We start from the raw sequence: 264,422 nt of genomic DNA on the forward strand, positions 1-264,422 counted from the left end.
TGGGTGGGTAGAGATGAATATTGGGAGTCATTTGGGTGGGTAGAGATGAATATTGGGAGTCATTTGGGTGGGTGGAGATGAATATTGAGAGTCATTTGGGTGGGTAGAGATGAATGATGGGAGTCATTAAAGTGATTGTCTGGATGCTTCTCTCCTGAATGTAGATCCTGATCATGGACATCATTGAGGTGGTGCCGGAACCTGGACAGCCACTTACCAAGAACAAGTTTAAGGTCCTTTATGAGAAGGAGCAGAAAGGCCCAGTTACAGCCCTTTGTCACTGTAATGGCTACCTGGTGACCGCTATTGGCCAGAAGGTGAGAGATCAATGATTCGTGTGGTAGTGGAACCAAAATCAGAGTGCTTGCTGAGAGTGCTGGGCTGCAATGGGGGGGGGGGCGTGGGAGAGAGAGCTTGGCTGCAGTGGGGTAGGAAGTGGTCTGGGCTGCAGTGGGGGAGGAAGTGGTCTGGGCTGCAGTGGGGGAGGGAGATGGCTGGGCTGCAGTGGGGTAGAGAGTGGGCTGGGCTTCAGTGGGGAAGGGAGAGGGCTGGGCTGCAGAGGGGGAGAGAGGACTGGGCTGCAGAGGAGAAAGAGCTTGGCTCCATATAATAACGGGAGCAGGAAAAGCACAAACAAAACTCTAAAAGCTATGTGTGCAAATGCTAGGAGCTTAGGAGATAAAATCCCAGAACTACAGTAACTGCAATAATGACAAGGGATGATTTAGATATTGTGGCAATTACAGAGTCATGGTGCAATGAAAATCCTGACTTAGACATAGCTATACCGGGATATGCTTTATTTGGGAAGGACAGAATGGGAAGAATCGGAGGAGGGGTAGCCATTTATGTAATACTACCTTAATACAAAGTATTGAAGAAAAACTGAGGCCCTTCGGGTGACCATAGAAACAGGGGAAAAGTCGATTATTCGTATTGGTGTGATATACAGGCCACCAGGTCAGGGAGAGGAACTGGACAAGAACCTATTGCAGGACATCACTAAAATGACATTAAAAGGAGAGGTAATAATCATGGGAGACTTTAATATCCTGGATGTAAACTGGAAGCGGTCTGTTGCTAATTCCACTAGAAGTAGAGACATTCTGAATTCCCTGCAGGGAGCATCCCTCCACCAACTGGTGAGGGAGCCCACTCAGAAAGACGCAATATTAGACTTTATACTTAAAATGGAGACAGAATATCTGACGTAAAAGTGGGTGAAAACGAAAGCTGATTTTGTAGGGATGGGAAAATGTGTAAGCGATTCTTTGGCAGAGTGGAGGAACTTGGAAGCAGTGCAGGAGAAGTATGAAACATTACAAAGATTGTAAGCTTGCGAGCAGGGCCTTCCTACCTCTATGTCTGTCTGTTATTACCCAGTTTGTCTTATCACTGTTGTTTCCAATTGTAAAGCGCAACGGAATATGCGGCACTATATAACAAACTGTAAATACTTAAAAAAAAAAAAAATTTGCAATATTAAAGGCAACAGACCTTTGTATCAAAAGTGTTAGGAAAAACACAAGGAAAGGAAGCCGGTGTGGTTTGAGAAAGAAGTAGCAAATATTGTGAAAGTAAAAAAAGATGGCTTTTAGGAAATATAAACAGACACAAAATAATGAAGACAAAGAGATATATCTTATTAGACAGAAGGAGACTGAGAAGGTAATCAGATGTGCAAAGGCACAAGCTGAGGAGAAAATGGCCCAGTCAGTGGGTAAAGGAGGCAAAACTTGTTTTAGGTATATAAGCGAAAGGAGAAAAACAAAAGGCGGAATAATAAAACTAGACACAGACTAAGAGTCTTGTTGAGGGAGATAATGTGATAGCAGATCATCTTAATAATTATTTTTGCTCAGTATTCACTACTGAAAGAGAGGGGAAGGGGCCACAGTTAAATTTCAGGGTTATTCAGAAAAATGAAACAAGTACATTTACAGAGGAGAAGGTCCTAACAGAACTCTCAAAGCTGAAAGTGGACACATCTATGGGGGAATACAGCCAAGGATACTAAAACAGCTTAAAGGGATTCTGGTAGCACCATTTACAGAATTATTCACCCAGTCATTAGCTACAGGTGTAATTCCAGAGGACTTGAAAAGAGCGAACGTAGTCCCACTGCACAAAAGTGGAAGGAAGGAAGAGGCAAACAAATACCGACCAATGAGTCTTGCATCAGTAGTAGGGAAATTGATGGAAACACTCTTATAAGAAAGAGTTGTAGATTATCTGAAATCCAGCAATTTACAGGATCCCGAACAGCATGGATTCACTGTGGGGAGATCATGTCAAACAAACCTCATTCACATTATGGCTGACTAAAGTATAAGATAAAGGTGGAGCCTCGGATATAGCTTATCTAGACTTTAGTAAGGCTTTTGACACTGTCCCACATTGCAGACTGCTAAATAAACTTGGGATTGGAGACTAATATGGTTGAATGGATAAGATCTTGGTTGCAGGATAGAAAACAGAGAGTTGTAGTAAATGGAGTGCAGTCACAGGAGGGAAATGATACCAGTGGAGTACCCCAGGGATCTGTACTTCGATCAGTGCTTTTTAGTATCTTTATTGGTGACATTGCAAATGGCATTAAAAGGAAAGTATGCCTTTTTTGCAGATGACACAAAGGTATGCAACAGGGTAGACGCACCAGGAGGGGTAAAACAAATGACTGGGGAACTAGGTAGACAAGAGTGTGGCAATCACAGTTTAATGCCAAATAATGCAAAATCATGCACTTTGGTCTCAAAAATCCAAAGGCTAAATATAGTATTAATGGCACTATACTGGGAACTACTGAGGAGGAAAGGGATCTAGGAGTCACTATTTTAGGTGTCAAAGGATAAATATAGTATTAATGGCACTATACTGGAAACTACTGAGGAGGAAAGGGATCTAGGAGTCACTATTTCAGGTGACATAAAGGATAAATATAGTAGTAATGGCACTATATTGGAAACTACTGAGGAGGAAAGGGATCTAGGAGTCACTATTTCAGGTGACATAAAGGATAAATATAGTATTAATGGCACTATACTGGAGACTACTGAGGAGGAAAGGGATCTAGGAGTCACTATCTCAGGTGACATAAAGGGTAAATATAGTATTAATGGCATTATACTGGAAACTACTGAGGAGGAAAGGGATCTAGGAGTCACTATCTCAGGTGACATAAAGGGTAAATATAGTATTAATGGCACTATACTGGAAACTACTGAGGAGGAAAGGGATCTAGGAGTCACTATCTCAGGTGACATAAAGGATAAATATAGTATTAATGGCACTATACTGGGAACTACTGAGGAGGAAAGGGATCTAGGAGTCACTATTTCAGGTGACATAAAGGATAAATATAGTATTAATGGCACTATACTGGAGACTACTGAGGAGGAAAGGGATCTAGGAGTCACTATTTCAGGTGACATAAAGGATAAATATAGTATTAATGGCACTATACTGGGAACTACTGAGGAGGAAAGGGATCTAGGAGTCACTATCTCAGGTGACATAAAGGGTAAATATAGTATTAATGGCACTATACTGGAAACTACTGAGGAGGAAAGGGATCTAGGAGTCACTATCTCAGGTGACATAAAGGATAAATATAGTATTAATGGCACTATACTGGTAACTACTGAGGAGGAAAGGGATCTAGGAGTCACTATTTCAGGTGACATAAAGGATAAATATAGTATTAATGGCACTATACTGGGAACTACTGAGGAGGAAAGGGATCTAGGAGTCACTATTTCAGGTGACATAAAGGATAAATATAGTATTAATGGCACTATACTGGGAACTACTGAGGAGGAAAGGGATCTAGGAGTCACTATTTCAGGTGATATAAAGTATAAATATAGTATTAATGGCATTATACTGGAGACTACTGAGGAGGAAAGGGATCTAGGAGTCACTGTTTCAGGTGACATAAAGGATAAATATAGTATTAATGGCACTATACTGGAAACTACTGAGGAGGAAAGGGATCTAGGAGTCACTATCTCAGGTGACATAAAGGATAAATATAGTATTAATGGCACTATACTGGAAACTACTGAGGAGGAAAGGGATCTAGGAGTCACTATCTCAGGTGACATAAAGGATAAATATAGTATTAATGGCACTATACTGGAAACTACTGAGGAGGAAAGGGATCTAGGAGTCACTGTTTCAGGTGACATAAAGGATAAATATAGTATTAATGGCACTATACTGGGAACTACTGAGGAGGAAAGGGATCTAGGAGTCACTATCTCAGGTGACATAAAGGATAAATATAGTATTAATGGCACTATACTGGAAACTACTGAGGAGGAAAGGGATCTAGGAGTCACTATTTCAGGTGACATAAAGGATAAATATAGTATTAATGGCACTATACTGGGAACTACTGAGGAGGAAAGGGATCTAGGAGTCACTATTTCAGGTGATATAAAGGATAAATATAGTATTAATGGCACTATACTGGAAACTACTGAGGAGGAAAGGGATCTAGGAGTCACTGTTTCAGGTGACATAAAGGATAAATATAGTATTAATGGCACTATACTGGGAACTACTGAGGAGGAAAGGGATCTAGGAGTCACTGTTTCAGGTGACATAAAGGATAAATATAGTATTAATGGCACTATACTGGAGACTACTGAGGAGGAAAGGGATCTAGGAGTCACTATTTCAGGTGACATAAAGGGTAAATATAGTATTAATGGCACTATACTGGAAACTACTGAGGAGGAAAGGGATCTAGGAGTCACTATTTCAGGTGACATAAAGGATAAATATAGTATTAATGGCACTATACTGGGAACTACTGAGGAGGAAAGGGATCTAGGAGTCACTATTTCAGGTGACATAAAGGATAAATATAGTATTAATGGCACTATACTGGGAACTACTGAGGAGGAAAGGGATCTAGGAGTCACTATTTCAGGTGACATAAAGGATAAATATAGTATTAATGGCACTATACTGGAAACTACTGAGGAGGAAAGGGATCTAGGAGTCACTATCTCAGGTGACATAAAGGATAAATATAGTATTAATGGCACTATACTGGACACTACTGAGGAGGAAAGGGATCTGGGAGTTACTATTTCAGGTGACATAAAGGATAAATATAGTATTAATGGCGCTATACTGGGAACTACTGAGGAGGAAAGGGATCTAGGAGTCACTATTTCAGGTGACATAAAGGATAAATATAGTATTAATGGCACTATACTGGGAACTACTGAGGAGGAAAGGGATCTAGGAGTCACTATTTCAGGTGACATAAAGGATAAATATAGTATTAATGGCACTATACTGGAGACTACTGAGGAGGAAAGGGACCTAGGAGTCACTATCTCAGGTGACATAAAGGATAAATATAGTATTAATGGCACTATACTGGGGACTACTGAGGAGGAAAGGGATCTAGGAGTCACTATCTCAGGTGACATAAAGACAGGTAAGCAATGTTACACAGTAATGAGGAAGGCTAGTCAGATGCTTGGTGTATTGGGAGAGGAATCGGCAGCAGAAAGAAAGAAGTAATAATGCCACTGTATAGGTCATTTGTGCGGCCTCATCTAGAATACTGTGTCCAGTTCTGGAGGCCATATCTTCAGAAGGATATTAATACATTAGAGAGTGTACAAAGAAGGGCAACTAAAATCGTGCATGGCCGACATCACACAACTTACCCGGAAAGACTAAAAAGTCTCAATATGTATAGTGTGGAGCAGAGAAGAGAAAGGGGGGACATGATAGAGACTGTCACATATATCAACGGTTTTAACAAAGTCCAGGAGGGAAACATTTTCCAAATGAAGAGAAGCAATAGGACACGTGGACATGCACTGAGACTGGAGGGGGGAGGTTCAGGGGAACCTGAGAAAAAATACTTCACAGAAAGTGTAGTGGACAATTGGAATAGCCTCCAAGCGGAGGTGGTAGAGGCTAATACAGTAGAGTAATGTAAACATTTCTGTGTCAGGATATCCTTATGCCTATCCCATGCATAAGGATCAAATAAGGTTTGAGGTAAAAAAGGGGCAGACTAGATGGGCCAAGTGGTTCTTATCTGCCGTCACATTCTATGTTAATACCTTTTCCATCCTCATGCTCCTTTGCTGATCTGCAGGAGTCTCTGATTCTTTGAGGAGCTACAGTTTCTCCCTGCACAGTGGTCAGTGAAGTATGATGGTATAATGTGTAGTGAGGTCTATGTGGATATAATGAGTGCCATTATGGCCTCCTGTAACACCAGTATGAGTTAGGCTGGAGCTTTTTCTGCTAGTGCTATAGCTGCCTCTGGACGCTCATTGCATCATCTCGCTAGGATATGTATTATATAGAGTCAGTGTTTTGTTAAACTCTTCAATCCTCTTCCCCCAGATCTTTCTTTGGAGTCTCAAGGACAATGACCTGACTGGTATGGCCTTCATAGATACCCAGCTATACATCCACCAGATGATCAGTGTCAAGAACTTCATATTGGCTGCCGACCTCATGAAGAGTATTTCTCTGCTGCGCTACCAGGAGGAGAGCAAAACCTTGTCGTTGGTCAGCAGGGTGAGTACTCTCCCCCTCCTCTGTACATCTGTAACTAGAGTAAAGATTACTGTGGTCTCTGGTCAGCGGGGTGAGTACTCTCTCCCTCCTCTGTACATTTATAACTAGAGGAAAGATTACTATGGTCTCTGGTCAGCAGGGTGAGTACTCTCCCCCTCCTCTGTACAGCTATAACTAGAGAAGAGATTACTGTGGTCTCTGGTCAGTGGTGTGAGTACTCTCCCTCCTCTGTACATCTGTAACTAGAGAAGAGATTACTGTGTTCTCTGGTCAGCGGGGTGAGTAGTCTCCCCCTCTTCTGTACATCTTTAACTAGAGAAGAGTTTACTGTGGTCTCTGGTCAGCGGGGTGAGTACTCTCCCCCTTCCCTGTACATCTGTAACTAGAGGAGAGATTACTGTGGTCTCGGGTCAGCGGGGTGAGTACTCTCCCCCTTCCCTGTACATCTGTGACTAGAGGAGAGATTACTGTAGTAAGCGGGGTGAGTACTCTCCCCCTTCCTTGTACATCTGTGACTAGAGGAGAGATTACTGTAGTCAGCGGTGTGGGTACTCTCCCCCTTCCCTGTACATTTGTAACCAGAGAAGAGATTACTGTTGTCTCTCGTCAGCGGGGTGAGTACTCTCCCCCTTCCCTGTACATCTGTAACTAGAGGAGAGATTACGGTGTTCTCTGGTCAGCGGGGTGAGTAGTCTCCCCCTCTTCTGTACATCTTTAACTAGAGAAGAGTTTACTGTGGTCTCTGGTCAGCGGGGTGGGTACTCTCTCCCTTCCCTGTACATCTGTAACTAGAGTAGAGATTACTGTGGTCTCTAGTCAGTGGGGTGAGTACTCTCCCTCTTCCCTGTACATTTGTAACTAGAGAAGAGATTACTGTGGTCTCTGGTCAGCGGGGTGAGTACTCTCCGCCTCCTCTGTACATTTATAACTAGAGGAAAGATTACTATGGTCTCTGGTCAGCAGGGTGAGTACTCTCCCCCTCCTCTGTACAGCTATAACTAGAGAAGAGATTACTGTGGTCTCTGGTCAGCGGTGTGAGTACTCTCCCTCCTCTGTACATCTGTAACTAGAGAAGAGATTACTGTGGTCTCTGGTCAGCGGGGTGAGTACTCTACTCCTCCTCTGTACATCTGTAACTAGAGAAGAGTTTACTGTGGTCTCTGGTCAGCGGCGTGAGTACTCTCCCCCTTCCCTGTACATCTGTAACTAGAGGAGAGATTACTGTGATCTCTGGTCAGTGGGGTGAGTACTATCCCCCTTCCCTTTACATCTGTAACTAGAGGAGAGATTACTGTGGTCTCTTGTCAGCGGGGTGAGTACTCTCCCCCTCCTCTGTACAACTGTAACTAGAGGAGAGATTACTGTTGTCTCGGGTCAGCGGGGTGAGTACTCTCCCCCTTCCCTGTACATCTGTGACTAGAGGAGAGATTACTGTAGTCAGCGGGGTGAGTACTCTTCCCCCTTCCCTGTACATCTGTAACCAGAGAAGAGATTACTGTGGTCTCTGGTCAGCGGGGTGAGTACTCTCCCCCTTCCCTGTACATCTGTAACTAGAGGAGAGATTACTGTGGTCTCGGGTCAGGGGGGTGAGTACTCTCCCCCTTCCCTGTACATCTGTGACTAGAGGAGAGATTACTGTAGTAAGCGGGGTGAGTACTCTCCCCCTTCCTTGTACATCTGTGACTAGAGGAGAGATTACTGTAGTCAGCGGTGTGGGTACTCTCCCCCTTCCCTGTACATTTGTAACCAGAGAAGAGATTACTGTTGTCTCTCGTCAGCGGGGTGAGTACTCTCCCCCTTCCCTGTACATCTGTAACTAGAGGAGAGATTACGGTGTTCTCTGGTCAGCGGGGTGAGTAGTCTCCCCCTCTTCTGTACATCTTTAACTAGAGAAGAGTTCACTGTGGTCTCTGGTCAGCGGGGTAGGTACTCTCTCCCTTCCCTGTACATCTGTAACTAGAGTAGAGATTACTGTGGTCTCTAGTCAGTGGGGTGAGTACTCTCCCTCTTCCCTGTACATTTGTAACTAGAGAAGAGATTACTGTGGTCTCTGGTCAGCGGGGTGAGTACTCTCCCCATTCCCTGTACATCTGTAATTGGAGAAGAGATTACTGTGGTCTCTGGTCAGCGGGGTGAGTACTCTCCCCATTCCCTGTACATCTGTAACTAGAGGAGAGATTACTGTGGTTGCTGGTCAGCAGGGTGAGTGCTCTCCCCCTCCTCTGTACATCTGTAACTAGAGAAGAGTTTACTGTGGTCTCTGGTCAGCGGGGTTTGTACTCTCCCCCTTCCCTGTACATCTGTAACTAGAGGAGAGTTTACTGTGGTAGCTGGTCAGCGGGGTGAGTACTCTCCCCCTTCCCTGTACATCAGTAACTAGAGAAGAGATTACTGTGGTCTCTGGTCAGAATGGTGAGTACTCTCCCCATTCCCTGTACATCTGTAACTAGAGGAGAGATTACTGTGGTTGCTGGTCAGCAGGGTGAGTACTCTCCCCCTCCTCTGTACATCTGTAACTAGAGAAGAGTTTACTGTGGTCTCTGGTCAGCGGGGTTTGTACTCTCCCCCTTCCCTGTACATCTGTAACTAGAGGAGAGATTACTGTGGTCTCGGGTCAGGGGGGTGAGTACTCTCCCCCTTCCCTGTACATCTGTGACTAGAGGAGAGATTACTGTAGTAAGCGGGGTGAGTACTCCCCCCCTTCCTTGTACATCTGTGACTAGAGGAGAGATTACTGTAGTCAGCGGTGTGGGTACTCTCCCCCTTCCCTGTACATTTGTAACCAGAGAAGAGATTACTGTTGTCTCTCGTCAGCGGGGTGAGTACTCTCCCCCTTCCCTGTACATCTGTAACTAGAGGAGAGATTACGGTGTTCTCTGGTCAGCGGGGTGAGTAGTCTCCCCCTCTTCTGTACATCTTTAACTAGAGAAGAGTTTACTGTGGTCTCTGGTCAGCGGGGTAGGTACTCTCTCCCTTCCCTGTACATCTGTAACTAGAGTAGAGATTACTGTGGTCTCTAGTCAGTGGGGTGAGTACTCTCCCTCTTCCCTGTACATTTGTAACTAGAGAAGAGATTACTGTGGTCTCTGGTCAGCGGGGTGAGTACTCTCCCCATTCCCTGTACATCTGTAATTGGAGAAGAGATTACTGTGGTCTCTGGTCAGCGGGGTGAGTACTCTCCCCATTCCCTGTACATCTGTAACTAGAGGAGAGATTACTGTGGTTGCTGGTCAGCAGGGTGAGTGCTCTCCCCCTCCTCTGTACATCTGTAACTAGAGAAGAGTTTACTGTGGTCTCTGGTCAGCGGGGTTTGTACTCTCCCCCTTCCCTGTACATCTGTAACTAGAGGAGAGTTTACTGTGGTAGCTGGTCAGCGGGGTGAGTACTCTCCCCCTTCCCTGTACATCAGTAACTAGAGAAGAGATTACTGTGGTCTCTGGTCAGAATGGTGAGTACTCTCCACCTCCTCTGTACAATTGTATCTAGACAAGAGATTGCTGTGGTCTCTGGTCAGCGGAGTGAGTACTCTCCCCCTTCCCTGTACATCTGTAACTAGAGGAGAGATTACAGTATTCTCTGGTCAGCGGGGTGAGTACTCTTCCCCTCTTCTGTACATCTTTAACTAGAGAAGAGTTTACTGTGGTCTCTGGTCAGCGAGGTTTGTACTCTCCCCCTTCCCTGTATATCTGTAACTAGAGGAGAGATTACTGTGGTAGCTGGTCAGCGGGGTGAGTACTCTCCCCCTTCCCTGTACATCTGTAACTAGAGAAGAGATTACTGTGGTCTCTGGTCAGAATGGTGAGTACTCTCCCCCTCCTCTGTACATCTGTAACTAGAGAAGAGATTACTGTGGTCCCTGGTCAGCGGGATGAGTACTCTCCGCCTCCTCTGTACAATTGTATCTAGACAAGAGATTGCTGTGGTCTCTGGTCAGCGGGGTGAGTACTCTCCCCCTTCCCTGTACATCTGTAACTAGAGGAGAGATTACTGTGGTCTCTGGTCAGCGGGGTTTGTACTCTCCCCCTTCCCTGTACATCTGTAACTAGAGGAGAGATTACTGTTGTCAGCGGGGTGAGTACTCTCCCCCTTCCTGTACATCTGTAACTAGAGGAGAGATTACTGTGGTCTCTGGTCAGCGGGGTGAGTTCTCTCCCCCTTCCTGTACATCTGTAACTAGAGGAGAGATTACTGTGGTCTCTGGTCAGCGGGGTGAGTACTCTCTCCCTTCCCTGTACATCTGTAACTAGAGGAGAGATTACTGTGGTCTCTGGTCAGCGGGGTGAGTTCTCTCCCCCTTCCTGTACATCTGTAACTAGAGGAGAGATTACTGTGGTCTCTGGTCAGCGGGGTGAGTACTCTCCCCCTCCTCTGTACATCTGTAACTAGAGGAGAGATTACTGTGATCACTGGTCAGTGGGGTGAGTACTTTCCCCCTTCTCTTTACATCTGTAACTAGAGGAGAGATTACTGTGGTCTCTTATCAGCGGGGTGAGTACTCTCCCCCTCCTCTGTACAACTGTAACTAGAGGAGAGATTACTGTGGTCTCTGGTCAGCGGGGTTTGTACTTTCCCCCTTCCCTGTACATCTGTAACTAGAGAAGAGATTACTGTGGTCTCTGGTCAGAAGGGTGAGTACTCTCCCTCTTCCCTGTACATTTGTAACTAGAGAAGAGATTACTGTGGTCTCTGGTCAGCGGGCTGAGTACTCTCCGCCTCCTCTGTACAACTGTATCTAGACAAAAGATTACCGTGGTCTCTGGTCAGCGGGGTGAGTACTCTCCCCCTTCCCTGTACATCTGTAACTAGAGGAGAGATTACTGTGGTCTCTGGTCAGCGGGGTGAGTACTCTCCCCCTTCTCTGTACATCTGTAACTAGAGGAGAGATTACTGTGGTCTCTGGTCAGCGGGGTGAGTACTCTCCCCCTTCCCTGTACATCTGTAACTAGAGGAGAGATTACTGTGGTTGCTGGTCAGCAGGGTGAGTACTCTCCCTCTTCCCTGTACATCTGTAACTAGAGGAGAGATTATTGTCTATTGTGAGCGGGGTGAGTACTCTCCCCATCCTCTGTACAACTGTAACTAGAGGAGAGATTACTGTGGTCTCGGGTCAGCGGGGTGAGTACTCTCCCCCTTCCCTGTACATCTGTAACTAGAGGAGAGATTACTGTGGTATCTGGTCAGTGGGGTGAGTACTCTCCCCCTTCCCTGTACATCTGTTACTAGAGAAGAGATTACTGTGGTCTCTGGTCAGAATGGCGAGTACTCTCCCCCTCCTCTGTACATCTGTAACTAGAGAAGAGATTACTGTGGTCCCTGGTCAGCGGGGTGAGTACTCTCCGCCTCCTCTGTACAATTGTATCTAGACAAGAGATTGCTGTGGTCTCTGGTCAGCGGGGTGAGTACTCTCCCCCTTCCCTGTACATCTGTAACTAGAGGAGAGATTACTGTGGTCTCTGGTCAGCTGGGTTTGTACTCTCCCCCTTCCCTTTACATCTGTAACTAGAAGAGAGATTACTGTTGTCAGCGGGGTGAGTACTCTCCCCCTTCCTGTACATCTGTAACTAGAGGAGAGATTACAGTGTTCTCGTCAGCGGGGTGAGTACTCTCCCCCTCTTCTGTACATCTTTAACTAGAGAAGAGTTTACTGTGGTCTCTGGTCAGCGGGGTGAGTACTCTCCCCCTCCTCTGTACATCTGTAACTGAAGAGAGATTACTGTGGTCAGCAGGATGAGTACTCTCCCCCTCCATTGTATATCTGTAACTAGAGAAGAGATTACTTTGTTCTCTGGTCAGCGGGGTGAGTACTCTTTCCCTTCCCTGTACATCTGTAACTAGAAGAGAGATTACTGTGGTCTCTGGTCAGCGGGGTGAGTACTCTCTCCCTTCCCTGTACATCTGTAACTAGAGGAGAGATTACTGTGGTCGCTGGTCAGTGGGGTGAGTACTCTCCCCCTTCCCTGTACATCTGTAACTAGAGAAGAGATTACTGTGGTCTCTGGTCAGAAGGGTGAGTACTCTCCCCCTCCTCTGTACATCTGTAACTAGAGGAGAGATTCTGTAGTCAGCGGGGTGAGTACTCTCCCCCTTCCCTGTACATCTGTAACTAGAGGAGATTACTGTGTTCTCTGGTCAGTGGGGTGAGTACTATCCCCTACCCTTTACATCTGTAACTAGAGGAGAGATTACTGTGGTCTCTTGTCAGCGGGGTGAGTACTCTCCCCCTCCTCTGTACAACTGTAACTAGAGGAGAGATTACTGTGGTCTCTGGTCAGCGGGGTTTGTACTCTCCCCCTTCCCTGTACATCTGTAACTAGAGGAGAGATTACTGTGGTCTCTGGTGAGAAGGGTGAGTACTCTCCCTTTTCCCTGTACATTTGTAACTAGAGAAGAGATTACTGTGGTCTCTGGTCAGCGGGGTGAGTACTCTCCGCCTCCTCTGTTCAACTGTATCTAGACAAGAGATTACTGTGGTCTCTGGTCAGCGGGGTGAGTACTTTCCCCCTTCCCTGTACATCTGTAACTAGAGGAGAGATTACTGTGGTCTCTGGTCAGCGGGGTGAGTACTCTCCCCCTTCCCTGTACATCTGTTACTAGAGGAGAGATTACTGTGGTCTCTGGTCAGCGGGGTTTGTACTCTCCCCCTTCCCTGTACATCTGTAACTAGATGAGAGATTACTGTTGTCAGCGGGGTGAGTACTCTCCCCCTTCCTGTACATCTGTAACTAGAGGAGAGATTACTGTGGTCTCTGGTCAGCGGGGTGAGTACTCTCCCCCTCTTCTGTACATCTTTAACTAGAGAAGAGTTTACTGTGGTCTCTGGTCAGCGAGGTTTGTACTCTCCCCCTTCCCTGTACATCTGTAACTAGAGGAGAGATTACTGTGGTCTCTGGTCAGCGGGGTTTGTACTCTCCCCCTTCCCTGTACATCTGTAACTGAAGAGAGATTACTGTGGTCAGCAGGATGAGTACTCTCCCCCTCCACTGTATATCTGTAACTAGAGAAGAGATTACTGTGGTCTCTGGTGAGAAGGGTGAGTACTCTCCCTCTTCCCTGTACATTTGTAACTAGAGAAGAGATTACTGTGGTCTCTGGTCAGCGGGATGAGTACTCTCCGCCTCCTCTGTACAACTGTATCTAGACAAGAGATTACTGTGGTCTCTGGTCAGCGGGGTGAGTACTTTCCCCCTTACCTGTACATCTGTAACTAGAGGAGAGATTACTGTGGTCTCTGGTCAGTGGAGTGAGTACTCTCCCACTTCCCTGTACATCTGTAACTAGAGGAGAGATTACTGTGGTTGCTGGTCAGCAGGGTGAGTACTCTTCCCCTCCTCTGTACATCTGTAACTAGAGAAGAGTTTACTGTGGTCTCTGGTCAGCGAGGTTTGTACTCTCCCCCTTTCCTGTACATCTGTAACTAGAGGAGAGATTACTGTGGTATCTGGTCAGTGGGGTGAGTACTCTCCCCCTTCCCTGTACATCTGTAACTAGAGAAGAGATTACTGTGGTCTCTGGTCAGAATGGTGAGTACTCTCCCCCTCCTCTGTACATCTGTAACTAGAGAAGAGATTACTGTGGTCCCTGGTCAGTGGGGTGAGTACTCTCCGCCTCCTCTGTTCAATTGTATCTAGACAAGAGATTGCTGTGGTCTCTGGTCAGCGGGGTGAGTACTCTCCCCCTTCCCTGTACATCTGTAACTAGAGGAGAGATTACTGTGTTCTCTGGTCAGTGGGGTTTGTACTCTCCCCCTTCCTGTACATCTGTAACTAGAGGAGAGATTACAGTGTTCTCTGGTCAGCGGGGTGAGTACTCTCCCCCTCTTCTGTACATCTTTAACTAGAGAAGAGTTTACTGTGGTCTCTGGTCAGCGGGGTGAGTACTCTCCCCCTCTTCTGTACATCTGTAACTGAAGAGAGATTACTGTGGTCAGCAGGATGAGTACTCTCCCCCTCCACTGTATATCTGTAACTAGAGAAGAGATTACTTTGTACTCTGGTCAGCGGGGTGAGTACTCTTTCCCTTCCCTGTACATCTGTAACTAGAGGAGAGATTACTGTGGTCTCTAGTCAGCGGGGTGAGTACTCTCTCCCTTCCCTGTACATCTGTAACTAGAGAAGAGATTACTGTGGTCGCTGGTCAGTGGGGTGAGTACTCTCCCCCTTCCCTGTACATCTGTAACTAGAGAAGAGATTACTGTGGTCTCTGGTCAGAAGGGTGAGTACTCTCCCCCTCCTCTGTACATCTGTAACTAGAGGAGAGATTCTGTAGTCAGCGGGGTGAGTACTCTCCCCCTTCCGTGTACATCTGTAACTAGAGGAGAGATTACTGTGATCTCTGGTCAGTGGGGTGAGTACTATCCCCCTTCCCTTTACATCTGTAACTAGAGGAGAGATTACTGTGGTCTCTTGTCAGCGGGGTGAGTACTCTCCCCCTCCTCTGTACAACTGTAACTAGAGGAGAGATTACTGTTGTCTCGGGTCAGCGTGGTGAGTACTCTCCCCCTTCCCTGTACATCTGTAACCAGAGAAGAGATTACTGTGGTCTCTGGTCAGTGGGGTGAGTACTCTCCCCCTTCCCTGTACATCTGTAACCAGAGTAGAGATTACTGTGGTCTCTGGTCAATGGGGTGAGTACTCTCCCTCTTCCCTGTACATTTGTAACTAGAGAAGAGATTACTGTGGTCTCTGGTCAGCGGGGTGAGTACTCTCCCCCTTCCCTGTACATCTGTAACTAGAGGAGAGATTACTGTGGTAGCTGGTCAGCAGGGTGAGTACTCTCCCTCTTCCCTGTACATCTGTAACTAGAGGAGAGATTATTGTCTCTTGTGAGCGGGGTGAGTACTCTCCCCATCCTCTGTACAACTGTTTCTAGACAAGAGATTACTGTGGTCTCTGGTCAGTGGGGTGAGTACTCTCCTCCTTCCCTGTACATCTGTAACTAGAGGAGAGATTACTGTGGTTGCTGGTCAGCAGGGTGAGTACTCTCCCTCTTCCCTGTACAACTGTAACTAGAGGAGAGATTACTGTGGTCTCGTGTCAGTGGGGTGAGTACTCTCCCCCTTCCCTGTACATCTGTGACTAGAGGAGAGATTACTGTAGTAAGCGGGGTGAGTACTCTCCCCATTCCCTGTACATCTGTAACTAGAGAAGAGATTACTGTGGTCTCTGGTCAGCGGGGTGAGTACTCTCCCCCTTCCCTGTACATCTGTAACTAGAGGAGAGATTACTGTGGTTGCTGGTCAGCAGGGTGAGTACTCTCCCCCTCCTCTGTACATCTGTAACTAGAGAAGAGTTTACTGTGGTCTCTGGTCAGCGGGGTTTGTACTCTCCCCCTTCCCTCTACATCTGTAACTAGAGAAGAGATTACTGTGGTCTCTGGTCAGCGGGGTGAGTACTCTCCCTCTTCCCTGTACATTTGTAACTAGTGAAGAGATTACTGTGGTCTCTGGTCAGCGGGGTGAGTACTCTCCGCCTCCTCTGTACAACTGTATCTAGACAAGAGATTACTGTGGTCTCTGGTCAGCGGGGTGAGTACTCTCCCCCTTCCCTGTACATCTGTAACTAGAGGAGAGATTACTGTGGTTGCTGGTCAGCAGGGTGAGTACTCTCCCTCTTCCCTGTACATCTGTAACTAGAGGAGAGATTATTGTCTCTTGTGAGCTGGGTGAGTACTCTCCCCATCCTCTGTACAACTGTAACTAGAGGAGAGATTACTGTGGTCTCGGGTCAGCGGGGTGAGTACTCTCCCCCTTCCCTGTACATCTGTGACTAGAGGAGAGATTACTGTAGTAAGCGGGGTGAGTATTCTCCCCATTCCCTGTACATCTGTAACTAGAGGAGAGATTACTGTGGTTGCTGGTCAGCAGGGTGAGTACTCTCCCCCTCCTCTGTACATCTGTAACTAGAGAAGAGTTTACTGTGGTCTCTGGTCAGCGGGGTTTGTACTCTCCCCCTTCCCTGTACATCTGTAACTAGAGAAGAGATTACTGTGGTCTCTGGTCAGTGGGGTGAGTACTATCCCTCTTCGCTTTACATCTGTAACTAGAGGAGAGATTACTCTGGTCTCTGGTCAGCGGGGTGAGTACTCTCCCCCTTCCCTGTACATCTGTAACTAGAGGAGAGATTATTGTGGTCTCTGGTCAGCTGGGTTTGTACTCTCCCCCTTCCCTGTACATCTGTAACTAGAGAAGAGATTACTGTTGTCTCTGGTCAGCGGGGTGAGTACTCTCCCCCTTCCCTGTACATCTGTAACTAGAGGAGAGATTACTGTGATCTCTGGTCAGTGGGGTGAGTACTCTCCCTCTTCCCTGTACATCTGTAACTAGAGGAGAGATTACTGTGATCTCTGGTCAGTGGGGTGAGTACTATCCCCCTTCCCTTTACATCTGTAACTAGAAGAGAGATTACTCTGGTCTCTGGTCAGTGGGGTGAGTACTATCCCCCTTCCCTTTACATCTGTAACTAGAGGAGAGATTACTGTGGTCGCTGGTCAGTGGGTTGAGTACTCTCCCCTTTCCCTTTACATCTGTAACCAGAGAAGAGATTACTGTGGTCTCTGGTCAGCGGGGTGAGTGCTCTCCCCCTTCACTGTACATCTGTAACTAGAGGAGAGATAACTGTGGTCGCTGGTCAGTGGGGTGAGTACTCTCCCCCTTCCCTGTACATTTGTAACTAGAGAAGAGATTACTGTGGTCTCTGGTCAGCCGAGTGAGTACTCTCTCCCTTCCCTGTACATCTGTAACCAGAGAAGAGATTACTGTGGTCTCTGGTCAGCGGGGTGAGTACTCTCAGCGGGGTGAGTACTCTCCCCCTCCTCTGTACATCTGTAACTAGAGAAGAGATTACTGTGGTCTCTGGTCAGCGGGGTGAGTACTTTCCCCCTTCCCTGTACATCTGTAACTAGAGGAGATTACTTTGGTCGCTGGTCAGTGGGGTGAGTACTCTCCCCCTTCCCTGTACATCTGTAACCAGAGAAGAGATTACTGTGGTCTCTGGTCAGTGGGGTGAGTACTCTCCCCCTTCCCTGTACATCTGTAACCAGAGAAGAGATTACTGTGGTCTCTGGTCAGTGGGGTGAGTACTCTCCCCCTTCCCTGTACATCTGTAACTAGAGGAGAGATTACTGTGGTCTCTGGTCAGCCGGGTGAGTACCCTCCCCCTTCCCTGTACATCTGTAACCACAGAAGAGATTACTGTGGTCTCTGGTCAGCAGGGTAAGTACTCTCCTCCTTCCCTGTACATCTGTAACTAGGAGAGATTACTGTGGTCTCTGGTCAGCGGTGTGAGTACTCTCCCTTCTTTGCATAGATCTAATTTTAGAGGAGTCATTATTGCCTCTTTCCTGACCCCCCCCCCCCCCATCTTCTCTGTGATGACCCACCTTGCTCCCATTACTGCCTGTTTCCTGACTCTGCTCCTCTGTGATGACCCACCTTTCTCCCATTATTGCCTCTTTCCTGACTCCCCTCCTCTGTGATGACCCACCTTGCTCCCATTACTGCCTGTTTCCTGACTTTGCTCCTCTGTGATGACCCACCTTGCTCCCATTACTGTTTCCTGACCCTCCTCCTCTGTGATGACCCACCTTGCTCCCTTTACTGCCTGTTTCCTGGCTCTCCTCTGTGATGACCCACCTTGCTCCCATTTTTGCCTCCTCTGTGATGAGCTACCTTGCTCCCATTACTGCCTCCTCTGTGATGAGCTACCTTGCTCCCATTACTGCCTCCTCTGTGAATCCGCACCTTGCTTCCATTACTGCCTGTTTCCTGACCACCCTTCTCTGCACACAGGATGTGAAGCCACTTGAGGTGTATAGTATCGAATTCCTTGTGGATAACTCTCAGCTTGGATTCCTGGGTGAGTGATTAGTGCAACAGAAATATTAGTACATTAGACATTTATGGTTATATCACTGACCCTGGTTTTTCTTCTAGTATCTGATCGAGACAGGAACCTACTACTGTACATGTATCTTCCAGCAGGTGAGAATCCACTTCCAGATCTTCCTGCATCTCATATACTTCCACTGTTTCTGCCATGTGCCGCGCCTCTGCTGCTTCTGCCACGTGCCGCGCCTCTGCTGCTTCTGCCTCGTGCCGCGCCTCTGCTGCTTCTGCCTCGTGCCGCTCCTCTACTGCTTCTGCCTCGTGCCGCGCCTCTACTGCTTCTGCCTCGTGCCGCGCCTCTACTGCTTCTGCCTCGTGCCGCGCCTCTGCTGCTTCTGCCTCGTGCCGCGCCTCTGCTGCTTCTGCCTCGTGCCGCGCCTCTGCTGCTTCTGCCTCGTGCCGCGCCTCTGCTGCTTCTGCCTCTGCTGCTTCTGCCTCGTGCCGCGCCTCTGCTGCTTCTGCCTTGTGTTACGCGCCTCTGCTGCTTCTGCCTCGTGCCGCGCCTCTGCTGCTTCTGCCTCGTGCCGCGCCTCTGCTGCTTCTGCCTCGTGCCGCGCCTCTGCTGCTTCTGCCTCGTGCCGCGCCTCTGCTGCTTCTGCCTCGTGCCGCGCCTCTGCTGCTTCCGCGCCTCTGCTGCTTCTGCCACGTGCCGCGCCTCTTCTGTTTTTGCAATTTTCTGCTTCGCTGCTGTTTCTGCCACTTGCCACGTCTTTGCTGTTTCTGCCACGTGGCGCATTTCTGCAACGTGCCGCGTCTCTGCCAGTTTTCACGTTTCTGCTGCTTCTGCCACTCCTCTGCTGTTTCTGCCATGCCTCTGCTGTTTCGGCCACGTGCCGCGCCTCTGCTGTTTCGGCCACATGCCGCGCCTCTGCTGTTTCGACCACATGCCGCGCCTCTGCTTTTTCGACCACGTGCCGCGCCTCTGCTTTTTCGACCACGTGCCGCGCCTCTGCTTTTTCGACCACGTGCCGCGCCTCTGCTTTTTCGACCATGTGCCGCGCCTCTGCTGTTTCTGCCACGGGCCGCCTCTCTGCTGTTTCTGGCACGGGCCGCCTCTCTGCAGTTTCTGGCACGGGCCGCCTTTCTGCTGTTTCTGCCATGCGCCGCCTCTCTGCAGTTTCTGCCACGCGCCGCCTCTCTGCAGTTTCTGCCACGCGCCGCCTCTCTGCAGTTTCTGGCACGGGCTGCTTCTCTGCAGTTTCTGGCACGGGCCGCCTCTCTGCAGTTTCTGGCACGGGCTGCTTCTCTGCAGTTTCTGGCACGGGCCGCCTCTCTGCAGTTTCTGGCACGCGCCGCCTCTCTGCAGTTTCTGGCACGCGCCGCCTCTCTGCTGTATCTGCCACGCGCTGCCTCTTTGCAGTTTCTGCCACGCGCCGCCTCTCTGCAGTTTCTGGCACGGGCCGCCTCTCTGCAGTTTCTGGCACGGGCCGCCTCTCTGCAGTTTCTGGCACGGGCCGCCTCTCTGCAGTTTCTGCCACGGGCCGCCTCTCTGCTGTTTCTGCCACGCGCCGCCTCTCTGCTGTATCTGCCACGCGCCGCCTCTCTGCTGTATCTGCCACGCGCCGCCTCTCTGCTGTATCTGCCACGCGCCGCCTCTCTGCAGTTTCGGCCACGCGCCGCCTCTCTGCTGTTTCTGCCACGCGCCTCCTCTCTGCTGTTTCTGCCACGCGCCGCCTCTCTGCTGTTTCTGCCACGCGCCGCCTCTCTGCTGTTTCTGCCACGCGCCGCCTCTCTGCTGTATCTGCCACGCGCCGCCTCTCTGCTGTATCTGCCACGCGCCGCCTCTCTGCAGTTTCTGCCACGCGCCACCTCTCTGCAGTTTCTGGCACCGGCCGCCTCTCTGCTGTATCTGCCACGTGCCGTGTATCCAGTATTAGAGTGTCCGGTTCTGTGGTGAGGAGGTCAGAGTAAGATGTCGCCACAAGCTCTCACACTGTTGTTCATTTTACAGTTTTTCCCTTTTTTGCTTTTTTTCAGCAAAGGAAAGTTTTGGGGGACTGCGTCTTCTGAGACGTGCAGACTTCCATGTGGGGTCCCACGTCAATGCTTTCTGGAGGACACCGTGCCGTGGGACCAGTGAAGGGTCAAGTCGCAAAACAGCTCTGTGGGACAACAAGCAAATCACTTGGTTTGCGACCTTAGATGGAGGAGTAGGACTACTGCTTCCCATGCAGGAGAAGACTTACCGGAGGCTACTCATGTTACAGAATGCTCTGACCACCATGTTACCGCACCATGCTGGCCTGAACCCCCGGGCATTCAGGTAACGCTGTATAGCCCTGTGCATCTCTGTCATACGGGGAGCTCTTTACTAGCGCAGTAATACACAGCTGTGTCCAATCTCATTTGCCATGATTGCAAATATTCACCGCAATGTGGGCCTGATAAGTGGGATCGTGAATGGGCGCATGTGCTGCAGACGCACCAGTGTATCGTAGGAATGCGTGGTGCGTACGCACTCACAACTAAATGCGCACAGCTGTGAATAGTCGCATGCCGCAGTGCAAGCACTCGTATCCGGCAAACGCAACAAAGATAAGACTGGGCACAGCAGGTGGGAAATAGGAGGTAGGGATCGTTGTCAGAAGGTGGGGATAGTCAGTCCCACAATACTGGACAATAACAATTACACACTAACACATTGCCTAAACAAATGTATAAATAGTATAAAGGTAAAAAACTGCTTCATGCACAATAATATACCACATTAAATAGAACATTCAGAGAATCCCCTCTCCTCCAGTCACGGCCCCGTAGTGCAGTCAGTAGTGTACTGTAGTACTTACTGTCCAGCAGTGTAATAGTTACACCATCTGTATCTGATTACTTGGGTCCATGGAGATCAGACACAAGGTTAGTTTAGAGTCAAGCTGAATGGTCCAAAGTGCCACAAAAAGATCTTTGAGTCCAGTGCATTATCAAGCTGGGGTCCAGAGGTTGGTTCAGGCTCTTAGCCCAGCGTAGCAAATCCCATGAGTGGAGAGTAACAGGGGACACAGGTGTCTGACGCGTTTCGCTGAGAGTCCCATGGAATGGCCTAGTACTCACACGTGATAATTAGAAGCCATATTACTTAGGGTATTTAAATCTTTCCAGGAACCTACACCAATCTCCTGAAAAAGCCGTGGGACTCGCAGCAAAACATCAATTCAGAAATAACCAGAAGAATCTGTGACTTGCTACCCTTGGTGGAGCATCTAAGTCACGCCATATTGTACAATAAGAGGTTTGAGGACACCTGTATATTCTCTGCTCAGGGACAGGTCCCGCTGCTCTCTAAGGATCTTTAGGATTCATGTCATGACGACTCAACATTTGCATAAAAGTCATATAATAACAGGATAAAACACAGCTCCTCACCTCTGTGGGGGGAATCCAAGTGTTTTGCATTAGATGTCACCCTGACGGAGCAATTGAAGTGTAGCTCAGTTTGGGTGCGTACAGGCGTCGGCGCAGACATACTTTTATGATGTTTCGTCATTTTGACGGGCTGGTAAGTAGTATTGCAATAAAATAATAAGTTCACCCTAATGTGGAATAACACAAGAAAAAATTAGTTCAGTTAAACTTCTCTCACGTGGATAGAAGAGCAGAATATCCATATACTGATCAGTTTTTCTACCGTTATGGAACGCATTTCGTTACAGGTGTACCTTGCTCAGCACGGAATAAAATAAGATTTTACTCACCGGTAAATCTATTTCTCGTAGTCCGTAGTGGATGCTGGGAACTCCGAAAGGACCATGGGGAATAGCGGCTCCGCAGGAGTCTGGGCACAACTAAAAGAAAGCTTTTAGACTAGCTGGTGTGCACTGGCTCCTCCCACTATGACCCTCATCCAAGCCTCAGTTAGGATACTGTGCCCGGAAGAGCTGACACAATAAGGAAGGATTTTGAATCCCGGGTAAGACTCATACCAATCACACCGTACAACACGTGATACTATACCCAGTTAACAGTATGAAACATAACTGAGCCTCTCAACAGATGGCTCATAACAATAACCCGTTAGTGAACAATAACTATATACAATTATTACAGACAATCCGCACTTGGGACGGGCGCCCAGCATCCACTACGGACTACGAGAAATAGATTTACCGGTGAGTAAAATCTTATTTTCTCTAACGTCCCTAGTGGATGCTGGGAACTCCGAAAGGACCATGGGGATTATACCAAAGCTCCCAAACGGGCGGGAGAGTGCGGATGACTCTGCAGCACCGAATGAGAGAACTCAAGGTCCTCCTCAGCCAGGGTATCAAACTTGTAGAATTTTGCAAACGTGTTTGCCCCTGACCAAGTAGCAGCTCGGCAAAGTTGTAAAGCCGAGACCCCTCAGGCAGCCGCCCAAGATGAGCCCACCTTCCTTGTAGAATGGACTTTTACTGATTTAGGACGCGGCAGTCCAACCGCAGAATGCGCCAGCTGAATTGTGCTACAAATCCAGCGAGCAATAGTCTGCTTAGAAGCAGGAGCACCCAGTTTGTTGGGTGCATACAGGATAAATAGCGAGTCAGTTTTCCTGACTCCAGCCGTCCTGGAAACATAAATTTTCAAGGCCCTGACTACGTCCAGCAACTTGGAATCCTCCAAGTCACTAGTAGCCGCAGGCACTACAATAGGTTGGTTCAAGTGAAAAGCTGATACCACCTTAGGGAGAAACTGGGGACGAGTCCTCAATTCTGCCCTATCCATATGAAAAATCAGATAAGGGCTTTTAAATGACAAAGCCGCCAATTCTGATACACGCCTGGCCGAAGCCAAGGCCAATAACATGACCACTTTCCACGTGAGATATTTAAGATCCACGGTCTTCAGTGGCTCAAACCAATGTGATTTTAGGAAATTCAACACCACGTTGAGATCCCAGGGTGCCACTGGAGGCACAAAAGGGGGCTGAATATGCAGTACTCCTTAAACAAATGTCTGAACTTCAGGTAGTGAAGCTAGTTCTTTTTGGAAGAAAATCGACAGAGCCGATATCTGCACCTTAATGGAGCCTAATTTTAGGCCCATAGACACTCCTGCCTGTAGGAAGTGCAGAAATCGACCCAGCTGAAATTCCTCTGTTGGGGCCTTATTGGCCTCACACCAAGCAACATATTTCCGCCATATGCGGTGATAATGTTTTACAGTTACATCTTTCCTGGCCTTAATCAGCGTAGGAATGACATCCTCCGGAATGCCCTTTTCCTTTAGGATCCGGTGTTCAACCGCCATGCCGTCAAACGCAGCCGCGGTAAGTCTTGGAACAGACAGGGCCCCTGCTGCAGCAGGTCCTGTCTGAGCGGCAGAGGCCATGGGTCCTCTGAGATCATCTCTTGAAGTTCCGGGTACCACGCTCTTCTTGGCCAATCCGGAACCACGAGTATTGTCCTTACTCCTCGTTTTCTTATTATTCTCAGTACCTTTGGTATGAGAGGCAGAGGAGGGAACACATAAACCGACTGGTACACCCACGGTGTCACTAGAGCGTCCACCGCTATCGCCTGAGGGTCCCTTGACCTGGCGCAATATCTCTCTAGTTTTTTGTTTAGGCGGGACGCCATCATGTCCACCTGTGGCCGTTCCCAACGATTTACAATCAGTGTGAAGACTTCTGGATGAAGTCCCCACTCTCCCGGGTGGAGGTCGTGTCTGCTGAGGAAGTCTGCTTCCCAGTTGTCCACTCCCGGAATAAACACTGCTGACAGTGCTAACACGTGATTTTCCGCCCATCGGAGAATCCTTGTGGCTTCTGCCATCGCCGTCCTGCTTCTTGTGCCGCCCTGTCGGTTTACATGGGCGACTGCCGTGATGTTGTCTGACTGGATCGGTACCGGCTGGTTTTGAAGCAGGGGTTTTGCCTGACTTAGGGCATTGTAAATGGCCCTCAGTTCTAGAATATTTATGTGTAGGGAAGTCTCCTGACTCGACCATAGCCCTTGGAAGTTTCTTCCCTGTGTGACTGCCCCCCAGCCTCGAAGGCTGGCGTCCGTGGTCACCAGGACCCAGTCCTGTATGCCGAATCTGCGGCCCTCTAGAAGATGAGCACTCTGCAGCCACCACAGCAGAGACACCCTGGTTCTTGGAGACAGGGTTATTAGCCGATGCATCTGAAGATGCGATCCGGACCATTGGTCCAACAGGTCCCACTGAAAGATTCTGGCATGGAACCTGCCGAAAGAAATTGCTTCGTAAGAAGCCACCATCTTTCCCAGGACTCGCGTGCAGTGATGCACCGACACCTGTTTTGGTTTCAGGAGGTTTCTGACTAGAGACGACAGCTCCATGGCTTTTTCCTCTGGGAGAAACACTTTTTTCTGGACTGTGTCCAGAATCATTCCCAGGAACAGTAGACGTGTCGTCGGAACCAGCTGTGACTTTGGAATATTCAGAATCCAACCGTGCTGGTGTAGCACCTCCTGAGAAAGTGCTACTCCTACCAACAACTGCTCCTTGGATCTCGCCTTTATTAGGAGATCGTCCAAGTATGGGATAATTAAAACTCCCTTTTTTCGAAGGAGTATCATCATTTCCGCCATTACCTTGGTAAACACCCTCGGTGCCGTGGACAGACCAAACGGCAGCGTCTGGAATTGGTAATGGCAATTCTGTACCGCAAATCTGAGGTACTCCTGGTGAGGATGGTAAATGGGGACATGCAGGTAAGCATCCTTGATGTCCAGGGATACCATGTAATCCCCCTCGTCTAGACTTGCAATAACCGCCCTGAGCGATTCCATCTTGAACTTGAATTTTTTTATGTATGTGTTCAAGGATTTCAAATTTAAAATGGGTCTCACCGAACCGTCCGGTTTCGGTACCACAAACAGTGTGGAATAGTAACCCCGTCCTTGTTGAAGTAGGGGCACCTTGACTATCACCCGCTGGGAATACAGCTTGTGAATTGCCTCTAGCACAGCCTCCCTGTCCGAGGGAGTTGTTGGCAAGGCAGATTTGAGGAAACGGCGGGGGGGGGGAGACGCCTCGAATTCCAGCTTGTACCCCTGAGATACTACTTGAAAGATCCAGGGATCCACCTGTGAGCGAGCCCACTGATCGCTCAAATTTTTGAGGCGGCCTCCCACCGTACCCGGCTCCGCCTGTGGAGCCCCACCGTCATGCGGCGGACTTGGAAGAAGCGGGGGAGGACTTTTGCTCCTGGGAACTAGCTGTTTGTTGCAGCCTTTTTCCCCTACCTCTGCCTCTGGACAGAAAGGACCCGCCTTTTCCTCGCCTGTTTTTCTGGGTCCGAAAGGACTGTACCTGATAAAACGGCGCTTTTTTAGGCTGTGAGGGAACATGGGGTAAAAATGCTGACTTCCCAGCTGTTGCTGTGGAAACGAGGTCCGAGAGACCATCCCCGAATAACTCCTCACCCTTATAAGGCAAAACTTCCATGTGCCTTTTAGAATCTGCATCCCCTGTCCACTGCCGAGTCCATAAGCCTCTCCTAGCAGAAATGGACAATGCACTTATTTTAGATGCCAGCCGGCAGATCTCCCTCTGTGCATCTCTCATGTATAAGACTGAGTCTTTTATATGCTCTATGGTTAGCAGAATAGTGTCCCTGTCTAGGGTGTCAATATTTTCTGACAGGGAATCTGACCACGCAGCGGCAGCACTGCACATCCATGCTGACGCAATAGCTGGTCTAAGTATAATGCCTGTGTGTGTATATATAGACTTCAGGATCGCCTCCTGCTTTCTATCCGCAGGCTCCTTCAGGGCGGCCGTATCCGGAGACGGAAGTGCCACCTTTTTAGACAAACGTGTGAGCGCTTTATCCACCCTAGGAGGTGTTTCCCAACGTGCCCTATCCTCTGGCGGGAAAGGGAACGCCATTAGTAATTTTTTTGAGATTATCAATCTTTTATCAGGGAAAGCCCACGCTTCCTCAGACACTTCATTTAATTCTTCAGATGGGGGAAAAACTACGGGTAGTTTTTTCTCCCCAAACATAATACCCTTTTTAGTGGTACCTGGGTTTATATCTGAAATGTGTAACACCTCTTTCATTGCCTCAATCATGCAGCGAATGGCCTTAGTGGACATTAGATTAGACTCATCGTCTTCGACACTGGTATTAGTATCCGTGTCGACATCTGGGTCTGCCATCTGAGGTAGCGGGCGTTTTAGAGCCCCTGATAGCCTTTGAGACACCTGGGCAGGCAGGAGCTGAGAAGCTGGCTGTCCCGCATTTGGCATGTCGTCAAATTTTTTGTGTAAGGAGTCGACACTTGCACGTAATTCCTTCCATAAAACCATCCACTCAGGTGTCTGCCCCGCAGGGGGTGACATCACTTCTACAGGCATCTGCTCCGCCTTCACATAATTTTCCTCCTCAAACATGTCGACACAGCCGTACCGACACACCGCACACACACCGGGAATGCTCTAACAGAGGACAGGACCCCACAGAAGCCCTTTGGGTAGACAGAGTGAGAGTATGCCAGCACACACCAGAGCGCTATATACTGCAGGGACTAACTGAATTATGTCCCCTATAGCTGCTATAATATTTACTGCGCCTAAATTTAGTGCCCCCCCCCCTCTCTTTTTTACCCTTTTCTGTAGTGTAGACTGCAGGGGAGAGCCAGGGAGCTTCCTTCCAGCGGAACTGTGAGGGAAAAATGGCGCCAGTGTGCTGAGGGGGATAGCTCAGCCCCTTTTTCGCGGACTATTCTCCCGCTTTTTTAAGGATTCTGGCAGGGGTAATTATCACATATATAGCCTCTGGGGCTATATATTGTGAGTGTTTTGCCAGCCAAGGTGTTTTTATTGCTGCTCAGGGCGCCCCCCCCCCCCAGCGCCCTGCACCCTCAGTGACCGGAGTGTGAAGTGTGTATGAGAAGCAATGGCGCACAGCTGCAGTGCTGTGCGCTACCTTGGTGAAGACAGAAGTCTTCATGCCGCCGATTTTCCGGACTTCTTCTTGCTTCTGGCTCTGTAAGGGGGACGGCGGCGCGGCTCCGGGACCGAACACCAAGGCCAGTTCCATGCGGTCGGTCCCTCTGGAGCTAATGGTGTCCAGTAGCCTAAGAAGCCCAAGCTAGCTGCAAGCAGGTAGGTTCGCTTCTTCTCCCCTTAGTCCCTCGTTGCAGTGAGCCTGTTGCCAGCAGGTCTCACTGTAAAATAAAAAACCTAAAATATACTTTCTTTCTAAGAGCTCAGTAGAGCCCCTAGTGTGCATCCAGCTCGGCCGGGCACAAAAATCTAACTGAGGCTTGGAGGAGGGTCATAGTGGGAGGAGCCAGTGCACACCAGGTAGTCTAAAAGCTTTCTTTTAGTTGTGCCCAGACTCCTGCGGAGCCGCTATTCCCCATGGTCCTTTCGGAGTTCCCAGCATCCACTAGGACGTTAGAGAAATCAAGGTACACAGGTACAAAATGTGTTCAGAATGGAGATGTTTTCCTAACAAAGAACCAGTGGCCCATGCCAGGCACTGTTAGAATCTGTAATAAGCACAGCTTAGTAGATCGTGGTCAGGGTAGTTCTGTGAGCTCCAATCAGTCTTCTGGTAACCAGTCAGCTGTGCAGACTATGTGTCATTGTGCTGGACCTCTCTCTGACTTCTAATTGCTGAAGCTCAGGATCACAGTAGGCATAATAGGGACCTATAATAGTAATCTATTGAGCCATACACTGCATTTCATCTAAGTAGCGGATAATGAGGATAATGAACACCCACTCTGTTACAGGGTGTGCTGTCTTTTACTGTTACAATGTAAGTGAATTCAATATAAAAAGTAATGTTGTATTTGCTGGTGTGTTCTCCCATTCCTGGGTAGTAGAGTGATTGGAAGATACTTTCAGCAGACAGTGACAGTGATCCTCTGCTATCTGCAGGAGACGTCTGATTGGCCGCGTGTTCCTGTGCGGTGTGTCACATTACACTTACTGGGGACAAGTCCATTGTTTAATCGCGCCCGATCTCCCATCTAAAGTGATATTCAGTTGTCCCCACTTATCATTAAAGTCTGGTTGAGGCACGCAAAACACCTAAACCTGACTAAACTAATCGGCGCGAGCGTGAAAAGTTCAGTTTGGGCGCCCCCGGGGTTAGCGAGCGGAGATGAACTTCTCACGCACGTCAGCAACATTTGAATAGCTGCTAGCGCTCGCGGGTGCCGGGACCAGCGATAAGATTTGTATGTGACACTATGTGTGTCCTTTGTGCGTCCATGTCGTGTATACATTAATCTGTCATTATAGAGAACACAGGGGACGTACTCGTAAACAGCTTCATATTTACTTACAAGGTGTGCAACTACACGTCCCAGCATGCCCTAATAGCAGAACTGTGACGGCATGCTGGGATGTGTAGTTCTACAGCTGCTGGAGTGCTGAATGCGGATGTCTCCTGGTGTAGGGTCATTTACGATTTCTATTCCTCTCCCATTTCTCTGTCCGCAGGATGTTGCACAACAGCCGCCGCACTCTCCAGAACGCTGTGCGGAACGTTCTAGACGGGGAACTCCTAAACCGATACCTGTATCTCAGCACCATGGAACGTAGCGAGCTGGCCAAGAAGATAGGAACCACAACCGACATAGTACGTACAGAGCTGTATATCACACCCTGCACATCGCTCATGTCTCACCCTGTGCCGCACAGCCGGCCTATCCGGTACCTATCCGAGGGGCAACTATCACCCTGTGCCGCACAGCCGGCCTATCCGGTACCTATCCGAGGGGCAACTATCACCCTGTGCCGCACAGCCGGCCTACCCAAGAGGGAACTATCACCCTGTGCCGCACAGCCGGCCTATCCAGTACCTATCCGAGGGGCAACTATCACCCTGTGCCGCACAGCCGGCCTACCCAAGAGGGAACTATCACCCTGTGCCGCACAGCCGGCCTACCCAAGAGGGAACTATCACCCTGTGCCGCACAGCCGGCCTACCCAAGAGGGAACTATCACCCTGTGCCGCACAGCCGGCCTACCCAAGAGGGAACTATCACCCTGTGCCGCACAGCCGGCCTACCCAATAGGGAACTATCACCCTGTGCCGCACAGCCGGCCTACCCAAGAGGGAAATACAGGTTGAGTATCCCTTATCCAAAATGCTTGGGACCAGAGGTATTTTGGATATCGGATTTTTCCGTATTTTGGAATAATTTCTTACCATAATGAGATATCATGGTGATGGGACCTAAGTCTAAGCACAGAATGCATTTATGTTTCATATACACCTTATACACACAGCCTGAAGGTCATTTAATACTATATTTTTAATAACCTTGTGTATTAAACAAAGTTTGTGTACATTGAGCCGTCAGAAAACAAATGTTTTACTATCTCACTCTCACTCAAAAAATTCAGTATTTTGGAATATTCCGTATTTCTGAATATTTGGATATGGGATACTCAACCTGTATCACCCTGTGCTGCACAGCCGGCCTACCCAAGAGGGAACTATCACCCTGTGCCGCACAGCCGGCCTATCCAAGAGGGAACTATCACCCTGTGCCGCACAGCCGGCCTACCCAAGAGGGAACTATCACCCTGTGCCGCACAGCCGGCCTATCCAAGAGGGAACTATCACCCTGTGCCGCTCAGCCGGCCTACCCAAGAGGGAACTATCACCCTGTGCCGCACAGCCGGCCTACCCAAGAGGGAACTATCACCCTGTGCCGCACAGCCGGCCTACCCAAGAGGGAACTATCACCCTGTGCCGCTCAGCCGGCCTACCCAAGAGGGAACTATCACCCTGTGCCGCACAGCCGGCCTACCCAAGAGGGAACTATCACCCTGTGCCGCACAGCCGGCCTATCCGGTACCTCTCCGACGGGCACCTATCACCCTGTGCCGCACAGCCGGCCTATCCGGTACCTATCCGAGGGGCAACTATCGCCCTGTGCCGCACAGCCGGCCTATCCGGTACCTATCCGAGGGGCATGTTTCATATACACCTTATACACACAGCCTGAAGGTCATTTAATACTATATTTTTAATAACCTTGTGTATTAAACAAAGTTTGTGTACATTGAGCCGTCAGAAAACAAATGTTTTACTATCTCACTCTCACTCAAAAAATTCAGTATTTTGGAATATTCCGTATTTCTGAATATTTGGATATGGGATACTCAACCTGTATCACCCTGTGCTGCACAGCCGGCCTACCCAAGAGGGAACTATCACCCTGTGCCGCATAGCCGGCCTACCCAAGAGGGAACTATCACCCTGTGCCGCACAGCCGGCCTATCCAAGAGGGAACTATCACCCTGTGCCGCACAGCCGGCCTATCCAAGAGGGAACTATCACCCTGTGCCGCACAGCCGGCCTATCCAAGAGGGAACTATCACCCTGTGCCGCTCAGCCGGCCTACCCAAGAGGGAACTATCACCCTGTGCCGCACAGCCGGCCTACCCAAGAGGGAACTATCACCCTGTGCCGCACAGCCGGCCTACCCAAGAGGGAACTATCACCCTGTGCCGCTCAGCCGGCCTACCCAAGAGGGAACTATCACCCTGTGCCGCACAGCCGGCCTACCCAAGAGGGAACTATCACCCTGTGCCGCACAGCCGGCCTATCCGGTACCTCTCCGACGGGCACCTATCACCCTGTGCCGCACAGCCGGCCTATCCGGTACCTATCCGAGGGGCAACTATCGCCCTGTGCCGCACAGCCGGCCTATCCGGTACCTATCCGAGGGGCAACTATCACCCTGTGCCGCACAGCCGGCCTATCCAGTACCTATCCGAGGGGCACCTATCGCCCCGTGCCGCACAGCCAGCCTATCCGGTGTCTATCCAAGGGGCAAATATCTTAAATAAATTGAATAGGTGTATTAGCACCAAACAGCAATTATAATGTGTAAATAATAAGCTTCAGTCTGGCACAGACACCACCCAGAGTATCACCAGTATCTCATTCTCTCTCATGGGCTGCTGTCCATCTTAGCTTCTCCCCTGTGAGGCTTCCAGACAGCGGCCCTATGTCACTTGTGTGGGCATACAGCTTCCTGAGACCTGGAGCATTAGAGCCAGACAACGGCAGTACTCCCGGGACTGACTGTCCCCTTCCTGTCACCTGCCAGAGAGCGTAATCTCAGCGCCTGCCTGACGTCCGCTGTCACTGGGTAGTGAGGTCCCCTCGCTGTTATAAAGAGCTCTAGTAGAAGTGACCTGAGGAGTCCAGGCCCTGCCTTTTTTTCTTCCCAGGTAGCAGCTCAGTCTCTCCTGATATAATCAGGTATTGTTCTGTGGCTGTACATTATAATGTACTCATCTGTCTGTTCCTTATCTTTATACACACAGGCACACAGCTAAACAAGGGACATGAGAACCCCTGCGGCCAGGTTTGGGAGCTGTGTGATCCCATGGAAGTGGCGGCCAGGTTTGGGAGCTGTGTGATCCCATGGAAGTAGCGGCCAGGTTTGGGAGCTGTGTGATCCCATGGAAGTAGCGGCCAGGTTTGGGAGCTGTGTGATCCCATGGAAGTAGCGGCCAGGTTTGTGGGCTGTGTGCTCCCATGGAAGTAGCTGCCAGGTTTGTGGGCTGTGTGCTCCCATGGAAGTGACGGCCAGGTTTGTGGGCTGTGTGATCCCATGGAAGTGGCGGCCAGGTTTGGGAGCTGTGTGATCCCATGGAAGTAGCGGCCAGGTTTGGGAGCTGTGTGATCCCATGGAAGTAGCGGCCAGGTTTGGGAGCTGTGTGATCCCATGTAAGTAGCGGCCAGGTTTGGGAGCTGTGTGATCCCATGGAAGTAGCGGCCAGGTTTGGGAGCTGTGTGATCCCATGGAAGTAGCGGCCAGGTTTGGGAGCTGTGTGATCCCATGGAAGTAGCGGCCTGGTTTGGGAGCTGTGTGATCCCATGGAAGTAGCGGCCAGGTTTGGGAGCTGTGTGATCCCATGGAAGTAGCGGCCAGGTTTGGGAGCTGTGTGATCCCATGGAAGTAGCGGCCAGGTTTGGGAGCTGTGTGATCCCATGGAAGTAGCGGCCAGGTTTGTGGGCTGTGTGCTCCCATGGAAGTAGCGGCCAGGTTTGTGGGCTGTGTGCTCCCATGGAAGTGGCGGCCAGGTTTGTGGGCTGTGTGATCCCATGGAAGTGGCGGCCAGGTTTGGGAGCTGTGTGATCCCATGGAAGTAGCGGCCAGGTTTGGGAGCTGTGTGATCCCATGGAAGTAGCGGCCAGGTTTGGGAGCTGTGTGATCCCACGGAAGTAGCGGCCAGGTTTGGGAGCTGTGTGATCCCACGGAAGTAGCGGCCAGGTTTGGGAGCTGTGTGATCCCATGGAAGTAGCGGCCAGGTTTGGGAGCTGTGTGATCCCATGGAAGTAGCGGCCAGGTTTGTGGGTTGTGTGCTCCCATGGAAGTAGCGGCCAGGTTTGGGAGCTGTGTGATCCCATGGAAGTAGCGGCCAGGTTTGTGGGCTGTGTGCTCCCATGGAAGTAGCGGCCAGGTTTGGGAGCTGTGTGATCCCATGGAAGTCAGGTTTGGGAGCTGTGTGCTCCCATGGAAGTAGTGGCCAGGTTTGGGAGCTGTGTGATCCCATGGAAGTAGCGGCCAGGTTTGGGAGCTGTGTGATCCCGTGGAAGTCAGGTTTGGGAGCTGTGTGATCCCATGGAAGTCAGGTTTGGGAGCTGTGTGCTCCCATGGAAGTAGCGGCCAGGTTTGGGAGCTGTGTGATCCCATGGAAGTCAGGTTTGGGAGCTGTGTGCTCCCATGGAAGTAGCGGCCAGGTTTGGGAGCTGTGTGATCCCATGGAAGTCAGGTTTGGGGGCTGTGTGATCACATGGTAGTAGCTGCCAGGTTTGGGAGCTGTGTGATCTGACAATGCTAAATTCCCTTGTCGTATAAACAACCCTTTATGAAGCTAAGAACACTGTACGCTGTTTACTTAAGAAGTACCGTAATGGTACGCTAGTTGCGTAACGATCGCTCAGCCGTAGGCGAGACGCTCAAGCGTCACGTTCGCTCACGGCCCAGCGATCACAGGACACGTTATTGGCTATGACTAGAGTAATGATTCGCTATGGCGTAGCGGACGCTCGAGACCACGAGGAGATCACCAGCGGCGCAGACGCTCACAACGCTATACCTTTATGTCTAAACCTTATACCAATGAAATACACGGAATACCTTAATGTGAATACAGGGTGTAAGTGCAACCTTGTGTAACCTGACTAACTACAAAGCTGCTTGAGCGTCACCGACGCTCAAGTGAACACTTAACACTATAGGAAATACACAGATACTGGTTTAGGGTCCAAAGCCTATTAACTGTATTATATCTAGTATACTTGTAAAAAGGGGATAACAGTACAAATGATACACTACAATATAACAAAGACTTCCTAACCAAAATACAATACTATCTAATACAATACAATACTAGTCTAGGGGAGATGCGAGAGAAAGAGAAGGGAAAGAGAGAGAGAGAGAGATGAGAGAAATTGGCTCACAGAAAGACAATGATTACGGAGAGAAACTTACGCACAAGGGTAAACGATCGCATGCGCCTGGACATCCAGCACCCGATTTTCAGCAATGAGAACCGTTGAAGAGTGAGAGCTGGATGTGGTCGGCCTGCCTATTTATGCCCCACACACAATGCAATCTCATAGTCCCTACAATCCCATTGTCCATTGGATGAAGGAATTCGACCCTGTATCACAATAAAAGGTCATAGGTTGATTCATACAGGTGGGCTGTGACGATTTCAAACAGCTCAGGTGGGTGGGGAACTAAGTTTCCCGCCGCATACCTGAGTATGAGTAAATAGTAGAAATGGACATAAACTTCTTATGTCCATAACTATTCGCACGAGCGATTAATACGCTCCAAACCAACACCGGAATATTGCTAATTAAATACTCTTCCGATGGGTACCAAACACTGCTGTATGATTCCTGTTAGACCCTTCGTACGACACAAAGAGGGATTCCTTAGCTCAGGGACCTTCTATATTAACCAAACTTTCAGAAACTATCAAAGGGATCATGATCTATAAACTACATTAATTGTGAAAATATGTAACGAATGAGTCGCACGCTACGACTACATAAACTCTACCGTAAATATGCATACCGCGCCTGCGAGTGCACGCTATTGCGGGTATGCGCCTTCACGGGAGAGCGTACGCATGCGCAGCACGGACCAGTGTGCGGTGCAAATATGGCAACGTGCATAGAGACATTTTTTTCTGACTTTGACAGTCCACCCTTTGGCAGTCAATAATAACTGCCACAAAACATTTAAGGAGAAAAATGCAAGTCAGGGGTTAATACATTTCCATGGTTGGGTAAGGGAGGAGAGAGGAGAAGGTGTGAAGAGGGTATGACCTAGTGAGATAGCAGAAGCATGTGTGTATGAATCCATGTTTGGGGGGTCATGTATCATCGTGCCGTACGTGTTGTACATCAAGCTTCGAGGTATTGCGAAGTATACATTTGAATTCCTTCTTATCCTGTGGTACAGGTCTGTGGATGGGCTGTCAAACTTTACCGAGCTCTTTTCGGATTTTGAACAAAATGGGGAGCACATTTTAGTTGATGATACATGAATGGGGGAGGTATGTGGTTGCTGATATCTGTGCCTGTATTCCCTATCGTCTATGTGTGTCATTACCTGAGGGTTGTAGAGATGAAGATAAAGAACACTTATGGAAAATGCAATGATATTCTATGTCAGGGAAATGTACATCTGTCGTCGAAGTTGTGTTCGGTATCTGTTGAGAGTCGTCTTCTTTGCGCTGTATTGCTCCTTGGGCATGAGCAAATAGCTTTGTCAGAGCCATCGGATTTACAAAAAAAATGTTGGGCTAGCGTGAGTTTAAATGTACTAGGGAAACTGGGGATCCATGGCAAAGTTCATCAAGTGTCCATTTCTCAAGTGGTCAAAACTTCATCTTTGATGCTTGTCTGTTGTCTGTATAGCGTCTCGTCAACTTCCTCGTCCAAGGGGGTCTTTGTATCTTGGAGAAAAGCAGAAAAACAGGTGAAAGAAACGGACCGTATAATCGCATTTTCATCACATTCTGGTTTCTATCATTGGGTCATAAATCAAATCCAGGTTAATTACAGTTTCCTCGCTCCTCAAGCTCATCACTCTTGTACTTTGTTTGCACCTCATTAAAGCCTGCCCGCATCTAAATATCAATCCAATCGATATAACGACACCCAAGATACATAGTAGAAACTTTCCAACATCCATTATGACTCCTTGAGCCCAGTCCCCCAAACCGGAGAACCAATTTCGCGGGTTCAACCATGACACCCAACCAGTCAGCTCATTACCTACAGCAGCAAGGGTGAGATTGTGTTTTCGACGAAATTCCCACTTCAATTGGAGAATATCGTCCATCTTTTGGTCTATGACCTCTACCGGATCCTCGGTGCTATTCGTGATATAAGTGCAACACTTTATGCCGTACTGTGTTGCCAATGTAACACAATATCCGCCTGTTACTGCTGTAAGATAATTAAGAACCATCCTATGCTGAACTAGTTCTGTTTTATAAGCTTGAAGTTCTCTTCCAGTGTATCTAAACGTGTCATCATACATTTCAGTGATATTATCTAACAAATTGGCGAGTGCGGAAATGTATCTATAATTCATCACTCCTCGAGCGGTGCGAGTGAAATCTAACGCTACCAGAACCTGAATCCCGGTGGATTCATGGATAAGATCAGAGGCCGGATGCTCTAACCTTTCTGACAGTTGTCTTTTAACTCGGTGCTCGTAATGAGTGTGAGTATAAGGAGCCTGGGCACCACGGTGTATGTCTTTCATTTTGTCATGTGTTACAGTCATCACTTCAGGCAATACTTTTCCAATATAACACAATCCTTCAGAGTTTGGGGCAAGCCACTTGTACGCCTTTCTCCCGCATATGAAATATGCGTCATCGGGGAGAACATATGGGACGGAGAAGGACATGACCATGTTACAAACCTTCCAGGTGAAATCTCCTGACCCTAATTCTTCCATCTGCTTAATGCACGTATCAGTTTGTACGATATGTGCACAGTATTCTGGTGATACCTCTCCAACTCTAGTAATCCTATTTCCTAAGGTATATCGATACCGAAAAGATTTTCCTCTACTGGCTATGTGGCGTACCAGCTCTGTATCTGTAGGCATTCTATCTGCTCTGTGTGAAAAGGTCATGGTAAGGTTGCTCCATGACACTTCCCAATTTCCCGGTTTTCTGGGATTGGAGATATTGAAACATAAGAGGGACCTATCCACATGGTATTGGTGGAGCTTCAAACTAGGAGGGCTGGAGATATTAAACCTCCGGTCCACCGGTCTCCCACCACTTAGCTCAAGTACCTCCCCTAACGTTAAAGGAAATGGTACTAGCCCTGATTTGCTATGACCCTGAGGTACTTGAGAGCATACCCAACAATCTGTTTGGTTTAACACATTACCCACTAAAGAGTGATAGTCACTCAATGGATGCCGGTCTATATGGATATTAAAACTGGATTGGCATTTCTTTATGCATCCATCTTCAACCAGATTATCACAGAGCCTACAGATACAATTTTCTTCAGCTAACAATCCATCACAATTTCTTCTATCGGATCGTTTTCTGATACTCGCCTTTGCTTGTTGGTTTGGTTGATCTTGGAAAACTACGCCTCCATCATCATAATCGGAACCCATTCCAGAACCTCTCTCGACCTCTATGGTACTCTCGCCGGAACAGACTGCTCTGGTCAACATCATGGTTAACATCAAAATCTGGATCACAGTCTCTTGGGGCAAGTCCATCTTTGAGGAGGAAATAGAGAAGAATGAGAAGGGGGAAAAAAGAAATTTCAAGGAAGAGGGGATGGGAAGTGGAGAAAAACAATAAAAGGGAGAAGGGAGTCGACAACTGCTTTCGGTCTTCAAGGCTCAGGTGCCGCCTCAGTCCTCCTGGAACAGACACTCCAGTGATACAACCTCCACCGTCTGTTCCTTATCACGGGACTTCTCTGGATCAGCAACCTTTTTGCAGTGGGATGAATGGACCCAAGTCTCTCTCTCAGCCACCTTCAATGCTGTGGTGCTAGTCAATAAGACCTGGTATGGTCCTTCCCATCTATCAATAAGACAACCTGAACGTAGAAAATTTCGTATCATTACATAATCCCCAGGTTCAATGCCATGACAATTACTATCTGGTAAATCAGGAATCACCAACTTCAGATTATCATTTTGATTCCTCAACTGCTTACTCATGTTAATCAAGTACTTTACAGTTACTTCATTGTTACATTTCAAATCATCCTGAGGGTTAATCATGACATGCGGTTGTCGACCAAACAAGATTTCATAAGGAGACAGATTAAGAGGGGACCTGGGAGTGGTTCTGATGCTATACAAAACAATGGGTAAAGCTTCTGGCCACGTCAATCCTGTCTCTGCCATTACTTTACTCAATTTATTTTTAATAGTGCTGTTCACTCTTTCGACCTTCGCGCTCGCCTGTGGACGGTACGGAGTGTGCAGCTTGCTATCAATTCCCATCAACTTACACATTCCTTGAAAGACATCACCTGTAAAATGGGTACCCCTATCACTTTCAATGATTCTAGGGATACCATATCTACATACAAATTCCTGCACAATTTTCTTAGCTGTAAACATAGCGGTATTTGTAGCTGCTGGGAAAGCTTCGACCCAATTCGAGAAAACATCTATACAAACAAGTACATATTTCAAATTTCGACATGGGGGTAATTGAATGAAGTCAATTTGTATTACCTGGAAAGGGCCGCCGGCAGGTGGGATATGGGATGGTTCTGTAGGTATTGCTTTTCCAACATTCTTTCTCAGACAGGTAAGGCATGACATTGCTCTTTTACTCGCATGAGAGGAGAATCCTGGGGCGCACCAGTATGCTCTTACCAATTTGCACATCCCCTCCTTGCCTAGATGAGTCAGCCCGTGAGCTGCTTCACCCAGACATGGAAGGTATGCCCTGGGGGCCACTGGTTTACCATGTCCATCCGTCCAGAGCCCTGAGGACTCCTGGCCATATCCCTTTGCCTTCCAGACTGCTCTCTCCTGTGTGGAACACAAATTCTGCATCTCACACAACTTTTGTGTGTTGATGGTATTAAATACCATCAGTTGTGTGGTGTCTGTCTGTATGGGGGTAGCAGCTGCAAGCTTTGCGGCTTCGTCTGCTCGGCCGTTACCAAGGGATACTGGGTCTTGGCTATATGTATGTGCTTTACATTTGATAACAGCCACTCTGTCGGGTTCCTGTATCGCTGTTAGAAGCCTTTTTATGTGAGCTGCATGCGCTATCGGTGTACCAGCCGCCATCATGAAATTTCTGAGCCGCCATAGGGCTCCGAAATCATGGACTACCCCGAAGGCGTATCTAGAATCGGTGTAGATATTGGCTGACTTACCCTTAGCCAATTCACATGCTCTGGTTAGGGCGACCAGTTCAGCAACCTGGGCTGAGTGAGGTGGGCCTAGCGGTTCCGCTTCTATGGTGTCTTGGTCATCTACGACTGCGTATCCAGTACACAAGTCTCCCGAGTCTGACTGTCTATGACAACTACCGTCCGTGTAGAACGTGAGTTCTGCATCTTCCAGTGGGTTGTCACTGATGTCAGGCCTTGCGGTAAAATTTTGGGTCAAATATTCCATACAATCATGTGTATCTCCCTTTGCATTAAATCCTCCTTCCCCATCACTCTCACCTTCCACCCTTTGTGTCTGACCAGGCACACCTGGGAGAAATGTTGCAGGATTTAATGCACTGCATCTCCTTATGGTGATGTTTACTGGGGCCATTAATGCCAATTCCCATCTCGTAAACCTTGCTGATGAGACGTGTCTGGTTTGGGCAGAATTCAATAAGGCAGATACCGCATGTGGTGTATGGATTGTGAGGTTGTGGCCTAGCACGACATCTTCGCTTTTTGTCACTAGCAATGCTATCGCCGCAACGCTACGCAAGCATGTGGGGAGGGATCGCGCTACCGTGTCTAGCTGGGCGCTGTAGTATGCGACTGGCCTGCTGGCGTCACCGTGTTTTTGGGTTAGTACACCTGCTGCGCACCCAGCACTTTCTGTTCCGTATAGTTCAAAGGGTTTCCCATAGTCTGGCATACCTAGTGCTGGTGCCTGCGTTAGGCACTGTTTGAGTCTCTCAAATGCTGTTTCGGATTCGTCTGTATGCGAAATCCGGTCAGGTTTGTTTGAAGAGACCATTTCCTGCAAAGGTAACGCCAATATGGAAAACCCTGGGATCCAATTACGGCAATACCCACACATTCCTAAAAACGTCCTGATCTGTTGCTGGGTTTGTGGCAGTGTCATGTCTCTAATGGCTTGGATTCTATCAGCGGTCAGGTGTCTCAGTCCTTGTGTTAGACAGTGTCCCAAATATTTTACCTTAGTTTGGCATAATTGTAACTTGTCTTTGGAAACCTTGTGACCTGTGTCTGAAAGATGAAACAGGAGCTGTTTCGTATCCTTCAGAGATGCTTCCAGTGAATCTGAACACAGTAATAAATCGTCCACATACTGTATCAATACTGATCCACTGTCTGGTTGGAAAGACTGTAAACAATCATGCAAAGCCTGAGAAAATATACTTGGACTATCTATGAAACCTTGGGGTAACCGAGTCCACGTGTATTGGACTCCTCTGTATGTGAATGCAAACAAATATTGGCTGTCAGGGTGCAGAGGTACCGAAAAGAAAGCGGAGCAGAGGTCAATAACAGTGAAAAATTTGGCAGTGGGAGGAATTTGCATTAGGATGACAGCTGGATTAGGCACTACGGGGAACTGACTCTCAACTATTTTGTTAATCCCCCTTAGATCCTGCACTAGCCTGTAACCCCTCCCCCCACTCTTTTTAACAGGGAAGATGGGACTATTGGCTGTGCTGGACGTTCTTACCAGAATGCCCTGTTGCAGCAAGCGTTCTATTACTGGGAAAACTCCTAACTCCACCTCTGGCTTCAGAGGATACTGTGGGATTTTTGGAGCTATCCTACCATCTTTTACTTGTACAACTACTGGAGCTACGTTTGCCATTAATCCAGTGTCCTGTCCATCTTTTGTCCAAAGTGACTCTGGTATCTGAGATGTCATCTCTTCTACTTGGGATGGGTTCCTATTTGTCATAATGGAATGTGACATTAATTTTGATGGGGAGTCTAACATGTCTCGTACCTCCTGAGCGTGATTCTCAGGAATGTCCAAGAATACACCTTCAGGAGTACAATAAATGACGCAACCCATTTTACATAGTAAGTCTCTCCCCAGGAGATTAGTTGGTGCCGATGCAGCCAGCAAAAAGGAATGCTTGGTATGCAAAGGCCCTATTGTAATCTCGGCTGGTTTGCTAACAGGGTAGTGCTGGACTACTCCTGTTACTCCCATGGCTGGAATTGTCCTACCAGTGGTTCTCATGCCCACTGTCGAATTTATCACTGACTTGGCCGCCCCTGTGTCTACAAGAAAGTTTAAAGTTTTACCAGCTACATTGATTGCAATCTCTGGTTCGCTTCCAAGACTGGCAATCAATTTAACTGGCTGCAGATTACAGGTGTGGCCACACCCCTATTGGGTATGCTGACCTCCCTGAATCCCATTGGCAGCAACTACTTGTGGGGGAGTTAGCTGGGAACTACCAGAGGCCTGCCAGTCTCTGTTCGGGGGATATCTTTTTGTTTCCCCTGTATGTGGCTCAAAACTCCGCCTCTGTGGACCCTGCTCCCAATGTCGTGTGTTGTGTTGTTGTCTAGGGGGTTGAAAAGATCTTTGTACATTCTTTGTTCTACATTCTCGTGCAAAGTGTCCCGGTCTGTTACAAGAAAAACATGTTATTACACTTGCCTTACCCACAGGATTCGGTGGTACATACGCAGGCTGCCTTGTGGTCAGCGCCTGTATACTTACGGACATCAACTTATCATTTTGCGACTCCCTGTGTCTAGTGATGTTTTTGTCGTGATCAACAGCAGCCTCTCTCAAGGTGGACACTGACAGACCTCGCCAACATGGTTGTGTGGTCTGTACCCTAGCTTTTAATGTTTCTTTCAAACCATCCATCAGTACAGATACTGCTACTTCTCGATGGTTTGGGTTGGTCTTAATGTCTTCTATACCAGTGTATTTTGCCATTTCTGATAGTGCCCGGTGGAAATATTCTGCTGCCGTTTCGGACTCCTTTTGCTTAATGGAAAATATTTTATTCCATTTAACAACGGCTGGGAAATACTCCTTTAGCTGTAAATTTATCCTTTTTACATTATCCTGGTCGTACACATCTGTAAGCGGTACATCTTTATCTAGTCCACAATCAGCCAAGAATTTAACTGAGTCGACATTGGAAGGTAAGCAAGCTCTTAGCACTATCTGCCAATCCTTATTATTGGGCTCTAAAGTGTTTCCTAGATCCCTGATGTATTTTTGGCTTGCCACTAAATCTTTTCTGGGGTCTGGGAATTCAGACACTATGGTCCTCAATTCCATTCTAGTGAACGGGCAATACATGGCAATGTTCCTGACGGGTGTGGCTCCTGATGCATCTGTTTTCCCATTGGGAACTACTATCACCTTTACAGGAGCAATTCTAACAGCCTCATTCTGCGTAGATTCTACAACTTGTGGTACAATTGTTTCAGTGTAGTGCATGGTGCCGTACTTACCCGTTGACACGACCTCACCTATCCCTCCGCTAGGGGCCTTCACTAATCTCGTGGGTGGTGCAGTTCCTACTGTGGTTTCTGATATGGTGGCCGCTAGAGAGAGCGCTGAAATTGTTGCCGAATCTTCTTCTTGATCACACTCCTGAGGAAGGTTCAAAACAGGGTACATCTTGCACGGGTTAATACTTGCATGAGTTATTTGGTTAACATCATTAACATTTACAGGGTTACTAAGAGTTTGTGTTTTACAACCCAGTGCGTTTCTCTCCGTAATCAGCTTCTCTCCTGCAATGTATGGTGGAGGTGGAGCTGTGGCTATCAGCTTCCTGACTGCCCCAGATCCCGCCGCCAGAGCCAAACCTCTCTGTATCTCACCTTCCTGGTGCCATAACTGTAAGTAATCATGATGCTGAATTCGTCTCTTTGATGATTTTACGAGACATATCCTCCTCCTTAAATTTTGTAACACGTCTGGACTGAAGCTACCTATTCTTGGGAATTTGTCCCTGTCTTGTACAGTCATTCTCTCCCATTCATCACATAAAGATTCTGTGTGACTTCCGTATTTTTCACACATGATGTACCTTGCCGACCCAACGGGTCGGTTCTCTGAATCAACCCGAACCGAGGTTGATCGCCCCCTACCTGAACAACTGGCCCCCATAATTCTGCAGGTGTTGCTTATTCCTCCTTGGATCTTTATCTCAAGGTTTTCAGCGAACCCTTACAGCAACCCAAATTGTCCAAAAATAGGCCGGCGGTGGCGGTTTACCGAGTACCCCACTCACTCGCCCACCTCGACCAATACGACCTGATCACACCGATATGGTGCTGGCGTACTCGATACAGGGCCCCTATGGAACCTTCAGTTTACTGGAACATATGAGGGTTACCCGCAGGACACTTACTCTTTCCAGTAAAGGTGGGGTTGTTAGATAGTTCCTGAGTGACCAGCGAACTTCCCTTCCAAAAATAAAAAATTACACAAATCACGTCAGAATGTACAGATAGCGTTTGTGACCACTTTACTCTAATGGTATTAGGTCAGATTACTAACTACTGTACACAATTACGTGCGGTCCAATCGTTCAGTACATAAGCACTACTTGTCATGTACTGAAAGATCAATGGAATCGATGTTTCCGGCCGCGATTCCTTCAGCAAGAGCTTATGGCCTATATGGGTTCTGCACCAACACCCCAGGCGTTGTGCCACTGGACTTTTATAGCGGACCTCTTTGTCTATTTTACCTGTTACCTTATGACCTCCTGGTCTTGTTACCTTCTGTTAATGACCTCCTGGTCTGTTACCTTATGGTCCGCTATACTCTAATGCTCAAATATTATTTAACCAGGGATGCCTCCCTAGCCACCGTATATGTCACTTACACGTGTGTCCCTTGACGAGTACCCGACTTTCCTTTTGGTTCAACCTCTTAAGTTATATAAACTTATGTATACAAAACCACACTCACTCAACACATGTACACTTTTGTTTCTATATCTATTTCTGCGCAGAAATTGTCTTCAGTCCAACAGTGTTACTAATTAGGAGCAGGATCTGTTAAACTAAATTTCAGATTTTCCAAAAATAGATTTGCGTTATTTACCGCTGTGCGTTACTTATCGCCTTTGCGCTAATTCAACTTTTCGTGACTTGAGCTACGTTGCGTAACCAGACGCTACGTTGCGTAATGTACGCTGCGTGCGTCTGCCGTTTGGATTGCGTACGCAAGTCTTTTGTTAGGGACACGTGTACGCAAAGCAAAGATCCACCGTAACACAATTTCTACCTTTATCAATGTAGGTGATCCCTGATCATCTACCGCGCACCACACTGACTGTCTTATCTCCCAGACAAGCCGTGTGTTGGTCTATACTTTAACTATTACCTCTACTATGAAATAACAGCAAATCTCTTTTTGCACTTTCTAATCAACTATAAAACTTGGCAAACAGGAATAGTGATATACGAAATTTGAAAAAGAAATGCAGATAAATGTATGCGTGCGTGTATACGCAAGACAGAAGAGAAATAAAACAGTTTTAAAAGACACAAGCGTTTTGTTCTTACTTCCGGTTCCCGGATTCCTTCAGCACTCTTTATCTAAGCGAAGCAGACGCTTATCCCGTCAGCACTGCGAGACAACCTCCCACCCTTTGCTGGGGGGATAATGTCTGCTGATCTACCTAGTGCAGATATGAGAAGGATAGGACGAGTCCCCAATTGACAATGCTAAATTCCCTTGTCGTATAAACAACCCTTTATGAAGCTAAGAACACTGTACGCTGTTTACTTAAGAAGTACCGTAATGGTACGCTAGTTGCGTAACGATCGCTCAGCCGTAGGCGAGACGCTCAAGCGTCACGTTCGCTCACGGCCCAGCGATCACAGGACACGTTATTGGCTATGACTAGAGTAATGATTCGCTATGGCGTAGCGGACGCTCGAGACCACGAGGAGATCACCAGCGGCGCAGACGCTCACAACGCTATACCTTTATGTCTAAACCTTATACCAATGAAATACACGGAATACCTTAATGTGAATACAGGGTGTAAGTGCAACCTTGTGTAACCTGACTAACTACAAAGCTGCTTGAGCGTCACCGACGCTCAAGTGAACACTTAACACTATAGGAAATACACAGATACTGGTTTAGGGTCCAAAGCCTATTAACTGTATTATATCTAGTATACTTGTAAAAAGGGGATAACAGTACAAATGATACACTACAATATAACAAAGACTTCCTAACCAAAATACAATACTATCTAATACAATACAATACTAGTCTAGGGGAGATGCGAGAGAAAGAGAAGGGAAAGAGAGAGAGAGAGAGAGAGATGAGAGAAATTGGCTCACAGAAAGACAATGATTACGGAGAGAAACTTACGCACAAGGCAAACGATCGCATGCGCCTGGACATCCAGCACCCGATTTTCAGCAATGAGAACCGTTGAAGAGTGAGAGCTGGATGTGGTCGGCCTGCCTATTTATGCCCCACACACAATGCAATCTCATAGTCCCTACAATCCCATTGTCCATTGGATGAAGGAATTCGACCCTGTATCACAATAAAAGGTCATAGGTTGATTCATACAGGTGGGCTGTGACGATTTCAAACAGCTCAGGTGGGTGGGGAACTAAGTTTCCCGCCGCATACCTGAGTATGAGTAAATAGTAGAAATGGACATAAACTTCTTATGTCCATAACTATTCGCACGAGCGATTAATACGCTCCAAACCAACACCGGAATATTGCTAATTAAATACTCTTCCGATGGGTACCAAACACTGCTGTATGATTCCTGTTAGACCCTTCGTACGACACAAAGAGGGATTCCTTAGCTCAGGGACCTTCTATATTAACCAAACTTTCAGAAACTATCAAAGGGATCATGATCTATAAACTACATTAATTGTGAAAATATGTAACGAATGAGTCGCACGCTACGACTACATAAACTCTACCGTAAATATGCATACCGCGCCTGCGAGTGCACGCTATTGCGGGTATGCGCCTTCACGGGAGAGCGTACGCATGCGCAGCACGGACCAGTGTGCGGTGCAAATATGGCAACGTGCATAGAGACATTTTTTTCTGACTTTGACAGATCCCATGGAAGTAGCGGCCAGGTTTGGGAGCTGTGTGATCCCATGGAAGTAGCGGCCAGGTTTGGGAGCTGTGTGATCCCATGGAAGTAGCGGCCAGGTTTGGGAGCTGTGTGATCCCATGGAAGTAGCGGCCAGGTTTTGGGGCTGTGTGATCCCATGAAAGTAGCGACCAGGTTTGTGGGCTGTGTGCTCCCATGGAAGTAGCGGCCAGGTTTGGGAGCTGTGTGATCCCATGGAAGTAGCGGCCAGGTTTGGGAGCTGTGTGATCCCATGGAAGTAGCGGCCAGGTTTGGGAGCTGTGTGACCCCATGGAAGTAGCGGCCAGGTTTGGGAGCTGTGTGATCCCATGGAAGTAGCGGCCAGGTTTGGGAGCTGTGTGATCCCATGGAAGTAGCGGCCAGGTTTGGGAGCTGTGTGATCCCATGGAAGTAGCGGCCAGGTTTGGGAGCTGTGTGATCCCATGGAAGTAGCGGCCAGGTTTGGGAGCTGTGTGATCCCATGGAAGTAGCGGCCAGGTTTGGGAGCTGTGTGATCCCATGGAAGTAGCGGCCAGGTTTGGGAGCTGTGTGATCCCATGGAAGTAGCGGCCAGGTTTGGGAGCTGTGTGACCCCATGGAAGTAGCGGCCAGGTTTGGGAGCTGTGTGATCACATGGTAGTAGCGGCCAGGTTTGGGAGCTGTGTGATCCCATGGAAGTAGCGGCCAGGTTTGGGAGCTGTGTGATCCCATGGAAGTAGCGGCCAGGTTTGGGAGCTTTGTGATCCCATGGAAGTAGCGGCCAGTTTTGGGAGCTGTGTGATCCCATGGAAGTAGCGGTCAGGTTTGCCGGGCAGTTTACTCTTCCATTGTAGAGTTAGTGCTAGGATTTTGTTTCATGACTTTTATGTCATTTCTCTTTTTCAGATTCTGGAAGACTTGCTGGAAATCGAGAGAGTGACGTCACATTTCTGAGAGCCATCAGAGGGGGCAGAAATTTGTATAGGTTTTTTTTTATTATTAATATGAACATTTTCAAAACGTTTCTGTTTTATGAACTCTGTGGAACGTTGGTGCACATTACGCCCGCCGACGTGCGGGTCCCTAACTGGTAACTGTAGGTTTGAAGGAAGAATCACAGACATTTTAGATGTTATTTTTGTAAATACAACAAGGTCATTTCATAAGATGTCTGCCTCATTCTTACTGACAGCCTGGGTGCGGTGTATGGCAAGCATTTAGTATTGCAGGGTCTTCATACGGAACTGGTTTTCCTGCTGGTTTACACAGAAAAGTCATGGAATATTGGGATGGCTGTTTTCAAGGGCATCATTGCTGAAACAGCCCAATGCGCGTATATAAACCATTTTCCCTGATGGTGAGAGACGGTGGAAACAGATACAATCGTCAAAAGCCTTACCAGAATAATCAGAAGTGTCCCTAATTACCCAGGCAGATATTAGGGAACACCGGAAAAGGCCATGGGGCATAAATGTGGTAAGAGGGAGCCTGGACTCTATAAGGACTTTACCTAAGCCTCTACAGTGTATCCGAAAGTATTCACAGCGCTTCACTTTTTCTACATTTTGTTTTGTTACAACCTTATTCCAAAAAGCAATAAATACATTTTTCCCTCAAAATTCTACACGCAATACACCATAATGACGTGAAAAAAAGTTTTTTTTTTTTGAGATTTTTGTAAATTTATTAAAAATAAAAAAACTAAGAAATCACATGTACTTAAGTATTCACAGCCTTTGCTCAATATTTTGTTGATGCACCTTTGGCAGCAATTACAGCCTCAAGTCTTTTTGAATATGATGCCACAAGCTTGGCACACCTATCTTTGGGCAGTTTCGACCATTCCTCTTTGCAGCACCTCTCAAGCTCCATCAGGTTGGATGGGAAGCGTCGGTGCACAGCCATTTTCAGATCTCTCCAGAGATGTTCAATCAGATTCAAGTCTGGGCTCTGGCTGGGCCACTCCAAGACATTCACAGAGTTGTCCTGAAGGCACTCCTTTGATATCTTGGCTGTGTGCTTAGGGTCGTTGTCCTGCTGAAAGAAGAACCATTGCTACATTCATCTTTCCCTCTATCCTGACTAGTCTCCCAGTTCCTGCCGCTGAAAAAACATCCCCACAGCATGATGCTGCCACCACCTTGCTTCACTGTAGTTATGGTATTGGCCTGGTGATGAGCGGTGCCTGATTCCCTCCACACATGACGCCTGGCATTAACGCCAGAGAGTTCAATCTTTGTCTCATCAGACCAGAGAATTTTGTTTCTCATGGTCTGAGAGTCCTTCAGGAGCATTTTGGCAAACTCCAGGTGGGCTGCCATGTGCTTTTTACTAAGGAGTGGCTTCCGTCTGACTACTCTACCATACAGGCCTGATTGGTGGATTGCTGCAGAGATGGTTGTCCTTGTGGAAGGTTCTCCTCTCTCCACAGAGGAATACCGTAGCCCTGACTAGGGCCCTTCTCCCCCGATCGCTCAGTTTAGATGGCCGGCCAGCTCTAGGAAGAGTCCTGGTAGTTCCGAACTTCTTCCATTAACGGATGATTAAGGCCACTGTGCTCATTAGGTACTTCAAAGCAGCAGATATTTTTCTGTACCCTTCCCCAGATTTGTGCCTCGAGACAATCCTGTCTTGGAGGTCTACAGACAATTCCTTTGACTTCATGCTTGGTTTGTGCTCAGACATGCACTGTCAAGTGTGGGACCTTATATAGACATTTGTGCGCCTTTCCAAATCATGTCCAATCAACTGAATTTACCATAGGTGGACTCCAATTAAGCTGTAGGAACATCTCATGGATGATCAATGGAAACAGGATGCACCTGAGCTCAATTTTGATCTTCATGGCAAAGGCTGTGAATACTAATGTACATGTGATTAAATTTGCAAAAATCATAAAAAAAATTCACGTTGTCATTATCGGGTATTGTGTGTAGAATTCCATTTTAGAATAAGGCTGTAATATAACAAAATGTGGAAAAAGTGAAGCGCTGTGAACACTTTCCAGATGCACTGTATATGCCAGTGGCTGTCTGGGTGCCTCAGTCTAGACTAAGTGCCAGCCAACACTGGGTTTCTTGAGCTGCGCCTGTAGCGGTTTCTTTTTATTCCTGTTCTGCGGTTGCCCCTGCCACATGTGAAACTGCCAGCCTCGTCCGCTCCTAATAGCCCCTGCCACCATGGGAAGCTTCTAGTCTCTCTCCAAGATCAGCGAACAGCATGTGAGGTGGAGGACCAGCAATTGCACTCGCCTGTGAGAGGGAGGCCAGCCTTGTCCAAGACCCTGGCTATCACAGAGCTTGGACAAAAGCTCTGACCTTTCCCCTCTAGCCTATGTGTCTGTGGCACCTGGCGTACTTAGGGTCTCAGGGCATGGAGTGGTCCTTAGATGTTTTTCTGTAGGTCTCCACCTTTACTGAATGAGTAGTCAGATCCTGGATGAATTGTCAGACGCATGTGTTCTAGACTTGTCCTGGTATCAAGGCGAGGTGCCCACTGGGAGTGAAGGATCTAGAGCATGCATGGATATCAGGGACAGTGAGGATTCGGGGATACCAGGCATTTCGCTTGTTAAAATCAAAAATAAACAAATAGTTTCTTTACCATCGTCTGCTCCGTTGGCTGACCTATGTTACATAAACTCCACAATAGAAATTGTACAACAGACTGATAATTAGAGATTGGATAGTACAAATCACACCTGTTACATCAGTTTATCGCTCAACGTACAATAAATATAGATAACACATTGGTCTTACTCTTAATGGGTGGCAGCGCCTGTTCCGACCATTGCGCGGCTGGAGAAGCGTAGCTTGGTGAATCTCGGTTATATTGGACTTTTGGGGCCAGGGCCTTTGCATTACAGTCTTGCTGACCACTGTGCCGTCATGCTTGGGAGATGGATGCTAAAGTCTTATCCGACTTATTGCTGCAGCTGCCATCCTAAAGTGACACAGCTCAAATACCTGAAATATCAGAATACAACAAGCAGGTGAGTTCCAATGCGAGAACAGGAACATCTGATACAGTGTTTGGTCTGGTGCAGTGGATGTAATGCGGAGGCATTGTAGAGCCTGTCCAATATGTAAGCGAGCAGATAGCTAAACTGCATGCTGAGATTTGTAGGATCTCCTTGAGGCCACCACTACAGGGGGGGTACACACGGGGGCGATGTGTGCTGAGCGAGGGGGCGACAGGGGGGGGCGCTCATTTCATCCAGCCGTGAAGTGAGTGACCTGACTAGATTGTGCCTGCATGCAGTCTAGAGTCAGCGATTGTGACGCGTGGGGCCGCACATCGCTATGGGACATATACACGGATGATCCATGCTTCATTTCTAAGCAATCTAGTCAACACGGATCTCTCTGTGTGTGCCCCTTTACCTCAGAGAGCCACCAGAAGACATTCTGCCTGGACTACTGTGGGCTCTCAAGGGCAGAGACTTCCAGAGGGACACACACACCTCCCGCAAGCTGTGACACTGCAAAACTCATATGTTCCTCTTGCTGTGCTGGACGTCCTGACTAGGATGCCCTGCTGTAGCAGCCGCTCTATGACGGGGTATACTCCTAATTCCAGCTCTGGTTTCATTGGATACTGGGGAATTTTTGGAGCTATCCTGCCACCTTTTATTTGCACTACTACTGGGGCTACATTCGCCATCAATCCAGTGTCCTGTCCATCTTTGGTCCAAAGGGAACCCGGTATTTGCGAGATAATTTCCTCTACCTGCGATGGACATGTGTCTATAACGGTAGAGTGTAACATTAGCCTTTGAGGGGTGTATCTTGTACCTCCTGTGCATGGTTCTCAGGGATATCTAAGAACACACCCTCAGGGGTACAGTATATGACACACCGCATTTTACACAATAGGTCTCTGACGAGTAGATTAGTGGGAGCCGATGCAGCCAGCAGGAAAGAATGTTTGGTTTGCAAGGGCCCTATCGTAATCTCTGCAGGTCTACTCAAAGGGTATTGCTGCACCTTTCCCGTTACTCCCATTGCCAAAATCATTTTACCCGTGGTTGTTACACCTGTGGTGGAGTTTAGCACTGGTCTGGCCGCCCCTGTATCTACAAGAAAAGGTAGTGGTATGCCAGCTACATTGACCATGACCTCAGGTTCCCTTCCAAGGCCAGCAATCCGTTTTACCGGCTGTAGACTATAGGTATGACCTGACCTCTGTTGTGGTTTTGACCCTCCCGCAGAGCATTGGCAGCTGTGATATGTGCGGGGGATAGCTGTGGACTTTCGGGGGTCTGCCAGTCCCTCCTTGTTTCCCCTCTATGCAGCTCATAATTTCTCCTATGTGTTCCCTGATCCCGTCTATGTGTTTGGTAACATGGTTCGTATTCTGGTCTAGGGGGTCTATATTTATTATGTGTCCCATTACTCCTACAATCCCTGGCAAAGTGCCCTTCCTCCCTGCAAATAATACATATTGTTAACCGTTTCCAATCGTTAGGGGTCTGGGGTTTAGGTTGGTTGGACATCCCTTCAACCGCCTGTATACTTACTAGCATCAACCTATCCCCTTGCGACTCTCTGTGCTTAATGATGTTTCGGTCATGTTCGATTGCAGACTCTCTCAGTGCAGCTACCGTGATACCTCTCCAATTTTTCAGAGAGGTTTGCACTCTGCTCCTCAATGCCTCCTTTAGTCCGTCCTTTAGTACAGAGACAGCTACCTCCCTGTGGTTGGCAATTTCCTTTATATCCTCTATCTCAGTGTATCTAGCCATTTCTTTTTCATCCACTAGGGGTCACTGGAGTACTCTTGGGATATAAACGGTTTTAGCAGAACAAGGCACTGAATATTTAAATTTCAGTAACTCTCCTCCCTCCCATACTCCCAGAATACCTCAGTGTTTTTTCGGTGCTCACATGGATAGGAAGCACAAGTGTGGACCTCGAGAGGGACACATATATATTTAACTTTAGATATTTTTGTTTTGATTTTTTTATACTTTTTTCTGTTTAGAATCCCTTCCCGGCTTACAGAAAAGCTATGGGTCCGGGATTACAGAAGCTGCTGCGTGCAGCTCTTGGCGTGTCGGGCCTCACAATAGGAGCCCCCACACAGCCACAAGCAGCTCAGCTAACTTCAGCTGAGGCTGCAGAAAGGACTAGACGGAGCTTGCTGCAGAAGTCCCGTCAAAGCCCAAGAGAACAGGTCAGCTACCTTCAGCTGAGGCTACAGAACGGAGCTTGCTAAAGAAGCCCCGTCTGAGCACAGGATCACAGGTATTTATGACCGGGGCGGTCAGCTCACGCTGCCGCCCCGCCGGGTGGGGGGATTGCTATGTGCGTTGCCTCACTCTCAGGTCCCGCTGCTCCGCTCCCCGCCACCGCTGATGAAGCTCCCCGCGCCGCTCCCCTACTGCCGGCCGCCGCTCAGAGGGACGCGCTGAACGGCCGCTACAAGCGCCGTTGTCAGCGCTCCCTGCCTGTTGTACACAATCAGACCGCGGACAGCGTTCAGTGCTGCCGCGGTCTGTCCCTGTAACGGCCGGAGGCTCCGTCACTTAGGGGAAAGAAGCTGACGGCGTCTCTGCTCACTCAGACCACGGACAGCGTTCACTGCTGCCGCGGTCTGTCTCTGTAACGGCCGGCAGCTCAGTGTAACAGTCGCTGCCAGCGCTCCCTGCACACGATAAGGGGGGAAGCAGGGGAGCAAGATGCCGCCACCTCTGATCACTCAGACCACGGACAGTGCACACTGCTGCCGCGGTCTGTCCCTATAAAACAGCCCTCTAGTAGCTAGTGGGCTCATGCTGGGCATTCAGGAGGTCTCCCTGTCCCTATTACATGCAGCGCAGCTGCAGGGGGGGGAGGGGAGAGATTATGCCACAGCAGCAGCAAGAGACAGCCTCTGCTAAACAAAAGGCTGCATTGTGTTATATATGCACAAGCACTTATTATACCATAGAAAATGTATATAAAATGGTCACGTAAGGAAATATGCTCTATGTTCTTTGACTATAAGCACATGGCTGGAGGCCATTTTAATCATACTTTCTGTTTCTTTTCCAGAACGTTCCTGTCCTACAACACTGCTCCACCGGATGGCGCAGGGGTGTTAGTAGGAATTTTTAGATCAGGTTTCTTATAGTCTGCCCACGTGCACTGCACTTTGTCCATTTACATTTTAGTAATTTTACTGAGGTGGAATTTGTCTGGTTACGTGATGAGTAAGTCACCAGCAAAAAACGAAAAAGTAGTTTCACTGCAATGTCTGTAAGGGTGGGTTCCCGGAGGGTTCTACCACATGCACAGTATCTTTTATACTCTCATTTCATCTCCGATTTTGCAAAGATAGTTATCATTTGCCTTATAAATTCACAGTTTCTGCTATGTTGCAATCCTGACGATTCTATGCCAGGCCTACCTGTGCAAGATGAATATGAGAAGGGTGCATAGACCAGCAGTCACATAGTGTGGGTGCGTCAGTCTCTGACATTTACAGAGTCTGAGGAAACTCTGACAAATTATAAGGTGGTCTTTCCTAGAAACGTGTTTCTTATTTTTATCTTGGAATCTCTAAATAAGATGTTAATATAGAATCCTGATACACAGGTTTCTAAACCTCGCCCATTTAAGTCTAGTTACCCGTTTCCAGAGTCAGTGACATCTCCATGGGAACTATGCTAAAGTCGATGTATTCAGCAGCAGGGGTGTTGCTTCGACCGCGTTTGGTTGGCATTTGGGTAACTACGGCGCTGCTTGTATGGATAACAGGACTCCGGTCCGCCCTACAAGACGACCACCTTATACTTCTCGCTGATCGAATCTGCGAAGCTGCTGATTATCTACGTACAGCTTCTACGGACGTCTGATTAGTCAGTTCTCACCTTTCAGCGTCACTAGTTGCGGCACGACAAGCGCTCTGACTGCGTCCTTGGCAGGCGGAGGCAAAGGTCGAGAGAAGAATTGAAGCATTACCTTACGCGGAAGTTGTTTGGTCCTGAATTGGACAAATGGATTTTCAGATATACTCTGGACCAGCGTTCAAATCCTTTAGACCTCAGCCTTTTTGAGGCCGTGGTAGACGACCAACCTCACCTGGTGGACGAGGCAGAGGACGTGGTTTTAAACAAACCACCACCCGTCGTCAAAACGCTAAGGTCACCGACAAGCCAGTGGCATGATGGCCTTCCAGTCCATCTCGGATCTCCAGTTGTGGGGGCACGCCTTCATACGTTCCATTTGGCGTGGTTCCAGACGTTAACGGATGGGTGGATCCGCAATTTAGTGTTAAAAGGTTACACAATAGAGTTCGACTGTCTCCCATAACTGTGGTTTTTCAAGACAGGACTGCCTGTGTCGGAAGATAAGAAGGCGGTTCTCCACATTGCCATTCAGTCTCTGCTGGATTCAGCAGTTTTGATTCAGGTCCCTGTTCACCAACAAAGTCAGGGTTATTGTTCCAGTCTTTTTGTAGGACCAAAGCCGAATGGCTCGGTCAGACCAATATTGAACTTCAAGGGTCTCAATCAGTACGTCACTTACTACAGATTCAAGATGGAATCCCTGCGGTCAATAATTGCAGGTTTAGAGCCACAGGAATTCATGATAGCGCTGGATCTCAAGAATGCGTACTTACACATTCCGATTTGGCCACCGCATCAGAGGTTCTTAAGGTTTGCGGTACGGCAAACCCATTACCAATTTCAGGCTCTACCGTTTGGCCTCTCGTCAGCGCCTCGGTTATTTACAAAAGTGATGTCTGTGATGATAGCTCATCTCAGATCCCTGGGAGTGATAATAGTTCCGTACTTGGACGATCTGCTCATCAAAGCTCCGTCTCAACAGAGGCTCCTCCAACATGCGTTGCTAATGTACTAGTTCAGCAGGGTTAGATTGTCAACTTCAAGAGATCACATCTACTTCCGTCTCAATACGGTAAATCAAGGAGTACAGATTATTCGTCATCTGGTACACTTAGTGCTCAAGCCACGCACATAAAAAGGTACATTTGTGCATTCGCCTCTTAGGCACAGTGGTGGCGGCTTTCGAAGCGCTTCAGTTCGGAAGATTTCACTCACGCCCTTTTCAACTGGATGTGCTCGCACAGTGGTCGGGCTCGCATCTGCAGATTCACCACAGGGTGAGCTTGACGCCACGGCCCAGAGTATCTCTACTTTGGGGTTCAAAGTACACAATCTAACCGCAGGAAAACGGTTCGGCGCCTGGAATTGGATAATTCTAACGACGGACGCGAGTCTCAGAGGTTGGGGAGCTGTAGTTCAAAATTGTCAGCTCCAGGGTCTCTGGGCGGATCACGAAAGATTGCTGTCTATAAATGTCGTGGATCTCCGGGCAATTTACAATGCGCTACAACAAGCAGTGCACATGCTTCGGTCTCAGACTGTCCAGGTGCAGTCAGACAATGCGACAGCTGTCGCGTACACAAGGAGGAATGAGAAGCCGCATGGCCATGCGGGAAGTAGCTTGAATCCTCAATTGGGCCGAGCATCACCAAGTGATATTGTCGCCAGTGTTCATTCCGGGAGTGGACAACTGGGAGGCGGATTATCTCAGCCGTCGGGATTTTCATCCAGGAGAATGGGTATTAAATCCAGAAGTGTTTCACATGTTGGTCCGAAGGTGGGGTTACCCTCAAGGGGACCTGCGGGCATCTCGCCACAATCATCAAACGCTCCAGTATGTGTCCAGAACGGGAGATCCAAAGGCAGTGGCGGTGGATGCTCTCACAATCGCGTGGCCGTATAGCCTCGTGTACCTGTTTCCACCGTTTCCGCTGCTCCCTCTGTTGCTAAAACGGATCAAAAGAGAGTCCGCCACAGTCATACTAGTGGCGCCTCATTGGCCTCGGAGAGCTTGGTTCTCGGATCTCCGCGGTCTACTCGCAGACGATCCTTGGCCGCTCCCACTACGTCTGGACCTGTTACAATAGGGTCCGTTCCTTTACCCCGATTTAGCGCGGCTGCGTTTGACGGGGTGGCTGTTGAGACCGCCCTCTTAGGAAGAGAGGGCATTCCAGAATCGGTTATACCAACCATGTTACGTGCTAGGAAGCCAGTTACGGCAGCTCATTATTACAGAATTTGGCGTGCCTATATAGGTTGGTGTGAAGCTCGGAAGTTTCCGACATCATCTTTCAAGTTATCCCGTCTTTTGTTATTTCTACAGACGGGGCTGGATGGAGGACTGCGTTTATCTACACTAAAGGTGCAGGTATCTGCTTTGTCAATTTACTTTCAAAGACGATTGGCTCTGTTGCTGTCTGTACACACTTTTCTGCAAGGTGTCCTCAGAGTACAGCCTCCATTCATTCCACCTACAGCACCATGGGATTTGAATCTGGTTTTAGATTTCTTACAGTCTTCATATTTTGAACCCTTACAACTAGTGGATATTAAGTTTCTCACTTAGAAAACAATGTTTCTACTAGCCTTAGCTTCGGCAAGGCGTGTTTCAGATTTGGGTGCCTTGTCATGCAAGCCACTGTATTTGGTGTTTCATAATGACAGAGCGGAACTTCGGACGAATCCCGCTTTCTTACCAAAGGTAGTGTCATCTTTTCACATCAATCAACCAATAGTAGTTCCTGTGTTAACAGGAAATTCTAGAACTTTGGATGTGGTACACGCATTACGCGTTTATGTATCCCGAATGTCTACAGTTCGTAAGACGGATACGTTGTTTGTACTCTATGATGCTGCCAAGATGGGTTGGCCAGCTTCTAAGCAGACCTTATCCAGATGGATTAAACTGACCATACGTCAGGCTTACCTTCATGCTAGGTTACAGCCGCCTACATCAGTAACAGCTCATTCCACATGTTCTGTGGGAACTTCATGGGCAGCTAGTCGTCGTGCTTCTACGACGCAGCTTTTCCGTGCGGCTACGTGGTCATCAGTGCACACGTTTGTGAGCTTTTACAAGTTTGATACTGTTGCGGCATCAGCATCTAGCTTTGGCCGACTAGAGTTACAGGTGCCAAACAGCTCTCCCGCCCACGGGGGAAGCTTTGGTACGTCCCAAGAGTACTCCAGTGACCCCTAGTGGATGAAAAAGAAAATAGGATTTTGGTACTTACCAGGTAAATCCTTTCCACCCAGAGCAGTTTTACCTGGTTTGTGGTAAGTTCTTATGGGAACACACTCTCACCGACTGGTTGAAATTATCAGGTTCTATCGGTTATGGTGTCAACTGTTTAGTTGTCAGTTACGTTATGTGTCAACTTTATTATTGTCCGTTATGTTATAATGTTATATGTAATTCTCCATTGTTCATCCTCTCTGTCGCTCCTGTTCGCCTCAGGAAAAAACACTGAGGTATTCTGGGAATATGGGAGGGAGGAGAGTTACTGAAATTTAAATATTCAGTGCCTGTCCTTGCTAACACCGTCCATATCCCAAGAGTACTCCAGTGCCCCCTATGGATTCAAAGAAAAGGATTTACCTGGTAAGTACCAAAATCCTATTTTCCTGTAGAGCTCTATGGAAATATTTGGATGCCGTTTCACTTTCTTTCTGTCTTATGGAGAAAATTTTATTCCACTTGACAATGGTGGGGAACTACAATCCTAATTGTATATTAATTTTCCTTACACTCTCCTGGTTGTACTCATCAGTGAGAGGCACCTCTGCATCTAATTTACAGTATGTTATGAATTTCGTGATGTCAATATTAGAGGGTAGACTCGCTCTTAACACTATCCCCCAATCTTTGTGGGCTCATAGGCATTACCCAATTCCTTAATGAATTTCTGGCATCCGACTAGATCTTTTCTGGGATTGGGGAATTCTGACATAATTGATTTCAGTTCTGATCGGGACCATGGACAATGCATTGCAATGTTCCTGATGGGAGTTACTCTCTGATTATCAGTTTTCCCATTGGGGACTGCAATCACCCTGACTGGGTTTAACTCAACCACTTAATTTCTGTTTGTCTCTATAATATGGGGGGCTACTGTCTCTGTATAATGTATGGTGCCGTACTTACCGGTGGATATGACCTCACCTGCCCCTCCACTGGGGGGCATCGTCACCACTCTTACTGGTTGGGCCGTGCCCACCTGAGTGTCATGTATGGTAGCTGCTAGGGAGAGGGCTGAGATCATGCTGGGCTCGTCGTCTTCCTCACAACCTTGGGGAGGATTCAAAACCGGATACAACTTGCTGGGATTAGGGGTAGTACAATTGTTATGCATGCTCCTATTATTTACCGATGTACCATTGGTTGTAGCTGTTTTCTCTCCATCGACATATGGCGGCGGTGGTGCACCCGCAATCACATTCCTGTCAGGTTTGGAAGTTGCTGTTCGAGCAAGCTCCCTTTGCATGTTTCCCTCTTGTTGTCATATGTTCAAACAGTTGTTATGTCACATCACTACTTAGACACAGCTAGCATAGTTGCACGGGACCTGACTGCTTACTCGAGCCATGCATCTCCTGATGAGTGCAATATTGAGGCCAGATATATGAGAACACATCTGTATTATTAACAGAGACAGATGCCAGACTATGGTATTTGGGAGTGGTGAATATGCAGATGACCTTTATGTCTTCCCATAAATGTTCTAGAACTCCGTGTGGTATACCTGGCTCTGGTTTAGGCCCAGCGTCTGCTGCAGGTCTGCTTATCAAGGTTCAATCAGACAATGTAACAGTTGTCATTAACATAAATCATAAAGGGTGCACCAGAAGTTACCAGGTCATGTAGGAAACGCCAAGAATTATAACCTGGACCGAAAAGGTTTCCTCCATCTTTATCGGTTGTGGACAACTGAGAGGCAGATTATCTCTAGGAGGTTTTCCAACTTCTGGTAGGCCGGTGAGGTCAGCCGGAGATTGGCTTAATGGCCTCTTTGTTGAAAGTTAAAATGTACAGGTTAGATTCTGAGACTCAGGGTTAATCTCATTGTCGCTCTGTCCATCCCCTGGTTATTCAACCAGGACTTCTTCCCTCTAATTGCTCTCCTTCAGCACATCCTAAAATAGCTGAGGAGAGAAAGGATCCTCTTCAGTTAGGGATGCTTCTTTTGCAATGACCTTCCACATCTAGCTTTGATGGGGAGAATATTAAGACAGCTCTCCTTAAGACTAGAGGTTTCTAATTCACAGTGGTTAGGATAATGCTTCATGCTCAGAAACCTGCTATTTTTCTTGGTGCAAACAACAAAGGTTTTCTCCTTCCAGTGTTCCGTCTCTCCAAAGTCCTGTCAGTCCTCCAGAGGGGACAAAACTTGGGTTTGCATATCAATTCCCTAAAGGTGCAACTATCCACATTTTCTGTATTCTTTGAGAAGGAAATTCTGACTATTCCTGCCATGCACTTTTTTCAGGATATATTGCACAGCCTCCTTTTGTGCCTCCTTTGGGTCCTTCAAGAACCTAATTTTGAGCCCTTGGTATCTGTGGACCCATGGTTTTTGACTTGGAAAACTCTTCTTATTGGTCATGGACACCGCCAGGATGGTTTCTGAACTCTCTGCTTTGTCATACAGATCTCCTTATCTTTCACCAGGATCGGGTGGTTCCATGAAACAGAATGAAAGTGGTCACCAGTTACCATATAAACCAGGAATGGTGATGCAGTCTGGTACAACGCTACTTCTGCTGAGGTATATGTTGTGAAATGATCAATGTCTGGTTCAAACAATTCATGCAGTACCATGACAAGATAAACGATAAGAAAGAGAACGCAAACTTCTGTGTAGTAATCACTGAACCCACAGAGTATAATTGGTCATACATCTGATTATTTCCCATATACGACAGCCTCAAACCCAACAGATAGTCCTCATAGTGTAACATCTCAATTTATCAAACACTAAAAATATCCACCATAAGCTGAATAATGGTGACACTGTGGGGTAAATCACTAAGATGGGAGTTCTTTTGAAGATGGGATGTTGCATATAGCAACCAAACAGATTCTACTACTTATCTAAATACCTGGAATCTGATTAGTTGCTATTGACAACATCCCATCTTAAATAGAACTCCCATCTTAGTAAATTTACCCCTTAGAGCCTTAGTCCCAGATGTAAAAGTAAAACCTCCATGCCGGGTAACATCAAGAAGGTAAAGGATTCTGGCTCTGGTCTACTGTATCACAGTCCGGGTCACCAGCCACCAACACCGGGTCGCCAGCCACCTCCACCAACACCTTTTCATTGTACCAGTCCCTTTCAATGAAATAGTGGTATCTGCTCTGTCGAGGGGTAGTCTGGTGAGTCAGGGGCAGTATCTGCTGTCGGTGGGTAGTCTGGTGAGTCAGGGGCAGTATCTGCTGTCAGGGGGTAGTCTAGTGAGTCAGGGGCAGTATCTGCTCTGTCAGGGGGTAGTCTGGTGAGTCAGGGGCAGTATCTGCTGTCGGGGGTAGTCTAGTGAGTCAGGGGCAGTATCTGCTGTCGGGGGGTAGTCTGGTGAGTCAGGGGCAGTATCTGCTGTCGGGGGGTAGTCTGGTGAGTCAGGGGCAGTATCTGCTGTCGAGGGGTAGTCTGGTGAGTCAGGGGCAGTATCTGCTGTCGGGGGGTAGTCTGGTGAGTCAGGGGCAACTCTACATTCTTTGGAAATGTGATGTCAACCCGGAGCACGCAGACACAGGACTAAAGACCTGTGTCACCCTGATCATCTGTTCTTTCTCTATGATGTCCCTAAGATGAGTTGGCCTGTATCCAAGTAGACCATTGCCCGCTGGATCCATCACACACATTTAATTAAGGTTATAGTTTTGACACCTTTGCCTCTAGTGATACTAGGTTTGGGTGTAGGGTGTTGTCTACAGCACAAGGGCACCACCTCCCTAAGGGACAGCTCTGGGACATCTCCAATGTCCCCCATGGATGAAAGAAAACAGGATTTATTTACTGGTTTAATCCTTTTCTCTGATAACATGAGAGACACTGGATGCCCTCACTGGTGCTGGCAGTAGTTGATGGGTCCTTCCTAGCCTTGCAGTCAGATTATTTTCTGCCTGTGCTGTTAGGACTTTTAACTTTTTAGTGTCCAGACTCCAGCACTATCTATACCCCCAATGTCTCCTCTGTCCTCCCTATTATCCAAGAAAAGGATTTAACCGAAGTACAAAAATCCTGTTTTCTGAGGCCACTCCGATGTAAGAGGGTTTTTTCCTTCCAGTGTCACAACACCAACATGGGACCTCATTTTTGCTCCTTATATTCTATAGGAACAGTGTTCCTTTCACCATGGAAGATTGCAGCATGGTAGACAGGTATGGGTGACTCGACACCCTGTTACTGTGTTTCTACCTCCAGCTCCCACCCGCTATCCTTTGGGACCCTACAAGGCTACATTCTCAACCCTTCTTGATGTAAAAATATCTACACAACTCCTTTGGTCTCACTTACTGGCTGATGACACCAACTCAGCCCCTCCTCTTTCTGTCTAATGCCGCCCATACACATAAGCCCCGATTCCTGGATTCCAATTAACCAATCAGCAAAAGACAAAAATTTGAGGTCAAGAAAAACAAATCATTTCAGAATGTTTTTATTAGCTCCAGTTTTTGAGCTACACAACTTGTGCTACATAAACTTTAATAATATAGTCATAGTGAAAAGCAATTATTTGATATTTTCTTTACACAATATGTTTCAATTCAATTATTTGCATATAAGAACACAAAACAAAACAGACAGCAACCAAAAGAATGGTCTCAAATAGTGGCCTATTCATGACAGCGCTTCCTCTTTTCTTGTCACTTCTTCTGCGGCATCTCGTCACTGTCCAACAGTAGTCAGCAAGCACAGAAGTGTTCCCCTACACTGATATCTCCCTTCTATTGCTGAAATGTCTTTGTGGAATCACTCACTGGGCCTAATTCAAACCTAATCGCTAGGCTGCGTTTTCGAACAGCGGGCGATCAGGTCAGAACTGCGCATGCACCGCAATGCATAGGCGCGTCACACGGGTACAAAGCGGATCACCACTCAGCGATGGGTTTGTGCGATTGATCCGTTCACATGGGTGTTCGCAAGGAGACTGACAGGAAGAAGGCGTTTGTGGGTGGCAACTGACTTTTCTGGGAGTGCTTGGAAAAACGCAAGTGTGTCCAAGCGTTTGCAGGGCGGGTGTCTGACATCAATTCCGTCCCTGAACAGGCTGAAGCGATCGCAGCGGCTGAGTAAGTCCTGGGCTGCGCGGAGACTGCACAAAATCTGTTTGTACAGCTCTGCTACACATGCGATCGCACACTTGCAAAGCGAAAATACAATCCCCTATGGGCGGCGACTATACATACGCAGGATTGCGGGGGAAAAACCTAGTGGTCAGTAACACAGTCCAGATGAGAATGGATTTTGAGTGAGCCTAATAGATGATACTTTTCCAGGAGGTTGGTCAAAATCTCAACATAGTTTCCAACTCTTGTTACCGAATAAGCCATGCATAACACCTTTCCAGGCTTCCGATCAGCTTTCTCATTAATCTGGAGGACTCGGCTGAAGTTTTCATCCTTAAGAAGTTGACAAATTTGCGGACCAATGCATCTTTTTTGATAGGTTTAGCCAGTTATCGATAACGCCGATCCGACTTTTTTTAAAAGTCGAATCGGCATTGTCGAAAATGGGCCAAAAACCTGTCAAAAATGCCGACTTATTTGACAAAATATGTGGGTCCACGGCTAATCCGCCGATCCACGTATTTTCCGAAATGTCGGAAAAACGGCAATAGACTTGAATAGGTCAAATCCAGATTCGACCTATAAAAGTCAGAAAATGCAGTTTTTCAGACTTGTCGGATCAATTGAATAGACCCCTAAATAAGAATACTAAAACTTTACAGGTTTTCTGCATAGCACAGAATTCCACTGTAGAGAAATGCTGACGATCACAGGTTTTCTGCATAACACAGATTATGGCACAGGTAGTCTGCACAGTGGAGTAATGCTGACAGGTAGCAGGTTTTTAGCTTAGCACAGATAACTTCACTATATTAAGTAGAAGTGAAGACAGTGAAGGAGTTTCTGCCCACTGCATTACTCTGAGAACCCGCTTGGCTCCTAGTGGTTGAGGTAGACATATGTTGATATATACTAGGTAGCCTGAATGAAGATCTGTTGTACTAGTTCCAGCATTATGACTGCAGAATGTATGTAGAAGATCTGTTTCTGTTGGAACCAGCAGCAGAATACCAGGTACTACTCCCCAGGCCAGAAGAAGACTTGCAGCCATCTGTACAAGACGTGGGAAGGAGCGTCTTATCAGCAGGTGAGTTGAATGAGGCCCCAGAGCAGTAATGAATGGCTGTTACCTGACAGGAGAATCATCTGAGAGTGGTCCCAGTGATGTAGACTGGAGGTGACAGGAGAATCATCTGAGAGTGGTCCCAGTGATGTAGACTGTGGAGGTGACAGGAGACTCATCTGAGAGTGGTCCCAGTGATGTAGACTGTGGAGGTGACAGGAGAATCATCTGAGAGTGGTCCCAGTGATGTAGACTGTGGAGGTGACAGGAGAATCATCTGAGAGTGGTCCCAGTGATGTAGACTGTGGAGGTGACAGGAGAATCATCTGACAGTGGTCCCAGTGATGTAGACTGTGGAGGTGACAGGAGAATCATCTGACAGTGGTCCCAGTGATGTAGACTGTGGAGGTGACAGGAGAATCATCTGACAGTGGTCCCAGTGATGTAGACTGTGGAGGTGACAGGAGAATCATCTGACAGTGGTCCCAGTGATGTAGACTGTGGAGGTGACAGGAGAATCATCTGACAGTGGTCCCAGTGATGTAGACTGTGGAGGTGACAGGAGAATCATCTGAGAGTGGTCCTAGTGATGTAGACTGGAGGTGACAGGAGAATCATCTGACAGTGGTCCCAGTGATGTAGACTGTGGAGGTGACAGGAGAATCATCTGACAGTGGTCCCAGTGATGTAGACTGTGGAGGTGACAGGAGAATCATCTGAGAGTGGTCCTAGTGATGTAGACTGGAGGTGACAGGAGAATCATCTGACAGTGGTCCCAGTGATGTAGACTGTGGAGGTGACAGGAGAATCATCTGAGAGTGGTCCTAGTGATGTAGACTGTGGAGGTGACAGGAGAATCATCTGACAGTGGTCCCAGTGATGTAGACTGTGGAGGTGACAGGAGAATCATCTGAGAGTGGTCCCAGTGATGTAGACTGTGGAGGTGACAGGAGAATCATCTGAGAGTGGTCCCAGTGATGTAGACTGTGGAGGTGACAGGAGAATCATCTGACAGTGGTCCCAGTGATGTAGACTGTGGAGGTGACAGGAGACTCATCTGAGAGTGATCCCAGTGATGTAGACTGTGGAGGTGACAGGAGAATCATCTGACAGTGGTCCCAGTGATGTAGACTGTGGAGGTGACAGGAGAATCATCTGAGAGTGGTCCCAGTGATGTAGACTGTGGAGGTGACAGGAGAATCATCTGACAGTGGTCCCAGTGATGTAGACTGTGGAGGTGACAGGAGAATCATCTGAGAGTGGTCCCAGTGATGTAGACTGTGGAGGTGACAGGAGAATCATCTGAGAGTGGTCCCAGTGATGTAGACTGTGGAGGTGACAGGAGAATCATCTGACAGTGGTCCCAGTGATGTAGACTGTGGAGGTGACAGGAGAATCATCTGAGAGTGGTCCCAGTGATGTAGACTGTGGAGGTGACAGGAGAATCATCTGAGAGTGGTCCCAGTGATGTAGACTGTGGAGGTGACAGGAGAATCATCTGACAGTGGTCCCAGTGATGTAGACTGTGGAGGTGACAGGAGAATCATCTGAGAGTGGTCCCAGTGATGTAGACTGTGGAGGTGACAGGAGAATCATCTGAGAGTGGTCCCAGTGATGTAGACTGTGGAGGTGACAGGAGAATCATCTGACAGTGGTCCCAGTGATGTAGACTGTGGAGGTGACAGGAGAATCATCTGACAGTGGTCCCAGTGATGTAGACTGTGGAGGTGACAGGAGAATCATCTGAGAGTGGTCCCAGTGATGTAGACTGTGGAGGTGACAGGAGAATCATCTGAGAGTGGTCCCAGTGATGTAGACTGTGGAGGTGACAGGAGAATACAGTGGTCCCAGTGATGTAGACTGTGGAGGTGACAGGAGACTCATCTGAGAGTGGTCCTAGTGATGTAGACTGTGGAGGTGACAGGAGAATCATCTGACAGTGGTCCCAGTGATGTAGACTGTGGAGGTGACAGGAGAATCATCTGAGAGTGGTCCCAGTGATGTAGACTGGAGGTGACAGGAGAAAGGAATGGTCACTAAGATGTAAAGGTAACATCAGATGTGAGCTGGGTCCTCAGCGTCAGTACAGGACATGGAGTGAGGAAGATTGTTCTACTCTGGCAATCCCAAATGCCTACAGCACAGTGGTTAGTACTGCTACCTCACAGCATGGGGACATGTCTCTGGTCCTGACCTGGGTCCCCTCTAGGCAGAGCGTATGTTCTCCACATTTTCCTCCCAGGTTATCGGGTTCCTCAGTAACACAGACCCTGAAGTGGGCAGAGGGGAATCTAGTGCTGGATCTGCCGGACATCAGGGAATCATGGGAATTCTATAGCGCTGTGCTATACAGTGGTGCTGTACAAACAATAATATAATAAAGTACACGGCCTGTAATCTGTCCGGGCTCTTCGGGGGAAAAAAGTACAGACACATTAATAAAATAGTGTTTATTGGAATCATTGGTCACTTTGGCACCAGCACTGTCATGTCTGCAGGAACTGACGGATCTGCTCGTTGTCTGTGAGAAAATCAAAGCGAATCAGAAGGCGGACAATGAAGAATGTGATATGCTGCATAAAGCTGTCCCACCTGTAGTAGAGACAAGTATATAAGCATTAATATGACCCTGTAATAATCCCAAATGCTGCATGACGCTTACACATCAATCCCCAGTAACCCCTGGAGCTAGGCGCTTACACATCAATCCCTGGAGCTAGGCGCTTACACATCTATCCCTGGAGCTAGGCGCTTACACATCAATCCCTGGAGCTAGGCGCTTACACATCAATCCCTGGAGATAGGCGCTTACACATCAATCCCTGGAGCTAGGCGCTTACACATCAATCCCTGGAGATAGGCGCTTACACATCAATCCCTGGAGCTGGGCGCTTACACATCTATCCCTGGAGATGGGCGCTTACACATCAATCCCTGGAGATGGGCGCTTACACATCAATCCCTGGAGATGGGCGCTTACACATCAATCCCTGGAGATGGGCGCTTACACATCAATCCCTGGAGCTAGGCGCTTACACATCAATCCCTGGAGATAGGCGCTTACACATCTATCCCTGGAGCTAGGCGCTTACACATCTATCCCTGGAGGTAGGCGCTTACACATCTATCCCTGGAGATAGGCGCTTACACATCAATCCCTGGAGATGGGCGCTTACACATCAATCCCTGGAGCTAGGCGCTTACACATCAATCCCTGGAGCTAGGCGCTTACACATCAATCCCTGGAGATAGGCGCTTACACATCTATCCCTGGAGATAGGCGCTTACACATCAATCCCTGGAGCTGGGCGCTTACACATCAATCCCTGGAGATGGGCGCTTACACATCAATCCCTGGAGCTAGGCGCTTACACATCTATCCCTGGAGCTAGGCGCTTACACATCTATCCCTGGAGCTAGGCGCTTACACATCAATCCCTGGAGATAGGCGCTTACACATCTATCCCTGGAGCTAGGCGCTTACACATCTATCCCTGGAGCTAGGCGCTTACACATCAATCCCTGGAGATGGGCGCTTACACATCAATCCCTGGAGATGGGCGCTTACACATCAATCCCTGGAGCTAGGCGCTTACACATCAATCCCTGGAGATAGGCGCTTACACATCTATCCCTGGAGCTAGGCGCTTACACATCAATCCCTGGAGATGGGCGCTTACACATCAATCCCTGGAGCTGGGCGCTTACACATCTATCCCTGGAGATGGGCGCTTACACATCAATCCCTGGAGATGGGCGCTTACACATCAATCCCTGGAGATGGGCGCTTACACATCAATCCCTGGAGCTAGGCGCTTACACATCAATCCCTGGAGCTAGGCGCTTACACATCTATCCCTGGAGCTAGGCGCTTACACATCAATCCCTGGAGATGGGCGCTTACACATCAATCCCTGGAGCTGGGCGCTTACACATCTATCCCTGGAGCTAGGCGCTTACACATCAATCCCTGGAGATGGGCGCTTACACATCAATCCCTGGAGCTGGGCGCTTACACATCTATCCCTGGAGATGGGCGCTTACACATCAATCCCTGGAGATGGGCGCTTACACATCAATCCCTGGAGCTAGGCGCTTACACATCAATCCCTGGAGATAGGCGCTTACACATCTATCCCTGGAGCTGGGCGCTTACACATCTATCCCTGGAGATGGGCGCTTACACATCAATCCCTGGAGATGGGCGCTTACACATCAATCCCTGGAGATGGGCGCTTACACATCAATCCCTGGAGCTGGGCGCTTACACATCAATCCCTGGAGCTAGGCGCTTACACATCAATCCCTGGAGCTAGGCGCTTACACATCTATCCCTGGAGCTAGGCGCTTACACATCTATCCCTGGAGCTAGGCGCTTACACATCTATCCCTGGAGGTAGGCGCTTACACATCTATCCCTGGAGGTAGGCGCTTACACATCTATCCCTGGAGATAGGCGCTTACACATCAATCCCTGGAGATAGGCGCTTACACATCAATCCCTGGAGATGGGCGCTTACACATCAATCCCTGGAGCTAGGCGCTTACACATCAATCCCTGGAGCTAGGCGCTTACACATCTATCCCTGGAGCTAGGCGCTTACACATCTATCCCTGGAGCTAGGCGCTTACACATCTATCCCTGGAGGTAGGCGCTTACACATCTATCCCTGGAGATAGGCGCTTACACATCAATCCCTGGAGATGGGCGCTTACATATCAATCCCTGGAGCTAGGCGCTTACACATCAATCCCTGGAGATAGGCGCTTACACATCTATCCCTGGAGCTAGGCGCTTACACATCTATCCCTGGAGGTAGGCGCTTACACATCTATCCCTGGAGATAGGCGCTTACACATCAATCCCTGGAGATGGGCGCTTACATATCAATCCCTGGAGCTAGGCGCTTACACATCAATCCCTGGAGATAGGCGCTTACACATCTATCCCTGGAGCTAGGCGCTTACACATCTATCCCTGGAGCTAGGCGCTTACACATCAATCCCTGGAGATGGGCGCTTACACATCAATCCCTGGAGCTAGGCGCTTACACATCTATCCCTGGAGCTAGGCGCTTACACATCAATCCCTGGAGCTAGGCGCTTACACATCAATCCCTGGAGATGGGCGCTTACACATCTATCCCTGGAGCTAGGCGCTTACACATCTATCCCTGGAGCTAGGCGCTTACACATCTATCCCTGGAGCTAGGCGCTTACACATCTATCCCTGGAGCTAGGCGCTTACACATCTATCCCTGGAGCTAGGCGCTTACACATCTATCCCTGGAGCTAGGCGCTTACACATCTATCCCTGGAGATGGGCGCTTACACATCAATCCCTGGACATAGGCGCTTACACATCAATCCCTGGAGCTAGGCGCTTACACATCTATCCCTGGACATAGGTTATTATTAGAGGTAAGGTAGGCCTTTCAGTAATGTAACCGATACACTGTCGCTGTGTAACAACTGGTTGCAGGGGGGGGGGGGGGGGGGGGCATCTGATGTGCTCCGTCTACATCACAGGGTATTTCAGTAGTCCCACACCAGCACACCCGCCCAGGGCCATTCTAAACATCATCTTCCTAACTCATGGCCCTCAGCACGCATGAAAAGCCAGACACTTCCCTCTGTCAGGATCACAAACACAGGTGAGACCGGTTGCAGCAGATACACTGACAATATCTGTGGACATTACTTGCTCTTCCTCTCTGTGTCCTCTGTATTCCATCTGTAATGTTTCATAAATTGCTTTTCTTTCCTTTCATTCCTTCCATGTTAGTTTCTCCAGAGCTGTAACACCCTTCTATCTCCCTGTATCGCACCCCTCTGTCCGTACTGCCCCCAAACTGCACTCCCTTTTATCATGCATCTTATTTTCTGATCTGTGCACCTGAAAATAGAATCCCACACATCCTATAACCGCCTGTTTCATCCCTATCACTGCTCCATCAGCTGGTGATATATCATCACATCCAGAGCCCTCTTACACAGCGTACGTGCATCTAATTAAAAACAGTATAGGAATCCAGCAAACCTCAAATTTATCACCCATCTCCTATCACCTAAATGTGTTCTATAGAATGACCGCTCTGTCTGTAACATGATATCCTTTATCCATGACCTCTCTCTAACAACCGCAACTTCCTGGCACGAACAGAAACATGTCTCACACAACCAGACACTGTCTCCCCTGTAGCCCTCTCCCACAATGTTCTCCACACATCCAGGCCAGGAAGCAGTAAAGATGGTGGGGTTGAAATATTACTGTCCCAGTATTGCACCATTACAGGTCTACCACATGTAGAAGTACAATCAGAACTATCACCCCATTATCTCTGCATGTTGCTGCTATCTATAAGTCACCTGGACCACATCAACATTTTCTTGAACATTTACTTACCCGGCTCCCTCGTCTTTTATCCGCTGACATCCCCACTATCATCATACTGTAGGTGACTTCAAGATCACTCGCTATTCATAGTCAAATGGGAAAGCCCAAGGGGAGGTTAGAGGGTATCTGAAGGCAGGATGGCCACTGCCCTGGTCATAGACACCAGACTATCCTCAGTTGACGATCTATGTAATTCCTTTCCCTCTTCAATCACCAGCGTATCGCTGGTAGTCTCCTCTCTCACTCCAAGCTCAGTGTCACTGACCTCTATCCAGTCCCCACATCCCCACAGTATTCTCATTTCAATCCATTCCCTACAAACCTTCCACATCTCAGAAGCAACTTCTCTCCGGGCATGGCAGCACCACATCCAACCCAAACCCCAGCAACAGCCCTTGTTACCCCAAATACCCTTCACATCCTGCATCAAATATAGATACTACATCCCTAGGTCCTCAGGACACTGTCCTATTCTGGTCTCATCCTACTAATCTAATCGCTCTCTGTGTTACCCTCTCTGGTGTCTCTGCTGCATGTGACACTGTGACCTCTCCTCATACAGACACTACATCCTTAGGTCCTCAGGACACTGTCCTATCCTGGTCTCATCCTACTTATCTAATCGCTCTCTGTGTTCCCCTCTCTGGTGTCTCTGCTGCATGTGACACTGTGACCTCTCCTCATACAGACACTACATCCCTAGGTCCTCAGGACACTGTCCTATCCTGGTCTCATCCTACTTATCTAATCGCTCTCTGTATTCCCCTCTCTGGTGTCTCAGCTGTATGTGATACTGTGACCTCTCCTCATACAGACACTACATCCCTAGGTCCTCAGGACACTGTCCTATCCTGGTCTCATCCTACTTATCTAATCGCTCTCTGTATTCCCCTCTCTGGTGTCTTAGCTGTATGTGATACTGTGACCTCTCCTCATACAGACACTACACCCCTAGGTCCTCAGGACACTGTCCTATCCTGGTCTCATCCTACTTATCTAATCGCTCTCTGTGTTCCTCTCTCTATGTCTCTGCTGCATGTAACACTGTGACCTCTTTTCATACAGACACTACATCCCTAGGTCCTCAGGACACTGTCCTATCCTGGTCTCATCCTACTTATCTAATCACTCTCTGCCCCTCTCTGGTGTCTCTGCTGCATGTGACACTGTGACCTCTCCTCATACAGACACTACATCCCTAGGTCCTCAGGACACTGTCCTATCCTGGGTCTCATCCTACTAATCTAATCGCTCTCTCAGTGTTCCCCTCTCTGGTGTCTCTGCTGCATGTGATACTGTGACCTATCCTCATACAGACACTACATCCCTAGGTCCTCAGGACACTGTCCTATCCTGGGTCTCATCCTACTTATCTAATCGCTCTCTCAGTGTTCTCCTTTCTGGTGTCTCTGCTGCATGTGACACTGTGACCTCTCCTCATACAGACACTACATCCCTAGGTCCTCAGGACACTGTCCTATCCTGGGTCTCATCCTACTTATCTAATCGCTCTCAGTGTTCCCCTCTCTGGGTCTCTGCTACAGGTGACACTGTGACCTCTCCTCATACAGACACTACATCCCTAGGTCTTCAGGGCACTGTCCTATCCTGGTCTCATCCTACTTATCTAATCGCTCTCTCAGTGTTCCCCTCTCTGGTGTCTCTGCTGCATGTGACACTGTGACCTCTCCTCATACAGACACTACATCCCTAGGTCCTCAGGACACTGTCCTATCCTGGTCTCATCCTACTTATCTAATCGCTCTCTGTGTTCCCCTCTCTGGTGTCTCTGCTGCATGTGACACTGTGACCTCTCATACAGACACTACATCCCTAGGTCCTCAGGACACTGTCCTATCCTGGTCTCATCCTACTTATCTGTTCGCTCTCTCAGTGTTCCTCTCTCTGGTGTCTCTGCTGCATGTGACACTGTGACCTCTCCTCATACAGACACTACATCCCTAGGTCCTCAGGACACTGTCCTATCCTGGTCTCATCCTACTTATCTAATCGCTCTCTGTGTTCCCCTCTCTGGTGTCTCTGCTGCATGTGACACTGTGACCTCTCATACAGACACTACATCCCTAGGTCCTCAGGACACTGTCCTATCCTGGTCTCATCCTACTTATCTGTTCGCTCTCTCAGTGTTCCTCTCTCTGGTGTCTCTGCTGCATGTGACACTGTGACCTCTCCTCATACAGACACTACATCCCTAGGTCCTCAGGACACTGTCCTATCCTGGTCTCATCCTACTTATCTAATCGCTCTCTGTGTTCCCCTCTCTGGTGTCTCTGCTGCATGTGACACTGTGACCTCTCCTCATACAGACACTACATCCCTAGGTCCTCAGGGCACTGTCCTATCCTGGGTCTCATCCTACTTTCTCTGACGTCCTAGTGGATGCTGGGAACTCCGTAAGGACCATGGGGAATAGACGGGCTCCGCAGGAGACTGGGCACTCTAAAAGAAAGATTAGGTACTATCTGGTGTGCACTGGCTCCTCCCTCTATGCCCCTCCTCCAGACCTCAGTTAGATTTCTGTGCCCGGCCGAGCTCGATGCACACTAGGGGCTCTCCTGAGCTCCTAGAAAGAAAGTATATTTTAGGTTTTTTATTTTACAGTGAGACCTGCTGGCAACAGGCTCACTGCAACGAGGGACTAAGGGGAGAAGAAGCGAACCTACGTGCTTGCAGCTAGCTTGGGCTTCTTAGGCTACTGGACACCATTAGCTCCAGAGGGATCGACCGCAGGACCCGTCCTTGGTGTTCGTTCCCGGAGCAGCGCCACCGTCCTTCTTACAGAGCCAGAAGCTAGAAGAGGTCCGGAAAAATCGGCGGCAGAAGACTTCAGTCTTCACCAAGGTAGCGCACAGCACTGCAGCTGTGCGCCATTGCTCCTCTTGTACACCTCACACTCCGGTCACTGATGGGTGCAGGGCGCTGGGGGGGGGCGCCCTGAGCAGCAATAATTAGACCTTGGCTGGCAAAATAATCACAATATATAGCCCCAGAGGCTATATATGTGATAAATACCCCTGCCAGATTCCATAAAAAAGCGGGAGAAAAGTCAGTTGAAAAAGGGGCGGAGCTATCTCCCTCAGCACACTGGCGCCATTTCTCCCTCACAGCTCCGCTGGAAGGAAGCTCCCTGGCTCTCCCCTGCAGTCTGCACTACAGAAGGGTAAAAAAGAGAGGGGGGGCACTAAATTTAGGCGCAGTATATAATTTATAGCAGCTATAAGGGGATATAATTCAGTTAGTCCCTGTATTATATAGCGCTCTGGTGTGTGCTGGCATACTCTCACTCTGTCTCCCCAAAGGGCTTTTTGTGGGGTCCTGTCCTCTGTCAGAGCATTCCCTGTGTGTGTGTGCGGTGTGTCGGTACGGCTGTGTCGACATGTTTGATGAGGAGGCTTATGTGGAGGCAGAGCAGATGCCTATAAATGTGATGTCACCCCCTGCGGGGCAGACACCTGAGTGGATGGAGTTATGGAAGGAATTACGTGCAAGTGTCGACTCCTTACATAAAAAATTTGACGACATGCCAAATGCGGGACAGCCGGCTTCTCAGCTCGTGCCTGCCCAGACGACTCAAAGGCCATCAGGGGCTCTAAAGCGCCCGCTACCTCAGATGGCAGAAACAGATGTCGACACGGATACTGATACCAGTGTCGACGACGAAGAGTCTAATTTAATGTCCACTAGGGCCATTCGTTGCATGATTGAGGCAATGAAAGAGGTATTACACCTTTCTGATATAAACCCAGGTACCTCAAAAAAGGGTATTATGTTTGGGGAGAAAAAACTACCAATAGTTTTTCCCCCATCTGAAGAATTAAATGAAGTGTGTGAAGAAGCGTGGACTTCCCCCGATAAAAAATTGGTAATTTCTAAAAAGTTACTAATGGCGTTCCCTTTCTCGCCAGAGGATAGGTCACGTTGGGAAACACCCCCTAGAGTGGATAAAGCGCTCACACGCTTGTCAAAAAAGGTGGCACTACCGTCTCCGGATACGGCCGCTCTAAAGGAACCTGCTGATAGAAAGCAGGAGGCGATCCTGAAGTCTGTATATACACACTCAGGTACTATACTGAGACCAGCGATTGCTTCAGCATGGATGTGCAGTGCTGCTGCTGCTTGGTCAGATTCCCTGTCAGAAAATATTGACACCCTAGACAGGGACACTATTCTGCTAACCGTAGAGCATATAAAAGACTCAGTCTTATACATGAGAGATGCACAGAGGGAGATCTGCCGACTGGCATCTAAAATAAGTGCTCTGTCCATTTCTGCTAGGAGAGGCTTATGGACTCGGCAGTGGACAGGAGATGCAGATTCCAAAAGGCACATGGAAGTTTTGCCTTATAAGGGTGAGGAATTATTCGGGGATGGTCTCTCAGACCTTGTTTCCACAGCAACAGCTGGGAAGTCATCATTTTTGCCCCATGTCCCCTCACAGCCTAAGAAAGCACCGTATTATCAGGTACAGTCCTTTCGACCCCAGAAAAACAGGCGGGGAAAAGGCGGGTCCCTTCTGTCCAGAGGCAGAGGTAGGGGAAAAAAGCTGCAACAAACAGCAGGTTCCCAGGAACAAAAGTCCTCCCCCGCTTCTTCCAAGTCCGCCGCATGACGGTGGGGCTCCACAGGCGGAGCCAGGTACGGTGGGGGGCCGCCTCAAAAATTTCAGCGATCAGTGGGCTCGCTCACAGGTGGATCCCTGGATCCTTCAAGTAGTATCTCAGGGGTACAAGCTGGAATTCGAGGCGCCTCCCCCCCGCCGTTTCCTCAAATCTGCCTTACCGACAACTCCCTCGGGCAGGGAGGCTGTGCTAGAGGCAATTCACAAGCTGTATTCCCAGCAGGTGATAGTCAAGGTGCCCCTACTTCAACAAGGACGGGGTTACTATTCCACACTGTTTGTGGTACCGAAACCGGACGGTTCGGTGAGACCCATTTTAAATTTGAAATCCTTGAACACATACATAAAAACATTCAAGTTCAAGATGGAATCGCTCAGGGCGGTTATTGCAAGCCTGGACGAGGGGGATTACATGGTATCCCTGGACATCAAGGATGCTTACCTGCATGTCCCCATTTACCATCCTCACCAGGAGTACCTCAGATTTGTGGTACAGGATTGCCATTACCAATTCCAGACACTGCCGTTTGGACTGTCCACGGCACCGAGGGTGTTTACCAAGGTAATGGCAGAGATGATGATACTCCTTCGAAAAAAGGGAGTTTTCTCTAACGTCCTAGTGGATGCTGGGGACTCCGAAAGGACCATGGGGAATAGCGGCTCCGCAGGAGACTGGGCACAAAGTAAAAGCTTTAGGACTAGCTGGTGTGCACTGGCTCCTCCCCCTATGACCCTCCTCCAAGCCTCAGTTAAGATTTTGTGCCCGAACGAGAAGGGTGCAATCTAGGTGGCTCTCCTGAGCTGCTTAGAGTAAAAGTTTAAATAGGTTTTTTATTTTCAGTGAGACCTGCTGGCAACAGGCTCACTGCATCGAGGGACTAAGGGGAGAAGAAGCGAACTCACCTGCGTGCAGAGTGGATTGGGCTTCTTAGGCTACTGGACATTAGCTCCAGAGGGACGATCACAGGCCCAGCCATGGATGGGTCCCGGAGCCGCGCCGCCGGCCCCCTTACAGATGCTGAAGCAAGAAGAGGTCCATAAATCGGCGGCAGAAGACTTTCCTGTCTTCATAAGGTAGCGCACAGCACTGCAGCTGTGCGCCATTGCTCTCAGCACACTTCACACTTCGGTTACTGAGGGTGCAGGGCGCTGGGGGGGGGCGCCCTGGGAAGCAATGAATTTACCTTATTTGGCAAAAAATACATCACATATAGCTCCTGGGCTATATGGATGTATTTAACCCCTGCCAGTTTTCCAGAAAAAAGCGGGAGAAGAGCCCGCCGTGAAGGGGGCGGGGCCTATCTCCTCAGCACACAGCGCCATTTTTCCCACACAGCTCCGCTGGTAGGAAGGCTCCCAGAATCTCCCCTGCATCCTGCAACTACAGAAACAGGGTAAAAAAGAGAGGGGGGCACTTATTTGGCAAAATAACAGATATAAGCAGCTATAAGGGATAGACACTTATTGTAAGGTTGTCCCTATACATATATAGCGCTCTGGTGTGTGCTGGCAAACTTTCCCTCTGTCTCCCCAAGGGGCTAAGTGGGTCCTGTCCTCTATCAGAGCATTCCCTGTGTGTGTGCTGGGTGTCGGTACGTGTGTGTCGACATGTATGAGGAGGAAAATGATGTGGAGGCGGAGCAATTGCCTATAATGGTGATGTCACCCCCTAGGGAGTCGACACCTGAATGGATGACCGTAATTAAGGAATTACGTGACAGTGTCGGCACGTTACAGAAAACTGTTGACGACATGAGACAGCCGGCAGCTCAGTTAGTGCCTGTCCAGGCGTATCAAACACTGTCAGGGGCTATTAAACGCCCGTTACCTCAGTGGGTCGACACGGACACAGACACTGACTCCAGTGTCGACGGTGAAGAAACAAACGTATTTTCCAGTAGGGCCACACGTTACATGATCACGGCAATGAAGGAGGTTTTGCACATCTCTGATACTGCAAGTACCACAAAAAGGGGTATTATGTGGGGTGTGAAAAAACTACCCGTAGTTTTTCCTGAATCAGATGAATTGAATGAAGTGTGTGATGAAGCGTGGGTTACCCCCGACAAAAAACTGCTAATTTCTAAAAAATTATTGGCACTATATCCCTTCCCAGCAGAGGTTAGGGCTCGTTGGGAAACACCCCCTAGGGTGGATAAGGCGCTCACACGCTTATCAAAACAAGTGGCGTTACCGTCTCCAGAAACGGCCGCCCTTAAGGAGCCAGCAGATAGGATGCTGGAAAATATCCTTAAAAGTATATACACACATACTGGTGTTATACTGCGACCAGCGATCGCCTCAGCCTGGATGTGCAGTGCTGGGGTGGCTTGGTCGGATTCCCTGACTGAAAATATTGATACCCTGGACAGGGACAATATATTATTGACTATAGAGCATTTAAAGGATGCATTCCTATATATGCGAGATGCACAGAGAGACATTTGCACTCTGGCATCAAGAGTAAGTGCGATGTCCATTTCTGCCAGAAGAGGATTATGGACGCGACAGTGGTCAGGGGATGCGGATTCCAAACGGCATATGGAAGTATTGCAGTATAAAGGGGAGGAGTTATTTGGGGGCGGTCTATCGGACCTGGTGGCCACGGCAACGGCTGGGAAATCCACCTTTTTACCCCAAGTCACCTCGCAGCAGAAAAAGATACCGTCTTTTCAGGCTCAGTCCTTTCGTCCCCATAAGGGCAAGCGGGCAAAAGGCCACTCATATCTGCCCCGGGGCAGAGGAAGGGGAAAAAGACTGCAACAGACAGCTTCTTCCCACGAACAGAAGCCCTCCCCCGCTTCTGCCAAGTCCTCAGCATGACGCTGGGGCCTTACAAGCGGACTCAGGCACGGTGGGGGCCCGTCTCAAGAATTTCAGCGCGCAGTGGGCTCACTCGCAAGTGGACCCCTGGATCCTGCAGGTAGTATCTCAGGGGTACAAATTGGAATTCGAGACGTCTCCCCCTCGCCGGTTCCTGAAGTCTGCTTTACCAACGTCTACCCCCGACAGGGAGGCGGTATTGGAAGCCATTCACAAGCTGTATTCCCAGCAAGTGATAATCAAGGTACCCCTCCTACAACAGGGAAAGGGGTATTACTCCACGCTGTTTGTGGTACCGAAGCCGGACGGCTCGGTGAGACCCATTTTAAATCTGAAAGCCTTGAACACTTACATAAAAAGGTTCAAGTTCAAGATGGAGTCACTCAGAGCAGTGATAGCGAACCTGGAAGAAGGGGACTACATGGTGTCTCTGGACATCAAGGATGCTTACCTCCATGTCCCAATTTGCCCTTCTCACCAAGGGTACCTCAGGTTTGTGGTACAGAACTGTCACTATCAGTTTCAGACGCTGCCGTTTGGATTGTCCACGGCACCCCGGGTCTTTACCAAGGTAATGGCCGAAATGATGATTCTTCTTCGAAGAAAAGGCGTCTTAATTATCCCTTACTTGGACGATCTCCTGATAAGGGCACGGTCCAGAGAACAGTTAGAGGTCGGAGTAGCACTATCTCAAATAGTACTACGACAGCACGGATGGATTCTAAATATTCCAAAATCGCAGCTGATTCCGACGACACGTCTGCTGTTCCTAGGGATGATTCTGGACACAGTACAGAAAAAAGTGTTTCTCCCGGAAGAGAAAGCCAGGGAGTTATCCGACCTAGTCAGGAAACTCCTAAGACCAGGCCAGGTGTCAGTGCATCAGTGCACAAGGGTCCTGGGAAAGATGGTGGCTTCTTACGAAGCGATTCCATTCGGCAGATTCCACGCAAGAACTTTTCAGTTGGATCTGCTAGACAAATGGTCCGGATCGCATCTTCAAATGCATCAGCGGATAACCCTGTCTCCAAGGACAAGGGTGTCTCTCCTGTGGTGGTTACAGAGTGCTCATCTCCTAGAGGGCCGCAGATTCGGCATTCAGGATTGGGTCCTGGTGACCACGGATGCCAGCCTGAGAGGCTGGGGAGCAGTCACACAGGGAAAAAATTTCCAGGGCTTGTGGTCAAGCATGGAAACGTCACTTCACATAAATATCCTGGAACTAAGGGCCATTTACAATGCCCTAAGTCAGGCAAGGCCTCTGCTTCAGGGTCAGCCAGTATTGATCCAGTCGGACAACATCACGGCAGTCGCCCACGTAAACAGACAGGGCGGCACAAGAAGCAGGAGGGCAATGACGGAAGTGGCAAGGATTCTTCGCTGGGCGGAAAATCATGTGATAGCACTGTCAGCAGTGTTCATTCCGGGAGTGGACAACTGGGAAGCAGACTTCCTCAGCAGACACGATCTTCACCCGGGGGAGTGGGGACTTCACCCAGAAGTCTTCCACATTGATTGTAAACCGTTGGGAAAAACCAAAAGGTGGACATGATGGCGTCTCGCCTCAACAAAAAACTGGACAGATATTGCTCCAGGTCAAGGGACCCTCAGGCAATAGCTGTGGACGCTCTGGTAACACCGTGGGTGTACCGGTCAGTGTATGTGTTCCCTCCTCTTCCTCTCATACCAAAAGTACTGAGAATCATAAGAAGGAGAGGAGTAAAGACTATACTCGTGGCTCCGGATTGGCCAAGAAGGACTTGGTACCCGGAAATTCAAGAGATGCTCACGGAAGACCGGTGGCCTCTACCTCTAAGACAGGACCTGCTCCAGCAGGGACCATGTCTGTTCCAAGACTTACCGCGGCTGCGTTTGACGGCATGGCGGTTGAACGCCGGATCCTGAAGGAAAAAGGCATTCCGGATGAAGTCATCCCTACCCTGATCAAAGCCAGGAAGGATGTAACCGTACAACATTATCACCGTATTTGGCGTAAATATGTTGCGTGGTGTGAGGCCAGGAAGGCCCCTACGGAGGAATTTCAACTGGGTCGATTCCTGCATTTCCTGCAAACAGGACTGTCTATGGGCCTCAAATTAGGGTCCATTAAGGTTCAAATTTCGGCCCTGTCGATATTCTTCCAAAAAGAACTAGCTTCTGTTTCTGAAGTTCAGACGTTTGTCAAGGGAGTACTGCATATACAGCCTCCTTTTGTGCCTCCAGTGGCACCTTGGGATCTCAATGTAGTGTTGGGATTCCTAAAATCACATTGGTTTGAACCACTCACCACTGTGGACTTGAAATATCTCACATGGAAAGTGGTAATGCTGTTAGCCCTGGCTTCAGCCAGGCGTGTATCAGAATTGGCGGCTTTATCCTATAAAAGCCCTTACCTAATTTTTCATACGGACAGGGCAGAATTGAGGACTCGTCCTCAATTTCTCCCTAAGGTGGTTTCAGCATTTCACTTAAACCAACCTATTGTGGTGCCTGCGGCTACTAGGGACTTGGAGGATTCCAAGTTGCTGGACGTAGTCAGGGCCCTGAAAATATATGTTTCCAGGACGGCTGGAGTCAGAAAATCTGACTCGCTGTTTATCCTGTATGCACCCAACAAGCTGGGTGCTCCTGCTTCTAAGCAGACGATTGCTCGTTGGATTTGTAGTACAATTCAGCTTGCACATTCTGTGGCAGGCCTGCCACAGCCAAAATCTGTAAAAGCCCATTCCACACGGAAAGTGGGCTCATCTTGGGCGGCTGCCCGAGGGGTCTCGGCTTTACAACTTTGCCGAGCAGCTACTTGGTCAGGGGCAAACACGTTTGCTAAATTCTACAAATTTGATACCCTGGCTGAGGAGGACCTGGAGTTCTCTCATTCGGTGCTGCAGAGTCATCCGCACTCTCCCGCCCGTTTGGGAGCTTTGGTATAATCCCCATGGTCCTTTCGGAGTCCCCAGCATCCACTAGGACGTTAGAGAAAATAAGAATTTACTTACCGATAATTCTATTTCTCATAGTCCGTAGTGGATGCTGGGCGCCCATCCCAAGTGCGGATTGTCTGCATTACTTGTACATAGTTATTGTTACAAAAATCGGGTTATTGTTGTTGTGAGCCATCTTTTCAGAGGCTCCTTCTGTTATCATGCTGTTAACTGGGTTCAGATCACAAGTTGTACGGTGTGATTGGTGTGGCTGGTATGAGTCTTACCCGGGATTCAAAATCCTTCCTTATTGTGTACGCTCGTCCGGGCACAGTATCCTAACTGAGGCTTGGAGGAGGGTCATAGGGGGAGGAGCCAGTGCACACCAGCTAGTCCTAAAGCTTTTACTTTGTGCCCAGTCTCCTGCGGAGCCGCTATTCCCCATGGTCCTTTCGGAGTCCCCAGCATCCACTACGGACTATGAGAAATAGAATTATCGGTAAGTAAATTCTTATTTTAATTATCCCGTACTTGGACGATCTCCTTATAAAGGCGAGGTCCAAGGAGCAGTTGTTGGTCGGAGTAGCACTATCTCGGGAGGTGCTACAACAGCACGGATGGATTCTAAACATTCCAAAGTCACAGCTGGTTCCTTCCACACGCCTACTGTTCCTGGGGATGGTTCTGGACACAGAACAGAAAAAAGTGTTTCTCCCGCAGGAGAAAGCCAAGGAGCTGTCATCTCTAGTCAGAGACCTCCTGAAACCAAAACAGGTATCGGTGCATCACTGCACACGAGTCCTCGGAAAAATGGTAGCTTCATACGAAGCAATTCCATTCGGTAGGTTCCATGCAAGAACCCTTCAGTGGGACCTCTTGGACAAGTGGTCGGGATCGCATCTTCAGATGCATCGGCTGATAACCCTGTCTCCAAGGACCAGGGTGTCTCTGCTGTGGTGGCTGCAGAGTGCTCATCTTCTAGAGGGCCGCAGATTCGGCATACAGGACTGGGTCCTGGTGACCACGGATGCCAGCCTTCGAGGCTGGGGGGCAGTCACACAGGGAAGAAATTTCCAAGGACTTTGGTCAAGTCAGGAGTCTTCCCTACACATAAATATTCTGGAACTGAGGGCCATTTACAATGCCCTAAGTCAGGCAAGGCCCCTGCTTCAAAACCAGCCGGTACTGATCCAATCAGACAACATCACGGCAGTCGCCCATGTAAACCGACAGGGCGGCACAAGAAGCAGGATGGCGATGGCAGAAGCCACAAGGATTCTCCGATGGGCGGAAAATCACGTCTTAGCACTGTCAGCAGTGTTCATTCCGGGAGTGGACAACTGGGAAGCAGACTTCCTCAGCAGACACGACCTACACCCGGGAGAGTGGGGACTTCATCCAGAAGTCTTCCAACTGTTGGTAAACCGTTGGGAAAGGCCACAGGTGGACATGATGGCGTCCCGCCTCAACAAAAAGCTAAAGAGATATTGCGCCAGGTCAAGGGACCCTCAGGCGATAGCTGTGGACGCTCTAGTGACACCGTGGGTGTACCAGTCGGTTTATGTGTTCCCTCCTCTGCCTCTCATACCAAAGGTACTGAGAATAATAAGAAGGCGAGGAGTAAGAACGATACTCGTGGTTCCGGATTGGCCAAGAAGAGCTTGGTACCCAGAACTTCAAGAAATGATATCAGAGGACCCATGGCCTCTACCGCTCAGACAGGATCTGCTACAGCAGGGGCCCTGTCTGTTCCAAGACTTACCGCGGCTGCGTTTGACGGCATGGCGGTTGAATTCCGGATCCTAAAGGAAAAGGGCATTCCGGAGGAAGTCATTCCTACGCTGATAAAAGCTAGGAAAGAAGTAACCGCAAACCATTATCACCGTATTTGGCGAAAATATGTTGCGTGGTGTGAGGCCAGGAAGGCCCCTACTGAGGAATTTCAGCTGGGTCGTTTTCTGCACTTCCTACAGTCAGGAGTGACTATGGGCCTAAAATTGGGTTCCATTAAGGTCCAGATTTCGCCTCTGTCGATTTTCTTCCAGAAAGAACTGGCTTCACTGCCTGAAGTTCAGACATTTGTAAAGGGTGTGCTACATATTCAGCCCCCTTTTGTGCCTCCTGTGGCACCTTGGGATCTCAACGTGGTGTTGAGTTTCCTGAAATCACATTGGTTTGAGCCACTTAAAACTGTGGATCTGAAATATCTCACGTGGAAAGTGGTCATGTTATTGGCCTTGGCTTCGGCCAGGCGTGTGTCAGAATTGGCGGCTTTGTCATGTAAAAGCCCTTATCTGATTTTCCATATGGATAGGGCAGAATTGGGGACTCGTCCCCAGTTTCTCCCTAAGGTGGTATCAGCTTTTCACTTGAACCAACCTATTGTAGTGCCTGCGGATACTAGGGACTTGGAAGATTCCAAGTTACTGGACGTAGTCAGGGCCTTGAAAATGTATGTTTCCAGGACGGCTGGAGTCAGGAAAACTGACTCGCTTTTTATCCTGTATGCACCCAACAAACTAGGTGCTCCTGCTTCTAAGCAGACTATTGCTCGCTGGATTTGTAGCACAATTCAGCTGGCGCATTCTGCGGCTGGATTGCCGCATCCTAAATCAGTAAAAGCCCATTCCACAAGGAAAGTGGGCTCATCTTGGGCGGCTGCCCGAGGGGTCTCGGCTTTACAACTTTGCCGAGCTGCAACTTGGTCAGGGGCAAACACGTTTGCTAAATTCTACAAATTTGATACCCTGGCTGAGGAGGACCTTGAGTTCTCTCATTCGGTGTTGCAGAGTCATCCGCACTCTCCCGCCCGTTTGGGAGCTTTGGTATAATCCCCATGGTCCTTACGGAGTTCCCAGCATCCACTAGGACGTCAGAGAAAATAAGATTTTACTCACCGGTAAATCTATTTCTCGTAGTCCGTAGTGGATGCTGGGCGCCCATCCCAAGTGCGGATTGTCTGCAATACTTGTATATAGTTATTGCCTAACTAAAGGGTTATTGTTGAGCCATCTGTTGAGAGGCTCTGTTATATTTCATACTGTTAACTGGGTATAGTATCACGAGTTATACGGTGTGATTGGTGTGGCTGGTATGAGTCTTACCCGGGATTCAAAATCCTTCCTTATTGTGTCAGCTCTTCCGGGCACAGTATCCTAACTGAGGTCTGGAGGAGGGGCATAGAGGGAGGAGCCAGTGCACACCAGGTAGTACCTAATCTTTCTTTTAGAGTGCCCAGTCTCCTGCGGAGCCCGTCTATTCCCCATGGTCCTTACGGAGTTTCCAGCATCCACTACGGACTACGAGAAATAGATTTACCGGTGAGTAAAATCTTATTTATCTAATCGGTCTCTCAGTGTTCCCCTCTCTGGTGTCTCTGCTGCACGTGACACTGTGACCTCTCCTCATACAGACACTACATCCCTAGGTCCTCAGGACACTGTCCTATCCTGGGCCTCATCCTACTTATCTAATCGCTCTCTGTGTTCCCCTCTCTGGTGTCTCTGCTGCATGTGACACTGTGACCTCTCCTCATACAGACACTACACCCCTAGGTCCTCAGGACACTGTCCTATCCTGGGTCTCATCCTACTTATCTAATCGCTCTCTGTATTCCCCTCTCTGGTGTCTCTGCTGCATGTGACACTGAGACCTCTCCTCATACAGACACTACATCCCTAGGTCCTCAGGACACTGTCCTATCCTGGGTCTCATCCTACTTATCTAATCGCTCTCTCAGTGTTCCCCTCTCTGGTGTCTCTGCTGTATGTGACACTGTGACCTCTCTCTCCTCATGCAGACACTACATCCCTAGGTCCTCAGGACACTGTCCTATCCTGGTCTCATCCTACTTATCTAATCGCTCTCTCAGTGTTCCCCTCTCTGGTGTCTCTGCTGGATGTGACACTGTGACCTCTCCTCATACAGACACTACGCCCCTAGGTCCTCAGGACACTGTCCTATCCTGGTCTCATCCTACTTATCTAATCACTCTCTCAGTGTTCTCCTCTCTGGTGTCTCTGCTGCATGTGACACTGTGACCTCTCCTCATACAGACACTACATCCCTAGGTCCTCAGGACACTGTCCTATCCTGGGACTCATCCTACTTATCTAATCGCTCTCTCAGTGTTCTCCTCTCTAGTGTCTCTGCTGCATGTGACACTGTGACCTCTCTATCCTCATACAGACACTACATCCCTAGGTCCTCAGGACACTGTCCTATCCTGGTCTCATCCTACTTATCTAATCGCTCTCTGTGTTCCCCTCTCTGGTGTCTCTGCTGCATGTGACACTGTGACCTCTCCTCATACAGACACTACATCCCTAGGTCCTCAGGACACTGTCCTATCCTGGGTCTCATCCTACTTATCTAATCGCTCTCTGTGTTCCCCTATCTGGTGTCTCTGCTGCATGTGACACTGTGACCTCTCCTCATACAGACACTACATCCCTAGGTCCTCAGGACACTGTCCTATCCTGGTCTCATCCTACTTATCTAATCACTCTCTCAGTGTTCCCCTCTCTGTGTCTCTGCTGCATGTGACACTATGATGACCTCTCCTCATACAGACACTACATCCCTAGGTCCTCAGGACACTGTCCTATCCTGGTCTCATCCTACTTATCTAATCACTCTCTCAGTGTTCCCCTCTCTGTGTCTCTGCTGCATGTGACACTATGATGACCTCTCCTCATACAGACACTACATCCCTAGGTACTCAGGACACTGTCCTATCCTAGTCTCATCCTACTTATCTAATTGCTCTCAGTGTTCCCCTCTCTGTGTCTCTGCTGCATGTGACACTATGATGACCTCTCCTCATACAGACACTACATCCCTAGGTCCTCAGGACACTGTCCTATCCTGGTCTCATCCTACTTATCTAATCGCTCTGTGTTCCCCTCTCTGGTGTCTCTGCTGCATGTGACACTGTGACCTCCTCATACAGACACTACATCCCTAGGTCCTCAGGACACTGTCCTATCCTGGTTCCTATCCTACTTATCTAATCGCTCTCAGTGTTCCCCTCTCTGGTGTCTCTGCTGCATGTGACACTGTGACCTCTCCTCATACAGACACTACATCCCTAGGTCCTCAGGACACTGTCCTATCCTGGTCTCATCCTACTTATCTAATCGCTCTCTCTGTGTTCCCCTCTCTGGTGTCTCTGCTGCATGTGACACTCTGACCTCTCCTCATACAGACACTACATCCCTAGGTCCTCAGGACACTGTCCTATCCTGGGTCTCATCCTACTTATCTAATCGCTCTCAGTGTTCCCCTCTGTGGAGTCTTTGCTGCATGTGAAACTGTGACCTCTCCTCATACAGACAATACATCCCTAGGTCCTCAGGACACTGTCCTATCCGGGGTCTCATCCTACTTATCTAATCGCTCTCTGTGTTCCCCTCTCTGGTGTCCCTGCTGCATGTGACACTGTGACCCCTCATACAGACACTACATCCCTAGGTCCTCAGGACACTGTCCTATCCTGGTCTCATCCTACTTATCTAATCCCTCTTTCAGTGTTCTCCTCTCTGGTGTCTCTGCTGCATGTGACACTGTGACCTCTCCTCATACAGACACTACATCCCTAGGTCCTCAGGACACTGTCCTATCCTGGTCTCATCCTACTTATCTAATCGCTCTCTCTGTGTTCCCCTCTCTGGTGTCTCTGCTGCATGTGACACTCTGACCTCTCCTCATACAGACACTACATCCCTAGGTCCTCAGGACACTGTCCTATCCTGGGTCTCATCCTACTTATCTAATCGCTCTCAGTGTTCCCCTCTGTGGAGTCTTTGCTGCATGTGAAACTGTGACCTCTCCTCATACAGACAATACATCCCTAGGTCCTCAGGACACTGTCCTATCCGGGGTCTCATCCTACTTATCTAATCGCTCTCTGTGTTCCCCTCTCTGGTGTCCCTGCTGCATGTGACACTGTGACCCCTCATACAGACACTACATCCCTAGGTCCTCAGGACACTGTCCTATCCTGGTCTCATCCTACTTATCTAATCCCTCTTTCAGTGTTCTCCTCTCTGGTGTCTCTGCTGCATGTGACACTGTGACCTCTCCTCATACAGACACTACATCCCTAGGACCTCGGGGCACTGTCCTATCCTGGTCTCATCCTACTTATCTAATCGCTCTCTGTGTTCTCCTCTCTGGTGTCTCTGCTGCATGTGACACTGTGACGGCTCCTCATACAGGCTTTAGGACAGATCTCTTGTCGGTGCTGGATGGTTGGTGGCATGGCCAGCAGACACATGAATAATATGACTGCCATGTACAGTAAGTGGTCTCAGAGGAAGTGTCACTGGCACAAATGTGTTGCTTCCTGTGGGATTTTCAGTTTGACTTACCTCAAAGCCACCTCAAACTTCCAGTGTTCCCACATAACGGAGGCCCAGCGACTAATTCCTGAGGAGTTCTGCTTCTCCAGTCTCCGCCATGCCCTCACCGCACTGAATACAAGAAACAATTGCAGCACTTAGTGGAGCGGGAGACACAGGAACAACTAACACACAATGACACAACTAGAAATATATTTATGTAGTAACAAAGACATAGAATATTGCTAACACACAAGAGCTTACACTCTACAGGCAGGACAATGTCCACATGAGTGTAACCTTCTTTGTCCTTACGGACACACGGATGGATGAAGGACAGAAGATGTTTAGGGTCCAATAGATACAACACAATAATTCAATATTAGTGCACAGAACCTCCCTCACCGAGTAACAGCTTTACCGTAACCACTACAGTCCTGCGAGCGGGAGAGTAGTGCGTCATCGTACGCGTGTCCAGGTGGAAGGGAATACAGACTAAGGTGCATTGAATATTAGAATGATTCACGTCCTCTGCTGGAGAAACGCATAAGCCACTCTAATCTTTACTGTGGACTGGTCACTGCATGTTTAACCACACTGCCCAGATGCAGTAATAAGTGCAGTGCTAATCAGGGCCGGTGCTAGGGTGTTTGGCGCCCTCCTGCAAACAATACATTTGCGCCCTCCCATGCGTAATAAAGGGACGGTGCGTGCCAATGGGGTGTGGTCTCACATGGAAGGGGCGTGGACACACAATAGGGAAGAGAGGTGTGAATCCAGGATACAGGTGGCAAAAATAGCTGGAAATACAAAGTGAAAATAAAGTCCTGGCACTTACCATGTGATGTCATGTGACTCCTCTTGTGAGTGTAGGGGAGTCTTTAGATATTGTTGTTAAATGGTCATCTGGCCATAAGCTTATCAATTATAAATTAGAAACCATATGAACCGCACTACTGCTCTTTACCAGTGCCAGGACCTGCAGGTGAACTGTGTGACACGTGGCTAGGGTTTAGGAGGGCTTCCTGAACTCCGCTGACTATACTGCAGCAGCGGCGGCTGCTCAAATGCTCACTGCAGTCACCAGCAGGAGCGATCTCCGCTCCACACACAGGTGCTGGCTGGCCAGTTTCCCCGTATGTGGCCAGTTACACCGCAGTAGGAGCGGGGCGTCACGGAGATCTTCTACTTCTACTGGTACAGTCAGCGGCTATTTCAAATGTGGCTCCACCCGCCTGATTGGCTGCCGGTCCGCAATTGGCTTATCTCCATGGCTGAGCCTCAGCCGCGTACCCCGCGTATATGTTGGGTCGGCTGTGGGGATGAGAAGAGGAGGGAGCCGGAGGGACCGAGCCTGAGCTGCGCTTCACGCTGCCGGCGTCTGCCACAGTGTGACAGATGCAGCGGCAGCAGCAAAGCAGCGAGAGCGCCTCTTCATCCCTGCGCCTCCCTGCTTTGCAGGAGCTGCTGAGCGGCTAGCACCGGCTCTGGTGCGAATGTACTCACAGCCCCCCTGTATGCTGGACATTGCATGCCAGGATTTCTCTTGTACTTGTTTAGAAGACTCTTGTTGGCCGCCGGTGGTGAGTCTGTGTAACTGCAGCCTGTTTTCTGTGTGTTAAGCCTCACCTGTCAGATATTTGGTCATCATGTGGCGAGTCTGTGTACTGCAGTCTGGCTCTTGTCTGTGTAACCTCACCTGCCAGTATTTTGGCCATTACCTTGTGCCTGGCTTCCAGCCATCCTGATTGGGGCGTGCTTCCCTTATTACCCAGCTAGCCCTGCAGTCCGGCGCCGGTGATAGAAGTTTGTTATGGTACCTGTATGTTCCAGTTCTTGGTTAGCTTTCTGCAAGCTTGTCCCTGGGCCCTGTCAGCAGCTTCCAGTGGAGCCTGTCTTCCTGCCTCTGGTGTGTTCCTGCATCCAGCTTGTGTACTCCTGTGTCCAGTTTCCAGAATCCTGTGGGATTGTTTAATGCTGTCCTCCAAGTTGCCTTCCCGTAATGTGGTCTGGTATCCGAAGCTTCTGGGTTCCGGTCGTTTCCTGCACATACCTGTTGTGGTGTCGTCTGCACTTTATGGCTGAAGCCGTATTTTCTTTATCTATTTTTGGTTGTGTCATTTTTGCGGCGGTTTCCGCATTACTGTCCTCGCCTTATTACGACGGGTTCGTATTTGGCAGTTACGCTGCATTACTTGATTTGCTGTTGTTCCAGCCGGCCGCGACGCACACAAACTACTTTGTTATTTTCTCTGACGTCCTAAGTGGATGCTGGGGACTCCGTCAGGACCATGGGGAATAGCGGCTCCGCAGGAGACAGGGCACAAAATTAAAAGTTTGACCACTAGGTGGTGTGCACTGGCTCCTCCCCCTATGACCCTCCTCCAAGCCTCAGTTAGGTTTTTGTGCCCGGACGAGAAGGGTGCAATCTAGGTGGCTCTCCTAAAGAGCTGCTTAGAATAAAAGTTTGTTAGGTTTTTTATTTTCAGTGAGTCCTGCTGGCAACAGGCTCACTGCACCGAGGGACTAAGGGGAGAAGAAGCGAAGTCACCTGCGTGCAGGATGGATTGGCTTCTTAGGCTACTGGACACTAGCTCCAGAGGGACGATCACAGGTACAGCCTGGATGGGTCACCGGAGCCGCGCCGCCGGCCCCCTTACAGATGCTGAAGAGAGAAGAGGTCCAGAAATCGGCGGCTGAAGACTTCCCAGTCTTCTTAAGGTAGCGCACAGCACTGCAGCTGTGCGCCATTGCTCTCAGCACACTTCACACCGCGGTCACTGAGGGTGCAGGGCGCTGGGGGGGGGCGCCCTGGGCAGCAATGTAATTACCTTTACTGGCTAAAAATACATCACATATAGCCCCTGGGCTATATGGATGTATTTAACCCCTGCCAGGATTACAGAAAAAACCGGGAGAAGAATCTCCTCAGCACACAGCGCCATTTTTCCCACACAGATCCGCTGGTGGGAAGGCTCCCAGGCTCTCCCCTGCACTGCACTACAGAAACAGGGTTAAAACAGAGAGGGGGGGCATTTTTTGGCGATATTATATATTAAGCTGCTATAAGGAAAAACACTTACTATAAGGTGGTCCCTGTATAATTATAGCGCTTTGGTGTGTGCTGGCAAACTCTCCCTCTGTCTCCCCAAAGGGCTAGTGGGGTCCTGTCCTCTATCAGAGCATTCCCGGTGTGTGTGCTGTGTGTCGGTACGTGTGTGCCGACAGGTATGAGGACGATGTTGGTGTGGAGGCGGAGCAATTGCCTGTAATGGGATGTCACCCCCTAGGGAGTCGACACCGGAATGGATGGCTTTATTTATGGAATTACGTGATAGTGTCAACACGCTACAAGGTTGGTTGACGATATGAGACGGCCGGCAAACCAATTAGTACCTGTCCAGGCGTCTCAAACACCGTCAGGGGCTTTAAAACGCCCATTACCTCAGTCAGTCGACAGACACGGACACTGACTCCAGTGTCGACGGTGAAGAAACAAACGTATTTTCCAGTAGGGCCACACGTTACATAATCACGGCAATGAAGGAGGCGTTACATATTTCTGATACTACAAGTACCACAAAAATGGGTATTATGTGGGGTGTGAAAAAACTACCTGTAGTTTTTCCTGAAATCAGATGAATAAATTGAAGTGTGTGATGAAGCGTGGGTTACCCCCGATAGGAAGTTGCTAATTTCAGAGAAGTTATTGGCATTATACCCTTTCCCGCCAGAGGTTAGGGCGCGCTGGGAAACACCCTCTAGGGTAGATAAGGCGCTCACACGCTTATCAAAACAAGTGGCGTTACCGTCTCCTGATACGGCCGCCCTCAAAATCCAGCTGATAGGAGGCTGGAAAATACTCTAAAAAGTATATACACACATACTGATGTTATACTGCGACCAGCAATCGCCCCAGCATGGAGGTGCAGTGCTGGGGGGGTTTGGTCGGAATCTCTGACTGGAAATATTGATACCCTGAATAGCGACAATATTTTATTGACTATAGAGCATTTAAAGGATGCATTTTCTTTATATGCGAGATGCACAGAGGGATATTTGCACTCTGGCATCAAGGGTAAGTGCGCTGTCCATTTCTGCCAGAAGAAGTTTATGGACGCGACAGTAGTCAGGTGATGCGGATTCCAAGCGGCATATGGAAGTTTGCCGTATAAAGGGGAGGAATTATTTGGGGTCGGTCTATCGGACTTGGTGGCCACGGCAACAGCCGGAAAATCCACCTTTTTTTTACCTCAGGTCACCTCCCAACAGAAAAAGACACCGTCTTTTCAGCCTCAGTCCTTTCGTTCTCATAAGAACAAGCGGGCAAAAGGCCATTCATATCTGCCCGAGGCAAAGGAAAGGGTAAGAGACTGCAGCAAGCAGCTCCTTCCCAGGAGCAGAAGCACTCCCCCGCTTCTGAAAAGTCCTCAGCATGTCGCTGGGGCCTTACAAGCGGACTCAGGTCCGGTGGGGGGGTCGTCTCAAGAATTTCAGCGCGCAGTGGGCTCACTCGCAAGTCGACCCCTGGATCCTGCAGGTAGTATCACAGGGGTACAGATTGGAATTCGAGACGTCTCTTCCTCGCAGATTCCTGAAGTCTGCTTTACCAACATCTCCCTCCGACAGGGAGACGGTGTTGGAAGCTATTCACAAGCTGTATTCCCAGCAAGTAATAGTCAAGGTACCCCTACTACAACAAGGAAAGGGGTATTATTCCACGCTGTTTGTGGTACCGAAGCCGGACGGCTCGGTGAGACCTATTCTAAGTCTGAAATATTTTGAACACTTACATACAAAGGTTCAAGTTCAAGATGAAATCACTCAGAGCAGTGATAGCGAATCTGGAAGAAGGGGACTTTATGGTGTCCTTGGACATCAAGGATGCTTACCTCCATGTCCCAATTTGCCCTTCAAACCAAGGGTACCTCAGGTTCGTGGTACAAAACTGTCACTATCAGTTTCAGACGTTGCCGTTTGGATTGTCCACGGCACCCCGGGTCTTTACCAAGGTAATGGCCGAAATGATGATTCTTCTTCGAAGAAAAGGCGTATTAATTATCCCTTACTTGGACGATCTCCTGATAAGGGCAAGATCCAGAGAACAGTTAGAGGCCGGTGTAGCACTAACCCAAGTAGTGCTGCAACAGCACGGGTGGATTCTAAATTTTCCAAAATCCCAGCTGAGCCCGACGACACGTCTGCTGTTCCTAGGGATGATTCTGGACAGTTCAGAAAAAGGTTTTTCTCCCGGAGGAGAAAGCCAGGGAGTTATCCGAGCTAGTCAGGAACCTCCTAAAACCAGGAAAAGTGTCAGTGCATCAATGCACAAGAGTCCTGGGTAAATGATGGCTTCTTACAAAGCGATTCCATTCGGCAGATTCCACGCAAGAACTTTTCAGTGGAATCTGCTGGACGAATGGTCCGGATCGCATCTTCAGATGCATCAGCGGATAGCCCCGTCTCCAAGGACAAGGGGGTCTCTTCTGTGGTGTTTGCAGAGTGCTCACCTTTTTGGAGGGCCGCAGATTCGGCATTCAGGACTGGGTCCTGGTGACCACGAATGCCAGCCTGAGAGGCTGGGGAGCAGTCACACAGGGAAGAAATTTCCAGGGAGTGTGGTCAAGCCTGGAGACTTCACTTCACATAAATATACTGGAGCTAAGGGAAATTTACAATGCTCTAAGCCTGGCAAGGCCTCTGCTTCAGGGTCAGCCGGTGTTGAACCAGTAGGGCAACACCACGGCAGTCGCCCACGTAAACAGACAGGGCGACACAAGAAGCAGGAGGGCAATGGCAGAAGCTGCAAGGATTTTTCACTGGGCAGAAAATCATGTGTTAGCACTGTCAGCAGTGTTCATTCCGGGAGTGGACAACTGGGAAGCAGACTTCCTCAGCAGACACGATAACCACCCGGGAGAGTGGGGACTTCATCCAGAAGTCTTCCACATGATTGTGAACCGTTGGGAAAAACCATAGGTGGACATGATGGCGTCCCGCCTCAACAAAAAACTGGACAGGTATTGCGCCAGGTCAAGAGACCCTCAGGCAATAGCTGTGGATGCGTTGGTAACACCATGGGTGTACCAGCCAATGTATGTGTTCCCCCCTCTGCCTCTCATACCCAAGGTACTGAGAATTATAAGGCGAAGGGGAGTAAGAACGATACTCGTGGTTCCGGATTTGCCAAGAAAGACTTGGTACCCGGAACTTCAAGAGATGCGCACGGAGGATCCGTGCACTCTACCTCTAGACTTACCGCGGCTGCGTTTGACGGCATGGCGGTTGAACGCCGGATCCTGAAGGAGAGGGCTCCGACGGAGGAATTTCAACTGGGTCGATTCCTACATTTCCTGCAAACAGGATTGTCTATGGGCCTCAAATTGGGGTCCATTAAGGTTCAAATTTCGGCCCTGTCGATTTTCTTCCAGAAAGAATTGGCTTCAGTTCCTGAAGTCCAAGCTTTTGTCAAAGGAGTACTACATATACAGCCCCGGTTGTGCCTCCAGTGGCACCGTGGGATCTCAATGTAGTTTTGGGATTCCTCAAATCCCATTGGTTTGAGCCACTCAAATCGGTGGATTTGAAATATCTTACATGGAAAGTGACCATGCTACTGGCCCTGGCTTCGGCCAGGAGAGTGTCAGAATTGGCGGCTTTTTCGTACAAAAGCCATATCTGATTTTCCATTGGGACAGGGCAGAACTGCGGACGCGTCCTCAGTTTCTCCCTAAGGTGGTATCAGCGTTTCACCTGAACCAACCTATTGTAGTGCCTGCGGCTTCTAGCGACTTGGAGGACTCCAAGTTGTTCGACGTTGTCAGAGCCTTAAAAAAAAAAATATATATATATATATATATATATATATATATATATATATATATATATATATTTCAAGGACGGCTGGAGTCAGAAAGTCTGACTCGCTGTTTATACTGTATGCACCCAACAAGCTGGGTGTTCCTGCGTCTAAGCAGACGATTGCTCGTTGGATTTGTAGCACAATTCAACTTGCGCATTCTGTGGCAGGGCCTGCCACAGCCAAAATCTGTAAATGCCCACTCCACAAGGAAGGTGGGCTCACCTTGGGCGGCTGCCCGAGGGGTCTCGGCATTACAACGCTGCCGAGCAGTTACGTGGTCAGGGGAGAACACGTTTGTAAAATTCTACAAATTTGATACCCTGGCTAAGGAGGACCTGGAGTTCTCTCATTCGGTGCTGCAGAGTCATCCGCACTCTCCCGCCCGTTTGGGAGCTTTGGTATAATCCCCATGGTCCTGACGGAGTCCCCAGCATCCACTTAGGACGTCAGAGAAAATAAGAATTTACTTACCGATAATTCTATTTCTCGTAGTCCGTAGTGGATGCTGGGCGCCCATCCCAAGTGCGGATTGTCTGCAATACTTGTACATAGTTATTGTTACAAAAATCGGGTTATTATTGTTGGAAGCCATCTTTTCAGAGGCTCCTCTGTTATCATGCTGTTAACTGGGTTCAGATCTCAAGTTGTACAGTGTGATTGGTGTGGCTGGTATGAGTCTTACCCGGGATTCAAAATCCTTCCTTATTGTGTACGCTCGTCCGGGCACAGTATCCTAACTGAGGCTTGGAGGAGGGTCATAGGGGGAGGAGCCAGTGCAAACCACCTAGTGGTCAAACTTTTAATTTTGTGCCCTGTCTCCTGCGGAGCCGCTATTCCCCATGGTCCTGACGGAGTCCCCAGCATCCACTACGGACTACGAGAAATAGAATTATCGGTAAGTAAATTCTTATTTTTTGTATTCTTCTCTGTTTTAGTCGTGTCAGTCTTAGTTAGTTTTCCCCTTGTTCTCCTTGGTCTCGGTTAACGTCTTGTTCCCTATTTAGACTGGGGGGCACTGGAGTCTGGCCAGACCTAATTCGCCCATTCAAACACGGCTGCCGTGGGCACAAGAAACCATAGTCTTGCAGGCGTTAATCGACCACTGGGAGGGACAACGGAGTCAGGGATTTGTGTTAGGGTTAGCTGCGTATCTCAGTACAATTGCAGCTTCACGTGTCTGTACTTGGAACTCTCCTGGTGCCACCCAATCTTCTGGGTTCAAAGTACGCAGAACATAAACACCTCACCCAAATAACTCTCTGCACGTTACATCTGCCACACCTCACCCAAATCTAACTCTCTGCACATGTTACATCTGCCCCACCTCACCCAAATCTAAGTCTCTCTGCACGTTACATTTGCCCCACCTGCAGTGCTCATGGTCTTGTCCATTAAAGAAAAATGTTGCTGTTGCGATTAGGTATGAATTAGGCCCATTGTCCATTCAATATGCGCATTCCATATGGACAGTAGCCGCACAGCGTGTCATGTCAGCAGCTGTGTATGATGGTCTATGACTAGCTATAATAGCTACATGACTGACGCCCCTCTGAACTGCAACCACTTGGTGCCACTATAACCCTGCACATACTAGCAGACTGTGAATCCTATAACCACGGAGCTCTGGCGCTGTATAGAATTCAATCATCCTGGAGCTACTAGGTGCAGCTTCCTACTAACCATTATATACTGTACTATTCTGAAGTAGTTCAAAGGTGAGTCACTACTGAAGACCGTTCTAGGTGTCCTAATCTTGTCCTATAGGGAAGGTGTTATAAGGAGATTTATGGTAAACTTACCATGGTTAAACCTCTTTCTGCGAGGTACACTGGATTCCACAGGGAATAACATTGGGGTGTAGAGTTGTATCTTGATCCGAGGCACCAACAGGCTAAAGCTTTGACTGTTCCTAGGATGCGCCGCCTCCTCTATAACCCCGCCTCCAGGCACTGGAGCTCAGTTTCGTTAACCAGTCCAATGTAGTAGCAGGTAAGAGAGACGGTAGATGTTAGTCACATACACCACATTCTCACGACAGAAGGTACCAGCGGCTAATGCCATATAAACCCAAAGAAGATAAGTGCGTCAGGGTGGGCGCCCTGTGGAACCCAGTGTACCTCGCAGAAAGAGATTTAACAATGGTAAGTCTTACCATAAATCTCCTTTTCTGCAGCAGGGTACACTGTGTTCCACAGGGATAACATCGGGGATGTCCTAAAGCAGTTCCTCAAAGGAGGGGACGCACTGTAGCGGGCACAAGAACCTGGCGTCCAAAGAAAGCATCCTGGGAGGTGGAAGTATCAAAGGCATAGAACCTGATGAACGTGTTCACTGAGAACCATGTAGCCGCCTTGCACAATTGTTCAGCGGACGTGCCTCAGTGCGCCGCCCAAGAAGGTCCAACAGATCGAGTAGAATGGGCTTTGATGGTAGCAGGAGCTGGAAGACCAGCCTGCGCATAGGCTTGTGCAATCACCATTCTAATCCATCTGCCCAATGTTTGCTTATTCACAGGCCAGCCACGCTTGTGAAAAACAAAAAGTACAAAAAGGGTATCTGACCTCCTGAGGGAAGCAGTCCTCTCTACGTAAATATGGAGAGCCCGTACCACATCCAAAGAGCGCTCTTTGGAGGACAAACAAGAAGAGATGAAGGCCGGAACCACAATCTCTTGGTTAAGCTGAAAAGATGATACCACCTACTGTAGGTAGATAACCAGGGCGAGTTCTAAGAACTACCCGGTCACGGTGAAAAATCAGAAAGGGTGGACGACAGGACAAAGCGCCTAAGACCGACACCCTCCTATCAGAGGCAATAGCCAGTAAAAACACGACCTTAAGTGTAAGACATTTAAGATCCACAGACTCAAGAGGTTCAAATGGAGACTAATGTAGGGCATTTAAGACAACAGACAGATCCCATGGAGCCACAGGAGTGACATAGGCCCTCATTCCGAGTTGATCGCTAGCTGCCGTTGTTCGAAGCACAGCGATCAGGCAAAAAATCAGCATTTCTGCGCATGCGTATGGGGCGCACTAGGCACGCGCGACGTACTTTCACAAAAGCCGATGCAGTTTCACACAAGGTCTAGCGATGCTTTTCAGTCGCACTGTTGACCGCTGAGTGTTTGACAGGAATGGGGCGTTTCTGGGAGGTAAGTGACCGTTTTCCAGGAGTGTGCTGAAAAACGCAGGCGTGTCAGATACAAACGCAGGCTTGCCTGGGGAAACGGGGGAGTGGCTGGCCGAACGCAGGGCGTGTTTGTGACATCAAAACAGGAACTAAATAGTCTGAAGTGATCGCAAGGTAGGAGTAGGTCTGCAGCTACTCAGAAACTGCTTGAAAAAAATGTAGACGCCGTTCTGCGATCCTTTCGTTCACACTTCTGCTAAGCTAAGATACACTCCCAGGGGGGGCGGCTTAGTGTTTGCACTGCTACTAAAAGCAGCTAGCGAGCGATCAACTCTGAATGAGGGCCAAAGGGAGGCTGAATCCGTAGAACACCCTGAGTGAAAGTATGAACGTCAGGAATAGACGCAATTTTCCTCTGAAACCACACCGACAAGGCGGATATATGGACCTTGAGGGAGGCTAGACGAAGAAAGGCCAAAAGCCTAGAAGTTCTGAACGAATAGGCATCATAATTCTTAGCAGCACACCATGTGACGTAAGAGTTCCAGACCCTGTAATAAATCCGTGCAGAAGCCGGTTTGCGGGCCTTCAACATAGTTTGAATAACCGCCTCAGAGAATCCCTTGGCCCTCAGAAGTGAAGCTTCAAGAGCCACACCGTCAAAGCCAGTCTGGCCAGGTCCGGATAGACACAAGGGCCCTGAACGAGGAGGTCTGGGCATTGGGGAAGTAGAAGAGGACGCTCTATCGATAACCCTGCAGGTCTGAGAACCAATGCCGTCTGGGCCATGCTGGAGCGACTAGAAGTAGTATTCCTCTTCTTGCTTGAACTTCCGTAGTACTCTGGGCAGGAGTGACACTGGAGGGAACACGTATGGCAGCCAAAAGTTTAATGGAATTGCCAGTGTGTCCATGAACGCTGCTTGAGGATCCCTTGTCCTTGATCCAAAGACCAGAACCTTGTGATTGTGTCGAGATGCCATCAGGTCTACATCTGGTAGGCCCCACTTGTTCACTAGGAGTTGAAAGACTTCTGGATGAAGACTCCACTCTCCAGCGTGAACGTCCTGACTACTGAGGAAATCCGCTTCCCAGTTGAGGATTCCAGGGATAAACACTGCCGATATTGCTGGCAGATGGCGTTCCGCCCAATGAAGGATTTTTGATACTTCCAGCATTGCCATGCGGCTTCAAGTACCACCTCGATGATTTATGTACGCCACCGTGGTGGCGTTGTCTGATTGTACTTGAACAAGCCTGTTGTGTACTAGAGGCAGGAATGTTTATCGGGAGGAGAGATTCCTCCCTGGTCCACCGACCCTGGAGAGAGTGTTGCTCCAACACCACGCCCGAACCCCGCACACTGGCATCCGTTGTCAGGAGGACCCAGTTGGAGAACCAGAAGGGACATCCCCTGCTCAACTGTTGGTCCTGTAGCCACCAGCTCAGTGACAGACGAACCTCTGGAGTTAAGGAGATCATTTGATACCTGATCTGATGAGGTAGGCCAGTGATGGCTAACCTTGACACTCCAGCTGTTGTTGAACTACACATCGCAGCATGCCCTGCTACAGTTTTGCTATTTGGGCTTGCTAAAACTGAAGCAGGTCATGCTGGGATGTGTAGTTCCACAACAGCTGGAGTGTCGGTAGGCCGTCCCACTTGGAAAGGATTAACCTCTGCAGAGGGCGGGAATGAAATTGAGCGTACTCTACCATGTCGAAAGCCGACACCATGAGGCCTAGTACTTGCATCGCCGAGTGTATCGACACTCTCTGGCGAGAGAGGAAATATCTGATCCTGTCCTGAAGTTTCAGGACTTTCTCTGGAGACAATAACAATCATTGGTTGTGTGTGTCCAGTAATGCCCCCAGGTGCACCATGCTCCGAGCAGGGACCAGCGAGGACTTTCTCCAGTTGATGAGCCAGCCGTGGGCTAGTAGGAATTGGACCGTCAGTTGCAGATGACGGAGGAGAAACTCTTGGGAGTTTGACAGGATCAGCAAGTCGTCCAGATACGGCAGGATCCTGACACCCTGACGGCGGAGAAAAGCAGTCATCACGGCCATGACTTTGGTGAATATCCGAGGGGCCGTGTCAAATCCAAATGGCAGTGCCTGGAATTTATAGTGTAGGCTGCCAATAGCAAACCGCAGATATTGCTGATGTGACATGGCAATAGGTATGTGCAGATAAGCATCCTGTATGTCCAGGGATACCACATAGTCTTCGGGTTCCATGGCCAGCACTATAGTGCGCTGAATTTCCATATGGAATTTGGATACTCTCACAAACTTGTTCAATGATTTGAGGTTGAGTATAGGCTGAAAGGACCAATTTGGCTTTGGAACTAGAAACGGTGGAATAGTATCCCCTGCCTGAGACAGAGGTACCGGCACCACCACTCCTGTGTCCAGGGGGGATTAAATTGCTTTTTGGAGAATTTTAAAGAAGAGGCCACTATAATGAAAGAAAAAATGATTGAAAAGGGTTATAGTATTATAGATCTAGAGCACAGGTTCTCAAACTCGGTCCTCAGGACCCCACACAGGGCATGTTTTGCAGGTCTCCTCACAGAATCACAAGTGACATAATTAGCTCCACCTGTGGACCTTTTACAATGTGTCAGTGAATAATGAATACACCTGTGCCCCTGCTGGGTTACCTGCAAAACATGCACTGCGTGGGGTCCTGAGGACCGAGTTTGAGAACCACTGATCTAGAGAAATCAATACAAGAAGTTACCAATGTGGATAGGAAAACACTAATAATAGAAAATAATAAAAAGGAAAAAGTCCAAACTGACTTGTCTTATACATTAGATATTGTCTTATACATGTGGATATTTTATTTTGCTGTATTTAATGTTAATTGTACAAAGAATGAATGTGTTTTTTCATGCCCTATGCCATTATGTAATTTCTAGTTTGGATGGCAGAGATGCGCTCACTCACATATTGCTTCTGTTTCAAACATGCACGCCGAGTATACTTCCGGTTCCGGTTGGAACTTAGGATGTACTCACTTACATCCCGCTTCCGTTCAATACATGCACTCCAAGGACACTTCCAATTGGCGCGGCGGTTGGTGGGCGGAAGTTAGCCCCTGTGACGCAGACGCACCTCAGATGGTTGGCACTGGCTGCTGCATGGTTGGCGCTTCCGGTTCAGGTCAGCACTGTGAGCCGCAGACGGAAGTGGGTGGCATGAGATGTTTTATTTTAGGTATATAAGGATGTACTGTGGACGGTGTCTCCCCTTCCTTGAAAAAGACTGATCAGTCGAAACGCGTTGGAAAGGGGAGCCTCATGACCACACGAAAGTTATACATATTTTTCCAAGTGGTTTTCTTTGCGGCCACAGAGGCCAGTTGGTTTCTGTAAATTCCATCTACCTGCATTGTGTGATATATTTTTATTGTATTTTTATTCCTAATATATTTCTAAAAATTAATTCCATTGCATGATAATTTCGGGTATATGGAGAATTATCATACCCAGAAGGAGTGACCTAAAAGAAACTGCTACATGATTGAAATCACATGTTTATGTGAGTATGGTACGTGATGCACCTATCTTCTGTGTTACTTTCATGATTTAGAGAAGGTGATGTCTTCATTAAACCTTTGCACGAGGTGTTCCTTTTAAAGATGCCTTTATGTGGGAGACTCTTCTGGGTACGTCTGTACCCTCCACCATAAATCACGGGGGGGTTTCTGTGGAGCTATTGGAATTTCAGATGGTACAATTTGGAATACTATTATATGGTTCCTTAGTTGTTGCATTTATTTCCCTTCTGAGGTACTGTGGAAGCGAATTCACATCGACAAAGAGAGACTGAGCATCTGCATAGGAATCTATGTGAAAACAGAAGGACTTGTATACGGACTTATCACTTGCTAAGTACCTTTTTTTTATTCATATTTTCAAATGGGATTGAGCGCCCATTCTGTAATTCTTTCTTTAAAGGAGGGATTGTACAACCAAGTGTAGAGCTTGCACTTTTGTTGGAACGAATCCGCAGGGATAACCACTGTGCAAAAATGGCGAGGGGGACGTCTCTTGAAAGAGATTGCGTCCCCATGAGAGAACTTCCCGCTCCCAGGCATCTGAAGTGGTCTTTAACCAGGACTGGGCTAACTGCAGAAGTCGGCCTCCCACCCTGGGGTCCCCCAGGGGGAGGCCCGCCCCATCATGCAGCAGGCTTGTCTTGTTTGGACGCAGGCTGACGGGCGGCCCAGGATTGTTTAGAGTTAGTGGTTTTAGCCTGTCGCTGATACGATTGACACTTTGCTTTCCCTGGAGGTCGAAAGGAACGAAAGGTGCTACTCAGCCTTCGGAGCAGAAGGGTTAGTATTTGGGAGACACGCAGTCTTGGCCGTAGCCAAGTCAGTCGCAATCTTGTTCAGATCTTCCCAAATAGGATGTCTCCCTTAAAAGGGAGCACCTCCAAGGTCTTTTTGGAGTCCAGGTCCACCTTCCAGGACCTCAACCACATAATTCGACAAGCCAGGATGGACGTAGTAGATGCCTTGGCCGCCATTACACCTGCATCAGAGGCCGCCTCCTGAATATAGTGGGAGGCTGTGGTAATATAAGACAGTTATTGTCTGCAGTATCAGAGATATCCTGAGGCAGCTCATCCTCTAATGCCTGAACCCATGCTTCAATTCCTTTCGCAGCCCAGGAGGCCGCCATAGTGGGTCTATGTACAACACCAGTAAGGGAGTAAATAGATTTCAGGCATCCCTCCACACGCTTATCCGTCGGTTCCTTCAGTGAGGTGACAGTGGTGACAGGCAGAGTAGAAGACACCACTAGATGGGCGACATGAGAGTCCACCGGAGGTGGAGTTTCCCGCTTGTTACTCAACTCCGCAGGGATAGGATAACGAGCTAGCATCTTTTTAGACGGGGAGAAATTCTTTCCTGGAGACGACCAGGATTCCTGACGAATGTCAATTAAATGGTCAGAATGTGGTAAGACTACTGTAGTAACCTTCTGACCTTTGAACTTATCAGGTTTCTTAGACGCAGTAGGAGGCTCAATGTCATCATCTATTTGAAGAATTAGCTTAATAGCCTCCACTAGGTCAGGAACATCAACCTGAGTTGTAGATTCCTCATCAGAAGCGAATTTATCAGTGTCTGATGGATCAGTATATTCCCCATCCTCATCGGAAGAATTATCTGAAATATTAGTGGATTGTGAGGAAGAAATGGCCCGCTTAGATGACCCCTTGGCCCCAGAAGGGCGTGGGGTAGACTTTTGTCTAACCAAAGATTGATTTAATTGTTATAACTTGGTAGAGAGAGTGTCCGCCCAGGGTGGATTAACTACAGGGACAATATGTGGCTGCAATGGCACAGGAGGTCCCACAGGGGGCATAAGACGTGTCACAAGTATAGTCAGCATATTTGAGAACGCTGCCCAAGGTGGGTCCTGATTGGCCACAGGCTGACTGGGTGTAAGACACTCAGCGCCTGAACCAACAGCTAAATCTTCCCCCTCAGGTAAATCTGCGGTGCCAGTACTGCATGATGGGTGGTCTTCAGTATGCCGACTGACGGGATCCCGATGCACAGTATACCGGCGCCGGAATCCAGACAGCCGGCATACCGACACTTATTCTCCCTTGTGGGGGTCCACGACCCCCCTGGAGGGAGAATAAAATAGCCCGTAGCGTGGCGAGCGCAGCGAGCCCGCAAGGGGCTCATTTGCGCTCGCCACACTGTCGGTAAGCCGGCGGTCAGGCTCCCGGCGCCGGTATGCTGGTCGCCGGGAGCCCGGCCGCCGGCATACCATACTGAACCCCTGCCTGATGCAGGAGCGTCCACGGATTTCCCGCCCTGAGTAGCAGACATTATAAGGAATGTAGCCGTAGGGCATAACAGTACAATATAGCCAGACAAACACAATACCTGCAAATAACCCCCTGAGTTATGTGACAGTAAACACGAAACAGAGGATTTAAGCAATATGAGGTGACTGAAAACACAAAGTAAAAATACCAAATGTATATTCTGTGTAACACTATATATATTAGTGATGAGCGGATTCGGTTTTACTCGGTTTTACTCGGTTTTACTCGGTTCTCAAAACGGCATCTTATTGGCTCACGGATGTCACGTGTTTTGGATAGCCAATAAGATGCCGTTTTGAGAACCGAGTAAAACCGAGTAAAACCGAACCTCGCTCATCACTAATATATATGACCCTGATGCACCTAGCCCCTCACGGTACAGAATATAGTGATAGCAATATGTGTGATACACAAGAATGGAATCCACACAGCAGCTGCAGGCACACTCAGTCACAGGTACAATGCAGAAGTTATTACATATAAACAATAAAACTGCACTGGACTAGTAATGCTACATATAGATATCTATATATAGATATGTATAGAGATATAACAATGCACAGTAGATACTGGATGTATATATCAGAATATTTGTACTAAGTATTTAGATAGCAGTACACTTGTTCTTAACTAACGATGTCTAAACAACATGTAGAATACTGAAGTGTCCTGTAAATGCACAGCGCTGATGAGACAGGCGGTATTACAGAGGAGACAGTGCCCAGCAGTCCCAGAATCAGCGCTCTGTGTAATGGCGCCCAAACGCGGAGTGAGGGAGAGAGAGAGAGATGCAGCTCCAGGGCGGGAACACCAGCAGTAGATGGCGCCCGGACCTGGGGGAGGGGCTACAGGTCAGCGCGTTATCCCCTATGCTGGACTTCACCACCGGGTACTGCGGAGCCTGTACCAAACGGATTTTAGTAAATACAACCTGTACTCCTTGCCCTGGTGGATATAGTGGGGTCCCTGTACAGTACAGTGTCCATGCCAGTGGCACAATCCATCTCCTGGGACCGCGCCCGGATTGCAATTTACCGGCGGGTCCCACCTGGGGGACCCTCTTACCTCCTCCCTGATATGCAGCCATGCGATCCAGGAGAGCCTCAGCAGTGGTGTGCCTGATGACCGGAGCGCCTCCACTGCAAGTACCTGGGAACCGGCCCCGGGAGTATGCAGCGCTGCTGGGGAGGTGATGGAGCCGCAGCACGATATGTCACACTGACATATGAAGTGCTGCGGCCCTTATAGTCTTCTATAAAAGCTCTTTCCAGGGCTGCCTAGCGCCGCCCCACCTGGTACTGACCTGCACTGCAGGCACCAACTTACACACTGGGCTCCAGTGCCTGGAGGCGGGGATATAGAGGCGATGCAAGGCATCCTGGGAACAGTCAAAGTTAGCCTGTTATTGCCTCAGATCAAGATCCTACTCTACACCCCCGATGTTATTCCCTGTGGAATACCAGTGTACCCTGCAGCAGAAATACGGCTAAATCATTTCACATTCTACCAATAAACTGATCAGTGATATTCTGTATGATTTCTCTATCTGCCGCTACCTGACCCCTGACCCCAGCGCTACTCTCCACTCTCGCAGAACCCTTCTGTAGGAGCAACGTGCTAGCTCGGGGGATGTCACCGTAAACTGCGTCATTTACCCGCGTCCGTTCTTTAGAATTTTTACATTACTCACTTAGAACACTGGTGGATTGCTCATGTCTGCGTCACATTATCATCTGAGCGAGGACTGGATTACACCTAGAAGTGCGCTAATCTATCAAGGTGTCACTGGGAGACGCAAAACACGTCGTATTCTACGTATGTGAAGAGAACCAATCGCTCACACCACATTATACACAATACAAAGCTAAACCACTTCACGCACCAATAAGGGGGAATGGCAGCTACACCTGTACAACAAAGGGTTACTCCCAATATTCCTACTCACACCACCTCTCCTTCCCCACTGATCCATCCTGCAGTTTACACTTCCCCACTGAGCCCTCCTGCAGGTCACACCACCTCTCCTTCCCCACTGATCCATTCTGCAGGTCACACCACCTCTCCTTCCCCACTGAGCCCTCCTGCAGGTCACACCACCTCTCCTTCCCCACTGAGCCCTCCTGCAGGTCACACCACCTCTCCTTCCCCACTGATCCATCCTGCAGTTTACACTTCCCCACTGAGCCCTCCTGCAGGTGACATCACCTCTCCTTCCCCACTGATCCATCCTGCAGGTCACACCACCTCTCTTTCCCCACTGATCCATCCTGCAGGTCACACCACCTCTCTTTCCCCACTGATCCATCCTGCAGGTCACACCACCTCTCCTTCCCCACTGATCCATCCTGCAGGTCACACCACCTCTTTCCCCACTGATCCATCCTGCAGGTCACACCACCTCTCTTTCCCCACTGATCCATCCTGCAGTTTACACTTCCCCACTGAGCCCTCCTGCAGGTCACACCACCTCTCCTTCCCCACTGATCCATTCTGCAGGTCACACCACCTCTCCTTCCCCACTGATCCATCCTGCAGGTCACACCACCTCTCCTTCCCCACTGAGCCCTCCTGCAGGTCACACCACCTCTCCTTCCCCACTGATCCATCCTGCAGGTCACACCACCTCTCCTTCCCCACTGAGCCCTCCTGCAGGTCACACCACCTCTCCTTCCCCACTGATCCATCCTGCAGGTCACACCACCTCTCTTTCCCCACTGATCCATCCTGCAGTTTACACTTCCCCACTGAGCCCTCCTGCAGGTCACACCACCTCTCCTTCCCCACTGATCTATCCTGCAGTTTACAACTTCCCCACTGAGCCCTCCTGCAGGTCACATCACCTCTCCTTCCCCCACTGATCCATCCTGCAGGTCACACCACCTCTCTTTCCCCACTGATCCATCCTGCAGTTTACACTTCCCCACTGAGCCCTCCTGCAGGTCACACCACCTCTCCTTCCCCACTGATCTATCCTGCAGTTTACACTTCCCCACTGAGCCCTCCTGCAGGTCACATCACCTCTCCTTCCCCACTGATCCATCCTACAAGTCACACCACCTCTCCTTCCCCACTGATCCATCCTGCAGTTTACACTTACCCACTGAGCCCTCCTGCAGGTCACACCACCTCTCCTTCCCCACTGATCCATCCTGCAGGTCACACCACCTCTCCTTCCCCACTGATCCATCCTGCAGGTCACACCACCTCCTCTCCTTCCCCACTGAGCCCTCCTGCAGGTCACACCACCTCTCCTTCCCCACTGATCCATACTGCAGGTCACACCACCTCTCCTTCCCCACTGAGCCCTCCTGCAGGTCACACCACCTCTCCTTCCCCACTGAGCCCTCCTGCAGGTCACACCACCTCTCCTTCCCCACTGATCCATCCTGCAGGTCACACCACCTCTCCTTCCCCACTGATCCATCCTGCAGGTCACACCACCTCTCCTTCCCCACTGAGCCCTCCTGCAGGTCACACCACCTCTCTTTCCCCACTGATCCATCCTGCAGTTTACACTTCCCCACTGAGCCCTCCTGCAGGTCACACCACCTCTCCTTCCCCACTGATCTATCCTGCAGTTTACACTTCCCCACTGAGCCCTCCTGCAGGTCACATCACCTCTCCTTCCCCACTGATCCATCCTGCAAGTCACACCACCTCTCCTTCCCCACTGATCCATCCTGCAGTTTACACTTCCCCACTGAGCCATCCTGCAGGTCACACCACCTCTCCTTCCCCACTGATCCATCCTGCAGGTCACACCACCTCTCCTTCCCCACTGAGCCCTCCTGCAGGTCACACCACCTCTCCTTCCCCACTGAGCCCTCCTGCAGGTCACACCACCTCTCCTTCCCCACTGATCCATCCTGCAGGTCACACCACCTCTCCTTCCCCACTGATCCATCCTGCAGGTCACACCACCTCTCCTTCCCCACTGAGCCCTCCTGCAGGTCACACCACCTCTCCTTCCCCACTGAGCCCTCCTGCAGGTCACACCACCTCTCTTTCCCCACTGATCCATCCTGCAGTTTACACTTCCCCACTGAGCCCTCCTGCAGGTCACACCACCTCTCCTTCCCCACTGATCTATCCTGCAGTTTACACTTCCCCACTGAGCCCTCCTGCAGGTCACATCACCTCTCCTTCCCCACTGATCCATCCTGCAAGTCGCACCACCTCTCCTTCCCCACTGATCCATCCTGCAGTTTACACTTCCCCACTGAGCCATCCTGCAGGTCACACCACCTTCTACGTAACCTGGCATCAGTGGGTGACAGGAGGCTACATAACTGGACTCAGTGGGTGACAGGAGGCTACGTAACCTGGACTCAGTGGGTGACAGGAGGCTACGTAACCTGGACTCAGTGGGTGACAGGAGGCTACGTAACTGGACTCAGTGGGTGACGGGAGGCTACATAACCAGGTACTGTGTGATTTAGTTAATTGCCTTTTTCTTTTGTTTTTTAAAGTATTTGGTTTTTCTATATCAACAGTTTATCTTTAAAATGTTTTACTTAGGTCCATTTTGATAGTGTATCACTAAAGATATCAATCTCACTCCATATAATACTGCAGGACAATATACACTCCACCACCCTCACACCACGGACATCAGTCTCCTGTACAATGACCTCACACTCCCCCAGCCTCACGTACAATGTTCTCACACTCCTCCAGCCTCACGTACAATGACCTCACACTCCCCCAGCCTCATGTACAATGATCTTACACACACCCAGCCTCACGTACAATGACCTCACACTCCTCCAGCCTCATGTACAATGACCTCACACTCCTCCAGCCTCACGTACAATGACAACACACTCCAGCCTCACGTACAATGATCTTACACTCCTCCAGCCTCATGTACAATGACCTCACACTCCCCCTGCCTCATGTACAATGATCTCACACACACCCAGCCTCACGTACAATGACCTCACACTGCCCCAGCCTCACGTACAATGACCTCACACTCCTCCAGCCTCACGTACAATGATCACACACTCCTCCAGCCTCACGTACAATGACCTCACACACACCCAGCCTCACGTACAATGACCTCACACTCCTCCAGCCTCACGTACAATGATCTCAAACTCCTCCAGCCTCACGTACAATGATCTCAAACTCCTCCAGCCTCACGTACAATGATCTCACACACACACCCAGCCTCACGTACAATGATCACACACTCCTCCAGCCTCACACACAATGATCTCACACACCTCCAGCCTCACGTACAATGACCTCACACTCCTCCAGCCTCACATACAATGACCTCACACTCCTCCAGCCTCACGTACAATGATCTCACACACACCCAGCCTCACGTACAATGATCTCAAACTCCGCCAGCCTCACGTACAATGACCTCACACTGCCCCAGCCTCACGTACAATGATCTTACACACACCCAGCCTCACGTACAATGACCTCACACTCCTCCAGCCTCACGTACAATGACCTCACACTCCTCCTGCCTCACGTACAATGTCCTCACACTCCTCCAGCCTCATGTACAATGATCTTACACACACCCAGCCTCACGTACAATGACCTCACACTCCTCCAGCCTCACGTACAATGACCTCACACTCCAGCCTCACGTACAATGACCTGACACTCCTCCAGCCTCACGTACAATGACCTCACACTCCCCCAGCCTCATGTACAATGACCTCACACTCCCCCAGCCTCATGTACAATGACCTCACACTCCTCCAGCCTCATGTACAATGACCTCACACTCCTCCAGCCTCATGTACAATGACCTCACACTCCCCCAGCCTCAGGTACAATGATCTTACACTCCCTCCAGCCTCATGTACAATGACCTCACACACACCCAGCCTCACGTACAATGACCTCACACTCCTCCAGCCTCACGTACAATGACCTAACACTCCTCCAGCCTCACGTACAATGACCTCACACTCCTCCAGCCTCACGTACAATGATCACACACACACCCAGCCTCACGTACAATGACCTCACACTCCTCCAGCCTCACGTACAATGACCTCACACTCCCCCAGCCTCATGTACAATGACCCTTACACTCCTCCAGCCTCACGTACAATGACCTCACACTCCTCCAGCCTCATGTACAATGACCTCACACTCCTCCAGCCTCATGTACAATGACCTCACACTCCCCCAGCCTCAAGTACAATGATCTTACACTCCTCCAGCCTCATGTACAATGACCTCACACTCCCCCAGCCTCATGTAAAATGATCTCACACACACCCAGCCTCACGTACAATGACCTCACACTCCTCCAGCCTCACATACAATGACCTCACACTCCTCCAGCCTCACATACAATGACCTCACACTCCTCCAGCCTCACGTACAATGATCTCACACACACCCAGCCTCACGTACAATGATCACACACTCCTCCAGCCTCACGTACAATGATCTCACACTCCTCCAGCCTCACGTACAATGATCTCACACACACCCAGCCTCACGTACAATGACCTCACACTCCTCCAGCCTCACGTACAATGACAACACACTCCAGCCTCACGTACAATGACCTGACACTCCTCCAGCCTCACGTACAATGACCTCACACTCCTCCAGCCTCACGTACAATGATCTCATACACACCCAGCCTCACGTACAATGACCTCACACTCCTCCAGCCTCACGTACAATGTCCTCACACTCCTCCAGCCTCACGTACAATGACCTCACACTCCTCCAGCCTCATGTACAATGACCTCACACTCCCCCAACCTCATGTACAATGACCTCACACTCCTCCAGCCTCACGTACAATGACCTCACACTCCTCCAGCCTCACGTACAATGATCTCACACACACCCAGCCTCACGTACAATGATCACACACACACCCAGCCTCACGTACAATGATCTCACACACACCCAGCCTCACGTACAATGATCTCAAACTCCTCCAGCCTCACATACAATGATCTCACACACACCCAGCCTCACGTACAATGATCTCAAACTCCTCCAGCCTCACGTACAATGATCTCACACACACACAGCCTCACGTACAATGATCTCACACACACCCAGCCTCACGTACAATGACCTCACACTCCTCCAGCCTCACGTACAATGTCCTCACACACACACCCAGCCTCACGTACAATGATCACACACTCCTCCAGCCTCACGTACAATGACCTCACACTCCTCCAGCCTCATGTACAATGATCTTACACACACCCAGCCTCACGTACAATGACCTCACACTCCTCCAGCCTCACGTACAATGACAACACACTCCAGCCTCACGTACAATGACCCGACACTCCTCCAGCCTCACGTACAATGACCTCACACTCCTCCAGCCTCACGTACAATGATCTCATACACACCCAGCCTCACGTACAATGACCTCACACTCCTCCAGCCTCACGTACAATGTCCTCACACTCCTCCAGCCTCACGTACAATGTCCTCACACTCCTCCAGCCTCACACACAATGATCTCACACACCCAGCCTCACGTACAATGACCTCACACTCCTCCAGCCTCACGTACAATGATCTCACTCCTCCAGCCTCACGTACAATGATCTCAAACTACTCCAGCCTCACGTACAATGATCTCACACACACACACCCAGCCTCACGTACAATGATCACACACTCCTCCAGCCTCACACACAATGATCTCACACACCTCCAGCCTCACGTACAATGATCACACACTCCTCCAGCCTCACGTACAATGATCTCACTCCTCCAGCCTCACGTACAATGATCTCACTCCTCCAGCCTCACGTACAATGATCACACACTCCTCCAGCCTCACGTACAATGATCTCACACTCCTCCAGCCTCACGTACAATGATCTCACACACCTCCAGCCTCACATACAATGATCTCACACTCCTCCAGCCTCACGTACAATGATCTCACACTCCTCCAGCCTCACGTACAATGACCTCACACTCCAGCCTCACGTACAATGACCTGACACTCCTCCAGCCTCACGTACAATGACCTCACACTCCCCCAGCCTCATGTACAATGACCTCACACTCCCCCAGCCTCATGTACAATGACCCTTACACTCCTCCAGCCTCACGTACAATGACCTCACACTCCTCCAGCCTCACGTACAATGATCTCACACTCCTCCAGCCTCACGTACAATGATCTCATACACACCCAGCCTCACGTACAATGACCTCACACTCCTCCTGCCTCACGTACAATGTCCTCACACTCCTCCAGCCTCATGTACAATGATCTTACACACACCCAGCCTCACGTACAATGACCTCACACTCCTCCAGCCTCACGTACAATGACCTCACACTCCAGCCTCACGTACAATGACCTGACACTCCTCCAGCCTCACGTACAATGACCTGACACTCCCCCAGCCTCATGTACAATGACCTCACACTCCCCCAGCCTCATGTACAATGACCTCACACTCCTCCAGCCTCATGTACAATGACCTCACACTCCTCCAGCCTCATGTACAATGACCTCACACTCCCCCAGCCTCAGGTACAATGATCTTACACTCCTCCAGCCTCATGTACAATGACCTCACACTCCCCCAGCCTCATGTACAATGATCTCACACACACCCAGCCTCACGTACAATGACCTCACACTGCCCCAGCCTCACGTACAATGATCTCACACTCCTCCAGCCTCACGTACAATGACCTCACACTCCAGCCTCACGTACAATGACCTGACACTCCTCCAGCCTCACGTACAATGACCTCACACTGCCCCAGCCTCATGTAAAATGATCTCACACACACCCAGCCTCACGTACAATGACCTCACACTCCTCCAGCCTCACATACAATGACCTCACACTCCTCCAGCCTCACGTACAATGATCTCACACACACCCAGCCTCATGTACAATGATCACACACTCCTCCAGCCTCACGTACAATGATCTCACACACACCCAGCCTCACGTACAATGATCTCAAACTCCTCCAGCCTCACGTACAATGACCTCACACTCCCCCACCCTCACGTACAATGACCTCACACTCCTCCAGCCTCATGTACAATGATCTTACACACACCCAGCCTCACGTACAATGACCTCACACTCCTCCAGCCTCACGTACAATGACAACACACTCCAGCCTCACGTACAATGACCTGACACTCCTCCAGCCTCACGTACAATGACCTCACACTCCTCCAGCCTCACGTACAATGATCTCATACACACCCAGCCTCACGTACAATGACCTCACACTCCTCCAGCCTCACGTACAATGTCCTCACACTCCTCCAGCCTCACGTACAATGTCCTCACACTCCTCCAGCCTCACACACAATGATCTCACACACCCAGCCTCACGTACAATGACCTCACACTCCTCCAGCCTCACGTACAATGATCTCACTCCTCCAGCCTCACGTACAATGATCTCAAACTACTCCAGCCTCACGTACAATGATCTCACACACACACACCCAGCCTCACGTACAATGATCACACACTCCTCCAGCCTCACACACAATGATCTCACACACCTCCAGCCTCACGTACAATGATCACACACTCCTCCAGCCTCACGTACAATGATCTCACTCCTCCAGCCTCACGTACAATGATCTCACTACTCCAGCCTCACGTACAATGATCACACACTCCTCCAGCCTCACGTACAATGATCTCACACTCCTCCAGCCTCACGTACAATGATCTCACACACCTCCAGCCTCAAATACAATGATCTCACACTCCTCCAGCCTCACGTACAATGATCTCACACTCCTCCAGCCTCACGTACAATGATCTCATACACACCCAGCCTCACGTACAATGACCTCACACTCCTCCAGCCTCACGTACAATGACCTCACACTCCAGCCTCACATACAATGACCTGACACTCCTCCAGCCTCACGTACAATGACCTCACACTCCCCCAGCCTCATGTACAATGACCTCACACTCCCCCAGCCTCATGTACAATGACCCTTACACTCCTCCAGCCTCACGTACAATGACCTCACACTCCTCCAGCCTCACGTACAATGATCTCACACTCCTCCAGCCTCGCGTACAATGATCTCATACACACCCAGCCTCACGTACAATGACCTCACACTCCTCCTGCCTCACGTACAATGTCCTCACACTCCTCCAGCCTCATGTACAATGATCTTACACACACCCAGCCTCACGTACAATGACCTCACACTCCTCCAGCCTCACGTACAATGACCTCACACTCCAGCCTCACGTACAATGACCTGACACTCCTCCAGCCTCACGTACAATGACCTGACACTCCTCCAGCCTCACGTACAATGACCTCACACTCCCCCAGCCTCATGTACAATGACCTCACACTCCCCCAGCCTCATGTACAATGACCTCACACTCTTCCAGCCTCATGTACAATGACCTCACACTCCTCCAGCCTCATGTACAATGACCTCACACTCCCCCAGCCTCAGGTACAATGATCTTACACTCCTCCAGCCTCATGTACAATGACCTCACACTCCCCCAGCCTCATGTACAATGATCTCACACACACCCAGCCTCACGTACAATGACCTCACACTGCCCCAGCCTCACGTACAATGATCTCACACTCCTCCAGCCTCACGTACAATGACCTCACACTCCAGCCTCACGTACAATGACCTGACACTCCTCCAGCCTCACGTACAATGACCTCACACTGCCCCAGCCTCATGTACAATGACCTCACACTCCTCCAGCCTCACATACAATGACCTCACACTCCTCCAGCCTCACGTACAATTATCTCACACACACCCAGCCTCACGTACAATGATCACACACTCCTCCAGCCTCACGTACAATGATCTCACACTCCTCCAGCCTCACGTACAATGATCTCACACACACCCAGCCTCACGTACAATGACCTCACACTCCTCCAGCCTCACGTACAATGACAACACACTCCAGCCTCACGTACAATGACCTCACACTCCTCCAGCCTCATGTACAATGACCTCACACTCCTCCAGCCTCACATACAATGACCTCACACTCCTCCAGCCTCACGTACAATGATCTCATACACACCCAGCCTCACGTACAATGACCTCACACTCCTCCAGCCTCACGTACAATGTCCTCACACTCCTCCAGCCTCACGTACAATGACCTCACACTCCTCCAGCCTCATGTACAATGACCTCACACTCCCCCAACCTCATGTACAATGACCTCACACTCCTCCAGCCTCACGTACAATGACCTCACACTCCTCCAGCCTCACGTACAATGATCTCACACACACCCAGCCTCACGTACAATGATTTCACACTCCTCCAGGCTCACGTACAATGATCTCAAACTCCTCCAGCCTCACGTACAATGATCTCAAACTCCTCCAGCCTCACGTACAATGATCTCACACACACACCCAGCCTCACGTACAATGATCACACACTCCTCCAGCCTCACACACAATGATCTCACACACCTCCAGCCTCACGTACAATGACCTCACACTCCTCCAGCCTCACATACAATGACCTCACACTCCTCCAGCCTCACGTACAATGATCTCACACACACCCAGCCTCACGTACAATGATCACACACTCCTCCAGCCTCACGTACAATGATCTCACACACACCCAGCCTCACGTACAATGATCTCAAACTCCGCCAGCCTCACGTACAATGACCTCACACTGCCCCAGCCTCACGTACAATGATCTCACACACACCCAGCCTCACGTACAATGACCTCACACTCCTCCAGCCTCACGTACAATGACCTCACACTCCTCCAGCCTCACGTACAATGATCTCACACTCCTCCAGCCTCACGTACAATGATCTCACACACACCCAGCCTCACGTACAATGACCTCACACTCCTCCTGCCTCACGTACAATGTCCTCACACTCCTCCAGCCTCACGTACAATGACCTCACACTCCTCCAGCCTCACGTACAATGATCTCACACACACCCAGCCTCACGTACAATGATCACACACACACCCAGCCTCACGTACAATGATCTCACACACACACAGCCTCACGTACAATGATCTCAAACTCCTCCAGCCTCACATACAATGATCTCACACACACCCAGCCTCACGTACAATGGTCTCAAACTCCTCCAGCCTCACGTACAATGATCTCACACACACCCAGCCTCACGTACAATGATCTCACACACACCCAGCCTCACGTACAATGACCTCACACTCCTCCAGCCTCACGTACAATGTCCTCACACACACACCCAGCCTCACGTACAATGATCACACACTCCTCCAGCCTCACACACAATGATCTCACACTCCCCCAGCCTCACGTACAATGACCTCACACTCCTCCAGCCTCATGTACAATGATCTTACACACACCCAGCCTCACGTACAATGACCTCACACTCCTCCAGCCTCACGTACAATGACAACACACTCCAGCCTCACGTACAATGACCTCACACTCCTCCTGCCTCACGTACAATGTCCTCACACTCCTCCAGCCTCATGTACAATGATCTTACACACACCCAGCCTCACGTACAATGACCTCACACTCCTCCAGCCTCACGTACAATGACCTCACACTCCTCCAGCCTCACGTACAATGACCTCACACTCCTCCAGCCTCATGTACAATGACCTCACACTCCCCCAACCTCACGTACAATGACCTCACACTCCTCCAGCCTCACGTACAATGACCTCACACTCCTCCAGCCTCATGTACAATGACCTGACACTCCTCCAGCCTCACGTACAATGACCTCACACTCCCCCAGCCTCATGTACAATGACCTCACACTCCCCCAGCCTCATGTACAATGACCTCACACTCCTCCAGCCTCATGTACAATGACCTCACACTCCTCCAGCCTCATGTACAATGACCTCACACTCCCCCAGCCTCAGGTACAATGATCTTACACTCCTCCAGCCTCATGTACAATGACCTCACACTCCCCCAGCCTCATGTACAATGATCTCACACACACCCAGCCTCACGTACAATGACCTCACACTGCCCCAGCCTCACGTACAATGATCTCACACTCCTCCAGCCTCACGTACAATGACCTCACACTCCAGCCTCACGTACAATGACCTGACACTCCTCCAGCCTAACGTACAATGACCTCACACTGCCCCAGCCTCATGTAAAATGATCTCACACACACCCAGCCTCACGTACAATGACCTCACACTCCTCCAGCCTCACGTACAATGTCCTCACACTCCTCCAGCCTCACGTACAATGACCTCACACTCCTCCAGCCTCATGTACAATGACCTCACACTCCCCCAACCTCATGTACAATGACCTCACACTCCTCCAGCCTCACGTACAATGACCTCACACTCCTCCAGCCTCACGTACAATGATCTCACACACACCCAGCCTCACGTACAATGATTTCACACTCCTCCAGGCTCACGTACAATGATCTCAAACTCCTCCAGCCTCACGTACAATGATCTCAAACTCCTCCAGCCTCACGTACAATGATCTCACACACACACCCAGCCTCACGTACAATGATCACACACTCCTCCAGCCTCACGTACAATGATCTCACACTCCTCCAGCCTCACGTACAATGACCTCACACTCCTCCAGCCTCACGTACAATGATCTCACACTCCTCCAGCCTCACGTACAATGATCTCACACACACCCAGCCTCACGTACAATGATCACACACACACCCAGCCTCACGTACAATGATCTCACACACACCCAGCCTCACGTACAATGATCTCAAACTCCTCCAGCCTCACATACAATGATCTCACACACACCCAGCCTCACGTACAATGATCTCAAACTCCTCCAGCCTCACGTACAATGATCTCACACACACCCAGCCTCACGTACAATGATCTCACACACACCCAGCCTCACGTACAATGACCTCACACTCCTCCAGCCTCACGTACAATGTCCTCACACACACACCCAGCCTCACGTACAATGATCACACACTCCTCCAGCCTCACACACAATGATCTCACACTCCCCCAGCCTCACGTACAATGACCTCACACTCCTCCAGCCTCATGTACAATGATCTTACACACACCCAGCCTCACGTACAATGACCTCACACTCCTCCAGCCTCACGTACAATGACAACACACTCCAGCCTCACGTACAATGACCTGACACTCCTCCAGCCTCACGTACAATGACCTCACACTCCTCCAGCCTCACGTACAATGATCTCACACACACCCAGCCTCACGTACAATGATCACACACACACGCAGCCTCACGTACAATGATCTCACACACACCCAGCCTCACGTACAATGATCTCAAACTCCTCCAGCCTCACATACAATGATCTCACACACACCCAGCCTCACGTACAATGATCTCAAACTCCTCCAGCCTCACGTACAATGATCTCACACACACCCAGCCTCACGTACAATGATCTCACACACACCCAGCCTCACGTACAATGACCTCACACTCCTCCAGCCTCACGTACAATGTCCTCACACACACACCCAGCCTCACGTACAATGATCACACACTCCTCCAGCCTCACACACAATGATCTCACACTCCCCCAGCCTCACGTACAATGACCTCACACTCCTCCAGCCTCATGTACAATGATCTTACACACACCCAGCCTCACGTACAATGACCTCACACTCCTCCAGCCTCACGTACAATGACAACACACTCCAGCCTCACGTACAATGACCTGACACTCCTCCAGCCTCACGTACAATGACCTCACACTCCTCCAGCCTCACGTACAATGATCTCATACACACCCAGCCTCACGTACAATGACCTCACACTCCTCCAGCCTCACGTACAATGTCCTCACACTCCTCCAGCCTCACGTACAATGTCCTCACACTCCTCCAGCCTCACACACAATGATCTCACACACCCAGCCTCACGTACAATGACCTCACACTCCTCCAGCCTCACGTACAATGATCTCACTCCTCCAGCCTCACGTACAATGATCTCACACACACACACCCAGCCTCACGTACAATGATCACACACTCCTCCAGCCTCACACACAATGATCTCACACACCTCCAGCCTCACGTACAATGATCACACACTCCTCCAGCCTCACGTACAATGATCTCACTCCTCCAGCCTCACGTACAATGATCTCACTACTCCAGCCTCACGTACAATGATCACACACTCCTCCAGCCTCACGTACAATGATCTCACACTCCTCCAGCCTCACGTACAATGATCTCACACACCTCCAGCCTCAAATACAATGATCTCACACTCCTCCAGCCTCACGTACAATGATCTCACACTCCTCCAGCCTCACGTACAATGATCTCATACACACCCAGCCTCACGTACAATGACCTCACACTCCTCCAGCCTCACGTACAATGACCTCACACTCCAGCCTCACGTACAATGACCTGACACTCCTCCAGCCTCACGTACAATGACCTCACACTCCCCCAGCCTCATGTACAATGACCTCACACTCCCCCAGCCTCATGTACAATGACCCTTACACTCCTCCAGCCTCACGTACAATGACCTCACACTCCTCCAGCCTCACGTACAATGATCTCACACTCCTCCAGCCTCACGTACAATGATCTCATACACACCCAGCCTCACGTACAATGACCTCACACTCCTCCTGCCTCACGTACAATGTCCTCACACTCCTCCAGCCTCATGTACAATGATCTTACACACACCCAGCCTCACGTACAATGACCTCACACTCCTCCAGCCTCACGTACAATGACCTCACACTCCAGCCTCACGTACAATGACCTGACACTCCTCCAGCCTCACGTACAATGACCTGACACTCCTCCAGCCTCACGTACAATGACCTCACACTCCCCCAGCCTCATGTACAATGACCTCACACTCCCCCAGCCTCATGTACAATGACCTCACACTCTTCCAGCCTCATGTACAATGACCTCACACTCCTCCAGCCTCATGTACAATGACCTCACACTCCCCCAGCCTCAGGTACAATGATCTTACACTCCTCCAGCCTCATGTACAATGACCTCACACTCCCCCAGCCTCATGTACAATGATCTCACACACACCCAGCCTCACGTACAATGACCTCACACTGCCCCAGCCTCACGTACAATGATCTCACACTCCTCCAGCCTCACGTACAATGACCTCACACTCCAGCCTCACGTACAATGACCTGACACTCCTCCAGCCTCACGTACAATGACCTCACACTGCCCCAGCCTCATGTACAATGACCTCACACTCCTCCAGCCTCACATACAATGACCTCACACTCCTCCAGCCTCACGTACAATTATCTCACACACACCCAGCCTCACGTACAATGATCACACACTCCTCCAGCCTCACGTACAATGATCTCACACTCCTCCAGCCTCACGTACAATGATCTCACACACACCCAGCCTCACGTACAATGACCTCACACTCCTCCAGCCTCACGTACAATGACAACACACTCCAGCCTCACGTACAATGACCTCACACTCCTCCAGCCTCACATACAATGACCTCACACTCCTCCAGCCTCACGTACAATGATCTCATACACACCCAGCCTCACGTACAATGACCTCACACTCCTCCAGCCTCACGTACAATGTCCTCACACTCCTCCAGCCTCACGTACAATGACCTCACACTCCTCCAGCCTCATGTACAATGACCTCACACTCCCCCAACCTCATGTACAATGACCTCACACTCCTCCAGCCTCACGTACAATGACCTCACACTCCTCCAGCCTCACGTACAATGATCTCACACACACCCAGCCTCACGTACAATGATTTCACACTCCTCCAGGCTCACGTACAATGATCTCAAACTCCTCCAGCCTCACGTACAATGATCTCAAACTCCTCCAGCCTCACGTACAATGATCTCACACACACACCCAGCCTCACGTACAATGATCACACACTCCTCCAGCCTCACACACAATGATCTCACACACCTCCAGCCTCACGTACAATGACCTCACACTCCTCCAGCCTCACATACAATGACCTCACACTCCTCCAGCCTCACGTACAATGATCTCACACACACCCAGCCTCACGTACAATGATCACACACTCCTCCAGCCTCACGTACAATGATCTCACACACACCCAGCCTCACGTACAATGATCTCAAACTCCGCCAGCCTCACGTACAATGACCTCACACTGCCCCAGCCTCACGTACAATGATCTCACACACACCCAGCCTCACGTACAATGACCTCACACTCCTCCAGCCTCACGTACAATGACCTCACACTCCTCCAGCCTCACGTACAATGATCTCACACTCCTCCAGCCTCACGTACAATGATCTCACACACACCCAGCCTCACGTACAATGACCTCACACTCCTCCTGCCTCACGTACAATGTCCTCACACTCCTCCAGCCTCATGTACAATGATCTTACACACACCCAGCCTCACGTACAATGACCTCACACTCCTCCAGCCTCACGTACAATGACCTCACACTCCTCCAGCCTCACGTACAATGACCTCACACTCCTCCAGCCTCATGTACAATGACCTCACACTCCCCCAACCTCATGTACAATGACCTCACACTCCTCCAGCCTCACGTACAATGACCTCACACTCCTCCAGCCTCACGTACAATGATCTCACACACACCCAGCCTCACGTACAATGATCACACACACACCCAGCCTCACGTACAATGATCTCACACACACCCAGCCTCACGTACAATGATCTCAAACTCCTCCAGCCTCACATACAATGATCTCACACACACCCAGCCTCACGTACAATGATCTCAAACTCCTCCAGCCTCACGTACAATGATCTCACACACACCCAGCCTCACGTACAATGATCTCACACACACCCAGCCTCACGTACAATGACCTCACACTCCTCCAGCCTCACGTACAATGTCCTCACACACACACCCAGCCTCACGTACAATGATCACACACTCCTCCAGCCTCACACACAATGATCTCACACTCCCCCAGCCTCACGTACAATGACCTCACACTCCTCCAGCCTCATGTACAATGATCTTACACACACCCAGCCTCACGTACAATGACCTCACACTCCTCCAGCCTCACGTACAATGACAACACACTCCAGCCTCACGTACAATGACCTCACACTCCTCCTGCCTCACGTACAATGTCCTCACACTCCTCCAGCCTCATGTACAATGATCTTACACACACCCAGCCTCACGTACAATGACCTCACACTCCTCCAGCCTCACGTACAATGACCTCACACTCCTCCAGCCTCACGTACAATGACCTCACACTCCTCCAGCCTCATGTACAATGACCTCACACTCCCCCAACCTCATGTACAATGACCTCACACTCCTCCAGCCTCACGTACAATGACCTCACACTCCTCCAGCCTCACGTACAATGATCTCACACACACCCAGCCTCACGTACAATGATCACACACACACCCAGCCTCACGTACAATGATCTCACACACACCCAGCCTCACGTACAATGATCTCAAACTCCTCCAGCCTCACATACAATGATCTCACACACACCCAGCCTCACGTACAATGATCTCAAACTCCTCCAGCCTCACGTACAATGATCTCACACACACCCAGCCTCACGTACAATGATCTCACACACACCCAGCCTCACGTACAATGACCTCACACTCCTCCAGCCTCACGTACAATGTCCTCACACACACACCCAGCCTCACGTACAATGATCACACACTCCTCCAGCCTCACACACAATGATCTCACACTCCCCCAGCCTCACGTACAATGACCTCACACTCCTCCAGCCTCATGTACAATGATCTTACACACACCCAGCCTCACGTACAATGACCTCACACTCCTCCAGCCTCACGTACAATGACAACACACTCCAGCCTCACGTACAATGACCTGACACTCCTCCAGCCTCACGTACAATGACCTCACACTCCTCCAGCCTCACGTACAATGATCTCACACACACCCAGCCTCACGTACAATGATCACACACACACCCAGCCTCACGTACAATGATCTCACACACACCCAGCCTCACGTACAATGATCTCAAACTCCTCCAGCCTCACATACAATGATCTCACACACACCCAGCCTCACGTACAATGATCTCAAACTCCTCCAGCCTCACGTACAATGATCTCACACACACCCAGCCTCACGTACAATGATCTCACACACACCCAGCCTCACGTACAATGACCTCACACTCCTCCAGCCTCACGTACAATGTCCTCACACACACACCCAGCCTCACGTACAATGATCACACACTCCTCCAGCCTCACACACAATGATCTCACACTCCCCCAGCCTCACGTACAATGACCTCACACTCCTCCAGCCTCACGTACAATGACAACACACTCCAGCCTCACGTACAATGACCTGACACTCCTCCAGCCTCACGTACAATGACCTCACACTCCTCCAGCCTCACGTACAATGATCTCATACACACCCAGCCTCACGTACAATGACCTCACACTCCTCCAGCCTCACGTACAATGTCCTCACACTCCTCCAGCCTCACGTACAATGTCCTCACACTCCTCCAGCCTCACACACAATGATCTCACACACCCAGCCTCACGTACAATGACCTCACACTCCTCCAGCCTCACGTACAATGATCTCACTCCTCCAGCCTCACGTACAATGATCTCAAACTACTCCAGCCTCACGTACAATGATCTCACACACACACACCCAGCCTCACGTACAATGACTCCTCCAGCCTCACACACAATGATCTCACACACCTCCAGCCTCACGTACAATGATCACACACTCCTCCAGCCTCACGTACAATGATCTCACTCCTCCAGCCTCACGTACAATGATCTCACTCCTCCAGCCTCACGTACAATGATCACACACTCCTCCAGCCTCACGTACAATGATCTCACACTCCTCCAGCCTCACATACAATGATCTCACACTCCTCCAGCCTCACGTACAATGATCTCACACTCCTCCAGCCTCACGTACAATGATCTCATACACACCCAGCCTCACGTACAATGACCTCACACTCCTCCAGCCTCACGTACAATGACCTGACACTCCAGCCTCACGTACAATGACCTGACACTCCTCCAGCCTCACGTACAATGACCTCACACTCCCCCAGCCTCATGTACAATGACCTCACACTCCCCCAGCCTCATGTACAATGACCCTTACACTCCTCCAGCCTCACGTACAATGACCTCACACTCCTCCAGCCTCACGTACAATGATCTCACACTCCTCCAGCCTCACGTACAATGATCTCATACACACCCAGCCTCACGTACAATGACCTCACACTCCTCCTGCCTCACGTACAATGTCCTCACACTCCTCCAGCCTCATGTACAATGATCTTACACACACCCAGCCTCACGCACAATGACCTCACACTCCTCCAGCCTCACGTACAATGACCTCACACTCCAGCCTCACGTACAATGACCTCACACTCCCCCAGCCTCATGTACAATGACCTCACACTCCCCCAGCCTCATGTACAATGACCTCACACTCCCCCAGCCTCATGTACAATGACCTCACACTCCCCCAGCCTCATGTACAATGACCTCACACTGCCCCAGCCTCACGTACAATGATCTCACACTCCTCCAGCCTCACGTACAATGTCCTCACACTCCTCCAGCCTCACACACAATGATCTCACACACCCAGCCTCACGTACAATGACCTCACACTCCTCCAGCCTCACGTACAATGATCTCACTCCTCCAGCCTCACGTACAATGATCTCAAACTATTCCAGCCTCACGTACAATGATCTCACACTCCTCCAGCCTCACGTACAATGATCTCACACACCTCCAGCCTGACATACAATGACCTCACACTCCTCCTGCCTCACGTACAATGTCCTCACACTCCTCCAGCCTCACGTACAATGATCTCATACACACCCAGCCTCACGTACAATGACCTCACACTCCTCCAGCCTCACGTACAATGACCTCACACTCCAGCCTCACGTACAATGACCTGACACTCCTCCAGCCTCACGTACAATGACCTCACACTCCCCCAGCCTCATGTACAATGACCTCACACTCCCCCAGCCTCATGTACAATGACCTCACACTCCTCCAGCCTCATGTACAATGACCTCACACTCCTCCAGCCTCATGTACAATGACCTCACACTCCCCCAGCCTCAGGTACAATGATCTTACACTCCTCCAGCCTCATGTACAATGACCTCACACTCCCCCAGCCTCATGTACAATGATCTCACACACACCCAGCCTCACGTACAATGACCTCACACTGCCCCAGCCTCACGTACAATGATCTCACACTCCTCCAGCCTCACGTACAATGACCTCACACTCCAGCCTCACGTACAATGACCTGACACTCCTCCAGCCTCACGTACAATGACCTCACACTGCCCCAGCCTCATGTACAATGACCTCACACTCCTCCAGCCTCACGTACAATGACCTCACACTCCTCCAGCCTCACGTACAATGACCTCACACTGCCCCAGCCTCACGTACAATGATCTTACACACACCCAGCCTCACGTACAATGACCTCACACTCCTCCAGCCTCACATACAATGACCTCACACTCCTCCAGCCTCACGTACAATTATCTCACACACACCCAGCCTCACGTACAATGATCACACACTCCTCCAGCCTCACGTACAATGATCTCACTCCTCCAGCCTCACGTACAATGATCTCACACTCCTCCAGGCTCACGTACAATGATCTCAAACTCCTCCAGCCTCACGTACAATGATCTCAAACTCCTCCAGCCTCACGTACAATGATCTCACACACACACCCAGCCTCACGTACAATGATCACACACTCCTCCAGCCTCACACACAATGATCTCACACACCTCCAGCCTCACGTACAATGACCTCACACTCCTCCAGCCTGACATACAATGACCTCACACTCCTCCAGCCTCACGTACAATGATCTCACACACACCCAGCCTCACGTACAATGATCACACACTCCTCCAGCCTCACGTACAATGATCTCACACACACCCAGCCTCACGTACAATGATCTCAAACTCCGCCAGCCTCACGTACAATGACCTCACACTGCCCCAGCCTCACGTACAATGATCTTACACACACCCAGCCTCACGTACAATGACCTCACACTCCTCCAGCCTCACGTACAATGACCTCACACTCCTCCAGCCTCACGTACAATGATCTCACACTCCTCCAGCCTCACGTACAATGATCTCACACACACCCAGCCTCACGTACAATGACCTCACACTCCTCCTGCCTCACGTACAATGTCCTCACACTCCTCCAGCCTCATGTACAATGATCTTAAACACACCCAGCCTCACGTACAATGACCTCACACTCCTCCAGCCTCACGTACAATGACCTCACACTCCAGCCTCACGTACAATGACCTCACACTCCTCCAGCCTCACGTACAATGACCTCACACTCCCCCAGCCTCATGTACAATGACCTCACACTCCCCCAACCTCATGTACAATGACCTCACACTCCTCCAGCCTCATGTACAATGATCTCACACACACCCAGCCTCACGTACAATGATCACACACACACCCAGCCTCACGTACAATGATCTCACACACACCCAGCCTCACGTACAATGATCTCAAACTCCTCCAGCCTCACATACAATGATCTCACACACACCCAGCCTCACGTACAATGATCTCAAACTCCTCCAGCCTCACGTACAATGATCTCACACACACCCAGCCTCACGTACAATGATCTCACACACACCCAGCCTCACGTACAATGACCTCACACTCCTCCAGCCTCACGTACAATGTCCTCACACTCCTCCAGCCTCACGTACAATGATCTCAAACTCCTCCAGCCTCACGTACAATGATCTCAAACTCCTCCAGCCTCACGTACAATGATCTCACACACACACCCAGCCTCACGTACAATGATCACACACTCCTCCAGCCTCACAAACAATGATCTCACACACCTCCAGCCTCACGTACAATGATCACACACTCCTCCAGCCTCACGTACAATGATCTCACTCCTCCAGCCTCACGTACAATGATCTCACTCCTCCAGCCTCACGTACAATGATCACACACACCTCCAGCCTCACATACAATGATCTCACACTCCTCCAGCCTCACGTACAATGATCTCACACTCCTCCAGCCTCACGTACAATGATCTCATACACACCCAGCCTCACGTACAATGACCTCACACTCATCCAGCCTCACGTACAATGACCTCACACTCCTCCAGCCTCACATACAATGATCTCATACACACCCAGCCTCACGTACAATGACCTCACACTCCTCCAGCCTCACGTACAATGATCTCACACTCCTCCAGCCTCACGCAGAATGACCTCACACTCCTCCAGCCTCACGTACAATGTCCTCACACTCCTCCAACCTCACGTACAATGATCTCATACACACCCAGCCTCACGTACAATGATCACACACTCCTCCAGCCTCACGTACAATGATCTCAAACTCCTCCAGCCTCACATACAATGATCTCATACACACCCAGCCTCACGTACAATGATCGCATACACACCCAGCCTCACGTACAATGATCTCACTCCTCCTGCCTCACGTACAATGACCTCACACTCCTCCAGCCTCACATACAATGACCTCACACTCCTCCAGCCTCACATACAATGATCTCATACACACCCAGCCTCACGTACAATGACCTCACACTCCTCCAGCCTCACGTACAATGATCTCACACTCCTCCAGCCTCACGCAGAATTACCTCACACTCCTCCAGCCTCACGTACAATGTCCTCACACTCCTCCAACCTCACGTACAATGTCCTCACACTCCTCCAGCCTCACGTACAATGATCTCAAACTCCTCCAGCCTCACGTACAATGACCTCACACTCCTCCAGCCTCACGTACAATGACCTCACACTCCTCCAGCCTCACGTACAATGACCTCACACTCCTCCAGCCTCACGTACAATGACCTCACACTCCTCCAGCCTCACGTACAATGATCTCACACACACACCCAGCCTCACGTACAATGATCTCACACACACCCAGCCTCACGTACAATGACCTCACACTCCCCCAGCCTCATGTACAATGACCTCACACTCCCCCAGCCTCATGTACAATGACCTCACACTCCTCCAGCCTCACGTACAATGACCTCACACTCCTCCAGCCTCACGTACAATGATCTCACACACACCCAGCCTCACGTAAAATGATCACACACTCCTCCAGCCTCACGTACAATGATCTCAAACACACCCAGCCTCACGTACAATGTCCTCACACTCCTCCAGCCTCACGTACAATGATCTTACACACACCCAGCCTCACGTACAATGACCTCACACTCCTCCAGCCTCACGTACAATGACCTCACACTCCAGCCTCACGTACAATGACCTGACACTCCTCCAGCCTCACGTACAATGACCTCACACTCCCCCAGCCTCACGTACAATGACCTCACACTCCCCCAGCCTCATGTACAATGACCTCACACTCCTCCAGCCTCACGTACAATGACCTCACACTCCTCCAGCCTCACGTACAATGATCTCACACACACCCAGCCTCACGTAAAATGATCACACACTCCTCCAGCCTCACGTACAATGATCTCAAACACACCCAGCCTCACGTACAATGATCTCAAACTCCTCCAGCCTCATGTACAATGATCTCACACACACCCAGCCTCACATACAATGATCTCAAACTCCTCCAGCCTCACGTACAATGATCTCATACACACCCAGCCTCACGTACAATGACCTCACACTCCTCCCGCCTCACGTACAATGTCCTCACACTCCTCCAGCCTCACGTACAATGTCCTCACACTCCTCCAGCCTCACACACAATGATCTCACACACCCAGCCTCACGTACAATGACCTCACACTCCTCCAGCCTCACGTACAATGATCTCACTCCTCCAGCCTCACGTACAATGATCTCAAACTACTCCAGCCTCACGTACAATGATCTCACACACCCAGCCTCACGTACAATGATCTCACTCCTCCAGCCTCACGTACAATGATCTCACTCCTCCAGCCTCACGCAGAATGACCTCACACTCCTCCAGCCTCACGTACAATGTCCTCACACTCCTCCAACCTCACGTACAATGTCCTCACACTCCTCCAGCCTCACGTACAATGATCTCATACACACCCAGCCTCACGTACAATGATCACACTCCTCAAGCCTCACGTACAATGATCACACACTCCTCCAGCCTCACGTACAATGATCTCAAACTCCTCCAGCCTCACGTACAATGACCTCACACTCCTCCAACCTCACGTACAATGTCCTCACACTCCTCCAGCCTCACGTACAATGATCTCATACACACCCAGTCTCACGTACAATGATCACACTCCTCAAGCCTCACGTACAATGATCACACACTCCTCCAGCCTCACGTACAATAATCTCAAACTCCTCCAGCCTCACGTACAATGACCTCACACTCCTCCAGCCTCACGTACAATGATCTCACACTCCTCCAGCCTCACGTACAATGATCTCACACACCTCCAGCCTCACATACAATGATCTCACACTCCTCCAGCCTCACGTACAATGATCTCACACTCCTCCAGCCTCACGTACAATGATCTCATACACACCCAGCCTCACGTACAATGACCTCACACTCCTCCAGCCTCACATACAATGACCTCACACTCCTCCAGCCTCACATACAATGATCTCATACACACCCAGCCTCACGTACAATGACCTCACACTCCTCCAGCCTCACGTACAATGACCTCACACTCCTCCAGCCTCACGTACAATGATCTCACACTCCTCCAGCCTCACGCAGAATGACCTCACACTCCTCCAGCCTCACGTACAATGTCCTCACACTCCTCCAACCTCACGTACAATGTCCTCACACTCCTCCAGCCTCACGTACAATGATCTCATACACACCCAGCCTCACGTACAATGATCACACTCCTCAAGCCTCACGTACAATGATCACACACTCCTCCAGCCTCACGTACAATGATCTCCAACTCCTCCAGCCTCACGTACAATGACCTCACACTCCTCCAGCATCACGTACAATGATCTCACACACACACCCAGCCTCACGTACAATGATCACACACTCCTCCAGCCTCACGTACAATGATCTCACTCCTCCAGCCTCACGTACAATGACCTCACACTCCTCCAGCCTCACGTACAATGATCACACTCTGATCACACTCCTCAAGCCTCACGTACAATGATCACACACTCCTCCAGCCTCACGTACAATGATCTCAAACTCCTCCAGCCTCACGTACAATGACCTCACACTCCTCCAGCCTCACGTACAATGATCTCACACACACACCCAGCCTCACGTACAAAGATCTCATACACACCCAGCCTCACGTACAATGATCTCACTCCTCCAGCCTCACGTACAATGATCACACACTCCTCAAGCCTCACGTACAATGATCTCACACACACCCAGCCTCACGTACAATGACCTCACACTCCTCCAGCCTCACGTACACTGACCTCACACTCCTCAAGCCTCACGTACAATGATCACACTCCTCAAGCCTCACGTACAATGATCACACTCCTCAAGCCTCACGTACAATGATCACACACTCCTCCAGCCTCACGTACAATGATCTCACACTCCTCCAGCCTCACGTACAATGATCTCACACTTCTCCAGCCTCACGTACAATGATCTCACACTCCTCCAGCCTCACGTACAATGATCTCAAACTCCTCCAGCCTCACGTAGAATGACCTCACACACTCCTCCAGCCTCACGTACAATGATCTCACACTCCTCCAGCCTCACGTACAATGATCTCACACTCCTCCAGCCTCACGTAGAATGATCTCACACTCCTCCAGCCTCACGCACACTGACCTCACACCCCTCCAGTGGCACACTCCTCCAGCCTCACGTACAATGACCTCACACACACCCAGCCTCACGTACAATGACCTCGCACTCCTGCATCCTCACGTACAATGACCTCACACCCCTCCAGCCTCACGTACAATGACCTCACACTCCTCCAGCCTCACGTACAATGACCCCACACTCCTCCAGCCTCACGTACAATGACCTCACACTCCTCCAGCCTCACGTACAATGACCCCACACTCCTCCAGCCTCACGTACAATGACCCCACACTCCTCCAGCCTCACGTACAATGACCTCACATCTCTCCAGACTCACGTACAATGACCTCACACTCCTCCAGCCTCACGTACAATGACCCCACACTCCTCCACCCTCACGTACAATGACCTCACATCTCTCCAGCCTCACGTACAATGACCCCACACTCCTCCACCCTCACGTACAGTGACCTCACATCTCTCCAGCCTCACGTACAATGATCTCATACTCCAGCCTCACGTACAATGACCTCGCACTCCTGCACCCTCACGTACAATGACCTCACACCCCTCCAGCCTCGCGTACAATGATCACACACTCCTGCACCCTCACGTACAATGACCTCACACCCCTCCAGCCTCGCGTACAATGATCTCACACTCCTCCAGCCTCACGTACAATGACCTGACACTCCTCCAGCCTCATGTACAATGACCTGACACTCCTCCAGCCTCACGTACAATGACCTGACACTCCTCCAGCCTCACGTACAATGATCTCACACTCCTCCAGCCTCACGCACAATGACCTCACACCCCTCCAGCCTCACGTACAATGACCTCACACTTCTCCAGCCTCACGTACAATGATCACACACTCCTCCAGCCTCACGTACAATGACCCCACACGCCTCCACCCTCACGTACAGTGACCTCACACCCCTCCAGCTTCAAGTACAATGATCTCACACTCCAGCCTCACGTACAATGACCTCGCACTCCTGCACCCTCACGTACAATGACCTCACACCCCTCCAGCCTCATGTACAATGATCTCACACACACCCAGCCTCACGTACAATGATCTCACTCCTCCAGCCTCACGTACAATGACCTCACACACTCCTCCAGCCTCACGTACAATGATCTCACACTCCTCCAGCCTCAAGTACAATGACCTCGCACTCCTGCACCCTCACGTACAATGACCTCGCACTCCTGCACCCTCACGTACAATGACCTCGCACTCCTGCACCCTCACGTACAATGACCTCACACCCCTCCAGCCTCACGTACAATGATCTCACACTCCTCCAGCCTCACGTACAATGACCCCACACGCCTCCACCCTCACGTACAATGACCTCACATCTCTCCAGCCTCATGTACAATGACCTCACACTCCTCCACCCTCACGTACAGTGACCTCACATCTCTCCAGCCTCATGTACAATGACCTCACACTCCTCCAGCCTCGCGTACAATGACCTCACACTCCTCCAGCCTCGCGTACAATGACCCCACACTCCTCCAGCCTCACGTACAATGACCCCACACGCCTCCAGCCTCACGTACAATGATCTCACACTCCAGCCTCACGTACAATGACCTCGCACTCCTGCACCCTCACGTACAATGACCTCACACCCCTCCAGCCTCACGTACAATGACCTCACACTTCTCCAGCCTCACGTACAATGATCACACACTCCTCCAGCCTCACGTACAATGACCCCACACGCCTCCACCCTCACGTACAGTGACCTCACACCCCTCCAGCTTCAAGTACAATGATCTCACACTCCAGCCTCACGTACAATGACCTCGCACTCCTGCACCCTCACGTACAATGACCTCACACCCCTCCAGCCTCATGTACAATGACCTCGCACTCCTCCAGCCTCACGTACAATGACCTCACACTTCTCCAGCCTCACGTACAATGACCTCACACTCCTCCAGCCTCACATACAATGATCACACACTCCTCCACCCTCACGAACAATGACCTCACATCTCTCCAGCCTCACATACAATGACCTCACACTCCTCCAGCCTCACGTACAATGATCTCATACACACCCAGCCTCACGTACAATGACCTCACACTCCTCCAGCCTCACGTACAATGATCTCACACACACACCCAGCCTCACGTACAATGACCTCACTCCTCCAGCCTCACATACAATGATCACACACTCCTCAAGCCTCACATACAATGACCTCACACTCCTCCAGCCTCACATACAATGATCTCATACACACCCAGCCTCAAGTACAATGATCTCACTCCTCCTGCCTCACGTACAATGACCTCACACTCCTCCAGCCTCACATACAATGACCTCACACTCCTCCAGCCTCACATACAATGATCTCATACACACCCAGCCTCACATACAATGACCTCACACTCCTCCAGCCTCACGTACAATGATCTCACACTCCTCCAGCCTCACGCAGAAAGACCTCACACTCCTCCAGCCTCACGTACAATGTCCTCACACTCCTCCAGCCTCACGTACAATGATCACACTCCTCAAGCCTCACGTACAATGATCACACACTCCTCCAGCCTCACGTACAATGATCTCAAACTCCTCCAGCCTCACGTACAATGACCTCACACTCCTCCAGCCTCACGTACAATGATCTCACACACACACCCAGCCTCACGTACAAAGATCTCATACACACCCAGCCTCACGTACAATGATCTCACTCCTCCAGCCTCACGTACAATGATCACACACTCCTCAAGCCTCACGTACAATGATCTCACACACACCCAGCCTCACGTACAATGACCTCACACTCCTCCAGCCTCACGTACACTGACCTCACACTCCTCAAGCCTCACGTACAATGATCACACACTCCTCCAGCCTCACGTACAATGATCACACACTCCTCCAGCCTCACGTACAATGATCTCAAACTCCTCCAGCCTCACGTACAATGATCTCACACACACCCAGCCTCACGTACAATGATCTCACTCCTCCAGCCTCACGTACAATGACCTCACACACTCCTCCAGCCTCACGTACAATGATCACACACTCCTCCAGCCTCATGTACAATGACCTGACACTCCTCCAGCCTCACGTACAATGACCTGACACTCCTCCAGCCTCACGTACAATTATCTCACACTCCTCCAGCCTCACGCACAATTATCTCACACTCCTCCAGCCTCACGTAGAATGATCTCACACTCCTCCAGCCTCACGCACACTGACCTCACACCCCTCCAGTGGCACACTCCTCCAGCCTCACGTACAATGACCTCGCACTCCTGCACCCTCACGTACAATGACCTCGCACTCCTGCACCCTCACGTACAATGACCTCGCACTCCTGCATCCTCACGTACAATGACCTCACACTCCTCCAGCCTCACGTACAATGACCCCACACGCCTCCACCCTCACGTACAATGACCTCACATCTCTCCTGCCTCATGTACAATGACCTCACACTCCTCCACCCTCACGTACAGTGACCTCACACTCCTCCAGCCTCACGTACAATGACCCCACACGCCTCCACCCTCACGTACAATGACCTCACATCTCTCCAGCCTCATGTACAATGACCTCACACTCCTCCACCCTCACGTACAATGACCTCACACTCCTCCAGCCTCATGTACAATGACCCCACACGCCTCCACCCTCACGTACAATGACCTCACATCTCTCCAGCCTCATGTACAATGATCTCATACTCCAGCCTCACGTACAATGATCACACACTCCTCCAGCCTCACGTACAATGACCTCACACACTCCTCCAGCCTCACGTACAATGACCTCGCACTCCTGCACCCTCACGTACAATGACCTCACACCCCTCCAGCCTCGCGTACAATGACCTCACACTCCTCCAGCCTCGTGTACAATGACCCCACACTCCTCCACCCTCACGTACAATGACCTCACATCTCTCCAGCCTCATGTACAATGACCTCACACTCCTCCAGCCTCGCGTACAATGACCTCACATCTCTCCAGCCTCATGTACAATGACCTCACACTCCTCCAGCCTCGCGTACAATGACCCCACACTCCTCCAGCCTCACGTACAATGACCCCACACGCCTCCACCCTCACGTACAATGACCCCACACCCCTCCAGCTTCAAGTACAATGATCTCACACTCCAGCCTCACGTACAATGACCTCGCACTCCTGCAGCCTCACGTACAATGACCTCGCACTCCTGCACCCTCACGTACAATGACCTCGCACTCCTGCATCCTCACGTACAATGACCTCACACCCCTCCAGCCTCGCGTACAATGACCCCACACTCCTCCACCCTCACGTACAGTGACCTCACATCTCTCCAGCCTCATGTACAATGACCTCACACCCCTCCAGCCTCGCGTACAATGACCTCACACTCCTCCAGCCTCGCGTACAATGACCCCACACTCCTCCACCCTCACGTACAGTGACCTCACACTCCTCCAGCCTCACGTACAATGACCTCACACCCCTCCAGCCTCACGTACAATGACCTCACACCCCTCCAGCCTCGTGTACAATGACCCCACACTCCTCCACCCTCACGTACAATGACCTCACATCTCTCCAGCCTCATGTACAATGACCTCACACTCCTCCAGCCTCGCGTACAATGACCTCACATCTCTCCAGCCTCATGTACAATGACCTCACACTCCTCCAGCCTCGCGTACAATGACCCCACACTCCTCCAGCCTCACGTACAATGACCCCACACGCCTCCACCCTCACGTACAATGACCCCACACCCCTCCAGCTTCAAGTACAATGATCTCACACTCCAGCCTCACGTACAATGACCTCGCACTCCTGCAGCCTCACGTACAATGACCTCGCACTCCTGCACCCTCACGTACAATGACCTCGCACTCCTGCATCCTCACGTACAATGACCTCACACCCCTCCAGCCTCGCGTACAATGACCCCACACTCCTCCACCCTCACGTACAGTGACCTCACATCTCTCCAGCCTCATGTACAATGACCTCACACCCCTCCAGCCTCGCGTACAATGACCTCACACTCCTCCAGCCTCGCGTACAATGACCTCACACTCCTCCAGCCTCGCGTACAATGACCCCACACTCCTCCACCCTCACGTACAGTGACCTCACACTCCTCCAGCCTCACGTACAATGACCTCACACCCCTCCAGCCTCACGTACAATGACCTCACACCCCTCCAGCCTCGCGTACAATGACCTCACACTCCTCCAGCCTCGCGTACAATGACCCCACACTCCTCCACCCTCACGTACAATGATCACACACTCCTGCACCCTCACGTACAATGACCCCACACCCCTACAGCTTCAAGTACAATGATCTCACACACACCCAGCCTCACGTACAATGACCTCGCACTCCTGCACCCTCACATACAATGACCTCACACCCCTCCAGCCTCACGTACAATGACCTCACACCCCTCCAGCCTCACGTACAATGACCTGACACTCCTCCAGCCTCACGTACAATGACCTCACACTCCCCCAGCCTCATGTACAATGACCTCACACTCCTCCAGCCTCACGTACAGTGACCTCACATCTCTCCAGCCTCATGTACAATGACCTCACACTCCTCCAGCCTCACGTACAATGACCTCACACTCCCCCAGCCTCATGTACAATGACCTCACACTCCTCCACCCTCACGTACAGTGACCTCACATCTCTCCAGCCTCATGTACAATGACCTCACACTCCTCCAGCCTCACGTACAATGACCTCACACCCCTCCAGCCTCACGTACAATGACCTGACACTCCTCCAGCCTCATGTACAATGACCTCACACTCCTCCACCCTCACGTACAGTGACCTCACATCTCTCCAGCCTCACGTACAATGACCTCACACTCCTCCAGCCTCACGTACAATGACCTCACACTCCTCCAGCCTCACGTACAATGACCTCACACCCCTCCAGCCTCACGTACAATGACCTGACACTCCTCCAGCCTCACGTACAGTGACCTCACATCTCTCCAGCCTCATGTACAATGACCTCACACTCCTCCAGCCTCGCGTACAATGACCTCGCACTCCTCCAGCCTCACACCATGCACATCAGTCTCCCGTACACTGATGCTCCCAGCCTCGCTCCATATACTGTACACCACTGCATTGTGATGCTGGATGTTATAGTGCAGACCTGCGGGCCATGATGAGATACCGGTCAGCCGGAGCCCCCAATCCAATGTTTAGAGAGCGGACAGTGTTGAGGTTTCGGAAAACGAGCAGCATGGGCCGTGGCAGATTGCGGAGCACTCGTATAATGTCATCAAACTGTTCCTTGGCCATATCTTGCATGTACTGTGTCTCCTCCTTGGTCAGGGCATTGCCCAGGGTTCTGGAGAGAGACAGGGGTCGCTGCAGGAGAATCTCACAGAACAGGAGGTAATCTAGAGAGGCAGGAGGAGAATCAGTAGAGCGCGGACACGTGACCGCAATAATACACAACATTGGTGGATATCCACAGACCTTTCACTCCCAGCTCCGCGGAATAGCGCTCCATGGACGGCCGGTTCCGCAGTACAATCGCCCTCCAGAGTTTACACAGAGCAGTGCGGTCCCTGCGAGAAACAGCAGCGCATTTTATATATATATATATATATATATATATATATATATATATATATATATCAGACGCCGAGCACGCAGCGACACACCCAGACACGCGGCTCGTTACCTCTCACTCAGGTATTCATACAGGCCGTGATCCAACAAGACCAGACGCGCTTTCCCATCCGGGCCAGTATTCACCAGAACTAGAAGGATGGAAATTAGATCAGATTACCTGATGGACTGAGATACAGGTACCCAGGGGGCCGCTCTGTCCTGAGATAACCCACACCTTACACTACAGGGGCCCCGGGTCCCATATCACCCTAACCCACATACAGCCCATCCCGTCACAACTTACATTACAGGGGCCATTATATATATGAGTCTCCTGGGTGGGGGTCTGCGTGGGTAATTACCGTTTCCTGGGTGGGGGTCTGCGTGGGTAATTACCGTTTCCTGGGTGGGGGTCTGCGTGGGTAATTACCGTTTCCTGGGTGGGGGTCTGCGTGGGTAATTACCGTTTCCTGGGTGGGGGTCTGCGTGGGTAATTACCGTTTCCTGGGTGGGGGTCTGCGTGGGTAATTACCGTTTCCTGGGTGGGGGTCTGCGTGGGTAATTACCGTTTCCTGGGTGGGGGTCTGCGTGGGTAATTACCGTTTCCTGGGTGGGGGTCTGCATGGATGAATCCTGTAAAGAAAATTTGCTCAGCAAAAACCTTTATAACCTTCTCAGCAACCTGAAAAAAAGGGAGAGATAAATTACCATAAAACTCATTTAAGGATCTGCATGCAGGACGAGGCACAGCGGGGCTCTGCACGCCACAGCACGAGGCACAGCACAACACAGCACGGGGTACAGCGGGGGCTCTGCACACCACAGAACGAGGCACAGCGGGGCTCTGCGCGCCACATGTCGAAGCACAGCTGGGGCTCTGCGCGCCACAGGAATGGGCACAGCAGAGCTCTGCGCGCCACAGGAATGGGCACAGCAGAGCTCTGCGCAACACAGGAATGGGCACAGCAGAGCTCTGCGCAACACAGGAATGGGCACAGCAGAGCTCTGCGCAACACAGGAATGGGCACAGCAGAGCTCTGCGCGCAACACAGGAATGGGCACAGCAGAGCTCTGCGCGCAACACAGGAATGGGCACAGCAGAGCTCTGCGCGCAACACAGGAATGGGCACAGCAGAGCTCTGCGCGCAACACAGGAATGGGCACAGCAGAGCTCTGCGCGCAACACAGGAATGGGCACAGCAGAGCTCTGCGCGCCACAGGAATGGGCACAGCAGAGCTCTGCGCAACACAGGAATGGGCACAGCAGAGCTCTGCGCAACACAGGAATGGGCACAGCAGAGCTCTGCGCAACACAGGAATGGGCACAGCAGAGCTCTGCGCACCACAGGAATGGGCACAGCAGAGCTCTGCGCAACACAAGAATGGGCACAGCAGAGCTCTGCGCAACACAAGAATGGGCACAGCAGAGCTCTGCGCACCACGGGAATGGGCACAGCAGAGCTCTGCGCAACACAGGAATGGGCACAGCAGAGCTCTGCGCAACACAGGAATGGGCACAGCAGAGCTCTGCGCAACACAGGAATGGGCACAGCAGAGCTTTGCGCACCAATGAAGAGTCAGCACAAAATGATGCAACTATCCCAAAGTCTCACACATGGGACATGAGGACAGAGGTGACCCCATTCCTGGTCAGGGGGCAGAATACCGGACAATCTATAGGTCCATATAAGCAGGGGAGGGGGGGACATGCTTTGCTATATACATTTCTCCTGCATTCTGCATTGCTCCAGGTCCCCATAGTACACAGCCCACACAAATCCTGGTGCCCTGTTGCGCAGTGGTCAGTAATGGTGTAGAATTATGTGACACATTTATAGCATACCAGACAGTGGGAGGCGCAGCGATTAAGATGCGGCCTATCAAATCGCGTTTCATACACCACCGTTCACCATGCAGCCTATCATGTGTTTCATACACCACCGATCACCATGCAGCCTATCACAACGCGTTTCATACACCACCGATCACCATGCGGCCTATTACAACGCGTTTCATACACCACCGATCACCATGCGGCCTATTACAACGCGTTTCATACACCAGCGATCACCATGCAGCCTATCAACGCATTTCATACACCAGCGATTACCATGCAGCCTATCAACGCATTTCATACACCAGCGATTACCATGCAGCCTATCAACGCATTTCATACACCAGCGATCACCATGCAGCCTATCAACGCATTTCATACACCAGCGATCACCATGGAGCCTATCAACGCATTTCATACACCAGCGATTACCATGCAGCCTATCAACGCATTTCATACACCAGCGATCACCATGCAGCCTATCAACGCATTTCATACACCAGCGATCACCATGCAGCCTATCAACGCATTTCATACACCAGCGATTACCATGCAGCCTATCAACGCATTTCATACACCAGCGATTACCATGCAGCCTATCAACGCATTTCATACACCAGCGATTACCATGCAGCCTATCACAACGCGTTTCATACACAGGTACCATTTATACCCAGGGGAACCAGACTATTACTTTTGAAACAACTCAGAAAAGCAGAGGAGAGAAGGGGCTGTGACGTGCAGGGTGTCAACTGTAATTACACTGATAACGGGACTCACCTCCCGGCTATCAGCTCTGTGCACCCCCCAGTCTCCTGCTGGGAATCACACCTACAATTCCCAACCACTCTGGGGGGAATTCTACTGTGCCCCCCCCCCCCCCCCCTCATCCGCGACATACTCACATCCTTCAGCTCCAGACCTTGCTTCCTTATCCCCTCCACGCTGCTGACCTTACACCCGTCGCAGTAATCAGCCGTTAAGACGCGCTGGGAAGAAATGCAGAGGGGTCAGTCCTCATAAATCCCTATTATATATATATATATATATATATATATATATATATATATATATATATATATACACACACACACACACACACACACACACACACACACACACATATATATATATATATAACCCCGCCCTAACCTATTATATATCTAATACAGTATATCTATAACCTGTCATATATTCCCAAGTCTCCTATACACAGAGTGTCAGATAATTACCACACACCCATACTGCCCCCAGATGTACAATGTACCCCCATACTGCCCCCTCCCTCCATCATGCTGGGGTATCATATGTACAATATACCCCCATACTGCCCCCTCCCTCCAACATGCTGGGGTATCAGATGTACAATATACCCCCATACTGCCCCCCCTCCAACATGCTGGGGTATTAGATGTACAATATACCCCCATACTGCCCCCCCCCCTCCAACATGCTGGGGTATTAGATGTACAATATACCCCCATACTGCCCCCCACCCTCCATCATGCTGGGGTATCAGATGTACAATATACCCCCATACTGCCCCCCCTCCAACATGCTGGGGTATTAGATGTACAATATACCCCCATACTACCCCCCACCCTCCATCATGCCTGGGTATCAGATGTATAATATACCCCCATACTGCCCCCCACCCTCCATCATGCTGGGGTATCAGATGTACAATATACCCCCATACTGCCCCCCCTCCAACATGCTGGGGTATTAGATGTACAATATACCCCCATACTGCCCCCCCCCCCCTCCAACATGCTGGGGTATTAGATGTACAATATACCCCCATACTACCCCCCACCCTCCATCATGCTGGGGTATCAGATGTATAATATACCCCCATACTGCCCCCCACCCTCCATCATGCTGGGGTATCAGATGTACAATATACCCCCATACTGCCCCCCACCCTCCATCATGCTGGGGTATCAGATGTACAATATACCCCCATACTGCCCCCCCCATTCCAACATGCTGGGGTATTAGATGTACAATATACCCCCATACTGCCCCCCACCCTCCGACATGCTGGGGTATTAGATGTACAATATACCCCCATACTGCCCCCCACCCTCCATCATGCTGGGGTATCAGATGTACAATATACCCCCATACTGCCCCCCACCCTCCATCATGCTGGGGTATCAGATGTACAATATACCCCCATACTGCCCCCCACCCTCCATCATGCTGGGGTATCAGATGTACAATATACCCCCATACTGCCCCCCCCCCCCTCCAACATGCTGGGGTATTAGATGTACAATATACCCCCATACTGCCCCCCACCCTCCGACATGCTGGGGTATTAGATGTACAATATACCCCCATACTGCCCCCCACCCTCCATCATGCTGGGGTATCAGATGTACAATATACCCCCATACTGCCCCCCACCCTCCATCATGCTGGGGTATCAGATGTACAATATACCCCCATACTGCCCCCCCCCACCCTCCATCATGCTGGGGTATCAGATGTACAATATACCGCCATACTGCCCCCCTCCCTCCATCATGCTGGGGAATAAGATGTACAATCTGCCCCTCACCCTCCATCATGCTGGGGTATCAGATGTACAATATACTCCCATACTGTCCCTCCCTCCATCATGCTGGGGTATCATATGTACAATATACCCTCATACTGCCCCCTCACCTTGCTGGTGTGCTCCCAGTACACTCGGGGTATTAGTACGTATGGCATCTCTTTCAGGTCTCGGGCACAGCGTTCTGCGTTCTGCCCCTCGTTCTGGAAGTCCAGCTCCTGAGACAGCGTTTGCTTCAGGTCCTGTGTGAGGTGAGACACTGTACTATGCAGTTATAGACAGAAACAGTGCCACTGACACAGAAGCAGTGCATTATGGGTGGTTAGTCTGGAAGCCGTGATGAATAATGATCAGTGATGACGGAGAGGTTCCTGACCGTCAACGAGGAGCAGGGAGGACAGTATGGAGGAGACTGCGGGCAGCCGTGCTGAGGATGGATGGGCAGAGAGGACAGTATGGAGGAGACTGCGGGCAGAGTGCTGAGGATGGATGTGCAGAGAGGACAGTATGGAGGAGACTGCGGGCAGCCGTGCTGAGGATGGATGGGCAGAGAGGAGCAGAAAGGACAGTATGGAGGAGACTGCGGGCAGCAGTGCTGAGGATGGATGCGCAGAGAGGACAGTATGGAGGAGACTGCGGGCAGCCGTGCTGAGGATGGATGGGCAGAGAGGACAGTATGGAGGAGACTGCGGGCAGCCGTGCTGAGGATGGATGGGCAGAGAGGACAGTATGGAGGAGACTGCAGGCAGCCGTGTTGAGGATGGATGGGCAGAGAGGACAGTATGGAGGAGACTGCGGGCAGCCGTGCTGAGGATGAATGGGCAGAGAGGACAGTATGGAGGAGACTGCGGGCAGAGTGCTGAGGATGGATGGGCAGAGAGGACAGTATGGAGGAGACTGTGGGCAGCCGTGCTGAGGATGGATGGGCAGAGAGGACAGTATGGAGGAGACTGCAGGCAGCCGTGCTGAGGATGGATGGGCAGAGAGGACAGTATGGAGGAGACTGCGGGCATCCGTGTTGAGGATGGATGGGCAGAGAGGACAGTATGGAGGAGACTGCGGGCAGCCGTGCTGAGGATGGATGGGCAGAGAGGACAGTATGGAGGAGACTGCGGGCAGCCGTGCTGAGGATGGATGGGCAGAGAGAACAGTATGGAGGAGACTGCGGGCAGAGTGCTGAGGATGGATGGGCAGAGAGGACAGTATGGAGGAGACTGCGGGCAGCCGTGCTGAGGATGGATGGGCAGAGAGAACAGTATGGAGGAGACTGCGGGCAGAGTGCTGAGGATGGATGGGCAGAGAGGACAGTATGGAGGAGACTGCGGGCAGCCGTGCTGAGGATGGATGGGCAGAGAGGACAGTATGGAGGAGACTGCGGGCAGAGTGCTGAGGATGGATGGGCAGAGAGGACAGTATGGAGGAGACTGCGGGCAGAGTGCTGAGGATGGAAGGCCGGGGGTGGAGGACGATGTAATGCATTATGCACATTATACATGTACTCTCTAGAAATACTGAAACAGGGAGCAACTCCAGCTGTGTGTGAGGATTGTCTATTGTTTGCAGAAATAAAGCTGTGCAGAAGCATTATCAGTCACCTGTATTATAGCAGATGTCACTAATTATGCAAATCTGCCTGATATATATGAGATTTAAATGCTGAATATACTTCACTTTACCTTCCCCTGAGCACCCAAGGCCCTCCCCTGAGCACCCAAGACCCGCCCCTGAGCACCCAAGGACCAACCCCCCAGCACCCAAGGACCACCCCTGAGCACCTGGGGGCAGCACAATGATGGACTGATAGATTGATTTACAGGGGGGAAGCTTCTGTACAGGGACCCCGGTAATACAGCACCTCAGACGTCTACATGTGCGATTACCTCTCTTCCCATGGCTACACAGAAATCAGGATTTTGGTACTTACCGATAAATCCCTTTCTCCGATTCCACAGGGGCCACTGGAGCGTAGTTACAATGGGGAAATAGTAGGCAGTAATTGGGAGCTGGCACTTTAAAATTCTTCACACTGTGGCTAGCTCCTTCCCTACTATCTCCTCTCCAAGCCAGTCTACGTAAAACTGTGCCCGAGGAGAGCTGGAAAAAAACAAAACGTAAGGTAGAGGAGGTTAATGAAGCCCTGTAAACCAGGAGAACACAAACCAAACCTGGAACAGAACCTAACAAACAACCGGCTAGCCCGAACTCAACAAGCAGTCATGTGGTGATCTGCAAACCGTTAAGCAAAAAACAAGGAGGAAACAGCGCTGGGCGGGCATCCAGTGGCCCCTGTGGAATCGGAGAAAGGGATTTATCGGTAAGTACCAAAATCCTGATTTCTCCTTCATCCACTAGGGGCCACTGGAGCGTAGTTACAATGGGGACGTCCCAGAGCTCCCAAAACGGGTGGGAGAGCGCTGAGAGTCCTGTAAAACCGCTCGGCCAAACTGTGATGCAGAGGCCGCAAAAGTGTCAAACTTGTAGAATTTGACAAAAACAAATGTCGGTCCAACCAAGTAGCTACCCGACAAAGTATTCATGGAGACCCCACTGGCAGCTGCCCACTAAGGTCCCATAACGCGCGTAAATTGCGCTGAAATGGAAAACGGAGGCTCCCGAGCCACCGCCAAGAAACCTGTCTGATGGTCAGATGTATCCAACAGCCCAGCCTATGCTGGGCCCCCGGCTATTTAGTACGGGAGCATCGTACAGAACAAAGAAGAAAAACCCTTTGTCGAATAGCCTAAGACCTCTGTAGAGAGAGTCGGCGAGCCTTGACAATCAGTCAACTAGTAACTGAAAAACACTAGTGTCAGATTTATATGAAAAACGGACATCCCCTTTGGAAGAAACGACCTCTGAGGCCGAAGCTCAGCCGGGTGAGTTGCCAATAGAGTACTCCCTGAAAGAGAGCCCGAACTTACGGCCGCCAGGCTAATCTCTTTTGGAAGAAAACCGAAAAAGGAAGAGACCCAAAATTTCAGGTCAATGTGGTTTGAAGCGCAGCCATGCAAAACCTCCCAGAGAAACCAAAGATGACGGCTGAATGGTAACTGAAAGAAGGGGAAAACCCCTTTTTATCCTTATTATGTCCCTTAAAGTTTTCCAAAAGTGGCAAAAGCGAGAAGAGGTAACAGACTTCTGAAATCGGGGCCTAGTAGGCCTAACCGAACTAGGGAACTCCTCCCTTCTGAGGTCTCGTGAACAGTAACACGGTTAAATGAAACCAGTGTAAGATTGAACAAGGAAAAGGACCCTGTTTAAGTAGACAGTCCAGTCTAGGTAGGAGCCAAGGCTCCTCTACTGACAACAGGTGCAGGCTGGATCTTCAAGTCATGGGTGGCCCAACCAAAGCCACCGAGAGGACTAGCACGCATATTCTCCTCCTGTGTTACCGAAAGTGAGGTAGAAATAGAAAAGGAGGCAAGATAGAATAATCAGAAAACTCCCAGGAGCCCTGAGGGCATCCTCGGCTACTGCCACCAGAGCTCACGTCCCTGAGTAGTAAAGGGTTAAAGAGTTAGTCAGAACGACCTGAGGTCGATTCGGAATCTCCGCCCACAGCAGACCAGCTGACAAAACTCCGGGGAATGTTCCCTCACCCAGGAGTCTGACCTGGTGGCCTGACCTGGAAAGAAGATTGTTGTCCCCCGCTCAGAGGGGAATGTAGGCGACCACTCATTTCGTCACAACTTGACTGAAGAAATAGAGTACCTGGTGCCGAGGAAGGAAAAATCCTCTGACGGACCGTGTTGAGAAAACGTCTACGAGGAGCATAAATTGGATCTGTGTCGAACCAGAAGCTCCTGGATCCTCCGGATCTTCAGAAGCCACGTAATGTACAGAGTGGGATAGTAGCAGTAGATTGTCCCATTAGGGAACCAACGTCACCTCCTGCCTTTGAAAAAGTTATTCTGCAAACTTCCTGAACCCTGTGGGATCGGAAGAGAGACCGAAAGGAAAGGACTGACCGTGAAATTGAGAATCCTGTAATGCGAATCTGAGAAAAGCCCAATGAGGAAACCCAACGGAAATCAGTAAAACAGGCATCTCTGAAGACAAGGGACACGTAAAACTCCCTTTCTTGTTCAAACTAGCAATCACAGACTGAAAGGATTCCAAGGCCAGAATATGCCTGGCCAAGTCCACTGGCTTCGGAACGTGAAAAGAAAACAAAGACCTGAGAACTGTCCCGATTCAAATGATATGTGAAAAACAGGGATCAACACCCTTTGCGGTTAGGAGCATATGGAGCGCCTCCTGCAGTATGACTCCTGTCATCGTAAATCGTCCGACCCATGCCGAGGGACTCCTGAGACTGTTGTACTCCAAAATCTAGTCTGTAACCGCCCAAGCCTTCTCCCACGGACATGCGCCTATCCTGGGACCCTCCAGGTGGTAGGAAGGTCTGACCTGTAGTGGGTGTATAGGATGACCTAAAATCAGACTGGAACGAGGCTGTTGAACCTCTGCTTCAGCCTTTTACCCTGAGATCCCCTGGCGATGGAGATATCGCCCGTGTGGAGTCGAAAGCTTGAAAGGGCACGGAAAGATCTAAAGGAAAGACCGGTAAAGGTCTGTCTTGGAGCTGGGGCAGTAGTAGGATAAAGCAAAGTGGACTTACCTCCAATGGCTCAAGAAATCCTGCAGAAAGTTACTTCCTCTGAACCATCTGCCACGTAGGATTTCATGTTCACCTGTCACTGTCGCAGCCCCAGAGGTCGTCGGACTGTCGCAGCCCCAGAGGTCGTTGGGTTAAGACAGCCCAAACAAAAATGCAGGTTCCGAGTCTGCAGACGTGGAGACCTCCAAAGAACATAAAGCAGAATCGTGATTCTGACCTGTACCAAAGTATCAAATGATCCTGATGCGAAACATCCTGTAACCTAGAGGACAATTGTTCCACAACCTACCTGCTCCGGACAAGGTAGAACCCAGATGCCACATATGTGTCTTCGAAGGAACCCTGAGCAAGGTTGCCTCAGGAAAACGGCAGCTTGTTGGACCGGCGATACATCGAGGGGTATACCCTGGAGAGGTCCTGATACCATTTCCTGCCGTCTGCGGGGAAAGGATAGGAAAACAAACATTGTTTGATACCTGAAATTGTGTATTCGGGTGTCTGCCGGCCATCTACCGGAGCCTGCCCAGCTCATCCGAAACTGGACCAGCCTCTGTCATTTCGTCATCGGCGTCGAACCCTGATGGACTTGACGTGTCCGCCTCCTTTACCTGCAGTATCAGATGAACTGCTGTATAATGCACCTGGATATTCTGAGACACTGGTTCAGATCCACAGAAAACAGACATCAGTAATGTAACCTGGAATGTTAGCAAGGTTCCTTTAGAAACCTGGAGAGGTGAAATGACGTACAAGGTCTCTGGTTACCAGTGACATTACCTGTATAATCTGAGCTGTTCAAACAGGAGCGTCCTGCAGGTGCGTGGAGGGCTAAGCAGATGGCTCCACCGCATACTTCACACCTAAGAGGGAATTCTTTGACTATCCCAGGTGAGACAAACGAAAGGAGAAAAGGTGGGTTAAACAAACACAGCCCTATGTAAGGTCTGCACTATAATGTGTGACCGACACGATTCAAATAAACTTTCTGGAGCAGCGGAGACTTGAACCAGTAACGCTGCGCTGTGGGACAGGAGTCTTAGCCACTAGACTATAGGAGCTCCATTAAAGTATTATTTATTTATTTATTTTTTTATTCAAACCCTGGTCTCTTCAGATACCGGCTACAGCGACTGTTTGATGCCACACACATTCCCCAAATTACTACCAGTATTATTATTATTAAGTGAAACAAAGGAATAATAAAGGGAAGGTAACACCCGCCCTGTATGTAGATTACTGCTAAATTAGGAAGACGAAATACATGTTTCTCGAAGGCTCCGCTGGTTTCCCAAAATGGCGTGCAGTCTGCGAGAAAAGCCGGGGGGAAGAGTTATGTGGCAAGGCGGAGCTAATGTGAAACCAGGTCTGTCTTATAATAAAAATATTGCCTATATATGGTAGTGTAACAGTATACACATATATACACATATATGTACATATATATACATATATATACACACACACACACACACACACCCATACATAACCCCATACCTATATATATACCCACTATCACGATCCGGGTATCTGGACGCCATTTCTTACCCATCAGATGCCTCCTAAGGCTGGCTCAGCGCTCCAGGACCGGATCCCATCTGTTATCCTAATGTTCACATTCCTGTATCCTCTCCTGTCACTCTGGGACGCTGTCACAGTAAACGCCATATTACACCTGGCATGGCGTCTCCCGCGGCCTCCGCCGCCGTCCCTGCTCTTCTGCATGCAGAGTGTCTGAGTGGCGATTACGTCAGCCGCGGCCTCCGCTGTGTCCGCGTGGTTGGATGTGCATCTGTCAGCCTGGCGCCTCCTGTCTCCGGTGGCCGGCGCCGCCATTACTGTTTTCATTACCACATGGATTACAAACCAAACTTCCCTCCAAGTGTCTGCATGGGCGCAGCCATCTTGGATTCTGTCAGCTGATCATTTCCACCAATCTGTTGTCAGTATTGATAATCTGCATAATTGCCTAGCCAATCCCTTCCTTGCTGCAGGTATAAATACACTGTGCCTGAGCAAGGAAGGCGTCAGTGCTTTGGTTGTCAAACCTAGTTCCTGTTTGTCTCTCTCCTGTGATTGTCTTCCAGGTTCCAGCTCCTGTCTCAAGACTTCCACCATAGAGACCCGCACCAGCATTCCACCTGCGGTGTAGCCTGACTCTCCAATCCATTGTGGATTCATCTGTTTCCAGCTACAACATTACCTGCTTCCAGCTCAGCTTCCAGCAGAGTACAGCTTCTCTTAAAGGGCCGGTGTCCTTTCTACACTTTACCACTCTCCACCAGTATTATTATTTCTCCGCTCTCAAGTTCTACATTTCAGTTCATATTTCATCGCTCCCAAGTTCATTTATTATTTAACTGGTTCCAGCCAGTATCCACTCCGTGCTAACAACAGTCTGGTTCCAGCCAGTATCCACAGCAGCCGTTTTATCTTCAGCAACCCAGCTTTTCCTGGAACACCAGCTGGCACAATCCTGGGTTATCTCCATTGCTACAGTCGGGCCTGGTAAGGACTTTCCATCTAGAAGATTATAAGAACTATCTCACACTACCAGTGCCCTGTGGCTCCTGCCATCCTGTAGTACCCAGGAACTGTATTTATTCTTTGCTGACTTTTCGGGCAGTTATTATTCATGTTACTTACATGTCCAGGGGTCTGATACAACCTCCCAGGTTCCGGTACATCTCAGCCCCTACAACTGAGGCTGCCTCCCGTCAGCTCAGGCCCTCAGTTGTGACAGTAAGCACTGACCTAATGAATCCAGCCGGAGACCAGGATCAAGCGGCCAGGCCGATGCAAGAACTGGCAGCCCGACTAGAACATCAGGAGGCTGCACAGGGCCACATCATCCGCTGTCTCCAGGATCTCTCTACTCGGCTGGATGGGATTCAGACAACTCTCCGTGGATCAGGCGCGTCTGGTGCGTCAACCACAGTGACTCCAGCTATAACCCCACCCACCTTACCCATTTCTGCTCCACGTCTTCATCTTCCAACGCCAGCAAAATTTGACGGATCTCCAAGATTCTGCAGGGGATTTCTCAACCAGTGTGAGATTCAGTTTGAGCTACAACCTGGCAATTTTCCCAGTGACCGTACAAAAATTGCCTACATTATTTCTCTTCTCAGTGGCTCAGCCCTTGATTGGGCATCACCGTTATGGGAGAGGTCCGACACCCTGCTATCTTCCTACACTGCCTTCGTGTCAACATTCAGGCGCATCTTCGACGAGCCAGGCCGGGTAACCTCAGCTTCATCCGAGATTCTCCGTTTACGCCAGGGGTCACGTACTGTAGGACAATATCTGATACAGTTCCAGATCCTGGCATCCGAACTGGCATGGAACGACGAGGCCCTGTATGCTGCATTCTGGCATGGCTTATCTGAGCGTATTAAAGATGAGTTAGCTACCAGAGACTTACCTTCTAAGTTAGATGAGCTAATCTCACTCTGCACGAAAGTTGATTTACGTTTCAGAGAGAGAGCAACTGAGCGTGGAAGATCATCTGCTCCAAAATCTTCTGCTCCTCCTCCTCGTCAACTGTCACCATCTAAAGATGAGCCCATGCAACTTGGCCGTTCCCGTTTAACTCCTGCTGAGCGCCGAAGACGTCTCTCCGAGTCTCTCTGTCTCTATTGTGCAGCTCCGTCTCACACCATTAATGCCTGTCCCAAACGTCCGGGAAACTCCAAATCCTAGCTCGCCAAGGAGAGGGCCGGCTAGGAGTAATGATCTCCTCTCCATCTCCTCAAGATTGTAATCTCCCAGTCTCGCTTCAAGTTGCTCAACGTTATCGGAACGTCATTGCCCTCCTTGATTCCGGAGCAGCTGGGAACTTTATTACCGAAGCCTATGTTAAACGGTGGTCTCTACCCACCGAGAGACTTCCTTCGTCCATTTCTTTAACTGCCGTGGATGGCAGCAAAATTTTTGATGCAGTTATTTCTTTAAGGACTCTACCAGTTCGTCTGAGAGTGGGAGTTCTTCATTCCGAACTTATTTCTTTTTTAGTGATTCCAAGAGCCACACATCCTGTGGTCCTGGGCCTTCCATGGCTCCGTCTTCACAATCCTACAATTGATTGGACGACTACGCAAATCCTGGCATGGGGTTCCTCCTGTGCTGAGACATGTTTGTTTAAAGTATTGCCTGTCTGTTCTTCCTCCCCCAGGTCGTCTGATGTTCCACCTCCTCCATATCAAGATTTCACGGATGTGTTCAGTAAAGCTTCTGCTGATATCCTTCCTCCTCATAGAGAATGGGACTGCCCGATTGATCTCGTTCCAGGGAAGGTTCTACCTCGAGGCCGAACTTATCCGTTGTCTCTGCCTGAGACGCATTCTATGGAGGAATATATTAAAGAGAACCTAGCAAAGGGGTTCATTCGACCTTCTTCTTCTCCAGCCGGCGCAGGCTTCTTTTTTGTAAAAAAGAAAGATGGTGGTCTGCGGCCGTGCATCGACTACAGAGGTTTGAACGACATTACCATCAAGAACCGTTATCCTTTACCCCTGATTACTGAGCTCTTTGACAGAGTTAGCGGAGCTACCATCTTTACAAAGCTGGACTTGAGAGGTGCATACAATCTCATCCGGATCCGTGAGGGTGACGAGTGGAAGACCGCCTTTAACACCCGTGACGGACATTATGAGTACCTCGTCATGCCCTTCGGATTGAGCAATGCTCCAGCTGTCTTCCAGCATTTTGTCAATGAGATCTTCAGAGACATTCTATACCGTCATGTCGTGGTCTATCTAGACGATATCCTCATTTTTGCCAACGATTTAGAGGAACATCGTTTTTGGGTTAAAGAGGTTCTGTCCCGTCTCCGAGTCAATCATCTCTATTGCAAATTAGAAAAATGCGTCTTTGAAGTCAAGTCCATTCCGTTTCTAGGGTACATTGTGTCCGGTTCCGGACTAGAGATGGATCCTGAGAAACTACAAGCAATCCAAAATTGGCCGGTACCCTTAACCCTCAAAGGGGTCCAGAGGTTCTTAGGGTTCGCCAACTATTACCGAAAGTTTATACGAGACTTTTCCACCATTGTGGCGCCTATTACTGCTTTCACTAAGAAGGGTGCTAACCCGTCCAAGTGGTCTGAAGAAGCCATGCAAGCATTTCATCTTTTAAAACAAAGGTTCATCTCTGCGCCTGTTCTGAAACAGCCTGACATCGACTCTCCTTTCATCTTAGAGGTGGATGCCTCCTCCGTTGGAGTAGGAGCGGTGTTATCTCAGAGGGCTAAAGATGGCCATTTACACCCTTGCAGTTTCTTCTCCCGGAAGTTCTCCCCAGCTGAGCGCAACTATGCCATTGGCGACCAGGAGTTGCTAGCCATCAAGCTCGCTCTAGAAGAGTGGAGGTATCTGTTGGAGGGAGCTTCTCATTCAATCACCATACTTACAGACCACAAGAACCTTTTATATCTGAAAGGCGCACAATGTCTCAACCCTCGTCAGGCCAGATGGGCACTTTTCTTTTCCAGGTTCGACTTTAAACTCCAGTTCTGTCCGGGCTCTCAGAATCGCAAGGCCGATGCCCTTTCCCGCTCATGGGAGCAAGAAAATTAGTCAGAGTCTTTAGACAAGCATCCTATTATAAATCCGTTGGCATTCTCCACGGTAGGGATGGACTCTACGCCCCCATCAGGGAAAAGTTTTGTGAAACCGATGCTAAGGAAGAAGCTCATGCATTGGGCCCATGCTTCCCGTTTTGCCGGACATACAGGTATCCAAAAAACCCTGGAGTTTATCTCTAGGTCCTATTGGTGGCCAACTCTGAAAAAGGACGTCTTGGAGTTTATTGCATCTTGCCCAAAGTGTGCTCAACATAAGGTATCCCGCCAGTCGCCTGCGGGGCAACTGGTTCCACTATCTGTTCCCCGTCGACCTTGGACCCATTTGTCGATGGATTTTATTACAGATTTACCCATGTGCAACAAGTTCAATACCATCTGGGTGGTAGTTGACCGGTTCACCAAGATGGCACACTTCATTCCTCTCACCGGTCTTCCGTCAGCTTCCAAGTTGGCTCAAGTATTCATACAAGAGATCTTCCGACTCCACGGTCTTCCTGAAGAAATTATCTCAGATCGAGGAGTTCAATTCACAGCCAAATTCTGGCGAAGTTTATGTCAAGTCCTCCAAGTCAAGCTAAAGTTTCCCACGGCTTACCATCCTCAGACCAATGGTCAAACCGAGAGGGTGAATCAGGACTTGGAGGCCTTCCTCCGCATCTATGTGTCCTCCTCTCAAGATGACTGGGTTCAATTACTTCCCTGGGCCGAGTTCTGTCATAACAACCAGTATCATTCTTCATCTGCTTCAACACCATTCTTCACTAACTTTGGATTCCACCCTAAAGTCCCTGAGTTCCAACCGCTTCCAGCAACTTCTGTTCCCGCAGTGGATATCACCTTGCATCAGTTTGCCAATATCTGGAAGAGCGTACGATCAGCTCTGCTCAAGGCATCGTTCAGGTACAAGAAGTTTGCGGATAAGAAGCGTCGAGCAGTTCCTGCTCTCAAGGTGGGTGATCGGGTATGGTTATCCACGAAGAATTTGAGGTTAAGAGTTCCCAGTATGAAGTTTGCACCTCGCTATATCGGTCCTTTCAAGATTGAACAAGTCATCAATCCTGTTGCTTACAGACTCCAGTTGCCTCCCTTCTTAAAAATACCCAGGACATTCCATGTTTCCCTGTTGAAACCGCTGATCTTGAATCGGTTTCATTCCTCACTTCCTCCAACTCCGAAAGTCCAAACTCAACGAGGCGTTGAGTATGAAGTGGCCAAGATCCTGGACTCACGTCACCGTTACGGTCAACTACAATATCTTATTGACTGGAAGGGTTATGGTCCTGAGGAACGTTCATGGACCAATGCTTCTGATGTCCATGCTCCTGCCTTGGTCCGGAGATTCCATTCCAAGTTTCCTCAAAAGCCAAAGAAGTGTCCTGGGGCCACTCCTAAAGGGGGGGGGTGCTGTCACGATCCGGGTATCTGGACGCCATTTCTTACCCATCAGATGCCTCCTAAGGCTGGCTCAGCGCTCCAGGACCGGATCCCATCTGTTATCCTGATGTGTACATTCCTGTATCCTCTCCTGTCACTCTGGGACGCTGTCACAGTAAACGCCATATTACACCTGGCATGGCGTCTCCCGCGGCCTCCGCCGCCGTCCCTGCTCTTCTGCATGCAGAGTGTCTGAGTGGCGATTACGTCAGCCGCGGCCTCCGCTGTGTCCGCGTGGTTGGATGTGCATCTGTCAGCCTGGCGCCTCCTGTCTCCGGTGGCCGGCGCCGCCATTACTGTTTTCATTACCACATGGATTACAAACCAAACTTCCCTCCAAGTGTCTGCATGGGCGCAGCCATCTTGGATTCTGTCAGCTGATCATTTCCACCAATCTGTTGTCAGTATTGATAATCTGCATAATTGCCTAGCCAATCCCTTCCTTGCTGCAGGTATAAATACACTGTGCCTGAGCAAGGAAGGCGTCAGTGCTTTGGTTGTCAAACCTAGTTCCTGTTTGTCTCTCTCCTGTGATTGTCTTCCAGGTTCCAGCTCCTGTCTCAAGACTTCCACCATAGAGACCCGCACCAGCATTCCACCTGCGGTGTAGCCTGACTCTCCAATCCATTGTGGATTCATCTGTTTCCAGCTACAACATTACCTGCTTCCAGCTCAGCTTCCAGCAGAGTACAGCTTCTCTTAAAGGGCCGGTGTCCTTTCTACACTTTACCACTCTCCACCGGTATTATTATTTCTCCGCTCTCAAGTTCTACATTTCAGTTCATATTTCATCGCTCCCAAGTTCATTTATTATTTAACTGGTTCCAGCCAGTATCCACTCCGTGCTAACAACAGTCTGGTTCCAGCCAGTATCCACAGCAGCCGTTTTATCTTCAGCAACCCAGCTTTTCCTGGAACACCAGCTGGCACAATCCTGGGTTATCTCCATTGCTACAGTCGGGCCTGGTAAGGACTTTCCATCTAGAAGATTATAAGAACTATCTCACACTACCAGTGCCCTGTGGCTCCTGCCATCCTGTAGTACCCAGGAACTGTATTTATTCTTTGCTGACTTTTACGTTTTCTTTTACTGCTGCTGTGTTGCGGAGTTGTCATAATAAACATCATTGACTTTTATCCAAGTTGTCGTGGTCACGCCTTCGGGCAGTTATTATTCATGTTACTTACATGTCCAGGGGTCTGATACAACCTCCCAGGTTCCGGTACATCTCAGCCCCTACAACTGAGGCTGCCTCCCGTCAGCTCAGGCCCTCAGTTGTGACACCCACATATTTATATATATACATATATATATATATATATAATTAAGCCAATTGGGTAGAGGGTGATATGTGAACCTGGGTTCCTATGCATAATCTGCTCCACTGTTATGGCCACCAATGCATTCATGAGCCCCTGATATAGAGCAGGCTCTAATCCATGTGTGTGTGTGCTGGGGAGCGGGGAGCCCGCTGAGCAAAGCGGAATTAAGCTCCTCTCAAACATTAAATGAAGCGGTAAACTCCCTGACTCTCCCTCCAGCAATGTGTGAAATGAAGCAGGGCCAAAATTTTACTAACCCGCTTCAGTTCCACGAAGCGGTGAGCGCCCTGTATCCCCCTCCGGCAATGCGTGCGGGGAGCAGGAAGCCCGTTGTACAGAGCGGGAAATGCAGTGGCTGGGGAGCGGGGCGCTGAGCCCGCTGTGCAGCGCGGGAGCCTGTAGCTTACCCGGAGCGGTGAGCGCCCTGTATCCCCTGCCGGCAAAGCGTGAGCAGGGAGCCCGCTGTACAGATCGGGAAATACAGTGGCTGGGGAGCGGGGCGCTGATCCCGCTGTACAGCGCAGAAGCCTGTAGCTTACCCGGAGCGGTGAACGTGCAGCGGCCGGGTCGCGGGGAGCGCTCGCTGTAACGAGCAGGAGTTAGCTCCGCCCCCCGCTCTGGCGCAAAATTTAAACGAACCCGTCGGTGAGTGCCCTGCATCCCCGGCAATGTGTGTCGCGGGCGGGGAGCAGGGAGCGCTGAGCCGCAGTACAGAGCGGACGCTGTGCATAGCGCACTGAAGCTCCGCCCACCCCTTAAAGGCGCCAAATTTGAATCCGAAAAGGCGCCTCTGTGTTATAATCTGACCCACTCCAGACACATGAGACCATACAGTGGGCACACTGAACGAATAAACATATTACTTAGAGCACATTGCACCAGTAAATGTGTAATGTCATAGAGAAATCATACATCATGTGAAGGGGGGGTGTTTACTCACCACTGCTTTGCAGCTGATGGAGTGGCCCCGACACGCGCCGCACGCAGCGGTGTCCGGCCTCTGTTGACGGAGTGGCCCCAACACGCGCCGCACGCAACGGTGTCCGGCCTCTGTTGACGGAGTGGCCCCAACACGCGCCGCACGCAGCGGTGTCCGGCCACTGTTACTTACCGCTGCCATGCTGCCGGAATCTTCTGCTGGATGGAGTGGTCCCGACACGCGCCGCACGCAACGGTGTCCGGCCTCTGTTGACGGAGTGGCCCCAACACGCGCCGCACGCAACGGTGTCCGGCCTCTGTTGACGGAGTGGCCCCAACACGCGCCGCACGCAGCGGTGTCCGGCCACTGTTACTTACCGCTGCCATGCTGCCGGAATCTTCTGCTGGATGGAGTGGTCCCGACACGCGCCGCACGCAGCGGTGTCCGCCAACTCAGGAGAGCTCAGTGTCTCCCTCAGCCGGGGCCCATCCCGAGCCGCACGCAGCTGCGATGGGACCCCGCCGGCAGCTCCCGCGGTGCAGACTGGCAGTGGTAGAGCTGCCAGTCTGTGTGTGTAAGTAAGAAAAAATAAAATAATAAAGAAAAAAGAAAAATTCTTCAGCTAAACCCAAGTGAACCAGCTCCCTCGGGCACTAAACTAAGACTGGCTTGGAGGGGAGATAGTAGGGGAGGAGCTAGCCACAGAGTGAAGAATTTTAAAGTGCCAGCTCCCAATTACTGCCTACTATTTCCCCATTGTAACTACGCTCCAGTGGCCCCTAGTGGATGAAGGAGAAATACTGGATAACAGCAGGAGGATGCTCACCTTTAGGACCCAGGTGAAGCCAAACTTGGGGTGCATGAACTCAATGAGATGTAAAAGCCATTCCAGGGTTTTTATGTCACCATCAAACCTGTCCCGGAGATCTATGTACTGGACCTGAGGCCGAGAGATAAACACACAACATGAGCCCTCCTTCTTCCTTATAACCCCATATTACATCTGCAGACACCACGGCGTGTGCTATCACCCCTCAAGTGGTAGGGACAGCTGGAAAACCCTTCCCTATGCTTTCTTCTACTCACACCTGGCACATTGTACAGATCACCACAAACATTTCTACATATTAATTACTTCTACGCAGATGTTTTTGTTTTACCAGATAAAAATGTTTTCAAAAGTAAATTGCCTTCATTACACATATTGTCCATCGCTGAATGTTCTCCAGATCTCCTGAGGTGCTCCGGATGCTATATATTATTATATATGTATTTATGCATCTCAGTATCAGGCTTTACAGCAACTGGCTGGCTTTGTGCCACTAGTCCATGCAAATCCGAGGTCCTGCTCCACCTGTTTTCCAGGAACTGTATGAGTAACATCACTTTTCCCCGCATCCTAGGTCTATAATCCTGCCTCTATATAAAGTGTCCTTCAACTGCTACGTTACAGTCCAGCATATCTGTAGCCGGTCAGTGTCCTGCTCTGCTCTAATGACCTACACAGCTCAGCATCATCAGCAGGTACAGAACCTCCCTCTACTAGGACATCTACCAGGTCAGTCATACAGGAATGGTCAGTGTCCTGCTCTGCTCTAATGACAGACATACCTCCGCATCATCAGCAGGTACAGAACCTCCCTACTAGGACATCTACCAGGTCAGTCATACAGGAATGGTCAGTGTCCTGCTCTGCTCTAATGACCTACACACCTCAGCGTCATCAGCAGGTACAGAACCTACCTACTAGGACATCTACCAGGTCAGTCATACAGGAATGGTCAGTGTCCTGCTCTGCTCTAATGACCTACACACCTCAGCGTCATCAGCAGGTACAGAACCTACCTACTAGGACATCTACCAGGTTAGTCAAACAGGAAGGGTCAGTGTCCTGCTCTGCTCTAATGACAGACATACCTCCGCATCATCAGCAGGTACAGAACCTCCCTACTAGGACATCTACCAGGTCATTCATACAGGAATGGTCAGTGACCTGCTCTGCTCTAACGACCTACATACCTCAGCGTCATCAGCAGGTACAGAACCTCCCTACTAGGACATCTACCAGGTCATTCATACAGGAATGGTCAGTGACCTGCTCTGCTCTAATGATGTACACACCTCAGCGTCATCAGCAGGTACAGAACCTCCCTACTAGGACATCTACCAGGTCATTCATATAGAAATGGTCAGTGTCCTGCCCTGCTCTAATGACCTACACAGCTCAGCGTCATCAGCAGGTACAGAACCTCCCTATTAGGACTTATACCAGGTCATTCATACAGGAATGATCAGTGACCTGCTCTGCTCTAATGACCTACACAGCTCGGCGTCATCAGCAGATACAGAACCTCCCTACTAGGACATCTACCAGGTCATTCATACAGGAATGGTCAGTGTCCTGCTCTGCTCTAATGATGTACACACCTCAGCGTCATCAGCAGGTACAGAACCTCCCTACTAGGACATCTACCAGGTCAGTCATACAGGAATGGTCAGTGTCCTGCTCTGCTCTAATGACAGACATACCGCCACATCATCAGCAGGTACAGAACCTCCCTACTAGTACATCTACCAGGTCAGTCATACAGGAATGGTCAGTGTCCTGCTCTGCTCTAATGACCTACACACCTCAGCGTCATCAGCAGGTACAGAACCTACCTACTAGGACATCTACCAGGTCAGTCATACAGGAATGGTCAGTGTCCTGCTCTGCTCTAATGACAGACATACCTCCACATCATCAGCAGGTACAGAACCTCCCTACTAGGACATCTACCAGGTCAGTCATACAGGAATGGTCAGTGTCCTGCTCTGCTCTAATGACCTACACACCTCAGCGTCATCAGCAGGTACAGAACCTACCTACTAGGACATCTACCAGGTCATTCATACAGGAATGGTCAGTGACCTGCTCTGCTCTAATGATGTACACACCTCAGCGTCATCAGCAGGTACAGAACCTCCCTACTAGGACTTATACCAGGTCATTCATACAGAAATGGTCAGTGTCCTGCCCTGCTCTAATGACCTACACAGCTCAGCGTCATGAGCAGGTACAGAACCTCCCTACTAGGACTTCTACCAGGTCATTCATACAGGAATGATCAGTGACCTGCTCTGCTCTAATGACCTACACAGCTCGGCGTCCTCAGCAGGTACAGAACCTCCCTACTAGGACATCTACCAGGTCATTCATACAGGAATGGTCAGTGACCTGCTCTGCTCTAATGATGTACACACCTCAGCGTCATCAGCAGGTACAGAACCTCCCTACTAGGACTTCTACCAAGTCATTCATACAGAAATGGTCAGTGACCTGCTCTGCTCTAATGACCTACACACCTCGGCGTCCTCAGCAGGTACCTAACCGGGTAAGGTATAAAACATGGTGGTCGGGCTAACGGCAGCAAGCGCAGTGAGTCCCCTCGCGGGCTTGCCACTCTTTGGGCCTGGTGGTGAGCTCTGCTTGCCACACTATTATATTCCACCTCGGGAGGTGGCATGGACCACCACCCGAGTGGGAATACCGGGCTTCTGTCCAGCAGCCAGTAAATTAACCGTATCCCTATGGAATCTCCCTCTCTACTGCTGGGTACACACCAGACGATAACTTACACATCGGACCAACACACCGTTCATATCGTCCAGTGTGTACGCACTATGTCACTGACGATGAGCGCTCACATGCGTCGTCAGCAACATCCTCCGTCGGACCTGCATGCAGGTCCAATGGGCAACACTGCCAGCGAGGGCCGTGCTGCCGAATGCAGCATGCCCCCTGCCGTTACTCCCAGCATCGGCAAGAGAGCATACGCACTTGCAGATGCTGGAAACCCCACCGTGTCTCGTCGCCGCAAATGTCGCTGGGTACACACATGGTCTAGTCTGTACCCAGCTGACGATGGAACAGTAATATTGGCATAAACAGAGTCTGAGGAAGTAGTTTGCCCGAGAAACGCGTCATGATAGTTAATTTGCACCTTCCTCAGACCAGCCAATGTGACGGATGTCCGACGTACATGTCACAATATGCCGACATTTCTTTTTTAAAATCTTGTTTATTTTACAGTTTTGAAAGTTTCGCCCACAACAATGACATTGAGCAGTACAAGGAGGGGACACGAGCAGTGTACAGCATGGTAAGAGTTAACACACATGACTCCGCACATATGGAGATAAACATATGGAAAGAGGATATTATAATGCAACAGACAGGATGGGAAAAGACAACACAATATAGCAAAATAAGATATTACTTACCGGTAAATCTATTTCTCGTAGTCCGTAGTGGATGCTGGGGACTCCGTAAGGACCATGGGGAATAGACGGGCTCCGCAGGAGATAGGGCACTTTAAGAAAGAATTAGGATACTGGTGTGCTCTGGCTCCTCCCTCTATGCCCCTCCTCCAGACCTCAGTTAAGGAAACTGTGCCCGGAAGAGCTGACAGTACAAGGAAAGGATTTTGGAATCCAGGGCAAGACTCATACCAGTCACACCGTACAACTTGTGATAAACTTACCCAGTCAACAGTATGAACAACAACAGAGCATCAGATAAACCCTGATGCAACCATAACATAACCCTTATTGCAGCAATAACTATATACAAGTATTGCAGAAGAAGTACGCACTTGGGACGGGCGCCCAGCATCCACTACGGACTACGAGAAATAGATTTACCGGTGAGTAAAATCTTATTTTCTCTAACGTCCTAGTGGATGCTGGGGACTCCGTAAGGACCATGGGGATTATACCAAAGCTCCCAAACGGGCAGGAGAGTGCGGATGACTCTGCAGCACCGAATGAGCAAGCACAAGGTCCTCCTCAGCCAGGGTATCAAACTTGTAGAACTTTGCAAAAGTGTTCGAACCTGACCAAGTAGCTGCTCGGCAAAGTTGTAAAGCCGAGACCCCTCGGGCAGCCGCCCAAGAAGAGCCCACCTTCCTTGTGGAATGGGCTTTTACTGATTTTGGCAGCGGCAATCCAGCCGCAGAATGAGCCTGCTGAATCGTGTTACAGATCCAGTGTCAGGATTCTGTAAACTTGTCTGTCCCTGGCGGGGGCGCTAGTGGGTCAGTGTTGGTGTGACGTAATACACGAGGAGACCAAAGAATAGTCCTGCGCATAGGCGCTGATATTTATTATGTCACAGGGATCACAAAGCAATTGAATAACAGGTGCAGTGGAATGCAAAACCAGAAATAACAGGAAATAAATATTCAAAAGTCACTGGTAACTATGATTGAAACAAACAGAACTCCGGTAATTGTAAAAAGCACACAGTCTCAGTATAACTCAGGATGAAATAAATTTGGAAAAACAGAACTCTGATAAATGTACAGTCTCTATGAAGCACAAGTCCAGATAGCCTAACGGGCTTAAGCAGGAGACAGTCTCTAAGCAAATAGATGTTAACTGCTGAGATGCACAGATGGTAATGATAAAACACCTGAGGAGAGTCTCTTACTGCTGGTGGATTGTGGCTGGCTGTGGCTGGAGTTTGTAGCAAACTGGAACAATGGAGACTGGAACACAGGAACTTGAAACTGGAACGGAACTGGAACTGCTGGGACCTGTAGTTCCACAGGTCCAATACCCAGGGGCATCTCTGCAGACAGATGACTGCAAACAGGAGACGCCTGTTCACAGAATGTGACGTGTTGTCCAAGGCCCTGAGACTGAGCCAGGAACTGGAGTTTATACCCCTTGGTCTGTGATGATTGGATGTTGCATCTGTGAGGACACACCCTGCTGGATTAGGTGTTCAGATCAGCTGTGGGTTAGCTGAAGCACTGTGTACTCCAGGCTGCAGTAGACTGAAAACTGGAACTGGAACAGAACTGAACTGCTGGAACCTGTAGTTCCACAGTAGTGATGCGATGGAGAATGCAGATTCCTGACATCCAGCGAGCAATAGTTTGCTTTGAAGCAGGAGCACCAAGCTTGTTGGAAGCATACAGGATAAACAAAGATTCTGTTTTCCTGACCCCAGCCGTTCTGGCTACATAAACCTTCAAAGCCCTGACCACATCTAGTAACTCGGAATCCTCCAAGTCAGTAGTAGCCACAGGCACCACAATAGGCTGGTGTGGCCGGAGAGACCAACCAGCCACACGTGTAATGGCGGCTGCGGCACTGAAGGTGTTAACCCTCGTGCCCGGCGCCATATTAAGGGACAATGGGCGCTTGGCGTCACTGTTAAACATACTTACGGCGCTGGGCGCGGACTGATTAAAAGTTGTTTAATGATGTGTTTTAACATGTCATATGTAGTGCTCTGTGCACAATTGCAGGAATGCATGTTTAACTATCTATTTTATATTCAAGATATGGTCAGCTGTATCTTACATTAATAAATGTCTGAATAATCATCTCCTGTCAGTAGGAAGTGGCATGCTAATGGCCCTGTCCTAGCAGAGAGGTGTGAATGACAAAACCTTTTGATGTGTAAGTCCCTTAGAGAGAGGTGCTAATCACGGGGGATCTGGGCTTGCCTGGAGATGTGAATGAGACAGAAACATTTGTATTTTGAAGCTGTGTGATAAATTTATCAATAGTGAATGTTAATCTGATACCAAACGTTGTCTGGGTGACAGGAAGGAGGATATTGTTTTATTGCACTTATATCCTTGTAAAATGTGATTTATTGGTATTTTGTAAAATAACCTGATTGGTTGGAGAAGACAGGGAGGGCTTACCCCCCTGTGATACTGTGTGGAAAATTGACATAAAAAGGAGACCTGCGTGCCTCCAGATTTGTAGTTATACCATCTTATTCTGCTGGAACATCTTGCTGTATGCTGTTGCCCCTAGCAATAGGGAAGAGTGCTCTTTAGAACTATATTTGAGCAAATAAACATCATTGCCTCAAGAAGATTGCTTCATCTTGTGACCTACAGGGTTATGCCAACCATAGCCCCGTCCTCCGGCTGTCCAGGGAAGCACCTAACGTCTCCAAGTTCCACCTTCCGCCAGCTACCGGTAGAGGCCTAGCAAGTGGCTAGTGGGGATTCGTCGGCACCACACAGGTGTGGTAAGGCAGTGCGTCGGCACATACAGAGCAGAACGTGGTTCCAAACGCCACGGCAGGTTAGGAGTTTGGTGGTGGCAGCATAAACCTGCCCACAGCGCAGTGGGTGGAGTCAGTAACAGGCGGTTACTGACGGTAAGCGGGAATCCCCTATGTGGTCAGGCCTCGTGTGACTTGACCTTCCATTCTGTGCGCAGCCGACGGGACGCGAAAGCGGCGAGTGCTTTCGTACGGGACCGTCCTGTCACAGAAATTGGTGGCATAGTGGTGGGATTATCCCAGGCGGCTTTTCATCACCCGATTGGAGAAGCCGAGTTACTCAGGAGAGGAGTAACTGCAGCGCAGGAGAACGCACAAGATGGCGAAATTCAGCGGAATGTCCAAGGATGATCTGGAGATCGTATGCCAGGAGAAGGGTGTGGATATCCCTTTCAACGCGTCCAGAAGCGTCATGAAGGCGGCGCTCATGAGCTTGGAGGAGTCCCATCGGGCGGAGGTGGAAAGCACTGACGGCGTCAGCATCGCAAAAGACGGCCCAACAGTGGACCTTCGCAAGGAACCGGTGAGAACCACAAGCCCCGCCCTCTCTCACAGCAGCAATGTTTCCCAGCAATCCCTAGCAGGGCTAGGATCCCAACGTTCCAGGGGGGGCGACCCGGATACCCTAGCAGATCGGCTAGCGGAATTGGGGGAAAGGGCAACGGAGAAAGAACGCATGCTTGTCATCCGGATGTGGCATGCGGAGCAGGCATCACCAGCCGTGGTACCCCGGGAGCCGTTGTCAGCTGTTGTACACAGATCAGGACGTATTCAGTTTGCCAAGTTTGCAGACAGTGATGGGGACATTGATGGACATTTGCAAGTTTTTGAAAGAACTTGTAAACTACACGATTTACCCAAGTCGGAGTGGGTGAGACACCTTGTGCCCACTCTGCATGGAGAGGCCTTGGAGGCCTATCGAGGAGTGGCCACGGAGGACTGTGGGGATTACGACGAAGTCGCGAAGGCCCTCCTCCAGCGATTCTTCATCACTCCAGAGTCTTACAGGAAGAGGTTCAGAGACTTGCCCAAGAATCCTAGCAGCACCCATGGGCAGTTTGCCACCCAGCTGCGGCAGTACGTGGTGAAGTGGGTGAAGGATTCTGAAGCCACTACATGGGACGCACTGATCGACCTGATCTGCAGGGAGCAGTTCTACCGCAGGTGCGCCCCAGAAGTGAAGGAGTGGGTGCTAGATCGGGAGCCACCCAGCTTAAAGATGGCTGCCCAGTTAGCAGACAAGTATGTGGCAATTCGGCCACGGGGGCAGAAGCGCCCAGCCAGCAGCCAGCTCCAAAAGACTGTACCACCAGGGGGACACCCCTCTTCAACTCATCGCCCCCAAAGACAAGCATCTTCCAACCCGGGTGCTCTTGGCCAGCAACCGCACCGCAGCGTCCCTGCAACTGATCAGAGATCATCGGTGCCACGACTGGAGAAGAAGTGCTACGGCTGTGGGAAAATCGGACATCTGAGGATGAACTGTCCTGCATCCCAAGCACCCCAGACTCGTGCCCCAAATACGAGTGCTGGAGCCCGGATCGCATGTTTGACGAGAGGAGATGAGCCTACAGAGACTGTTCCCCCTCCAGTCAGTCCGATGGAGTGTGGCGAGAGACAGGTGCACTCTGCGGAGAGAGTCACCTGCATGGCCAAACAGCCCCTACACAACATGTGGAGGCACCTGCAGCCGGTCCACGTGGGACCCCTGCAGGGAGAAGGCCTAAGAGACTCTGGGGCCTCAATCACTGTGGTGAGCCCCCACTTTATAGATCCTTGTGACAGGACGGTACCGTACGAAAGCACTCGCCGCTTTCGCGTCCCGTTGGCTGCGCACAGAATGGAAGGTCAAGCCGCACGAGGCCTGACCACATAGGGGATTCCCGCTTACCGTCAGTAACCGCCTGTTACTGACTCCACCCACTGCGCTGTGGGCGGGTTCTCGCTGCCACCACCAAACTCCTAACCTGCCGTGGCGTTTGGAACCACGGTTCTGCTCTGTATGTGCCGACGCACTGCCTTACCACAGCTGTGTGGTGCTGACGAATCCCCACTAGCCACTTGCTAGGCCTCTACCGGTAGCTGGCGGAAGGCGGAGCTTGGAGACGCTAGATACTTCCCTGGACAGCCGGAGGACGGGGCTAGGTTTGGCCTAACCCTGTTGGTCACAAGATGAAGCAGTCTTCTTGAGGCAAAGATGTTTATTGCTCAATAACCTTTAAAAAGGCTCCTCCCTATTGCTAGGGGTAACAGCATACAATCAGATGTTTTCAGCAGAATAAGATGGAATAATACACCCTCCTATGGGCCAACTGCCCTCCTTTTATCCCTCTCCAAGACCCCTTACTACAGGGGGTAAGCCCGCCCTGTGGTGCACAACCAATCAATGTTTACCCATGAGCTGTGCATGCCTTGGTCTCATGCACAGCTAACATTGTCCCCTATGGACAGTGGGGAGTGGTCGGTCTCCTTTGACTCTCCCACCTTGGAGAATCAGGATACTCCCCGGTGCCGTTCAGTCTGGCTGGGGGAAAGTTTTCCCTCCTAAACTGACTTCCAGAAACCTGCCCGGGACCCAGCCCACTGGCTGCAGCCTGGATTTGGGCTCCAGAGCTGGGCAGCCTGGCTCCCCGGTCCAGGTCTCTGGTCCACTACGGGTGATCTCCATGGAGCTCCAAGAAACCACTCAGCTTGTTTCATAGCTGTGTTGCTTCTCTCTCTCCCTGTGCCCCTTGGAAGTGTGAGGCTGGATGGGAAAGCATTCCGTTTTTGGGGAAAAGGTCTGGGAGAATCCATCAGCCTGCACAGCCATGGATTCCCCCCTCCTGGGACACACAACCAAGTAAGTGCAATTTACCTTGAAATACATTACATTTAAATCACACTGTACATGTTATACATTTAAATACACTCTGAGCCTGCACAGGCTCCACATACCTAGGCACTGCAGTGCCTTACAACACACTGTACTTTCTATTATTTTACACAATGTCTGGTTTGTGGAATACTGTGTCCTGGTCCTGCAGCCTGGCTGCTAGGACCCTGTCTGTGCTGGCTCCCCTAGCCCTGCAGCCTGGCTGCTAGGGCTCTCTCAGTGCTGGAGGTATGGGGCTGGCTTCCCCCACCCTCCAGCCTGCCTGCCTGCCACTGGGGTCCAGGGAGCTGGCTCTCCCTGTCCCCCCAGTGTGGCACTACCTTTGTGGCCTCGCCGCATGCAGCGGCGCACGCCCCTGTACTGAAGCCCGGCGGCCCGGGACACTTGTCCCGGCCGCCGTGACTCTGGCTCTGTTGTAGCGCTGAGGCGCCGGGAGCGTAGCTCCCGGACCCCAGCGCTCATCAGCCTAATTCACCCACGCCGCTAGGGAGCCGGCTAGCCCGGTCCCCCATGAGCGGCGCTGTCTTGTAGCCTCGCCGCAGCGTCCGGCGGGGAGCCGGGGCTTCGGCGCACCCCCCTCGCTGCCCAGCAGCCCGGGACGTTCGTCCCGGCTGCCGCGGCTGGCCACCTCCGACGGGCTGAGGCGGCGGCTCTCCCTTCTCCACGGCGCGCACACTCCAGTGCGCCCGGGGTTGCACTGACCGCTGCCGGGAGCGGAGCTCCCGGACTCCGGCGGTCAGCGGCTGTCCTCTCCCCCGGCGCGCCCACTCTGCTGGGCGCGCCGGGGGCTGTCCTCACTGCCGTGGTCTCCGGAGGGGTCCGGGACCACGGCACCTTTAAAAATACATTTTTTTTAACATTAATAAAACACGGCGCCTAGCGCCCACAATATGTTTTTAAATCTGGCGCCAAGCGCCCATTGTCTTTTGAAATGGCGCCGGGCACTAGGGGTTAACCCCTTCAGTGCTGCGGCGGCCATTTCCCTCGTGGCTGGGGCTCTCCGGCCACACTCCTCCCCCCCCATTCAAGCGGGTCAACCAGGGACCCATGTCTCAACGATTTGGGTCCTGGTCCCGCAGTCCGTTGGGGTGAAGGGGACGCTACCTGGGGGGATGTAGGCTCTGGCCTAGACAGTTCATCCATAGTGTAGTGGGCCTCTCTTCGTGGGTGCACAATGTTCAAATAGTCCACCTGAAGTCCAAGTTCAAGGCTCCACCACAAAAGTCTGTCCAATTCCCCCAAGGTAGGTTGCAGCCACCTAACCGGTAGGTGGTAAGTCACCACGGTGGGGGGCCAGTTACAAACAAGTGCCACCCATGGTGTCCCAACTGTGGCATACCCCACCTCCCACAATAGCAGTATACTGCTCAACCAGGCCACAGGGTGCTCCTGCCCATATGTCTCTTTCTGGCTCGGTACTGCTCCCAGTCCGTGCAGTGGCGCAATAGTTCGTAACACACAGTCCTGGTCAAGAATGTGCGCCATCAGCACTGGAGCGGGTACCCGAGCCTCCTTCAATGACTGGAATGCCAAGTCGCAAGCGGGTGCAAAGTCCACTGACTTGGGAATGCCCTTCCTAGCCATCTCTGTCAAGGGGTTCACTACAGGACTAAAGTCAATGACAACGTGTCCGTAGGGCCTTACAGGTTCTAAGGTCAGTACCGGTCTGGGTGGTGTGGGTCGGGGACGGCCTCTGGTTGCCTCCACCACCTCTGGTTTGGGCCTACCCCTGTCTCCTCCCACATGGTGCCCCAGGCACTGCACCTCCGTCATACCTATCTGGCAACTGTCTGCCCTAACTGTCAGACCTGCCCTCCAATCCTCCTCCGTCGACCTATGACGCGGGAAACCTACCCTGTCACCTAGGCCTACTCCTTCCTCCTCGTCCGCTACCTGTGCCACAGGGATGGCGGCCAGACCACCAGCCTCTGGATCCTGTGTGGCATCCACTACAGTGAGGCTGCGTGTCTTCCCCGATCTACTGCGCACAGACAGGGGACCTGCTATGTCCACAGCAACTTGCTGCAAGGGTTCTCCTATGGGCAGAGGCCCAGAGACAACACAACCGCTGGAGTGCCCCGGCTGCCAACGCATGGCCCCAGCCTTACAGTTGGTCTGGGCGTCATCCGACATTCCAGACCAGGGTAAGCTCTGTGTCAGGCACTTCAGGGTACGGTCTGTCTCCGGTTTACTGTCCAAAGGGGTTTCGCTGGCAACCGACACCGGTTGCGCAGGAAAGTTCCCTGGGGGGACCAGTTGGACACATTCCCTATCTGGTCTATCCCCTCCCACTTTCCTGGCTACCCTGTACCTTAACCCTTCCCGCCAGGTCATACTTCCCGCCCCAACCCTGTCAAGGCCGCTGCCAGAGTGGCGCCTCATGCCTTTCGGGGATGGGTCAGAGAGTTGAGCCTCCCTAAACTCCTGCCTGTGGCCCTCAATCTCTCCTAAATTGGGACACTCTACAGGGGGATCTAGGTTGGGACTGCTAGGGTCAGTCTGGTAGGGGTCAGTCATGGAAAAATCAGTGTGGTTTCTCATACTCACCGCCGGAGTTGGCAAACCACTTGGGTCAGGAGCATCATTGGGCACCCCCACAGGATCAAACGAGCTGGAACCGACATCCTCTGCGTTGCTAGGGGACGTAGGCATACCAGAGGCAAAAGGCATGCAGGGTCGATGTGCTGATCTAGCCGCTGTAATCTTTTCCTCTGGGCTGGTTGAAGCTGTGGTTGGCTGTGCTGGCAGTTGTCTAGCAGCTGTAGTCTTTTCCTCTGGGCTGGGCTGTGCTGGAGTAGCTGATGTCAACGGTGGGTTTGGAACTTGACTCCGGGGAATGGCGCCAACAAACGTAGTGACGATCCCACCACCCAGATCATTTCCTAGGACCACATCAGTTGGGAGACCATCCATGACGGCAACTTCTCGCAACTCTGGTCCAGCTCCCCAGTCCAGGTAGACTCTTGCCATGGGAACCGCTTTCTCTGTTCCTTCTGCCAGGGTGACCGTGGCAGTGCGACCCTGCAATACTGCAGCAGGATCTATAACGTGGGGGCTCACCACAGTGATTGAGGCCCCAGAGTCTCTTAGGCCTTCTCCCTGCAGGGGTCCCACGCGGACTGGCTGCAGGTGCCTCCACATGTTGTGTAGGGGCTGTTTGGCCATGCAGGTGACTCTCTCCGCAGAGTGCACCTGTCTCTCGCCACACTCCATCGGACTGACTGGAGGGGGAACAGTCTCTGTAGGCTCATCTCCTCTCGTCAAACAAGCGATCCGGGCTCCAGCACTCGTATTTGGGGCACGAGTCTGGGGTGCTTGGGATGCAGGACAGTTCATCCTCAGATGTCCGATTTTCCCACAGCCGTAGCACTTCTTCTCCAGTCGTGGCACCGATGATCTCTGATCAGTTGCAGGGACGCTGCGGTGCGGTTGCTGGCCAAGAGCACCCGGGTTGGAAGATGCTTGTCTTTGGGGGTGATGAGCTGAAGAGGGTGGTCCGCTTGGTGGTACAGTCTGTTGGAGCTGGCTGCTGGCTGGGCGCTTCTGCCCCTGTGGCCGAATTGCCACATACTTGTCGGCTAATTGGGCAGCCATCTTTAAGCTGGGTGGCTCCCGATCTAGCACCCACTCCTTCACTTCTTGGGCGCACCTGCGGTAGAACTGCTCCCTGCAGATCAGGTCGATCAGTGCGTCCCATGTAGTGGCTTCCGAATCCCTCACCCACTTCACCACGTACTGCCGCACTTGGGTGGCGAACTGCTCATGGGTGCTGCTAGGATTCTTGGGCAAGTCTCTGAACTTCTTCCTGTAAGACTCTGGAGTGATGAAGAATCGCTGGAGGATGGCCTTCGCGACTTCGTCGTAATCCCCACAGTCCTCCGTGGCCACTCCTCGATAGGCCTCCAAGGCCTCTCCATGCAGAGTGGGTACAAGGTGTCTCACCCACTCCGACTTGGGTAAATCGTGTAGTTTACAAGTCCTTTCAAAAACTTGCAAATGTCCATCAATGTCCCCATCACTGTCTGCAAACTTGGCAAACTGAATGCGTCCCGATCTGTGTACAACAGCTGACAACGGCTCCCGGGGTACCACAGCCTGTGGTGCCCGCTCATCACGCCACATCTGGATGATGATCAAGCGCTCTTGCTCCGTTGCCCTTTCCCCCAATTCCGCTAGCCGATCTGCTAGGGTATCCGGGCCGCCCCCCCTGGGACGTTGGGATCCTGGCCCTGCTAGGGATTGCTGGGAAACATGGCTGCTGTGAAAGGGGGCGGGGCTTGTGGATCTCACTGGTTCCTTACGAATGTCCACTGTTGGGCCGTCCTCTCCGATGCTGACGCCGTCAGTGCTTTCCACCTCCGCCCGATGAGACTCCTCCACGCTCCTGAGCGCCGCCTTCATGACGCTTCTGGACGCGTTGGAAGGGATATCCACACCCTTCTCCTGGCACACGATCTCCAGATCGCCCTTGGACATTCCGCTGAATTCCGCCATCTTGTGCGTTCTCCTGCGCTGCAGTTACTCCTCTCCTGAGTAACTCAGCTTCTCCAATCGGGTGATGAAAAGCCGCCTGGGAATATCCCACCACTATGCCACCAATTTCTGTGAAAGGACGGTACCGTACGAAAGCACTCGCCGCTTTCGCGTCCCGTTGGCTGCGCACAGAATGGAAGGTCAAGCCGCACGAGGCCTGACCACATAGGGGATTCCCGCTTACCGTCAGTAACCGCCTGTTACTGACTCCACCCACTGCGCTGTGGGCGGGTTCTCGCTGCCACCACCAAACTCCTAACCTGCCGTGGCGTTTGGAACCACGGTTCTGCTCTGTATGTGCCGACGCACTGCCTTACCACAGCTGTGTGGTGCTGACGAATCCCCACTAGCCACTTGCTAGGCCTCTACCGGTAGCTGGCGGAAGGCGGAGCTTGGAGACGCTAGATACTTCCCTGGACAGCCGGAGGACGGGGCTAGGTTTGGCCTAACCCTGTTGGTCACAAGATGAAGCAGTCTTCTTGAGGCAAAGATGTTTATTGCTCAATAACCTTTAAAAAGGCTCCTCCCTATTGCTAGGGGTAACAGCATACAATCAGATGTTTTCAGCAGAATAAGATGGAATAATACACCCTCCTATGGGCCAACTGCCCTCCTTTTATCCCTCTCCAAGACCCCTTACCACAGGGGGTAAGCCCGCCCTGTGGTGCACAACCAATCAATGTTTACCCATGAGCTGTGCATGCCTTGGTCTCATGCACAGCTAACATTGTCCCCTATGGACAGTGGGGAGTGGTCGGTCTCCTTTGACTCTCCCACCTTGGAGAATCAGGATACTCCCCGGTGCCGTTCAGTCTGGCTGGGGGAAAGTTTTCCCTCCTAAACTGACTTCCAGAAACCTGCCCGGGACCCAGCCCACTGGCTGCAGCCTGGATTTGGGCTCCAGAGCTGGGCAGCCTGGCTCCCCGGTCCAAGTCTCTTGGCCACTACGGGTGATCTCCATGGAGCTCCAAGAAACCACTCAGCTTGTTTCATAGCTGAGCTGCTTCTCTCTCTCCCTGTGCCCCTTGGAAGTGTGAGGCTGGATGGGAAAGCATTCCGTTTTTGGGGAAAAGGTCTGGGAGAATCCATCAGCCTGCACAGCCATGGATTCCCCCCTCCTGGGACACACAACCAAGTAAGTGCAATTTACCTTGAAATACATTACATTTAAATCACACTGTACATGTTATACATTTAAATACACTCTGAGCCTGCACAGGCTCCACATACCTAGGCACTGCAGTGCCTTACAACACACTGTACTTTCTATTATTTTACACAATGTCTGGTTTGTGGAATACTGTGTCCTGGTCCTGCAGCCTGGCTGCTAGGACCCTGTCTGTGCTGGCTCCCCTAGCCCTGCAGCCTGGCTGCTAGGGCTCGCCCAGTGCTGGAGGTATGGGGCTGGCTTCCCCCACCCTCCAGCCTGCCTGCCTGCCACTGGGGTCCAGGGAGCTGGCTCTCCCTGTCCCCCCAGTGTGGCACTACCTTTGTGGCCTCGCCGCATGCAGCGGCGCACCCCCCTGTACTGAAGCCCGGCGGCCCGGGACACTTGTCCCGGCCGCCGTGACTCTGGCTCTGTTGTAGCGCTGAGGCGCCGGGAGCGTAGCTCCCGAACCCCAGAGCTCATCAGCCTAATTCACCCACTCCGCTAGGGAGCCGGCTAGCCCGGTCCCCCATGAGTGGCGCTGTCTTGTAGCCTCGCCGCAGCGTCCGGCGGGGAGCCGGGGCTGCGGCGCACCCCCCTCGCTGCCCAGCAGCCCGGGACGTTCTTCCCGGCTGCCGCGGCTGGCCACCTCCGACGGGCTGAGGCGCCGGGAGCAGAGCTCCCGGCCCCCAGCGGCGGCTCTCCCTTCTCTCCAGCGCGCACACTCCAGTGCGCCCGGGGTTGCAGTGACCGCTGCCGGGAGCGGAGCTCCCGGACTCCGGCGGTCAGCGGCTGTCCTCTCCCCCGGCGCGCACACTCTGCTGAGCGCGCCGGGGGCTGTCCTCACTGCCGTGGTCTCCGGAGGGGTCCGGGACCACGGCACCTTTAAAAATACATTTTTTTTTTACATTAATAAAACACGGCGCCTAGCGCCCACAATATGTTTTTAAATCTGGCGCCAAGCGCCCATTGTCTTTTGAAATGGCGCCGGGCACTAGGGGTTAACCCCTTCAGTGCTGCGGCGGCCATTTCCCTCGTGGCTGGGGCTCTCCGGCCACAATCCTGCTGCAGTATTGCAGGGTCGCACTGCCAAGGTCACCCTGGCAGATGGAATGGAGAAAGCAGTTCCCATGGCAAGAGTCTACCTGGACTGGGGAGCTGGACCAGAGTTGCGAGAAGTTGCCGTCATGGATGGTCTCCCAACTGATGTGGTCCTAGGAAATGATCTGTGTGGTGGGATCGTCACTACGTTTGTTGGCGCCATTCCCCGGAGTCAAGTTCCACAACCACCGTTGACATCAGCTGCTCCAGCACAACCCAGCCCAGAGGAAAAGACTACAGCTGCTAGACAACTGCCAGCACAGCCAACCACAGCTTCAACCAGCCCAGAGGAAAAGATTACAGCGGCTAGATCAGCACATCGACCCCGCATGCCTTTTGCCTCTGGTATGCCTACGTCCCCTAGCAACGCAGAGGATGTCTGTTCCAGCTCGTTTGATCCTGTGGGGGTGGCCCAATGATGCTCCTGACCCAAGTGGTTTGCCAACTCCGGCGGTGAGTATGAGAAACCACACTGACTTTACCATGACTGACCCCAACATTCCCCCTGTAGAGTGTCCAGACTTAGGAGAAAGTGAGGGCCGCAGGCAGGAGTTTAGGGAAGCTCAGCTCTCTGACCCATCCCTGGAAGGTATGAGGCGCCAAGCTGGCCGCGGAATGCTGGGATGGGGGCAGGGAGTGTGACCTGGTGGAAAGGGTTACTGTACCGGGTAGCCAAGGTAGAAGGGGATAGGCCAGTGCGGGAGCAAGTTCAACTGGTGGTTCCCAGGAGCTTTCAGGAGCAACTGATGTCAGTTGCACACGAAATCCCTTTGGCGGGACACCAGGGGAGGGACCGAACACTGAGGCGCCTGACACAGAACTTTTTTTGGCCCGGAGTGTCGGAAGACGTCCGAACCTACTGTAAGTCCTGTGATGTATGCCAACGGCTTGGACGCCCCAGTGCTCGGGCTCCCCTGAGGTCTTTGCCAATAGTCGGGAAACCTTTCCAACGAGTGGCCGTGGACATAGTCTGTCCCCTACCTGTGTCCAGTAGATCGGGGAAGAGATACATCCTCACCGTGGTGGATTATGCTACCCGGTATCCAGAGGCTGTGGCTCTGTTCGCCATCACTGCGGAAAAGGTAGCGGACGCTCTGCTAGGCATATTTAGTAGAGTAGGGTTCCCCAGTGAGATCCTAACTGATCAAGAGACGCAGTTCATGAGTGATCTGGTCCAGTGTCTCTGAGCGAGGTGCGGAGTGCGCCAACTCCGCACTGCCCCCTATCATCCCCAGACTAACGGACTTTGCGAGAGATTCAATGGCACTCTGAAGCAGATGCTACGGGCATTTGTGACTTCGGAGGGGGGAGACTGGGAGCGATACCTACCGCACCTCCTGTTTGCGTATCGGGAGGTGCCGCAGGAGTCGACCGGATTCTCACCTTTCGAGTTACTATATGGCCGCAGAGTCCGTGGACCTCTTGACCTGTTCCGGGAGTCTTGGGAGGGGGAGCTGATCCACCAGGATGAGTCCGTGGTGGAGTATGTGTTGAAGCTCAGAGATCGGTTAGAGAATCTCATGGGACTAGCGCAAGCGAATCTTGCGGAAGCACAGACCAAGCAGAAGACTTGGTATGACCAGGGCGCGCGTGCTCGGGTCTTTGCAGTAGGGCAGAAGGTGCTGGTTCTGGTGCCTACACGTCAGAACAAGCTCCAGGCTGCCTGGGCGGGACCGTACACGGTCGCCAAATGCCTAAGCGACATCACCTACGTGGTGTCATTTGACAGCGATGGTAGGAGACAGCGTACCTACCATATAAACATGTTAAAGGCATACCACAAGCGTGTGGAGTCGGTAGCTGCTGTGTGCTGCCTGCCGATGGAGGAACCAGGAAAAGATCCCATTCCTGACCTCCTCGCGGATGCCAAGGCTAAGGGGGGGTGTAGAGGAAGTTAGCTGGAGCAGTGAGCTTGGTAACCCCAAGAGGGAGCAGCTGGAGTCAGTGCTGCAGTCCTTTGAGGCCCAGTTCAGCAGGAAGCCCGGCCTGACTTCCCTACGTGCCCATCATGTAGACACTGGTGAGCATAGGCCGATTCGGCAACCCGCGTATTGGGTCTCACCAGAGGCGCAGGCGAGTATCTACCAAGAGGTGCAGGAGATGTTCGCGCTAGGCGTAATCACGTGCTCCAACAGTCCCTGGGCCGCCTCCGTTGTACTGGTCCCCAAGAAGGACCGGACAACCAGGTTCTGCGTAGACTACCGCCGGTTGAACGAAGTGACCAAATCCGACGCCTATCCCCTACCCCGCATTGACGCACTGTTAGACGAGTTGGCTGGAGCGAAGTACATCTCTACGTTCGACCTGAGCAAGGGGTATTGGCAGATACCAATGACTCCCGAGGCTCAGGAACGGTCCTCCTTCATCACCTCCTTTGGCTTGTTTGAGTTCAAAACCATGCCATTTGGGATGAGGAATGCGCCAGCCACCTTCCAGAGTGTGGTCGATGACCTGCTGAAGGGGTTCAGAGATTTCGCCCAGGCCTACTTGGATGACATTGCTGTCTTCAGCCGAACCTGGGAAGAGCACCTGAGGCACGTGGGGTTGGTGTTAGAGAGGATTCGGTGGGCAGGTCTGACCATCAGGGCAGACAAGTGCCAAATGGGGATGTCAGAGGTACAGTACCTGCGACACCGTGTGGTGGGAGGTAAGGTGAAGCCTGAACCAGCGAAGGTAGAGACAATCCGAGACTGGCCCCGGCCCACAACCCAGAGACAGGTCCTGGCTTTCTTAGGGATCGCAGGGTACTACAGACGTTTTGTCCCTGACTTTAGTTCCGTGGCCAAACCCCTGACTGATCTGACTAAGAAGAAACTCCCCAAGATAGTTGACTGGACGACCGCATGTGAGTTGGCATTCCAGTCGTTGAAAACAGCTCTAGTACAAGCCCCAGTACTGATGGCGCCGGACTATAGTAAAAACTTTGTTGTACAGACTGATGCAACAGTACGGACTCGGGGCAGTACGGACTCGGGGCAGTATTGAGCCAGGAAGGGCCGGATGGGCAGGAGCACCCTGTGGCCTATTTGAGCAGAAAGCTGTTACCGCGGGAGGTGGGGTATGCCACAATTGAAAAGGAGTGTTTGGCTATTGTTTGGGCTGTGAAGAAGCTTCAGCCCTATTTGTATGGTCGCCATTTTACGGTGGTAACGGACCACAATCCATTACGGTGGCTCCAGCACACCACGGGGGAAAACGGCAGACTGTTGCGGTTAAGCCTTGCTCTTCAGGTTTATGACTTTCATATTATCCACAAGCAAGGCAAGGCTCATAGCAATGCGGATGGACTGTCACGTCAGGAGGAGCCTGAACCCCCAAAGAACTCCCGGTAACCCCATTAAGGACTGCGGGACCAGGGGCCAAATCGTTGGGACATGGGTCCCTGGTTGACCCGCTTGAATGGGGGGGGGGGAGGAGTCTGGCCGGAGAGACCAACCAGCCACACGTGTAATGGCGGCTGCGGCACTGAAGGTGTTAACCCTCGTGCCCGGCGCCATATTAAGGGACTATGGGCGCTTGGCGTCACTGTTAAACGTACTTACGGCGCTGGGCGCGGACTGATTAAAAGTTGTTTAATGATGTGTTTTAACATGTCATATGTAGTGCTCTGTGCACAATTGCAGGAATGCATGTTTAACTGTATCTATTTTATATTCAGGATATGGTCAGCTGTATCTTAAGGGGGAAAATGCACTTACTATAAATGTCTGAATAATCATCTCTTGTCAGTAGGAAGTGGCATGCTAATGGCCCTGTCCTAGCAGAGAGGTGTGAATGACAAAACCTTTTGATGTGTAAGTCCCTTAGAGAGAGGTGCTAATCACGGGGAATCTGGGCTTGCCTGGAGATGTGAATGAGACAGAAACATTTGTATTTTGAAGCTATGTGATAAATTTATCAATAGTGAATGTTAATCTGATACCAAACGTTGTCTGGGTGACAGGAAGGAGGATATTGTTTTATTGCACTTATATCCTTGTAAAATGTGATTTATTGGTATTTTGTAAAATAACCTGATTGGTTGGAGAAGACAGGGAGGGCTTACCCCCCTGTGATACTGTGTGGAAAATTGACATAAAAAGGAGACCTGCGTGCCTCCAGATTTGTAGTTATACCATCTTATTCTGCTGGAACATCTTGCTGTATGCTGTTGCCCCTAGCAATAGGGAAGAGTGCTCTTTAGAACTATATTTGAGCAAATAAACATCATTGCCTCAAGAAGATTGCTTCATCTTGTGACCTACAGGGTTATGCCAACCATAGCCCCGTCCTCCGGCTGTCCAGGGAAGCACCTAACGTCTCCAAGTTCCGCCTTCCGCCAGCTACCAGTAGAGGCCTAGCAAGTGGCTAGTGGGAATTCGTCGGCACCACACGGGTGTGGTAAGGCAGTGCGTCGGCACATACAGAGCAGAACCGTGGTTCCAAACGCCACGGCAGGTTAGGAGTTTGGTGGTGGCAGCATAAACCCGCCCACAGCGCAGTGGGTGGAGTCAGTAACAGGTGGTTACTGACGGTAAGCGGGAATCCCCTATGTGGTCAGGCCTCGTGTGACTTGACCTTCCATTCTGTGCGCAGCCGACGGGACGCGAAAGCGGCGAGTGCTTTCGTACGGGACCGTCCTGTCACAGTTGGTTTATATGAAAGGATGAAACCACTTTTGGCAGAAATTGTGGACGGGTCCGCAACTCTGCTCTATCCGCATGGAAAACCAGATAGTGGCTTTTATGTGACAAAGCTGCTAATTCTGACACACGCCTAGCCGAAGCCAATGCTAGTAGCATGACCACCTTCCACGTGAGATATTTCAATTCCACCGTTTTGAGTGGTTCAAACCAGTGGGATTTCAGGAAACTCAACACCACGTTAAGATCCCAAGGTGCCACTGGGGGCACAAAAGGGGGCTGAATACGCAGCACTCCCTTCACAAACGTCTGAACTTCAGGTAGAGAAGCCAGCTCTTTTTGAAAGAAAATGGATAGGGCCGAAATCTGGACCTTAATGGAACCCAATTTTAGGCCCAAAGTCACTCCTGACTGTAGGAAGTGAAGGAAACGGCCCAGCTGGAATTCCTCCGTAGGGGCATTCCTGGCCTCACACCAAGCAACATATTTTCGCCATATACGGTGATAATGTTGAGCTGTCACGTCCTTCCTAGCCTTTATCAGCGTAGGAATGACCTCATCTGGAATGCCTTTTTCCGCTAGGATCCGGCGTTCAACCGCCATGCCGTCAAACGCAGCCGCGGTAAGTCTTGGAACAGACAGGGCCCTTGTTGCAACAAGTCCTGTCTTAGAGGAAGAGGCCACGGGTACTCTGTGAGCATTTTTTGCAGATCTGGATACCAAGTCCTTCTTGGCCAATCCGGAACAATGAGTATTGTTCTCACTCCTCTTTTTCTTATGATTCTCAACACCTTGGGTATGAGAGGAAGAGGAGGAAATACATAGACCGATTGGAACACCCACGGTGTCACCAGGGCGTCTACAGCTATCGCCTGAGGGTCTCTTGACCTGGCGCAATACCTCTGTAGTTTCTTGTTGAGGCGGGATGCCATCATGTCCACCTGTGGCAGTTCCCACCGACTTGCAACCTGTGCGAAGACTTCTTGATGAAGTCCCCACTCCCCCGGGTGGAGGTCGTGCCTGCTGAGGAAGTCTGCTTCCCAGTTGTCTACCCCCGGGATGAACACTGCTGACAGGGCGCTTACATGATTCTCCGCCCAGCGAAGAATTCTGGTGGCTCCCACCATCGCCACCCTGCTCCTTGTGCCGCCTTGTCGGTTTACATGAGCCACAGCGGTGATGTTGTCTGACTGAATCAGAACTGGTTGACCGCGAAGCAGGGTCTCTGCTTGACGTAGGGCGTTGTAAATGGCCCTTAGTTCCAGGATGTTGATGTAAAGGCAAGTCTCCTGACTTGACCACATGCCTTGGAAATTTCTTCCCTGTGTGACTGCTCCCCACCCTCGGAGGCTTGCATCCGTGGTCACCAGGACCCAGTCCTGAATGCCGAATCTGCGGCCCTCGAGAAGGTGAGCACTCTGCAGCCACCACAGGAGAGACACCCTGGCCCTGGGGGATAGGGTGATTAACGGATGCATCTGAAGAGGTTATCCGGACCATTTGTCCAGTAAGTTCCATTGAAAGGTCCTCGCATGGAACCTGCCGAAGGGAATGGCCTCGTATGATGCCACCATCTTTCCCAGGACTCGAGTGCAGTGATGCACTGACACCTGTTTTGGTTTTAATAGGTCCCTGACCAGAGTCATGAGCTCCGGAACCTTCTCTATCGGGAGATAAACCCTTTTCTGGCCTGTGTCCAGAATCATGCCCAGGAAAGGCAGACAAGTCGTAGGAACCAACTGCGACTTTGGAATATTCAGAATCCAGCCGTGTTGCAGAGAACGTGCTACGCTGATCAGCAACTGCTCTCTTGACCTTGCTTTTATGTGGAGATCGTCCAAGTATGGGATAACTGTGACCCCTTGCTTCCGCAGGAGTACCATCATTTCCGCCATTACCTTGGTAAATATTCTCGGAGCCGTGGAGAGACCAAACGGCAACGTCTGAAATTGGTAATGACAATCCTGTACCACAAATCTGAGGTACACCTGATGAGGTGGATAAATGGGGACATGAAGGTATGCATCCTTTATGTCCAGAGACACCATAAAATCCCCCCCTTCCAGGCTTGCAATGACCGCTCTCAGCGATCCCATCTTGAACCGGAACCTTTTTAGGTACATGTTCAGGGATTTTAAATTCAATATGGGTCTGACCGAACCGTCCGGTTTCGGTACCACAAACATGGTCGAATAATAACCCTTTCCTTGTTGAAGGAGGGGAACCTTGACCACCACCTGTTGAAGATACAATTTGTGAATTGCAGTTAACACTATTTCCCTCTCTAAGGGGGAAGCTGGCAGGGCCAACTTGAGGTATCGGTGAGGGGGCATCTCTTCGAATTCCAGCTTGTATCCCTGAGACACAATATCTATTGCCCAGGGATCCAACTGGGAGTGAACCCACTTGTGGCTGAAATTTCGGAGACGCGCCCCCACCGGGCCTAGCTCCGCCTGTGGAGCCCCAGCGTCATGCTGTGGATTTAGTGGAAGCCGGGGAGGACTTCTGTTCCTGGGAACTAGCTGTGTTGTGCAGCTTCTTTCCTCTGCCCCTGCCTCTGGCAAGAAAGGACGCACCTCAGACTTTCTTGTTTTTCTGTGATCGAAAGGACTGCATTTGGTAATACGGTGCTTTCTTAGGTTGTGAGGAAACATATGGCAAAAAATTTGACTTCCCAGCCGTAGCTGTGGAGACCAGGTCCGAGAGACCCTCCCCAAAGAATTCCTCACCCTTGTAAGGTAAAACCTCCATGTGCCTTTTTGAGTCGGCATCACCTGTCCATTGCCGAGTCCACAGGACCCTTCTGGCAGAAATCGACATAGCATTTATTCTAGAACCTAGTAGGCTAATATCTCTCTGAGCATCTCTCATATAAAGGACAGCATCTTTAATATGCCCCATGGTCATTAATATAGTATCCTTGTCTAAGGTATCAAGTTCCTCAGATAAGGTATCCATCCATGCTGCTACAGCACTACACACCCAAGCCGACGCGATTGCCGGCCTCAGTAAGGTACCTGAATGTGTATAAATGGACTTCAGGGTAACCTCCTGTTTGCGATCCGCAGCATCTTTGAGGGTAGCCGTATCCTGTGACGGCAGGGCTACCTTCTTGGATAAGCGTGTCAAAGCTTTGTCCACCCTAGGGGAGGCTTCCCAGCGTAACCTGTCCGTTGGCGGGAAAGGATACGCCATAAGAATCTTTTTGGAAATCTGCAGTTTTTTATCTGGAGATTCCCAAGCCTTTTCACATAACTCATTGAGCTCGTGCGAGGGGGGAAAAGTTACCTGCGGCTTCTTTTCCCCATACATATGAACCCTCCTGTCAGGGACTGGGGTTTCCTCTGTGATGTGCAACACATCCTTAATAGCTATAATCATATAACGGATGGATTTAGCCAATTTTGGCTGTAACTTTGCATCATCGTAATCGACACTGGAGTCAGAATCCATGTCGGTATCCGTGTCAATAATTTGGGATAGTGGGCGCTTCTGGGACCCTGTCGGCCTCTGCGACATAGGATCAGGCATGGGTTGGGACACTGACTTTCCTGAGGTTTCAGCCTTGTCTAACCTTTTATGCAAGGAATTAACATTATCATTTAAAACCTTCCACATATCCATCCAATCAGGTGTCGGTGCCGTCGGCAGAGACACCACATTAATTTGCTCCCGCTCTGCTTCCACATAGCCTTCCTCATCAGACATGTCGACACAAGTGTACCGACACACCACACACACAGGGAATGCCCTTTTTGAAGACAGTTCCCCCACAAGGCCCTTTGGTGAGAGAGAGAGAGTATGCCAGCACACACCCCAGCGCTATAAACCCAGGAATAACACAGTAACTTAATTTTAACCCAGTAGCTGCTGTATATTGTGTTTTTAGCGCCTAATTATGTGCCCCCCCCCCCCTCTCCTTTTACCCTTTTCTACCGTGATCTGCAGGGGAGAGCCTGGGGAGCCTCTTCTCAGCGGAGCTGTGGAGAAAAAATGGCGCTGGTGAGTGCTGAGGGAGAAGCCCCGCCCCCTCGACGGCGGGCTTCTGTTCCGCTAAAATACATATCTTTTTGGCGGGGGCTCATACATATATACAGTGCCCAACTGTATATATGAGTACTTTTGCCAACAGAGGTCCATATGTTGCCCAGGGCGCGCCCCCCCTCTCCCCCCCCCCCCCCCCCCCCTGTGCCCTGCACCCTTACAGTGACCGGAGTATGTGAGGTGTGTTTGGAGCAATGGCGCACAGCTGCAGTGCTGTGCGCTACCTCAGTGAAGACTGGAGTCTTCTGCTGCCGATTTCGAAGTCTTCTTGCTTCTCATACTCACCCGGCTTCTGTCTTCCGGCTCTGCGAGGGGGACGGCGGCGCGGCTCTGGGATCGGACGACGAGGGTGAGATCCTGTGTACGATCCCTCTGGAGCTAATGGTGTCCAGTAGCCTAAGAAGCAGGACCTAGCTTCAGAGAGTAGGTCTGCTTCTCTCCCCTCTGTCCCACGATGCAGGGAGTCTGTTGCCAGCAGAGCTCCCTGAAAATAAAAAAACCTAACAAAATACTTTCTTACAGCAAGCTCAGGAGAGCTCACTGAACAGCACCCAGCTCGTCCGGGCACAGATTCAAACTGAGGTCTGGAGGAGGGGCATAGAGGGAGGAGCCAGAGCACACCAGAATCTAAATTATTTGTTAAAGTGCCCATGTCTCCTGCGGAGCCCGTCTATTCCCATGGTCCTTACGGAGTCCCCAGCATCCACTAGGACGTTAGAGAAATATAACATAACTGAAAACAGAACCAACGTCTCAGCAGCAGATGCCCGGGGCCACCACATCGTAGGGTCTCACATGAGACATAGGATCCACATACACTAAAACCTTTACAGTACCTTTACACATGGTGTACTCTAAGGTCATAGGAGATCCAGCCCAGGATAACAGGCAACAGAGAGACTCCCAAACCAGCCCTACCAAATATAAAACCCAAACAGTGTAAGAGCAGGAAGGAAAGCGATAGTGATAAAGACCCTAGGGGTAATTAAATACTAATGGAGGAAAAACCATTACAGGATAAGACGATACAAAACAATGAAACAGAATTCAAAACCGGGAATAATAATTAAGCATTGTGAAGACAGACAGTATCACTTATGGGTAAGAAATCAGGGGCACTGAAGGCAATCAATCAATGAGGACAATCCCAATCTAAGACCCACAATCCAAGCCAGGCCGCAGTCTCCGAATAATTCGGAATATTTGCAATAGACGTCCCAGAGTGTCTCCAGTCTTCCACGATGGAAATACAAGCCTCAGTCACAGTAATCCTAACCTGCAAATGTTGCAGAGCTTGATGTAGAAAAGTCAACTCAGCATGCAGTCCCACTACCTGAGCCTCCACCAGGGCTGCCTTCAGAAATTATGGGGCCCGGGACTGACAAAATAGACAGAGACCCTCACTCCCCCCCAAAAAAGATTCTGCTGAAGTGCTCCACCCCTATGTGATGTCATACATTGTGACGTTATAGATAGGTGGAGTACTGCGGACCTTCAGGAACAGTTTACAGAGAGCGGATGCACAGATGAGGCTTGTTGTAAGAAGATCTCCCTGCGCATCAGACTACTGTTGACTCTCAGACTGGTGCAGCTCTACAGGTATTGGCGGTAGGAGCCAGAGGTGGGCCCCCCTCTCTGTAAGGGCCCGGACACCAGTCCCCACAGTCCCCCCCTGCTGGCTGCCTTGGCCACCACCCTCCGTCCCAAGTCATTAAAGGCTTGAAGAAGTCGTTCAGTGGCATTTGCAGAGGATACAGCCACGGCAGGTGAGAAACATAACAATGGTGAGTATCAGCAACCAAAGAAGAGTACAGAGGGTAGCACTGTACAGGAGCTCAGGGAAGTACGGTGCAAGCGCAGCAGTAAAGAACCTTAACAATAGTTATCCGCCACCAAATAGAAGTCCAGGAGACCGGTGCAATAGAAAAGTTCCACAGGGTAGCCCTGAACAGGAGATTACTACAATGAGTAGAAAATGGAGCCCCAGGTGCAGGCAACAGGAGAACAGAATGGAGGTATTAGCATTAAAAGTCCAAAGGGTAGCACTGAACAGGAGATCGGTGCTATAATAGAAGAAAACAGGGATGAGCTGAAAATTACCAAGTGGGACAAACCTAAGAACAAAGGCAACAGTTCCAGCAAAACACCAGGCTTCTGCAGGTAAGTAGCAGGGGTTCACAGGGTAGCACTAAACTGGAGACTGGATGGAACAAATCAGTAGAGCAGGTGACAGTGATACTGCAGCTTACCCCCAGCAGACTCATATTCTTAGACATAATATAGTGTTTGTTTGGAGACCCAGGCGGAAAACCAGCACCACAGAGTCCCGCAATGGAGAAGCGGGCAGGAGCAATTGTCACCCCACCGCAGGCCCAAGATGCTGGGCGGTCAGAAGAGGGTAGATCCAAGTACCTCTGATATCACAATCATGTGACCCTCGACGGCAGGGGGAGGAGCAAAGTCAGTGGGCTACCAGTTTCACCATCCACGTAAACATCTAGTCCCTTTAGTCCCTTGGAGCTAGCCTCTGAGCCTGATGTGTGGTAAGCGAAGCAAGCCCGAGGCGGGCCATTTTGGGTCCATGTTCCGACCTTGCACCTCACCCATCTGTCACAGATCACGTGGTTGTGACCTCAGAGGACCTTTAGCCTGGTTGAATTTAGCCTCAACCATCAGAAGAGCCCCAGCACCCGGCAAGGCGCGAAGCAGGAGAAGAGGGCACCGGTAGTCCTGCGTCTAGGAGGGAAGGCCCCAATGACAAACCAGTGTTTTGGCAGAGCTGGAGACCGGAGATAACCGCAAGTTCTGCCCATGGAGCAGAAGAGTAAGCAGACAGGGAGCAGCGAGCCGTCAATCAGCCTCAGGATATTACAACAGGATCTTTGGCTGGATAGCGCTAAAACACGTATCTCACGCCCCAATATGATGACATTCTAATAGACTCACTGATACTGGACGTTTAGAAGAGGTCCTTGGATTCCATTTTCTTTTGGCAGCAAACGTTGCCAGCATCTCAAGTGAGTGGGCGCGAATCCCCCCAGTCTCTTCACCAAACAGAGGCAGCTCGAGGAGTCAACGTTGTGTCAATGGTGAAGAGACTGGATCCACCAGCCCACTTCAATGCTGCTCAGATAAGAAAGTGGTCAGTCGCAGTTACAGGGCCCACCCTCTGTGGACAATAGGACTCCAACGTTCCCAGACCACTCACTTCTTCAGGCAGCTTAGCACATTCCACAAGACCCACGTAACCGCCATAAACCACTCTAATTATCTCTACACAGTTCAAACAAAACTTACAGGTACTCTTTGATAATAAGCCAAGAGTGCTGCCAACATTGTTGTAGGTTTGTATTTTACAGCCCGCTAAGCCTTTTTCTCTAGTATCCCCATACTCCTATTTTTCTACAGGGCGTTAGCCAGCGAGCAGGCCCCTCTTACCTGTTCACAGATAAAATAGGTACGTCGATGACTTAAGGTATGGACATGGCCTCTCCTGAGCAATCAGAATTCAGTTCTGACTGCCAGAGATTGTGCATCCATACAATACAATACAGTACAGTACAGTACATACATATATATATATATATATATATATATATATATATATATATATATATATATATATATAGCTAGCGGCCGGTGCTGCCGGGAACCCTTGAGCAGTGTCATGCACACTGGGCGTGCGGTTCCTCAGGTAGGAGAGTTAGCACTGTCTCCCTACTGGACCGGCTTCATCACCATAATGGGCGTAGCATGTCATTAGATCTCCCCCCAGGTCCCGTATCCACCACCGATACCCAGGAAGGCTTTATTATTCTTACGTGTCTGACTACCCACTCATGCAGAATTACCGCCATCTTGTACTACGTATAATACTATATTCTATGGCAGGCTGCTGTGCGTATCTTCCCTCTTGTGGTAAGGGAATATGACAGAAATTATCCAGGAGCCCATAGATATATGATAACTAGTAACGTACATGTTGGGGGAACAGTGCTCAGTATTACATGCATTCATTATGGTAATAGTACATTATTACATAACTATTGTAATACAGCACAACGTAACCCCTCACCAAGGGACCACACACACACACACCAGGGTCAGAGGTCACTTCCAGAGCCTTGCAACCCACAGACAGAAGGGTCAGAGGCCACTTGTGAGTCAGGGGCCATACCCAGAGCCTAGGAGCCTACACAGCACTGATAGAAGCCACACCCAGAGAGCCTAATGAGCCCCACAACAGGGTCAGGGACCTACAAGCAGTCATCCCAGGGGTCCACAAATAAAAGGGTCAGGGGCCAACATGCATTACAGATGTCTTACCTTCACGGCTACCTCAGTTCCATCGTGTAAGGTCGCTTGGTGCACCTGGGCTAAGCTGGCAGCCGCTATTGGCTGGTGGTCAAACTTCAAAAACAGAAGTTCGGCAGGTTTTCCAAAGTCTTCCATTAGTATCTCATTCACCTGGTGCAAAGCAAAAGAAACTGGTGACAACCCAGAAACCTCACTCAGCTTATTATTTCTACATAAACTATAGTCTAAGGCAGAGGAATCTTTGTTAGCCTAAGTGCGCCTCTACGTATGCCACCAATGACATCATGCACCTCCCACAATTGACATCACACATTCCCCTTCCACTAGGCCACACCCAAGATAAGACCAACCGGACAGCTCCGGGAAATACTACTGATGGGAACTCTGTACCACTCACAGGAACTAGGCAAAGGCCTAGTTAGATATACTCTCTATACTCTATACTCTCGTCCAATGCAACTTATTCCACGTATGATGCATATCTGGCCTCCTCAGCCTCTGATTATAGTCTGTATACAGGGGGTTCCATACATCTTCTCTGTAACGTCCAGGTATAACGCGTACCTGGCCTCCTCATCCTCCAATTATACTCTGTATACAGGGGGTTCAGTATATCTTCTCTATAATTTCCAGGTATGATGCGTATCTGGCCTCCTTAGCCTCTAGTTACACTCTGTATACAGGGGGTTCCTTACGTCTTCTCTGTAACATCCAGGTATGACATGTATTTGGCCTCCTCAGCCTCTAGTCACACTCTGCATACATGGGTTTCCATACATCTTCTCTATAATTTCCAGTTATGACGTGCATCTGGTCTCCTCAGCCTGTAGTTATACAGAGAAGTAGTATGGTACCCCTTGTATAGCTAGAGGCTGAAGAGGCCAGATACTTGTCATACCTGGACGTTACAGAGAAGATGTATGGAACCCCCTGTATACAGAGTATAATTAGAGCCTGAGGAGACCAGATACGCATCATACCTGGACGTTAGAGAAGATGTATGGAACCCCCTGTGTACAGAGTATACCTAGAGGCTGAGGAGACCAGATATGCGTCATACCTGGATGTTACAGAGAAGAAGTATGGAACCCCTTGTATAGCTAGAGGCCGAAGAGGCCAGATACTTGTCATACATGTACATTATTACGAAGATGTATGGAACCCCCGTATATAGAGTATAGCTAGAGGCTGAGGAGACCAGATATGCATCATACTTGTACATTATAGAGAAGATGTATGGACCCCCTGTATACAGAGTATAGCTAGAGGCTGAGGACACAAGATACGCATCATACCTGTACATTATAGAGGAGATGTATGGAACCCCCTGTATACAGAGGGTAATTAGAGGCTGAGGAGACCAGATATGCATCATACCTGTACATTAGAGAGAAGATGTATGGAACCCCCTTAGAGCTAGAGGTTGAAGAGGCCAGATACGCCTCATACCTGGATGTTACGGACGATCGTGTCTGAGTACGTGAAGAAATGGGCAAGTAAAGCAAAACGGATCTTTCTACTTATATGTAATCCAAATTGGAAACACAGGTACCAAGAACCAGAGATGGCCATCTTTGTCCCCCCTCACCTAGCATTCTGCAGGGACTCTGCAGTTCTTCTAACCAAGTCCCACAGGACAGTCACTCAGAGAGACTACAGAAGGAAGACCATCACCATCGTCTCTGTGAGATCAACAAAATGGTAATCTTGTCAGGCGCTTGGTCACCCATCTGGAGTTAGAGTAGAAGATTACCAAGGTACCATAGGGACATCCCATATTTACCACTATGTGCTCACACCATACATACCCACAATGGAATGCCCATAAATAGCATTAAACATTCTAAGTTTAGTATAATGTAATACCCCACAATGTGAAGTATTACACTATGTGTGACATTGTGCATCACGCTACAGCGCATGTGTATGTTATTATACAACTGACAGACCGCAGCTCCCAGCAGCACCAGCAATTGCTCAGGAGCAGGTCACATGACCAGTCAGGTGGTCTGGCGAGTGACAGTTGGGAGAAAGAGGCGGTTGGTGGGAGCAGAGCTGAGGTAACCTTTAGTAGAGCTAAGCCGCCAGGAGTGCACTGAGGTGGTGCGGAAGTGACAGAGAAGATGGAGGAAGACCTTCCACCCACAAGGGTGGTCAGTGAGATGGCTCTACTCCCAAAAGGAAGGCAAGTCCGGGTGTGCAGCTGAAATAAGTGACCGCAGCAGCAGCTTCTATAGCAGCAGTGAGAGGAGCATTATCTGGAGACCCAGCTGTTGGCAAAGCCTCAAGGTGGACCACAATTAAGGCAAGAGGTGGGCAGCAGTAACAAAGGGACAGTCCATGGGAGCAGACTGTCCAGCAAGAGACTCGGTATACCACACTGACAGCATGGAGCCCTCACAAAGACACCTGGAGAGGTATAACTGCAATTACCTGAGCACCACATAGTAGGAGCTATAGCACTACTATGACAGGACGGTCCCTAACGACAGCCCTCACCGCTTTCGCGTCCCGTCCCCAGTACGCAGAATGGATGTTTAGGTCACGCCGGACCTAGCCTCATAGGGGATTCCCGCTTACCGTCAGTAACCGCCTGTTACTGACTCCACCCACTGCGCAGTGGGCGGGTTCTACGTTGACACCATCAAACTCCTAACCTGCCGTGGCGTTTGGAACCACGGTTCTGCTCTGTATGCGTCGACACGCCGTCTTACCACACCTGTGTGGTGCTGAGGAATCCCCGCTAGCCGCTTGACTAGGCCTCTACTGGTAGCTGGCGGAAGGCGGAACTTGGAGACGCTGGGTACACCCGGACAGCCGGAAAATAGGATTTTGGTACTTACCAGGTAAATCCTTTTCTTTGAATCCATAGGGGGCACTGGAGTACTCTTGGGATATGGACGGCTTCCGAAAGGAACAGGGCACTGAATATTCAAATTCAGTAACACTCCTCCCGTCCATACTCCCCGAGTACCTCAGTGTTTTTAACTGAGCCGAACAGGAGCGATAGAGAGGTTGACAATGGAGAATTACCGATAACATAACGGACAACCATAAAGTTGACACATAACGTAACTGACAACGAAACAGTTGACACCATAACCGATAGAACTAGAAAATTTGAACCAGTCGGTGAAAATGTGTTACCAAAAGATCCCCTGCGCTTACTACAACCCAGGTAAAACTGCTCTGGGTGGGCGTTCAGTGCCCCCTATGGATTCAAAGAAAAGGATTTACCTGGTAAGTACCAAAATCCTATTTTCTTTTTCATCCACTAGGGGTCACTGGAGTACTCTTGGGACGTACCAAAGCTTCCCCCGTGGGCGGGAGAGCTGTTTGACACCTGTAACACTAGGCGGCCAAAGCTAGATGCTGATGCCGCAAAACGTATCAAACTTGTAAAAGCGCACAAACGTGTGCACTGAAGACCATGTAGCCGCACGGCAAAGCTGCGTCGCAGAAGCTCCACGACCAGCTGCCCATGAAGTTCCCACAGAACGTGTGGAATGAGCTGTTACTGATGTATGCGGCTGTAACCTAGCATTAAGGTAAGCCTGACCTATAGTCAGTTTTATCCATCTGGATAAGGTCTGCTTAGAAACTGGCCAACCCATCTTGGCAGCATCATAGAGAACAAACAACGTATCCGTCTTACGAACTGTAGACGTTCGGGATACATAAACGCGTAATGCGCGTACCACATCCAGAGTTCCAGAATGTGCTGTCAACACAGGAACTACTATTGGTTGATTGATGTGAAAAGATGACACTACCTTTGGTAAGAAAGCGGGATTCGTTCGAAGTTCCGCTCTGTCATTATGAAACACCAAACACGGTGGCTTGCATGACAAAGAACCCAAATCTGAAACACGCCTTGCCGAAGCTAAGGCTAGAAGAAAAATTGTTTTCCAAGTGAGAAACTTTATATCCACTTGCTGTAAGGGTTCAAAATATGAAGACTGTAAGAAATCTAAAACCAGATTCAAGTCCTATGGAATGAATGGAGGCAGTACTCTGAGGACACCTTGTAGAAAAGTGTGTACCGACGGCAATAGAGCCAATGTCTTTGAAAATAAATTGACAACGCAGATACCTGCACCTTTAGTGTAGATAAACGCAGTCCTCCATCTAACCCCGTCTGTAGAAATAACAAAAGACGGGATAATTTGAAAGATGATGTCGGAAACTCCCTAGCTTCACACCAACCTATATAGGCACTCCAAATTCTATAATAATGAGCTGCCGTAACCGGCTTCCTAGCTCGTAACATGGTTGGTATAACCGATACTGTAATGCCCTCTTTTCTTAAGAGGGCGGTCTCAACAGCCACCCCATCAAACGCAGCCGCGCTAAATCGGGGTAAAAGAACGGACCCTATTGTAACAGGTCTGAACGTAGTAGGAGCGGCCAAGGATCGTATGCGAGTAGTCCGCGGAGATCCGAGAACCAAGCTCTCCGAGACCAATGCGGCATCACTAGTATGACTGTGACGGACTCTCTTTTGATCCGTTTTAGCAACTGAGAGAGCAGCGGAAAACGGTGGAAACAGATACACGAGGCTGTACGGCCCCGCGATTGTGAGAGCATCCACCGCCACTGCCCTTGGATCTCTCGTTCTGGACACATACTGGGGCGTTTGTAATTGTGGCGAGATGCCATCAGGTCCACCTGAGGATAACACCACCTGTGGACCAACCTTTGAAACACCTCTGGATTTAATGCCCAAATTCCGACGGCTGAGATAATCCGCCTCCCAGTTGTCCACTCCCGGAATGAACCCTGCCGACAATATCACCTGGTGGTATTTTGGCCAATTGAGGATTCGAGCTACTTCCCGCATTGCCATGCGGCTTCTCGTTCCTCCTTGTTTGTTGATGTAAGCGACTGCCGTCGCGTTGTCTGACTGCACTTGGACAGTCTGAGAGGGAAGGATGTGTACTGCTTGTCGTAGTGCATTGTAAATAGTTCCAGGACATTTTTAGACAGCAATTTGTTGTGATCCGCCCAGAGACCCAGTCGCTGACAATTTTGAACTACAGCTCCCCAACCTCTGAGACTCACGGTCGCCGTTAGAATTATTCAATTCCAACCGCCGCCTGCGGTTAAATTGTGTACCTTGAGCCCCAGAGTAGAGACACCCTCGCCCTTGCCGACAACCTCACCCTGTGGGAAATCTGCAGATGCGAGGCCGACCACTATTGTTGAAATGGACGGGAGGGAAAACTTCCGAACTGAAGCGCTTCGAAAGCCACCACCATTGTTTCTAATAGGCGAATACACAAATGTACCGAGAGTGTGCGTGGCTTGAGCACTTATTGTACCAGGTGAATAATCTGTACTTTCTGTTGTAGTAGGGAAAACTCTTTGATTTACCGTATCGAGAATCATACCTAGGAATTGAAGTCGTTGAGACGGAATTAGATGCGATTTCTTGAAATTGACACTCCAACCGGGGTGTATGTTTAGCAGCGCAAGTTGGAGGAGCATCTGTTGAGACGGAGCTTTCATGAGCAGATCGTCTAAGTACGGAACGATAGTCACTGCCAGGGATCTGAGATGAGCTATCATCACAGACATCACTCTGGTGAATACCCGAGATGCTGACGAGAGGCCAAACGGTAGAGCCTGTGTGGCGTATTGCAAAACGCAAGAACCTCTGATGAGGTGACCAAATCGGAATGTGTAAGTACGCATCCTTGAAATCAAGCGCAATCATGCAATCTTGTAGCTTCAAATCTGCAAATACTGACCGCAGAAATTCCATCTTCAATCTGTAGTAAGTGACTTACTGATTGAGACTGACGGAGCCCTCCGAAATCGGTACCACAAACAGACGGGAATAATAACCCTGACCTTGTTGGTGTACCAGGCTGGAATTAAAAACTGCTGAATCCAGCAGAGACTGAATGGCAATCTGCCAAAAACGCCTTCTTGTCGTCCAACAGAGACAGTCCAGTTTTGAAAAAAACGCAGTGGCGCTAGACAGCTTTCTTTTAACACTAAATTGCGGATAAATCCTTCAGTGGATGTCTGGAATCCCGGCAAATGTAACGTCTGAAGGCGCGCTCCCACAATTGGAAATCCAATATGGCCTGGGAGCCCGTCAAGCCACTGGCTTGTTGATGATGTTAGCGCCCTGGTGTTACAAGGCGTGGCTGTACCACAGCCTTGACAGGACTGAAGTCTAAAGTGAACGCCGGACCAGAGTATTTCCGTCTTGGTGTTAGGCGCCGGGGTCCGCTCGTCGGTGCGGCCCGGCGCCTAGCAACCAGGGACGCCGTGCGCGTACAGCCGCCGGCTCCCTGGCAACGCTAGACGCCGGGCGCACGGAGCCGCACGGACCCTAGCAACGGGGACGCCACTGACGGACCGCGTTCCCCGTTGCTGTGTCCATTTTAATTAATAGGACACCTGTTTCCTGGCCATGCAGCTAGGCAGCTGTATGGCATCTAATCCAATCAGCCTCTAAACAGCTGATTGGAGGACTCCCTGTTAAATACACTTCCTGGGCTTCTCACAGACGCCGGTAATAGCTTCTTGCATGCTGTATCTGTTTGCTGAGAGTGTTTCCAGTCCTGCTGTATCCGGTCGTTCCTGTTCTCAGTTGTCCTGTACTCGGAAGTCGTCATCTGTTCCTGGAGTCCTGACTGAGCACCTTTGAACATCCAGTGGTGTTCGTGAGTCACGGCGTAGCCGTGTGTTGCGGCTTGGCCGCTTTATCATTTATTATTTGTTATTTGTGTTTCGGAGCTTTTGCGGAGGATTCCGCTCCCACAGATCCACTCTGGTATCCAGCGGTGCTGGGTAGGAGTAACGGACTAGTGGATTTTGGTTGTCCTTTTCCCTGGCGGGTTTCCGCACATACCTCAGCTTTTGTCAGTTAGCTTGTAGCCCCTGGCCTGGTTGTTTAGTCAGAGGGCCCCTTGTTATCACCCTGTCTCGGATTTCCCTTTGTCTCCCATTAAGACCTGAGGGGGCATCGGAGTTGGGCAGACATAATCCGCCCTTCAAACGCGGCTGCCATGGGCTCAAGCAACCATAGTCTCGCAGGGGATTTCTGACAGCACGGGCGAGACAACGGAGTTAGGGCGCCAGGGGCTACTTTCTATTCCCGCTTCCTTCCCCAGCATTACGTTCCAGTGCTCCGGTCCTTGCAATAGGACCTCCTCAGACCAGAGTGCTGGAATCCTAACACTTGGTACCGGTGGAGGCAATGGCAGGAAACTAGACTCTCCCCCCTCCACCTTGGCCTGAGAAATGCATTTGTCAATTTTATGACCAAACAACTTCTGGCCACCGTATTCTTTTGACCTCTGACTCCGCTTGCCAAGAACGCAGCCAGAGAACCTGTCGTGCTGTAACTAGCGACGATGAAAGGCGAGAAGCGAGCTAACAGCCGGCAGCAGAAGCTGTACATAGCTACTCAGCAGCTTCTCAGATTTGATTAACGATAAGTATAACGTGATTGTCATTGTTTCCATACAAAGAGCGCCTTAGTGACCCAAATCTATCTTACGTCTGAAGGGTCTTTATAAGGTTTGACACAGACGAATCCACCAATGGCGGATTCTCCAATGTAGATGTCACTGTGTGGAAACGGGTAAATAGAATTAAATCTGGGAGGTATAGAACCGGTTATTCGGCTATTTTGTGTTTCTACTAACATCTTATTAAGAAATCCTAAATAAGAACCCCATTGCTCCTTAGTCTCTGTAAACTTCAGAGACTGACGCACTGGTCATTATCAATGTCTGGGCTGTCAAAAAACCGCACTTCTGACTGCTGGTCTAATGTGCCCTCCTCACCCTTATTTAGCGCCGTGAGGTTTGGCATAGAATTGTCAGACCGCAACATAGCAGAAACGGTTAAAGTATAAGACCAATTAAATTAATACCCTGTTACCCAAAGTGAAGTTGGACTTTTGCAACGGCTGAGACTCCTCCGTTAGATTTGGCGGTCTTTTCCGAGACTCGGATCTTACCGCTCGTGTCGAACGGTGGCCAATTCTAATTGCAACCCAGCCATTACATTTGCGTAGCATAGGAATGAAACCGGGTTCCGGAGTGGAAACCTACAAAACATACGGAACATGTGGTAGATTCATGTACAGACATTGCAGTAAAACGTCTTTTGTAGTCTTTGCTGGTGCCGTACTCATTACGCAGACAGACCACACAATAAACAAAGACAGACACTTGCACGCTCAGTAAAAGTGTTACTTAAGGTGTGCAATATACATATATATATGGCCGAAATGCATTCACTTGGCCAGCCTATATAAAACCTGAAGCAAAAATTCCCACTAACACCCCTGCGCCTCCGGTGGAGTAGTGTTGTAGGACAGGAACGTTCTGGAATTATAAACAGGAAGCATGGTTAAAATGGCCCCCATGCCATGCTTACACTGATAATCCCAGATCAGGTTACAATACATGCCTCCTGTGTTAATATAGGCTCAATAGTCTATACAGTGATAATCACAGGTCAAGTTATTAATATAACCTATGAATGCGGCAGCCTGTCATGCAGCATATTATAAGTTTATCCTCCCTTGCAGCAGCGCTGCCTGTGGCTTGTCCCCCCCCCCCCCCCCCTCCCCCTATGCTCCGTGTCTCAGCGGGGAGCGGCTGCCGGGAAGCTGTCCTTGCAGGGAGGCATGAGGAGAGCGGCCGAGTGTTCGGCTGGCTGGAGCGGCGTGTAGCGGCTTTCGGCGGCGCTAGACAGAGCGCTATGCTGCGGCGGTCTCCCTGGCTTTAAAGTCCGTACAGCGCGGACGGAGCGGCTGGGGCGGGCGCTGTATTAGCGGCGGGTGCGGGCGGCGGTAATAAAAACGGACCCCACACAGCGGGGCGGCAGCGCGCGCTGACCGCCCCGTCCCCCCCAGCATACCTTGTCTTGTAGGGAGGGCTGCGACGGGGCTTCTATCTGTAAGCTCCGTCCAGCTGTTCAGTTCATGGCTGCAACGGGGCTTCTCCTGTAAGCTCCGTCCAGCTCTCGTTCATGGCTGCGACGGGGCTTCTTTCTGTAAGCTCCGTCCAGCTCTTGCAGCAGTTCATGGCTGTGACGGGGCTTCTTTGTGCAAGCTCCGTCCTGCAGCAGGTATTGAGTTGCGTGTGGCTGTGAGGGTGCTCTTTGTGAGGACCGACACGCCATGCGCTGCTCCGTGCAGCGGCACAATCCCGGACCCATGTTTTTAGTAGAAACTGGGAAGGGATGTGTCTTAAGTTGTAAAAATAAAAATAAAATAAAAAAATATTCACTAAGTGTGGCAGCGCCACACCAGCCCTGTTGCTCAGACGAGCACAGAAAAAACACTGAGGTACTCGGGGAGTATGGAGGGGAGGAGTGTTACTGAATTTGAATATTCAGTGCCCTGTTCCTTTCGGAAGCCGTCCATATCCCAAGAGTACTCCAGTGACCCCTAGTGGATGAAAAAGAAAACAGAGCTAGGTTTTGCCTAGCCCTGCAGGTCACAAGATGAAGCGGTCGTCTTGAGGCAGATGATGTTTATCTGCTCAAATAGTCTTAAAAAGGACTCTTCCCTATTGCTAGGGGCAACAGCAATACAGCAAGATGTTACAGCAGAACGAAAATGGTAGAATACACACCTGAAGCTCACAGGCCTCCTCTTTTTATACAGAAAAACCACACTGCATCTCAGGGGGTAGTTTCCCCCCCCCAAGTCCTTTCCATCCAATCAGGATATCTTACAAAATATAAATAAATTACATTTTAAGTGCAAAGAAAAGCAATTTCCTCTCTCCTGTCACACAGACAAAGTTTGGTGTCATTTAATCTCCATCCTTTCCCACCTGGCAGTTTAACCTTCAGTATTTATCAAATAGCTTAAAAATATGGTTTGTATTTGATTTCCAAACAAATGTTCTTCCTTCCTGCATCTACCATTTAGGATTCGTATATCAATTAAACCAGCTACATAAATAAATACAGGTTTCCATCCCCATACCACTGTACATATGGGATAAGGAAACCCCTGTGATTAACATCTTCCTCTGAGGAACTCACACCCAGCCTTTACCTGTTGTGCCCTGTCCAACATCAAAAAGGTTTTGTCATTCAGACATCTGCTAGCAGAGGGCAATTAGCATGCCATTTCCTAGTCACAGAAGATAGGGGATCTTTATTCAGACAGATATACAGTAGCAAGTGCATTTTTCCCTTTGTGAGCATATCTTAAATATAAATACATGTAAACATGCAATCCTACAACTGTGCACAGAGCACTACATATGGCATGTTAAAACACAATCATTAAACATATTTTTAATCAGTCCGCGCCCAGCGCCGTAAGTACATTTCATATATGGTGCCTAGCACCAGCTGAACTTAAAATGGTGCTGGCCACTAAAGAGCTAACCCCTTATGTGCCGTGGCCGCCATGGTCTCCGGCCACATTTCTCCCCCCCCCCCCATCCAATTCAAGTGGGAAAACCAGCAAGTCATGTCACAACGATTTGGCTCCTGGTCCCGCAGTCTCTTGGGTGGAAGGGGATGCTACCTGGGGATGTAGGCTCCAGCCTAGACAGTTCATCCATAGTGCAGTGGGCCTTTCTTCGTGGGTACACAATGTTCACGTAGTCCACATGAAATCCAAGTCCCAGGCTCCACCACAAAAGTCTGTCAATTCTCCCCAAAGAAGGTTGCAACCACCCACCAGATGGGTGGTAAGTCACCACTGTGGGGGGCCATTTACACAAACAGAGTAAAAACTGGTCCAATGCAAACACAAGTGCCACCCAAGGTGTCCCAATTGTGGCATACCCCACCTCCCACCATAGCAGTGTTCTGCTCAAACAGGCCACAGGGTGCTTCTGCCCATATGGCTCTTTCTGGCTCAGTACTGCTCCAAATCCATGCAGTGGCGCAGTAGTTCGTACCACAATGTCCTGGTCAAGAATGTGCGCCATCAGCACTGGGGCGGGTACCAGGGTACCTCCTTCAATGACTGGAATGCCAACTCACAAGCGGGTGCAAAGTCCACTGACTTGGGAATGCCCTTCCTAGTCAACTCTGTAAGGGGGTTCACTACAGAACTACAGTCAGTGACAACATGTCCGTAGGGCCTTACAGGTTCTAAGGTCAGTACCTGTCTGCGCGATGTGGGCCGGGGACATCCTCTGGTCGCCTCTACCTCCTCTGGTTTGGGCCTACCCCTGTCTCCTCCCACATGGTGCCCCAGGCACTGCACCTCTGCCAGTCCTTGCTGGCATCTGTCTGTGCTAACTGTCAGACCTGCCCTCCAATCCTCCTCTGTCGACCTATGACTCGGGAAACCTACCCCATCCCCTAGGTCTGCTCTTTCCTCCTTGTCCGCTACCTGTACCACAGTGATGGCGGCCAGACCACCAGCCTCTGGATCCCGTGTGGCATCCACTAAAGGGAGACTGCGTGTCTTTCCCGATCTACTGCGCACAGGCAGGGGACGTGGTGTGTCCACAGCAACTTGCTGTAAAGGTTTTCCTATGAGCAGAGGCCCAGAGACAACACAATTGCTGGAGTGCCCCAGCTGCCAACGCATGGCACCAGCCTTACAGTTGGTCTGGGCATCATCCGACACTCCAGACCAGGGTAAGCTCTGTGGCAGGCACTTCAGGGTATAGTCTATCTACAGGTGACTGTCCAAAGGGGTTTCGCTGACACCGGTTGCGCAGGAAAGTTCCCTGGGGGGACCAGTTGGACATGTTCCCTATCTGGTTTATCCCCTCCCACTTTCCTGGCTACCCTGTACCTTAACCCTTCCCGCCAGGTCAAACTTCCTGACCCAACCCTGTCAAGTCCGCTGCCAGAGTGGCGCCTCATGCCTTTCAGGATTGGGTCAGAGAGTTGAGCCTCCCTAAACTCCTGCCTTGTGCCTCTTAATCTCTCCTAAATTGTGACGCTCTACAGGGGGATCTAGGTGGGGACTACTAGGGTCAGTCTGGTAGGGGTCAGTCACGGATAAGTCTCTCTATGGTTTCTCATACTCACCGCCTGAGTTGGCAAACCACTTGGGTCAGGAGCATCACTGGGCACCCCCACAGGATCAAACGAGCTGGAACCAACATCCTCTGCATTGCTAGGGGACGTAGGCATACCAGAGGGTGCCGATCTAGCCACTGTAATGTTTTCCTCTGGGCTGGTTGAGGCTGTGGTTGACTGTGCTGGCAGTTGTCTAGCAGCTGTAGTCTTTTCCTCTGGGCTGTGCTGGAGTAGCTGATGTCAACGGTGGTTGAGGAACTTGACTCCGGGAAATGTCGCCAGCAAAACTGGTGACGATCCCACCACCAGATCATTTCCTAGGACCACATCAGTTGGGAGACCATCCATGACGGCAACTTCTCGCAACTCTGGTCCAGCTCCCAGTCCAGGTAGACTCTTGCCATGGGAACCTCTTTCTCTGTTCCATCTGCCATGGTGACCTTGGCAGTGCAACCCTGCAATACTGCAGCAGGATCGATAAGGTGGGGCTCACCACAGTGATTGGGGCCCCAGAGTCTCTTAGGCCTTCCCCCTGCTGGAGTCCCACGTGGACCGGCTGCAGGTGCCTCCACATATTGTGTAGGGGCCGTTTGGCCATGCAGCTGACTCTCTCCACAGAGTGCACCTGTTTCTCGCCACACTCCATCAAACTGACTGGAGGGGGTACAGGCTCATCTCCACAGGTTAAGCAAGCAATCCGGGCTCCAGCACTCGGATTTGGGGCACGAGTCTGGGGTGCTTGGGATGCTGGACAGTTCATCCTCAGATGTCCCATTTTCCCACAGTCATAGCACTTTTTGTCCAGGCGTGGCTCCGGTGGCCTCTGATTACTGGCAGGGGCACTGCGGTGCTGTTGCTGACCAAAAGCACCCGGGTTAGAAGATGCTTGCTTTGGTGGTCGATGAGCTGAAGAGGGGTGTCCCCCTGGTGGTAAAGTCTTGTGGTGCAGGCTGCTGGTTGGGCGCTTCTGCCCCTGTGGCCGAATTGCCACAAACTTGTCGGCTAACTGGGCAGCCATCTTTAAGCTGGGTGGCTCCCGGTCTAGCACCCACTCCTTCACTTCTTGGGCGCACCTGCGGTAGAACTGCTCCCTGCAGATCAGGTCGATCAGTGCGTCCCATGTAGTGGCTTCAGAATCCTTCACCCACTTCACCACGTACTGCCGCAGCTGGGTGGCGAACTGCTCATGGGTGCTGCTAGGATTCTTGGGCAAGTCCCGGAATTTCTTCCTGTAAGACTCTGGAGTGAAGAATCGCTGGAGGAGGGCCTTTGTGACTTCGTCGTAATCCCCACAGTCCTCCGTGGCCACTCCTCGATAGGCCTCCAAGGCCTCTCCATGCAGAGTGGGCACAAGGTGTCTCACCCACTCCGACTTGGGTAAATCATGTAGTTTGCAAGTCCTTTTAAAAACTTGTAAATGTCCATCAATGTCCCCATCGCTGTCTGAAACTTGGCAAACTTAATGCGTCCCGATCTGTGTGCAGCAGCGGACACCGGTTCCAGGGGTACCACGGCCTGTGGTCCCTGCTCATCACGCCATATCTTGATGATGATCAAGCGTTTTTGTTCCGTTGCCCTCTCCCCTAATTCCGCTAGCCGATCCGCAAGGCTATCCAATCCACCCCCCCCCCCCCCGCCCCCCGGGACGTTGGGATCCTGGCCCTGCTAGGGAATGTTGGGAACCATGGCTGCTGCTAGAGGGGGCAGGGCTTGTGGGTCTCACCGGTTCCTTACGAAAGTCCACTGGTGGGCCGTCCTCTCCGATGCCGATGCCCTCAGCGCTCTCTACCTACACCCAGCGGAACTCCTCAAAGCTCATGAGGAGTCCGAACGCGTTGAAAAGGATATCCACACCCTTCTGCCAACACACGGTCTCCAAATCATCCTTGGATATTGCGCTGAAGTCCGCCATCTTGTGCGTTCTCCTGCGCTACAGTTACTCCTCTCCTGAGTAACTCGGCTTCTCCAATAAGGTGACCGAAAAGCCGCCTGGGATTATCCCACCGCTATGCCACCAATTTCTGTAACCGGACGGTCCCCTACGACAGCCCTCACCGCTTTCGCGTCTCGTCCCCAGTACACAGAATGGATGTTTAAGTCACTACCCAGTTATAGCACTACATATAGTACCACCCTCAGAGGTGGGTATACAGGGAGGCAGAACAGCACCTGTAGCATTCTGCATGTCACGCTACCCAGCTATAGCACTACAATGACAGGACGTTCCCGTATGACAGCCCTCACTGCTTTCGCGTCCCATCCCCAGTACGCAGAATGGATGCTTAGGTCACGCCGGACCTGGCCTCATAGGGGATTCCCGCTTACTGTCAGAAACAACCTGTTAGTGACTCCACCCACTGTGCAGTGGGCGGGTTCTACGCTGCCACCAAACTCCTAACCTGCTGTGGCGTTTGGAACCACGGATCTGATCTGTATGCGTCGACACGCCTTCTTACCACACCTGTGTGGTGCTGACGAATCCTCACCAGTAGCTGGCGGAAGGCGGAACTTGGAGACGCTGGTTACACCATGGACAGCCGGAAAACGGAGCTAGGTTTCGACTAGCCCTGCAGGTCACAAGATGAAGCGGTCGTCTTGAGGCAGATGATGTATTTTGCTCAAATAGTCTTAAAAACACCTTCCCTATTGCTAGGGACAACAGCAATACAGCAAGATGTTACAGCAGAATGAAAATGGTATAATACACCTCTGAAGCTCACAGGCCTTCTCTTTATATACAGTTATACCACAATGCATCTCAGGGGGTAGTTCCCTCCTGAGTCCTTTCCATCTAATCAGGTTATCGCACAAAATATAAATACATTTAATTTTAAAAGGATATAAGTGCATGAAGCAATTTCCTCCTTCCTATCACACACAACGTGTGGTGTCATTTAACCTCCATCCTTTCCCACCTGGCAGTTTAACCTTCAGTATTTATCACATAGCTTCAAAATACAGTTTGTATTTGCTTTCCCAAACAAATGTTCTTCCTTCCTGCATCTACCATTCAGGATTTGTATATCAATCACACCAGCTACATAAATAAATACAGGTTCCCAACCCAATCTGACACTCACAGCCATTATCTGCCGTGCATTGTCCGACATCAAAAGGTTTTGTCGTTCACACCTCTCTGCTAGAAGAGGAGATTAGTATGCCACTTCCTATTCCCAGAAGACAGGAGATGCTTATTCAGACAGATATAGTAAGTGCACTATTCCCTTTAAAATACAGGTGACCACATCTTAAATATAAATACAGTTAAACATGCATTCCTGCAATTGTGCACAGAGCACTACATATGATATGTTAAAACACATCATTAAACGTATTTCTAAAAGTCCGTACCCAGCGCCGTAAGTACATTTCATATATGGTGCCTAGCACCAGTTGTCTTTAAAATGGCGCTGGGCACTTAAGGGCTACCCCCTTATGTGCCGTGGACGCCATTAACCATGTGGCCACCATGGTCTCTGGCCACAACTACATATAGAATTCTCTCAGAGGTGGCTATATGTGCCTAGAACTGAGATATAGCATTCTCTCCGGTCAGGACTAGGAGCCGGCATTGCCATCAGATATCCTGCTATAGTGCAGCTAGTGCAGCCCTTCCTTACACTCACGCTCCTGCATACGTTACTGACATTACAGAGAGTTAGTGGAGGAAAGCTGCACTCCAGGTAAAGAAAGAGACTAGGACCGTAACACGATATTCTACATTATTTATTCTCCTCCAGGGATTTACAGTATTCCCCACAGATTAACAGACTCCCGAGTACTAAAAACCCGCACTTCCTCAGGGCATTATAACGAAAAGGCAGCAACAAACTACTTGGAATTAATGTACTAATTTGTAACCTTGCCAGGAACCTTCACCTGAGAGAGGAGAAGCAGCACCCTACAGAAAGTGTCTATTCCATGCCGGTCACAATAAGCAACTATTGAAATTTGCTCAGTAACGTTTCCCTAATTCCAGTAATCCCTATTGGAGACGGGACACCTAACGTGCACCACCGATAAAATACTCAGCTGTTCTGTGTGGTTTCAACTAATTGGGGATATTGATGGTACGAGTAGTGTAAGAGTGACTAAAGGTATTGCACTACTGTTTGCATGCATAGGGGGGGTATTCAAGTAAGTGCCATTTTTCCGACTGGCCGAAAAAATAGCACTAAATCCACACAGGGTATTCAATTGTGGGCGTTTTTCACCCATTTTTTAATCCATTTTCACCAACTCGGTTTCACTTTTTTTATTTATTTTTTAATCGACTCGGCACCAACACACATGTATCGTGGCGAATTTGATAATACACGTGGTTTTCGCCAGTGCCGAATTTTCCGACCAATGCAATGGTGATACCCCTGATATATGTGACAGTCTCTATCATGTTCTTGTGTCCTAATACTTCTCTTCATTTGAAGAATGTCTCCGTCCTAGACTTTGTTAAAACCCTAGCTATGTGTGACAGTCTCTATCATGTCCTCCCTTTCCCTTCTCTGCCCCACACTATACATAGCGAGATTTCTCTTACGTCCTAGAGGATGCTGGGGTCCACATTAGTACCATGGGATATAGACGGGTCCACCAGGAGCCATTGGCACTTTAAGAGTTTGAGAGCGTGGGCTGGCTCCTCCCTCTATGCCCCTCCTACCAGTTTAGAAAATGTGCCCGGAGGAGCCGGTCACAGCTAGGGTAGCTCTCCTGAGGTTTTCTAGTGAAGTTTTATTTTAGAATTTATTTTTTTACAGGAGGCTGCTGGCAACAGCCTCCCTGCAGCGAGGGACTAAGGGGGGAGCAGTGTCCACCCTGTGGGGTCTGAGCCACTGACTCCGCTGACTGGGACACTGTCATATGATGCAGAGGATTTATCCTCCCAGGATGATCCCATTCCATGTAATAAGGATAGCACTGGTTTAGCACAGATACCAGCAAGGGAACCTGAGTGGTTTTCCTCTATCAAATCTTGGATTTCTCAGATTTCTGACAGAGTTGCAAGTAATGAATCTGCAACCCAGGTATTCCAGGGCTCTATGGCAGTATGGCCCGATTCTGGTACCTCAGGACGCCCCGCTATATAAACGTGCGCTTGTGCATGTCACACAAGACGACACGGATACCGATTCTGACACTACAGATGGTGATGGGGATGTGTTGCGGGGGTCCGCATCTCTTGCAAAGCGGGGTGCAATTGTTTATAGAGGCTATCAGGGATGTGTTCAATGTTAATGATACCACACCTGAGCAGGTTGAGGAGGCTTTTTTCACTGAAAATAAAAAAGCCTCGCTAACCTTCCCTGCGTCAAAGGAATTGAATGCTATATTTGAAAAAGCATGGGTAAACCCTGAGGAAAAATTCCAGGTCCCTAAAAGGGTCCAGGTGGCGTTTCCTTTCCCTGAGGAGGATAGGAAAAAATGGGAAAACCCGCCGATTGTTGACGCGTCTGTGTCCAGACTCTCAAAGAAGGTGGTTTTACCTGTTCCAGGATCTACCGCCTTAAAGGAGCCGGCTGATAGGAAAATTGATAACACAATTAAATCAATGTACACTGCTTCAGAGGCCATATTACGTCCCACTATTGCTACTGCATGGATTGCAAAGGCTATAGTAAAGTGGTCGTCTATCTTACTTGAGGATCAGAATCAGAATCAGCTTTATTGGCCAGGTATACTTACGTATACTAGGAATTTGTCTTCGGTTTGCTATACAACAGCCAAGTAGGTAACAGGTAAGCAGGTGTGTGTGTGTGTGGGGGGGGGCGGCAAGTAAAGTTACACAGATAGGTATACCGTAGGGACACAAGTGAGTTACATGTACGTCTAGTCAGTCAATGGTCAGGAGTTCAGCAGGCGGACAGCTTGGGGAAAGAAACTTTTGAATCTTCTGGTGGATCTGGCGGGGACAGCCCTGTAACGCCTGCCTGAAGGAAGCAAGTTAAACATGCTGTGGCCGGGGTGTAGCTGGTCTTTTACTATCTTCATTGCCCGCTTTTTAGCTCTGGACAAGTACAGGTCCTGGACTGAGGGAAGGTCGGCCCGATGATCTTCTCTGCGGTTCTGACCACCTTTTGGAGCCTGCATATGTCCCTCGCGCTGGCGGAGCTGTACCATACGAGTATCGAGGAGCACAGTACCGACTCCACAATCGCGGAGTAGAAGTGGAGCAGGAGCTTCTGTGGGATGTTGAACTTCCTTAGTTGCCTGAGGAAGAACAACCTCTGCTGCGCTTTCCCAACAGTGGCGTCAGTGTTGGACCCCCATTTAAGGTCCCTGGAGATTGTGGTCCCTAGAAACTTGAAGGAGTCCACTAGCGATACCACACTGTCAGCAATCGTTAGCGGAGGTGCACTAGATGACTTCTTCCTGAAGTCCACTATCATCTCGACAGTTTTGAGGGGGTTGAGGTCAAGGTTGTTGTGGATGCACCACTGGGCCAGCCGGTCTACTTCCCGTCTATAGGCCGATTCGTCCCCATCCTTGATGAGGCCGATGACGGTGGTGTCATCGGCGAATTTGATGATCCTTACTGATTGCGCCTCTGAGGTACAGTCATTTGTGTACAGGGAGAAGAGCAGGGGTGAGAGGACACAGCCCTGAGGGGCCCCTGTACTGATGGACCGCGCTTGAGAGGTGAATTCCCCCGCTTTCACCACCTGTGTCCTATCTGTCAGGAAGTCTATTATCCAGGAACAGGTAGCTTCTGGGACCCCTAGGCGAAGTAATTTGGGGTGGAGGATGCTGGGGAAGATTGTATTGAAGGCCGAGCTGAAATCGACAAACAGGACCCTCGCGTAGGTACCGGAAATGTCTAGGTGCTGTAGAATGTAGTGCAGGCCCAGGTTGACTGCATCCTCGACACACACCGATTCGAGCGATAGGCGAACTGCAGGGGGTCCAGTTGGGGGCCAGTCACAGTTTTCAGGTGATTCAAAACCAGACGCTCGAACGTTTTCATGACCACAGACGTCAGTGCTATCGGCCTGTAGTCGTTCAGGTTCGTGATAGTGGGTTTCTTGGGGACCGGGACTATAGTAGACCTTTTGAGGCAGGAAGGGACTTTCTGTAGCTCCAGCGATTTATTGAAGATCTTGGTGAATATGGGGGCGAGCTGACCCGCACATGCTCTTAGGGCAGATGGTGACACTCCGTCAGGACCCGGAGCTTTCCTGGTTTTGGTCCTTTTGAACAATGCCTCCACCTCTTCTTGGGTGACTTGCAGTGCCTGGGGTTGGCCGTCGGTGTTCGGGGCATCGTAGAGGTGATTGTTTGGGTTGCAGGGGACTTCTTTTGCGAACCTGCAATAAAAGTGGTTCAGTTCATCTGCAAGGTCTTGGTGCATGGCGGTGGACTTTGATGTTTTCCTATAGTTGGTTATGGATTGCATTCCTTTCCATACAGATACGGGGTCATTGGTGGAGAGATCGTTTGTCAGCTTGTCCGAGAACCGCTTTTTTGCTAGCCTAATTCCTTTAGTCAGAGAGTTCCTAGTACGGTTGTATAGTGCTCTGTCACCACTGCTATAGGCCTCCTCTTTGGCTCGACGAAGTTGCCTGAGCTGGGCATTGAACCAGGGCTTGTTGTTGTTGTAAATGCGGTAAGTCTTGGTAGGTACACACATGTCCTCACAGTAGCTGATGTAGGATGTGACAGTGTCTGTCAAGTCATTCAGGTCGGTTGCCGAGGCTTCAAAGACCCCCCATTCCGTGCAGTCAAAGCAGGCCTGGAGCTTCATCTTGGCCTCATTGGTCCATTTCTTGACAGTCTTAACGACAGGCTTAACTGCTCTCAGCTTCTGTGTATAGGTAGGGAGTAGGTGGACGAGGCAGTGGTCAGATAGGCCGAGTGCAGCACGCGGGATAGACCGGAAGGCAGACTTGAGGGTAGTGTAGCAGTGATCAAGGGTGCGCCCTTCTCTAGTGGGACACGTGACTTGTTGTTTGTACTTAGGTAGCTCCTTGCTCAGGTTAGTTCTGTTGAAGTCACCCAGTACTATAAGCAGAGAGTCTGGGTGTTTTTGTTCTATGTCGGATATACATATGGCCAGGTGGTGCAGGGCTTCGTTCGCGCAGACGAGGGGGGGGGATGTACACTCCCACAAGGACAATTGAGGCAAATTCCCGGGGGGAATAGAAGGGGTTGCAGTTGATACTCAGCATCTCCAGGTGAGGGCTGCATGATTTGCCTATGATCGGGACATTGGTGCACCATCCGTCGTTGATGTAGAAGCAGATGCCACCACCCTTCGTTTTTCCTGAGAGAACCTTGGAGCGATCGGCCCTGAAGAGACTGAAGCCCGGCAGAGACATCGGGTTGTCCGCAATATGGTCGTCCAGCCACGTCTCCGTAAAGCAGAGGATAGATGACCCTGTAATGCCTGACCCTGCGCTGCCCAGAAGGAGGGACAATTCGTCGAACTTGTTTGCCAGTGAGCGCACATTCGAAAGCAGGATCGCGGGTAGTGCAGACCGGTGCCCTCGCCGCCGCCACCTCACTAGGGCGCCTGCGCGACAGCCTCTCCTCTGAGTCCAGGTCCTTCTACTAGGGCCGACATGAGGGCCTCCGTCATTCTCTTTCCGGGGCCGGTGATCCATCCGCCAGTCGCCACCTGGGCTGCGGGGGGGGCGCGGCTGCTCGGTCATCCACTTCGGGGTCCACAACGTCTGCATCCTTGCCACAAAGGGCAGCGAGGGCTGCAAGGGCCGCTGATCTGCCTGCCGACGGGCCCGAACGTGTGGTAAGCACCTCGGGAGCGCTCCAACTAAGGAGGGCTTCCCTGCTGTATTTGGTCACCGGTGGGGTAGACAAGGGCAAGGGAAAACAAGGGGAAACAGGTATTTTGGCTGAGCTGCGTAGCTCCGAGGCAGCCATCTGCGGCGCCATCTTAGATTGTAATCGCTATAATCGTTGTTGCTGTAACCTATTGCTGCTCCTTAATACAATGGGTATATTTGAAACAAGTGATACTGTAAATAAAATAACTGCTTTTTCTGTTGCTGATTTAGTCAAAAGCAGCCGTGTGGAGAGGTGTTAGAATCCAATTCCTGTTGTGTAGGTGTGAAAGATCTCAGTGTTAGAGGCCTTTGAAGTAAATTTCTTGTGGGGGGTAGTGATAACATGTGTCCTTTGGAATGGCTCTTGCAAATTGAAGTGAGCAGTGACCCTTCAGTGATTCAGAGCCTGAATATGCTGTATATTAGTTGATTAATGCAAGAAGTCAGTTATTTTTTGCTCAGAGAACAGAGGTGAATGATGTCTAAGTGAGGGGCTGGATGGAGCCAAATATAGGTTGTAGTTCACAGTACCTTGTCTGGGATGTCCAATGCAGAGCACAGTAGATTCCAAACTGAAGGACTTTTAAGTGGAGAGTTGCAGAGGTTTCAATCCAGTGTGTATCTCAGCGCAGGAATGCAATCCGTTGGTTTTGATCAGATGTCCGCGTAGAGTAGAACAAGTTAAAGGTAAGTCCTTGGATATTTACGATGATTTATGGGTCAGTTGTGGTGAATTTCAGCTGTTTTATGGAGATGATCAGGAGCATGCAAAAGGTGATGCAGCCATCTTGGTGTTACATAGCAGGACGCAGCCATCTTGGTGTTACATAGCAGGATTTGGATACGATGGATAGGGATGACGTTGTATTGTATTTACGCAACATACATGATATCCACCGCTACAGCGGGTAAGTCTCCGTTTCTTCCCTCAGCAGCACCTGCTCCGAAGAAATCTTTCACTTCATCTGCAACGCAGTCCTTTCGGCCTAACAAGCCTAGAACATCCAATACCTTCTTTAGGGGAGGTCGGGTTAAGTCCAAGAAACCTGCCGCTGCAGGTTCCCAGGAACAAAAGCCTGCTTTGGGTACGCCAAAGTCCTCTGAATGATGGTGGACTGCACGCCTCGGTGGTGGGGCCAGTGGGAGCGAGACTCGGACACTTCAGCCATCTCTGGGTATCGTCCGGCCTGGATCCCTGGGTGGTAGATATTGTGTCTCAGGGATACAGGCTGGAATTTCAAAGTCTCCCTTCTCATCGCTTTTTCAAGTCAGGCTTACCAACTCGGTGCTACAAGACACTGTCCAAAAGCTGGTGGAGGCACAGGTCATTGTGCCAGTACCACCTCACGTGCTGAACAAAGGTTACTATTCGAATCTTTTCGTGGTACAGAAACCGGATGGTTCGGTCAGGCCCATTCTGAACCTAAAATCACTGAACCCCCTTCTAAAGGAGTTCAAGTTCAAGATGGAGTCTCTCAGGGCGGTGATATCAGATCTGGAAGAGGGAGAATTCCTGGTATCCCTGGATATCAAGGATGCGTACCTCCACATTCCGATCTGGCTGCCGCATCAGGCTCATCTCCGCTTCGCATTGCTGGACTATCATTTCCAGTTCAGGCCTTGCCATTCGGCCTCTCCACAGCACCAAAGGTGTTTACCAAGGTGATGGCGGAAATGATGATACTACTCCGCAAGCAGGGTGTCAACATCATTCCTCATCTGGACGACCTCCTGATAAAGGCATCGTCCAAGGAGAGGCTGCGGCAGTCCAATGTTCTCACAACGCGACTGCTCCAGAGTCACGGGTGGATTCTGAACCTTCTAAAGTCACATTTGGAACCAACCCAGAGGTAGTCATTTCTGGGAATGATCCTGGATACGGAAGTGCAGCGGCTGTTTCTTCCACAGGAGAATGCGTTGGTGATACAAGCTATGGTCCGGGATGTCCTGAAGCCAGCCCGGGTGTTGGTTTATCAATGCATTCGCCTATTGGGAAAGATGGTGGCCTCTTATGAGGCTCTCCAGTATGGGAGTGTGGCCGGAGAGAGCCCTCAGCCACATGGTTAATGGCGGCCGAGGCACTGAAGGGGTTAACCCTCAGTGCCCGGCGCCATTAGGAGGACAATGGGCGCTTGGCGCCACTTTTAAACTGTGCACTGGTGCTAGGCGCCATCTTTAAATGTAGTGTGGGTGCTAGGCATCGGGTATTTATGTTTAATACTGTGTTTTCCCCATGTTATATGTAATGCTCTAGGCACCGGGTATTTATGTTTAATACTGTGTTTTCCCCATGTTATATGTAATGCTCTAGGCACCGGGTATTTATGTTTAATACTGTGTTTTCCCCATGTTATATGTAATGCTCTAGGCACCGGGTATTTATGTTTAATATTGTGTTTTCACCATGTTATATGTAATGCTCTAGGCACCGGGTATTTATGTTTAATACTGTGTTTTCCCCATGTTATATGTAATGCTCTAGGCACCGGGTATTTATGTGTAATACTGTGTTTTCCCCATGTTATATGTAATGCTCTAGGCACCGGGTATTTATGTGTAATACTGTGTTTTCCCCATGTTATATGTAATGCTCTAGGCACCGGGTATTTATGTGTAATACTGTGTTTTCCCCATGTTATATGTAATGCTCTAGGCACCGGGTATTTATGTTTAATATTGTGTTTTCACCATGTTATAGTTAATGCTCTAGGCACAGTTGTAGGATTGCACATTTACATTGCAGCAAATGCCAGCACTTAGAAGGAATGTGTAAGCTGTGTTGGTATAAAATGCATTTACGTTTGAGGACAAATGGCTTGGAAGCTTCTCACCTAGGAATTGAGATGCTGATGACCCTGGCACCTGGAAAGGGGTGTATGGACAAGCCATTTCTTTGAGATTGAGATGTGTCTCTGTGTAACTTTATAGACACATGCAGGTGAGAGGATTTGTTGCTGTCTTCTCTGAATATTGTGTGAACTGGTTTTGCATGGAGACACAAGAAGCTGCTAAATCAGATTGTGTTTTATGAATGCAAACTAGTGGGTTTCGTGTAACAACAGTTTGATGTAACATTTCTTAGGCTGCATTATGTGTGATGCAGATTATGTGTAATTTACAGTATAAGAACGTTGTCTATGTGTGAGAGGGTGAATGCAATTGAAATGCAAGTTATATTTACATTTGTGAAAGAGACAGGAAGAGGATAATCAGATTGTGTTTGGGAAAGCCACTGGTTTGGTTATATATGAAGAGGAGCAGGAATGTGCTTTATCCAATTCTTATCTCTTTTGGAATGCAACTTGTATTTATTTATATTATGTGCGATAACCTGATTGGTTGGAGAAGACGGGGAGGGCTTACTCCCCCCCCCCCCCCCCTGTGGTACTGTGTGGAAAATTGACATAAAAAGGGGGCCTGCGAGCATCCAGAGTGTATTATACCAACTACTTTATGCTGTAACATCTTGCTGTATTGCTGAGCCTTTTTGAAGGCTGTATTTGGGCAAATAAAGATCTTCTGCCTAAAGACGACCGCGTCATATTATGACCTACAGGGCTATGCGAAACCTAGCCCCGTTCACCGACTGTCCAGGGTGAACCAGCGTCTCCAAGTTCCACCTTCCGCCAGCTACCGGTAGAGGCCTAGTCAGTGACTAGTGGGGATTCGTCAACACCACACAGGTGTGGTAAGGCAGCGTGTCGGCACATATAGAGCAGAACCGTGGTTCCAAACGCCACGGCAGGTTAGGAGTTTGGTGGTGGCAGCATAAACCCACCCACTGCGCAGTGGCTGGAGTCAGTAATAGGCGGTTACTGATGGTAAGCAGGAATCCCCTATGTGGTCAGGTCCCGTGTGATCTAAGCATCCATTCTGTGTACTGGGGACGGGACCGTCCGGTCACAGAGAGGTTCCACGCTCGGACCTTCCAACTGGATCTCCTGGACAAGTGGTCGGGATCTCACCTCCACATGCACCAGAGAATTTGTCTGTCGCCAAAGGCCAGGATTTCACTCCTCTGGTGGCTCCAATTGCCTCACCTACTGGAGGAATGCAGGTTCGGGATTCAGGGCTGGGTCCTTCTAACCACGGTTGCAAGCCTCCGGGGCTGGGGAGCAGTCACTCAAGGAGTAACCTTTCGAAGGACGGTGGTCAAGCCTGGCCATCAACATCCTGGAACAAAGAGCCGTCTACAACAGTCTTCTTCAGGCGGCCCCTCTTCTGAGAAATCGGGCCATTCAAGTGCAGTCGGACAACGTAACAGCAGTGGCTTACATAAACCGACAAGGAGGAACGAAGAGCAAAGCGGCAATGTCAGAGGTGACAAGAATACTCCTCTGGACAGAAGAGCACGCGTTAGCGCCGTCAGCCATCTTCATTCCGGAAGTAGACAACTGGGAAGCAGACTTCCTCAGCAGACACGATCTCCATCCAGGAGAGTGGGGACTCCATCCGGAGGTGTTAAAGGAAATAACAGACCTTTGGGGTTTACCCCAAATAGACATGATGGCCTCTCGTCTCAACAAGAAGCTTTGACGTTATTGTTGCAGGTCAAGGGACCCATAGGCAGTGGCAGTGGACGCCCTAGTGTCTCCGTGGGTGTTCCAGTCAGTGTACGTGTTTCCACCACTCCCACTCATCCCAAGAATCCTAAAGCTCATAAGGAGAACAAGGGTTCAAGCGATCCTCATTGCCCCAGACTGGCTTGGTATGCGGACCATACCGTTATGCGGACCGTTCTATCAAGATTTACCGCGGCTACGTTTGACGGCATGGAAGTTGAGCGCCTGATTCTTGCTCGGAAGGGCATTCCAAAGAAGGTTATTCCTACCCTCATACAGGCTAGGAAAGGGGTAACGTCTAAACATTACCATTGTATTTGGAAGAAATGTCTCTTGGTGTGAGTCCAAAAAGATTCCTACGGTGGAGTTTCAACTGGGACGTTTCCTCCTCTTCCAGCAAGCAGGAGTGGATATGGGCCTGAGTTTGGGTTCTGTGAAGGTCCAGATTTCAGCCCTATCCATTTTCTTTCAGAAACAATTAGCTGCCCTCCATGAGGTTCAGACCTTTTTGAAGGGAGTTCTGCATATCCAACCTCCCTTTGTACCGCCTACGGCACCTTGGGACCTTAACGTGGTGTTGGAGTTCCTCCAGTCGGATTGGTTTGAACCTCTACAGAAGGCAGAGGTCAAATTTCTTACATAGAAGGTGGTCACTTTGTTGGCCTTGCCTTCTGCTAGACGTGTGTCCAAGCTGGGGGCTTTATCCTGTAAAAGTCCTTACTTGATCTTCCACGAAGATAGAGCTGAGCTCCGGACTCGTCAGCAGTTTCTTCCGAAGGTTGTGTCGGCATTTCATATCAACCAACCTATTGTGGTGCCAGTGGCTACTGACTCCTCAATTACATCAAAGTCCTTGGATGTCGTAAGGGCTCTGAAGATATATGTGAATAGAACTTCTCGTCACAGAAAGTCGGACTCTCTGTTTGTCCTCTATGATCCCAAGAAAATTGGGTGTCCTGCTTCTAAGCAGACTATTTCTCGCTGGATTAGGTTCACTATCCAGCACGCTTATTCTACGGCAGGGCTGCAGTGTCCAAAATCTGTTAAGGCCCACTCTACTCGTAAGGTGGGGTCTTCCTGGGCGGCTGCCCGGGGTGTCTCGGCAGTGCAACTTTGCCGAGCTGCAACTTGGTCTGGGTCGAACACTTTTGCAAAGTTTTACAAGTTCGATACTTTGGCCTCCGATGATCTGAAGTTCAGTCAGTCAATCAGTTCTGCAGGAGCCTCAGAGTTCTCCCTCCCGTTCTGGGAGCTTTGGTACATCCCCATGGTACTAATATGGACCCCAGTATCCTCTAGGATGTAAGAGAAAATAGGATTTTGGTTACCTACCGGTAAATCCTTTTATCGTAGTCCGTAGAGGATGCTGGGCACCCGCCCAGCGCTTTGTTCTCCTGCAAATGTTGTTTGGTTCAGTACAACTTCGTTTTAGTTGAGTACTGCTTTGTTACTTGGTAAGTAATGTTTCAGCTGTTGCTGAGTGGTTCAAGCTAGTTGACTTGACGTGCCTTGTATGTGTGAGCTGGTATGAATCTCACCACTATCTGTGTATAATCCTTCTCTCGAAGTATGTCGCCTCCTCGGGCACAGTTTCTAGACTGAGTCTGGTGGGAGGGGCATAGAGGGAGAAGCCAGCCCACACTCTCAAACTCTTAAAGTGCCAATGGCTCCTGGTGGACCAGTCTATACCCCATGGTACTAATGTGGACCCCAGCATCCTCTACGGACTACAAGAAAAGGATTTAACGGTAGGTAACCAAAATCCTATTTTCTTAGTCTGTCCAAGTAAGTTGTGTGATGTCGGCCATGCAGCATTTTAGTTGCCCTTCTCTGTACAGTCTCTAATGTATTTATATCCAACTGGAGATATGGCCTCCAGAACTGGACACAGTATTCTAGAGGAGGCCGCACCAATGACCTATACAGTGGCGTTATTACTTCTCTCTGCTGCTGATTCCTCTCCCAATGCACCAAGCATCTGACTAGCCATCCTCATTGCTGTGTTACATTGCTTACCTGCCTTTATGTCACCTGAAATAGTGACTCCTAGATCCCTTTCCTCCTTAGTAGTCTCCAGTATAGCGCCATTAATACTATATTTATCCTTTATGTCACCTGAAATAGTGACTCCTAGATCCCTTTCCTCCTCAGTAGTTTCCAGTATAGCGCCATTAATACTATATTTATCCTTTGTCACCTGAGATAGTGACTCCTAGATCCCTTTCCTCCTCAGTAGTTTCCAGTATAGCGTCATTAATACTATATTTATCCTTTGTCACCTGAGATAGTGACTCCTAGATCCCTTTCCTCCTCAGTAGTTTCCAGTATAGTGCCATTAATACTATATTTAGCCTTTATGTCACCTGAGATAGTGACTCCTAGATCCCTTTCCTCCTCAGTAGTTCCAGTATAGAGCCATTAATACTATATGTATCCTTTATGTCACCTGAAATAGTGACTCCTAGATCCCTTTCCTCCTCAGTAGTTCCAGTATAGAGCCATTAATACTATATGTATCCTTTATGTCACCTGAGATAGTGACTCCTAGATCCCTTTCCTCCTCAGTAGTTTCCAGTATAGTGCCATTAATACTATATTTAGCCTTTATGTCACCTGAGATAGTGACTCCTAGATCCCTTTCCTCCTCAGTAGTTTCCAGTATAGAGCCATTAATACTATATGTATCCTTTATGTCACCTGAGATAGTGACTCCTAGATCCCTTTCCTCCTCAGTAGTTTCCAGTATAGTGCCATTAATACTATATTTAGCCTTTATGTCACCTGAGATAGTGACTCCTAGATCCCTTTCCTCCTCAGTAGTTTCCAGTATAGAGCCATTAATACTATATGTATCCTTTATGTCACCTGAGATAGTGACTCCTAGATCCCTTTCCTCCTCAGTAGTTTCCAGGATAGTGCCATTAATACTATATTTATCCTTTATGTCACCTGAAATAGTGACTCCTAGATCCCTTTCCTCTTCAGTAGTTCCAGCATAGTGCCATTAATACTATATTTATCCTTTATGTCACCTGAAATAGTGACTCCTAGATCCCTTTCCTCCTCAGTAGTTTCCAGTATAGTGCCATTAATACTATATTTATCCTTTATGTCACCTGAAATAGTGACTCCTAGATCCCTTTCCTCCTCAGTAGTCCCCAGTATAGTGCCATTAATACTATATTTATCCTTTATGTCACCTGAGATAGTGACTCCTAGATCCCTTTCCTCCTCAGTAGTTCCCAGTATAGTGACATTAATACTATATTTATCCTTTATGTCACCTGAAATAGTGACTCCTAGATCCCTTTCCTCCTCAGTAGTACCCAGTATAGTGCCATTAATACTATATTTATCCTTTATGTCACCTTAGATAGTGACTCCTAGATCCCTTTCCTCCTCAGTAGTTCCCAGTATAGCGCCATTACTACTATATTTATCCTTTATGTCACCTTAGATAGTGACTCCTAGATCCCTTTCCTCCTCAGTAGTTCCCAGTATAGCGCCATTACTACTATATTTATCCTTTATGTCACCTGAAATAGTGACTCCTAGATCCCTTTCCTCCTCAGCAGTCTCCAGTATAGTGCCATTAATACTATATTCATCCTTTATGTCACCTGAGATAGTGACTCCTAGATCCCTTTCCTCCTCAGTATCTACCAGTATAGTGCCATTAATACTATATTTATCCTTTATGTCACCTGAAATAGTGACTCCTAGATCCCTTTCCTCCTCAGTAGTTTCCAGTATAGCGCCATTAATACTATATTTATCCTTTATGTCACCTGAAATAGTGACTCCTAGATACCTTTCCTCCTCAGTAGTTTCCAGTATAGCGCCATTAATACTATATTTATCCTTTATGTCACCTGAGATAGTGACTCCTAGATCCCTTTCCTCCTCAGTAGTCCCCAGTAGTGTCATTAATACTATATTTATCCTTTATGTCACCTGAAATAGTGACTCCTAGATCCCTTTCCTCCTCAGTAGTTTCCAGTATAGCGCCATTAATACTATATTTATCCTTTATGTCACCTGAAATAGTGACTCCTAGATACCTTTCCTCCTCAGTAGTTTCCAGTATAGCGCCATTAATACTATATTTATCCTTTATGTCACCTTAGATAGTGACTCCTAGATCCCTTTCCTCCTCAGTAGTTTCCAGTATAGTGCCATTAATACTATATTTATCCTTTATGTCACCTGAGATAGTGACTCCTAGATCCCTTTCCTCCTCAGTAGTCCCCAGTAGAGTGTCATTAATACTATATTTATCCTTTATGTCACCTGAGATAGTGACTCCTAGATCACTTTCCTCCTCAGTAGTTCCCAGTATAGCGCCATTAATACTATATTTATCCTTTATGTCACCTGAGATAGTGACTCCTAGATCCCTTTCCTCCTCAGTAGTCCCCAGTAGAGTGTCATTAATACTATATTTATCCTTTATGTCACCTGAAATAGTGACTCCTAGATCCCTTTCCTCCTCAGTAGTTTCCAGTATAGCGCCATTAATACTATATTTATCCTTTATGTCACCTGAGATAGTGACTCCTAGATCCCTTTCCTCCTCAGTAGTTTCCAGTATAGTACCATTAATACTATATTTATCCTTTATGTCACCTGAAATAGTGACTCCTAGATCCCTTTCCTCCTCAGTAGTTTCCAGTATAGTGCCATTACTACTATATTTATCCTTTATGTCACCTGAGATAGTGACTCCTAGATCCCTTTCCTCCTCAGTAGTTTCCAGTATAGTGCCATTAATACTATATTTATCCTTTATGTCACCTGAAATAGTGACTCCTAGATCCCTTTCCTCCTCAGTAGTTTCCAGTATAGTGCCATTACTACTATATTTATCCTTTATGTCACCTGAGATAGTGACTCCTAGATCCCTTTCCTCCTCAGTAGTTTCCAGTATAGTGCCATTAATACTATATTTAGCCTTTATGTCACCTGAGATACTGACTCCTAGATCCCTTTCCTCCTCAGTAGTTCCCAGTATAGTGCTGTTAATACTATATTTATCCTTTAGGTCACCTGAAATAGTGACTCCTAGATCCCTTTCCTCCTCAGTAGTTTCCAGTATAGTGCTGTTAATACTATATTTATCCTTTATGTCACCTGAAATAGTGACTCCTAGATCCCTTTCCTCCTCAGTAGCTCCCAGTATAGTGCCATTAATACTATATTTATCCTTTATGTCACCTGAAATAGTGACTCCTAGATCCCTTTCCTCCTCAGTAGTTTCCAGTATAGTGACATTAATACTATATTTATCCTTTATGTCACCTGAAATAGTGACTCCTAGATCCCTTTCCTCCTCAGTAGCTCCCAGTATAGTGCCATTAATACTATATTTATCCTTTATGTCACCTGAAATAGTGACTCCTAGATCCCTTTCCTCCTCAGTAGTTCCCAGTATAGTGCCATTAATACTATATTTATCCTTTATGTCACCTGAAATAGTGACTCCTAGATCCCTTTCCTCCTCAGTAGTTTCCAGTATAGTGCCATTATTACTATATTTATCCTTTATGTCACCTGAAATAGTGACTCCTAGATCCCTTTCCTCCTCAGTAGTTCCCAGTATAGTGCCATTAATACTATATTTATCCTTTATGTCACCTGAAATAGTGACTCCTAGATCCCTTTCCTCCTCAGTAGTTTCCAGTATAGTGCCATTATTACTATATTTATCCTTTATGTCACCTGAAATAGTGACTCCTAGATCCCTTTCCTCCTCAGTAGTTTCCAGTATAGTGTGCCATTAATACTATATTTATACTTTATGTCACCTGAGATAGTGACTCCTAGATCCCTTTCCTCCTCAGTAGTTCCAGTATAGTGCCATTAATACTATATTTATCCTTTATGTCACCTGAGATAGTGACTCCTAAATCCCTTTCCTCCTCAGTAGTTCCCAGTATAGAGCCATTAATACTATATTTATACTTTATGTCACCTGAAATAGGGACTCCTAGATCCCTTTCCTCCTCAGTAGTTTCCAGTATAGTGCCATTAATACTACATTTAGCCTTTGGGTATCCGAGAACCAAGTGCATGATTTTGCATTTTTTGGCATGAACCTGTAATTGCCACGTTCTTGGCCATGTCCTTACCTCATTGGTTCTCCGCGGAAGAGCCTGGTCCTCAAGAACACGTAGAGTTTTTATATATTCTGGTGGAAGCAGGTGGTTGAAGGTGCAGAGTCCTTGCCCAAGTTTAATGTAGAGACCTCCATTCAGCAAAGCACCATCCACCAGTCTGTCTGCCGTCCGCTGGTGGCACTGGGACATAACGGCCTGATGCAGAGGACTGTTCTACCGCAAGATGGAGAAAGAGACCAGATTCAATTACCTCTTCTCTGACACGTGTGTGTGTGTGTGTGTGTGTGTGTGTGTGTGTGTGTGTGTGTGTGTGTGTGTGTGTGTGTGAGGGCATAAACCAGGACAGGATAGATGTACTACTGCATTCTTCTGCAATGGCAAGTAGTCGCTGAAATCTATGACTGGACCAGCAGACTGGCAGCTGTGTGTGACGGGACCAGCAGCCGCCTCTGGGGCGCAATAGGACGGGCAGGCCGCCTGCTGGATATTACAGAATTGCTGCTGTGAGCGAATGCCTGTTTGCCCTCCAGTTGGCTGGCGAAGGGTGGCAACGAGGAATGTGGTGTAAAGGGAATAAGATGGTGCCGTGATATAATACGATGATATTATTGGTAATACTGGTCTAGTACAGGTTGCGGCACAATCCTCTCACAGATGAATTGACATCAGCCGATTAATGCCTCCGGGATGCAGAGGTTTGATAACGTCCGATGTCGCACTCACCTCATCCGTTTTCCGCAGAGTCACATTTCTCGTCCACCAGTAGTCCATGGAAATCTGTGAGGCAATCTTCAGAGACCTGCGCCACAAACAGGGGATGAGAAAGAGGATGGAGGCTGGGGCGCTGCATTACCTTATACTTCCCACCAGTGCCAAAACCACAGGTCCTCTGTGTAAACAATATGAGGCAGGAGGGGTAGAGCAGTAACTGGCGCATTGCTACACACAAACCCTCAGAATCTATGCGCAATAGCCTGAGGAGGGTTATATCAGGAACCAAGCTTAGGGAGTGATCCCTCTCTCCCATTATTACACTAAGGTCTTACTGGAGTGACGCAACTCTGTGCCTCTCCTCAGAAAGGCACAGAAACAACACAAGTGGTGACATTAATGGCCCCCACAACTGTACAACACCCAAGGAGGGCAGATGAGAAATGGCGGTAACTAGCTGTAGGGGGATGATGGATGGGTGAGAAGCCATCAGAGAAGGTGAGAATGGCAGTAACTATCTGTAGGGGGATCATGGATGGATGAGAAGCCATCAGAGAAGGTGGGAATGGCAGTAACTTACTGTAGGGGAATGATGGATGGGTGAGAAGCCTCAGAGAAGGTGGGAACGGCAGTAACTTGCTGCAAGGATGATGATAGAAAGGTTACGGATGAGTGAGAAGCTTCAGAGGGTGGGAATGGCAGTAACTAGCCGTAGGGGGATGAGGGGTGGGTGAGAAGCCTCAGAGAAGGAGGGAATGACAGCAACTAGCTGTAGGGGGATCATGGATGGATGAGAAGCCATCAGAGAAGGTGAGAATGGCAGTAACTATCTGTAGGGGGAATCATGGATGGATGAGAAGCCATCAGAGAAGGTGGGAATGGCAGTAACTTGCTGTAGGAGGATGACGGATGGGTGAGAAGCCTCAGAGAAGGTGGGAACGGCAGTAACTTGCTGCAAGGATGATGATAGAATGGTTACGGATGAGTGAGAAGCTTCAGAGGGTGGGAATGGCAGTAACTTGCTGCAAGGGTGATTATAGAGAGATGATTGATGAGTGAGAAGCCTCAGATGGTGGGAATGGCAGTAACTAGCTGTAGGGGGATGAGGGATGGGTGAGTAGCCTCAGAGAAGGTGGGAATGGCAGTCACTTGCTGTAGTGGGATGATGGATCGGTGAAAAGCCACAGAGAAGGCGGAAATGGCAGTAAGTTGCTGCAAGGGTGATGATAGAAAGGTTACAGATGAGTGAGAAGCTTCAGAGGGGGAAGGGGATGGCGGTAACTAGCTGTAGAAGATGACGGATGGGTGAGAAGCCATCAGAGAAGGTGGGAATGGCAGTAACTAGCTGTAGGGGGATGATGGATGGATGAAAAGCCATCAGAGAAGTTGGGAATGGCAGTAACTAGCTGTAGGGGGAGGATGGATGGATGAGAGGCCACTAGAGAATATGGAAATGGCAGTAACTTGCTGTAGGCGTATGGTGGATGGGTGAGAAGCCTCAAAAAAGGTGGGAATGGCAGTAACTTGCTGCAAGGGTGATTATAGAAAGATGATGGATGAGTTAGAAGCATCAGATGGTGGGAATGGCAGTAACTAGCTGTAGGGGGATGATGAATGGATGAGAAGCAATCAGAGAAGGTGGGAGTAGCAGTAACTTGCTTCAAGGGTGATGATAGAAAGATGGTGGATGAGTGAGAAGCCTCAGATGGTGGGAATGGCAGTAACTAGCTGTAGGGGGATGACGGATGGGTGAGAAGCCTCAGAGAAGGTGGAAATTGCAGTAACTTGCTGCAAGGGTGATGATAGAAATATGATGGATGAGTGAGAAGCCTCAGATGGTGGGAATGGCAGTAACTAGCTGTAGGGGGATAATGGATGGGTGAGAAGCCATCAGAGCAGGTGGGAATGGCAGTACCTAGCTGTAGGGGGATGATGGATGGATGGATGGATGGATGGATGGATGAGAGGCAACCAGAGAAGATGGGAATGGCAGTAACTTGCTGCAAGGGGATGGTGGATGGGTGAGAAGCCTCAGAGAAGGTGGGAATGACAGTAACCAGCTGTAGGGGGATGACGGATGAGTGAAAAGCCATCAGAGAAGGTGAGAATGGTAGTAACTAGCTGTAGGGGGATGATGGATGAATGAGAAGCCTCAGAGAAGGTGGGAATGGCAGTAACAAGCTGTAGGGGGATTATGGGTGGGTGAGAAACCATCAGAGAAGGTGGAAATGGCAGTAACTAGCTGTAGGGGGATGATGGATGGGTGAGAAGCCATCAGAGAAGGTGGGAACGGCAGTAACCAGCTGTACGGGGATGATGGATGGGTGAGAAGCCTCAGAGAAGATGGGAATGGCAGTAACTTGCTGTAGGGGGATGATGGATGGGTGAGAAGACTTAGAGAAGGTGGGAATGGCAGTAACTAGCTGTAGGGTGATGACGGATGGGTGAGAAGCCATCAGAGAAGGTGGGAATGGCAGTAACCAGCTGTAGGGGGGATGATGGATGGGTGAGAAGCCTCAGAGAAGGTGGGAATGGCAGTATCTAGCTGTAGGGGGATCATGGGTGGGTGAGAAACCATCAGAGAAGGTGGGAATGGCAGTAACTAGCAGTAGCAGTATGATAGAAGGATGATGGATGGGTGAGAAGACCACAGAGAAGGTGGGAATGGCAGTAACCAGCTGTAGGGGGATGATGGATGGGTGAGAAGCCTTAGAGAAGGTGGGAATGGCAGTACCTAGCTGTAACAGGATGATAGAAGGATGAAGGATGGGTAATAAGCCGTCAGAGAATATGGGAATGGCAGTAACTAGCTGTAGGGGGATGATGGATTGGTGAGAAGCCATCACAGAAGGTGTGAATGGCAGTAAATAGCTGTAGGGAGATGATGGATGGGTGAGAAGCCATCAAAGAAATTGGATGTGTTAGTAACTTGCTGTAGGGGGATGATGGATGGGTAGGAAGCTGTCAGAGAAAGTGGGAATGGCAGTAACTAGCTGTAGGGGGATGATGGATGGGTAAGAAGCCGTCAGAGAAAGTGGGAATGGCAGTAACTTGCTGTAAGGGGGATGATGGATGGGTAAGAAGCCATCAGAGAAAGTGGGAATGGCAGTAACTAGCTGTAGGGGGATGATGGATGGGTAAGAAGCCGTCAGAGAAAGTGGGAATGGCAGTAACTAGCTGTAGGGGGATGATGGATGGGTAAGAAGCCATCAGAAAATATGGAAATGGCAGTAACTAGCTGTAGGGGGATGATGGATGGGTAAGAAGCCATCAGAGAAAGTGGGAATGGCAGTAAGTTGCTGTAGGGGGTTGATGGATGGGTAAGAAGCCATCAGAAAAGGTGGGAATGGCAGTAACTAGCTGTAGGGGGATGATGGATGGGTGAGAAGCCTTCAGAGAAGGTGGAAATATGCTGATGACAATTGGAGTCAGACACTCTGGGATTTTAACAGGGGAAGAATGTTTTATTTTGAACTTTATTTAGTTTTTATGTGGTTTCATCCTCAACCCCCAAATACATTCCTATCTTCTGTCCTTAGAACATGTACATTTTAGTTGCACAGATGTAGTGACCAGTTATACTTTCCATCCACCAGTCCCCTCCGCCTCTTATGATAATAAGATCTTTTGTTTTTAAGTTGTCCTGAAAGTTTATGCTCTTCATACTGACTAATGTGTAGACCTCGCAACAAGGTGGCTCCTCTTAAGGTGGGTACACACTGTGCTCGGTGAGCGACATCGCCTAGTGTGTCCCCCTCCCGGCCCGCCTCACAGTGGGCCTACACACTGTGCGATATCGCTAGCGGACGGCCGGAGCATACAGCTTTGGATGGATGAGCCCAAATTGCGCTGCATGTACAGCCGAGACCGAGGGTCATTAACAACCTGCGGGGCCGCGCATCACTTGTCATATACAGCGTACATACTATGCGATATTGTACACGACGCCGCTCAGGAAGGGTCATAAATGAGTGACATTGTTTACTTTATCGCTTACTGCGTACAGACCGCAAGTCTCACGTTTTCCAGGACGGCCATTCCTAAGGCAACAGAGCCCTGATGTATGAAAGTGGGATTTAATATATTATTTAATACAAATTTCATGATTTAATGTTCAGAAATTCAACTGTGTAGTAAGGGGGCCCCTCCCCTTTAGAATGTAAGATTTCACAAGCAGGGCCCTCAACCCTCATGTGCTTATCCTTTGCTAAACCGTCTTCCAAATCCCGCGGTTTTCTGCCGCACTGATACTTATGTCAATGTCATCTTCTGACGCAGCGATGTGTAATTACCCTGCACCTGTCCTGTATTGTCGTCATCTGTAAGTCACTGTTTATCTGTTATGATTATTGTGTAATTGGGCGCTGCGGACCCCTTGTGGCGCCATACAAAGCATAATAATAATAATAATAAATAATAATAAATCTCCCGCGTACATTGTGCGGCTACACAAATCCTCACCTGCAGAAACGCAGAATCCCCTGCAGGGAGATTCTAATTCTCCTCCTCTTCGGTCCCTCTGAGCTGTAATAAATCAGGGCCCCGAGAGCCGGAGCCCCAACCACAGACCCCACATAGACAACGCGCAGCCATCTACGTTGGGAGGACCTGTGGAAAACAGGAGTGTTCAGTATCTGGCTATAACAGTACGTACCCTATATAACGTGTGTACATACAGATGTGTGACGTTACACAGCCCTTCCTAGGCGCGGTTACTAACGCTGCCCGTCTTTTGTGCATTTTCCCGCCCAAATGCGTCTTATTCGCTATGCAGGAAAACAATGTAACGTGGCATTTCGCATGCAGATACAGCTGCAGACGCACATAGAATTAGCGTTCACGCACTGCCCAATTTTTAAAAAGACAAAATGAACCCTGCCCCTTTTACCGACGCCCGGCCCCTTTTACCGACGCCCTGCCCCTTTAGCCAGCGCTCTGCTGAAACAGCCTGGCCGCCATCACTCTGCCGCCGTATGAATAGACGCCGTGCGGAAACGCATTGCAAGGGAAAGCTTGGGGGAAGCCCAGCACACCCTCAAGATGAGACACCAAGGGGGCTGCACCGTCACCAACACTGACGTTGGCGGGGCCATGCCCCCCTCCTCAGCCAGCCATGCCCCTATTTACAGAACACGTGGCGATACTATGCCCGCCACCTGGCGGGAACACCACAGAATATAGGCATGCCGCATATCGGATTATCCGGCAGAGTCTGCTTCTGCGTCATTTTCACAGTGATGAGAGTAAGACGCACGTCCGGGGGGGGAGACGCTTTATGCTGGAGCTAGAGGCTCTCATGCTGCAACTCATTACACCAAGCACCAGAGACACCCTGCCACATCATTACACCACACCCGAGACACCCTGCCACACCATTACACCCCGCACCAGAGACACCCTGCCACACCATTACACCCCGCACCAGAGACACCCTGCCACACCATTACACCACGCACCAGAGACACCCTGCCACACCATTACACCACGCACCAGAGACACCCTGCCACACCATTACACCACGCACCAGAGACACCCTGCCACACCATTACACCACACACCAGACACCCTGCCACACCATTACACCACGCACAAGAGACACCCTGCCACACCTATACACCACGCACCAGAGACACCCTGCCACACCATTACACCAAACACCAGAGACACCCTGCCACATCATTACACCACACACCAGAGACACCCTGCCACACCATTACACCACACACCAGAGACACCCTGCCACATCATTACACCACACACCAGACACCGTGCCACACCTATACACCACACACCAGAGACACCATGCCACATCATTACACCACACACCAGAGACACCATGCCACACCTATACACCACACACCAGAGACACCATGCCACATCATTACACCACACACCAGAGACACCCTGCCACACCATTACACCACACACCAGAGACACCTTGCCACACCATTACACCACGCACCAGAGACACCCTGCCACATCATTACACCACGCACCAGAGACACCCTGCCACACCATTACACCACGCACCAGAGACACCCTGCCACACCATTACACCACGCACCAGAGACACCCTGCCACACCATTACACCACACACCAGACACCCTGCCACACCTATACACCACGCACCAGAGACACCCTGCCACACCTATACACCACGCACCAGAGACACCTTGCCACACCATTACACCAAACACCAGAGACACCCTGCCACATCATTACACCACACACCAGAGACACCCTGCCACACCATTACACCACACACCAGAGACACCCTGCCACACCATTACACCACACACCAGAGACACCCTGCCACACCATTACACCACACACCAGAGAGACTCTGCCACACCATTACACCACGCACCAAAGAGACACCCTGCCACACCATTACACCACACACCAGAGACACCCTGCCACACCATTACACCAGAGAGACACCCTGCCACACCATTACACCACACACCAGAGAGACACCCTGCCACACCATTACACCACGCACCAGAGACACCCTGCCACACCATTACACCAGAGAGACACCCTGCCACACCATTACAGCACACACCAGAGACACCCTGCCACACCATTACAGCACACACCAGAGACACCCTGCCACACCATTACAGCACACACCAGAGACACCCTGCCACACCTATACACCACGCACCAGAGACACCCTGCCACACCGTTACACCACACACCAGAGACACCATGCCACACCATTACACCACACACCAGAGACACCCTGCCACATCATTACACCACACACCAGACACCCTGCCACACCTATACACCACACACCAGAGACACCATGCCACATCATTACACCACACACCAGAGACACCATGCCACACCTATACACCACACACCAGAGACACCATGCCACATCATTACACCACACACCAGAGACACCCTGCCACATCATTACACCACACACCAGACACCCTGCCACACCTATACACCACACACCAGAGACACCATGCCACATCATTACACCACACACCAGAGACACCATGCCACACCTATACACCACACACCAGAGACACCATGCCACATCATTACACCACACACCAGAGACACCCTGCCACACCTATACACCACGCACCAGAGACACCCTGCCACACCGTTACACCACACACCAGAGACACCATGCCACACCATTACACCACACACCAGAGACACCATGCCACATCATTACACCACACACCAGAGACACCCTGCCACATCATTACACCACACACCAGACACCCTGCCACACCTATACACCACACACCAGAGACACCATGCCACATCATTACACCACACACCAGAGACACCCTGCCACACCTATACACCACACACCAGAGACACCATGCCACATTACACCACACACCAGAGACACCATGCCACACCTATACACCACACACCAGAGACACCATGCCACATTACACCACACACCAGAGACACCCTGCCACATCATTACACCACACACCAGACACCCTGCCACACCTATACACCACACACCAGAGACACCATGCCACATCATTACACCACACACCAGAGACACCCTGCCACACCTATACACCACACACCAGAGACACCATGCCACATTACACCACACACCAGAGACACCCTGCCACACCTATACACCACACACCAGAGACACCATGCCACATTACACCACACACCAGAGACACCATGCCACACCTATACACCACACACCAGAGACACCCTGCCACACCTATACACCACACACCAGAGACACCATGCCACATCATTACACCACACACCCGAGGGACACCCTGCCACATCATTAGTCCGCTCTTCAAAGAGACACTCTTTGTGACAGACATTAGGCTACGTTTCGGAGAGACACCCTGTCAGCTCTTAGTACATTGGGGGTCATTCCGAGTTGATCGCTAGCTGCCGTTGGTCGCAGTGCAGCGATCAGGCTAAAAATCAGCATTTCTGCGCATGTTGTGGTTGTGCACAGGTTGCAGCAAAGGTTTCAGTCACACTGACGGCCGCAAGAAGATTTACATGAAGTAGGTGTTTCTGGGTGTCAACTGACCGTTTTCAGGCATTGTTTGCAAAAACGCAGGCATGGCTGGGCGGGTGTATGACGTCAAATCCGGACACAAATAGGCTGAAGTGATCGCAAGCGCTGAGTAGGTTCAGAGCTACTCAGAAACAGCACAAACTGTTTTTGTAGAGTGCGGCTGCACAGGAGTTCACACTTCTGCTAAGCTAGAATACACTCCCCAGTGGGCGGCGGCATAGTTTGTACGGCTGCACAGGCGGTCACACTTCTGCTACGCTAAAACACATTCTCCAGTGGGCGGCAGGATAGTTTGTACGGCTGCACAGGCGTTCACACTTCTGCTACGCTAAAACACATTCCCCAGTGGGCGGCGGCATAGTTTGTACGGCTGCACAGGCGTTCACACTTCTGCTAAGATAGAATACACTCCCCAGTGGGCGGCGGCATAGTTTGTACGGCTGCACAGGCGTTCACACTTCTGCTAAGCTAAAATACACTCCCCAGTGGGCGGCGGCATAGTTTGTACGGCTGCACAAGCGTTCACACTTCTGCTACGCTAAAACACACTCCCCAGTGGGCGGCAGGATAGTTTGTACGGCTGCACAGGCGTTCACACTTCTGCTAAGCTAGAATACACTCCCCAGTGGGCGGCGGCATAGTTTGTACGGCTGCACAGGCGTTCACACTTCTGCTAAGCTAGAATACACTCCCCAGTGGACGGCGGCATAGTTTGTACGGATGCACAGGCGTTCACACTTCTGCTAAGATAGAATACACTCCCCAGTGGGCGGCAGGATAGTTTGTACGGCTGCACAGGCGTTCACACTTCTGCTACGCTAAAACACATTCCCCAGTGGGCGGCGGCATAGTTTGTACGGCTGCACAGGCGTTCACACTTCTGCTAAGCTAGAATACACTCCCCAGTGGACGGCGGCATAGTTTGCACGGCTGCACAGGCGTTCACACTTCTGCTAAGCTAGAATACACTCCCCAGTGGACGGCTGCATAGTTTGTACGGCTGCACAGGCGTTCACACTTCTGCTAAGCTAAAATACACTCCCCAGTGGGCGGCGGCATAGTTTGTACGGCTGCACAGGCGTTCACACTTCTGCTACGCTAAAACACATTCCCCAGTGGACGGCGGCATAGTTTGTACGGCTGCACAGGCGTTCACACTTCTGCTAAGCTAGAATACACTCCCCAGTGGACGGCTGCATAGTTTGCACGGCTGCACAGGCGTTCACACTTCTGCTAAGCTAGAATACACTCCCCAGTGGGCGGCGGCATAGTTTGCACGGCTGCACAGGCGTTCACACTTCTGCTAAGCTAGAATACACTCCCCAGTGGACGGCTGCATAGTTTGCACGGCTGCACAGGCGTTCACACTTCTGCTAAGCTAGAATACACTCCCCAGTGGACGGCTGCATAGTTTGTACGGCTGCACAGGCGTTCACACTTCTGCTAAGCTAAAATACACTCCCCAGTGGGCGGCGGCATAGTTTGTACGGCTGCACAGGCGTTCACACTTCTGCTACGCTAAAACACATTCCCCAGTGGACGGCGGCATAGTTTGTACGGCTGCACAGGCGTTCACACTTCTGCTAAGCTAGAATACACTCCCCAGTGGACGGCTGCATAGTTTGCACGGCTGCACAGGCGTTCACACTTCTGCTAAGCTAGAATACACTCCCCAGTGGGCGGCGGCATAGTTTGCACGGCTGCACAGGCGTTCACACTTCTGCTAAGCTAGAATACACTCCCCAGTGGACGGCTGCATAGTTTGCACGGCTGCACAGGCGTTCACACTTCTGCTAAGCTAGAATACACTCCCCAGTGGGCGGCGGCATAGTTTGCACGGCTGCACAGGCGTTCACACTTCTGCTAAGCTAGAATACACTCCCCAGTGGACGGCTGCATAGTTTGCACGGCTGCACAGGCGTTCACACTTCTGCTAAGCTAGAATACACTCCCCAGTGGGCGGCGGCATAGTTTGCACGGCTGCACAGGCGTTCACACTTCTGCTAAGCTAGAATACACTCCCCAGTGGACGGCTGCATAGTTTGTACGGCTGCTAAAACCAGCCAGCGAGCGATCAACTCGGAATGACCACCATTGGCTCTGACTGATTAAACAGCAATAGCTAAAATGCATCCAGAAAGTATTCACAGCGCTTCACTTTTTACACATTTTGTTATAAAAAAGGTGTTACTATCTTTGTATCTCAATAGATCTTTTCTATCCATCTCTTCAATTTTTGCAATATCTGCTTCCAATTTTTCTTTTTATAACCTTTCTCCAGAAAGTTCTTCATCATGTCTTCACTTTGTGAAGACATGATGAAGAACTTTCTGGAGAAAATTGAACAGATGGATAGAAAGAATCTATTGAGATACAAAGATAGTAACACCTTTCCATGTCTCCCATTCATCACCTAATTCAATAGCAATTCAAAAGTGATTGAAGAAATGCTAAATAAACACCGGCACATCCTGCACTTAGATGAAACACTACGTCACATCCTCCCAGAAAGGCCAAAGGTTGTGTACCGGAAAGCCAAAAGCGTGAAACAACTTTTGGTCTCAAGCCATCTCAAGAACGAAGCACGAGGGATCTCTAAAAACAACAAGGGCTACTATAGATGTCTGAACTGTAAAGCATGCAAGAACAACAAGGAGAAGTCTACCAGACCAACCAATATCTTCACATCATCTGCAACAGGAAAGATATATACCATTTATGACTCGTGCGATACAGGAGTTATATACATAGCCACCTGCCCCTGTGGCTATCAATATGTCGGCCGGACAAAAAGAAAAGCGAAGATAAGATTTGCTGAGCACATTTATAATGTAAATAAAGGCCTCAAATCACATAGCCTATCAAATCATTTCCTTGAGAAACTGGACTCATTCTTACCCATTCAAAAAGTAATTAGAAACTGGAGAGGAGGAGTCATAACTACTGATTTAAGAAAGCAAATGGATATTTGAACTAAAAACTTTACAACCATCCGGACACAACACTGATATTGAACTCAACGCCTTTTTATAACATACACGCTACTTTACACTAAGTGGCACCTGTATGTATATTTTTTTTCTATTTTTATTATATATATATTTTTATAATTTTTTATTTTTAATTTTAACTAAAAATAAAAATGGAGAACCTTGTATTAAAACATTTCCATGTGCTTCCCGCACTTTTTGATGTCACTTCGGGCCGGAAGTCCCTGTTTTCCCAAAGGAAATTTTAGTATAAATAAAGGATATTTTAACTAAGTAGCCACCTTTAAAAAGTGCTTTGAATAGCACGCAACACGTTGGTGGACAAGTGGGACTTCAGAGGAGAGCAACACGCTGCCGCCAAGCAGCTCCGGCGGTACACGGACTGACGTCACCTCCCGGCTTTGCAGTTACACCTTTCTCCGGCTGGACGCAGCGGTGAGCTCAGCGATTAACACCGCCGGCCACGGACAGCCCTAACATCTACGGCTGAGGAATCCCGTGGGTAAGGTAGGGACAGTTAGGCTCCGGACATCCAACTCTGAATACCACCAACTTATATCTCTCTCAAAAGAGCTGTAAACAATCGTGTTTTTCAAAAACTAATTATAATTTTTTTACAGGTGCCACATACATTTTGTTATGTTGCAGCCTTATTCCAAAATGGAATAAATTCATTTTTTCCCTCAAAATTCTGCACACAATACCCCAGAATGACAACATGAAAAAAGTGTTTTTGAGATTTTTGAAACTTTATTAAAAAATAAAAAACTAAGAAATCACATGTACATAAGTATTCACAACCTTTGCTCAATACTTTGTTGATGCACCTTTGGCAGCAATTACAGCCTCAAGTCTTTTTGGATATGATGCCACAAGCTTGGCACACCTATCTTTGGGCAGTTTCGCCCATTCCTCTTTGCAGCACCTCTCAAGCTCCATCAGGTTGGATGGGAAGCGTTGGTGCACAGCCATTTTCAGATCTCTCCAGAGATGTTCATTCGGATTCAAGTCTGGGCTCCGGCTGGGCCACTCAAGGACATTCACAGAGTTGTCCTGAAGCCACTCCTTTGATATCTCGGCTGTGTGCTTAGGGTCGTTGTCCTGATGAAAGATGAACCGTCGCCCCAGTCTGAGGTCAAGAGCGCTCTGGAGCAGGTTTTCATCCAGGATGTGTCTGTACATTGCTGCATTCATCTTTCCCTCTATCCTGACTAGTCTCCCAGTTCCTGCCCCTGAAAAACATCCCCACAGCATGCTGCTGCCACCACCATGCTTCACTGTAGGGATGGTATTGGCCTGGTGATGAGCTGTGCATGGTTTCCTCCAAACATGACGCCTGGCATTCACGCCAAAGAGTTCCATCTTTGTCTCATCAGACCAGAGAATTTTGTTTCTCAGGGTCCAAAAGTCCTTCAAGTGCATTTTGGCAAACTCCAGGCGGGCTGCCATGCGCTTTTTACTAAGGAGTGGCTTCCGTCTGGCCACTCTACCATACTGGCCTGATTGGTGGATTGCTGCAGAGATGGTTGTCCTTCTGGAAGGTTCCCCTCTCTCCACAGAAGAATGCTCTAGCTCTGACAGAGTGACCATCGGGTTCTTGGTCACCTCGCTGACTAGGGACCTTCTCCCCCGATTGCTCAGTTTAGACAGCCGGCCAGCTCTAGGAAGAGTCCTGGTGGTTCCGAACTTCTTCCATTTACGGATCATGGAGGCCACTGTGCTCATTGGGACCTTCAAAGCAGCAGATATTTTTCTGTACCCTTCCCCAGATTTTTGCCGCGAGACAATCCTGTCTCTGAGGTCTACAAACAATTCCTTTGACTTCATGCTTGGTTTGTGCTCAGACATGCACTGTCAAGTGTGGGACCTTGTGGAGTGGCACATATAGCGGATTGTGCCAGTAATGACGCATGCGACACACTGCGCTCTGCAGTCAGCATGTTACTGGGGTGTAATGGGGCAAAGTGCAGGTCATTATAGAAATACGTGAGCGCTGGTCACAGACAATGGGGGGTGCAGGACCCTCAGGAGGTACGCAGTCACTTCCCCCTTTACTACTCCCAATATCCTCTAGGAAATGATACATTTATATAATACATCGGGGTAAATTTACTAAGGTCCCGATTTTGACCGAGATGCCGTTTTTTCATCAAAGTGTCATCTCGGTAATTTACTAAGCAATAATCACGGCAGTGATGAGGGCATTCGTAATTTTATGGAAGTCCAACAAAAAAAATACAAATGAATACACCATCGGTCAAAACGCGGCTGTTTAAGTATGAATCTCGGTCATTTACTAAGAAGTGCAAAGCAAAAAAAAACAAAACACTGCCGTAAAAAAATACAACTCGTAAAAAAGTGCTTAAAAAAAAACAGACCTGCTTTTTTTTCCGTGATTGGATAGGCATGCAGGGATCCATGAGATCCTTGCATGTATATCAGTGGGAAGGGGTGGGAAAGTGATTATTTTCTCAAAAAAAATTGCGTGGGGGTCCCCCCTCCTAAGCATAACCAGCCTCGGGCTCTTTGAGCCGATCCTGGTTGCAGAAATATGGGAAAAAAATTGACAGGGGTTCCCCCATATTTAAGCAACCAGCATTGGGCTCTGCGCCTGGTCCTGGTTCCAAAAATACGGGGGACAAAAAGAGTAGGGGTCCCCCGTATTTTTAAAACCAGCACCGGGCTCCACTAGCTGGACAGATAATGCCACAGCCGGGGGTCACTTTTATATAGTGCCCTGCGGCCGTGGCATCAAAAATCCAACTAGTCACCCCTGGCCGGGGTACACTGGGGGAGTGGGGACCCCTTCAATCAAGAGGTCCACCCCCCAGCCACCCAAGGGCCAGGGGTGAAGCCCGAGGCTGTCCCCCCCCATCCAATGGGCTGCGGATGGGGGGGCTGATAGCCTTTTGTGATAATGAAAAGATATTGTTTTTAGTAGCAGTACTACAAGGCCCAGCAAGCCTCCCCCGCATGCTGGTACTTGGAGAACCACAAGTACCAGCATGCGGCGGAAAAACGGGCCCGCTGGTACCTGTAGTACTACTACTAAAAAAATACCCAAAAAAAGACAAGACACACACACCGTGAAAGTAAAGATTTATTACATACATGCACACAAACATACATACATACTTACCTTATGTTCACACGCAGGTCGGTCCTCTTCTCCAGTAGAATCCAAGGGGTACCTGTTGAATAAATTCTACTCACCAGATCGCGGGTCCCAGGGTCCTCGGGGCATCCATTTGTAATCCACGTACTTGCATAAAATAAGAAAACGGAAAGCCGAGCCACGAACTGAAAGGGGCCCCATGTTTTCACATGGGACTCCTTTCCCCGAATGCCAGAAACCCACTCTGACTTCTGTCTAAGTGGGTTTCTTCAGCCAATCAGGGAGCGCTACGCTGTAGCACCCTCCTGATCGGCTGTGTGCTCCTGTACTGTCTGACAGGCGGCACACGGCAGTGTTACAATGTAGCGCCTATGTGCTCCATTGTAACCAATGGTGGGAACTTTGTAGTCAGCGGTTGACCGAAAGTGACCTCACCGCTGAGCAGAAAGTTCCCACCATTGGTTACAATGAAGCGCATAGGCGCTACATTGTAACACTGCCGTGTGCCGCCTGTCAGACAGTACAGGAGCACACAGCCGATCAGGAGGGTGCTACAACGTGGCGCTCCCTGATTGGCTGAAGAAACCCACTTAGACAGAAGTCAGAGTGGGTTTCTGGCATTCGGGGAAAGGAGTCCCATGTGAAAACATGGGGCCCCTTTCAGTTCGTGGCTCGGCTTTCCGTTTTGTTATTTTATTCAAGTACCTGGATTACAAATGGTTGCCCCGCGGACCCTGGGACCCTGGATCTGGTGAGTAGAATTTATTCAACAGGTACCCCTTGGATTCTACTGGAGAACAGGACCGACCCTCGTGTGAACATAAGGTAAGTATGTATGTATGTTTGTGTGGATGTATGTAATAAATCTTTACTTTCACGGTGTGTGTGTCTTGTCTTTTTTTGGGTATTTTTTTAGTAGTAGTACTACAGGTACCAGCGGGCCCGTTTTTCCGCCGCATGCTGGTACTTGTGGTTCTCCAAGTACCAGCATGCGGGGGAGGCTTGCTGGGCCTTGTAGTACTGCTACTAAAAACAATATCTTTTCATTATCACAAAAGGCTATCAGCCCCCCCATCCGCAGCCCATTGGATGGGGGGGGACAGCCCCGGGCTTCACCCCTGGCCCTTGGGTGGCTGGGGGGGGACCCCTTGATTGAAGGGGTCCCCACTCCCCCAGGGTACCCCGGCCAGGGGTGACTAGTTGGATTTTTGATGCCACGGCCGCAGGGCACTATATAAAAGTGACCCCCGGGCTGTGGCATTATCTGTCCAGCTAGTGGAGCCCGGTGCTGGTTTTAAAAATACGGGAGACCCCTACTCTTTTTGTTCCCCGTATTTTTGGAACCAGGACCAGGCGCAGAGCCCGATGCTGGTTGCTTAAATATGGGGGAACCCCTGTCAATTTTTTTCCCATATTTCTGCAACCAGGATCGGCTCAAAGAGCCCGAGGCTGGTTATGCTTAGGAGGGGGGACCCCACGCAATTTGTTTTTAAGTTTTACAGTGTTTATTGAAAAGAAAAAAAAATGAACCCCAGCACGGATCACACAGATCCGGCCGAGATTCATTTTGAAAAAGTCGGCAGTGTTTTGCTAATCACTGCCGTAAAAAACTGAAAAAAAAAACGAATGACATAGACATCGGAAAACCCGAAAAGACAAAATACGGCAGCTTAGTAAATTAGTCGTAATAAATTCAAAAAGTTGCAGTTTTACACTTTCGATGTCATTCGTGATTGAACTTTGACCTGAAACGGGAAAATACGAATCTTAGTAAATTTACCCCATCATCTGTAATATGAACACCTGCCCCCGTACCCCATGAGTGGCGAACCAGCGGTTCTGGACTCAGAGCGCTACAGAACTGGAGGTCTCCTGTATTTCCCAGCACGAGACGATTCCGGAGAACGCGGGGTTACAGACAGAGCCTCTCTTATCCGGGCGGAACGTTCACAATCTGGTAACTAAATAAATGTATGAGTGTCCCTGGCCCCGGCGTGTCATCTGTCCTCCACAGATCAGAGATGGATAACGCCATCGTCCTTGTTACAGCGACGGGATGCCAGAGACCCACAATACAGCGGCGCAGTACACGGACAGGTCTCTTCTCACGCCATCTGCAATTGTGACCATAAGCAAAGTGCCCCAATCAGCAGCAGCCTGTTCCCCCGAATTACCCCGGGCTCAGGGAACACACGTCACACGCACATAACCACTTACCTGCATCCAAAGCACGCAGCTCCAGGATCCGGTGTAACGTCCAGCGTCATAAGTACGGCGTGGTACCTGCTGACCCGCACCGCTGTGTGTGCACATATGACGCTGGACATTACACCGGATCCGGGAAAATAAGTACGGCGTGGTACCTGCTGACCCGTACCGCTGTGTGTGCACATATGACGCTGGACATTACACCGGATCCGGGAAAATAAGTACGGCGTGGTACCTGCTGACCCGCACCGCTGTGTGTGCACATATGACGCTGGACATTACACCGGATCCGGGATAATAAGTACGGCGTGGTACCTGCTGACCCGCACCGCTGTGTGTGCACATATGACGCTGGACATTACACCGGATCCGGGAAAATAAGTACGGCGTGGTACCTGCTGACCCGCACCGCTGTGTGTGCACATATGACGCTGGACATTACACCGGATCCGGGATAATAAGTACGGCGTGGTACCTGCTGACCCGCACCGGTGTGTGTGCACATAGGACGCTGGACATTACACCGGATCCGGGAAAATAAGTACGGCGTGGTACCTGCTGACCCGCACCGCTGTGTGTGCACATATGACGCTGGACATTACACCGGATCCGGGAAAATAAGTACGGCATGGTACCTGCTGACCCGCACCGCTGTGTGTGCACATATGACGCTGGACATTACACCGGATCCGGGATAATAAGTACGGCGTGGTACCTGCTGACCCGCACCGGTGTGTGTGCACATATGACGCTGGACATTACACCGGATCCGGGAAAATAAGTACGGCGTGGTACCTGCTGACCCGCACCGCTGTGTGTGCACATATGACGCTGGACATTACACCGGATCCGGGAAAATAAGTACGGCGTGGTACCTGCTGACCCGCACCGCTGTGTGTGCACATATGACGCTGGACATTACACCGGATCCGGGATAATAAGTACGGCGTGGTACCTGCTGACCCGCACCGCTGTGTGTGCACATATGACGCTGGACATTACACCGGATCCGGGAAAATAAGTACGGCATGGTACCTGCTGACCCGCACCGCTGTGTGTGCACATATGACGCTGGACATTACACCGGATCCGGGATAATAAGTACGGCATGGTACCTGCTGACCCGCACCGCTGTGTGTGCACATATGACGCTGGACATTACACCGGATCCGGGATAATAAGTACGGCGTGGTACCTGCTGACCCGCACCGCTGTGTGTGCACATATGACACTGGACATTACACCGGATCCGGGATAATAAGTACGACATGGTACCTGCTGACCCGCACCGCTGTGTGTGCACATATGACGCTGGACATTACACCGGATCCGGGATAATAAGTACGGCATGGTACCTGCTGACCCGCACCGGTGTGTGTGCACATATGACGCTGGACATTACACCGGATCCGGGATAATAAGTACGGCGTGGTACCTGCTGACCCGCACCGCTGTGTGTGCACATATGACGCTGGACATTACACCGGATCCGGGAAAATAAGTACGGCGTGGTACCTACTGACCCGCACCGCTGTGTGTGCACATATGACGCTGGACATTACACCGGATCCGGGATAATAAGTACGGCGTGGTACCTGCTGACCCGTACCGCTGTGTGTGCACATATGACGCTGGACATTACACCGGATCCGGGATAATAAGTACGGCGTGGTACCTGCTGACCCGCACCGCTGTGTGTGCACATATGACGCTGGACATTACACCGGATCCGGGATAATAAGTACGGCGTGGTACCTGCTGACCCGTACCGCTGTGTGTGCACATATGACGCTGGACATTACACCGGATCCGGGATAATAAGTACGGCGTGGTACCTGCTGACCCGTACCGCTGTGTGTGCACATATGACGCTGGACATTACCGTAACACAATAAAAGTTCTTGTGAATGACTGGACACAGATGTGCGCAGCTCTAAAAAGACCACTTCCCCGCTATTGGTAGTCGCACCCCCCAGCAGTAGTATACACTATACGTGTTGTGGGGTAACCAGCGATTGTGTCTTACCGCAAAGTCTGAGTGCCGATCCGTCTCGTACATAACAGACTGTCTGGGGAACATCGGGCAAGCTGGGACTTGTGGTACCGATAAAATAGAAACTACAGGAGAAACCAATTATTGTGCAAATCCGCACTATAAACAGATCACTGCCCACTACTCACTCACCTATCGCCCAATGCACTCTACTCTCCCGTCACCCCACGCCCCACCTCACTGTGCCACGCTCTCCCCTCTCCTTGCACCGTTCTCACCTTCTGCACCCCCCGCTCTCACGTCTCTCCCCTCTCCTTGCAAACCACTCTCCCCTCTCTCTCTCCTGCACCCCACTCTCCCCTCTCTCTCTCCTGCACCCCACTCTCCCCCCTCTCTCTCTCCTGCACCCCACTCTCCCCTCTCTCTCCTGCACCCCACTCTCCCCCCTCTCTCTCTCCTGCACCCCACTCTCCCCCCTCTCTCTCTCCTGCACCCCACTCTCCCCTCTCTCTCTCTCCTGCACCCCACTCTCCCCCCTCTCTCTCTCCTGCACCCCACTCTCCCCTCTCTCTCTCTCCTGCACCCCACTCTCCCCCCTCTCTCTCCTGCACCCCACTCTCCCCTCTCTCTCCTGCACCCCACTCTCCCCCCTCTCTCTCTCCTGCACCCCACTCTCCCCCCTCTCTCTCTCCTGCACCCCACTCTCCCCTCTCTCTCTCTCCTGCACCCCACTCTCCCCTCTCTCTCTCCTGCACCCCACTCTCCCCCCTCTCTCTCTCCTGCACCCCACTCTCCCCTCTCTCTCTCCTGCACCCCACTCTCCCCTCTCTCTCTCCTGCACCCCACTCTCCCCCCTCTCTCTCTCCTGCACCCCACTCTCCCCTCTCTCTCTCCTGCACCCCACTCTCCCCTCTCTCTCTCTCCTGCACCCCACTCTCCCCCCTCTCTCTCTCCTGCACCCCTCTCCCCTCTCTCTCTCTCCTGCACCCCATTCTCCCCTCTCTCTCTCCTGCACCCCACTCTCCCCTCTCTCTCCTGCACCCCACTCTCCCCTCTCTCTCTCCTGCACCCCACTCTCCCCCCTCTCTCTCTCCTGCACCCCACTCTCCCCTCTCTCTCTCCTGCACCCCACTCTCCCCTCTCTCTCTCCTGCACCCCACTCTCCCCCCTCTCTCTCTCCTGCACCCCACTCTCCCCTCTCTCTCCTGCACCCCACTCTCCCCCCTCTCTCTCTCCTGCACCCCACTCTCCCCTCTCTCCTGCACCCCACTCTCCCCTCTCTCTCTCCTGCACCCCACTCTACCATCTCTCTCCTGCACCCCACTCTCCCCTCTCTCTCTCCTGCACCCAACTCTCCGCTGCACCCCACTCTCCCCTCTCTCTCTCCTGCACCCCACTCTCCCCTCTCTCTCTCCTGCACCCCACTCTCCCCTCTCTCTCTCCTGCACCCCACTACCCCTCTCTCTCTCCTGCACCCCACTCTCCCCTCTCTCTCTCCTGCACCCCACTCTACCATCTCTCTCCTGCACCCCACTCTCCCCCCTCTCTCTCTCCTGCACCCCACTCTCCCCTCTCTCTCTCCTGCACCCCACTCTCCCCCTCTCTCTCTCCTGCACCCCACTCTCCCCTCTCTCTCTCCTGCACCCCACTCTACCATCTCTCTCCTGCACCCCACTCTACCATCTCTCTCCTGCACCCCACTCTCCCCTCTCTCTCTCCTGCACCCCACTCTCCCCCCTCTCTCTCTCCTGCACCCCACTCTCCCCCCTCTCTCTCTCCTGCACCCCACTCTCCCCTCTCTCTCTCCTGCACCCCACTCTCCCCCCTCTCTCTCTCCTGCACCCCACTCTCCCCTCTCTCTCTCCTGCAACCCACTCTCCCCCCTCTCTCTCCTGCACCACACTCTACCATCTCTCTCCTGCACCCCACTCTTCCCTCTCGCACCTACACCCCTCTCCTCTCTCTCTCCTGCACCTCACACTCTCCCCTTATTCTCCTGCACCCCACTCTCCCCTCTCTCTCCTGCACCCCACTCCCCTCTCTCTCTCCCCTGCACCCCACTCCCCCTCTCTCTACTGCACCCCACTCTCCCCTCTCTCTACTGCACCCCACTCTCCCCTCTCTCCCTCTACTGCACCCCACTCTCCCTCTACTGCACCCCACTCTCCCTCTACTGCACCCCACTCTCCCCTCTCTCCTGCACCCCACTCACACCTCTATCATGCACTCCACTCTCCCCTCTCTCTCTCCCCTGCACCCCACTCTCCCCTCTCTCTCTCTCTCCTGCACCCCACTCTCCCCTCTCTCTCTCCCCTGCACCCCACTCTCCAATCTCTCTCCTGCACTCCACTCTCCCCTCTCTCTCTCCCCTGCACCCCACTCTCCCCTCTCTCTCTCCCCTGCACCCCACTCTCCCCTGCACCCCACTCTCCCCTCTCTCTCCCCCCTGCACCCCACTCTCCCCTGCACCCCACTCTCCTCTCTCTCTCTCTCTCTCTCTCTCCTGCACCCCACACTCCTGTGACTCCTGCACCCCACTCTCCCCTCTCTCTCCTGCACCCCACTCTCCCCTCTCTCTCTCCTGCACCCCACTCTCCCCTCTCTCTCTCTCCTGCACCCCACTCTCTTACACCCCACTCAAATCTCTCTCTCCTGCACCCCTCTCCCTCTAATGCACCCCACTCTCTCCTGCACCCCACCCTCCTCTCTCCTGCACCCCACTGTCCCTTCTCTCTTGCACCCCTCTCTCTCTCCTGCACCCCACTCTCTCCCCTGCACCCCACTCTCCCCTCTCTCTCCCCTGCACCCCACTCTCCCCTCTCTCTTTCCTGCACCCCACTCTCCCCTCGCTCTCTCCCCTGCACCCCACTCTCCCCTCTCTCTCCCCTGCACCCCACTCTCCCCTCTCTCTCCCCTGCACCCCACTCTCCCCTCTCTCTCTACCCTGCACCCCACTCTCCCCTCTCTCTCTACCCTGCACCCCACTCTCCCCTCTCTCTCTACCCTGCACCCCACTCTCCCCTCTCTCTCCTGCACCCAACACTCCTGTGACTCCTGCACCTCACTCTCCCCTCTCTCTCTCTCCCCTGCACCCCACTCTCCTGTGACTCCTGCACCCCACTCTCCCCTCTCTCTCCTGCACCCCACTCTCCTGTGACTCCTGCACCCAACACTCCTGTGACTCCTGCACCTCACTCTCCCCTCTCTCTCTCTCCCCTGCACCCCACTCTCCTGTGACTCCTGCACCCCACTCTCCCCTCTCTCTCCTGCACCCCACTCTCCTGTGACTCCTGCACCCCACTCTCCTGTGACTCCTGCACCCCACTCTCCCCTCTCTCCTGCACCCCACTCTTCCCTCTCTCTCTACTGCACCCCACTCTCCTGTGACTCCTGCACCTCTCTCCCCTCTCTCTCTCTCCCCTGCACCCCATTCTCCTCTGACTCCTGCACCCCACTCTGCCCTCTCTCTCTCTCTCCTGCACCCCACTCTCCTGTGACTCCTGCACCCCACTCTCCTCTCTCTCTCTCTCCTGCACCCCACTCTCCTGTGACTCCTGCACCCCACTCTGCCCTCTCTCTCTCTCTCTCTCTCCTGCACCCCACTCTCCTGTGACTCCTGCACCTCACTCTCCCCTCTCTCTCTCCCCTGCACCCCATTCTCCTCTGACTCCTGCACCCCACTCTGCCCTCTCTCTCCTGCACCCCACTCTCCCCTCTCTCTCTCCTGCACCCCACTCTCCTGTGACTCCTGCACCCCACTCTCCCCTCTCTCTCTCTCTCTCTCTCTCCTGCACCCCACTCTCCTCTGACTCCTGCACCCCACTCTCCCCTCTCTCTCTCTCCTGCACCCCACTCTCCAATCTCTCTCTTTCTCCTGCACCCCACTCTCCCCTCTCTCTCTCCTACACCCCACTCTCCCCTCTCTCTCTCTCTCCTGCACCCCACTCTCCCCTCTCTCTCCTGCACCCCTCTCCCCTGCACCCCACTCCCTCTCTCTACTGCACCCCACTCTCCCCTCTCTCCCCTGCACCCCACTCTCCCCTCTCTCTCTCCAGCACACCACTCTCCCCTCTCTCCTGCACCCCACTCTCCCCTGCACCCCACTCCCCCTCTCTCTACTGCACCCCACTCTCCCCTCTCTCTCCTGCACCCCAATCTCCTCTCTCTCTCCTGCACCCCACTCTCCCTCTACTGCACCCCACTCTCCCCTCTCTCTCCTGCACCCCACTCTCTCTCCTGCACCCCACTCTCCCCTGCACCCCAATCTCCTCTCTCTCTCCTGCACCCCACTCTCCCTCTACTGCACCCCACTCTCCCCTGCACCCCTCTCTCTCCTGCACCCCACTCTCACCTCTCTCTCTCCCCTGCACCCCACTCTCCCCTCTCTCCCCTGCACCCCACTCTCCAATCTCTCTCCTGCACCCCACTCTCCAATCTCTCTCCTGCACCCCACTCTCTCCCCTGCACTCCACTCTCACCTCTCTCTCTCCCCTGCACCCCACTCCCCTCTCTCTCCCCTGCACCCCACTCTCCCCTCTCTCTCCCCTGCACCCCACTCTCCCCTCTCTATCACCCCTGCACCGCACACTCCCCTCTCTCTCTCTCTCTCCTGCACCCCACACTCCTGTGACTCCTGCACCCTGCACCCCACTCTCCCCTCTCTCTCTCTCTCCTGCATCCCACTCTCCCCTCTCTCCCCTGCACCCCACTCTACCCTCTCTCTCTCTCTCTCCTGCACCCCACTCTCCTGTGACTCCTGCACCCCACTCTCCCCTCTCCCCCTCCTGCACCCCACTCTCCCCTCTCTCTCTCCTGCACCCCACTCTCTTACACCCCACTCACATCTCTCTCTCTCCTGCACCCCTCTCCCTCTACTGCACCCCACTCACCTCTCCTGCACCCCTCTCTCTCTCTCCTGCACCCCACTCACACCTCTCTCCCCTCTCTCTCCTGCACCCCACTCTCCCCTCTCTCCTGCACCCCACTCTCTCCCCTGCACCCCACTCTCCCCTCTCTCCCCTGCACCCCACTCTCCCCTGCACCCCACTCTCCCCTGCACCCCACTCTCCCCTCTCTCCCCTGCACCCCACTCTCCCCTCTCTCTTTCCTGCACCCCACTCTCCCCTCTCTCTCCCCTGCACCCCACTCTCCCCTCTCTCTCCCCTGCACCCCACTCTCCCCTCTCTCTCCCCTGCACCCCACTCTCCCCTCTCTCCCCTGCACCCCACTCTCCCCTCTCTCTCTCCTGCACCCCACTCTCCCCTCTCTCCCCTGCACCCCACTCTCCCCTCTCTCCCCTGCACCCCACTCTCCCCTCTCTCTTTCTTGCACCCCACTCTCCCCTCTCTCCCCTGCACCCCACTCTCCCCTGCACCCCACTCTCCCCTCTCTCTCCCCTGCACCCCACTCTCCCCTCTCTCTCCCCTGCACCCCACTCTCCCCTCTCCCCTGCACCCCACTCTCCCCTCTCTCTCTCCTGCACCCCACACTCCTGTGACTCCTGCGCCCCACTCTCCCCTCTCTCTCCTGCGCCCCACTCTCCCCTGCGCCCCACTCTCCCCTCTCTCTCTCTCCTGCACCCAACACTCCTGTGACTCCTGCACCCCACTCTCACCTCTCTCCCCTGCACCCCATTCTCCCCTCTCTCTCCTGCACCCCACTGTACCCCACTCTCCCCCCTCTCTCTCTCCTGCACCCCACTGTCCCCTCTCTCTCCCCTGCACCAAACTCTCTCTCTCTCTCTCTCTTTCCTGCACCCCACACCTGTGACTCCTGCACCCCACTCTCCCCTGCACCCCACTCTCCCCCCTCTCCCTCTCTCTTGCACCCCTCTCCCCTGCACCCCACTCTCCCCTCTCTCTCCCCTACACCCCACTCTACCCTCTCTCTCTCCTGCACCCCACTCTCCCCCCTCTCTCTCTCTCCTGCACCCCACTCTTCCCTCTCTCTCCTGCACCCCACTCTCCCCTGCACCCCACTCTCCCCTCTCTCTCTCTACTGCACCCCACTCTCCTGTGACTCCTGCACCTCACTCTCCCCTCTCTCTCCTGCACCCCACTCTCCCCTCTCTCTCTACTGCACCCCACTCTTCCCTCTCTCTCTACTGCACCCCACTCTCCTGTGACTCCTGCACCCCACTCTCCCCTCTCTCTCTCCTGCACCCCACTCTTCCCTCTCTCTCTCCTGCACCCCACTCTCCTGTGACTCCTGCACCTCACTCTCCTCTCTCTCTCCTGCACCCCACTCTCCTGTGACTCCTGCACCTCACTCCCCTCTCTCTCTCTCTCCCCTGCACCCCACTCTCCTGTGACTACTGCACCCCACTCTCCCCTCTCTCTCTCCTGCACCCCACTCTCCTGTGACTCCTGCACCTCACTCCCCTCTCTCTCTCCCCTGCACCCCACTCTCCTGTGACTACTGCACCCCACTCTCCCCTCTCTCTCTCCTGCACCCCACTCTCCTGTGACTACTGCACCCCACTCTCCCCTCTCTCTCTCTCCTGCACCCCACTCTCCTGTGACTACTGCACCCCACTCTCCCCTCTCTCTCTCCTGCACCCCACTCTCCTGTGACTCCTGCACCCCACTCTCTCTCCTGCACCCCACTCTCCCCTCTCTCTCTACTGCACCCCACTCTCCCCTCTCTCTCTCCTGCACCCCACTCTCCTGTGACTCCTGCACCTCACTCTCCCCTCTCTCTCTCCTGCACCCCACTCTCCTGTGACTCCTGCACCTCACTCCCCTCTCTCTCTCTCTCTCCTGCACCCCACTCTCCTGTGACTACTGCACCCCACTCTCCCCTCTCTCTCCTGCACCCCACTCTCCTGTGACTCCTGCACCTCACTCCCCTCTCTCTCTCTCTCTCTCTCTCTCCCCTGCACCCCACTCTCCTGTGACTACTGCACCCCACTCTCCCCTCTCTCTCTCTCTCCTGCACCCCACTCTCCTGTGACTACTGCACCCCACTCTCCCCTCTCTCCTGCACCCCACTCTCCTGTGACTCCTGCACCTCACTCTCCCTCTCTCTCTGTCCTGCACCTCACTCTCCCCTCTCTCTCTCTCCTGCACCCCTCTCCTGTGACTCCTGCACCCCACTCTCCCCTCTCTCTCTCTCTCTCCTGCACCTCACTCTCCCCTCTCTCTCTCTCTCCTGCACCCCACACTCATGTGACTCCTGCACCCCACTCTTCCCTCTCTCTCCTGCACCCCACTCTCCCCTCTCTCTCCTGCACCCCACTCTCCTGTGACTCCTGCACCTCACTCTCCCCTCTCTCTCTCTCTCCTGCACCCCACTCTCCTGTGACTCCTGCACCCCACTCTCCCCTCTCTCTCTCCTGCACCCCACTCTTCCCTCTCTCTCTCCTGCACCCCACTCTCCTGTGACTCCTGCACCCCACTCTCCCCTCTCTCTCTCTCTCCTGCACCCCACTCTCCCCTCTCTCTCTACTGCACCCCACTCTTCCCTCTCTCTCTACTGCACCCCACTCTCCTGTGACTCCTGCACCTCACTCTCCCCTCTCTCTCTCCTGCACCCCACTCTCCCCTCTCTCTCTACTGCACCCCACTCTTCCCTCTCTCCCCTGCACCCCACTCTCCTGACTCCTGCACCTCAATCTCCCCTCTCCCTCTCCCCTGCACCCCACTCTTCCCTCTCTCTCTCTCCCCTGCACCCCACTCTCCTGTGACTCCTGCACCTCAATCTCCCCTCTCTCTCTCCTGCACCCCACTCTCCTGTGACTCCTGCACCTCACTCTCCCCTCTCTCTCTCTCTCCTGCACCCCACTCTTCCCTCTCTCTACTGCACCCCACTCTCCTGTGACTCCTGCACCTCACTCTCCCCTCTCTCTCTCCTGCACCCCACTCTTCCCTCTCTCTCTCTACTGCACCCCACTCTCCTGTGACTCCTGCACCCCACTCTCCCCTCTCTCTCTCTCTCTCCTGCACCCCACTCTCCTGTGACTACTGCACCTCACTCTCCCCTCTCCCCTGCACCCCACTCTCCCCTCTCTCTCTCTCCTGCACCCCACTCTCCCCTCTCTCTCTCTCCCCTGCACCCCACTCTCCTGTGACTCCTGCACCCCACTCTTCCCTCTCTCTCCCCCCCCTGCACCCCACTCTCCTGTGACTCCTGCACCTCAATCTCCCCTCTCTCTCTCCTGCACCCCACTCTCCTGTGACTCCTGCACCACTCTCCCCTCTCTCTCTCCTGCACCCCACACTCCTGTGACTCCTGCACCCCACTCTCCCCTCTCTCTCTCTCTCTCTCTCTCTCTCTCTCCTGCACCTCTCTCCCCTCTCTCTCTCTCCCCTGCACCCCACTCTCCTGTGACTCCTGCACCTCTCTCCCCTCTCTCTCTCCCCTGCACCCCACTCTCCTGTGACTCCTGCACCTCACTCTCCCCTCTCTCTCTCTCCTGCACCCCACTCTCCTGTGACTCCTGCACCCCACTCTCCCCTCTCTCTCTCCTGCACCCCACTCTTCCCTCTCTCTACTGCACCCCACTCTCCTGTGACTCCTGCACCTCACTCTCCCCTGCACCCCACTCTCCTGTGACTCCTGCACCCCACTCTCCCCTCTCTCTCCTGCACCCCACTCTTCCCTCTCTCTCTCCTGCACCCCACTCCTGTGACTCCTGCACCTCTCTCCCCTCTCTCTCTCTCTCTCCTGCACCCCACTCTCCTGTGACTCCTGCACCTCACTCTCCCCTCTCTCTCTCCTGCACCCCACTCTCCTGTGACTCCTGCACCCCACTCTCCCCTCTCTCTCTCTCCTGCACCCCACTCTTCCCTCTCTCTCTACTGCACCCCACTCTCCTGTACCTCACTCTCCCCTCTCTCTCCCCTGCACCCCACTCTCCTGTGACTCCTGCACCCCACTCTCCCCTCTCTCTCTCCTGCACCCCACTCTTCCCTCTCTCTCTACTGCACCCCACTCTCCTGTGACTCCTGCACCTCACTCTCCCCTCTCTCTCTCCTGCACCCCACTCTTCCCTCTCTCTCTCTCTCCTGCACCCCACTCTCCTGTGACTCCTGCACCCCACTCTCCCCTCTCTCTCTCTCCTGCACCCCACTCTCCCCTGCACCCCACTCTCCTGTGACTCCTGCACCTCAATCTCCCCTCTCCCTCTCCCCTGCACCCCACTCTTCCCTCTCTCTCTCTCCCCTGCACCCCACTCTCCTCTGACTCCTGCACCCCACTCTCCCCTCTCTCTCTCTCCTGCACCCCACTCTCCTGTGACTCCTGCACCTCAATCTCCCCTCTCTCTCTCCTGCACCCCACTCTCCTGTGACTCCTGCACCTCACTCTCCCCTCTCCCTCTCTCTCTCTCCCCTGCACCCCACTCTCCAGTGACTCTCCCCCTGTCTTCCCAGCAGTCTCCCAGGTCCCCGGGCTGCCGCATGTCACATACCGGTCTCAGAAACATGTCTCTCTGCCAGGATCAGGTCACGTGACTCCGGGATCACCTCCCCCAGAGACGGAGCCACGCCCCCGGCCTCCTATTCGCCGGACTCTGACAGAAACATTCCCCATGTGACCAGATTACCCTACCCGTAACACGCCTCCTTTATATCGCGTCCCTCGCCCCGCCCACTACACACGTCGCCTTCCCTCGACCCGCCCACTACACCCATCGCGTCCCTCGACCCGCCCACTACACCCATGGCGTTGTCCGCGGTCGGGACGGGCGGAGAGCTGGGTGTGTGACAGGGCGGTATTGGGGGGTGAATGTATGTAGCGGTGATAAGAGGGGAGGCGTTGCCCATGGAAACAATCAGCGTTGAAGTAGCATTTATCATTTGCACACTATACAGTTATACAGAGCAACTGATTGTTGCCATGGGCAACTTCTCCCCTCTTATCACCGCTTCATACATGGGAATAGGTGAGGTAGTCAGTGACCCGTACTGATATCTCCGGCCGTTACCGCGCTGATCACATGACATGCCGTCACCTACCTCAAAGGGCGGACTGTGGGCGGAGTCTGTCAAGTGGGCGGGATTACTGCTCAGAAGGCCTGATTATATGTATATAGGGCGTGGATTTGTGGGGAAGGGGCGTGGCCACATAATTGTGCATTACACCTCATTCACATTACACCACACAATACTGCCGCATATACACATTACACCAGGCAGAGCACCTTATACACATTGCACCAGGCAGAGCACCTTATACACATTACACCAGGCAGAGCACGTTATACACATTGCACCAGGCAGAGCACCTTATACACATTACACCACACAATACTGCCGCATATACACATTACACCAGGCAGAGCACCTTATACACATTACACCAGGTAGAGCACCTTATACACATTACATCAGGCAGAGCACGTTATACACATTGCACCAGGTAGAGCACCTTATACACATTACACCAGGCAGAGCACGTTATACACATTGCACCAGGTAGAGCACCTTATACACATTACACCAGGCAGAGCACCTTATACACATTACACCAGGTAGAGCACATTATACACATTACACCAGGCAGAGCACGTTATACACATTACACCAGGTAGAGCACATTATACACATTACACCAGGCAGAGCACGTTATACACATTACACCAGGTACAGCACGTTATACACATTGCACCAGGCAGAGCACGTTATACACATTACACCAGGTAGAGCACGTTATACACACTGCACCAGGCAGAGCACGTTATACACATTACACCAGGTACAACACATTACACCAGTTAGAGCACGTTATACACATTGCACCAGGCAGAGCACGTTATACACATTGCACCAGGTAGAGCACGTTATACACATTACACCAGGCAGAGCACGTTATACACATTACACCAGGCAGAGCACGTTATACACATTACACCAGGCAGAGCACCTTATACACATTGCACCAGGCAGAGCACGTTATACACATTACACCAGGCAGAGCACGTTATACACACTGCACCAGGCAGAGCACGTTATACACATTACACCAGGCAGAGCACGTTATACACACTGCACCAGGTAGAGCACGTTACACACATTGCACCAGGTAGAGCACGTTATACACATTACACCAGGCAGAGCACCTTATACACATTACACCAGGCAGAGCATGTTATACACATTACACCAGGTAGAGCACGTTACACACACTGCACCAGGCAGAGCACGTTATACACACTGCACCAGGTAGAGCACGTTATACACACTGCACCAGCTAGAGCACGTTATACACATTGCGCCAGGCAGAGCACGTTATACACATTGCACCAGGTAGAGCACGTTACACACATTGCACCAGGTAGAGCACGTTATACACATTGCACCAGGTAGAGCACGTTACACACATTACACCAGGCAGAGCACGTTACACACATTGCACCAGGCAGAGCACGTTATACACATTGCACCAGGCAGAGCACGTTATACACACTGCACCAGGCAGAGCACGTTACACACATTGCACCAGGTAGAGCACGTTATACACATTGCACCAGGCAGAGCACATTACACACATTGCACCAGGCAGAGCACGTTACACACATTGCACCAGGCAGAGCACGTTTTACGCATTGCACCAGGCAGAGCACAATATACACACTGCACCAGGCAGAGCACGTTACACACATTGCACCAGGTAGAGCACGTTATACACATTACACCAGGCAGAGCACCTTATACACATTACACCAGGCAGAGCACGTTATACACACTGCACCAGGCAGAGCACGTTACACACATTGCACCAGGTAGAGCACGTTATACACATTGCACCAGGTAGAGCACGTTACACACATTGCACCAGGTAGAGCACGTTATACACATTGCACCAGGTAGAGCACGTTACACACATTACACCAGGCAGAGCACGTTACACACATTGCACCAGGCAGAGCACGTTATACACATTGCACCAGGCAGAGCACGTTATACACACTGCACCAGGTAGAGCACCTTATACACATTACACCAGGCAGAGCACGTTATACACATTGCACCAGGTAGAGCACCTTATACACATTACACCAGGCAGAGCACCTTATACACATTACACCAGGTAGAGCACCTTATACACATTACACCAGGCAGAGCACGTTATACACATTACACCAGGTAGAGCACATTATACACATTACACCAGGCAGAGCACGTTATACACATTACACCAGGTACAGCACGTTATACACATTGCACCAGGCAGAGCACGTTATACACATTACACCAGGTAGAGCACGTTATACACACTGCACCAGGCAGAGCACGTTATACACATTACACCAGGTACAACACATTACACCAGTTAGAGCACGTTATACACATTGCACCAGGCAGAGCACGTTATACACATTGCACCAGGTAGAGCACGTTATACACATTACACCAGGCAGAGCACGTTATACACATTACACCAGACAGAGCACCTTATACACATTACACCAGGTAGAGCACGTTATACACATTACACCAGGCAGAGCACGTTATACACATTACACCAGGCAGAGCACGTTATACACATTACACCAGGCAGAGCACCTTATACACATTGCACCAGGCAGAGCACGTTATACACATTACACCAGGCAGAGCACGTTATACACACTGCACCAGGCAGAGCACGTTATACACATTACACCAGGCAGAGCACGTTATACACACTGCACCAGGTAGAGCACGTTACACACATTGCACCAGGTAGAGCACGTTATACACATTACACCAGGCAGAGCACCTTATACACATTACACCAGGCAGAGCATGTTATACACATTACACCAGGTAGAGCACGTTACACACACTGCACCAGGCAGAGCACGTTATACACACTGCACCAGGTAGAGCACGTTATACACACTGCACCAGCTAGAGCACGTTATACACATTGCGCCAGGCAGAGCACGTTATACACATTGCACCAGGTAGAGCACGTTACACACATTGCACCAGGTAGAGCACGTTATACACATTGCACCAGGTAGAGCACGTTACACACATTACACCAGGCAGAGCACGTTACACACATTGCACCAGGCAGAGCACGTTATACACATTGCACCAGGCAGAGCACGTTATACACACTGCACCAGGCAGAGCACGTTACACACATTGCACCAGGTAGAGCACGTTATACACATTGCACCAGGCAGAGCACATTACACACATTGCACCAGGCAGAGCACGTTACACACATTGCACCAGGCAGAGCACGTTTTACGCATTGCACCAGGCAGAGCACAATATACACACTGCACCAGGCAGAGCACGTTACACACATTGCACCAGGTAGAGCACGTTATACACATTACACCAGGCAGAGCACCTTATACACATTACACCAGGCAGAGCACGTTATACACACTGCACCAGGCAGAGCACGTTACACACATTGCACCAGGTAGAGCACGTTATACACATTGCACCAGGTAGAGCACGTTACACACATTACACCAGGCAGAGCACGTTACACACATTGCACCAGGCAGAGCACGTTATACACATTGCACCAGGCAGAGCACGTTATACACACTGCACCAGGCAGAGCACGTTACACACATTGCACCAGGTAGAGCACGTTATACACATTGCACCAGGCAGAGCACGTTACACACATTGCACCAGGCAGAGCACGTTACACACATTGCACCAGGCAGAGCACGTTATACACATTGCACCAGGCAGAGCACGTTATACACACTGCACCAGGCAGAGCACGTTACACACATTGCACCAGGCAGAGCACGTTACACACATTGCACCAGGTAGAGCACGTTACACACATTGCACCAGGTAGAGCACGTTATACACATTACACCAGGTAGAGCACGTTACACACATTGCACCAGGCAGAGCACGTTACACACATTGCACCAGGCAGAGCACGTTACACACATTGCACCAGGCAGAGCACGTTATACACATTGCACCAGGTAGAGCATGTTATACACATTGCACCAGGTAGAGCACGTTATACACATTGCACCAGGCAGAGCACGTTACACACATTGCACCAGGTAGAGAACGTTATACACATTGCACCAGGTAGATCACGTTATACACATTGCGCCAGGTAGAGCACGTTATACACATTACAACAGGTACAGCACGTTATACACATTACACCAGGCAGAGCACGTTATACACATTACACCAGGTACAGCACGTTATACACATTACACCAGGCAGAGCACGTTATACACATTACACCAGGCAGAGCACGTTATACACATTGCACCAGGTATAGCACGTTATACACATTACACCAGGTACAGCACGTTATACACATTACACCAGGTACAGCACGTTATACACATTACACCACACAGTGCTGCCGCATATACAAATTACACCAGGCAGAGCACCTTATACACATTACACCACACAGTACTGCCGCATATACACATTACACCAGGCAGAGCACCTTATATACATTACACCACACAGTACTGCCGCATATACACATTACACCAGGCAGAGCACCTTATACACATTACACCACACAGTACTGCCGCATATACACATTACACCAGGCAGAGCACCTTATACACATTACACCACACAGTGCTGCCGCATATACACATTACACCAGGCAGAGCACCTTATACACATTACACCACACAGTACTGCCGCATATACACATTGCACCAGGCAGAGCACCTTATACACATTACACCACACAGTACTGCCGCATATACACATTACACCACACAGTACTGCTGCATATACACATTACACCACACAGTACTGCCGCATATACACATTACACCAGGCAGAGCACATTATACACATTACACCACACAGTACTGCCGCATATACACATTACACCAGGCAGAGCACCTTATACATATTGCACCACACAGTACTGCCGCATATACACATTACACCACACAGTACTGCCGCATATACACATTACACCAGGCAGAGCACGTTATACACATTACACCACACAGTGCTGCCGCATATACACATTACACCAGGCAGAGCACTTTATACACATTACTCCACACAGTACTGCCGCATATACACATTACACCAGGCAGAGCACGTTATACACATTACACCACACAGTACTGCCGCATATACACATTACACCAGGCAGAGCACCTTATACACATTGCACCACACAGTACTGCCGCATATACACATTACACCACACAGTACTGCCGCATATACACATTACACCAGGCAGAGCACGTTATACACATTACACCACACAGTGCTGCCGCATATACACATTACACCAGGCAGAGCACCTTATACACATTACACCACACAGTACTGCCGCATATACACATTACACCACACAGTACTGCAGCATATACACATTACACCAGACAGAGCACGTTATACACATTACACCACACAGTACTGCCACATATACACATTACACCACACAGTACTGCCGCATATACACATTACACCAGGCAGAGCACGTTATACACATTACACCACAAAGTACTGCCGCATATACACATTACACCACACAGTACTGCCGCATATACACATTACACCAGGCAGAGCACGTTATACACATTACACCACACAGTGCTGCCGCATATACACATTACACCAGGCAGAGCACCTTATACACATTACACCAGGCAGAGCACGTTATACACATTACACCACACAGTGCTGCCGCATATACAAATTACACCAGGCAGAGCACCTTATACACATTACACCACACAGTACTTCCGCATATACACATTGCACCAGGCAGAGCACCTTATACACATTACACCACACAGTACTGCCGCATATACACATTACACCAGGCAGAGCACCTTATACACATTACACCACACAGTACTGCCGCATATACACATTACACCAGGCAGAGCACCTTATACACATGGCTATTAACCAAACTGCACCATCATACATCTCCTCACTCATCTCAAAATATCTCCCTACCAGACCTCTCCGCTCTGCACAAGATCTGCGTCTCTCATCCACATGTATTACCTGTTCCCACTCAAAATTACAGGACTTTACCCGGGCTTCACCCACTCTGTGGAATGCACTCCCACGCACAATAAGATTCTCCTCTAGTCTCCAAACCTTTAAACGTTCTCTGAAAACTCATCTCTTCAGACAAGCCTACCAAATTTCAGACCCACACACATAACCTTCACAGCTTCCCAATCAAGTTACATCCCCTCTGTACAGTCCACATAAACTCACATTTTGTCTTCCAACATTGCTGGGTGATCATATCATATACAACCCATTAAGAACCTAGCAACCTGGGGAACCATTATGTGACAGGTAGCATCTATCCTTGTGTATCAATGCCTATTTCCCTATAGATTGTAAGCTTGCGAGCAGGGCCTTCCTACCTCTGTCTCTGTCTTTGTCCAGTTTTGTTCTATAATTGTTGTTCTAATTGTAAAGCGCAACGGAATATGCTGCGCTATATAAGAAACTGCTAATAAATAAAATAAATAATTACACCACTCAGTGCTGCCGCATATACACATTACACCAGGCAGAGCACCTTATACACATTACACCACACAGTACTGCCGCATATACACATTGCACCAGGCAGAGCACCTTATACACATTACACCACACAGTACTGCCGCATATACACATTACACCACACAGTACTGCCGCATATACACATTACACCAGACAGAGCACGTTATACACATTACACCACACAGTACTGCCACATATACACATTACACCACACAGTACTGCCGCATATACACATTACACCAGGCAGAGCACGTTATACACATTACACCACAAAGTACTGCCGCATATACACATTACACCACACAGTACTGCCGCATATACACATTACACCAGGCAGAGCACGTTATACACATTACACCACACAGTGCTGCCGCATATACACATTACACCAGGCAGAGCACCTTATACACATTACACCAGGCAGAGCACGTTATACACATTACACCACACAGTGCTGCCGCATATACAAATTACACCAGGCAGAGCACCTTATACACATTACACCACACAGTACTTCCGCATATACACATTGCACCAGGCAGAGCACCTTATACACATTACACCACACAGTACTGCCGCATATACACATTACACCAGGCAGAGCACCTTATACACATTACACCACACAGTACTGCCGCATATACACATTACACCAGGCAGAGCACCTTATACACATGGCTATTAACCAAACTGCACCATCATACATCTCCTCACTCATCTCAAAATATCTCCCTACCAGACCTCTCCGCTCTGCACAAGATCTGCGTCTCTCATCCACATGTATTACCTGTTCCCACTCAAAATTACAGGACTTTACCCGGGCTTCACCCACTCTGTGGAATGCACTCCCACGCACAATAAGATTCTCCTCTAGTCTCCAAACCTTTAAACGTTCTCTGAAAACTCATCTCTTCAGACAAGCCTACCAAATTTCAGACCCACACACATAACCTTCACAGCTTCCCAATCAAGTTACATCCCCTCTGTACAGTCCACATAAACTCACATTTTGTCTTCCAACATTGCTGGGTGATCATATCATATACAACCCATTAAGAACCTAGCAACCTGGGGAACCATTATGTGACAGGTAGCATCTATCCTTGTGTATCAATGCCTATTTCCCTATAGATTGTAAGCTTGCGAGCAGGGCCTTCCTACCTCTGTCTCTGTCTTTGTCCAGTTTTGTTCTATAATTGTTGTTCTAATTGTAAAGCGCAACGGAATATGCTGCGCTATATAAGAAACTGCTAATAAATAAAATAAATAATTACACCACTCAGTGCTGCCGCATATACACATTACACCAGGCAGAGCACCTTATACACATTACACCACACAGTACTGCCGCATATACACATTGCACCAGGCAGAGCACCTTATACACATTACACCACACAGTACTGCCGCATATACACATTACACCACACAGTACTGCCGCATATACACATTACACCACACAGTACTGCCGCATATACACATTACACCAGGCAGAGCACATTATACACATTACACCACACAGTACTGCCGCATATACACATTACACCAGGTAGAGCACCTTATACACATTGCACCACACAGTACTGCCACATATACACATTACACCACACAGTACTGCCGCATATACACATTTCACCAGGCAGAGCACCTTATACACATTACACCACACAGTACTGCCGCATATACACATTACACTAGGCAGAGCACGTTATACACATTACACCACACAGTGCTGCCGCATATACACATTACACCAGGCAGAGCACCTTATACACATTACACCACACAGTACTGCCGCATATACACATTACACTAGGCAGAGCACGTTATACACATTACACCACACAGTACTGCCGCATATACCACACAGTACTGCCGCATATACACATTACACCATGCAGAGCACGTTATACACATTACACCACACAGTGCTGCCGCATATACACATTGCACCAAGTAGAACACCTTATACACATTACACCAGGTAGAGCACGTTATACACATTGCACCAGGCAGAGTACGTTATACACATTACACCAGGTAGAGCGTGTTATACACATTACACCATGTAGAGCACGTTATACACATTGCACCAGGTAGAGCACGTTATACACATTACACCAGGTAGAGCACGTTATACACATTACACCAGGCAGAGCACGTTATACACAATGCACCAGGCAGAGCAGGTTATACACATTGCACCAGGTAGAGCACGTTATACACATTGCACCAGGTAGAGCACGTTATACACATTGCACCAGGCAGAGCACCTTATACACATTGCACCAGGTAGAGCACGTTATACACATTGCGCCAGGTAGAGCACCTTATACACATTGCACCAGGTAGAGCACGTTATACACATTGCACCAGGTAGAGCACGTTATACACATTGCACCAGGCAAAGCACCTTATACACATTGCACCAGGTAGAGCACGTTATACACATTGCGCCAGGTAGAGCACCTTATACACATTGCACCAGGTTGAGCACCTTATACACATTACACCAGGCAGAGCACGTTATACACATTGCACCAGGTAGAGCACCTTATACACATTACACCAGGCAGAGCACATTATACACATTGCACCAGGCAGAGCACGTTATACACATTACACCAGGCAGAGCACGTTATACACATTGCACCAGGCAGAGCACGTTATACACACTGCACCAGGCAGAGCACGTTACACACACTGCACCAGGTAGAGCACGTTATACACATTGCACCAAGTAGAGCACGTTACACACATTGCACCAGGTAGAGCACGTTACACACATTGCACCAGGCAGAGCACGTTATACACATTGCACCAGGTAGAGCACGTTATACACATTGCACCAGGCAGAGCACGTTATACACATTGCACCAGGTAGAGCACGTTATACACACTGCGCCAGGTGGAGCACGTTATACACTTTGCCCCAGGTAGAGCACGTTATACACATTGCACCAGGTAGAGCACGTTATACACATTGCACCAGGCAGAGCACGTTATACACATTACACCAGGTAGAGCACATTATACACATTGCACCAGGCAGAGCACGTTATACACATTGCACCAGGTAGAGCACGTTATACACACTGCACCAGGTAGAGCACGTTATACACATTACACCAGGCAGAGCACGTTATACACATTGCATCAGGTAGAGCACATTATACACATTGCACCAGGCAGAGCACGTTATACACATTGCACCAGGTAGAGCACGTTATACACACTGCACCAGGTAGAGCACGTTATACACATTACACCAGGCAGAGCACGTTATACACACTGCACCAGGCAGAGCACGTTATACACACTGCACCAGGCAGAGCACATTATACACATTACACCAGGTAGAGCACGTTATACACATTGCACCAGGTAGAGCACGTTATACACATTGCACCGGGTAGAACACGTTATACACACTGCACCAGGTAGAGCACATTATACACATTGCACCAGGTAGAGCATGTTATACACATTGCACCAGGTACAGCACGTTATACACATTACACCAGGTAGAGCACGTTATACACATTACACCAGGCAGAGCACGTTATACACATTACACCAGACAGAGCACGTTATACACATTGCACCAGGTAGAGCACGTTATACACATTGCACCAGGTAGAGCACGTTATACACATTGCACCAGGTAGAGCACGTTATACACACTGAGCCAGGCAGAGCACGTTATACACATTGCACCAGGTAGAGCACGTTATACACATTGCACCAGTCACAGCACGTTATACACATTGCACCAGGTAGAGCACGTTATACACATTGCACCAGGCAGAGCACGTTATACACATTACACCACACAGTGCTGCCGCATATACACATTACACCAGGCAGAGCACCTTATACACATTACACCACACAGTACTGCCGCATATACACATTACACTAGGCAGAGCACGTTATACACATTACACCACACAGTACTGCCGCATATACACATTACACCATGCAGAGCACGTTATACACATTACACCACACAGTGCTGCCGCATATACACATTGCACCAAGTAGAACACCTTATACACATTACACCAGGTAGAGCACGTTATACACATTGCACCAGGCAGAGTACGTTATACACATTACACCAGGTAGAGCACGTTATACACATTACACAATGTAGAGCACGTTATACACATTGCACCAGGTAGAGCACGTTATACACATTACACCAGGTAGAGCACGTAATACACATTACACCAGGCAGAGCACGTTATACACAATGCACCAGGCAGAGCAGGTTATACACATTGCACCAGGTAGAGCACGTTATACACATTGCACCAGGTAGAGCACGTTATACACATTGCACCAGGCAGAGCACCTTATACACATTGCACCAGGTAGAGCACGTTATACACATTGCGCCAGGTAGAGCACCTTATACACATTGCGCCAGGTAGAGCACGTTATACACATTGCACCAGGTAGAGCACGTTATACACATTGCACCAGGCAGAGCACCTTATACACATTGCACCAGGTAGAGCACGTTATACACATTGCGCCAGGTAGAGCACCTTATACACATTGCACCAGGTAGAGCACCTTATACACATTACACCAGGCAGAGCACGTTATACACATTGCACCAGGTAGAGCACCTTATACACATTACACTAGGCAGAGCACATTATACATATTGCACCAGGCAGAGCACGTTATACACATTACACCAGGCAGAGCACGTTATACACATTGCACCAGGCAAAGCACGTTATACACACTGCACCAGGCAGAGCACGTTACACACACTGCACCAGGCAGAGCACGTTACACACATTACACCAGGCAGAGCACGTTATACACATTGCGCTTGCCAGAGCTCGTTATACACATTGCGCCAGGTAGAGCACCTTATACACATTACTCCAGGCAGAGCACCTTATACAAACTGCGCCAGGCAGAGCACGTTATACACATTGCACCAGGCAGAGCACGTTATACACATTGCACCAGGCAGAGCACGTTATACACATTGCACCAGGCAGAGCACGTTATACACATTGCACCAGGCATAGCACGTTATACACATTACACCAGGCAGAGCACGTTACACACATTGCAACAGGTAGAGCACGTTATATAGATTGCGCCAGGTAGAGCACATTATACAGATTGCGCCAGGTAGAGCACATTATACACATTGCACCAGGCAGAGCACGTTATACACACTGCACCAGGTAGAGCACGTTATACACATTGCACCAAGTAGAGCACGTTACATACATTGCACCAGGTAGAGCATGTTACACACATTGCACCAGGCAGAGCATGTTATACACATTGCACCAGGTAGAGCACGTTATACACATTGCACCAGGCAGAGCACGTTATACACATTGCACCAGGCAGAGCACGTTATACACATTGCACCAGGTAGAGCACGTTATACACACTGCGCCAGGTAGAGCACATTGTACACTTTGCCCCAGGTAGAGCACGTTATACACATTGCACCAGGTAGAGCACGTTATACACATTGCACCAGGCAGAGCACGTTATACACATTACACCAGGTAGAGCATGTTATACACATTGCACCAGGCAGAGCACGTTATACACATTGCACCAGGTAGAGCATGTTATACACACTGCACCAGGTAGAGCACGTTATACACATTACACCAGGCAGAGCACGTTATACACATTGCATCAGGTAGAGCACATTATACACATTGCACCAGGCAGAGCACGTTATACACATTGCACCAGGTAGAGCACGTTATACACACTGCACCAGGTAGAGCACGTTATACACATTACACCAGGCAGAGCACGTTATACACATTGCATCAGGTAGAGCACGTTATACACATTGCACCAGGCAGAGCACGTTATACACATTGCACCAGGTAGAGCACATTATACACATTGCACCGGGTAGAACACGTTATACACACTGCACCAGGTAGAGCACATTATACACATTGCACCAGGTAGAGCATGTTATACACATTGCACCAGGTACAGCACGTTATACACATTACACCAGGCAGAGCATGTTATACACATTGCACCAGGTAGAGCACGTTATACACATTGCACCAGGCAGAGCACGTTATACACATTGCACCAGGTAGAGCACGTTATACACACTGCGCCAGGTAGAGCACATTATACACTTTGCCCCAGGTAGAGCACGTTATACACATTGCACCAGGTAGAGCACGTTATACACATTGCACCAGGCAGAGCACGTTATACACATTACACCAGGTAGAGCACGTTATACACATTGCACCAGGCAGAGCACGTTATACACATTGCACCAGGTAGAGCATGTTATACACACTGCACCAGGTAGAGCACGTTATACACATTACACCAGGCAGAGCACGTTATACACATTGCATCAGGTAGAGCACATTATACACATTGCACCAGGCAGAGCACGTTATACACATTGCACCAGGTAGAGCACGTTATACACACTGCACCAGGTAGAGCACGTTATACACATTTCACCAGGCAGAGCACGTTATACACATTGCACCAGGCAGAGCACGTTATACACATTGCACCAGGCAGAGCACGTTATACACATTGCACCAGGCATAGCACGTTATACACATTACACCAGGCAGAGCACGTTACACACATTACACCAGGTAGAGCACGTTATATAGATTGCGCCAGGTAGAGCACATTATACAGATTGCGCCAGGTAGAGCACATTATACACATTGCACCAGGCAGAGCACGTTATACACACTGCACCAGGTAGAGCACGTTATACACATTGCACCAAGTAGAGCACGTTACATACATTGCACCAGGTAGAGCATGTTACACACATTGCACCAGGCAGAGCATGTTATACACATTGCACCAGGCAGAGCACGTTATACACATTGCATCAGGTAGAGCACATTATACACATTGCACCAGGCAGAGCACGTTATACACATTGCACCAGGTAGAGCACGTTATACACACTGCACCAGGTAGAGCACGTTACACACACTGCACCAGGCAGAGCACGTTACACACATTACACCAGGCAGAGCACGTTATACACATTGCGCTTGCCAGAGCTCGTTATACACATTGCGCCAGGTAGAGCACCTTATACACATTACTCCAGGCAGAGCACCTTATACAAACTGCGCCAGGCAGAGCACGTTATACACATTGCACCAGGCAGAGCACGTTATACACATTGCACCAGGCAGAGCACGTTATACACATTGCACCAGGCAGAGCACGTTATACACATTGCACCAGGCATAGCACGTTATACACATTACACCAGGCAGAGCACGTTACACACATTGCAACAGGTAGAGCACGTTATATAGATTGCGCCAGGTAGAGCACATTATACAGATTGCGCCAGGTAGAGCACATTATGCACATTGCACCAGGCAGAGCACGTTATACACACTGCACCAGGTAGAGCACGTTATACACATTGCACCAAGTAGAGCACGTTACATACATTGCACCAGGTAGAGCATGTTACACACATTGCACCAGGCAGAGCATGTTATACACATTGCACCAGGTAGAGCACGTTATACACATTGCACCAGGCAGAGCACGTTATACACATTGCACCAGGTAGAGCATGTTATACACACTGCACCAGGTAGAGCACGTTATACACATTACACCAGGCAGAGCACGTTATACACATTGCATCAGGTAGAGCACGTTATACACATTGCACCAGGCAGAGCACGTTATACACATTGCACCAGGTAGAGCACGTTATACACACTGCACCAGGTAGAGCACGTTATACACATTACACCAGGCAGAGCACGTTATACACACTGCACCAGGCAGAGCACGTTATACACACTGCACCAGGCAGAGCACAGTATACACATTACACCAGGTAGAGCACGTTATACACATTGCACCAGGTAGAGCACGTTATACACATTGCACCGGGTAGAACACGTTATACACACTGCACCAGGTAGAGCACATTATACACATTGCACCAGGTAGAGCATGTTATACACATTGCACCAGGTACAGCACGTTATACACATTACACCAGGTAGAGCACGTTATACACATTACACCAGGCAGAGCACGTTATACACATTGCACCAGACAGAGCACGTTATACACATTGCACCAGGTAGAGCACGTTATACACATTGCACCAGGTAGAGCACGTTATACACACTGAGCCAGGCAGAGCACGTTATACACATTGCACCAGGTAGAGCACGTTATACACATTGCACCAGTCACAGCACGTTATACACATTGCACCAGGTAGAGCACGTTATACACATTGCACCAGGTAGAGCACGTTATACACATTGCACCAGGTAGAGCACGTTATACACATTACACCAGGTAGAGCACGTTATACACATTGCACCAGGTACAGCACGTTATACACATTGCACCAGGCAGAGCACGTTATACACATTACATCAGGTAGAGCACTTATACACATTGCACCAGGCAGAGCACGTTATACACACTGCACCTATGACTGTCTCTATTTCTGACACGGTGCATATACTTAAATTTGCCGATGATAATTGCTATCGTAGGCCTCATTAGTGGAAACAATGACTCAGAATTCATATCCGAAGTATGTCGGCTGGAGAAATGGAGTCAGGATAATCATCTGATTCTTAACGTTACAAAGACAAAAGAGATGATGTTCGATTTTAGGACAACAAATCGGTATACTTACAGTCATTTGGTCCTGGACAAGCAAGAGGTGGAGACTGTTACATCTTTTAAATTTTTGGGTATGATCATATCTAATTTATTATTTATTTATTAGCAGTTTCTTAACTTTCTTATATAGCGCAGCATATTCCGTTGCGCTTTACAATTAGAACAACAGTTATAGAACAAAACAGGGCAAAGACAGACATAGCGGTAGGAAGGCCCTGCTCGCAAGCTTACAATCTAGAGGGAATAAGGCATTGATACACAAGGATAGATGCTACCTGTTACATAGTGGTTCCCCAGATTGCTAGGTTCTTAGTGGGTTGTATGATATCATCACCCAGCAATGTTGGAAGACAAAATGTGAGGTTATGGGGACTGTGCAGAGGGGATGTAATTAGATAGGGAAGCATTGAAGGTTGTGTGTGTGGGTCAGGAATTTGGTAGGCTTGTCTGAAGAGATGAGTTTTCAGGGAACATTTAAAGGTTTGGAGACTAGTGGAGAGTCTAATGACTTGTCATGGTATTATCATATTGACAATGTCATAAAGAAAGCCCAACAACGGTTATATTTTCTTAGAAAAATGCGTATAGCAGGAATATCTGAGCCAATTTTAGTTAACTTTTATTCTTGTATTATTGAAAGCGTGCTTACGTACGGTATTTCTGTCTGGTATGGAAACTGTAAGGTAGCAGAGCGTGAATCGCTTGACAGAATTGTTAAAACTGCCGGAAGAATAGTTGGTTTATCATTGCCAAATATCCAATCCATTTATGAAAAGAGGCTCCTTAAGAAGGCCAGGAGTATATTGAATGACGTAACCCACCCCAATTATGGGGTATTTTCGCTGCTTCCTTCTAATTTACGTTATAGATCTTTGTTGTGTAAGACCAGTCGGTTGAGGCACAGTTTTTTCCCTAGGGCAATTAATATGCTTAATGGTTTAGGGGGTAGATAGGAGCGTAGTACCTGCTTATGTGTCTATTTGTGTTCCTACGGCTTTTATAAATATCTTAAAAATATTTTATGGTGTTTTATTGGTGTTGTACTTGTGATATCTGTCTCACTCATACGGAAATCTCATTGTTCATACGTGAATATTTAATGATAATAAATTCAATTCAATTCAACCAGGCAGAGCACGTTATACACATTGCAGCAGGCAGAGCACGTTATACACATTGCACCAGGCAGAGCACGTTACACACATTGCACCAGGTAGAGCACGTTATACACATTACACTAGGTACAGCACGTTATACACATTACACCAGGTAGAGCACGTTATACACATTGCACCAGGTAGAGCACGTTACACACATTGCACCAGGTAGAGCACGTTATACACATTGCACCAGGTAGAGCACGTTATACACATTACACCAGGTAGAGCACATTATACACATTACACCAGGTAGAGCACGTTATACACATTACACCAGGTAGAGCACGTTACACACATTGCACCAGGTAGAGCACGTTATACACATTGCACCAGGTAGAGCACGTTATACACATTACACCAGGTAGAGCACATTATACACATTGCACCAGGAAGAGCACGTTATACACATTACACCAGGTAGGGCACGTTATACACATTACACCAGGTAGGGCACGTTATACACATTACACCAGGTAGAGCACGTTATACACATTGCACCAGGCAGAGCACGTTAAACACATTGCACCAGGTACAGCACGTTATACACAATACACCAGGTAGGGCACGTTATACACATTACACCAGGTAGAGCACGTTACACACATTGCACCAGGCAGAGCACATTATACACATTGCACCAGGCAGAGCACGTTAAACACATTGCACCAGGTACAGCACGTTATACACATTACACCAGGTAGGGTACCGTTATACACATTACACCAGGTAGAGCACGTTACACACATTTCACCAGGTAGAGCACGTTATACACATTGCACCAGGTAGAGCACGTTATACACACTGCACCAGGTAGAGCACGTTATACACACTGCACCAGGTAGAGCACGTTATACACATTGCACCAGGTATAGCACGTTATACACATTGCACCAGGCAGAGCACGTTATACACATTACACCAGGTAGGGCACGTTATACACATTACACCAGGTAGGGCACGTTATACACATTGCACCAGGTAGAGCACGTTATACACACTGCACCAGGTAGAGCACGTTATACACATTGCACCAGGTAGAGCACGTTATACACATTGCACCAGGTAGAGCACGTTATACACAATGCACCAGGTAGAGCACGTTATACACACTGCACCAGGTAGAGCGCGTTATACACATTGCACCAGGTAGAGCACGTTATACACACTGCACCAGGTAGAGCACGTTACACACACTGCACCAGGTAGAGCACGTTACACACATTGCACCAGGTAGAGCACGTTACACACATTGCACCAGGTAGAGCACGTTATACACATTACACCAGGTAGGGCACGTTATACACATTGCACCAGGTAGAGCACGTTATACACATTACACCAGGTAGGGCACGTTATACACATTACACCAGGTAGAGCACGTTATACACATTGCACCAGGCAGAGCACGTTATACACATTACACCAGGTAGGGCACGTTATACACATTACACCAGGTAGAGCACGTTATACACATTGCACCAGGTAGAGCACGTTATACACATTACACCAGGTAGGGCACGTTATACACATTGCACCAGGTAGAGCACGTTATACACATTACACCAGGTAGGGCACGTTATACACATTACACCAGGTAGAGCACGTTATACACATTGCGACAGGTAGAGCACGTTATACACATTGCGACAGGTAGAGCACGTAATACACATTGCACCAGGCAGAGCACGTTATACACATTACACCAGGTAGAGCACGTTATACACATTACACCAGGTAGAGCACGTTACACACATTGCACCAGGTAGAGCACGTTATACACATTGCACCAGGTAGAGCACGTTATACACATTGCACCAGGTAGAGCACGTTATACACATTGCACCAGGTAGAACACGTTATACACATTGCACCAGGCAGAGCACGTTATACACATTACACCAGGTAGAGCACGTTATACACATTACACCAGGTAGAGCACGTTATACACATTACACCAGGTAGAGCACGTTATACACATTACACCAGGTAGAACACGTTATACACATTGCACCAGGCAGAGCACGTTATACACATTACACCAGGTAGAGCACGTTATACACATTGCACAAGGTAGAGCATTTTATACACATTGCACCAGGTAGAGCACATTATACACATTGCACCAGGCAGAGCACGTTATACACATTGCACCAGGTAGAGCACATTATACACATTGCACCAGGTAGAGCACGTTACACACATTGCACCAGGCAGAGCACGTTATACACATTGCACCAGGTAGAGCACGTTATACACATTGCGCCAGGAACAGTACATTATACACATTGCACCAGATAAAACACGGTATATACATTGCATCAGGTAGAGCACGTTATACACATTGCACCAGATAAAACACGTTATACACATTGCACCAGGCAGAGCACGTTATACACATTACACCAGGTAGAGCACGTTATACACATTACACCAGGTAGAGCACGTTATACACATTACACCAGGTAGAGCACGTTATACACATTACACCAGGTAGAGCACGTTATACACATTACACCAGGTAGAACACGTTATACACATTGCACCAGGCAGAGCACGTTATACACATTACACCAGGTAGAGCACGTTATACACATTACACCAGGCAGAGCACGTTATACACATTACACCAGGTAGAGCACGTTATACACATTACACCAGGTAGAGCACGTTATACACATTACACCAGGTAGAGCACGTTACACACATTGCACCAGGTAGAGCACGTTATACACATTGCACCAGGTAGAGCACATTATACACATTGCACCAGGTAGAGCACGTTATACACATTGCACCAGGTAGAGCACATTATACACATTGCACCAGGTAGAGCACATTACACACATTGCGCCACGTAGATCACATTATACACATTGCACCAGGTAGAGCACAGTACACACATTGCACCAAGTAGAGCACGTTATACACATTGCACCAGGTAGAGCACATTACACACATTGCGCCAGGTAGAGCACGTTATACACATTGCACCAGGCAGAACACGTTATACACATTGCACCAGGTAGAGCACGTTATACACATTACACCAGGTAGAGCACGTTATACACATTGCACCAGGTAGAGCACATTATACACATTGCACCAGGTAGAGCACGTTATACACATTGCACCAGGTAGAGCACGTTATACACATTGCACAAGGTAGAGCATTTTATACACATTGCACCAGGTAGAGCACATTATACACATTGCACCAGGCAGAGCACGTTATACACATTGCACCAGGTAGAGCACATTATACACATTGCACCAGGTAGAGCACGTTACACACATTGCACCAGGCAGAGCACGTTATACACATTGCACCAGGTAGAGCACGTTATACACATTGCGCCAGGAACAGTACATTATACACATTGCACCAGATAAAACACGGTATATACATTGCACCAGGTAGAGCACGTTATACACATTGCACCAGATAAAACACGTTATACACTTTGCACCAGGCAGAGCACGTTATACACATTGCACCAGGTAGAGCACGTTATACACATTACACCAGGTAGAGCATGTTATACACATTGCACCAGGTAGAGCACGTTATACACACTGCACCAGGTAGAGCCCGTTATACACATTGCACCAGGTAGAGCACATTATACACATTGCGCCAAGTAGAGCACATTATACACATTGCACCAGGTAGAGCACATTACACACATTGCGCCACGTAGATCACATTATACACATTGCACCAGGTAGAGCACATTACACACATTGCACCAAGTAGAGCACGTTATACACATTGCACCAGGTAGAGCACATTACACACATTGCGCCAGGTAGAGCACGTTATACACATTGCACCAGGTAGAGCACGTTATACACATTGTGCCAGGTAGAGCACGTTATACACATTACACCAGGTAGAGCACGTTATACACATTGCACCAGGTAGAGCACATTACACACATTGCGCCAGGTAGAGCACATTATACACATTGCACCAGGTAGAGCACATTACACACATTGCGCCAGGTAGAGCACGTTATACACATTACACCAGGTAGATCACGTTATACACATTGCACCAGGCAGAGCACGTTATACACATTGCACCAGGTAGATCACGTTATACACATTGCACCAGGCAGAGCACGTTATACACATTGCACCAGGTAGAGCATGTTATACACATTGCACCAGGCAGAGCACGTTATACACATTACACCAGGTAGAGCACGTTATACACATTACACCAGGTACAGCACGTTATACA

At 50.1% G+C, this 264,422-nt stretch overlaps 2 protein-coding genes across 9 annotated transcripts in view; one reads left to right on the forward strand and one right to left on the reverse strand.

Moving 5' to 3' along the window:
- Positions 1 to 46,827, forward strand: part of CPSF1 (cleavage and polyadenylation specific factor 1) — a 465,036-nt gene extending 418,209 nt beyond the window's left edge. For all 6 annotated transcript variants that reach the window (XM_063921055.1, XM_063921056.1, XM_063921060.1 and 3 more), the window contains 7 exons: positions 165 to 317; positions 6,385 to 6,561; positions 18,347 to 18,413; positions 18,491 to 18,538; positions 20,420 to 20,705; positions 28,841 to 28,979; positions 46,568 to 46,827. In XM_063921055.1, the coding sequence (XP_063777125.1) occupies positions 165 to 317; positions 6,385 to 6,561; positions 18,347 to 18,413; positions 18,491 to 18,538; positions 20,420 to 20,705; positions 28,841 to 28,979; positions 46,568 to 46,615 (918 nt within the window). In that variant the 3' untranslated portion in view covers positions 46,616 to 46,827. The remainder of the gene's footprint in view (positions 1 to 164; positions 318 to 6,384; positions 6,562 to 18,346; positions 18,414 to 18,490; positions 18,539 to 20,419; positions 20,706 to 28,840; positions 28,980 to 46,567) is intronic.
- An 18,453-nt stretch (positions 46,828 to 65,280) lies between these two features.
- Positions 65,281 to 243,403, reverse strand: ADCK5 (aarF domain containing kinase 5). 3 transcript variants are annotated; one of them, XM_063921061.1, is made up of 15 exons: positions 243,287 to 243,403; positions 233,911 to 234,002; positions 219,994 to 220,140; positions 215,545 to 215,620; positions 214,834 to 215,034; positions 183,400 to 183,540; positions 154,506 to 154,619; positions 139,912 to 140,043; positions 138,144 to 138,227; positions 136,005 to 136,086; positions 135,475 to 135,553; positions 135,267 to 135,358; positions 134,938 to 135,187; positions 85,997 to 86,098; positions 65,281 to 65,437 (listed from the first exon to the last, which is right to left on the reverse strand). In XM_063921061.1, the coding sequence occupies exons 1-15, from the start codon at positions 243,299 to 243,301 to the stop codon at positions 65,332 to 65,334; spliced, it is 1,713 nt and encodes a 570-aa protein (XP_063777131.1). In that variant the 5' UTR covers positions 243,302 to 243,403; the 3' UTR covers positions 65,281 to 65,331. The 3 variants fall into 3 exon arrangements, with proteins under 3 accessions (XP_063777131.1, XP_063777133.1, XP_063777132.1); XM_063921063.1 differs by lacking the exon at positions 214,834 to 215,034; XM_063921062.1 differs by lacking the exon at positions 183,400 to 183,540.
- Positions 243,404 to 264,422: the final 21,019 nt, after the last annotated feature.

Source organism: Pseudophryne corroboree, chromosome 5, assembly GCF_028390025.1.
Source record: "Pseudophryne corroboree isolate aPseCor3 chromosome 5, aPseCor3.hap2, whole genome shotgun sequence".
Classification (NCBI taxonomy): Eukaryota; Metazoa; Chordata; class Amphibia; order Anura; family Myobatrachidae; genus Pseudophryne; species Pseudophryne corroboree.

Bases quoted from the DNA above. Each gene is read 5' to 3' on its own strand.
- ADCK5 (XM_063921061.1), bottom strand. The intron at 220,141-233,910 runs GTAAGACACAAT...TGTTTTCCACAG, and splicing joins ATCGGCACTCAGACTTTGCG to GTCCTCCCAACGTAGATGGC. The intron at 136,087-138,143 runs GTGAGTATGTCG...CCTTTTTTTCAG, and splicing joins AAGGTCTGGAGCTGAAGGAT to GTTGCTGAGAAGGTTATAAA.